The sequence below is a fragment of the Callospermophilus lateralis genome, chromosome 8, assembly GCF_048772815.1.
Source record: "Callospermophilus lateralis isolate mCalLat2 chromosome 8, mCalLat2.hap1, whole genome shotgun sequence".
In the NCBI taxonomy this organism is placed as follows: domain Eukaryota; kingdom Metazoa; phylum Chordata; class Mammalia; order Rodentia; family Sciuridae; genus Callospermophilus; species Callospermophilus lateralis.
Window position 1 is genome coordinate 27,600,454 of NC_135312.1, and position 237,143 is coordinate 27,837,596.

Genomic DNA, 237,143 nt, shown 5'->3' on the forward strand with positions numbered 1-237,143 from the left:
ATGATGCTTTGGCTTTGGAGTTGGTCAGCTGACCATGGACTGAAACCATTGAAACCAAGAGCCAAAATAAATCTTTCCTCCCTGAAGTTGTTTTTCTTAGGTATTTGTTACAACAGTGATAAATTCCAGAAACAATGCTAGGTACTTTGTAGCATTCACAATAACTTTACAATTTTGATTTTATTATTCTTATATTGTAGGAAAAAAAAGCATAGAGTCAAAGATGAGTTAAGATACATTAGATTAGTAAAAGGGTGAGTTATAATTTTTTGGTTTCTTTTTAAAAAATGCTTTTATTAGTGCATTATAGTTATACATGATATTTGGTTTCATTTTAACATAATCACTCATGCAAGGAATTTAATTTGCTTCATTTCTGTCCCTGGTGCCTCCTCTTTCTATCTCCTCCTCCCTCCTCCATTCCCTTCCTCTATTGGTCTTCCTTCTAGTATCTATTTTTTTTTTTTTTTAGTTGTCAATAGACTTTATATTATTTATTTATATGTGGTGCTGAGAATCAAACCCAGTGCCTCACACATGCCAGGCAAGTGTTCTGCTACTGAACTACAACCCAGCCCCTCTAGTATCTATTTTGATTTGTGGTTTAGAGATGCACAAAAAGGTGGAACTCACTGTGCTATATTTATACATGCACATAGTATAATTTTGTCAAATCAATTCTGCATTTCCTCCCCTTTCCTGGCCCTCTTCCCTCGCCCTCAATCTCTTTCTTCTACTCCAATGATCTTCCCTCTATCCTTATGAGATCTCACACCACCTCTTTCTCCCCTTATTTTGGTGTAGCTTTTCCATATGAGAGAAAACATTTGATCCTTGATTTTCTGAATCTGACTAATTTCATTTAAAATGATGCTCTCCATTTCCCAGAAAATGCCATCATTTCATTATTCTTTGTAACAAAGACAAAACAACTCCATTGTGTATATATACCACATTTTAAAAAAATCCAATCATCTATTGACAGACACCTAGGCTGGTTCCACAACCTGTGTATTATGAATTGCACTGCTATAAGCAATGAGTGGCATATCACTGTAGTATACTTATTTTACTTCTTTTGGATACATACCAAATAGTGGGATAGCTGGATCATACAGTGGTTTTATTCCTGGTTTCTGAGAAATCTCCCTACTGCTTTCCAGAGTGGTTATACTAATTTCTAATGCCAGCAATAAAAATATTTTAAATATTTTTTTTAAATATTGGGTCCAAAAAGTACTTTTTAGTCAATATAGATGTAAGAGTATTGATATATAACTATGTCAATACACAAGTATTTATTTGTATATTCATATATTAATATATACATATTTATAGATCTAATATATATATATACATATATCCTGCACATATATGTATATGTAATACATATATTTTATCTATGTATCCAACTACAATATGTAAAAATATAAATTATAGAAATGCATGATCTATTGAATGTGAATACCAGTTTATCTCAATAACAATTATACTTATAAAACTTTATCTTAAATAAATTATAATCAGAATAAAGGCAACTATGGGTTTCCTGTAATTATAGGCAAAATTAAATTTTGCTAAACCTTAAAAGGAATTAATGTGTAAAAGCAATTTTCCTATCATCTGTAAGGTACTGGTATTTTCACCAGTGTCATTATATTTATAACAAACCAAGTCAGAGAATTTACTAATCCTTTCATAATGAGATCTGTTGTAAGATTGACTTATCAATAATCACATATTCCATCTGTAGGGGGAGGAATTGGAGATAATTTCAAAATCAAAAAGAATTATTAAATGGCAAGCAGCTTTTTGTTTTTTGCCTACTGCATTCTGAGAGTCCTTGGGGATTTTACATTTACATGAGTTACACTTTAAAAAGTAAGTGGCATAGGAATATTTTAAAACTTAATAGTGATAAAGAAGGAAAACAGCTATTGACAAGTGAGGATAAGCACTCACCATATGGATTCTAACATTTTAATTATTTTGTTCTTTTTCTTTTTAAAGCAACTCTTAGCGGTAATAATTTTTCAACTAATTAAAGACCAGCTGCTACTTAGCAAACTAGACACCCAATTAGGAATCTGAAACCTGCTAAACAACCTTTACTGCCAGCCAGCTAGCTGAATCACCTCCTGTCACTGGCATGCAACTGATTATTTTTTGTTTTGTTAAATGCATGTTGTTGTCACACAAACTGGATCTCCAGAATGTTTTCCTTTCACAAGAGTTGAACAATCTGACATCCTGCTCATCTCAATTTTAGGATAAAGCTGAGATCTTTAGCAAGGTCCTTCATCTATCTTTATAAATATAATTATGAAATGGCTGTTGGGAATTTCATTTTGCAGAAAAAAGAAAACTCAAAATGCAGAAGGTAACCACCCACAAAGGCTCAGTATCACTATTACTTAGTAACTGACAGTGAGATAATGATATGTGAAGTAGTTTTCATATATGTAGGGGAAAATTACAAAGTATGATAATTACATTTCTATTTATGAAGAAGAAGCTTAGTTTTAAAAGTTCATGACTTTTTTTTGATAATGCAAGACAGATGCCAAGATAAGTTATAGAGAAATAAACCTTCAAAATGTAGTTTATTGTATGCAGTGTTGAAGATGTCAGAATCGTTTGTCTTTACAAAACAAACAAAATATCCCAAAATGCAGGGAAAATAGCATTTTTAGCATTGACAGTATTGAAATTTAATATTTAAGGAATTATTTCTCACTATTTCAAATAATTGTTTCTGGCAAAATAGACTCCAATGGATAAATAATCAAAAGGAAATTCAATGATAATTAATTGATCATGCATGACAAATTGACAGATTTTTTGATTTGTAAAGAGAATTCAATTTTTTTTTTCTTAGAATTGGCCAATGCCTGGTGAATCCCTAGCTGTCAGACACCTTAGAAATTGGCAGAGGCACACTGAGTAGCATTTTTTACTTGTATTGAATAGTCCTTAATGGCCTGGAAAAGCTCATGCTATTGACAAGGGTGTCAGACACCACACAGGGGTGCTACCTTCTCCCACTGCTTTATTTGCTGTGCCAGTTTTCTGTAGCCCTATTCCTTGCTCCAAGCAACAGTGGGTCCTCCACAAACATTGTTGATTGGATGCCATTACATCTGCTGTGAATGACAATAAGTCTGACAGGCCTGTATCCAGGGATCCTCTGGCAGCTCCAGCAAAGAATGAGGACATCACACTGAGCATCAATGGACTGGAAGTGTTAAAGCTCTCAGCAAGAGATTAGTTCTGGCTCCACCAGCCTGGAGTTGGTTTGGAAAAGATATGATGAGGTGCTGCAATTTGGAGCCTAGGCTGATTCCTTCTTGTGGGCAGGGTGTAAACCATGCCTGTGATGGAAACTGTGGCTTAGCTTTCCTCAGGGTGCCTCCCCAGGACAGATGTCCTGGCCAGAGGGCACTTTCTTCAGCTGAGAACCTATCTGCTCAATGTTGACTATTGCTTACACTAGAAATTGAAATTGTCTTTGTCAGGTGTGCCCATAGGGAAGGTGACAGCAACTGGGAGTCAACTTTTATTTCACAATTCTTCATGTCTCTATAATACTGTCATAGCAATTTTCTAGAAGGCAGGTCAGATTATGTCACAATACTGATTAAACACTTTGATGGTCTTCCCCGGCCCGCAAGATCATATTCGGGGCTTTAGCACGGCAGGTTAATTCTTCTGTGAACTTGGCACTTCCTACTTTTAAACCTCTTATCTGACACATACTTCTGTAGATAACATGTCACCTATTTATCCTTTACTATTTGCTAATGCTCTTCTATGTACTATATTCTATAAATTCATTTAATAGTCAAGATAACTCTGAGGTAGTTGTATAACAGTGATCCCCCTTCACCTTCTGAATGTAGGATAAAGCTGAAATTGCTTTATCCTCATTGCTCTAAGGCTTATTTTTTTTTTAAATGTTTTTTTTTTTTTTCCTCTCTTCTCCCACAAGACTGGGGAGACAGTGTTATCTTTATTTCCCTTGAACACGCCCACTACAGGAAGGAGATGCCTGCTGAGGATCTGGAAGTAAATAACTTCCAATTAACAAGTGAATCCTAACACACCACCAGGACACCCAGGGCCCCCCTACCAGAGTGCACCTGGAATGTGACCCTTGAAGTTCTATAAAATCCCCCTGTCCCTCCTGAGTCACAGTCTTTGGGACAGGAGACCCCTGTGTTTCTCCATTGCTAACAAAGCAATAAAACTTCTTTTTCCTTTTTCTCAAAATCGTGTCCTCATTATTAAATTGACATTGATTGGTATTGGGGACAGTTACCAAGCTTTTGGTTACTGTTGTAGGTTGAGCAGTCCTTACCCAAAGATCTGATATCCCAAATACTTCTACCTGGAAGCACTGACTGACATTATATCACAAGTGGAAAACCCCACACTTAACCTCACGTGACTTCTTGCAATCAAAATGCAGGTGCACTAAAGATATTGTATAAAATTACTCTTGGGCTATATGTATAAAGTCTATATGAAACAAAAATGAGTTTCATGTTTAGACTTTGTCCCATCCCAAGAGATCTCATTATATACATGCAAATGATCCCCAAATATCTACAATCTGAAAAATTTTTATTGCCAAGTATTACTGATAAAGGATATGCAACCTGTTCTATACATAATTATCTCTATATTTTAAAGATGAAGAAACTGAGGCACAGAATAGAGATGATTTTCCCAAGATCATGCAGCTAGTGAGGAGAGATTCTCAGATTTATTTATACTCATATTTAAACTCCTCCTTAATCTGACCATGGTGGGGCTTAGCCTTCAAGATTCAGCAAAATAATTTATTTCCTTATAAAGCAATCTCTGATATTCCCTCTCTTTGTCTATTCTAGGGTTAACAGAAATAAATCAATACACAAACAACAACAACAAAAACAAAAACAGAAGAGTTCATTAGCACAACATCAATAATCAACGTATTGATTATTTGATATGTCACTTGCTTACACATGCCTGTCATTGTCACATAATAACTTGTATTTTTATCAAGGTATTGTACACATCATGGTGCACAGAGTTCATTGACTTGATCAATGAATCTGTAGATAATAGGTGACAGGATTCAAACCCAGATCTGCCTATGACTGCTGTGCTATTAATTATTAACTATGGGATTGTATGAAATGTAACTTTAAAGTGATTGGGGAAAGTATCTACTCCAGTCATCTATTTGCAATATATTTAACAAGTTGCTATTATGTAGCTTCTTCCAGAAGGGCTGAAAAACCAAACAATCCATTTTCTCCAGGGAAGCTATACCTGCTAACGATTATTAATGATATAAAAATGTCCATGTAACTAACACTCACCCTTACCTTCTTATTCTGGGGTCCATGCAGAATCAGTCTTTATCTTCTTCCATATGAAAAATTTTGGGGTTAGAGAGATAGTTTCCACATCCTTATTCTGCTCCTCTTCCTGCCCCTGGGCTCAGTATCTTTCCGAAGTCTTCATTAAAAATGGCTTCTAAGTTTTTAGCCTGAGAATCACTGTGCTTTGAATGCATGCCAGGTCTTCACTATGCACTTCACACTCATTTGTGTGGTATCTGTTATTTCAGGTGTGGTCTGAAAAACAAAAGTAGACTAGGAGTGTTTCCTCTCTACATCATCAATAGGACACCACATCACAGGGTGTGGTATCACCCCCAAAGTAGGCATTATTCAGTCACCAGCTTTCCAAATTGCAATTTACCTCGTGGAATTCACCACCACCGTTCCTTAGCTTCGTCCACCTTGTGACTTGACTTTAGCAACAGTGGGGACCTATACTTCAAGTATGTAATCACAATAACTAAGCTTGAAGAAAAGATTAGCCCTGCATGTACTTTAGCTAGACTTATCTCCCTGAAGAAAAACCACTTCCTGAAAAATAAAATAATAATTATAAAACTGATTGGTGAGCATGGAATCAGGGAATGAGGAATTAGTTCAGCATTTTAATATTTAACTTTTTTGCACCAATGTTCTGATAGATTCATTGCCCATTAGAATAGACACATATCTGCCACCCAGACTAAGCAGGTGGAATCTTTCTGTTAATGTAGTTACTCTTTCCCCAGAAAAGGACTAGAGGGAAGGACTTCTGTCATTGATTGCCTAATAAACTGTTGCTGCTTTTATTCATTCCATTCTATGCTATCAATCCATGATTCTAAAAAATAATTCTTTTTAGAACTAAGATCTTCTCTCATCTTCCTCCAAATAGGAGGCCACACTGAATCTTTAATTTAACTATGTAAATTTAACTTTTATAGAATAATCCTATCTGTCTTGTTTCTAAAATTTTAGAGAGATTCTTATTATTACCTACATGAATTTATAGGACCAAAGAATTAGTCAATGAGAAGAAAAATTATAGGAATGTGACATCAGTAATTACTAAATGACTAGATTCTTTCTGTGCTCTTTCTACCTTCTCTCTCTGTTACTATTTAGCAGGAGCCCGGGTGGATTCTGAACCCCTTGACCATAGGAGTCAAGTGAATAACATTAGTCCTTTGGATATCCTAGCATAACTTAAGGGGCTGCTGATATCTCATGTTGGACAGGTTCTACCTACACAGCAAATAGGACAAGAGGTCTTATTTGTCCAACTTCCCATTGGTTTGCTATTTTTTTTCTAATTCATATTCAGTTATAGTTAAAAACACTTGTCTCCCAAAACTGTGAAGAATCAGGGAATAGGAGGTCAGAGAAGCAGTTTAAAAGCCTCATGTTTTTGATAAACATCCAAAGAGGAATTCTTCTGAGTATTTTCCCTTGTTGTAAGATAACATCTATATTTCTGGGGTTCCTTCAAAATTTTGAAAAGACCCGGACAGTATATCTTTACCTTAAATAATGGCTAAAATGGGGTTGGGGTTGTGGCTCAGCGGTAGAATGCTCCTCTAGCTTGTGCGAGGCCCTGGGTTCGATCTTCGGTACCACATAAAAAAATAAACAAAAATGAAAATATTGTGTTCAACTATTTCTAAAAAAATAAATATACTTTTTAAAAATAATGGCTAAAATGTAGCTTCACTGACTTAGGCAATAGGTATGTGTACTTTAATTTTTCTACAAAGTTTCTCAACAGAACTACATAAGTAGATGCAGAAGGAGTAATCTTTTTGATAACAACCACTTCGAAGATGTGAATACAAATTGGAGAAGAAGGTGAAGATGAGAGGCAGCACCATAAGGAAAATGTGTATCATTGTAAAAGCTAATTGTGATGATAATTACTTTCTGCTTTGGAAGTACATGGATGATGTTGGCTCTCACAATGGATTTGTTCAAAGAAATAAAATAGATTGGGCTATTCAACAGTGACTGAATTGTTCATTATGTTAAGAATGGAAGGCAATCTTGTAAAATGTCATCTTTCGCATTTATTTTAATTTTCTGAGAACATTTATGCCAACTAAATGTAAAACTTCCCCAATATCACTCCTACCTCATTAAAGGGGAAAAATACTGTGCCTAAATGCCTTTGACAAATACTCATGTTATTTAAATAATTATCACTCTGTTTTTTTTCAGCAGAGATACAGACAAGGAAAAATCAGGTGGTGAAGTAAAAGGAGCATTCAAGATATTTGTCAAGGACAGGGAGATAAGGAGGAAGAAGCAGCTCTGTGAGGAATTCACCCTCTGCTGCCAGCAGCAGCACCTGCAGAGCTCTGCCTCTCTCTGGAAGCACCATGCACCTGTTGTCCTTTAGTCCCACACAAAGAAAAGTGACTAAAAACAATGCCAAAGAATAAATCACTCCCTGTTCTGGAGATACCAGTCCTACACTCTGTCTATAAATCCATGCATCCCTTCCAGTTTCTGCACAGCTGTGACTAGTCATCTGGTTTAAAAATCTGCTTCATCTACAGGCCTGCTTCTCAGGCCTAGCTTGAACACTGAGCAGGTGCTGTGAAATTGGCAATGTACCTGTTCCAGCCTTCACTTTGAGCTCAGGCTACTGGAGGTAAACCTCTCTGAGCCTGTGCAACATGGGTCTGGACAATCCTCCTGGACTTCTGCGTATGCACTCGGTTGGCTTGAACGTTTGGAAGTCATTGCTGGCCTAACTGCTGAGCCCCAAAACCCTGCTCATATTTCCAAGCTGGCCCCCTATTCATACTCTGCTTTTGCTTAAATTCCAGACACTTTGTCCCCTTTCCTTTAAACCAGATTCCTTGATAATATGACTGTGCCTGGGGTCTTTGGCTTAAAATTATTCACAGCCTTTCCCAAAACAGCTGACTTAGCAAATTACTGTGGTGGAAAGGATCAGCAAGACTGGAAGAAGTGCCTTGAAAAAGTCCATGAAAATTGGGAGGCATACAAGGGTGAAATAACTCTGAGGACAAACATCGTATTCTAAAAGTTAACTCAGCAGGCGAAGTTTGCACAGGAGTCAATTTAGATTGCCAAGAGATGAAGGCCAAGGAAGAAAAGAAAGTATCAAGTAAGAGTATTTTTTTGGTTCAAGGAAAAGTTATTTAAAAATATGAACATTTGCACAGAACTTATTGACAAACAGAAGAATTTTTTCTGAAAAATCAGTTAAAGTAAAATGTACTTGTATATTTCTGTCATTATCCACAAACAGCAACAATAAAATAATAATTTTATTTAGCAAAACTGGACATTTTTAGCCTTTGCAAGTGAAAAGATATTGTCCTCATAAAGTAGATTTTAAATCCATTGACTTTATTGCTGCTTCCAGTGATATCCAAAGAGGTGACCAAGACTGAGGCTATTGTGGGGGGAAGGCAGGAAAAAAAAAAAAGTGTATAAATGTATGCTGCCCATATCGGTGAAAAATACTGAACAAGATCTTGGAAGATTCCCAAATAAGAATTTAGTAGTATATTACTTATATTTTTTTCAACATTTAGCATATGAAAATAAAATATTTACAAGCCTCTTTTACATGCACATTCATAATGTAAAATCAGAGGCACTAAGAGTGGGTCATTAAGTGCTGATTAGACAATCATATTATGAGTTCTGGTAGCACTGGTAACAGGGAACTACATTTACTTCCAAAGGGAGGAAAGATCATTAAGATTTTAATTTGTTTCTCAACGGTTCAATTATAACATGCTTAATGTGCTGGACATTAACCTTATGGGACCTAACACAATTATGGGACTCTTCCAAAGATACCTTGCTTCATTTTCTTGCATTCATTTTCTCAAAAGATTGGTATTTGTAACTATTTTAACTTCTTTCTTGGCTCTCAAATGCTCTCCATTGTCTTTTTACTACTTCCTGTACTCTTTCTATTCCTTATATGTTTGGTGAGAGTGCTTCAAATGAAATGAGAATTGTTTATCGTGCTGGGAAAAGATCATCAAGGATGATTTTGAAATTTGGTTCTGAGAACTTGCATATACTTCCCAGTCAGCCTGTCCACTTTGTGGATCTCATGCTAATGGCCAAGTTTGGTCTACAGTCCACTGGGCATGCACGGACTCATTGAATCTGTAAGTACATTAGCTTCAGTGCATCCTTTCCCTGAAAAGTTTTATGGACACCTTGCACTGACATCTTCCCTTTATGATTCTGCAAGTTAATCAGATCCCTGGATAGACAGTCCCACTCTGTTGACAAAGATACCCTGATACCTCCCCCAAATTCAGGTCTCTATTCCAGTAAAATAATTATTAAATTAGCCAAATAATTCTTCGTAAAACTAAAGGAAAACTCAGAGACTCAGTTTTCTTCCCATATTCCATTTATGTGTTTTAACCAGCAACATCCCCTGCCAAAATTTGCTTTGCCTGTGTCTCAATATAGAGAGAGGAAGCTTAGCCTACATATCAGGAACAACGTTCTCAGAAAGGCTAATTAGCAACCCTATGTGGACTTTGGAGTTGCAAGGAACAGAAACTATTTTACAGATTTAAAATAAGGATACATATAAAACAATCAGAAGTTAAACACATACAATATTTGAAGATTAAGGAAATCATCTGAGATACTTATTTGTAGTAATTAGTGACTACTCAGTACACAGTAGTTAAGGCAATTATACTAGATGAAATAACTCAGGAAATGAGCACTAGTAAAGAAAATGTTAGGAATAACCTTATCAAAATTTCTAGGTTTGTGTCTACATTTATTTGACATGTGGGGTCCCATTTACCAAGTGAACGGGGATTTGGAAAGGGTCAAAGGCCACAATGTCAAAGGCCACTGATTAAAACAGCTCTCTGGGGTGTGAGAATTAAACAATCTATTTGGCCACGGAGGTCATTTATAATCTTGTCAAGTTGTTCGAATGAAATCTAATTAAAGAGAATTAAAGAGAAAATGATACCAAACGGGACACTGCAAAGAGAATTTTTTGAAATGGTTTGCTATTGATACGTTGGGAGGTGGCAGGAGTATACGGTATCTTTTTATTTTTCTTTTTTTGAAGTTCAGATGAAAGTTATTGTAACACATTCATATCTTGGGGATAGTTAGTTATATACAAGATGCAGAAGAATGAAATTGAAACTTTATCTCACCCCGTATACAAAAACTGACATAAAATGGGTTAAAGACTGAACATAAGGCCTGAAACTATAAAACCAGTAAAAGAAAACATAGGGAGAAAGTTTTATGGAATTTGTCTAGGCAATGATTTCTTGGATATGACTCCAAGCCCATAAACAATGAAAGCAAAAACAGACAAATGTGATTTCATCAAACTAAAATCTTCTTTGTAGCAAAAGAATAAACCAACACATTTACAATCCAAAAATTAGAAGAAAATATTGGCAAAACATATATCTGAAAATGGGTAATATAGGGAATTCAAATTTCTCAATAATATGAAAAAAACTCTATTTTTAAAAAATGGGTAAAGGACCTGAATAGATATCTCTCAAGACATACAAATTGCCAACAGATACATGAAAAAATGCTCAACACCACCAATCACCAGGAAAACGAATTAAAACTATAATGAGATATCACCACATTTCTGTTCTAATGGCTATTATCAAAAAGATGAAAGATAACAAGTATTGACTAAGATGCGGAGAAAGGGAACTGTGTAAATCATGTAAAACTGTAGTGGAAAACAGTATAGAAATTCCTCAAACAACACAAATATAATAACCACCTGATCCAACTATCACACTTCTAATATACAGTCAAAGGTATTAAAATCAGTATGTTAAAGAGAAATCTGCACCTTCATGTCCATTGTAACATTATTCACAATAGCCAAGATACGGAAACAAGTGCTCATCAACGGATATTGGAAAAAGCAAAGCTGTTATACAGGCTGAATTATACTCCTTTCAGGCGATTCTGTCACTTATGACAACACATAAAAATCTAGAGGACAAGTGGCTGGGGATGTGGCTCAAGCGGTAACGCATTCGCCTGGCATGCGTGGGGTGCTGGGTTCGATCCTCAGCATCACATAAAAATAAAGATGTTGTGTCCACCAAAAACTGAAAAGATAAACATTAAAAATTCTCTCTCTCTCTCTCTCTCTCTCTCTCTCTCTCTTAAAAAAAAATCTAGAGTACAAGATGTTAAGTCAATTATGTGAGGCATAGAAAGACAAATACCTCCAGATGTCACTTTTTTGCAGAATCTAGAAAAGTTGTACATGTAGAAATACAGAGTAGAATGGTGGTCACCAGAATCTGAAGAGAAAAAAAGGAAAAGTGAAATGTCAATCAAAGGGTACAAAATTTCAGTTAGGAGGAATAAGTTATAGTCACCTACAGCAAATCATGATGATTATTTTCAACAACAATGTTTTATATTTCAAATTGCTCCAACTGTAGATTTTAAACATTCTCATCACAAAGAAGAGTATGAAAGGTGAGGAGTATGTTCATCAACCTGATTAAGCATTGTATAATACACATGGTTATAACATTACATTGTATCCCATAAATATATGCAATTATTGACAATTAAAATGCAGAAGAAAATAACAACAAAAAAAGAAAGTTTATGAGGCACGGAAAAAAAGACAATCGTCAGAGGAATTTACAGATGAGGAAACTGAGTCACAAAGCACTGATAAACTTTCCCCAGGATCTCCTGCTATTAAGTAGAAGATCTGGAATAAAACCTCAGGATATATCACTCTAAAGATTCTTCTCTCAAATTGTATTCTATGTTGTTTCTTCCTGAGTCAGGGAGGGAATAATTACTTGATTAGTTGGAAACTGGGTGTATGTTGCAACATCTGTTCATTCTAGCAGCCCACAGGTAAGATAGTTCCTGACTCTTTTTCTCTGCTATAACATAATATTTAGTGAGCACACATAGCAATACCTTTTAGGTATATTATGTTATATAATCTCAGTATTATTATTAGCATTTTTTAGATAAGAAAATGGAAGCACAGAGATTAAGTGAATTTCCAGAACCACATAATTAGAAAAATACCAACACTCAAACAGCTGCATCCATTCCGGATATACAGTCAGGATCTTCTTGCCAACACCTCTCTGCATTTTATACAGAGTGTGTCTGAACATATGTTATAGTACAGATGGTACTGATGATTCTAAATGCAAAGGTGATCAAGTGCCAGATTCTCTGGATAATGCATTAGGGATAATCTTACTTATAAAATTAAAAGCTTAAGATAACTTGTCAATTGACTGAGTGTGCAGAGGTTTATATCTCGACTCTATCGGTCTCACATGTCTATCTTTATGACAGTTCCATACTGTTCTGATTACTGCATCTTCATAATACATTTTGAAATCTGGGAGAGTGATGCTTCTTCTCTCTGAAGATTTGTCAATTCATGGTCTTTTCTAGTTTTCTAGTATCTTATAATGGTATAGATGCTTTTTCTCTTTCTGAAAAAAAATGGATTTTGACAGAGATCTATTGTGTTTTTTGTTTTTTTTAAAGAGAGGGAGAGAGAGAGAGAGAGAGAGAGAATTTTTTAGCATTTATTTTTTTTAGTACTTGGCGGACACAACATCTTTGTACGTGGTGCTGAGGATCGAACCCGGGCCGCACGCATGCCAGGCCAGCGCGCTACCACTTGAGCCACATCCCCAGCCCCTCTATTGTGTTTTGTTAGTGATAAATTAATCTTAAATTTAATTAAGACTTTGATTCGTTAATATGTTAATCAACTCAAGTCTTACGTAAATTTAAGATTCTCTCACAACTCAGTGAAAAATCAGTGTAATTAAATTGTTTGCTTTTCAAAAATATATATTCTATTATTAACTAAGGAAAAAATCCTTCCACAAAACTGAAGCTACTGGCAAAAGTGTTCTCCTTAGTCCAGAAATTGGCCTCTTATTCTGAGTCCCTGGTCTTATTGGAATGACTGCCACAGGGGTCTAGAGAGAGGCTGCCTCTGCATCATGGGATTATGTGGGTTTCCATGAGGAGTCACCCATGGACAATGGCTTCCTGCATCTCAGGATTCATACATTCAGCTATTCCTAAATATCTTATTTGCAGATAGAATCTTAAATTCCAAAGTTTTGGCTTTGCTTCATTTTTTTGTATTTAGCATCTGATTAAAATGAGATTTGTGAAACTAATACATAACCTCGTGTATATTACAACTCAAAAATAAAAAATAAAAATAAAAACAGAGCTGAAAGGAATAGAAAAATACTCCACTTAAGAAAACATTACAAGAAGCCAGACAATATGGAATGTAATACTTGATATGTCAATACATATCTTGCCTTATTACACAGCATATCTTTGAAACATTTTTAGTTACATTGCTCTGGTTAGCATTAATAGGGCAGATTAAAATAATTTTAAAGGAGAAAAGCTAATAGCAGTTTGGGATTTATATGATATTCCAAGTTATTTATGTGTATTTTGTTCATTTAGTTAACACAGATTGATTGATTGTTTGATTGATTGATTGATTTATGTCTTATGAACAATTCTATAGACAGGTTTTGCAAACTGTACAGGAGACAATCTGAGATTTTGTCTTTGTGCCTAGAAAGGAGTTTTATTCTTTGATTCTACATATTTTTTTAAAAAAAATTTCTAATAGACACATAATTTTTTAGGCCTTTATTTTATTTATTCATTTTTATGTGGTACTGAGGATCGAACCCCGTGCCTCGCACATGCTAGGCAAGTGCTCTGCTACTGAGCCACACACAGCCCAGCTCCTGATTCTACATATTGACAAGATGTTGCTCTGTTTTAAAAGTGCCTTACTTAATAACTTCAACCACAATGATGTAATTATCCAACTGTTTTGTATTCTGAACACATTAATTTCTAGCTTACAGTGTCTGAGGCTTGGGTGTAGGTAGTATATTTCAGTCAGAAAGTCAAAATTCTATCAGTGGAAACTCAAAGCTGGTAATGTTTTACTTTTAAGGTTAGGCAAGTGGTATAAAATTAGTTTAGGGTAACTTTTTCACTGGCTCTATAGATTTATCTCACAAAATTTGAACATTCTCAGATGAAGCATACAACCACAGAACAGCATATTATACTGCAAAGTGAGTCTCTAATAGGTGACAGGATGAATTTCATGTGTGGTGTCTCTTATCCTGGAATTCTCTCTTCATCTCTTGTGAAGGAAGTTACTCCATGGATCGTTATATTTAAATAAGTATTTCAGGAAAATATTGATTTATTCAAGAAATCATTGAAAATCTCTTTTTCTCCCCTAAGCTTCTTTTGGAGAATCACATAAATAAAAATAATTCTTCATATATTTCAATACTAAAGTGGCATCTGCAAAATATCATAAATTGGGACAAAATTAGGAACTTTCCCTGAAATGAATACTGCACCTTCCCCAAAGTACCTATTTGTTCATATTATCTAGCAACTTATTTTTATTTTTCAGAAAACCCATTTATGTTTTTTTCTGCTTCAGAAAGAACAAGACTTTGTTCGATTATTTTCCATTTTTATGCCTCTCACTCAAAAATAATTTCCAAACACTATTTGGCTAAAATTTTGTAAAGTGAAATGTTATCAATAACCTTTTAAAACCCTTTTTAAAGGAGAGGTTTGTTTCCATTTCTCCATGTTTAAAAATATCTCTTGCTGCTGACTGAAGACTTCATATTATCATTAGTTAATTTCATAAGATGAAAAATTTCTTTGGACCATGTTCATCATTAATGGTGATGTTTGATAAAACTTCAAATAGCTTCTTGATGACTACTTTTAGGTAGACTTTTGATCAGATCACTTCAGAACATCAATTTTTAGATAATATGTCTGTGAAGCTTCCAATTTTGTGATCAGAAGGCAAATTGGTTTTATAATTTTCTTGTTTTTTCAGTAGTTAATCAATCAATCTAAATTTAGTATCCGTTTCCAGAAGTTAATGTTGTTAAAACTAGTAAATATTTTTAACCCTCAACTGGTCAAGTGTATATAACACAATGAGCTCAATTGCTAACTTTCACATTTCATTCTTACTTCAGGACGTGCAAGAACTCTTGAGATATGTGACTGACAAAAACTAAGACAGAGTGTCCAGGTCAATATACATATTAAATACTAATAAAGCTTTTTGAAAGAAAAATAAATTCTGATAACATTTCTTGTACACTCTTCTCACACCTTCAATGACTCTAACCATTTTCTGGACCACTGCCCTGGGGCTTGCAATTAGAATACTTCATATTTGAAAACTAGAGCATGTTAAATTTATATACTTCAAAAAATTTTTGAAGTTAAACATCAAACCCCCAAGTAGAGTTATTAAACTCTTAAATAGAAATAGCTAACAATAAAATCTGACATTAATTAGGAAAAATATACATATCAGTAATGCAGTGATTTGAATATGAATATAAAAATAAAATTGCCAGGAAGCAAACATTAATAGCTTTTAATTAGAACACATTGGAAAGGAAGTAGGAATGAAAGAAGCAAGTTATTGAACTTATCCATAAAGAACAAATACTAATTTATTCTAGGTTGTTAGCATTACTATAAACTACAGCAGTGGACAAATCAATGTTAATTGAATTCTGAAAAGAACACATACAGGAAACAGCTTTCACTATTATGAACACTGGGTGCATATAAAAAGGCAGCTTTGAAATTAAATACAATTTAATTCAGTCATGAATATTTCTGACATAAAAATGCTAGTGAATAAATTATATGCATACTTACTACATTCTTTTCTTCCCAACATTTTATTCTGTAAACATTTGAGCATGCAAAACTGGAAGAATATGTTAGAGACCACCTCAAAATCCACTACCTAGACCCTATTGTTTAGTATGCTTGTTCAATCATCTCTTTCCCTCTATCCCTCTCTTTATCTACCTATCCATAAATTCATCATATTTCTACTTATTTAAGGTACATTATGAACATTCAACAATATATGCTAAAGTATTCACCTGAATACTTTAGCATACAGTTTTTATATAAAATTTCTATAAAACGTAAAAGGCACATCTTAAGTGTATATTCCTTTACTTTCAATAAATGCATACTCCTGTGTAGCATAAACTTCAATCAAAATACAGAACATTACCATTCATTCCAGAAAGTTACTTCATCTTCTGCTCAGTTTATCTCCATCCCCATCCAAGAGAACTGTTCTTGTCATAGTTTCCACCATGATGTTGCACTTTGCTAAAAGGAATCATCTCCTAAGTAAAAAGGAGTTATTTGTATATTCTACTCCTGGGCATCTCATTTCCAAAGACATTAATAGTGATGTCTTCCTCATTAAAAGAAATATGTTTCAAATTATTCTCATAAAATATTTATGTACCTTCCAAATGACTGTGTAAAAACTGAAAAGTTTTTAAAGTAAAAATTTGTTTAAAGGAAGACTGAATTAGGCAACTTCCAATCAAATCTCTGAGTGCAGGCAAGCTATTTGCATTGTGATTGTAAAATGGTCATGTATCTTGTTCTTCAGTTAGTTGAAAATCTTAAAAATTTAGGTTCAATTATGAGACTGCCAACTGACATCAGCTAGAAAACAGATACAGAATAAACACTTTTTAAATGGAACGAAAAGGGGCTGGGGTTGTGGATCAGTGGTAGAGCGCATGCCTAGCATGTGGGAGGCACTGGGTTCAGTTCTCAGCACCACATATAAATAAATAAAGTCCACTGACAACTAAAAAAAAATTAAAAAATGGAATGAAAGGATAAATGAACAACAACAACCACCACCAAATGGATGGGAAGGGAACTAGCATACACTAAGTGTTCAGGACACGTGACTAGTAGAGTGCAACATGTATTAAATACACTACCTTGTTTATCCTTTAAAAAAATCTTGCAAGTTAGGCCTCTTGTGTGAATTATAAATGCTTGCACATTATAAATGCTTAATACATCACTATAACCATTAAAAGGCATCACTATAACCATTGAAATGTATAAGACACTAACTTGACAAGGGGGTTTTCATCCTTAAGAACATTATATCAGAATTTGGATTACTCATCTGCAATTGTCTCGACCTTTTTTGTCCCAAAGTTCTTAGTCTGATCCAAGGATTAGCTTAAGAAAGACTTTATGAATGTAAACCATTGGCATTTGCTAATCAGTCATTGCTCAACTATTTTAAAATTGAAAAAGTAAGCAATTTTATTTCAGAATAATTCTTTCTACTATAATTGGTAAGTAGAAAAACATATAGAATTTCTGAAAAGTAAGCTTGTACTTGTTTTCAGTATTGCTTATAAAAGGAAATTATACTTTAATCCACTGGGGAAGTAAGATGGGAAATTTATAAAAATATGCATCTTCAAAAAATCAGGCTGTAAAATGTATATTAATCCAAATTAAAAGAGAATAGATTTGTATTTCCAGTATAAGATGATGGCTTTATAGAATAAATGAAATTTCTTCATTTTTCCTTTTAAATGTAACTAACAAAGGGAAAAAAGAAAAAAAGAGAGAAAAACAAAAGAATACAAAAAATAACATTAAACAATAAATATTACTCCATTGCCACATAAACACTTATCAAAATTATGCAAATAAATTTCACTACGTGTCAGGTTTATTACTGGTCACATATATGTAGTCACAGAAGCAATATTTGCCAAACACTTTGTCCTGGGGCATAACAGGAAATCCCCTAGGGCCTATAGGCTACTAGAAAGACCTTTTGTAATGATTGGTGCAGGAGTTTATTTTGCAGATTTAAAATGTGCATTGCTAGAAATTTACAATTAAACTTTAATGACTTTAACTGATTGCAGATTATATCTTTTAATATATGCAATTACACCCAGTGTTTATTGTCATTTGAACAGTCAACTCACAGAAATCATTTAAACTCTTATATTTCAATGTTATTGGTTGAATGAATGCTTTTAAGATTAATTTTTAAAGCTTTTGAATTCCTCTGTAGACATAGTTATGACATGTCACTGAATGAGGTTCAGTCATTTCAGTAAAACCTCATAAAGAAGGATCTGATGCCGAGGTTGATAGTCCACCGTGGGCTAATTCCTGCACTTTGGGTGTAATGCCTAAGATAAGGTCAATTACTCTGGTTCAGAAACAGAAGGACGGCAAGGCAGAGATGGTAATTAGAGCACATTTATTGCCAGGGGCAGGAAAGGGAGGGAAAGTGAGCTGGGCAGGAAGATCTGCTAAGGTCCAAAATGTGCCCAACACTTTCTGTGTTCTGTTAGGAGAGGGGATGGCAACCTGCAGTGGTATGAAACCTGGTGTGGCAGGTAGCCATGCCTCTTTGGGATCTATGGTGTGTGGAGCTGCTGCACATTTGGGGGAAGTCACAATCCTTCGCTGTGTGGAATCTGAGGCATGCAACTGCATATTTGGGTTATTTTGCCCTTTCTGGACCGATGCCATTGGTGGAAGGTCATTTAACAGTCAACTGATCCTCAGAGCTGCTCGTGGTCACATGCATAACTTTGTGAACATAATATGTTTGTGAATCTACGGGAGACAGCATCAAACTTCTTTCCAGAATATGGCAGGAGACAGGAACATCTGAGTCAATTACTGGCCAAGGCCTCATATTCCTGCTCATCTCTGCCTAACTACATGCTTATACTTCAGTCCTGGTAACTTTGCAATATGATTATAAAATCTTGGAAAAGTTCTGATTGATCTGGAACATGTACACATTGTTCCTTGCCCTATGAACACACACCATTGCTCATGAGATGGAGTAAAATAAGTTATTATGTTTTGCAAAAATCCTACTTATAAGAACCATCACATTTCTAGGAATTTGATTTATCATGTTAAATGTGTGATTTCTAATTTGCTCTAAAATATTGAAAGTCTAATTTCCTTATTCAACTTGGCAACCCTATTGAGTGGGGAAATGACTGATTAAACCTTCTCTTTCAGGTACTATTATAAATTAATTCCACCATTTTATTTGAGAGAGAGAGACATGAGTTGGTGCATAGTTAGAATCATATCCATGTGACAGAACAAGCCTGATAAACTACTTGGTAGCAAAGGCTAAGTTCATCAGTCAAAGAACTATATTTCATTGAAGGATTGTCACTATTATTATTAAGTAACTGAGCAACTGTACAGAAAATGATTGAGAAATAGGATTAATACAAATTTACTTAAGAATGTTACTGCTAATAAGTTCTGCACTATTTTCAATATGAATATAAAAATCCTTCCATCAGGGTCATCATTCGTAGGATGTGTGGAGTGAGACACTGGACAGGCAGAGGCGTACCCAGAGTTATTTAGGCTGTCGTCAGCGCTTTCTAGAACCTTACAGCATCAACCTTGTAGCTTAATATTTGGGTTGGAGATATAAAGAGCTTTTCCCTGGAAGAAAAACCTCTTTTGTATAAGAAATGTTTACCTTTATTTGAAGTAATGCTTCCTGTTTTGGGACACCGGCTTTCTTTATATTCATATTTTCTTCAAGCTCTTATTTTCAATACCTTCTTTACAGTTAACATTAGTCTATGGAAAGTTGAATACAGGTTTTGTTGTACGCTTTTAATTTTGAAATTCTTTATTCTGCATTTTATGCAGTTCCTGATGTATTTGGCCTTATATCTATCACTTCATTGGTATCAGCTTGATCTTTTGGATTACTAATAAAGATCTATAAAGACAAGTATCACATGTTCTTTCAGCAGGTACTTTAGAAATTAAAAGACACACCCTTGATCTGTTTTAATTTAATACAAATCATCACATTCACCTCTACCCTGTGCACGTTTTGACATTAGAACACTTTTAAATCCACACTTAATCTAGACTGCATGGGTTCAAGTGCCAGCTCTGCCCCCTCATTAACTAAATATTGCTCAAAAATCTCTCTGTGTCCAAAACCTTGAAAAGGAACAAGAAAGGATGGAATGGAAAGGCTAAGGTGCAGATAAGGAGCTTTAGACACGGCATATAGGAGATGCCAGTGGGAAACCTAGGTAGATATGTGAATCAGCCTGGTGATCAATGGGTTTGTGCTACGGTTGAATCCTGAACATCTCCCAATGTGAAGTGTTGAAGTCTTAGTCCCCAGACAGTGATGATATAGAGAGGGTGACACCTTCAGGAAGGGGGATCCTCATAGAAGGAAAACTAGGTCACTGGGGATATCTGGACCCTTCCCCTTTCTTCTTTTTTCTTCCCAGTTGCCATAAAGTGAGCAGACTTGCTCTACCATGAGCTTCCCAACATAAAGTTCTGCCTCATCACAGGCCCCAAAACAATGAAGACAAGTTACCATGGACAGAAACCTCTCAAACAGATTGAAAAACAGGATGGTAGGAAGATGCACTGCATTCACAGCTAGGTGACCAGGTGGAGTCCTTAAGGAGTTATGCTTTCTAGAAGAAGATCTAATTAGAGTGACTAGTGGGGAAGGAGGAAAGCCATGACAATAGTGTCCGGGAGAGGAATACTAGGAGACATCACACAAAAGAGGGGTGACTAACTGTGAACTGTTAACACACACAATAGCCTGTCAAACACAATGGCATGTCCACAGTGTCCATTAAGGTAGATCATAAGGTTGCTCTGCCCTTGCCAAGAACCATTAGGGTAAAGAAAGAAAAGGCTTAATGAAGAGGTTCCAAGAGAGAATGGGAGGGGGAAAAAGAAAGTGAAGCAGACAAATGAAGCAATAGCTGGAAAGGCAGATGAGACGTTCTCCAGTGAGAGGGTGATTATCACTTTTATTTGATGAAGTATGTAATGGCCTGTCTGCTGTAGACTGCAGGATCATGTTTTGGTTCACCTGGATGAATGAATTGACTTTTTGCCTCTTTAGTCTATTTCATTGCTCAGCTGTTTAATTAAACATGTCTTTGATTGTACTTTAAATGGATTGACCATATTCTTTCTCAGATGTTGTATAGGGTTAAACATCTTTACTGAACTGGAATAGGAGTTCCTGGTATCGGACAATTTGAATTTTGGAAAGCAGCTCCCAACTGTAACTTTTGCTGCACTACAATTTGGGGTTGGCCAGGCTGTATGATTTTAAAAGTGTTCAAGTTAACTATCTACATGACCTCTAAGCAGTCACGTGTCATCATGTGTTTTGTATCCTCCATTTATCATTATAACTGTAACTGACATACAAAGGTATTCTGAGATTTGGGACAAGTGTACAAGGACTAATGCTTTGGGATGGCAGGGAGTATTCTGCTCAGATGTCAGTATAAACAGATGAACACAAAAATGTAGTGTATTGGTTTTCTAGGGCTGCCATAATGAAACATCACAGACTGGGAAGGTCAAACAACAGAAATTTATTCTCTCATTGTACTGGAGGTGAGAAGTCCAAGATGAAGGTGTCAGCAGGAATTGTTCCTTTGAAGGCTTCTCTCCTTGCTCCTTTGGCTTGTAATTGGCCACCTTCTTGTGTGTCCTCCATGATCCTTCCTTTGCTGGGTGTGCATCCTTTGTGTCTCTTTATGTGCTAATATCCTCTTCTTATGACACCAGTCAAAATGAACTAGGGCACATATTAATGACCTCTTTTAAACTGAGTCACTCTTTAAAGGACCTGTCACAAAATACAGTTGCATTATGAGGTACTGCAAGTTAGGGCTTCAATATATGAATTTGGGGGGAAGATAATTCAGCCTATAATCTGGTATAATATCACTACTGCATAATCATTTCCACTTAACAAATAATGTTGGGGCTCTGAATTACTCATATAATTGAGAAAATTTTAAAATTTGTAGATACCTAAATTATTAAAAATTTTACATTCAACATATAGAAGCCATGGAAGATAATATGCAATATAACTTAGAACTATTTAAACAAAAATTATTGAAAGAAAAAAATTCTATGCCTTAATGTATGAAGACACAAACAGTGTGACACTCTAACTTTGTGTACAACCAGAGAGATGAAAGTTTGCACTCTATAAGTGTAATATGACAGCATTCTGCTGTCATACATAACAAATTAGAATAAAGTCTTTAAAAAGATGAACTTTAGTAACCTGTAAGATTCTTTTTGTGTTGTTTCCTGATGATTAGATATAAATGTGATAATTGCTTATGTAACAGAAAAATAGTTCACATTTTAAACCTGATTCTGTCTTATGTTGAGTGAAGTTTGAGTGAGTGACAACATACAAATCTTGATGCAAATTTTGATAAGATAGTACAAGTTTCAATAATCTTCTCCATGGAGTGATTATCAACTTGAAAAAGCACACTACAACCTGTCTGAATATATCTGATGCAGTTTCAAAAATATTTCCTTTTGCAATACACACTTCATGCATATTTAATAATTAAAATTTTTCATATGAGCCAGGAAAATCAGCATAAGCCATATATTTTTTTTTTGCTTCAATCCCTTTGGCTTGTTTTTGAGTTCTTCATGACATTCTGATGAATCATCAGGTAAAGATCTATTTGGAAATCAAGTACTTAAAAATTATCGCTAATAATTAATTACAGAATACAGAGTGCCTTCTGTTTGTGTTATATAGGCTTAATTTAAAATAAAGCATTCATGTTGATGTTTGGGAAAATGATAGAAACAGCTTGAAATATAAATTAATTTTTTTAAAAAAGGAAAAAAGAACAGATAATCCATTTGATTTATTTCGCAATAACCTTTAAATTCTAAAAATACTGGAGAAAGACCAGTCACATTCAAGGGGACCTGTAAATCAATTTTCATTATTTACTCAAAATAAATGAGATGTTGCCATTTTCTCTTACACTTGAAAAACCAAAGACAACAGTTCAGGAAAGGAGAAGAAACTGGAAGTCATTAGACTTTTAAGTTCAAATTTCAAGAAAAATTCAGATAAGGCAGGTAAATACTCCAGACACTTTCCCATTGCTCATTACTGTCAAATATATTAATTTCCACATGCCTCTTTATGTCATGAAATATATTATTTATTAGAAATAATAGTTTATTTAAAATTACTTTTTCTTTCCAATAGTGCCACCTATCTATGAACTGCCCTGCAGTTTTATTTACTTTTTTTTAAAAAAAATTCCAATTTATTTGGATTTAAAGAATAAATACCATCTGTCCATGGTAAACTACTCTATCCCCAGCAAATATAAGTGGTCAGTATTTTACAGTGAAGACAGTCACAGCATTTAAGAGCACATTATTGTTCTACATGGAGTAACTGAAAATGGGTCTTTGTACACAAATTCAGATAGGAACCCCCCCAAAAAAAATACAAGAAGAAAAGAAGAATTACTAAGAATAAAGCATAGCTATATAAATAAATTTTCATAAAACCTCATCAATCCTAATATAACTTGAAAGAAACTAATGAACTGCCCGTAAGAACTATAAGATAGTATTATCTTAGGAAAATTCCCAATTTTGTGCCTAATCTTTATGTGAAAACAAAAACCAAGAGCTTTGTCAGTTTCATGGCACAGGGAGAAGACCACTGTTTTATTAAAAGGGGGAAAAAATACAGACTGATGGAATGTGAACTGGTAGTCAAGTACTGCAAACATGTAGTCAAGTTAAACTATCCCCCTTCCTCAAAGTGGCCATGTATTGTACACTTCCAGTTTATTCTGACAACACAGAGAAAGATATTACAATCTCAGAAAGTAACAGAAAATCAAACAACAACAGCAAAAAGACTAAGGGTGAATTTCATTCGTACCAAAAATACAGTTAGAAACCCTAAAATATTGCTTGCCTACAGCAACAGTGCAAATGACATCCCTGCCAGGCCTATCAACGTACTCCCTCCACTGCAGTGTTAAGTCTCCTCCTAGTAGCCACTGACAAACAACTCGAGTGTAGTGAAAGTATGCTGTGGCTGGTTCACTAACACCATAAATAACACCACCATTAATCACTTCAGCTGGCTGAGAATATTAGCTCTGGGAAAATATTTAGACAATGAGCTTTTCTTCATAACAAGCAATTTCTCATCAACAAGGTCTGGTCCTTAGTGAACTAGTATAAATCTTAGGCTACCCCTTTGGGTGGTAGAACAGTTGTTAAGTTATTGCCTCTTTTTAAAAATAAGCCCAGTGCTGTTTGTTAGACAGTCATGAAAATGAATTCTTCCCCTTTTCAATTCGCTACCTTAAGGCGGACCCTATGTAAACCTAAAAGCATATGGTAACAATATACAAGGTTTCTCAAAGTGCAAGATATGTTACAGATAGTTTCATAGACTTCATTTAAACACAGCATTTTATACAATACAGTACAGTTTGAGATTTCTGCTCATAAATTATTCCACTTAGATAACTACTTAAAAGGGTTGACCATTTAAAGTAACCCAGCGCCTTCTTACACAGGTTAACACAATTGAACTTTACAAGCTTTGTTCAGACCAAAGTAAGGTTAATCTTACACTTCATCACATATATACATATTTTAAAATACTCTTTTAATGTCTGAGTATACCTACAGAGATTTTTTAAATAGAGACAAACTTACCATAGACAAACTTTCAGGAATTATAATTTGGTTTCTGATTTAGACACAAACACTGTATACAATATTTAAAAAAATAATTTGTTAGACAATTCATTTAATTTCTTTCTGCAAAATCTGTTCACCCTGTAACTCTTTAGGAAGGGTTCTTGACCGCTGTAGAACCACACTAAGTTCTTCAATGACCTTTGATGGCAATTTATGATCCGTGTCCAAAGCAGCTTTGCTATTCCTATCGTCGGTCTTCCCCAGTGTCTTTAGGCCTTTGTGGCCTTTCTGGTGCCCACGTGGAACCTCGGACTCTGTGTCCTCCAGGCAGTTGAAACTCCGGTGTTTTCTGGTGCGATTTCGAAGTTTATCCTCCTTGTGCTCGAGGCACTGGGCCACGATGGAGGCTCTGTCCTTCAAGCTAGGGTCCATGAACTCTCTGTCACGCTTTTCACTGAGCCGCAGCCTTTCAAGTTCTGCTTTTGCACTCTAAAAATAAAATGTCCCATAGGAAAGCAAGATTTGGCATGACTGATGTTTAAGAAATATGTTCCACATAGCAGTTGATGCTTTCTATATAAGAGCTTATTTCTAGGATGTAGGTCTAATTTTACTTTGACACAAATGGCGTATCTGAATTTATATACTCATCTTGGAGCTACAAAATCAAATATAGAGTGTGGAAATTCATTTTAACATGCATTTAACATACCATCTCAAAGATAACAGGCTAGCTATCCAAATTGATTCTCATTTCAAACTGGCCTCTTCCAACTCATTTCTGCTCATGGCCTGTGCATGCATTCTTAGTCCACAGAGTATGGTACTTGTGGGTCCAAGGGGAAAAGTGTTCTTTTTGGTCATGTGAGCCAGAGGTGCTCTGCACTGCAGCCCCCTCTTCGAGATTCACAATACATAATAGCATATTAAAGATTTTAAGAAATTTTGTGGCAGAGAAATTAGATTTACTTTTTTCCCTTATTTTATTCTACGTGACTAGTAAAACCTTTTCCCCCATATAATGACTATTAGAATACCCCAGGTATGTTTTTTATAAATTAACTGATTTTTCAGTACTGAGAATTGAACCAAGGGATGCTTAATCACTGAGCCACATCTGCAGCATTCCCCTTTTTAAAATATTTTATTTTGAGATAGGGTCTCCTTAAGTTGCTTAGGGCCTCACTAAGTTGCTGAGGCTGGCTTTGAAATTGGGATCCTCCTGTCTCAGCCTCCTGAATGCTGGGATTACAGGCATGTTCAACTGCACCAGGTACATTTTTAGAAATCTTTCTATATCAGTGCATGAGAGAGCACATTCATTTGGGAAACTGCAAGGTCATACAAGTAACAAGATGTATACTGCAACAGAACAAAGGTGGACTTTTAAAACTAGCATTCAGGGCACCTGTGGCTGTGCAATACCTAGTGTATAGAACATTTCTGGATTCCCTAAGGGGACCACAAGCCAAGCAAGTATAAGATATAGTTTTGTGTATCACATTAGTAGTTCCAATTGTCTTTCATCCACCATCAGAAATACTCTGGTACACCCTCAAATGTAGAATGTAGGGCACAAGCATTATTAACACATATAATGCTGAAATTTAATATCAGCCTAAACAATGTATGACCTTTTGCTGGGAATACAGTGGAAGTGACCTGTTCAAAGTCAGAGGATGGGAGAGTTGCGAGTAGAGAAAACCATGAGTGCTTTACATGAATCAGACTCTGTGTGCTAGAGGGATGTGCATGTTGTAAGGTCAGAAAACCAAGGGCGCCGGTATTGAGGAATGAAGGGCAGTATTTATGTGCATACTGTCCTTAGAAGATAAGATATTTATAATTTAAAAAGAGACAGATAAGATGTACAAGTAGGTAAACACCAGGTGGCTTGCTCCAGGCAGCATGAGCCTGTGTCACACAGTGTTGAGAGAAATGGAGCCTCTCTCCCCCAGCTGCAGAGAGCAGTGTCTACTGTCAAAGCCAGAGCACTGGGCAGTGAATGGATTCTCAGAGCAAATCACTCACAGGGTTTTAGTTGAGGCACTCATATATTAAATCCACTAAAGTCAGAGATGCATGATTATGGGTGTTCTATGATACCAAAAAGAAATATGGCCAGCATATACAAATTACCGGTACAAACTCTTTTAAATGACTTTTTATTACTAAACCTGCAGTAATAATATTCATGATATAAATATTTAATAGCCATGTTATAAAACATAAATCATATCACTAAGTTCCCAATGCTTTAAGTTTTATATGACTATTTGCAGTTTAAAGTATATGATCTACATTTTAAGATGCAGAAATAGAAATTCAAAGAAGAAACAACTGGCCCAAAGTCACATAAGTGAGAGTTTGGAATGTGATCCCTGGCTGGCCTGATTGATGTGTTTCTTTTTAGCACATCAAAATCCTCCAGGAAGACCAGGAAGGTAATGTAGGAGAAAGGGATGGATGGAACTCTAGATGACTTATCTCCGTTTCACTGTAGCATGCTTACTGGTTCATTATTTTTGTTTTACTGATATAATTTTAAAAAGGAGTGACTTTTTTTGACAGGGGGCAGTATAACTCTTGGAGTCAAGCACTTCTCCTGCCTCGGCCTCCTGAGTCACCACGACTAGAAGACCACACCCCTGTGCCCAGCTATAAATGGCAATTTTGAAACCTATCCCATACTGTCTTCCAAGTTCTTATTTTCTTGTATCAACATATGATAACCATATGCCAGGTGCTATTCTAATAAATTCTCATGCATATTATTATTTAATTATCACAGCTACCTTAGAGAGTAGGAACTTTAATTACCTTCACATGCTTCCAGATAAACAGAGAACACAAAGCTATAGTGCCACAGGGAGTTTCTAATGTTTACTCTTGGACACTGTTTGCCCCTCTATGGGTGATTTCTTTGCCAATAATTTACTCACCCCCACTTTTCACCTGGCTCTCTGCTCACTGACATAATTAATTTTAGAAATCACTACTTCCAGGAAGCCCTCCAGGCCTGAATGAGGTACTATCATACACCTCTCCAAAAAACCTCAGGCAATCCAAGTCAACCAATGTATTAACCTGCCAACAGCTTGTATTGAAAAATAATTCTCCCTCTGTATATCCCTTGGTATATATTTTTTTTCTGATGAATATATTAGTCCTTTTATGTCACTTTCTATTTTTAACAAAATGTCAAAAATGGTTAGTCATCTTATAAATATATTTTCTTACATATTTGGATGAATCTAATCTCATTCTATAATAAACATTTTTAAGGTTCACGGGAAAATAATTTTTGTTTTTTAAATGTTGTTTAAATGCCTTTTAAAGTGAGTTTCAGTGCTTTCCCCAACACTAGAGAATTTTTAAAATATCTGCTAAATTTGTCAAATCAACAAAACACCATAATTACTAAATTTACAAAAAAGTTTAGTTTACTGTGATTCAGAAACTTTTCCACCAATTACTATTGCATGGAATTGTTTTAAGAACTTTTAAAAATATTTTTTAGTTTTAGATGGACACAATATTTTTATTTTATTTTTATGTGGTGCTGAGGATGGAACCCAGTGCCTCATGCATGCTAGGTAAGTGCTCTACCACTGAACCACCCACCCCCTGTTTTAAGAACTTTTAACAATTTTTTTCATAGTTTTGTCAGTTTCCTGATCTTAAGCATGTTAGAAAATTATTTCTAAAATTCTAGATTTGGGATTATGTAATAAATTAACATGTGTAATCATCACCAACACTGGATGTCAATGTATTTTTTTACCCTAAAAATCTCTTTTTTGCTTTGTTTCATAACTGATCTTAAGGCAATGCCAGGAGAAGCTAGGGTCCCTGTAGGGTATATGCACTCCCTATGTTAGTGCCACTGGTGCAACCTGTGTCCTCTGTCCTGGATTCCTATGGAATGTGACCCTTAAAACATTAGGATTCTAGATTTTTTTAAGGAGCCTTTAGCTCTGCAGTGTGGTTTATTATTCTTTCTTCCCTTCTCTTCTCTCTCTCTCTCTCTCTTATTTATATATGCTTAGAGGAAACAAGGTCATAATTTTTCGGAGACTTAATTCTTTCCATCAGCGGAGCAGGACCAAGTAATGCAACCAAGGACAAACCTTTGTCTTTTAGAGAAGGAGTATTACAGTGGGATAAATGTTCAAGTTCGTTTTTGTGCATGGAAAAACTTTGAAAAAACTTGATCATTAGGTTCAAGTGCCTTGAGTCTTTCCAAGATGATTTCTGTTTGGAGGGCAAGAGATTCAAATAGCTTAATCCCAATTTTAAGCTCAAAAAGATAAAATGTTTTTCTCTTTGCTTTGAAGAACTCGATTAAGGTACAAAGACATGCATTAGTCCCAAAGTGGCTGACGAATTTTGGAAATAAAGAGCCTATGTTCTTCCCTGAAGAACCACACTTCATGTCAAGACTGACATTATTTGCACTTTCCTATCTCTCCAGATGAAAAAGAAAACAAATAGCAGCCTTCATGAAAAATGCCAAGTCTTTCTTTATTGATGCTCGGGGGTCATCTTGTAGTTCCTTAAATTAGGTAAGACACCCCATGGGTTCTCAAACCCCTGGAACTTGGTTATGTCACTAGTAAATCTAGTTACCAAGCTCTGGACATTTTCTGCCATGGTCTCACTCTAAGGGTTTTATAAGTAAGTTTTTAAGTCCAAATTCAGACAGTTATTTTATCGTCAGAATTTCTATGCAAATATTTAAATTGCTTGGCTACTCAGAGATAAAAGTAATAAGTGACATTGTACATACATAACTGGCTGGTCAGTGACATAAACATGACCAGCGCAGTTATTCATGATGTTTTCTTCGTGTATATAGTTGTTATTCTATTTTTTGAAGTGATTATTACTGCGCTTTTGAGGTCAAGGAAATATTTAACCTGCTTAGTCACATTCAAAGATAGAAAAACAAATCCATTAGGCTAATAGAAGACAACCCAAATCCCGACCCACCTCAAAGCTTCTCTGGGCTTGGGTTGCATTTGCCTCTTGCTGAATCGGAATCAGAGGTAAACCTCCAATCTTGGGATTTTTGGTTATTGACCTTTTCCGTTCCTTTCCAGCTGGCGGCCATATGTCATCTTCATGCTGTGGAAACACGAGTTCATGCTGTTGGTGTGTGTTTTTGTCGTGCAGTACCCCGTGTTAGTGACTTGGCTACTTTTCTGTACATCCAAATCAAGCGATCTGCCCTCCATGAGAATGCCACTGGTAATCATGATGTTGACTCTGGCAGCAACATGGCTCGAGGACCTGAAACTCTTAAGTGAACTGAGCTTTGAGGTCTCAGTTCAATTTCTAAGTTTCAAATTCATGCTTTCCGTACTACTTACCAAGCCAAATGGGGGAAAATATTTGAGAAAACTGGCAAATCTCTTTGTAATAGAAAAATAATACACTTGTCTATATTTCCAGATCCTGTAATAAAAGTAGCTATACATTTATTTTCTCCCTAACACCAAAGGTGATCTTAATGTAAAAACAATTTGATTTTACATCCCCGAATCAACCTAAGGCGTGGATATCTGAGAAATTACCCTTATTTTATGACCTTTTGAAAAATGTTACTTTTTTATCTAATTGAATTTTGAAGAAATGCTACCTGTTTACACAGACATTTATACTGAAAATAGCTGTACAACAGAGAGTGTGGCACATTTGTTCTCAAATTATTGACTATACATTCTAGCCCACTAAACAGTTATAGATATGACTGGAGAAAAGTTAATTTTGCAATAGGGGATAAATGTCCACAGGTAAAAATATAAGCTTTTGAATGATTAATCCTTGAGATATACATATAAAAGAAAAATCTGTAAAGAATTTTTCTACTCCTCAGGGTAGATTAACTTTTTAAAAATTGGGAAAAGCAAATTGATTTTTCAATTTGTAGTTGGTACAGAATACCAACTACAAAATGAGAAGTTTAAAGATGCTTTGGTGAAATAAAAAACATTTGGTGAACTATATAGCAAAATGCCTCCTCTTTGTTTTCATCATTTGTTAAAGTTCTTGTTCTTATGTTGCAGTTGGTATTTTAATGCATTATTTTATAACAAAGAATTGATTTCTAGAAATACATACTGTGTGCCCTTTAAAGTAGCTAATTTACATTGATGGGCTTACTTGGTAGATTTTTTTTTTTTTTTTAAAGAGAGAGAGAGGTAGAGAGAGAGAGAGAGAGAGAAAGAGAGAGAGAGAGAGAGAGAATTTTTAATATTTATTTTTTAGTTATCGGCGGGCACAACATCCTTGTTTGTATGCGGTGCTGAGGATCGAACCCAGGCCGCACGCATGCCAGGCAAGCGCGCCACCGCCTGAGCCACATCCCCAGCCCACTTGGTAGATTTTGTGCCTATCAATAAACATGTACCATTTCATCTAATCTTCAATTATTCTACAGTGTTAAGTTCTACTGTTATTAAACTTAGTGTTTATGTATAATATATACCTTTGAATATTAGTGAAGTAATTACCTTGATTCAGCAAATCTGTAATGGCAGATGGTACGGTATTTCAATCAGAAAAAAGGTATACACTTCATGTTGTTATTAATTATTATTTTTAAATTTATTTTTGGTACCAGGGATTGAACCTAGGGGCACATAACCACCAAGTCACATCCCCAGTCCAATTTTATTCTTGATTTTGAGACAGGGTCTAAGTTGCTTAGGACATAAGTTGCTGAGGCTGGCTTTGAACTTGCAATCCTTGTGCCTCAGACTGCCACTGGGATTGTTTTTATGTCATGGTCCCAAACATTGTAAAATTAACTTTGATATTATGTAATGAGGTTGTTCTCAACATGTCAAACTATGAGAAATCTATTAGAGAAGGAATTTAGGTAACTTTTCAAATTGCTGATATATAAAATGTATGCTAAATGATGATTTGGGGAAAGCAGAAATCCCTAGGTCAGAGTGAAAAGTTCTTATTCAACATTTATAGCTATTGGTAAGTGACTTCAAAAGTCATGCAACAGGGATTATACACTTGAGGATCATACTCTCACTGTTATACTGATCATACTCCACTTCTGCCTCTCACTTTCTAACTTGACCTCCCCATCTTTTCAGCTTTGTTTCATTCAATGTAAATATTGTTTTTTTGACTCATTGAGACTTCTAATCCATTCACCAACATTCTTCTTCCATGTTTTTTTTCCTGTTTCCTTCATTGCTTGACTCAAATTTCATGGTGAATTAGTAAACTCTCTTTTCCTTATAAATCATCTTTAAGCCCCATGCTTAATTCTATAATACTTTATTTTGCAAAGCCCCAAACCTAAACATAATTCTAATTTCTGGGTGTCTGCTAGTTGATGGAGGAAAAGCAGAAGATTATTCTGTAGCTTCATCTCACTTTAAATCTAGCCTTAAATTTCCAGAAAGCAGCTAGAAAGTACCTTGGAGTTCTGGTGCAGGACAACTGACTTCTGCACACTCTACAGATTATTTCCCCACTTTTCTCCACCTTCCTAATAGCTTTACCTGCTGTACAAATTATGTACTTGCTGATTTCATTTTAAAAGTTATTAGAATCACTTAAGAATATACTATTGCCACCACAAAATGTACTGATCTCCCTGCATCTGTAACTTCTTCCTTGTAATTTAGCATTTGCTCATTTGCTCTGATTTTGAGTAGCCTTGTTCCAGTCCTATCTATAATTGCTCAGTAGACCAGAATGTGTCGTCAATAATTTGAGAACAAAGTGTGCCACACTGTTGAGTAATGATTTTTAGGCTCTGATGAACAACCGTGCACATGACCACAGTGCTTCATGTCTGCCCAGGGCCTCTCATGGTTTCAAATCTCTTCCCTCCTCTGTCAGCTTATTTTTCAATCACTGGATATCCTCCATCAGCATATATATTAAATAGATAGTCTCCTATCTTAAAGACAAAGGGAAACCCCCAATCCTACCTTGATCTCTTCTTCCTACCTGGTCACAACATCATGATCTCCACAGCAAATTACCTGTCAGACTTTTTGTATCTAGTACCTGCTTTTCTTCCTCTCACCCCTCCTTATTTCCTTTGTTTTTATCTAGCCTGCTTTACCTTGGAAGTTCACAATGTTCCATGCTCTCTCCATCTCTTAGCCCTTTCTCTCTGTTACCTCATCCAATCCTACAGCTTTCTGTACAATCACAAATTTACATTTCAGCCCCAAACTTTTGCCTGAGAGTTTTTGACCCAAGTTGCATTTCCATTTGTGTATCTAAAGGTATCTCAGATTTCATGTGACCCAAACCGAACTCTTAATTTCACCATACATCTCTGATACTCTTAAAACAGGGACTACTAAATATGATCTGTCTCTGCGTTCCTTGTTCCTTATATCTTCCATTGCACAGTCCTCTTTATGGAATAAAATGAGACATGACAACATCTCTGCAACAGGACAGTGCTGGCCCCTGTCCTTAGAATGAGCCCTCTGTCTTCTGTTTTGGAACTGGGGCTCAAACCCAGGGCTCTGTGTATTTGAGGCAAGTGCTTTGCCATTAAGATACATCCCAGCTCTTAGAATGACCCCTTTTAATACTGGATGACCCATCCGCATTTAAGACAGATCTCAGCTCCCCTGTCATCTAGTCAAAAAGCCAAAATCTGAGAATTTTTCTCCGCGAGGGCCCTCCTATCTCAGTCATATTTTCTTCTTCTTTTCCTCCCTGCTCCTCATGTCTTTCTTCATCCTTGTCCCAAACACTTGGCCCTATTATCTTCTCTTCCTCCCACTTCATTCAGATTATTTTATCATAATCATTCAGATTATTTTATCACAGTGATGTCCATCTGCATTTTTATCTGACTACTTGTTTGTCATCTTTTCCTCTTTCCTATTTTAGAAATACTGAGTATGTACTTGGCAAAAGGCCACGGACTCCATGGGGCAGTCTTTCCTCTCACGGAGTTCACATGTTAGTGGGAGAGGAAGTCATAGAGTCACTAATCATACACGTGTTTTTACTTGGTGTTGTAATGGATATAATGGAGACGTATAAGGTGCTAAGGGTCTAACTGTTCTGAAGGCCAGGGAATTTTTCTCTGAGAATATGATATTTAAGGTGACATCTAGAGAGCTTCTGAAGTCAAGGGAAGAGGGGATGGATATTAGAAAAGTTTTCTAGATGCCAGAAAGAACTCCTTGTAAGGAACATTTGCTGTTGGTTTGTGTGTGTGTGTGTGTTGTGTGCACACACACACATTAATGTATATCTATGCTACTTTGCTGTTTCCCTACCATGAAGCATAAATCTTTGATTCAAGAGAGCCTCTGTATTTATCTTAATGAGGGAGCTGAATAATCTGCAGAAGTAGGAGGAAGAGAAAATAATAGGGCCAAGTGTTTGGGATGAGGATGAGAAAGGATATGAGGGGCAGGGAGGAATAACTTGGTCACAGGAGTAGGCTCTGCTTACGCTATTTCAACCTCAGAGTCTGCTGACTTCAATTATAAAAACAGAAGCGTTTTGACTCCATAGTCCCAACTTTACTAAAACGCTTCAAGTCTAGTAGTTTTGTTTTTTAAACAGAGTCTGAGTGCCTGAATTTTTAAAAAGTCAGCAGCTCGTCTTTTCTTCCAAATGCATTCCTGTGCAGTAACAGAAGGGGCAGGCTGGAGGAGTCACGTTTATTAACCACTGGAAAGGTTAATAAATTAAATGAACAGAGAAAACGTTTTTCAAGACAAGTAAGGACTAGATTTTGGGGTAAGTGAACTTCTTCCTTATAAAGGAAACAGGGAAGTACCCTCTCAGTAATGAAGAGTGGCAACTTAATCGTTAGCAATGAATGCCAACACTCTGTGTGAAGCAATGCTGGGAATTCAGCCAGACAAGGTCGGGAAAGAAACCAATCTCATTAATGGGACTATTTAACCCTTCTCTGAAAGAGTGAGTCCTCCTCCAGGGAGGAGACTAAATGGGAAGCTGAGTGTAAGTACTGCCTCAGAAAACCCTGAGTCTGAACCACTGACGAAATGAATAGCCCTGGGAAATGATGGAACATCCACTCTTAAAGACACATGGTTTGTTAACAGGAGTGTACAAGTTGACTATTCGGAAGTACCCAGCACACACCAGATATGAAAGAAATGTACACTCCTACCCTAACTTCTGGAAAAACTGGGATGGGAAGATGGAAAACAGAAATGGAAACAGGATTTGTCCCTAAATAAAGATGATGTGGGACTCCAGTGGGATGATAGCTGAGTCCCTCTTCCCTGAGCTGCCATGGTCAAGTGCACGTGTCTCCTGAGCCAAGGAACTGCTGGCTGATAAAAAGGAAGTCTGATAGAATCAACTTTTTCAAAGGGCAATGGATGGATTTAGATTCATATATTTAAAAAATGAGCATAGAAGTTTATTTTAATTGTATGAATATTAAAACTATTATAAAAGTTTTTTTTAAAAAGAAAAAGTCACAAGCATATCAGCATTTCCTATATATAAAGTTGCTATATTCCATTCAGTAGTTAAAACAGATATCATACCTGTGCAATAAAGATACTGGCCATCCACTCCATCTGAGTGTGTGAACTTTCACAACATAGGTGCCTGCAAAACAAGATTCATAAAATAAATCATTCAAAACGACAACTGGATAGTCTCCACAGAATTCCTTTGGCAATAGAGCTATCAGAACTCCTTTTGGCTTTCTCTTGATTTAAAGTGGAATATTTCAGTCCAAGTGGTTTCTGTTAGGTAAACAATATCAAAATAACAGTGTAAATATATTGGTTTAAACAAAATACAGCAAAGGGCTTTAGTAACTGCTGCAAAATGATCAATATTTTTAGAGAGGCAGAAAGTCGATATCATTTTGCTTTTTTGGGTACATGACTGTAAAACAATTTTTTCCCCAGAAACTCTGAGCAACACACACACACACACACACACTCACACATTCTTATGATGGAAGATTTTTAAAAAATGCTTAGACACGGTCTCATTATGATTAGACACACTAATACCCACAGACTCATAAAAAATAAACTACATGAAAAACCACTACATCCCCAGTAATACTGACTCAGTTACCTTGTATTGAAATCCTGAATAAAACAGAGATCTTGCCCTCAAGCTTTTTGTAGTATATTTGGGGAGCTAGGCATGTGAACCAGTAAATTGTAGCACAGTATGAAAAAGTAAAAGTGAAGCTGAATAGCAACACAGAAACTGTAGGTGCTGGGGAAGAGCAGGGAGATGGCATATTTTTAAGAGGAAGGTTTTTATAACTGATGTTAGCATGATATAATAGAACATTACCATGTAATTATGTTCTTCCTATTCTTAGATTATTAAAATTTATTTACTTGAAAAACTGATAAAAATGAAATTTCAAAAAAATTGCTTTCTTCCTTCATCAGAATCTTAGGAAGCCAAATGTCTCTTCTCATGTCCAAACAAACAAAAAATTATCTTATATATGTACCCATGTATAGAAAATACTACAGATGCAGAGAAGTAATAAATAATGATGACAGATGGGAGTCATCTGATAAGCCTTTGGGGGCATCCAAGTTATCATATGAAAGAAGAATGACTTGGCTGAAATGGCACATGCCTGTAATCCCAGCGGTTCTAGAGGCTGAGGCAGGAGGATCACAAATTCAAAGCCAGCCTCAGCAACTTAGCGAGGCTCCATCTCAAAACTAAAAATTAAAAAAAAAAAAAAGGGCTGGGGATGTGGCTCAGTGGTTAAGCACCTTCAGGTTCAATCCCTGGTACAAAAAAAAAAAAAGAAATGACAGTTGACAATTTCATCAGGAAGAGGATAAAAGCCATGAGAAAATGGGGCAGCATATGTCATGGAAGAGGTCAGTAAAAGACCACACATAGTGTACATGTAGATATGAAGCAACAATAAATTATTAAAGGTAGATTCTCATTCTATTCTTAAGTACAAAAGAGAAGCTTATGGGAAACGAAGCTGATGGTGTCACTTCAAGGGCCTTGCATGCCATGCCAGCAATCCTGTCCTTGTCCTCTATGTGATAAGATTCACAGAGGAGTTTGAAGGCAAAAGAGAAATATGACTCACTGGAGAAATATCTCTCAGGCAGTTGGTGGAAGATGTAACTGAAAATAAAGTCAAGTCAGAAACATAAAGAGCACGCAAGTTTTCTAGAATAATCCATGCAGATCAAAGACCTGGCCCATAGGATACCAGATATGGGTGTGTGTGGGGATAATGAAAAGGCTGGTATGGTATAGTTTAGATAAGGATTAGACACAGGGAAATGAAGAAGAGAAGGTGTTTAGTGCAACCTCCAAAAGTACATATATTGAAAGAACAGGTCTGAGACTAGGATATGTATGCCTTTTAATCCTATAGCTTATTCTTTCTGAAAAATTGAATTTTGCTTACATATCTCTTAAAAGCTGGATTCTACAATCATATAATATCTAAGGAATCGTATGTAGTTTCTATTAAGAGTCAAAGAAGACACAAGGGATTAAAATAGACCTGAACCTCAATACAAATCTATTTTCCTCTTCTTTTTTTTAATATTTATTTTTAAATTTTAAGTGGACACAATATCTTTATTTTACATTTATGTGGTGTTAAGGATCGAACTCCATGCCTCAGGCATGCTAGATGAGCTCACTACTGCTGAACCACAACCCCAGCCCCATATTTTCCTCTTCTTAAACTGAAAGTATTTAGAATAGAGTTTGAATTCTCCTGGGTAAAACACTTCCTGTCTGTAGTTCTATCTGCTAAGTAATGAAGTCATTCTTTTTCTAAAGTTGTCACCAAACTATCAAAAGTTCTCAACTATTAACTTACCAGTGATGTTTTTCAGAGAATGCGGTCAATCCCCAGCTGTGTTCCAAGGGAAGAAACACATACAATACATTAAAATGATAATTTTTATGAGGCTAAAAAACAGGATTAGATATTAGAAGATATTATGTAACAGTGGCAATGCACAATAAAGTAGATTTACACAAGTAATGATTCAATATGTACCTCTAGGTAAATGCTAAATGTTTATAAAGATTCGCTACATATTTATACAGGCGGAAGGGAAAGGAAGGATTCTTGCAACGGGGCAGAGGGGAAAATCTCTGAGAAGATACTCTTAAGTGAATACTATGGTTTGGATGTGGTTTGTTCTCATTGGTCCTTGTGTTGAGGGCTTGGTCCTCAGTGTAGTGATGTCTGGAGGTGATGGAACCTTTAAGCTGTGGGGGCATATTGGAAGGTCCTTAGATTACTAGGGGCATGTCCTTGGAAAAGATCACCGTAGTTTTCAAGCAATCCCTCAGTAGTTCTCAGGAGAGGGTAATGATAAAACCCTAAGCCTAGCCCCAACCAGCTCTCTGGCTTCCTCTTTGGAGATAGGAACATGGGAATCTCCACACATTCCCACCAGTGCCACCCACTATGATGTGGCACTGCTGATAGGGTCCTCACCAGAAGACAGCCCATACAAGTACCATTCCTTTGAGCCTCCAAAACTGTAAACTCTAATCTTATTTCAGCCATTTTCTTAAAGACATTTGTCCTTACTCAGTGAATCAGTTAATTTTGTGTTACCCTAAGTAGTTTGCCTTAGGTGTTTTGTTATGGTAACACAAGGCTTACACATTGAGTAAAAACAAATGTCTGCAGGCAGGCACAATGGCACATGCCTGTAAGCCCAGTGGCTCCAGAGACTGAGAAGCAGGAGGATCATGAGTTCAAAGCCAGCCTCAGTGAAAGTGAGGCATTAAGCAACTCAGTGAGACCCTGTCTCTAAATAAAATGCAAAACAGGGTTGGGGATATGGTTCAGGGGTCAAGTGCCCCTGAGTTCAATCCTTGGTACCAAAAACTAAACAAACAAACAAAACCAAATTTCAGCAAAAATGGCTGGAATTATAAATATATGGGGGGAAATCAATGAATATGCTAGTTATAACACAGGTATATGTACTGAGCTTGGAAAAGAAGTATGGAGAGAAAAATAAGGAAATTTGTGGTAATAGAATCTGAGAAGTCAGCAAATGCAGTTCATTAAAATCTTGTTTCATGATATTAAGAAAAATATTTCTGTGAGCATTAATTAGCTAACCAAAATGACCTGTGATATAAAATTGTATATAAAGTAAATGCTGGGGTGAATCAAGTGTTATAGAAGCCCACAAAATATAAAATATAAAAGGAGTCCACATTTTGTACCAAAATCTACTGTGTGTTTGGAATACCAAATTTAACATAACAAAAAGGGCAAGTTACATAAAGGCTGAACATTTTCTCTGATATGTAGATGCTAATTCACAAAAAGTAGGGGCTAGGGAAAAATAGAGCTACTTTGGATTAGGCAGGAGGGAGTGAAGGGAGGGAAGGGGGTATGGGAATAGGAAAGATAGTAGAAAGACTGAGACATTACAACCCTATGTGTAATATATGATTACACAACCGGTGTGATTCTACATCATGTACAACCAGAAGAATGAGAAGTTATAGTTCATTTGCATATGATGTGTCAAAATGCATTCCATTGTCATGTATAACTAATTAGAACAAATCAAAAAATGACTTAGGCAAAAAAAAAGTGTTGGGGGGTTACAGACTAGGACCAAAATATTTGAAAAGCCAAGTATCAGAAGCCTGGAGGGCAGCATTAGCTTTCTTGTGGGTAGATTTGCCTGGAAGAGTACTTACACCCCCAGGCAGTGTTGGTCCCAATCAAGATAAGAGCAGGAACCCTCATCCTCCTGAGGATTTCTTGCTTTACTTGGGGAAGATACCAAGGAGCTTGGCACAAGTCTCAGTGGGAACTTCTCCCCTCCTTATCTGCTCACACAGTTCCCTGATCTGCTACAGAGGTACAACTCAAGAAATCTGCCTAAAATTTACTTCACAGAAAGTTAAACTCACGTCACTGATCTCTAAATCCTGCAACGCACTTACTTTCCTGACTTTTTTCCTTTCAACAACCCTTTGTTTTCAGACTTTACCTGGTTGGAGGCTTCATTTTCTTCTTCACACCAAGATAAAACTTCATTGCACTGAGAGGAAACATTTTGTCATATTTACTGCTCTGTAAAGGAAAAAAAAAAAATGGCAATTAAACAGATTTTATAATAAAATAGGTATTTTACTTGACATTAATAACTGGGTTTAGAACTATTTAGTTTCTCCAATGCTTCATAAATATAATACAAAATTTTAATAAATGAAGTGTCTTAATTACAATGTAATTAAATAAATGCTTTTAAATAATCTTGTATATACACATTCAAATGTCCCTTGGGGACAGATGTACATCAGAACTGATTTGTTTTTCATATTTTAAAAATATAACAAAACACATTTGCCATGTATTATGTAACTTTATCACACCAATTGTATTACTTGGGGGCAGTACACTGTATTAAAATACATTCATAATTCTGTGATGAAATGCATGACATTTTATACAATGTGAGCAAAATAACAACTCTGTATATACTTATGTTAGTTGGGTCAAATTTTAGCACTAGATAATACATGATTTTTTGTACATTTTTTATTTCAAAGACTATGTACTCCTATGGACACATATTTAAGCTATCTTAAATATCATCTCTAATAATAATTCATTCAAGTTAAGCTGAAAAAAATATACATTTTACCATAGATTAACTGAATTGTATTTTTCTCCACAATTTTCCTAACACATTTATCTGTGCTTAAGTAAAGATTTAAGAAGTTTTAAAAGATACGTGAATATATATTCACATAGGTAAATTATTTGACATAGGCAAAATTTTAATCAGTATATTCCAACTTAAAGCATCATAAAATAATCACACAGATCTCATCATTCACCTTTGGATATTCTATAATAGATTTTACAAAGAGGATAACTATGGGAATAATTTATAACACAACTTTCTCCATATCTCAAACATTTGCAAGGAAATCTTGTGTTTCATACTGGTATGCAGATATCATTTATAACTAAAAGTGACAGATTTGAGGTCAGAAAGACTATGGTATAAATCTGGTTGTACCTTGTTAGTTTGTGGTTTTACTTAAATTTCTCTGACTTAATTTTCTTGTTTGTAAATAAGGATGGTAAAATTATTGACCATATAAATTGGGTTATTATGAAGATTAAATGTACAAAGTTTTATTGTGAAGGGTTACTGTAAAAATAAAACAAACAAAAAAAATGCCTATGAAGGGTATAGTCCAGTAATCGCATAAAGTGAGCTCAAAGAAAATAATAACTATCATTGTTATAAATTTAGAACACAATCTCATAAAATTTTGAAGTATGGGTATTTCTTAGGATCCTGGGACAATGCACAGATACCCATGTAGCAAATGTACAGCTCTACTGACTACTAAGTTCTATATTATGTCTTTTCTTTGTAACAACAGTTAAATTTGAAAAGTAAGGGTAGAGAACTTTTTTTTTTTTGGGGGGGGGTGGTGCTGGGGATTGAACCCAGGGCGTTGTGCATGTGAGGTAAGCACTCTACTAACTGAGCTACATCCCCAACCCAAGAACATGTTTATAAAATGAAAAACTGGTTTCCATGTAGCAAGCAGGTTAGGAGAATATAAAGGAAAAATATATACCTAGGTAATCAGAAATATGATAAAGAGCAATGCTCTGGTGAACAACAGTCTCTGTGGCAGGAATCATAAAGTCCACAGTGGTGAATTTATTTCTAATCATTAGCTAGTATCACTAAATTTGTTATTTTTATCACCAAAGATATTTTTAAAAACATGTATCTTGGATTTTTTTCCCCTTACTGTTACGGATAGATTTCCAGATCTGCAGACACTGGACAATGGGTTAGGAACATCATTAAGAATTTTTGCCAAGATGGATAATTGACTTATAAAGTTTTGGTTATGCATTTACTAGCCATTTGTAGTTTTGATATGTCAACAATTTATCCATGTCTTTATTTATTTTTGCACTACTTCTTTATATATTAAACACGACATTATGTGTCTCTTAAGTGAAATATTCTATTCCAATTGCTATCTACCATAATTTTGCTCACTGTTTACTTCCATTATTCTTAAGTCAAATATATTGATTTTTTTCTTTTAAAGTTTCTTAACTTTTATTTAAGTTTGAAGTGTTCTGACACATCTGATACTCAGTTCCATGTTCTTATACCTTTAAAGGTTGCTATCTTTAAAATTTTAAGTCATCAATTTAGAATATATTTTTATTTCTCCAGATAGTGGAGACTTTAAATTGAAAAATTTTTGACAATTATTCTACCTCATGCACTTTTCATAGAATATTCATTCAAAAATTAAATCCTAATATCTAATTCTCTTAAGTGACTTTATGGTACTATTCCTCTATGGTATGTTCACTTTTATGGTAGGATTATATTATTTAAGCTATTTTAGCTTTAACATATATCTTTTTAAAATTTTTTAAAAATTATTTAAGCACATACTTTATTAGGAAGTAAATAGGCCTAACCTAGTATTCACTTTCTTTTTTTAAATTCTAATTTGTTATATATGACAACAGAATGCATTACAATTCATATTACACACATGGAGCATATTTTTTCATATCTCTGGTTGTATATAAAGTATATTCACACCATTTGATATATCTCTAAATAGTTGGGAAAACAGAAAATAGAAAATAGTTAGGAAAATAGATCACAATTGTTTAATTTTTTATCCCCCGTTTACAATTATTCTCACTTATTTGAAGTAGATTATCATTATTGCAAAGTATTAAAACACAACTCCTTTTGAAAATTTGAAAAGGATTATAGTTACGATCAATCAATGTTAGAGAGGTTAATATTTTACTCCTATCAGTGACTTTCTATAATTTTCCTCAAATTAGTCTCTCCTTCTTGGTAAGGTCATTTTCTGATAGTTTATGCATTTTTTTTTTCTTTTAAGTCCCCAAGGGACTGATTTCTGACTTTGTGACCTGCTAACTTTCTCAACTTTCAGAAAGAACATTCCAAAATTTGAATGATCTATTACAGAATAGTTGGGTGGCTTGCTTTGGTGCTCAGCATCCCATTGTAAGAGATATTCAAAGAGAAAGCTGACTTTTAGGAAAATGCAGCAGAGGTGACTGCTGGCCACCTTTGTCAGAGGTCAATCAGATCACAGCCAATATGTCCTCTCTGATAGTTCAGACAGGCGTTCCCTAGGACACAGTACCAACTTATAGCAGGGGGTAGGGTAAGAGGCAGCAATTCCAATAGAACAGGGAGGGTGTGGTCACGCATGTGTAAGGAGGAGAAATACAAAAAACAGTGACAAGTTCAGGCTTGCCTATGTTTTGAAGACCTTTTGTTAAGAGGTTGATAATCTAAAGTAACACAGTGAATATCCCGAGCCACTTCTGGCACCCAGGTTCATTATTTTATAATGTATTCTTTCTTTCTAAACAAACACCAATAAAATCATCAGAGAGATCAACAATTGTGAAAAGAAATATTTTTTTGTTGCAATCTTTAAAGTGAATATGCATGAAGAGGAACTAGAAAGATACTAATGAAACAGTCTTTATAAAAGGAAAATCACTTGGCAAGATGAATTTACTACTGGCATATTACAACTCTCTCTTTTGGTGTATATAATTTCTGGATAATTCCTCCAAAAAGTTCAATGCACTATACTGTTATAAAGTCTGTAATCTGTAGCTTCAACCACCACATTTCAAAGTAAAACTTTTAACTAAGCCAATTAAATAAGCATGCTTGAAAAATTATTCATGTAGCTAAAAGGAGTTTGCTTATTAGTGTGTGCAACTTTTAACGACCCCCTTTACTTACTTGCTTTTTTCACACTATTAACAGTATCATGGCAATATTCTTTGAAACCTCTCACCTTTTATGTAAATCAAGTCTGAAAACATTTTAATTAACATTTTTCTGTGCAGGGAAAACTTGCAAAACAAAATATACCTTCCCCTGTGTATTACCCTAATTTGTTGTTAATGAACATTCATAAATTATCTCTAATTAACACAAAGTTACTTTAAATACACTTCTCAATTTGGAATTTCGACTCCCTTCTCAGGAAATCATTTTCTAAATACATACAAGTACAGATATATTAATGGCAAATGTCAAAACACAGCCAAATCTTTACTTAAGTTGGGGGATTTTACCATTGACTATTACTTGTGCAATTGCTTGAAAAGTTAATACTGGCAATGACTTCACCATCAATATAAATAGGGACTTATGTTCAATATGAAAAAATAACTGGCAAAGTAAAACTATGTGTTGAAAGTAACAGTAACTTTAAAGAAAAACAATCTCTCATCTGCTTTCTTCACTGTGCAAATTAAAATATAAGTTGCATTAATAATTTCTTCTGACAGATGTGCAAATGAAATTTTTAAACATTTACTAATTAGACTATAAACCCATAATCTGTTGTCACTGTGATTTAAAGAATAAATGTGCTTGGTGTCCTTAAAGAACACTACCTTTCCGACAGGGTACTAGCACACAGCAGTTTGTATAAATTATCTTAGAGCAAGATGGTCCTTTTAAAGGCATACAAATTCTTAAAACAAATTCCCTTCAGGGATATTTATAATTCTTCATCTCAGAAAAACCGTCTCTTAAGAGTCACTGCTCCATGAACTAGCTTCTTTGAGGCAGATAGTAGAGTTTACATCAGCTTGGAGGATAATTATGAATAATTAAATTGTATGTATAACCATGTTTGAAAATATTTAGTACCATTTAATGAAAAAGAGCTATCCTTTTAAAATAAAATCCTGTGAACAAAAACAGCAAGCTGAAATATTGCGAATTATTAAAGTTTTTAGTAAGTTCTTTCATAGAGCCTTTCAAATCTGACACCTGAGAATGAATTCTGACTCTACTACTTACTTGTTATGTGGTCTTGGGCAAGTTTGTAATGTCTTTGTGGCTCTATTTATTCATATGCAAAGTAGGAATAATAATAGTACTGATTTTATGTTTGTTTGTTTGTTTTTTAATAAAGATAGCATGACATAATCCCAGTGAAATGGACAGAACTCAGCTTTGGCTACAGTGGCCATCTGGGTGTTAGCTGGACCTATCACTACCATTGTGATTGCCATCACTACCACTAATGACAACTAGTTGTTTCTAGTGACCTTCCCCTGATGCACAATGGAAGAAGTTTCCTTGGTAGGACTAAAAAGCTCAGGCTGATTTTTTAATGCTTCAAGCTGACACCCAACTACAAAGTACCTAATGACTAACATATTATGTGTATGAAAGAATAATTATTAAGGAAATCAGCCCAGAAGATCAAGGTGAGTGGCCTATTATCAGAAACCAGAAAATTTTTCTTTATCAGATTCTATTCTATATGACTAAAATAATGATCTGTAAAGTCTAGCCTTAACTTGTACAATCACAAAGTTTATGAACCTTAAAATCAGGTGTGCTCTATTCACAAAGCTCCAAATCCTTGTGCCTTATTTCTACAAATTCTACTATCCTTCTCCTGATAAAACTACAGGATGATAATAAACATTAACAACCATATGATAAGGCAGACTCCCTTCTGGGTGTGTCAAGTGGAATAGTAAGGTTCCAGTACAATTTCCTGAGTAGAGGAACAAAAGTTGCAGAATTTCAGGATCTTCTGTTGTCCTCCTGGTTGTACATTCCACTGCCCTGGAAGAAGGCAAATGCAGGATGTACAAAGAAAGTAAGAATGTTGCTAAAATTGATTTATGCCCACACAGAGGCTGCCCTACTCCCTACTGGAAGAATATATATATAAGGAAAGCAGTTATAGCATGTGGAGAGCTCAAGGAGCTCAAGAGAAGCCAGGAAGGACGGAAGGACAGAAGGACGGAAGGACGGAAGGACGGAAGGAAGGACGGAAGGAAGGAAGGAAGGAAGGAAGGAAGGAAGGAAGGAAGGAAGGAAGGAAGAAAAAATGGGGCTACATATTTGGAAAGCAGCCTCAGAGTGGTGTTGTTTTTTTTTTTTTTTAAATAATATATTAACAGATGTTCTAGGTCTGGTTATTCTCTGTACATTCCCACAGCAGAACACAGTCAAGTGTCATTCACTTAAAAAATGTAAGCAATGTTTACACAAGGGAATATTCAGTATAAAGTGAATATTCAGTATAAAAACGGTCTCCAGCACCTGATGACTGCCATTCTACATTTAAAACAATGGCCTTGGTACCATATAAATCTCAAGAAGAAATGTTACTGTATACAATCCTGTGACCCACATCCACAACAGGATGGAGATATTGCCCTACTGATCTTTCCATTGGCAATTTCACAGCAATTTTCTATCCAACTTCCCAATTTTTCTGACTTCTGTCACCATAGAATGGTTTTGCATATGGTACTATTTTGCACCAAGCTTCTTTTGTTTAACAGGTTTTGAACATTCACCAATATTGCTGCATGCATTAGAATCCAACCATTTTTATTGATGATCCTATGAATGTTGCATTTTTTTGTTAGACATTTGGAATGTTTCTAGGCTTTAGTTTTTACAAATAAAACTAATTATAAGGATGTACTACCTATGAATAGAATTAACAGATCATGGGTAAAAGAAAAAAAACTTGTTTTAAAAACTGCTACCAGGTACAGTAAGGCATACCTGTAATCCCAGCAAGCTGGGAGGCCCAGATAGAAGGATTGCAAGTTCAAGGCCAGCCTTGGACACTTAGAGAGACCCTTATCAACTTAGTAAGACCCTGTCTCAAAAAAATAGTGTAGGGTTGACATTATAGCTCCGTGGTAAAGCACCTCTCTGTTCAATTCCCAGTATCAGAACAAAACAAAACAAAAACAAAAAACCCTGCTAAATCTTTCTACACAATAATTGTGTGATTGTATCCTCCCACAACAATTTATTTATGAGAGTCTTGTCAATCTGCATTCTTGTTAACATTGGGGTTTTCACTCATGATTTAGGTTAAATAATGAGTACAAAGTAGTACCTCAGGGTTTTATTTATTATTTTTTTTCTTTCTTCTTCTTCTTCTTCTTTTTTTTTTCTTTTAAGAGACAGGATGTCACTGAGTTGCTCAGAAGAGCCTCGCTAGGTTGCTGAGGCTGGGTTTGAACTTGCAATCCTCCTGCCTCAGCCTCTCGAATTGCTGGGATTACAGGAGTCCTCCACTGCACCCAGCTATTATGGTTTTAATTTCAATACTCAAATAACTAATGATATTAATCACTTTTAGTCCAATGGCTAATTGGTCTTTTCTGTATGTTCCTTTCAGTAGTATCTGTTCAACCCTTTGCTCTAATGTTTATCAGGCTGTTTTTTCTTATTGTTGCTTTGGAAGAGTTCTTCATATCCTGGATATGTGCTATGAATATTTTTTTCATCCTGGGACTTCTCTATTCATATTATTAATGGCATCTTTAAAAAAAAATTATTATTTTTATGTGGTGCTGAGGATGGAACCCAGTGCCTCACACACGCCAGACAAGTGCTCTACAGACACAACCCCAGCCCTTAATGGCATCTTTTGATGAGCATGCTATAATTATCATAGATACTTGTGAAATATTTCATCTTAAAATATATTTTTACATACTTTCTTGTTTAAGCATTAAAGGCACCAGGCCTGCTGGACACATTACTATTGTCATTTTACAGATTCAGAATTTGAGGTTGAGAGGTGAAGCTGCTTATTCACACAACCAGTTCTTAGTGGATATAAGATTTTCTAATGCTAAGTTCAATTTTCTCATAGCTACAGCATTTATCTAACTCCCTGTATTTATCTTTAGTTCTCTATTCTATAATTATCTAATAAAGTTCTTCAGGGAATTCGAACTTAGAGGAAATAAGATTAAATGAATAAATATGACATTACATGAATCACTTCATTGAAATTTGTTGGAAAGACATTAAGATTTATTATAATGTTTGAATTTTGCCCTTCTATGCCACTTTTCATTAATTTCCATTAGCTAAACTTAAGCCTCTTTTGCCTTAGGGTATGACACATTTTCTCTTAATTTTATTGACTAAGATGCAAATTTATACGCTAGTTTATGCAATACATTTTAAAGCTTTCTTCAGGGCTTAAGTTATTCTCTGTCCTAAAAAATTTAAGATGCTTAGATAGGCCATAGAAAATTCTCCCCTGTTATTACTGAGTACACTAATGCATATCCAGAGGCTGAAGGAAATCATCAGCTTACCATGCATTTTATTTACTGCAGGCAGGGACTTCACCATAGATGGCTGAGAATGGTATGTAATAAATGCATCGATACCCAAATAAAAATGTATGCATGCTCAAATCTGACTCATACAATTACCTTTGGATCCTTGTAAAGAAAAAGGTATCCATCCCGTAAGACAAAATAGCGGTCTTGAAACTTATTTCCAGACAGTATTTTAGATGGTTCTTCTTTGATTTTCAAGACTCCTTCTTTGATACTTTTCTCTGTGAAATACAGCATTACTTCTGTAAGTTGGGTACATTTTCACTTTACTCAGAATACAAGAGAAAACATTTGCTTACTTTCAGTTTTGACAGTACAAAACAATAACATTTTATCTACCACAAAACAGTTAAGATGAATTCCTGGGGAACACCTTTTGTCAAGGGTATTGCTCTTTATGCGCTACAGGCCCGCCAGTGCTATCCAAGTGCCATGGACACAGAAAAGGTGGTAAGTCTGAACTGAGGTGTGCTGAAAGTATAAAATATATACCAGATCTGGAAGACTTTGTTCAATAAAAAGTATCCTGTCACTATTTTAAATGTTGATTACATGTGGAGGTATTTTGCATATGTGAATAAATAAAACATTAGTAAAATAATAAAATTAATTTCTCCGGTTTTTTAAATACTTTTCTTAAAATGTGGCTACAACATAATTTAAAACTACATGTGTGAATAATATTTCTATTGAACAGCCTTAATATAAAAATGCAAATAAAAGAAAACATCTTCAGAAATTCAAACTCAGGAATCTAGGAATTCTAACTCAAGGATTCTAAGGGATTAGAAAAATTACTGTAAATTATGATATGAGATAAAATATGAGATAGGCCAGAGTCAGAAAGGCTGCAGTAGAATATTTAACAACAATTATATTTCATGAGCAATGCTGTCATTGTTCCATGCTTAGAAATTGCTTAAACTAATTCTATTAAAAACTACCTTCTAGTGAGAACACTAAAGTATGTATTTGTATCTTATGGATGATGAATCACCTGTCTAAAAGGTTCCCATGAAATCCAGATATTCAACTGCTGACAAGAATTGAAGAAGAGTAGGAAAAAAAAACAGGATCTTGAGTCAAATGACTATTACATGGTCATTCTGGTGTCCGCATCTTCTTTTCCCATAAACCAGAAGTGAAGACACCTATTCTGCTGTGTACATCAGACTTTCCTTACATCGGAAAATATACAAAAAAGCCACAGGGCAAAACGTTGCTATCAGGATTTAAAATATCCATGTATAGTTTCTATAATTTGCAAAATAACTTGAAAGGTTTCAGAAAAAATTCTTAGATTTAAAGCTAATAAGCTTTAGGGGTTTTTTTTTTGGATAAAATCTTTATTATGACTTGCATCAGAAAATAAAGGTTAAAAATAGGAATAGTTCCTTATAACTCAAATATGAGCATGGCGTGACTAAATGAAAGCAAAATATCTGGATTAAATCTGACCATAAACAAGAACACAAACATAGGTAATTAGCAAAACCAGATGGTGTTAATGACACATATACCAGCATTTACTAAATCAGACTGCCAACAAAGGTTCCTTTTAGGTATTTAATGACTATAAAATAATTACTTAAAATGTACTACTAAAATTTGTCTTCTGGTACATTCTCTTAATACTCTGTTATGTAGAAAAATATTATTAGGGTATTTTACAGGTAAATAAGAAAAGAGATACAGCAAGCAATTTAGGAAACACTGGATGGACTTAATACTTTGGCTGAATTAGAACAGGAATATAAAGAAATCCATATAATATTATTAGTTTAAAAGTAGGCAAAGAATTTTAAAAGCTAAAATTAAATTGTGAGACATATTTTATATTGCTTATGCCAGACAAAACCCACCCAATTCCTTCTGATGGTACTTATCATTTTAATTATTATTCAAATTAATAAACATTTAAAATCTTACCAATAAGAAAAAAAGCTAAGGCCTATTGTCTAAGTAACCCATTCATTGGTCAAAGAGAAAGCAGGCTTAGGGAAAAAAGTATGCATTTCTGACTTTGAGTGTATACTCATTAAAAATTTATTTTAATAGTAATTGTATGTAATCGAGTATGTTAGCTATATATTACTAAGGGAAACCAGAGGAAAGCTTTGAGAAGAAAATATGTTAAGGATGAGGGAAGAACACAAAGTAATTTGCAAAATGAAATCTGAATATAAATGTTAAGAATATAAACAGCGTTCTAAAAGTTCTCACACCTAAATTTCTGTCTGCTCTCAAGATGTTAAAATACACTAAAGGATATCTATTTAGTAAGGGCGAAAATAAAGGTGCAGATACACTTTGTTGGGCATTGTGCATGGCTGGAGGCAACAAAGTCAAGGTTATAGATTCAATGTTTCCAGTAATTCACACTTCCACGCTGGTTAGCTACCGCATGGTCCCTAAACTTGGGGAAATTTTGCTCATACATTTGACTCTCTCCACCTTATCCCTAACAGAACATTCCCTGGCTCCAGAATAATCTAGCTCAGCAAACAAAAAGTGCACATCAGTTGAGTCCACCATGACTGCTCTCTAGGTGCTGTCAGCTTCAGAGCTGAAATTTTCTTGGCTTGCATGTACCACTAAGATCTTCATAGTATGACAGCTTCTTCATAATTCTTGAGTTCTGGTGAGAACTCTGTGCTATGCCTTTGGAAACTCTCTTTGGAATCCTGTGATACCTGGACTGTTCCATAAAACATTAATCTTTCTAGAGGTCATATTTTTCTAACTCCTCACTTCAGAGCATTAATATTTCCAATGTTATATAAGCAATTTTTCTAGCCAAACCCCTTACTATATAGTCATTCCATATTCATCATGTTCTCCTGATCTAATCAGAAGGTCTGTTATCACATATCATATTGTCCTATTTTTCCTATTTTGTTTCTCCTCCTCCTTTATAACCATCCCTTGCTACATCTCTAATGCATTAACCATCCCTTGCTACATCTCTAATGCATTAATCTTCACATTGTGAACATCCTAAACTTTGGATCTCCTTTGTTTTTCTTGTGGTTAGTTTGTCTAAGGGCTTATCAATCTTGTCAAAGAGCTAACTTTTCTTTGCATTGACCCTTTGTAATTTTTTAAAAATTCTCAATTTCATTGATTTTGGCCCTGACTATAATAATTTCCTTTCTTCTAAAGGTTTTGGAATTAGTTTGCCCTTCTTTCTCAAGTGTTTTGAGATGCATCAATAGGTTATTTATTTGGGATTTTTCTGATTTTCTTATATAGGCCCACACAGCTATAAACTTTCCTCTTAGAACTCCCTTCACAGTGCCCAATAGTTTCAGGTATATTTTAGCTTTGATTTTAAGAATTTTAAATTTCTACCCTGCTTCTTCTGTCCTCCATTAATCATTCAAAAGTGTAAAGTTCAGTTTCTCAGTGTTTATATAGTTTCTGCAGGGTTATTTAATTATTTTGGTGTTGATTTCTAAGCTTATTCTATCATGATCTGATAGAGAGTTGCTTAGTGGCTTAAAACATTGTCTAGCTCAGAGAAAATCCATATATTGAGAAGAATGTGGATTCATCTACTGTTAGATGAAATATTCTATGGATGTCTGTTAAGTCCATTTGATTTAGAATATTTTTCAGGTCCAAAGAGTCATCACTACATTTATATCTACATGGCATATCTATTGGTGAGATAGGGTGTGCTTAAATCAATTGTACTGGGGTCTGAATCTTTAATTCTAGTATTGTCTGTTTTAAGCAATTAGGTGCAACAGCATTTGGAGCAGTGTGTAACTATCATTGTATGGTTTGTTGAAGTGTTCCCTTTTTGCCTGTGAGTCTCTTGCAAGGAATATATAGTTGGGTCTTGTTTTTAAATTCATTTTGCCAGCCTATGTCTTTAATTTGGAAAGGTGAGACCATTTACATTCAATGTTATTATACAGAGGTATTTATTAATTCTTGGCATTCTGATTTTTTTTTTCCATCTCAACAAAAATCTCTTAAGACCATTCTGTTATAACATTTGCAAACACACATTAATTTATATACTAAATAATACACAAAATTTCTTGAGAGTTTAAAAATGAGATCTTTCCAATCTTTTCATCTTTAGAGTTCCCAAACTTTTCTTTCTGTGCTTTTTATGTTGATATCTAACTTGTCCACTTTAGTTGTTAGTTGGTCAAGAATGTCATCTGGCTCAATTTCTGTATTTATCCCTAGGGCTATGTGCTTGAGACCGCCTAGTCCCATGGACAGTTCATCTAGGTTGCTGTCAATTCTCTGTTGATAGGCTTAAAGGAATAGGCTCTTTGAATAAGCATCTGTACTCATAGCAGAACCAGACCCTCTGTAGCAGAACCAGGCCCTCCAAAGACAGAGCCTATGTTATTCAGCTTTCTGAGGTTTGGGTGGGTGGCTTGGTACTTTGTCTCCTGTTCTGTACTTGTATTTATGGCTTCTTTTAATCTGCTGTTCTCCTGAGGAGTGAGCATACCATTCTATGCAGGTAGGTCTCTGTTGATTTGAATTTGAAGTAACGGATGAGCCTCCCAAACAGACTTAATGCTACTGATATGTTTCTTACCCGTCTTCATATCTTGATCCATTTTGTCTACCATTTTTTTCTGTGTGTTCTAGTACTACTAGCTGCTAAACTAGTTCATAAGGGACAGGGACCTACTAGTGCTGGTGGCTCTGGCCTCTTCCCTGCACTGCACATCCTATCATAGGTACTGCTGCCCTTCGGCAGGTGCTTTGGGTATATGAGGGAAGTTGCAGACATTCCTCCACCTGGCTGGATGAGAGTCTTTGTCTTTCTCATACAAAGGGCTGCAGCTTTTTGGGTAGGCAGACATGGTGCCAGTGAGAGTCTCTGTCAGGGAAAGAGGAAGAACGTGGCTAGCAGTGGTCAAGCACCATGCCCTGTCCTTCAATCCTCCATTCTGACTTATTTATGATGTTTAACTTGGTACTTTTTCTTATCTCCTTACCTACTTTTCAAAAGAGATTTGTTCATTTGTGAGCTGTGGGTTTTGTTTTTTATTTCTTCAATGTGAAGTTATTTTCTAAAGGTATTTTCTGCAGTACTAGCTTAATGATCATGAATTCTTCTAGTTTTTGCTTATCTTGGAAGGTTTTTATTTCTATTTGGTTTTGAAGGATACTTTTGCTACTAGATATAGCAATCTTGGTTAACAGTTATTTTCTTTCAGGAATTAGAAGACATTATTCTAAGCCATTCTGGATTTTAGAATTTGTACGAAGAAGTCAGAAGGAATTATGATTGACTTGTCTGTAAATGTGACCTGATATTTTTTCTTAAGGCTTTTAAATTTCTTTGTTCAGTATGTTAGGCATTTTAATTACAATATGTTGTCAAGAGGTTCTGTTTTGATCTTGTCTACTTGGAGTTCTAAATGCCTTCTGTCTATAGATGTCTTCTATTCTGAAGATTTTGAAAATTTTTCTGTTATTATTACCCAGAAAAGATTTTTCATTCCATTAGCCTGCATCTCACAGCGTTCTTCAATTTAAATGATTCTTATATTTCATCTCTTAATATTGACCCAGGGTTCTTTTGTATTCTGGTCATAGTTACTTCTTTAATGTTTCTTTTTCTGAATGTTAAAGGTCAAACATTTCATCTTCCATCTCTAAAATTTTGTCTTCAGGATGGCCAATTTTATTAGACTTTCAACTGAACATTTTGATTTATTGTGTCTTACAGGGAAACACGGCAACAGGCTGAAAGTGAAAGGATGGAAATTGTTATACCATGAAAATGGAGCCTGAAAACAAGCAGGAGGAGCTACTCCTAGGTCCAAAAAAACAGACATCAAGCCAAAATCTTTGCCAGTTGCTCTTCTGACAGGGTAGTAATATCTAGAATACACAAAGAACCAAAAAAAAAACAAAAAAAACAAAAACTTAACACCTCACAAAACAATGAATGGGATGAAAAAGATATTTTTTCAAGAAAAGAAATACAAATGGCTAATAAATAAATAAATGTTCAACATCCCTAGCAATCAGGAAAATCAAATCAAAACCATACTGAGATTTCTTCTCACTCTATTTATACTGGCAGCCATCCAGAAGACAAAGAATGAATAAATGCTGTTGAAATGGAAAAAAATGTACGTTTGTGTTAGTGGAACTGTAAATTAGTACGACGACTCTGGAAATTAGTATGGAGGTTCCTCAAAAGACTAGGCATGGAACCAGCATATGGTGCAGCTATATCACTCCTTGGTATTTATCCTGACGAATTAAAGTCATCATACTATAGTGATACATGCATGCCCGTGTATATAGCAGCCTAATTCACAATAGTCAAACTATGGAACCAGCGTATATGTCCATCAACAGATGAATGCATTAAAAAAAAGTAGTATATATGCTCAATGGAGTTTCTTCAGCAATAAGGAAGAGTAAAATATGTCACTGGCAGGGAAATGGATGGAACTTGGAAATATTATGTTAAATGAAATGAGTTAAATTCAAAAAGTCAACAGTCATATATTTTTTCTAAGGGAAAAAAAGGTAATAATTGTCAAATCTTACGAAAATCGAAGGGAGATCAGTAGAGTAGAGGAAGGCTCTAGAAGGAGGGAACAGGGCAGAGTAAGGGGAAATACTAGGGAATGATATTGGACAAAGTGTATTGTTTTATCATGTGTATGTACAAATATATACCAGAAATCCCACCATTACGTATAACTATAATGCACCAATAAAAAATAAGGAAAAAGCTTTTAAAATAAATCTTAAAAAGTTCTTCCTAATATAAAATTGGGTATGATTTCCTTTGTTTGGTATTTATTCCATAGAAAATATATATTTCTTTAATTTGGAGGAAGCAGAATTACTAATACATTTTCACTCATTGTTTTGCATTCATTCAAAATGAATTTCACAAAAATTTAAATATACAACTGAGAGAACACCAACGTGGACATAATAGCTTCTTGAAACTAAACTATTTCTCCCTTCCATTGTTTTATTAACACACGAAGATTTATGTTAGAACACAGTGGGTGAGATTTCCTTAATTCTGTAGTAGATAATAATAAAAATTAAGACTAGTAGATACAATAATATTGTGATACTGCAAGGAATAAATCTATTTCATAGGATATGCCAACTATACTCCCCATCACCACCACATTCCCAGTTGATTTTCCTTTTTGTTATTTTATGGAAAAGGATAAGATTAATAGAGCTAGAGGTTTAATGACAACTTTTGGTACATAATTATCTATAAATAGTTAAATTATAAGTGTAGTTACTACTGAAACATAATTGATTAGAAAAGTGCAAGAGGCTCTTTGTCATTTTACTGATAATGCAGCTGATTGTGGAAATCTATTTTCTATTGTTTTTATGATTATACTGAATTACAATGAACTATTTCTAAAATAAACTTAGTATTATAGGTGATATATGTGTATACATATACAGAGATAGATATAGATAGATAGATAAATATATCAATATCATGCAACTTTCCAAAACAGGAAGTACAGGTACTATCATCTCATATATAAATGTGAAAATTATAGCTCATAGTATTTGACAAGTTTAAAAAGCTACCATACTTGATTTAGAATTCAGATTCCTTAATATCTAACACAGAATTCTGTCTTCTATACTGGGACAAGAAGAACTAAACAAAGAATCATATTTCCCTAAATAAGAGACATTCAGTGTTGAAAGAGATGTCAAGGATAATCTACTTGAATTGTGTTTCAGCACTTGGAACCTCTCCATAAACATCCTGGCCTGAAATACTCATTTATTTCATGCTGCGTTTGTACCCTTGTATTTAAATAGGCTTCATATATTTAGATTTTCTGTTCTCACTGGGTAAAGATAATGCTTAACAATCCTTTAAATTTTCTAACTTGGAATTCTATATGAAACAGAAAGCTAATAAAACTCACCAATTGGTTTTTCCACTAGAAAATCGCACTATCAGAGAAAAGACATTCACAGTCTATAGTAAATATAAAGGACTGTTATAAATATCCAAGAAAGTACTTTAAGTGGGCTAGATCTTACCTTTAACCTTTTATACATCTTTGAATTTAAGAAGATTTAATGGGAAGTGGAGAACAAATAATTTCATGTAGACTATACTTTATGAGCTGCTTTTACTTCTGTCTGAATTTTATTTTATTTTCTTAACTCTATTGACAGTGAAAGTCTTTCCAGGTCTAAATTTTGCCAGAAGTGGTTTTGCATTTTTCATTATTCTAATATAAATTTAATTCAAAACCATCTGTCATATACAACATCCTATATTTACAAACATGTAGGAATCTTATATTTAAGTTACAAATATATGTTGAAATTATTTCTTCTCTATTTCAATCATTAAGATTTTATTCTCATGAATGAAATTATATTTGGACAATTTAAATAATTTTAGTGATTAAAATGAGACTTAAAGTAAAAATTATTATGGAACCTTAAGAAAAGCTGTTTATAATAATTTGTGACTAAAAGTTTGAAACTCAATATAAAAGAATTATAGTAAAAGATGGACTATGACAAAGTCTAAATAGCAACTTAAATGAAGTTTTATTATTCCTATCCCAATGTCTCAGCTTATAATCTGTAGAGTAGAAATGAAATTTGAGGTCTATTATCTTTCTTTTCAAGTTAATTAACTCCTCATTACAATAATGGCAATGGCACAAAATGTTTCTGAGAAATAAAATGCAGTTTTTTAAAAACACCAAATTGCTTTTTAAGTAGAGACAAAATAAAATTATTTTACTCTCATATATTTCTATAAAAGTAAAGTATGTTATTTCATTACCTTAACTGAATGAGCAGAAATTAAATGTTAGATGATCCTAAAATCTATTCCTACTTATGATGTCTACATTTTAAATGGTTCATATAAAATGAGAGAATTGAAGAACTTAAAATCCCTAAAGTACAGTGAACACCAAGTTCTTGATTTAGAAAGTGTTGCAAGCATTATGTCAAATTTAATTTATAATTTATCCCTTAAAAAATCAGAAAACTATCAATAAATCAAAGAAATATATATATATGTGTCATATATGTATATAGAACATTTACAGAGAGAGAGAGTGAGTGAGTGAGTGTGTGTGTGTGTGTGTGTTTACCATGTAGGTATAGTGCATCTTTTATGTTTTTTATGTCTATCTGGCTTTTGTTTGGTTTGGTCTTTGTAACTGCTGTTGTTTTGGCATTGGGGTTTGAACCCAGGACCTCTTACATGCTAAGCTCAGCTACCACTGAGCTACATCCCCAGTCTGAACTCTATGTTTTAATACAAGGTAACACATTAGCTATTCATTACTTAGAGAAAATGTGGTTACATCCAACTACTTTTATATTCAAACTGCTGACTTCTACTTGAACTCTAAGATGGAAGAAAAAAAATCTTAAGAATGGAAAACAGAAATTTTAACATCTTTCCTTTTCTGTTTTGAATTATTTCTGAGATCATTTCAGTTTTCCTCCTAGTAAAGTGAAGAGAAATCACATTCGATTTACTTTCATTCCATTTCATTTAGATTCCAATTGTAAGATATAGTGTATATAATAAATGGAACAATAATTCAGGAGTAGCTGATCATTGTGATTGATTAGCAGACATTCACTAAGACAGAGTGGAATAAACACCTATCTTACACAAAATCATACACAAAGTATACCTCATAGCAAGCATTAATAAGCTCCAAGTTGCTGTGAGACACACAAAATTATGGGGGGAATCATGACTTAAGATATTGATTTCTTTAAAAAAAATATGAAAACTAGGACAATCCTAGCTGAAATAAGACAGATTTGGAAAGAAGGATAATAAAAATGATTATTTTGCTTTGATTATCTGAATATAAGTCAAATAATTTTAAATGCTCATAAAATTTTATGGGATAAAACTATTTTAAATTGGTAATAGCTGCCAATAGAAAATGGCTCAATTAACAAATTTATTATTTTAAAATTCCATTCTTTTTCTTGCATAGAGACCTGATGTACTGACAGAAAGAATTATCAGTAGTATAATACCAGATGCTGCATATTGGTTTGGCAAAATTATTTAGAGATAGTACAGGAACAGGGATTTGTCATTTATAGCTCCCACTCTGTTAGAAGATTGAAGGAGACACCCCCCGCCAAAAAAAAGCCCAATGAAGAAGTTTTCTGACATTTTACTCTAGGATAATGCTTTATATAAATGTCTGAAATTATATCATGTAAGTCTGTCACTTTCTCTCCTCTCCTTGACTTCTCCAGTTTTTATGCAAGATGCTTTGTCTGGCCTTTACAGACCAAATGCTCATCCAACAGAAGGGCTAATTTGTATCACACATCAAGAGCATGCAATGGAATATAGCAGTATCACTGTAAAACCCAATCATTCCAATACCCAGTTTGAGAACAGAACAAAAGCACAACATGTCACTGCATAGTTTCTTTTTGCCTTTAAACAACATAGAGATTTTACTCACATATAATTGCTTTAAATCAGCTCATGTGTAATCCTAATTTTTTTCAAGGATTAACAGCACAGAATAATATCCTTGCTTTGGGTTACCCTTAGTCCTATATGCACAAAATCTTCCTTTCTATCATTACATTTTAAGGTCTTATTTATTATAGATTTTTATTCACACAGCCAGCCCTCTAGCATTCAGTTATTATCTGTAGGTATAAATTTCAAACATTTGGCAATGTGGAGAATTAGGGACATTTTAGAAGAATATTTGAAGAAAAAAAGAAAATTTTCTTCAGAAAGAAAAAAATTAGATGGAAAACTAAGTTTTCCTCCATGAGAAAATAAACCATGGGAAGTGATCACTTGTGTTTCATAATATTGACAGGATATGGCTCAATACTTTTTCATTACCTGTTTTTGGCAGGGAGGAGCGTGGAAGTAAAGATTGAATCCAGGACCTTACATACGATAGGCAAATGTTCTATAATTGAGAGCTACATCCATAGACCATAGCCCATTTTTTGTTTTGTTTTGTTTTTCCTAATGTTTTTTCTTTATCCTGATATTAAAATGGAAGAATAACCGGCTTTGTGAGCTAGAACAGATTGCACAGATTATCTCAATTAAAATTGCCATCTGAATTCTAGGTAATGCCTTGTACAGAGATGCCCTGCGTTTGGCAGGATCTTTAGCAGCATCCCTGGTCTGTATTCACTAAATATAGAAGTCCCAGTTTCCCAACCCCTTTCAAGTTGTGTCAGTCAGAAATGTCTGCAGGCATTGCCAAATGTCTCTGGGTGGCAAAACCATCTTTCAATGAAAACCACCACTGCTCTATGGCATGGATCCATGATGCACTCACGTGATTAGAGAGATGTTATATGGTAATTCCTAAGAATGAATGGGGAGGAAGTATCAAGATTATAGATAGGAGTGAGTAGTAACTCAAAATATAGCAAAGCTCTCTGAAAGGCTAAATTTCTATGGCAAAAGAATAATATCTGTTTTATTTGGATGTTCATAAAAACAAAGCATTTTGCAAGAATACTTCCACATAAGTGTAAAATTCAAAGAACAGGATCGTCAAATCAGAAATTTACCACATTAGCTTTGGCATAGTTAAAAGCTCACTAATCATAGCTTTTAGTGTGTAATTTTTGAACTGAGCAGGTTTATACCATTTTAGAACTGTACAGCCCTACTCATTCTTCATCCTTTTTGTTTGTTTGTTTGTTTGTTTCTCTTAATAATTAGAAGGCAGACCAATCTGTTCTCAAAGCTACTATTTGGTATGTAAGCAATCTGAAGCAAGTTACTCAAGTTCTCTGATCTTCTCTTTTCCTTAATTGTAAAATCTGTATGACAAGATGACCAACATGGGAATTTTTAAAAGTTTCAGTAAACCTCAGTGTCTACAGAGCATGAATGATCATATGTAATTAACAAAACAGTAATGGTGATTTTAAATATAACTTATAAAGTTTGTGGTTAATTTCATATTAAAAAACATAAATCCTTACATATGTTCAGAGATTATCTTATACAGTTCACTTGTATGAGCTAACTGCTTATTTAACCTTACAATGTATGTTGTGTTCTTCCAGATGAATGGAAAGTATCCTTCCTGAACGTGTTTAATTCTGTTCTTATTTGTTTTCCAATGTCACGGTGAAAAAGTGAGACTTATACTAAGCACTTGATCTTAGAGCCAATCTTTTGTATACAATTTTTTGGTCAAAAAATTTTCCTAAAGAAAAACATAATTCTTATAAAAAAAAGAAGAAGAAAAACATAATTCTAGGAAAGGACTCATCATCAGTCTCACATTTGGAAAACCCATCAGCACAAAAATGGCAAACAACCCTTAAAAACACAAACCATTACTTCCCAAAACTTTTTAAACTTGGTATGGTCAAATTACCAACTGTTACCTTGAGACTACATGCTAGAAGATTTACCCTTATTCATATACTCTTCTTTTCTATGATATCATGTAATCAGATTCTGTGTTTAGCTATTAATTTTTTGCATTTTAAAATACCACTTGTGTCATAATAACTATCCATTAATGACTTAAACCGTCAACGTCAACTGTCACTGCAAGTGAAGCAATGGCATATACCTCTGTGGTGTTTAATCACGTCCATGGTTAAGAATTTCTTCACCACAAGATAAGCTGAGCCAGGTTCTGCTAATGAACTCCACCGAAGCACCTGTTCCAACACGTTTTCTGTGTAGTGAAGAGGACGCTCTGCAAACATAAAACCCAAATCAAAATGAAAATAAAAATATGAAAATTGTCATGTGTAACTAATTAAAACAAATTTAAAAAGAAAATTATTTTGTCATAAATTAAAAAATAATTTTCAATGATCTGTACACAACATATACATAATTTATCTTATGTATACATTTACACAATAATAGCATCAGAACTGTATTTGAGACCCTGATACCTGAAACACTATTAGCACACAACAAAATTTGTTGTATAAATTATTCTGTGTGGAAACACTTGTTTTTTATGCAATTATCTTTTAAATTTCATAATTACCTTGCTTTAGATAAAACTTAGTATACTACCTTTAGTAGAATGAATATGTGTCTTATTGTAACTTCTGTTTAATTCAGGTAATATTCAGGTTTGCTTAGGGAGAGTTATTTGCATATGCAATTAAATAACTTTAAAAGGACTAGAAAAATCAATTTTATCCAGTAAAATTTATCTAATAAGCATGAATTAATCCTGTGTTTATCCCATTAGATTAGAATATTATAATTTCTGATCAATACAAGTGAACAACATATAGTTGGTATTTTCACAGCCAATTAATATGAAATTATAGATATTATCACAGAGAATATGTAAAATAATTATAAAAATAATATTTAATAATCTCTAACTATTAGTAGAAATATCAATCAGAAACACAATGTTGCAATATTATACATTAAATGTTGATGAAGGAAAATGATTGAGGCCAATAAAAAAGAAATTAAATGACAGCTTTAAGACTTCTCTTTGATGAATCTTTATCTATATTTTGTTTTAGAAAAATGTGTCATACATTCTTAGCATCAAGTTTAAAGAAAAGTTTTATAATTACAATCAAAGCTTCACGGAAAGTTTTTTTGATCAAAATATGCCAATCAATTAAGAAATTAAAATGTAACAACAGAGGCATATGCTTGTAAAAAAAGACATCCAAACCTTTCAGTACACTAGAAATAGCATATTTGAAATAGGAAGAAGAGAACTCTGACATGATGTTGATGATGCTTTACTAATATCATAGCCAGATATAAGTCAACTCAACTCTTTCAGATCCTCCTAAACATACAGCATATAGCACTTGAGTATTTTTTTTAAAGTAGTACTGCTAATGACAACAAGAAAGAGCATAGAAAAGGCATTGTAATTATATGTGAAACATGATATTGTAATTGGTAACAATATTTAAAAGTAAAATGGACTAAATATATCACATGTTCCCTAATGCCTGTCTGCATGGCTACTAACACGTGATTTGAGAAGTTATCAATAATCTCAGTTTGTAAGAGAACATGTGTTCTGCTTCCAATATAAATTACCAGATTTTTGATTCTTAGCCAATAAACTAATATCCAGTTCTTCATTCTGTGCCTATTGGAGCAAGCCTACTTATTATTATAATGATAATTTTAAAAGAAAAAAGCCAAATAAACAAAAACCTCCTAAGAGTCATTAGTATATACACCTTGAGGATTCTATTTACTGTTACATATCCCCTGCATACAGCATAGAACTGAGTACACAAAAGATGCTCAGTAAATATTTTAGGAATAAAATACTTTATGAATTTCTTTGATGGGCAATATTTTAACAGAAAGTATTTATTATCAGACCAGACTAGAAAAAATACACATAATTACTTATAAAACCAGACAAAAGCGTTTTGTGCTATATCAATATTGGTGTCCCTTCAAATAATTCTCCAAAAGCTTTGGTGGGCAAAGATGATAATTGCCCATAATTTGCCAAAATTATAACTCAATCACTGATTAATCCATTAGTTGGTTATAATTGGAATTAGAGGTATTCAAATATAAAACTTATTATAGAATAAGCACTCCCTTTATATTTGGCAATACAAAATTCTTTATTCTGGGACATTATTATCCCATTAACAATTGTCATTTCTGGAATAACACCCATTTCAATAGTATACGTGTGTGTGTGTGTGTGTGTGTGTGTGTGTGTGTATGTGTGTGTGTTTGTGTGTGTATATGTGTGCGTATAATATATATATATATACATAAAGTTATTTTATATTAGTTACCACTTTAAATTCTCACAATAATACTCTTTGATACATATTACTACTATTATTCATATTTTACACATAAGAAACCTATCACATATTTCAGCTTTTTCCCCAAAGCCATATTAACAGTTTAGTAAGAAACAGACTTGAACCCCAAACCCATCTGATTTTGAAGCCCCAAATCTTAACTATTACACTGAATTTTACTTTGGTCAAGTATATAAACCTCTACATGATTTTTTTCTCACATATAATTTTTGGGAAAAAATAATTAGAACTTACTAAGATTGTTTTGAGTACTGGACAAGGTAACAAATACGTAAACAAAGCAAAAAGCACTAGAATTCAAAAATCCTCCTTTAATTTTCTACCATTCCTAAGAAGATGTTAAGGAAACAACCACAAGAGAGTTTCAACACCCTTCCTGTAAGGAAACTGATGGTTGAGCAGTTGGTTTGACAATGCAAAAATAATATTCTTAACTGGAATAGAGTAAGTGGCTTGAAGTAAAACTCACTCTCCTTTATTATAAGATTAAATTGCTAATTCAACTCCCAAATGTCAGACATTTATATAAAGAAGGATCACTAATACACACTATTGCAAGTAGATACTACAGTGATAGACCTACAGTTTTCCTAATTATACTGAAATATATCACAGCAGGTATAGATGTCATCAGTGGATATATACTTACATTTAGTTACAAAAAGCTAAGTCTATTTTTCACATCCGTATCAAAGTATGAAATACATTAGGGGGAAAAAGCCTTACAAACTCTAGGTCCTAAAGACAGAGCTGGAAAACATGATGGGAAGATAAATACATATTAGACTGTCAAATGCATTACTGGCATTCATTAGAAAGGGATAAGGAGTAGGAAAAATGATTGAGTCCTCAAGCATTGTTGGAATATAAATTATTAGAAATAAACAAATTTTAATTTATAGTTGCACTTGAAACCATCTGTCATGAGAGATTATATAGTGTGTACGTCACTTGGCATTAGGGCATTACTGAGAAATGAATAGTTCTTTTGGATACTAGAATGAAAATCGCTAAGCCCTCAGTGTACTCCTTTGGGGAAAAAGAGGTCACATTGGCAGTTACTTAACTGGGTTAAAGCACAACAGTATTTATTATTTAGAATTCTATGCAAAGAATGAACCTGGCCTCTCTTGTTAAATAAAAATCCATTCATTTTCCACCTGAAATAATATTTTATTTGTTGCCCTTAAGTTTCAGGTAGTAATAACACAGGGCTCCCAGAGACAATTGCTACTTCTCCAATAACCAAATTCTTAGTGCCAAACTTAGAGCTGTGAAAGCCTTTCTCTAATGATCTACATCATCAGAGGGGAGCAGTGGTTTATGTACCAATAAGGAGAAGAGCTAGACGGGACCCTGACTAAAATAAAGAGCTCTCCTGTATCATGGCAGCTATGAGGGAGGAACCAGCAAACATTTCACTATGATCTGACTACACAGAAAGTAACTGCTTCATAAACTCAACACTTGCAGTAATGCTCACTGAAATGAGACTCCTTAGGCAGTTCATCTATTTCAAGTCGTGAAAGACCTCAAGGCCCAGAGGTTACACTAGTGGACAATAAGGTCAGTTTTAGGATTAAGTATTAAAATCACAGCATACTTTAGAAGAGTAGCTGTTGATAGAGGGGCTATCATCTCTGTTACAGTTGGGACTTGAACATCTCCCAAAGGCTGTGTGTTGACAGCTGGAACAATAGCCTGTGATGATATTGGGAGGCAGTGGAATCTTTACATTGGCTGGGACCCAATGTAAAAAGTTAGGGCACTGGGGGCATACCCCTGAAGAGGATACTGAGATCCCAGACCCTCCTTTCTGCTTTCCAGACACCATTAAGTTAGCAGCTCTGCTCTACCACATGCTCCCCACCCTCACCACCTGCCCCAAACCAATGGAGCCAATTGACCAGCGACTGAATACCTCTGAAATTGTGAGCCAAAAACAACCTTTTCCTCTTTATATAAGATTTTATCTCAGGTACCTGTGACAGAGATGGAAAGCGACTAACAAAGAACATTGGTACCAAGAAGTGGGGTCACGGCTATGTCCATAACTAACAATGTGATTCAGGAGCTTTTGGAACTGGTTTGCAGAAAGAGTTTCCAGAAGCTGGCGAGAGAAAGCTTAGAATATTGCAAGCAGAAATTAATGGATGATTCTAATGGAGACTCAGAAGACCAGATAGACAGGAATATGGAGAGTAAATTTAAGATGGAAATGAGATATTTATTGATAACTGGACTACAGGCCATTCATGTTAGATTCTGACAAAGAGCTTTACATTTTTCCCATGTGCTGAGACTTTGCAAGAAGCTGAGTTGAAAGGTGACGAACTAATTAATCTAGTGGAAGAAATTTTAAGGCAGCATAGCACCAAGGCAGTGTGGCTTGGGAATTGGTGGATTCTTTGAGTTAGATTTTCAGTGAAAACTGGAAGCAAAAAGAAGAGAAACGACTGGAAAAACTTGCAGTTTGGCCTAAAAGGAGTTAGTTTAAAGGTATAGTCAGGAAGTTATGAAGATTAAAGCCATCAATAAAAACCAAGTACCATGTACCAGGAGAATAAGAAAGATGCTTGGAGGACATCAGAGGAATGGTAAGGTCTCACAGCATGATCAAAGGTACATACAAAAATGTAAACTTTTACTCTGATCACACAGGGCTGCCAGCTAGTAATTTGCTTAGGATCACTTATGTTAAGCTACCAAGAAGGCCACTGTAGCCACGGTTCACAAAGGTATTGATATAGTTCATGTCAGTGGAAGAATTTGGCACTGTACACCTGGTGCTGATTTTGCAGGCATGCAGAAAACAAAAGTTAGTTACAGGGTCCTGGAGGCTTCCACTGAGATTTCAAAAGAAAGCCCGAGTGTCCAGGGAGTGTGTGTCCAGGGAATATCTGGAGTCCCTGCCAGCCGACCTGACAGGATGATGCACAAAACTGTGAGACTGAAGGTGAAGTTACAACGGAGACCCCAGGAAGTTACAGATGACAGAATATGTAGGGACTGCTAAGGGAGGCTACCACAGGCCCAAAGTGACAGGGGCAAGCATCCCTGGACAGATACCTCTGAAACTGTAAGCCAAAATAAAGCTTTACTCCTCAGAAGTTGATTTATCTAAGGTATCTGTCATAGCTACAGAAAGTTGACAAACATGCTTTGCTACGGAGGGTTTGATCTTGTTCTAATAATTGGTGGAAGTGAGTCAAAGATGCTTGACATTCTTCAAGAAAGACCTGTGCGCTATCCAGAACAAATTTCACATGTCACACCAGGCATTCATTTAAAGGGAAATCCTATTTATAAATTAATTGAGCCTAGAATCTAATATGATTTTGTATGTTATATGGTTGAGTATTATGCATAAAATCAAGATGTAAAAGTTACCTAAATATTTTACATGATTATAACAAACTATTTTCCCATGAATCTGATTACCACAGAGAGACTGTGCTTTGTTTTAGGAAAAGCTTTTTCTAAAAACTGTTCTCCATTTCAACAATGATAATGCTACTAACATTGTTTGAGTCACAAATTGACATACTTACATCATCTGTATTTTTAAATTTCACATCAATTGAATTTGATTTATAGGTTTAAGGATCTATTTTTATCATATTTGACCAAAGACACATATAATTACAGGCAGTTACATGGTATAATGCATACTTTCTGCTTATTTATTTTTATATTATAATGAGATATTATACTAATTTTTAAATAAGTATAATACATTATCTCAGGATAATATAGGAACAATATGGAATAGTTAGTGCACAAAAGAGGTAGTCAATGCAATAAGAAAACTACTACTTTAAAATTTATAAGAAAATAAATAAAATAATAAAATAAAACATAGTACTCTGGTTTATTATCAATAATTAATTTATTCATTTTTGGTTATGTGATTACTTGGAGGATTTATTTTACATTGGAAAACTCACTAACTCCCTGATAACATTCTTCCTACCAATTACAGTCTTGTGACTACCTAGTCCTTTATGTTTTTCTTCCTTTAATATTTCACTTTATCTTCCTGCATGATACTTGAAATAAAGATTTTTAACATTTCAGAAGATCAGACGATTCACACAGGCTCCGTCTGCTTCAGTCTACCAACACAATCACAGGGCCTTTTTTTGTTGTTGTTGTTTCCCTACCACTGCTCCTTTAGAAGCAGTGAAAAAAATTATTTATTTGTTTTTTTTCTTCTGGCCATTTCTGTATGTAGTGTTAAGCAAACATTAAGGCCATGTCAAATTTAAATTCTTAATATCAAATATTTTCTCTCTTGATGCGCATGGATAGTTCTTCTTTGGCTTAGACATTCATAAATCAAAATGACTTGATGTGTCTTTTTATACTTAATTAAAATAACATTTTCCTATTTTTTTTAATTAGAAAAAGTAGCAATGATTTTTAAAGATCCAGTCCAATTTTAGTGTTTGTGAGATGCTGTTTATCACATGCAATTTGATAATCAGCCATTTTTAGGATGAGAATCCCTTGATTTTCTGAAAGGAAATATCAAAAACTGTGTTTCCAGGTAGAATGTGATTCTACTTCTAGCTACAGATCCTTCCTACCCTCATTCATTCTGCCTGTTCCACTCAGTTGGGTCAGGGCTAAAGACAGAGCTCTAAGCTATGACAGAGGGACATGATTTAACCTGACTCAAATCTCGAGAGACTAAGTGTGGTAGGGAGTGGATGTTTACCCTAAAATACAGCAGTCCGCATTCTGCAGTAAATATCTTCAAAAACAACAGAAATAGAATAGCATGCAGGTAAGAATCAACTATCCAATCCCTAACCAGGGCTTAGAATTCTCTATCTAAGTGGTTCCCAACCTACAAGCAGGGATCACTTTCTATGTGACTTCCATATTTGTATAAATCTAAATAAGGAGCCACAAAACACAAATCGTTTATCATTTGTTTTTCCAGCTCAGTTAAAGAGACTTTAATGGGGTTTAGTCTATAACAGTGCATAATCCAAGAAGCCGTATGAGATATGAAGATCTAAAACATATGATCAATGCCCAAAAAACATATGGTCTGGGGTAGAACTATATATATATATACATATACATACATAGATACACACACACACACACACACTACTATTCTATAAGGCAGGCTGCATATAGTACTATAAATCTACAAGCAAATGATCAGAAAGCAGTTAGTGTGAACTATGTCCATCTGAATATCAGCAGAGAAAGGGGCACTTGAGCTGGAGCTTCAAAGATGGATAGGCAATGAGAAAAATCATGTCAAAGAGTTTTAAATAGTGGGACAATACAATCCAATTGGAGATTTAGAAATACAATTCTGAAAATAATGCCAATAGTTATCTTTTAATGCCCCCCCAAAAAGATAAAACCAGTAACCCCATCCCTCATCACATTTTTTTTTTGTAAAGAAAAAAAAAAAAGACTACCATTCCTGCATCACACAGTCATATAATGCCACAAGTTTATTTATTCAATAGATTTTAACAAGTATATATGGTTGTTATGTACTAGGGCTGGACAAGAGAGACCCAAAATAAAAAAATAGAAAAGACAGAATCCCTACTTCCACTTCCTTCCAAGAAGCCCCTGTCAAGACACATATGTATAAATCCAAGTGAAGAGAGGAGACAACAAAGGCAATTGAGTGGGCCAGAGGGTGGAAGACCTTGAGAAATTCGAGTCCCCACATGTCAGTCAAGTGCAAGGTGTCTATTCAGAACATGTAATATGAGAAAGCTAGCAGGGGAAACTAGAGAAAAACTGGATGTTTAAAAGATGGACAGAGAAAGAAGAATACAAAATTAGAAAAAATGACTAGAGAACCCAGGAAGGAATCTAGATAGCATGGAAAAGGAAGATCATCAGAGAAAGGAAAATGGAAAGGTCATTAGCAATCAATGCCACAGAAAGGACAGGTAACGAAAGGCCTGAAGCAAATCAGTGGGACTTGACAGCTGGGAGGTTACAGGAATCATGTGCCAGAGGAGTTCTGTCCACAGAGAGAACTAAGCCCCACTAGAGGAGATATTGAGAACTCATTTCCTATCTCCAGGGTCACTGGACCTTGGCAATGTATACTAAAAAAATAACAATATAATACAAATAAAAATTTTAAAGAACTGCCCATGGTAAAAAGAAATAAAGAAAGAAAAATATCAAGGTGGACTAAACGAATGAAAGACAAAGTACTTAATAATCCTATTTCATTCTAACACTGGTTGCAGTCCTCCTAACAATGCACCACGGGGTATTTCAACATTGAATTTTAATTTTTCCTTGAGTTTGTGGGTGGCAAGGTTTTCTTTTTGGCAGTTTGACAGCTATAGCTGAAAGGGTCCCAAGACCTTAGTAGGTATCAACTAGACAGATGGTCAAAGTACAAAGACACTCTGCCTGATATTATTTTTTCCTAGAGGTCTTTAAAACCAAATGGTGTCATTAGAATGTTAAGCTTATTCAGTATTTGACTACTGGGTCAGTCAAGGTGTTTTAAAATGTCTTTTTACCCTTCAGTTTCTTTGGAACGAAAGATGACAAAATATTTGATATACTAAAGACAGAGCAAAATTAAAATGTCAAAAGAGAAGCTTCTGCTAGGCTTAAAATAAGACTATTTTTAGAATACGTCATCTTTTAAATTAGCATTCTCTTTTTGTGTTAAATAAGTGGCATATATGAATAAGTGGATGGTGGTAGTGACATTTACAACATTGTTATGGATCAAAGTTCTTGTTCTTACAAAGAAAGGCCTATTTCATGGGCTGGAGTTCTGGCTCAGTAGTAGAGCACTTGCCTAGCATGTGCAAGGCCCTGGGTTCGATCCTCAGCACCACATAAAAATAAATAAATAAAATAAAGGTATTGTGTCCAACTACAACAAAAAAATAAAATATATTTCAAAAAAAAAGAAAGGCCTGTTTCATGAGGCAGCAACAGAGATGACTAATGCATTGGACTGTATTTTCTCTATATATATTTCTATATATATTTTCTGTAATCTAATTATTTGGAAGAATAAAATCATGTGAAGGTAAACTCAAGTGGTGACAATGTATGTCAAGACATGACTAAGGCAGGAGGGAATTCATGATGAGATGTTAATCTTTAGAAAAACATAAAATGTTAGTAATGACTTGTTGCCAAAGAAAGGATTTCTTCATCTACAAGTAATTCAATAATCTTTAGCAACAAAATCACTTACCTAGCTCTTCATTTTCAATGACTTCAAATGTGGCCCAAATGTCACCTTTTGTGGGAATAATATTTTTTATTGCTAATATATCATTAGTTAATTCTTCTGCTTCCATCACAGGAGATATCTGTAAGAAGAACAACATTTCTTCAAAAGATCTTTCAGATACAGAAGCAGTCTTATGATAGGGCAATACTACCTCCACCTAACAATACCTCAAGTCTTCTCCCAGTGTGGATAAAACTAGCTCCTTCAAGCATAGCAAAAACAGCACATTCAGCTCTTCATCCATAAAACAGAATACATTTCAATGTAAAGGCAAAGGGAAATTACAATACAGATATCATCAAGAAGAATTATTTTGCTCATTTACTGGGCAATTAGATGACTCAGAAGGGAGGAATAACCTAGTCACTCACAGACAGGCTTTAAACACATGACAAATCCAACCATCTCCTAGGAGTGAAACTTTTCACTTGTCAGTTCTCTAATCAAGAGTATAGAGTGACTTGTTTATTCAGCCTGGGCCCTAAATTATACACAGTTGACTGACTGCTGTTTGTCATGCCAAGAAGCCCCAGGGTTTTGGTAGTTTGTGGTGCGCCCTGCCATGCCAAGTGACAGATGGTAGGACACCAAAGTATTTAAGAGCCAGGATTTCAGGGTATAGGGCAGAATCGGCAGTGCCAGCCTGGGGCCCTGGCTTCACAAGAGTCCCAAAGCTGGAGGCCATTGGATGAGCACACTGCCTCTTCTGGGACTTTCAGGGTTTCTGATTTGTTTCTTCCTGTTTTTGTTTTTGCCAGTCTTAAGTAGATACTGGCCAAAAGCAAGCTGACTTCTTCAGTTAGACTTTTGATGTAAAGTTAAACAAATAAAAAATGTATATAAACATTAGAATACTGCAACTGCAACTTAGCTTACATGTTTCCATAAAAGTAAATCCCTATTTAAATATTTCTTAGAAAAGGAATGTGTTCATTTTCATTTTTCCTTCGCTTTACTATTCATAAGCCTAGAACACATACATAAATAACAAAAAACATCTTACAGCACAGGTAACTCAACAATGTCTACCTTTTGTACTTCATGGAATTTAGAGCTTGCTTTAGGGAATATGTTAATTATACAATGGAATCCACTCTGTTCTATTTTAAAGCTCAATGATAAAGTGGGAAAAGTGGAGAGTTTCAAGCAACAAAAATATCAGCTGAATTGTCTTAGTGATGTTTTTGATCTGCACTGACCTAAACATTTTAAGAAGTATCATCCTTTATTAAATAATGAGTACTGAGGAACCAAACCTGAGAAATAGGCAGCAGGGAGTGCCCCAGTCTGAAGCAGAAGGACTACATCCATAGGCCCTGCTCCAGGAGAGAGACCCAGGGCCCCTTTTAAAAACACCTAGAACTCCACACTTCAGAACGCATTATTCTGTGACTTATCAATATAATGAACATCAGATATGGATTATGATGATCAGGTTTGTATTGTGGCCTGAATTTCTAGTTTCCATTGTTATGAATAAGATATCACTTGTTTCATCTATCTCTATAGGGTGAGGTAACAACCAGGAGAGATAAAATGTAACTAAATAATTTTACAGTCTTAAGTACTAAGTCAAATGCTATTGATTTTTTTTGTACAGTTTTTATGTTTTTTGAGAGCATCTGGATCTTCTACAGGTAAAATTGTGAAGTCTTATATATAAATACAATTAAATACAATTAAGATAATGTGACAACTTTCCTCAACTGCAAAAATTTCTCTGATGGGTTTATAAGTAAAATTTGAATACACTATGAAAGTGTCTGTATAATAGGTAGAGTTAAATCATGTTCTCTGAATATCTCTTCCAGCATTAATAATGGACTTGTGCTGATTGGTCTGTACTAGTTTCTCAAATCCCTTATGATCAAAATCATACACTCAGACTAAGAATCATGATATGGCTAAGGACTGGCAGGGCAATTGTTTCACAAAGCATTTGATGATATAGCTGATGACTATAGCATTTAGCTCTATGTTTTAAGAAAGGTAATTCCATATAGTCATAATACATAACTATTAAAAATACCTACAGTAAGAAATATAAGACAGGTATGGTGGTGCACACCTGTAATCCCAGTGGTTCAGGAGGCTGAGGTAGAAGGATCAAGAGTTCAAAGCCAGCCTCAGCAAAAGCAAGGTGCTTAAACAACTCAGTGAGACCCTGTCTCTAAATAAAATATAAAATAGGGCTGGGGTTGTGGTTCAGTAGCCAAGTACCCCTGAGTTCAATCCCCAATACTGCTCCCTCCCCACCAAAATACAACATATTTAACATAACTAAAGTTTTGAGATATCTAATTCTTTGAAGGTTTAATTTTGCACTTCAAAAACATGAAGAAGATAAAGTTGAATTTGTTACATGGCAGAATATCTATTCCATATACAGAAAAAGTAGTATTACCAAGTAGGAACATAAAATATCACTGTTACTATACCTAAGGCAGACTAATTACTGAATATAGTAGCATGAGAGGGATCCATTTTTAATTCAGCAAAAATGATCAATAGCCTCAAGGAAAAAAAGTTACCCAATATTTAAGTACATGGAAGATGAAATGCTAAAGGGTGAGAAATCAGAAATAACAATGATACTAGCACCAGTAGTCACAAGTATTTATCAAACACGAGATGAACAATTTGCTACACTGTCCTACGTGCATTAGCTTAATGAGTCCTCACAGCAATGAGATGATGTAAATATTATCTTTCCTCATTTTATAAGTGAGGACACTGAAACTGAGACAGAGTAGATAACTTGCCTAATGTAAGGAAGCCTTTGTGTTCAAGTCATTTTCTAGAACCTACAGAAAATCCTAACTCTAACCTAAAGCACATAAAATGTGCTTTCCAAATGACTAATACATAAAATTCCCAGAGGACATTGCTATGAAAAGTCAATCTTGTCATCAGTCACTGTTTGAACTAGAGAGGTGAAGGAAATAAGAAACACTGGAAAATTCAAAATATGTGAAAGTACTGCCAACATTCGTGCTTTCCAACGGCGCTCTACATCCTCTTGAGGACTTACCCGAATTATAATACTACAGTCGGGTTCCTTCCTTTCCACATACACTTCAATTAACAAATCTCCAGCCTGGGAAACCTAGAAAGGGCAGATGTGAAAACAGCACATATGTCACAAAAACTTACATAAGACATGTGAGGCAGTTGTAAAATCCTATTCCTATTTCTCAATATGCTGTAGCAATGAATTAGCTCAATCCCCTGCTCACAAGCATGATGTTCTTATTTCAAGGTATGGTTGATTAAACATAAGGAGTCTATACAAATTTATAATCAGTAACAACTATCACAATGGGATTTGTCTCTTAACTCAAGAGCTTAGTGTTCTCAAACACCCTTCTTTTTTAAATGAAATGGTGAATCTGGCCACACTGGAAATAAGCTGCCTTTGACAAGAGAAATACAGGAACCTCATCATCTACAGTAACAGGGATAAACAAAATGAGGAGTGAAAGTGAGCCACATGCAATTTTTTTCTCAATATTGTGTGCATAATACTAATAATTAAAAGATAAAATAGTTCTTGCTATGTTTTCAAAAAGATGATATATTTGAATGAAGATAAATTAGGTCAGAGCAGTAGTAAAACTACAAATAGGAAAAGTAACTTTAGTAAGAAGAATAAAGTAAAAGTGATAGAATTAGGCAGAAAATGAAGGTAAGTTTTCATTTTAATTATCTTCAGGCAATTATTTAAGAACAATTATTTGGGTCATTATGTTCCAGAAGACTGACTAAAGAAGATACAAATCAAAAAATATAAACCATAGATATGGCTATGTACATCAACAAAATATAATGAAGAAGCTTAACAAAGAATGAAATGAATCCATGAAAAATATTTTCAGTAGCTTTTGTCAGAAATTCACTTTAGTTCCATAACCATTCAAAAATAATATCCATAACTCAATATTTTTTAAATGATCACAAAGGACAAACAATCATTCTGAAGGCAAATTTGTCTCTGCATAAAATCTAATGAGTAAATTTGTGAGGGAAACATTTAAAAATGTTCTTTGAAGAAGTATTCCTAATTATTCTGTCACCACAGGCATAGAAAAGATTATTTTCAAATTTTATTTCCCACTTTTGATGCTACACACAAATTCTAGGAAGAAAAAGAGTTGACATTTTTTGCTTTTCACTCTGTATGCATAAACAAGTCTCCAGGAAGGACACATTTTAAAAATTCGAAAAGCAAACACAGAGTACTCAGAGTAAAGCCAGAAAGAAAAATAGCTAAGAAATTCAAATAAGAGTAGAATATAGGGATTCAAATAAGAGTAGAATATAGGGACTGCCAGAAAAAAATACTCCAGAGAAGAGTTTTGTATGGATTTAAAAAAATACTCAAGCAAAATAAGTAGTTTTTTCAAACTGTCCTCCGTATCTCTTTCAACTACTATAGCTTATATACAATTATTTTCTTATTTCTACTTATACTGAATTCTAAAGCAGTCATTTCTCTATTATAAATATAAAATACAAAAAGGCAAAAAGATATTTGTCCTTTATCTAATAATTATATACATAATGCTGCCAATGATTACCTCTCAGGCTCACACAACCCTTTATTTTAGGACTTAAACATCCCTCTGGAAGTAAGAAACAAAAAGAATGGATGTAAACTGGGCAGTGTTAAAGCTAACACCACTGGAAGCTGCAGTAATGATTTTGGGTCAAAAATGGAGGAAATAATTAGTTCAGTGATTAATATACCAGCATTAGTAGTGGAGAATTTACACACCCCCATCTCCTTCCAATGGATAACTCCTCTAATTAGTAATGGAAACTTCAGGACCAAGGCAAATTTAGGTTCTACAAGAGGAAGTATTTGCCTCATTATCCAAGTGTAACCATAAACAGAGCACATCTGACCCATTTCTATTATTTACATTGGAACTCTGAATCCACTATGATTCCTCGTTACTAGAGGATGACTAAAGATTGCCTATAAGAAGGTACAGTAAGTAATCCTTAAATAAGACAGAGTAACTTGAAAAAGCACAGTGCAACCTGAGCACATGAATCCAACATCATATGACTGAGGAAAGCAAGACAGGATTTAGGAAAGCCGACTTAAGACAAAAATTACTGTGTTACAGACATCATATTAGAAAGTGTCTCATTAATATAGTCATCTCAAAGCATGCAGAGCAAAAGCATAAAAGAAATAATTTATATTTTCAAAATCATTATGGAAAGAATCATTACTCTCTCTGAATTTGCAATTTATTCTGGTATTTCTTTGGCTTTAAATGCTTCCTTTGAAATCCACTGGCATTTTTAACAGTGTTTTGAAAATCAATAAATAAAACTGATTTCCCCTTTATGTTAAAAATTATATTCACATTTTTCCATCTATGTATCAGGTTGAAAAATTATTACCATTGTTTTATCAAGATTCTTTATCCCCATTACTTCTACTTTGTTTCCAAAAGAAATTTGAAAATACACAAAACAAATCTCTTTGTTTACAATAGAAGCTTTTGCTTTTGTTTAATTCTTTAAAGATCTAACTATTACTACTCACTTGAGTGTCTTTCCACTTGGTAATAAAGCTATTTTCTATGTCCATTTGTTTGACTTGGTCTTCTTTAACCTGTTTAAAATATAATTTTGGACATTCTAATAATGTAGAGTACAAGGAGCGATGGTACTCATCCTCACAAAACTCTTCAGAAATTTAAATACCAACAAGTTGAAAATAAATGAGAATGGCCATCTTAATCAGCATGGCCAACAGAGTCTCATAAGTTCAGAAGACATTTTGATGATTCCTTCTGGCTTCAGATTCCACCCACAGAAGCCCTCATTGTTAAGGAGGTTTACAGAGCAAAGGGGCTGATGTCTTCTTTCTGAAAATTCTTGTAGGTTGAGAAACAAAGACTTGTTTCTCAAATCCAAATGTCCATTAAGTGCTCATTAAATCTTTAACATCTAGGATGACTGCAGTTTAACATAACTACAATGATAACAATTTAGCTTCTATTAATGGATTGGTATAAAACTAGAAAATAAAGAGAGCATGTAAAGCCACACAATTTTTTTTCTAATTTTTAAATCAGCATCAGACTTTTGCAAAGAAGTTGCCATTGATCAAAAACAGTGGACACACAAAGGGAGAAAAAAAGAGGAGATCAAAGAGCAAAGAAAATTCAATAACTCTGGTGTCCATTCCTCTATGAATTAATATAGAAACTGGGTTATTTTATTAAAATAGTTCCTTTCTCTTTTCTAAGGAATCTTGTGGTAAGTTATTTTAATACAAATATAACAACTACATAAATGACAACCTATCACACTACCCACTTGGTTTCACCTACAATATCCATACCCCAGAAAACAACTGAGTCTTATCAACACCATTCGATAAAATGCTCAAAAAGATTACAGAGATGTTAGAATTATACAAGGGAACTGGATATTTAACCCATACTGACCTTATTCAAACCCTGGCCATATTTTCTTTTAGTTTTATTTATTTGAACCTTCCTATACTAGCAGTTGACTGATCAAACATGAAAACACTAACTTCATGAAATACCAAGTTGAAGAGACAAATAATTAAACAGTGATAACTTAGCAAAAAAAATTGTGGAATAATAATAGTATTTCAGAATTTTGTTGTTGTTGTTGAAGGAACCATTACAACAATTTTTTAGAAATCCTAAAATGCTTTCAGTTGCAGAATTTAACAGCCCAGTGTTTATTACTGAATGTTAAATTCAGAACTTCACACCTCTAAGTAGACATACTTAATGCATACACACACTGAGGAAAAAACACATGTACACACACAAATACCCCTAGAATAGAACTATTCTGTTCAACAGACACCAGATGGTAAAAAAGGCTTAAAAGCAGCCAAATTTAAATGAATGCTATTGCTTAGAAATGCTATTGCTTAGAAAGCTAGTTTTATATAAAAACTGAAAGAAAATATAGCTATCCTATATTTTCCCTGTTTCTAAATATCCATAAAGACCTGAATAATAGCATCCTAAAACATGCAATATTCTTTGCAAACAGTAACATCAACTCCATTTAAACAAGGGCAGGATATAAAATATTTACCTCAAATATTTCAACATAATTATTAATTAGGTCCTCAATTACATTCACTTCTTCACTTGTTTGTCCCTTAGTTTGAAACAAACAGGATGAAAAGACCAAGGCCAAATTATGGGCATTCATGTGATTGATTTCTGAGCACTTTTGAACCCTGTGAGAGAAAAGCATAGCTCATTAAGGGATACTTCTGTTTGAAAACTGCATAGAACTGCAAGCCAAATCCTCATTTATAATATTTAAACACGCACATATTGAAACTGTTTAATACAAAAAGCACAGTGGTGGTTTAAAGGAAAGCACACGGTTCTTCTCCCAAGTATCTTGCAGTCAAGTTAAGAACATAAGTAAAACTACTGTTAAGAGATCAGCACAAGTAACAGAGCAGCACTTAATGCTGACTTAGAGGACGAATTGACCACGTCCACATAGTTCCAGATAATGAAATGACCTAAGGTCAAAGCAAAAAAAGGGCATGCAGAATGGTAGAATGAAAGGTGAAGCTACAGCATAAATGAAAAAAAGAAAGGGCAGGAGGCAGGTAGGAGCAAGACAGGAGGATAGACTGTAAGGCATGCAGTGGAGTGTTCCAAATTCCAGGTTCCAGACTAGGCTACATTTTCTTTTTTTTCTTTTTCTTTTTTTTTATTTCTTACATACATGACAATAGTGGAGTGCATTACATTCATAATTATCTATTCACAGCATAATTTTTTGTAACTCTGTATATAAAGTATGTTCACGCCAAATTATGCCATTATACATGAGTGCTCTTATTTTTTTTTTTTAATTTTTTGCATTACAATTCCAGGTCCAGCTTGGCTAAGAAGAGGACTAGAACATGGGAGAATCAGAGAAACACTAGAATTGGGGGACAGTATAATTCTGTTTGTCTTGAACTATAAATTTAATGGTTGGTTAAGTATGTAAGTTAACTATAGATATTTTAAAAATATATTCATTTTGGGAGTAGATTAGCATATGTTTATAAATATATTTTGATATTTGTATTACTAATCATTAAAAAGCTGTCTCATTCAAAAGAGAATAATTATTCTTAAGTAGCCCTAAGAAATAAATACATATTATTATTGCAAAAAAAAATAGGTTACATTTTCTAGAAAGTGGATGTCAGGTTTGGAGAACACCTGGTGGCACGTGTATGGTATTCAGAACAGGATATAATTACATCTCAAAATGCAAACTCTCAATTTATAAAGACCACTACACCTTTCTTGGATATAACTAGTAATGCCTTTTAAAAATGAAGAGATATGAATAAATCAATCAACCCTTCTAATCAGTGAGGTACAACTTTTAGGCCTTACAAAAATCATTTAAAGTTTTAACAGATAAAAGTTTCAAAGTTATAAAAAATAAAATAAAACCTATAGTCACCATCCCAAGAAATGAAGAGTTGAGTTAGTAAAAATATAGTAGAGTGGAACTACAAGTAGTTAATGGTCTCTACTGGACCCTGACTGTATATACAGCTGCATATACAGCTGCTCTAGTGCCTGTTTAACTTCATTTGGAAAATGTTAAAATACACACTAAAGAAGAGAGAACCAACTCCATTAAAGGCATATAGCAAGGTTATGTCTATACAGAATACAGATTCTGGTAGGTACAGAAAGAATCAACATGATAGTAATATATATGATAATTCAAGAAATCCTAATAAAATGCAAAATTGCACAGCAGAGACAGACCAAGTATGATCATCAAATACAATTTACAAGATGCAAAAGGAACTGGAATTTAATAAAGGAGGATGTAACAACTGCAGATACCCCTCTTAAAACCACTCTGTACTTATAGCAAACCAGACTGTGAACATTCAGGAAATTTATCTCCATGTCAGCATCTCACAGTCAAGAGAATCTCACTTTAATCACACTATACTGCATAATACATATCTGGTGAATGGTATTAAGTGGATGTGACTGGTAACAGAAGTGGTCTTTTACCTAGGGTAGGGTTTGAAAATGCTATATAAACCTAACCTTATCCAAACTGACCTCTCCAACTTTTGGTGACACTATCAGAAGTCCAAGGAAATTGTTTTCTAATGCCCTTCATAACCTCTTGTAACCTCCTGCCAGAGCCAACTATAAACAGTCTTGTCTCCTAGTACTCCTCTGTTACAGAGATAGCCTTCACTCATTTCTCATTCTTACTTTTTTGCTTTGGATAGGGTCTTGCCATTTTGCCCAACCAGGTCTCCAGGTTGGTCTTGAATTCCTGGGATCAAGTGAACCTCCTGTCTCAGTCTCGTGAGTGACTGGAGCTAAAGGTGCACACCACTGACTCCAGTTTGGATTTATCTTTTTTTCATACCAAGTTCAAATGTTTCTTTAAATCTAAAGGATAGGGTGGACTCAACCCACAATGAAACACTCATTCTCTCCTCTATAATTCCATGCTGCATCACAATGTATCCCAACATCTCATAAACTATATTTGTATTAGACAATAAGAAAATCAGTTTTATAGGCTGGGGATATAGCCCAGTGGTAAAGACCTGGTTAGCACACACAATTCCCAGCACTTACATGTACCACCTCCACCACAATAACAAAATCAGTTTTACTGTAATAGAGATACACGGATGAGAACCAGTGGTTGGAAAGCAATTTAAAAAATAAAAAAGATGGCACACTGTGGAAGCTTTCTTAATCTAGATACTTTTAGGAGAAGTCAGCTTTACAGAAATTTATTCAAAGGAGAGCTGGGGCTGTAACTCAGTGGCAGTGCACTTGCCTAACATGTGTGAGGCACTGGGTTCAATCCTCAGCCCCACATGAAAATAAACAAATAAAATAAAGACATTCTGTCCATCTACAACTACAAAAATATTTTTTAAAAAAGAAATTTATTCAAGGGAATACTTCCTGGGTGCAGGGAGCTACAATAATTCCTTAAGCTAAATTCATGCTTACTAAAGTTTTTATACTAATACTTGCTGAGATCAACACAGACAAACCAACCTTTAGTTTTAACTTAAAAGGTTACTCTCAAACATCCTCATCCTTCAGATTTCTCGTCACCAAAATATTCCTCATTTCTTTCCACATGCTGAGGGACCATCAGGCCCTGGCATAGGAAATGTTCTAGACTTTTAATATCAGGATAAGGATATCTGATTAACCAATAATCCAAAATATCTGGAGTCAGAGAAGCAATAAACTAGAAGAAATAAGAGTTTATAAAGCATTCACCAAGAGGAAACATTGTGCCCAGATCTGGACACAGTGTCTATTTAAGAACTCTTGTCCCTCAACACAGCAATGGATCACTCCATCTCTCCTATTTCAGTACTGCATGCTGCAAATTCCGTATTTAAAATCTGTCCCCACATCTTAGAGGCAGTGATAATACTATAGAATGTAGGCTGTATAGTACATTAAGAAAAATAATTCCTTCTTCCTCCAAATTCTGTCTAAATAAGTTTTTAAATTCTTGTTTACACATGTGACACATTTCAGGATGCTGTATTATTATTATTTCTGATTCATTTAAGAAATTCTCCAGTGCTATTTAACAGCAACTAAATTACAGAAAAGAAGGCTGATATCAGTTCCAATGATGAAGCTAGACTAAAATGAGGGAGAAAAAAAGGGAAGAGGTGGGTCCCATGAAAATAGAAGGTGGATCAGGAAGGGAATAGAGGAGGAGGGAAGAGGGACAAGAAAGTGAGGAATTATGGAATGAAATTGGCCAAATTGTGCTATGCATATATGCATATATATGAATATACTACAGTGAATTTCACCTTTAAGTATAACCATAAAGCACCAATTTAAAAAAAAAAAAACATGATGGAAGACAAGTAGAATAGAGGAAGGGGAACAGAATGAGGGAGGAGTGGAGGGAAAGAGAAAGTTCTGGAGACTGAAATGAAGCAAATTATATTTCATGCATGTATGATTAGGTCCAAATGAATTCTAATATTATGCATAACTATAATGCACAAATAAAACATTTAAAAAATATATAGTGAAAGATATACAGCTTCGTGTAGAATATCAGTCACACAACTTTAAATTAAGAAGTAATGACTTATTGAATACTATGTTTGAAGTGTCTAGAAATGCTCATGAGTTCACTCACCTATAAAGGTGTTCGATGATAGCTGCCAGTGTTGCTCGGTTGACCCCTGGAAGAGTACGTATAAATGCTCCATACTTCTTAGTTCTTTCGTTGTCATCTTGTGTATCTGGAGGCAAAAAAAAAAAGGAATCTTAGGGTTTAAGCCAATCACTTATATTATAAATTTGCCTTTCATCAATATTTCAAAATATTATTTACAAGTATAAGAAGATTAGAAGAAAAAGATTAAAACTTCTAGAATAACTGCCTTTAATTATGGAAAAGCATTTATTCACATAAACTTTCCATGATTCTATGCTACAGCTCTTATAATTTTTATTCTAAAATAAAGCACTTTGAAAACAGAAAAGGGTATGTTGTTGTTTTCTTATCTTCCACTGTATGGACTACTGAACCTCAACGTAACAGGAAAACATTCAGTTAATTACTCAAACTAGAGGACAAGTTGAAAAGCCAAAAGTGTTTTAACTCTAGCTATGGAGAGGTTTTATTTTTTGTATTTGGAAATGACATTTCTGATCCTCTTTCCTTATGAAAGCACAAAGATCTTCCCAAAGATATGAATAAACGATCCCAGAGCTAAGAACTTGTTATCTTCTCTGATCTAGGCAAATGGCCTTTTAGCAGCCATGGTACCATTAAATGTCTGGGAAAAAATGAGAAGATAATCAAAGAAATCACAAACAAGCCCTTACACTGTGATCCAGACTTAGAAGTTGATGAGCCTCTGCCTTTGTTATAAATAGAAATCAACCATGAAGAGGAAGATATTGCCCAGCCCCAGAAGTCAAATCTCCAGACAAACTATGGTCAGGAACCCCAAAGTTCTTGACTCCAGAGGATGCGTGGATTTGGTTCAGCCTAACTGATTAGCTGACACAGGAAATGAAGATCATTCTTCAAATAAATAGCTTGCCCTGACTGTGTGACTCAAGGGAACCACACTTAACTATTTCTTTTCAATTACCAACTACCTTTGGAAACCAGACCAGTTCACATTTCCTACTTAGTCCTACATATTCTATTCTTTAACTGTCATGTGTAACTAATTAAAACAAATTAAAAGAAGATAAAAGTATATAGTCATTTGTAAAGACACTAGGATCTCAGAGGACATAAGAAACTCTGTGACACATTTTTCAAGTACAATCCTATACAAAACTGCAAGTATTATCTCTTTTGTATGAATTTTGCCAGAGCATGAGCTCCATAAAAGTAAACATGGTTGTATGGACTTAAGTGCCCTGTAGATAACTCTGCAAAAGCAAGAAGGGAAAATACTCAAATAAAGGAAATTCAGAAATGAATTAAGAATTATTTATATTCCTAAACAATATTTAGTATTAATCTAAACACTTGTCCTTATGTCACCAGTTTGTAATTATAGAGAAAACTACATTTATTAATAAAATGTAATTAATATTACTACACATATAAGAAGTCATACTAGCAAAAGCTGTTTGCATGTATGAGATAAATGATATTTTCAAAATAAAGACAAGAAATTGGAAAACAAAATTCGGGAAACATTTCTGGTCATGGAGAATATTTAATGAGCAGTTAAATTAGTTAAGAATTGAGGTGACTTAATACTGTTCTTAGAAGAACGAATCATACATCATATGAATAAGTGGTATGCCACTGCAAGGCACCGTTGGTCTCAGGTGCACAGGACACGAGCATCCTCCTGTGAGGTCCCCAGAGGGTTATAGTTTATCCTTGTCAGATGAAACACTGGGCACTTATGAAATATCTGACTGAGCTATATTGGATCTGAAAGAAAAACACTTAAAGGTCATTCAACCTGGTATTTGAAGCACTCACCAAGTAGATTCTCAAAGAATTCACATGCAAGTGAAAGGTGAACACATCCCTTTTTGACGCTTGGCTACTCCTCGCCAACTATCTCCTCCAGGTAGACTGGCAATGTTAAAGACTTCTTTATTATCTGACAACTTTGGCAAAACTTATTTCTTATGTATTTTTGATAAATGATTTTAAAATAAAGAAAAATTCTAAGTCATCATAAAATAGTTATTACAAATAAATTTATAGCTATAATAAAATCACCTTGAAACAAAAATAAGCAGTAGAAGGGAGCTAGGCTTAAAGAGATGTTTATCTAATTACATTTTTTAATATCCTACAAAACTATAAAACTTTTCTTATTCTCAGTGAAGCCTTTTGATTTAAAAAATATTTGGAAGCAAAGAAACTACTACCTTCTGAACAAGTTAAATTATGAAAAGTGTTAGTAACAATACTACTCTCTTCTTGCTGAAGCTTATAAGGAATAATATGGGATAATTTTCAAACTGTATGTGTGTTTGTGTGTATAATGTTTGTGTGTGTATACATATGTATACTGAATACTTTCAAATAAATAATTTTATTTCTCAACTCTCAACACTTGTGTCTGAGGCACTTAGGCCAAGAATACCATGCAGCGACATACCACTTATTCATATGCTATATGGTCTGTTCTTCTAAGAACAATATTAAATTGCCTGAATTCTGTACTACTTTAATAGCTCATTATATTTTTTATATGACCTGATCTCTTTCCTGAATTTTGTTTTCCAATTGCTTACCTTTATTTTGAAAATATAATCTTTTTCTTATAAGACATATGAATATTAATAAAAAATGAATTGTACTGCATTCTGCTGTCATATACAACAAATTAGAATAAATAAAAATAAAAAATAATATATATTCATAAAAAAGATATATGAAAACACATTTTCACTAGCATGATGTTTTATAAGTGTAGGAATATCATCTATCCAAATTCAAAAGCCATTTTATGAAACTATCTTGAAACATTAATTGTATAAAAAACAGATTTATAATTATGGTATAAATCAAAGCTAAATTTTAAGAACTAGAAAAAAGACTGAAAATTATCATTTTGAAAATGAAAATAAATAAGAAGACCTTATGGTTTACTATGAAAAATTTGAAAAAAAATATGTGTATCACACATACAAATATACAAACATACTACAAGTATGGAGAAAAAAAATCATTGTAATATGTAAAAATGAATAGAGATTAAACAGATGAGATTAAAGATAATTTTACATTTAAAGTCTTTAATGTTTCAACAAATGGATCGGTCTTCAATTAATGCATACTAAAGTAGGTTTTAATGAAATTAATATGACCCAATAAATGATTAAATAATCTACTTTTCTAGGTCCATTTCTTAAGTTCTCTTACAGCGTAACAAAGCTTTATTTCATTAGCTGAAATCTAGGGAAAATGAAGAAAGTAAAAAATATATATACTGTTATGTACAATAAAGAGGTAGAATAAATGAAAGAGGAATGATGTGTCATATGATAATTTTTAGATTATAAAAAATTTAAAATAAATCTAAATATCAGTAAAGGTAAGCCTGCATCATGTTCCAGAGTCCAGACATTACCTAATGCAGAGATCCAATATGGGTAGAGCTCCTTGGTGAGAAGTGCATCGTCAATGTCAGAGAGAAAGCTTTTCAACACGCCTGTCACATCTTCAAGCTGATGTTTCCCAGCCCTCAATTTAAAGCTTCTTGCATCCTTTTTGAAACTCTCCAGGAGTTCACTGATGCGCAAAGGATCACCATTCTTTTGGTAGATATATTTGCATCCTAAACCTTTGTTTGTTTAAAATTAAAAGAAAAAGTTAAATGAAAAAATGTCTCCATCCAAAATCTATTCTGATATCTTAAACATGGAACAAATTTTTGTGTTGGGATGATGATGAAGATAAATAAAAAATTATGCAAGAGGTGAAAGACTTCTTTCTTCTAATTTTAGTATTTGAAATGTAAACCCGATGAACAAACTATTCCACCTTCATCTTTCAGGAAGTCTTGGATCAGCACACTCTGTGGTACACTTCCTAAGATCTTTTTCATTATTCTTAAAAAATTTTTATCTTAAGTGCCATATCTTTACTTATCTCCCAGAATACAGTCTAGTCTTCATTCTGACCAAAGTGAGTATACATTTTCCTAAACTTTGACCCCCATATCCATTCATTAGTTTCTTCCTCTTTCTACTTCTCCCCCTTCCCAGTAAAGAGTTGGGTCATTTCTTTGCAAAGCTACTGATTCACCAAGTACCCTATATAAATAAAAGTGATAATTACTAGTAGGTGGTACAGGAGTGGGGATGAATATGATACAAACGCAGAAACCCTCCTCCTACCCAGGGTCCTTGTTCTTCTTCCTTTCAAAACTAAGCTGTTTCCTACATTTATCCCTTTTACTATCTCTCAGGCTTGTAAACCCTTTCACCATACAGTGTTGCTTCTGTCCCCAGTCCCACTGTTGGTAACACTGTCATCAAAAATGTCAATAATGTCATTTTCTTCTGGAAGGATTTCTGATTTCAGCTAATGAAAAATGCTTCAACATTGGACACGCCAAAGGATCCTCCGTAAAACTCTTTTAATCCTATGGCTTTGATGACATGATGATTTCTTATCTCCTCCTTTCCCCTTCCCTCTGTGGTTGAAAGTGTTCATTCTGCCTGTGCAGTCTTTGCTGGTGACTCCAGATATCCATCTTCAATTCTCTTCTCTTCTTGGCCCCCAGAAAATTCTCTAGGTGAGACCATTCAACCTCATCACTTCAACACCTACATATATATTTTTTCCTGTATTTTAATTTCCAAAATTTTACACACACACACACACACACACACACACACTTCCTCATTCTTGGTATATGGTATTGCCTTCTTACATTCTTGCAAGTCAGAACCTTTCTTTCTAGCTTATCACATTAAGAAAAATACTATGTCCCATAGATAATTCATCATATTCTCACTCTCAAAACCGTCCCCGTCTTTCCATCCCACATGCTGTTATCTTGTACCCTTGATTCCTCCCTGCACAACTCCCTGACCCCATTCCTGGAAGTGCTTCCCTACACAATGCTAACAGTGTGACCTAAAAACAGGTGTTGTTCATATTACCAGCAAGCTCAAAAATCTGGACCCTACCTTCCCGTTACCTATAGGGCAAAGTTAAAGAATTAGAATATGTAAAAATCGACAGGAGTTGGTTTAAATTCCTGTATATTGTACTTGCTTCTTCTCACACTAAGCATTGGCCACATTTAACTTCAAGTACGCAAACTTCCCTTAAAAGGGGAAGACTTCCTTCCCTTACCATCTCTGCTCTGGGTGAAATCCAATACCAAGGACACCTGCAGGGGTCCTTGCATCTCTCCACTGTAGAATTTTGAACACTGTCTGCATACTTGTCTGTCTCTCATCCTTAAATCTACAAACTCCTAGACTGCTAGGGTTTCATCTTATTCGCTATATAGATCCAGCAGATATGTGTCTAAAGAACTCAGTAGGCATTCAATAAGCAATTGCTTAATGCAAGAATAAGTACATTCTACAAAAATATTATTTTGACTACGTGTCTCAGACACTACCTTCTTTGCTGAGGAAGTTTCTAAAAGCTGGTACTTAAATAAGTTTGGCTAAATGGACAGAAATTTGAACATAATTTTGTTGATGCAAATTAAAAACAACTTCCCCCAAGAACTAACTGCTGTACTTCATTAAGAAAAACTTAAAATCCTAAAAACTATATCATGAACTTGATCCAGTTTAAACCTTGACAGGAAGAGCACAGATAACTGGTTTGTAGATTTTAACTCAATAGGCCCAGAAGTTAAAAATAATTACTACATGAAGACTTTGAACAAACTTCCTGCATCCTACAATCACTGGGCGGTTTTTCTACATTCACATAAAATCTTTCCTTTTATACATGCGATTAATATTGAGCTTTTAACCCATGTTCTACTTCCAGAAACAAATGGTTTACTGGCTTTATTTCTTTAATGTGCAAGTTAATGCACCTTGTGTTAAGTAGTTATAATGCATGAGATTTAGCAGAAAATGCTATGATGCTTAGTGGTTTTAAATTTAAATGGTTTTAAAAGCAAAGAAACTTCTGATTTCCCCAGAGAAATGTAAAACTGGCTATAACTAGAATGAGTCAGGATATTTTAATTACTTGTCAGCTTAAGAAAGACCATATGTCATTCATTATGTAACTAATAGGTGAAAACTCCCCATGAGGTCATGCTCTTGCTAAAACACAAGTGTACAATGCATGATAACCACACATTTCCCCCACTTTAAATAAACGCTGATCAGGAAAACAAATGCACTACCATTGCAAGGAACTTTCTGTATCAGTAGGCCATGAGTGTGTTCATGTATAGATTTTCAGTAGCTATATAAAGCAAACACAATGAATCTGCACATTAAAAACTCTACTTGAATTACATTTGAAGTAGAATACTTAAAATGACATGCTACTCAGAAGAGATTAAAAGTACACATAAATGTAATTTCTGAAGATTATTTTTGTTATACTCCTTGTTATTTCTGATATTATATTCTTCATCAGCATATGGTCAGTTGCTCATACAAGGACTGTCTTTAACGTTTAACTCCTACCACTGTGTTTCTGTCAACACAATGTTTTAATGTAGCTCTCTCATTAATTAAGTCTTGTTTTTAAATTAAGATAAGAAGACACCTTTAATATTAGGAAAACAGAAAGGTTAACACATCTTTAAAAGCAAGTATTTCACTCCTTTCCACACTTAAACTCTAATAAATGGCACTAATCTATGGGTTAGATAATATGTTTATATTAAAAAATGTAGTTAAGAAACTTCTACCTTTTGGAATACAAAGGATATACACAACTAAGAATGAATTTGAAAGATCATGATAACTTGAAAATAAATGACAATAAAGGTTAGTTTTAAGGCATATCTAAAATACCCATCATAGCATATACATTTTAACTGAAGGTGGACCCTATAAGTATAAATCAAATTGCTTTTACTTGCTAACTACTCATTAAAATATCTTACAAATAAACCAGTTATATCTATAACCATGCTTAATATAAACATCTGACCAAGCAATCGAATGCTGTTGAAGCACACTCCGTGTGCATGCAAACACAACACAAATTCTTTAACATATTTTTTCATAGTTTACCATTTCTAAAAATCATGCTTAAGCATTCTGAGTTACTCTCGGCTTTATTCTTGGCTTGTAACCACTGTAAAATAGTTTTTACTATTTTTACATACTCTTTATATTCTTTCAACATGTTATTTAACATTTTTATATGTACAAAGGACAAAGAAAATGGCAAAAAAAAAAAACAGTATTATACAGTTCAGATGAATTTAACAGGGAAAAGAAATGGCAGCTAGCTGAGCAGTGACCATGTTTTTACTTTTCAGGGGCACACTTAGGAATGTAAGGGGCATTAATTCAGCCCAATGGAGGCACCACTTAGAAACTATAAGAGTGATACTATGAGTTCCAGGAGTTGAATAAAAACTCTGATACATACCATACTGTGTAACAAATGCTATACAGCTGTTCACAATAATGGGCACGTCATTTTTGCTGAGCTGCTGATCTTGTAATGCATTACCATCTGTACCTGCGGCTTTTTCAATTGCAGTATGCCAGACTGTGAAATCCAACTTGGTATGCCCATGGATGTATAATGTTCTGTAAAGTTTAAAAAGCATGACAAATTATAATTTTGCTTTACTAAAATAAATAAATAAATAATTTTTTTTAGAAAGCAAGCTCTTACCTCAAGAAAGATTAACCCTAAATCTACAGAAACATGAACTACCTCACCCAGCCTAGAAAAGCCCTTCCTTTACCTTCCACCTCCCACTCACCATGGCCTCCTCTCAGTCCCCCTTCTGCTTGGAGAGTCACCTCTATCCACTGAATAGAGGAAATTCTCCCAATTTAAGGTCTTACCTCTTTTGTTACCCCAAATCTTTCATTCTGTTTCTGAATAATGTTTCTGTTAGTGACAAAATGGAAAATATCACAAGTGACTTTTAATATACATATTTCTGCCTCTCTCTTCTTTTTTTAATATTTATTTTTAGGTTTAGATGGACATAACACAATGCCTTTATTTTTATGTGGTGCTGAGGATTGAACTGGGGTCCCGCCCGTGCTAGGCAAGTGCTCTACCGCTGAGCCACAATCCCAGTCCCTCTTTTCTTTTTAAAAATATTAATATTTTTTATTGTTTCATTCCTTAAAAAATGATAATACTCTGTTGGCTTTTATGGCAAAACCCTTTCTGGATTTCCCATCTTTCTCATCACTTCTTGGTGTCAAGCTCCCTTCCTCTTTCTAAATAGCAAGGATGTGTGTGATCTCAGACTCCCCAGAATCTCCAGGGACACTGGTCATTCTGGCCAGTAGTTTCATCTCCCCTATGCAGATCAGTGGCTCCAAATTCCTCTCTCCAGGCTATAACTCTATCACAAATCAGATCTTGCTGAGAAGTGAGACCATGGGAGTGGTTTATTGTGGGAACTCGGTGGGGGATGCAGCTTAAAGGTAGAGCATGGCCTCCTAAGCACCAGGCGCTGGGCTGTATCCCCTGCACTCACTGTTTCAAAAAGGAAAAAATGATAATTTTCAGTCTTTTTTCTAGTTCTTAACTCTGTCACATACTTCCTTGTTAACCTTAGACAAGTTATCATATGATTTGTGCCTCAGTTTCATCAGGTGAAATGAGGATAATACCTGTACCTAGCACAGCACACAACAGATGTTAGTGACTAAATAATAAGCATAATACTAATATCTCACCTTAATGTTTCAAAAATCAGTTCTCCACTTATCTCATCAGACATTTAAGAGTAATTAACTGCCTCATCCCTCAGTCACATTCACATAAGTTCAGTCACATCCACATAAATTCAGTCACAAAATTCTGTTGACTACAGTCCCCAAAATATTCACCCTGTCTCTTCTTTCCACTATTATAATATTTTAGATATTCATGATGCTCCTTGAGCTCATTAAAGCCCATAACAGAATTCCTTTCCCAATTTTCCATCTTCCTAATCTTTACTCATCACTACTGCCAGAGTCATCTTTCTAAAATGCACAGCTAATGACATCACTTTGAGATTAGCATCCTTCTACAGCTCTGGCATTTTCAATGTGCAAAGGCCATCCTGATCTCCCTACATCTTCCCTCTAACCTTATCTGTCCTTCCTCTATGCACAAAACACACTGAAAAAAAAAAATTTAAAAATTGCACCTGTGTCTTCACAACCAACATGTCCTGCTCTTTGGCTGGCTATTCCAACACTTGTCCCCCAAAGCGTGCTCTAGGTAGAATTCCCAGACAGTAGATCCCTGCTCTCCTCCCTGTGCCTACAGTGCCACAGGCTTCCCTTCTCCATCCTCCAATGGTCGCTTTGCCTTCTAATCTACCTTCTGTCATGTCTGTCTGTTTCAGCTGCTAGACAGCAAACTTTACACAGAAGAGCAAGGAGAGTACTACAGTTTCCTAGTCAATGCACAGAGCCTGACATTTAGCAGATGCATGATAGTTTTAAATTCCTTTGCCCAGTATAACATTTAATTAAACTATGAATTAAAAATAGTAGCTGATTCAAATACTTCTCCAAAGTATGAGCTGCGTGAGATCTGGGACTTCTGCAGAGGGAATAGAGGAGAGCAGGGTAGTCTTTGACATTCTGAATAACAAGACTAGCTGTAATTTTAAAATGAAAAAAAAAAAAAAAAGTCCTTTCATTCTTTATTTTTCCCTCTTGCAATGCTCCTATAAAAAGACAAAGCTATCTGCTCAGTGCACTCATTTCTAACACCATCTGAAATTGCTACAATTGCTATACTTGTGCCTATAATCCTCATCCCTTGCTTTTTGACATTTTTACCTATTTTCATTTTCCACATGACCACAGCAACCCTAAACTACAGATTCTATAATTGTGTTTTTGAAGAATTCTGACACTTGTTCTAATACTTCTGACATGTTTTAGCCTTTTCATTTATCTTACATCATCTTAAGCTTGAAAACATTCTTTCAGTAGCTATATTTGTCTAAATGACATTCAAGTAATTTCCCTGAGAAATATTAAATCCCTATATTATATATATTTTGTTCCAACTTTGTCTGGCTAATTTTTAGGAGTTTAGGTACAAAGGAAGACTTATTTTTTTTTCCTCATTTTATTTCCATAGATTTTTCTTAACCTGATAATTAAGCTCTAAATGAGACATGAAATCTTTGAGACTGTTTGCTTATATAATACTACACTGGGTAAGTATTCAAGCAAGCTGTGAAAGAAAATCAAAATGCAACAGCCCTCCTACAGTATCGGTATAATTCTGTCACTGAGAACATTTCAAACGTCAAATTTTCTTTCTAGTCCAAAGAAATCCTGAGATGACAAGGTTAGCTGTCTTCTTGTGAACCAGTGAGGGGCGGAGGGAGCCATGACAAGTTAACTCCCGAGTCAACCTGTCAAAAGAGTGTATCCTAAAATACACCATCCAGGGCAGATGTCTGACACTGAGCAGCATCACCATGACGATGTTCCTTTGATGCTTAGCTAAACTCTATGCACATCCAATAATATCACAACACATTGACAACACAAATCCTGACCAACTTTGTGATTTCAAGTGTTATCAACTAGCCAGTTCACATTTCTTGGTAAGAATGCCAAGGAAACGTTAATTTACATCTTGGAATTCTGAAGTTATTTTGATGAACTCTATATGGAAATAAGTTATACTAATTGTCAATGTCCTGAGTACAAATTTCAAAGTGCATTTCAAAGTCATATAAGGACTGTTATTTGTTATAACAAATGAAGACAGTTCAATAAGATCTAGAAACCAAGCCCCAGAACTAATAAAAGCAATTCTCTCAAAATTGCAACATAGTAACCATAATGTGTCAACAATCATATTTGAGAAGTCTCTTCACAAATAATAGGACCAATAAATTTGACTGCATAAAAACAAATTTACTCATAAAGAACATTTTAAATAAAACAGAAAAGTAAATAACGAATAACTGCAACTATAACTGAAAAAAGATAATATCCTAAGTATTTATGAAAACATAAAAGTGCTCAATCCTCAACATAATGGACATCAGTAATGAAAAGATAATCCACAGAAGTGCCAGTGGCCAATAAATGCAAACCAGGCTAACAATAAAAGATATGTATAAGAAAACAGCAACATGTTTTAAGCAATTTATCAAAGATTAAAAAAAAAAGTAAGGCTTATCGCTAAAGAAGAGTATAACAAGATGAAAACAAAATTTTATAGGTTTAGTAGATATTCTGAAGAGTTGTGGAGATATGCATCAAGGAAGCTAATATATGTATACATAACTGCTGACACATAACTCCAACCCTGGAACGCTACTGTAAGTACATTCCTGAAAGGAAGATACACTTTTGCTCAACATCTGCTTGTGTCCCTCTTCCAAACACATGCACATATGCATATCAAGAGCTACATTTACCAGAGCACTTAAAAAAATGGAAATACACTTAAATCCCAACAACTAGGAAAACATTAAGTGATTTAGGACTTATCTATCAATATATATATATATTTAGTACAATGAACAAAAAAGACATAATTGCAAGTATATATTTACTGAAATGGTAAACAGTTTCTGGGTAGAAAGCTCATATTTTCCTTTCATACATAAAGAGACACATACATATACATCTATTTATATATGTGTGTGCATTTGTGCATGTGTGTATGCCATCTTAGTTTTTCATTGGATTTTTGAGCCAGAGAATTGGAAATATCCTTACCACCTCATTTATGACTAGGAACTAAGGGCCAGAAAGAATCTGCTTAAGACCAAAGGGCTAATAAGGAAGAGTAAAGTAGCTATGTAGGTAGGTTTACTATCCCACCCAGTGGAATACAGTGTATTATCCTTTACCTGAGATGTCTATAATTTAAAGTCCTGGTTTTCAGTTCTCCAAAATGCTCATTCTAGAAGTAGAAATCTGGTATCAATCATTTTTTCTCAGTCTTCTTATCACAGGGAGATTCACAAAACAGGGTTTCCTAAACAACTTATCACAAAGTCATATAACTAAAAAAAACTAGAAGATGATCTCTTGGAGCCATTCATAACAGGGATCTATTTCTCTTTTGAAGAAGGGACAGCATATATTCAACCTTGGTAAGCATCTTAGGCACACTGAAAATGTAATGGACAGATCCAAGGGAGATGATTGTGGAAATGTCCAGTGTGTACTTTTCTTTATAATTCCTAAGCAAGCTCTCAAAGCAAAACACACTAATTGTCAGAGGAAGTTTTGATTTTTATAGAAAATGATGAATTGTTTTATTGCTCTGACAAGTGATTATTAGAATATTCACTCATTTTAATTATATAGCTGAAAATATTTTCATGAAAGTTTACTCCTATGTGACCACTACTATAATTGATATACAAAACATTTGGATGGCTCACAAAATTTCCCCACAACTCTTTGCAGCAAATGCCTTCCACTCACAATTTCAGGCCAAAACTCGTGTTTTCTGTTAATACATCTTAATTTATCAGTTTTAGACTTCTATATAAAAAGGATATGTAATATTACTATTTTGCATCTGGTTTCTTTTACTTAGCACAATGTTTCTTTAAGATTCCGTCACGTTAATACACATAATTTTAAAATTCTAATTAGTTTTCCATGAGTGAATATACCACACACTCTGTTCATATATTCACCCACTGAAGAACATTTAGCATCTATCCAGTGAATTATTATTAAGTTCAGTTGACTTGAATATTTGTGGAGTCATTTTATGGACATACATTATGCTGTATTTTGAGTAAGTGCCAAGGAGCTTATCTGCTGGTCTGCACAGCAAGTATAAATTAACAATTTTTTTAAAAAACCTTTTAACTGTTGTCCAAAATGACTACAATTCAGTCATACCTGCTAACACTTTCACTGGTATATTTGTCTTAGTTTTTCCAGTGTGAGAATGTTCTGTTATTGAGGTTTTAATTAGCATTTTCCTGATACTATTTCTACATGTTTGTTGACTGTTCACAGGTCCTTGGTTAGAAGTGCATATTCAAACATTTCATGTATTTCCAAGGATTTTTCAATTATATTTACTATATTCAACCTTTATATAAAGTTGGTCATAATATTCCATTAAATTTTAAATATTAAGATGATAAACAGTGAAGTTTCCTCTTTCATTATTGACATTGGTAATGTGTATATGATACACTTTTATCAGTTTTATTAATTTTTATGATTCGATTTCATCTTTGCTGGTGGTTTAATAGCTATAACTTTTTGCTTCCTGTCTGTGATTTTCCTAGGGGTTTCAGCATGTATTTTTGAAATATACCTTCAAATAACATAAACTAATTCACATATAAGAGCCATCATTTTTTTCATCTCCCCATATTTTTTGTGATACTGGTATACATTCTATTTACTTGTGTGTTATAAATCTCGGAATATAGTTATTTGTGGTATAAACTGTTATTCTTTAAGAAAGTAAAAAATTATAAAAATATCATCTATCAACATTTATGCTTTCTGTTGTTCCTCATTTATTTACATAGATCCAAATTTCCAGCTGATATTACTCCTTTGACGTGAAAGAACTTAACTTTAAGTTTCTTTTTTTTTTTTTTTTTTAGAGAGAGAGAGAGAGGAGAGAGAGAATTTTTTTTAATATATTTTTTTTAATTTTCGGTGGACACAACATCTTTATTTTATTTTATGCAGTGCTGAGGATCGAACCCAGCACCCTGCGCATGCCAGGCAAGCGCGCTGCCGCTTGTGCCACAACCCCAGCCCCAACTTTAAATTTCTTATGGTATAGGTCTGAACTCTATCAATATTAGGTTGGCTCAAAAAATATTTGAATCTAATTTTTTAAAAGATATTTCTGATCAACCAGGTATTTAAGGCCAAAATCTACTTGTTTGATTTGTTTGTTTAGGGCCTTTTCTTCCTCATACTTTAAATATTTCATTATGCTATCTTCTGGATTTGAACTTTTTCTGACAAAACATTCTCAACTTTGTCCAATATGATTGATTCATGAAACTTTTTCCTCTGGCACTCTCACCTTTTCCTTTTTCTTCATATGGGTGTTCGGGAATTTGATTATGATGTGACTTGACACAATTTGTTTTAGTACATTATAGATTAGTTTTAGACTTCTATATAAAAAGGACATGTAATATTACTATTTTATAGATCAAATTCAGAAGCTGTTCAGTCACATTTCTTCAAATACTTTTTCTGTCCTTATCTTTCTCTTGTTTTAGAATTTTACTTATATTTACATGGGACTGCTTGATATTGCCCCATGTGTTACTAAAGTTCTGTTTACTTTATTTAGTCTTTGCTTTAAGAAAATCTTTATGTACCTATGTTTGAACAGTTTCTATTGTCGTACCACAAGCACATTAATCTCTTTTTTTCTGTAGGAAAAATTCTTTCATTAAGTCTACATAATAGAATTTTCTTTTCAAATACTGTATTTTTCTGCCTCAGAAGTTACATTAATCATTTGTATCACAATGTTTATGTTTTCCTTTATACCTCTGAATATATTTACAGTATTTAAGATCACTTTTTAGAGGTTTTAATTCCACTATCTTTTTGATTTCTGGATATGTATCTATGTAGTGCTTCTTAGTTTTTCACATTACTAATAATTTTAGCTGAATGCTAAACACTGTAAGCATTAAGTTATTAAGTAGGATTGTATTATCTTCCTATAGTGTATTGATGTTTTGTTTTCACATCATTTGACAGTTTGACCCCAGACAACTCAATTACTTGTGGGACAGATTATATCTTGGAGGTCTGCTTTAAGCTTAGTAAGGTAAAAAAAAAAAATAGAGTACCCTTCCCTTTAAGGCTGGGCTGACCTTTATAATAGGATGTGGTATCTTGTGGCCTTTATTAAAGGCACAGTGTATTTAATGAGGTCTTTCCTACTGGGATGGATAGAATTTGAACATATTCCACTGCTGTCTAAGATATGGAAATTATCCAACTCATGACACCCTCAGAGTTGTGTCTGCCTGGCCTCAGAGTTTCACACTACAAATATACAGATTAACATTAAGGCAAGACGTAAAGGAAATCTTATGGAGAGTTCTGACACTCTGTAAATTCAGAGTCGTGGAACCCCTATTTCTGCAAAAATACCACATTTTGCCTGGGCTTCCCGACTCTATGCTATGGCCTGTGAGTGCCTGCAGACAGAAAGTCAAGGTGCTCTTAAAGCTTACCTTGTTTCCCTTCTCGCAATAACCACAGTCCAGGAATGTTTATTATCAAAAAGGCTGGAAACACTTATTTCACATGTTTTGTCCAGATTTCTAATTGTTTTAGGAAGGCATGTAGTATGCTAATTATTCCTTTATGGACAGAAACAGAAGTCTAGCACATTGTATTTAGCATTATGATCACAAATCATCTTCATTTTAGAGAGAGAAAATTTTTTTCTATTTATCACATAAAAATTAGGGCATGGAGATAGGACTTTAGTCAGAAACAGGCAAACACCAATTATTAAGAAAATATGTAGAAGCAGAGACTATGTCACAAGAAGTGACAAATAGTAGAAAATATTATAAATAGCTTATTATTCAAGCCAGGAGTTTGATACAATCTTAAGGCACCTGATTCTTCAAGAAAGGAAGAATTCTGATTTTCACTGTCATCTCTGCACACCATTAGACAGTCCTGCTACAAGTCTGCTCAAAGCCTTTATTGGTACTCTGCTAACTGCAGAATAAATCCAAATCCTTACTTTTCACAATCATTTAAAAATCAGTTTAAAAATGTATTTTCAAAAATGTCTTCTATACCCTTATAAGGTATGTGCAATTATTCCCAAAACAAGGTAAGTTAACTTAATTGAAAATGCAATATGCTTTCCACCTATCTTCTCAACCCACTGGCTCAGACTTCATCCATGATCTCTCAAAGTTAAGTGCAACTTGGACTGCAATTGTTTCCAGTCTACCCTATTTCTCAACTTACAATTTCTACCTTTTCGAATACTTGGTCTTCTAGTCACCTCATTTTTTCCTACTGACAGGAACCTAGAATTTCATACCCAGTAAAATATATCTTTTTCAAAAAAGAAAAAAAATCCTGATAACAAATATCTTGGAGAAATCTTCTCATTCTTTTGTTTATTTTTTTCCTTCATAATCTTATATTTTGGTATATAAAATGTTTTTAATTAAACAGAACATATTTTTGAAGCAAAGAATGCATTCTTTAAAACCTACCTTTTGTTAAATAGCCACTCATTCCCTTCATCATAATTCTCTTTTAACAGAAAATCACTTTGTAATGTAAGTTTGAATAGGCCCTTTCCTTTTGAAAAACCTATGGGGGTTGTTAGAGAAGAAAATCTCTTGTTTGCTGTGGCAACATTCAGTTAAACCATCTCTGAGAATTAAATCATCAGAAAGTTACAAAAGCAGTCAAGCTGATATTGTGGGCAATTGGCTACTGTTTAATTTGCAATTACATGGACAATTTAGAAACCACTTTTAGATAATTCAGCCTCCGGAGGATTGCTAACATATCAGTTCCCATAAAACACAATTCATGGGGAGAGAGAAAAGATCATACAGAATAAGTTGATATGAAATAAGGAATCTTGAATTTAGGATGTTTATCTCCCAAATTGAGAAAAGTAATCTGTTCCATAATTGTGGAACAAATTGATAAAGTGCTTATTCCCCAGTGTTAGCTTCTTTTTTATGTCTGAAATTTGCAATTAAAACTGAAATGCACTCAGCCTTGGGAGCCAACACTGTGTAGTGTGCTGTATTACAGGTCAAGGAAGGAATCTAAAACAAAAAGAAACAACAACAAAAAAAGTTTTTTTTTTTCTGTTTCTAACAACGTATTATGTTTATTATAACCAAGAACCTTTCAGCAAAAAGCCTAATAATAGGCGTCTCTGGCAAATGGCTATGCAGCTATAGATGAAGGTGGTGAACATAGTGGGATATTTACTAGAAAGAGATGTACAAAGAGTGTTGTAGTTTGGATATGAGGTTTCCCCAAAAGCTCCAGTGTTAATACAGGAGTAATCAGAAGCAAAATGATAAGATTACGTAATGGATTAATGATCTGAATGGATTTAGTGGGTGGTAATTGGAGATATGATCTACTATCCAGGAAAATGCCTTTGACACACTGGTCCACAACATTCACTAATTTACAACAGATATTCAAAAACAAGGATTTCTTTTTCCCCCATACAGAGAAATTCTGAGGCCTAAAGGAAAAGCACAGAATCTAAATCCCAATAACAGCATCAAATAGCATGCCAGAAACCCTTAAGTGTAATCAAGAAAGCTTTATTTTCCAAAATAATAATTTTTAAAGAATACAAAGAATACACATTAAAGCGACACCATCTGGAACACCTTCTGTTTAGAGCTTTTTAGAGCAAAAATGCTCTGTGTGTGGAAAATATTATTGCAATATTTTTCTGTCTAAAGACACTCATGCCATACCTACAGAGAAAATTACCATGAAGACTAAAATATACATTTAAATAGGGACTCCATACAATGCATGATTACCAAACTTATAAACTTCTATAGTTCAGGGAATTCTTTCTCTTTACCTTTAAAAACCATTAATGTATTTCAACATTTTAATGGAAGGTAGTCAGGACAGGAGAAAAAGATGTGAATTTAATTCATCAATTTATGAGTTGTGATTCCAGCTGAAGTTGTTACTAGCAAAAAATAAAAGATCTAAAATTTAGAGCTGGTTGGTTTCCTTCTTCTTCAATTATTCATACTATCTCTATATGGCATCACATGAATAATTGGAAGCTATTTTATTTCAAAAAGCCCCAGTTTTATCTGTCACTGACAATTTTACCACAATCTACTTTAGCTTACAGTCATTATTTCCCAAGGGGCCAACAGATCAAAGGAGAGATGAGAAAGAGGGCAAAGCTATGAGATTCTCTTACTGTGACATGGTATTGAAACAGCTCTTCACAGCTGTAATTAACTAGATGTATTTGAATACTGGGTGAGTAGCACATGTTCCCTACTTTGGTAAATGATACTACCTTCCTATACTCACCCAGGCCAAAAGCTCAGGGATCATGGTTAGAACTTCCTTGTTGACAAAGCAATTGAAAACCACCACACTATAATCTCTCAACATCTCACTACTGGATCTAGAAAGCTAGCAACATCCAGTACTATATCAATTCTCCTTTTCATGCTGTTATTTTGAAAGACCTTGTCTCTCACTTGTCATCTCTTATATCTTCAGACTTTCCCTTTCCATGTCTCTTTCCCACCCAAACTGGCACAAGTCCAAACCATTATAAAACAGACTGTATACATATTCCCTTTTGGAGTCAAATATCTTACCTTACTAATCCCATAAACCTCCAGACATCTTTGACAAACCATCTAAATTAGTCAGCTTTTTGTCACTATGATCAAAATACCTGATAAGAATGACCTAAAGGTGGAAAAGTTTGTTTTGACTTATGGTTTCAGTCCATGGTTGACTCGACTCCATTGCTTTTGGTGGCAGGAAAGGCAGAACTTCATGGCAGAGGGACGTGCTGGAGGAACGCTGCTAAGTTCAGGGGCACCAGGAAGCAGAGAGAGCAGGAGGAAAGAGGGACAATATCACCCCTCCAGTGATCAACTTCCTCAGCCATACCCACCTACCTACAGTTACCACCCAGTATTGGAATAAGAACTACTCCACCAAAAAGGCCACAGCTTTGATAATCCAATCATCTCACTTCTGAACATTTCTGCACTAATACATGAGCTTTGAGGTAACCTTAAAGATCCCTCATGAGTTGTCTCAGTTTTTAGTCAGTTCCCAACCGTAATCTGATGGATGATCTCTTGTGTTCTTTAGTGGACTCCTGGGGTACCTAACTTTATCAGGCATGCCCAGGGACAGCTCTTGACACTTTTAACTGTTCCTTTTTTCTTGCAATATGGTCATTCATTGCACAACACCTGACAAAAACAGGCTGCTTGTTTGACATTGGTTCCATAATATTATAATGGAACTGAACAAATTCCTGTCATCTGGTAATTGTTGTAGCCAACATTACATCCAATTGCACCACATTCCTCAAGAGTTTGTGCTGAGATCACTGCAAATAAACCTACAGTGCTACCACTTATAGAAAGACATATAATTAAGTACCTGTATGTCACAGACTTGATAATGATTTATATATGACCTTGTTTCTAGTTCACGTATTTACTATACTAATCATTATTTTAGAGTGTATTCATTTTGCTTATTTGAAAAAAGTTTATTTTAAAACAAAAAGTATGCTGTGCTACACCAGCAGCAGACCCATACTTTGCATTTATTACATCTCTTGATTGCATTATTTTCTCTTTTGCTTGATTTACTCTCATGTTGTTTTGCTTAGTATAAACCTAGGAGCAACTGGCTTTCGTGTGTGTGTGTGTGTGTGTGTGTGTGTGTGTATGTGTGTGTGTGAGAGAGAGAGACATAGGTATGTTCTGTATAGATAACACAGTGATTCATATGTATGTGTGTATGCGGTTTGGATGAGCACACTCTATGATCTTCATCAAGGATGAAATCACTTACAGATGCATTTTCAAAACACTTGCCAGTTGTTAAAGGATTCATGGCTGCACTCTGTCCTTGGGCTTTGTGATACCACCCTCTCTTGGTTTCTTGCCTCACTGAAAAAAACAAGCCATTCCTTCCCCGAGGCTAGCTACTCTTCCCTGACAACAGTTCCCACCCCCAAATGATATTATGTATTCATGGATGCTCCTGCACATCATTTCCCTTGTTATTCTATGTAGAATCTTAAGGAACTCCGCCTTCTTCCTTCTATGTACTGGTAATTCCAAAATCTGTATCTGTACCCCATTTACTTTTCAAATTATTAAAAATAACTTCCTCCAAGGAATTTTGCCCTAGACACCTTAAAAGAACCTCATGTTCAATGTCTAAAATCAAAATCATCATCTCTCAGGATATCTGTAATCTGTTCCTTTTCCACTATTCCTTTTCTATATCTACACACAATTACTTAATACATGTGTCTACGTGCATATAAATAAATAGATAGACATATGACCCTACCTTGCACCACACAAGGTGCCATATGTTGGCCCAGCCACATGCTTTTATTCTGTTGGGATTCATAACCTAGTGCACTCACCATCTATCAACTTGGTTACTTTTATTCACACTGTTGACCTCTTTTCACTCTATTCCATCTTTAACAGATGGAATTAAAGTGCATGTATATAGTTTTGAAAGTGTATGAATAAATTTTTCTAATAAAGTAGCTTAAGTGTCATAGTAAACATTCTATTTTCTGATAAAGCTGAGATTTTTAAATTCTGATAACTTATATTTTATATCCATACTTTTGATACATGTGTTGAATTGATTCCTGAGACTGGCCTGTACAAAAGTATTATTAAATTAACAACTAATACTTGTTTTTACACAAACCAACCCACCAACAAACAAAAAACTTCAGGTTGCAAATTGAATCTATTTTGATTTCAAAATGGGTTGTTGTCAATACTGTGTAGGCACTGGAAGGCTGCTTAAGTATTTCAAATTGCCTGGCACATGGTAAGTTTAATATATTACCATTCTATCACTGTTATTATGAGATTATTATGATTTAGAGAAAATAAAAAAGAAAGTGGAACTGAGTTATAAGCATGTGATCAATATACTTGCTTTTAAATGCTGGGTATTACCTGGTAGCTATTCAAAGAGATTTAAGGAAAATGGCATGATTATACCTTTATCCCCATATTTCTTTTGCTCTCATCCTGAAATATTCCTTATTCTTCTTTTTGATAAGAAAGCTTTCAACATAACTTGTAGATAAAAATAAACTTCTAAAGTATCACAAACATCATGAACCATCTGTGACCACTATTTGGGAGTTCCATTGGTTTTTCACTATTCCTTGAACTCAAAAAATTAACCTTTACAAATGAATTTCACCTCCTCTGACTCCTGCAGTCCAAGTAAAAGGGCAATATACACAAAATAACAAAATATTAAGTCTACTTCACTACATATCTTTCATTTCCAAGGGAATGCACAGCATACATTAAGAACTAAACAAAAAGTATCAAATTGAATAATTCTGATTCAGATCTGCTAGCATTTTAATAGAAACCTGTTTACCACCAGCCAAATCCTTCACAGACTAAATACAGTAGAAAGTGCCTTGGTTGTGTAACCTGATAAGTAATAAGTGATAAGTACAACCAATTCAACTGTCATGTTGATACTTGTCTATTTATTTAAGAACATAAGCTCTGTGAGCTTGGATACCAAGTCCTTATTGTTGATCTTTTTTTCTTTTTTCTTACCACAGAAGTAGCAGGAGTCAAGCATCAATACTACCTGCACATAATACTACTTCTTTATTTCTGAACATATAATTAAAAGTACTGTGACAGTACCATGAAATCATAATCTGGTACCCAAATAGGAGAATTTAAAATGTAATTAACCACCATAACCCTAGGAAAAAAATAAGAGAAAATGCAAAATCCTAATTATACCTGTAAGTATAAAAAAAATCCTCATTCTGACATAACTATCTAACCATAATAAGCTTGCTGCCCAAAGCCGCTGATGTCTTGCCATGAAGTTGAAGGAAAACACACTCCAATAACTGTTGGAAGTCATTATTCTTGTCCAGCAAGAAAAATCAACAGATGGAAGGCTGATTTAGCTCTATTTTATATTATTATAATTATTATTATGTAGATTTTACAGATTATCTGGCATAATTATAGAGCTAAACCTTCCAAATCAGTATAATAAAGGATTTTAATGCAAATGACACAAAACTAAAAAAAAAAAAAAAAAAAAAACTACACCAAACTTACTAATATCCTACCTCCATTTTTCAAGTCTTCATTATCTCAAAAAAATTAGCACCTTCATTCATGCAAATGTTCATGCGGAAAACTTGGGACTCTTAACACTGATCTAACATAGCCCTAGGTTCAAACACCTCTTCTTTCATAATACAACCAATAGCTCCTCAACACCATCCTTTGCCTGGCCTCTGCAGCAACATCCTAACTTGTCACAAAGTCTCATTCCTCTAGAGTCAAATAGCATAGTCCTTATAAACATAAATAAGACATCCATTCCTGGCTCTCAGAATAAGCAGCTTCCCATATACTTAAATCAAAATTCAAATCTTCCCACATGACCTTACAGCCCAGTATCACCTTGCCAGGGGATATCGCTGAAATTGTTTCTTTCCATTCTCTCATTCATCTAAACCTGAACCTTGCCAGTTAGACCAGCTTCTTGGCAGACCGTGGTCATGCCTAGCACAACACTCTCTTAGGATCTTCAAATATTCTTCACCCTATGCCTGGAACAGTGTCTGGACTGCTGCATGATTTGTTTCTTCACTTTATTCAGGTGTCTCATCAAAGACACCTTCTCCTGTCACCCTAGCTACGGCTCCAGCAGACTCCCTTAGGGAGGGAGGGAGGGATGGAGGGAGGGAGGGATGGAGGGAGGGAGGGAGGGAGGGAGAGAAGGAAGGAAGGAAGGAAGGAAGGAAGGAAGGAAGGAAGGAAGGAAGGAAGGAAGGAAGGAAGGAAGGAAGAAACCTGGAGCAGAGATTTATTTAGCAAAGCAAGGATTACACATTTGGCTTCCTTGAGAGTGAGGCCTTTATTTTTCTTCATAGAATTTACAACTGATAAACATAATAACAATTTTTTGGAGATGAATCTGCTCACACTGCTACTCCCTCCCAATGTACATGTCTTATGAGGGTGGGGAACTTGCCTGTTTGTTCATCACTGTATCCCCACCACCAATATCTATAATAGCCCTAAAGCACAGTAGTTTCTTAATTAATAGTTCATGAATAACTGCAGAAACTTAGGAAATCATGTTTTACCTTTGTCTGACCCACAAAATATTATATTTTCATATACCTATACTGAAAACATATTTATAATTACCAAACTACTTTCCAAATACTTAAATGTAAATGACCCAGAGTAATCTAGGTCTATGGAAAACTATAATAGTTGATCATAATGAGTTTGTCATAAAAAATGAAAAAATATGTAACCTTCCGAGGTGTACTCTATAAAGAAGCTTCATATACATTTTACATGTATGATTCAGAAACTATCCCAAAAAGTTTTAAAATAATGGTCTCTCCCCAAGAGGATAATTATCATATCCCACTTCCCAGAATTTTTGAGATTAAGAGAAAAAGCAAAAAGAGCACTTACCTCCCTTTTTCTACCAAGAGTAAGACATCCAATTTTTCCCCATTTTGAACCATTGTGCTGATTGCTGGAGGGAAAAGAGAAAAGCATGCACACATTGTTTTAAATGTTACACAAAATACCCACAAAGACCCAATTATTAATACTTCTTAGTTCTAAGTTGGGAGTAAGCTATTACAACTTGATATAAAGCTGCTGTTATTGCATGCGATAAAGAATTGTGTTTGAAAGATAAGGGGGAAGAAACACACATCTTACTTAGCTCTTGCAGTCTTCTTAAGTGCATTCTATCTTCCTGAGCTTCTTGCATTTGGAGGCAAAAACGTAAACTAGATTTGTCCATAGCAAACCAGCCTTTCCTCCACTGATCCAGGGCATGGCAGTCTTTGTAGAAGAGTTGACCAATCAAGTCATAGTCGGCTTCTGTTAAGTTTTCAGCAACAAAGGGAACAAAATGCTGTTAAAACAAATACAGAGAAGTAATAAAGACAGTGAAAATAGGAAATTCCCTATCTACAGTTGAGGGGAGTTGGAAAATTATTTTAACTTTTTCTATTTTAAAGATTCATAAGCAACCAAAAATTCAAAACAATGACTTAAACTTGCTATCAGTCTCAAAAACGAACAGCTAAAATGCATTTTCAAAAAGCATCTTAAGCTTTTTTTTTTTTTTTTTGCTATATGTAGAGTTGAAACAGGAAGACATTCTCTTGGTTGATTTGTGGCATTTTTCAAAATGTCAACCTTCCATGTTTTTCCCCACTTCTATCTTTTACTGAATTTGTTCCTCTCCCTTTTGCATACATCATGAATAAAAATCTACCTATAAAAAAGACACACTGAAATGACTTTACAATATTAAAACTACCTTTGGTGGTTTTTTTTTTGTTTTTTTTTTTAAATCATGGACTTAGCTTGTAAGAATGATTTCTCCAAGATCTCACATTAGTTACCTGTCTGTTTCAGAGCTAAGAAGGTAGTTTTTTAATCTCTTAGACTACGGTCTTTGAAAACCTTACTAGGTATGGCCCTTCTTCCTTGTAACTTACATAAAATTTTCCCAGACCCCTAAAGCTCAACTACAGACTCCAAGTGAAGAATGTTTTCTGGGGAAATATAATACTTCACTACCTTGGCTATGGTCTCTGTCCATTTTCTTTGAGCTTGAGATGTTTCAGCTCCAAATAAAAACACACGTTCTGAGGGCAAGTAGATCTCAAAGATAAATATAGGCCTAGAACAAGCAGGGATAAAAAGATACCAGTTATGCTCGATTCCTATGAAAATAAATAACACAAATGTCAAGTTTTTAATTATATTACTTTTTAAAGTAGAATAGTGCTGAAAAATCAACTTGCTTATATATCATATTATTCTATTGATGGTTTGTATTTTATTCAAATGAGCTAAATGCAACACATGGGATCAGACGAAAGGAATAGGATTCTGATCAATCACTCAACTATGTTAAGTTCAGGTGACAAACATGATGGAGGCCTTTCTTTGTCTCCGTTTCCCTCCAAGACTACTCTTTCCTAATTTAATTCAACCTAATGTTCAAAACAAACATTGCCCAACAGCACCTCATCTAACACCAACAATTCATCTTTTGATGATAATATTATAGTAACACTCCATGTCCTAAATCCTTTCCTGAGTCCTTCATTGACAGCTCCAAATCCTTCCTAGAACTTGCTAAAGTATGTACTAAACGTCTTAATATCCTATATAAAAGTCATCTTCCTTCTTCTCCTCTTATGCCCCAAACCTGTTGTATCGTCTTCATGTCCCAACATAAAGCCATCTCCATCGACCTCATCAGCAAGCTCAAACCCTTAAAATCTAACTCATTCTTTTCCTTAACATCAATCCATTCCCATCAGTTCAACTGTAAGATTTCTCTCTCCCATTCACTCTTCTAGTTAAACTCTTGGCAATTATGATCTTTCTTCCTATAGTCTTGTTCTTACCACTCTACCAGCTCTCTTTTAAAATACAAATGTGCAAAACTACCTAATGTCTTTATTTACAGCACTGAGTTCAAATTCTACAACAGACTATTTAAGGCAATTCAGAATCTGGCTGTAACAATTATTTTGTAACCCTATACCATTGCATATATACAAAATACTTGTACCAATAACATTTTATCAGGAATGTCTTGTTTTTAATATGTTTATATGTGGACATAATATCAATTCTTTTAAATTGTATCTAATTTGTTATTTATTAAGGTAGAGTACACTTATTGGAACATTCCACGGTAAGCCACGTTAAATTGAATATTCATTTAGAATACAGGCACTATTAAGATCAGAAAAAAAATCAGCTAGTAATCAGTTTTGTTAACATCAAAATCAACTTAGGTTTACAAAAATGCTATAGTCATTTCAACCAGTACATATTGATCATTACATATTAATGACAACACAGACCAGAAAATTTCACGTAAACAATGTACATTTGTAAGTTTTTCTCATAAAAAATTATTAAGGTATTATGCTCTTATAACATTTATTTAGATTTAATATTTAAATATTCTCAGTAATTACATTACAAAACAGAAACATTCAAATTAAAGATCTTACTTAGTCTATTTCTAAAAGTCCTCAAAGATTCACTTAAACTATTATGTGACTCAAATATATCACATAAATAGTAGTTAATCTTTAACTACACCTTTGTCAGACCTTGAAATGCCAAAGTAGAGCTTAAATAAAGTTAGTTAGCTTTGAATATGCCATTTAATGCAATTTGTATTGTGTTTAAGGCAAGCAAATAATCACCAAATATTCCTTTTTCTCATATTTAACCATAATACTCATTAAAGTAATAACATAAATATTGCCATTAGTTCACTATATAAAGTAATGCATAAATCATAAAAGTTGAAGTACCACAATGATCATTAATGGAATGTCATAAATTTACTTAAGATTACCTCCAAATATATTAGTCTTTCATACTAGCTAGTATATTTTAACTCACTACTTTTAAGGGGATTCTCTAAAGGACTTTAAGACAGAAGATAGGCTTTAAGACACCCTTAAATCCTGTTACAGAAAACAACCAAAGAACAGAAGTAACAAAATCCTTATGACCTGGCATGATAATTGTCTATAAATACCTCTTCTCTTCTAGCTGTTTAATAGTAGACCTACCCGGTATTTAAATAGAAGTCTTCTTTGTGAACAGCCAGGCAGATAACTTCATTGATGTTAATGGTCCCATTAGGTGTGGTAGACTTATCATTTTCATAATAACTCAAGAAGCCACCTTCCAAAACACACCACTTTTTATTTGTCTCTAATAACGTAAAACAAAATAAAAATAAATTGAGCTATACCATAGTTTTTTTTTTTTTAATTCATGGTTTTAAATCGTGACTGGATTCAAATAAAAAGAGATTAATTTCCTTTTTCAGGTAAGAGCACAATATGGCTGCAGGAAATAAAAAGCTGTCACACTTTCTGCTTTAAAAAAAATGTACACTCTAATAGCAAGGAATGTACCAGACAAAAATGACTATTGATAACCAGAGAAGCTGGCAGATCCATGGTGTGGCTGCTGCAAATCAACTGTGAAACCACAAAGTCAGGTCTGTGGAGAGGATAAGGAGGAAAAGTGGCACAGAAAGTGATGGATTAGGTAGATACACAAAGGAAGAAGGGGTCAGAGACTGCAGTGTCCTTATGGTCTTGCTCACAGGATTCAAAATTCATCTTGTACAGAGTTAGCACACTGTGGCACGAAGGCCAGATCAGACTATCACCCACTTTTGTTAATCACGTTTCATTAGAACACAGACAGGCACAATCATTTATGGGGGGTTTGTAGCTACTTTGCCACCACCAGGGCAGAGCTGACTTGGGGCAGAGACCGTCTGGCCCACAAAACCTAAATCTTACACTCAGGCCCTTTTAAGAAAAGTCTGTTGATTCTTGACTGTGCAGATATGGTGATCCACTAAATGGTTTTAGCAGTGGAATATAATCAGATTTGAATTTAACACATTCTGCTTGCTCAGAAACATTGGATTAAGAAAGTGATGCCAGAGGTAAGAGACAGTCTGGACATTGAAGTGCTGGGGATGGAACCACACGTGCTAGGTAAGCACTCCAACACCCCCAAACCCCAGGACACAGCTGACAGAAGTTTAAGTGAGGGGAGAGCCAAGAGGAGGTCAATGGTCATAGGGGTAAAGAGGAGAGTAAAGAGAGAAATGCCTACACATGGACTTTGAGAAAATAAAACATACTGACTGGATACAGGAAATGCAGAGAACTTACCAAGGGCTGTTATCATTTTTAGCTGTGAACAAGCAATATTGTGATTGCCCACTTGTATTTAAAAAGAAACAGTGTGCATAGTAAGGGTATTTCCTTTTAGAAACACTGAAGGAGCTAGGCCTAATATGAAAATCCAGGCTGAAGTACCTATCAGGCAGAGCAGCCTTGTATTTGCACCTTGCGGGTTAAGGAAAGCACTTGGTAACTGTAAGTCTTTAGCATACAAGTGGTAGTTGGAAATATAAAGTAATAAAGTATAAAATCTTAGGGAACTTAAAATTATAAAGAACAGTGGACAGACAGGAAATCGCCCTAACAATGAAATAGATGAGGAGAGAAAGGAAGGCATAGCAATATTATATCCAGCAAGGAAATCCAATGAACAAGGGCTGACTAAAACAAAATGCTGGTCTCAAGAATAGGGAGGAAATTGCCTAATATGCTGAGAGTGCTGTGGAAGTAGCTAGGCTGCAGTGTATGGAAGCCTCCATGGAAAAAAAGGAGTGGCATCAGAACAGATCAATAACCTACATAATAAAGGAAAAGGTATCACACGCCCAAACAAAGGCATGATACAGTAAGACAAATGAAGACAATCAAAAGTTGTTTACCTGGCTGAACCAAGGATGAGCATTTATTTCTCATAAACAGAAGGAAATAAAGAGAACTGGAAAGCATAGTTAGATCTTGAGGTAGAAGAAACTAAAAGCATGTGACCCAAATAAACCATTTCTCCTTCAAAAATGGGCTTAGGCTCAACCTCTGCTGAGACTTTTCTCCAGCCTTCCATCTGTCTCCCTTCAGTGGCATATCTTCAGTGGCATCCTTAGTACTATGTGAACCCTTGGACAGTTGGGCTAGAGGTGGGTCTCTGTTACTAACTAGGAACCCTCAAAAAAAGAACTTCGCCATTTTGTGAAAAGCATCCAACTCACAGGACAACTGTGATTATTAAATGATGCAGTGCACGTGAAGCACACAGGAGAGCAATCTGGTATGTGGCTGCTCAGGTGGCTAGTAGCACTTTCCGATGATGCAACAATTTTCATTTAATGTAATAATTTAAAATGCTACTTTCATATGTGGCTGCAGTTTTTGAACAAAATGAAATTTAGATATATTTGTTCATGCAACAATGCTGTAAGCAACTTGAGAATAAGAACTGTGTTTTCTATTCTCAAAAATTACCATATTGCTTTGCCTAGGGGAAGTTTGTTAAAATTATTATTTTCATAAGTAAGGAAGTAAAGCTATTAGTTAAGGCAATAGCTCAGAAGAGGCTGCAAACTGAAAGAGAAGTATAAAGATAAGAAATATGTTAAAGAACCAACAAGAGGATTATAAATGTAATTACTTTCAAATATAGAAAGATAAATCTATGTATGCATCTCTATCTCCCCCACCACCTCAAGACAATGACACCAAAAGTATACAAGCATAAACTCAAAAGAAGAGAGAGCACCACAGAGACCACAGTTCATAGGAAGAGAGAGAGAGAGAGAGAGAGAGAGAGAGAGAAAGAGACACTGAGACTCTAATCTTTCTAAGAGGCAAAAGATGATACATTCAAACATGCAAAAAGTCAACAAGAACTAAGTAATATTCTACAAAGTTCCAGAAAGGGTTAGAAAGGGTCATCCTCAGGAGGCGCAGGATAAGAGCTGAGGTAAGGTTTATAACATGAGCAGTTAGGCACGTTTTTTTTCTACTGTACTAAGCAACTAAGCACCCACCAGCAATGTTCATGAGAAGTTTGAGTCCTTCCCCTGGGAAACCAGACCTGTCTAAACTGGGGCTCCAAGACCGCTTGCAGGGAGAGTAGGATGCAAGCCAGGAAACAGTGATTACATGAAGTCCTGCACACTAAAGACACAGTGAGACCCCAATTATCTCCTCACATATAAACTGTTAGAACCAGGATTATCCAAGACTCCTACATCAACATTCTCATCAAGAGAATGGTGGAGTCTTCTAACTGAACCCAACCACTTAAAGAAAGCTTCCAGAAAGAATTCTCTCCTAGAACCTCCTGAAGGAGTGCAGCCAAGCCAATATGCTGATTTCAACCCAGCGGTATCGATTTTGAACCTCCAACTCCAGAACTTTGAGAGAATACATTTCTGCTGTTTTAGATCACCATGTTTGTGGTAAATTGTTACATCAGCCATAGTAAATTAATATGGCTGGGAAGGTAATTACAAAGTGAATATGTGAATTCATGGTTAAGTTCACAGCATAGTGATGACTTCATAATCAATAAATGTTATTATTATTGAAAAAATTTTTTTCAAGAAAGCTTCCAACATGAAAGGCAAACCAAATACAGAAAAAATAATTTTTTAAACAATGATTAATATCATATAGCTAAGGGAAGAAACCTCATCTACACAAGAACAGCATGATTCAAAGAAAAGAATCAATAACAAAGAAATAATTCCTGATAACTAAAAACACACAAAACATTTTTAAAATAAGAAAAAACTTATAAAAAGGGCTTTCCCAAAAATTTAAACAAGAGACAAAAAAAAGAAGATAATATCAGGTGATCAATTCTTAAAGGTCCAACATCTAACTACCATTACTTCTAAGAAGAGAGATGAGAGAAAATTTATCAAAACAATGGAAAAGGTCTAAAAATGAAAAAGAACAAATTCATTTTCCATAAAATGATGTGCAGGTATTGCCTTGGTAAAATGAAAACAGATATAAAACACTGGACCTAACAATCACCAAGTGGAGCATTACATGGAGATTTGGTTTGAAAAAAAAAAAAAAAAAGCAAACAAAAAGACCCTCAGACTTTGTGGCCTCCCTAACAATTCTCAGCCATCTCAAAGATCTGGAAGTAGAAGCTATGAAAATGGACAAAGCAGAGTGGTCAATAATGTTACCATTAAGCTCAGATTGAAGAAAATTTCAAAATAAACAAGCAATCCTGAGCGGAGGGTGAGGGGCAGCATTTTAAAAGGCTTCTAAAATCACAGTGGGAATACATAAAGGTAGAAGACAGTTGTCACACTAGACTTAAAAATGGTTCAGGGTTGATGCAGAAAAATATCAGAAAAGGGGAAAGAATCATATATAATAATAAAGCCCATGCATAAAGTATGTAATTAAGGGATTGACATTATCTTAAATGTATACTACATTAACTATAATGAATAACATTTTAAAAAGTTCACTAAATTATCATTTACATGACCATGATCAGATGCCACTAATAAAATAAACAATGATCCATGCACATGAAAAAAAAAGATGAATTAAATGGAGATTAGGCTAAAGACCATTATTATCAACCATAGAAACAATAAAGGGACAACAATGTGTTATAATTTCGTAGATTTAATTGACTTGACAATGGTAGTCAGCACTATTTCCTAAAGGCTGTGTATCTTTATCTCGTTTAATTCTCAAAGTAACATTTTGGTTAGTTTCTAAAAAGATGCAACGCTTCCATTCTACACAAGCAACTAAGGTAAGTCAGCAAGATGGGAAAGAGGGGCCATTTTGGACATGAGTACATCAGGCTTGTTTTACCAGTACCGAATTTTGAAAATTACATGCAAATATAAAGCGTGAATTTGCTATTTAAGTATCTAAAAGGTTTTACATTATATTGTATTCCAAAAGTACCTTGTGCCAGGCATGGTAGTTGCATGACTTTCATCCCAGAGGTTCTGGAGGCTGAGGCAGCAGGATCCCAAGTTCAAAGCCAGTCTCAGCAATTCACTGCGGCCCTAAGCAACTTAGTGAGGCCCTATCTCAAAATAAAGAGGGCTGAGGATATGGCTATGTGGTTAAGTGCCTCTGGGTTCAATCCCAAGTACACCCTCCCCCACCAGATTACTTTCATGTTACTCCTTGCATTTACTTTGTTTCCTGACTGAACCCTAGGCATTGAAAATACAAATGCAGAAGAGTTTAAAACAATGAATACCCAAAAGAGAGAATGACTTTTTATAAGCTGTCAAATTTGCCAATTTGTTATTATCAAAATTTGCTAATCTCCATTACTTCTTTTAATTTCCCCTTTTGAAAAACTAAAACAAGGAACTTACTAATTGAGCCACAAAAATACCAAATCAGCCCTTATATTTTATATTTCCTATTAAAAGACACTGACATAAAACTTCAATTCTGTTTTGTTTCAATCTGGTTGGTTTTTTTTTTTAATAGCTCTTAACTATATAATTAGAAGTCTATAGTTTGCCAAATAATTCTTTGTACAGTAAGGTAAAATATTAAACTTAAAATTTTCAAATAAGTAAAAATTGTTTGAAATTTTTAGTTTCCCTAAATAAAAGGAATTATTTTTTAATTATCACCTCGCCATCCTATTTTAGGCTCTAAAGCTTGCACAGTTTCTCAAAATGTAAATTACTGCCAAGTATGAAATTGTTAAGCAACAGTTAATTTTGGATTTAAAATATACATGACATCTACAGACATTAAGGCTAAGAAAGTCTGTAGATTAGATACAATGAATAAAGACTATAGCTAATTCCCCAAATTTGATCAATGTACTGTGGTTATTTTAGAGCATTATTTATAAATGTCCTTTTTTGTAAGAAATGCACACCAAGGTATTAGAGATTGTAAGTGATTCTCAAAATAAATACACAGATAAAGCATGAGAGAAATATATACACACATATATACAAATGCAGATGTGTGTATGTATGTGTGTATCCATATACACAACATGGGCAGAAACAATAAGGATAAGCAAAAGTCAAATGTTACTATTTCAGTATCTGAATTAAAAGTACATGGATATTCTTTGTACTATTATCGCAACTTTTCTGGAAGTCTCAAATGAGGTCAGAACAGGTAAACATAAAAAGTTAAAAGAAAAATATGTTAAATTCCTCCTTGAATTTCCTTTTATCACATCATTAGCATCTTAGGCAGAAGTGGTGATGAGAAGTAGAATAAAACAAGACAGTGCAGAAATACTCACTAGGTGGAAACCTGAGAACTGCATGACTGCCATATTCTGAAAAGAAAAAAATCTTCACATGAGAAGAAGAATCCTAACTAGCAGAAACAATGAACACAGAAATCCTTTATGGCTATTGGAAAAGAAAGCTACAGAGGCCCAACCCTTTCTGGTGGAAGGGGATATATTATTCCAAGGCCCTCCAATCTTGATTCACAATATGTACCACTTTATGAAAAAGATCCTGAAAGGCAATACTTTTAAAATGAATAATCATTGTTTATTTCTAAAATGTACAAAAAGCAAAAACCAATGTACTAATCAAAGGAGGTTATGAAACAATTTTAAAACAAGACGCTCTGATGAGTAGAATAAATTTTCATAAAAACCACAAAACAAAAAAGTGCACAAAATTCAACACAATCACTGGCTCAGATGAGGAATTCCAGCTCATGTCCTCACTGGCAGTCTGCAATCCCACGGAAGAAGGAAGGGGCTGAGAATAACAACAATCAAGTGGTCCCTTTATGGGGTGACAACATTCAAGGAGGAAGCCTACCTCAGACTAAAGTGACAAGCACTAACTTCACTGAAAACAAAACAAAACAGAAAAACAGCCTTTGGAATAGTCCTTTAGGAACGAAGACTGCATGTTTCTAAACTAGGGAAAAAAAAAAAAAAAAGATATTCTGTGAAGAAAGTCACAGAAAGGGGAAGGAGCTGAAACTCTATTTGGCCAGAGAAAGAGATTACACATGAAGATAGGAAACAGAAAAGGGACTGCAGGCTGCAGGTTCACAGCGAGGCCAGGCCCGGAGAGCCTTCCATGACAGGTGTTCGGGAGCTTGTGGCTCTCTCAGTAGACAAGTGGGAGCCATTCAAAGGTCTTAAACAAATAGTGCCAAACGAATGATGCATAAAATAAATGTGAATGCAGAACCTAATTATGTAAATTCTAATGGGAAACAAATGACAGATCTCTTTTTAAAAGGTGTAAAGTCATTTTAAGTTAGAAATGTGGGCATGAGGAGATTTAGTCCTGTGACATCCATTTCAATAACCATTTATTAGCTTTATTTTTATAAGTGAAATGGGCCTCAGGTCAGACAAGACAGGCACAGGTATTATCTTTGAGGACTTAGAATAACAGAGCTATAACAGGAAATCTTGACATTCCTATTGATTTCAGAAGCAATGAAAATCCTTGGCAAAATTATGTTAGATGATACTGGTCTGCTTAGGCCAATTTTTTGACAGGCACTCTTGACTTTGAGCAATGTCAATACCCTGCAGAAAACCCTTTTGCTGCAGAGCTTGAAGATAATCAGTTGCAAAAAGACCACCACCAAAATAAAATGGAGGGCACAGCATAAGTAACTCTCAGGACTCAGCTGTTAAACATCTAGAGGTTGAGGTGTAAGTGAAGGTGGGTGGACAGGTGTTGTGAAGAGGTGTAAGTGAAGTGGGTGGACAGGTCAGAGGTGTTGATCATTATTTCCATTCAATGGTGATATCTACATTAGAAATGAATGAAAAACATTAATGTGGGATTTACCCAAATACAGATAAAGGAATCCAGAGGCTACCCATTTAAGTTTTACTATGACAATATGATACATGTTCTAGTCAGGCACCAAGGCTGTCAACTGTAGCCCAAAGAACAATACATCTAAACTGAAGACCACTGGAAGCCAGAAGCAGCTGTTTACATGTAGGACTTCCTTGCTCCTTCTCGTATTATCATCATCCCCAACACATCCACATGCCCCACACTGTTCTACTCATTCAGCACACACTGACACACTGCAGCTGCAAAACAACTCTATTAAGTCCCTCCTATTACTATTACCCTTTCCACAGGCACCTAAAAGAGTTAATCTGCTTTCCCAGGGTCACACGAATACTTAGCTTCAGAGCCAAGGTAGAACCCAAGCAGCTGATTCCTGGAAGCTAAACTCTTAACCACTGCCCCAGATGCCTCCCTGTGCCTGTTATATGGTTTGAACCATACATGTCCATTTTAAAAATGTAGTAAGGTAGGGAAGAAGCCATGCCTTCTAATACAGATGTGCACAATAAATCTAAGGTAAGTAGGGCAAAATTATTATTTTACAAAACTATGAAGTTGTTTCCTAATGAAAAATTTCCTAAAATGTTGGTATGCAGAATCCACTAAAATTAAAAACACACAATAGGAATCCTTTTCATTTAAATAAATACGTTTTGGTCTTAGAAAATCATTTTTAAACTATATGGCCTACGCTGTTCATAGAATAAAATATCTTCAAAACTCCTCAATGTTAATCTATAAAATTATATATAAACAGGCTAAAATACAGTTTCTGTTAAACCACACTGATCACTTTATTTTTTTTATCACAATTTTTAAAAAATCTTTATATTCCCTACTTGAGGAACTGTTTGTAATTATAGTGGCTGAGAATAGCAGAATCTACATTTCATACTGAACTTTACTAACCAATGTTGACTAAAATAAGAATACTATTGTATTATTATTTCAAATGAAAATACGTGTGTATTCATTTGTTCATAAAATAAACCTTATTAATACTGTAAATACACACAAAAAAAAATTTAGATTAAGAACTTGTCAATAATTATCTCATGGGTTAGAACCTGACCATGGCAACAAGAAGTGCCCCACATAAGATTCCTTAAGTACAGAGTGCTTTACCTGCTAGAAATCACATCTTCACATTCGATCCATTTTGGGGGAAGAAGAAGGGAGGAATGAGGAGGAACATGAGACAGAATATATGTTCAGTACTAACTGAATGACCTGTAGGAAGTCCAAACTGCAGAAGGAGATGGCATGGTGATGATGAAAAACGTAAGGACTTAAGAAAGATGAGAAGCCAAGGAACAAGGAGGGTTAGGCAAAGAAGCAGCAGCCGCAGCAACCATTTTGCACTTCATTAAGGTCATTCTGGATGCAGGATCCTGTATTCAATGTTTCCCACATGGTATGAAAATTATTTGTATTTGTAGAAACGCCAACCATTTTGTTTTTAAAAGTAAGCAATTTGTAAACAAGTCAAGGCAAGTTACCAAGGTAGGGGGGAATACATGGTTGAGAGGAAAAACATGGAAAACAAATCCAGGATTCTGTTATTCAGCTTTGTACGTCAGTTTAACAAGAGCTATCAATCTTTCTTTTCATGAACACCAAACAAAGAAGGAAGAAATACAGATTTGTCTTCATACCCAGGAGCAAGAACTTCAAATCCTGCAAACCTGAACTGACAATCTGAAGCCTCGGTAGTTCCCGAAGGACCGCATGCGTTTTATTCCAGACTTTTGTCTTCATTTCTAATCATTTTGCTTTACGGCTGTTTTGACAAGTATTGATGGAGTGGCGTCGTCCAGGTGCTTGCCTTTCAGAGGCAAGGGTGACAACCACATTTTAATCTCTAAATCTTTCCAAATAACTCATTTTTTCCATAAAGATGGTGTTCAATAGCAGTGATACCACTGCAGAATCTTGAGAGGCAAAAAAAAAACAAATTCAAAACTCTCATATTTCTTGATAATTCAACTTTTTCTTCTTCACTTTTAAGATCTTTCTGAACCAAATGTGTATCTTTTTATTCAGCTGTTGCCCCTTATCCATGGGAAGTGGAGATACAATCCAAGACTCTCAGTGGCTGCCTGAAACTGCAGCTAGCACTGAAGTCTATGTATATGTCTTTTTCTACAAATACATACTATGATAAAGTCAAAGTTATAAAATAGTACTGTAAGAAATTAATAATGACTAGTAATAAAATAGAGCCATTACAATGATATGCTAAAATAAAAATTGAAAACATGTAGTGTTTCTTTCTGGGATTTTTCTATTCAACATTGTTGGACCATAGTAGTCTTCAGGTAACTGAAATACCCCTGTGAAACCACAGGTACTATCGAAAACAAAATATTAACATATGACTTGCCCTTTTACACAGCTAGTGATTTGCTAAAGAAATGGTCATTCATTCAACAAATATTTATCACATGGCTATTCCTATGTGTCAGCCTTGTTTTAGAAGATCGCTAATTCTGAGCAAGCCAGAAAACACCAATGCCTCGCCAAGGTTTCACCATAGAATGCTGAAGACAGGATTATCTTCCTGTGATAAGAGCCATGGAGGAAATGTGTGTCACCCATGAAAGACAAGGGCTGGCAATGGAAGGACACTTCAGGGGGGTGACAAGGGACCTTACTACATAGGTGGCAATGAGTTGATCCTTGAAAGGCGAGGAGCCACATGGGGGAAGTGGTGTTTTTGCAGAACAAATGAAAATGGTAAAGATGCAGCTGGGGCAGGAATGGATGCAGCAGACAGAAACAGAAAGGAAAGGAGCATGGCCAGGCGTGGGAGCACAGAGATGCATGCCAGAAGATGGAGAAAATGGGAACGACAAGGTCTTCCAGGTCACAGCAAGGAACAAGGTCACAGTCTGACATGGGAAAACTGATCAATGTCCTTGAGCAATTGAATTACGGGATCCAATGTCCATTGTGGGTGATACTAATCTGCTTCTCAAGGAAAGGTTTGGAAGAAAGCTAGGGCAGACAGAGGGAGACACAATGGAGGGCACTGTAGTGTAGGCAGGACAGGATGGTGATGAGCTTCAGTGATGTCAATGGAGGTTCTATTTTGAGTTTGAAAATATAGAACTGGCTGATAAATTGGATTGAAGAAGAGAATCAAAGAATACCTTGACAGGAAATTACTTTCAAGTAAACCCACTTCTGACCTGTTACATAGCTAAAATACAAGAGCTTATTTTCATATTACATTTAGAAAAAATGTTCCAAATAGGAAAATATCTCTAACTAAATTACACATATAGTCTGCCATCCATATATGTGTTTGAAAAATCCACTTATTCAACAAACTATGGACCAAAAATATTTAAAAAGATCATTGTATCTTTACTGAACATGTACAGACTATTTTCCTTGCCGTTATTCCCTAAACTATAAAATATTTATTTACATACCACTTCCATGTATTAGATATTGTAAATAATCTAGAGATGATTTAAAATATGTGGGAAGAGGTAAATAAGTTACATACAAATACTCTGCTTCTTTATATATGGGGTTTGAACAGTCCTAGCATTCATGAAGGTCCTGGAACAAATTCCCCAGAGATACCGAGGGCCAACTGTACAGAGAATATACCTTTCCCATTTTTTAAAAATAAACTTTAACAAAAAAAGTCAATCGTTAATTTATAAAAGATGAAAGGAAAGTTTAGTTACAACTGTTTAAAACATAAATGTAGTACTCAAGTCAATTTAAAAAGTTTCAAGAAAATATTAAAACAAACTGATAAGCTTATAAATATACTTTGGCATGTATAATGCATATACTATATGCTTATGATAGGTTACAAAGCTTTAAGAAAAAAATACTGTATTTCAAATCCCCTCTTTGATCTTTATATAAATAAAGTGATTTGAAGAATGAGTCTAAAATCCCCTGGTACTTAGAAGAAACATTCTGGAAATGTGAATTTATTGACAAGTATATTATTCACCCTATTCAATTCTTTTAACAATTGTTATAGTCAAGTCTATAGGTTATCCAAGTACTTTTAACCTTTCTGGGTGGTTCTGGACTACTTAATGATGAAATACTGACAGGAACAATAGAAGATTTTTAAAGGCTCTGTAAAATTTGTCACGTATTATCAATTGGGCTGAGTAAAGGAAAACAATAAAAAAATCAATTGCTGAAAGAATCAAAAACATCTAAATTCAAATGATAAAAATGCTCTTCCATCTGACTACCCCGTAGCTGTCACACTGTGTGTGATTAAGGCTAAAATGTTACAATAATAATTATGACACACTCAGGTGTAAAATTCTGCTTCATGCTGAGCTCCTTGGTTTTTCATGTGAAGACTGGCATAACATCAACCATCTCCCAGACTTTCTATGAGGATGACCTGTAATGAATACACAGTGCCTACAACAGTGCCTTATATACCATGCATGCTCACATAGGACAAGTACTGTCTTTAGGAAAATCTGAGTACAGATAATCCTAACAGAATCTGCTTTGGATATGACTTCCAATTTTTTTTTAATAAAATTAAGCATACCTAAAGTAGAAAATCAGAAATGCAAAAGTGTTCCAAAATCTGAAACATTTTGGGTACTTAACACAACATTCAAAAAGTTTAGAATTCTGGAGCATTTCTGACTGTGAAGATTAGGATTAAGGATGCTTAACCAGGAAAGTCAATGCAAATATTCCCAAGTCTGAGAAAGTCTGAAATCTGAAATCTAAAACACTTCTGGTCCCAAGTATTTCCAAAAGGTAATACTTAACCAATAAAGAATTTATACTGCAGTAGTAACTTCAAATGCACAAGTATTAGGATTAACACTGTAAAGTGAGTTTCTCATCCTGTTGTTCCTTGAATTGAGTAACAGCTGAACTGCACCATCTCGGGATGGTTAGGCTGCCGAACCAATCAAAGCCCACCTTCAATCGGCCTATTTAGCCTAATCTTCTTGCACTTTCTTTGTTCCAGGAAGACAGTTGTTATATTTTTATGACTCTATTTCTCAAATTAGTTCCAATGTATGTAGCATCTGCATGAGGCCAGTGTCTTAGTCATCTTTATATTCACAATATCTAGCATAAGCCTGACACAAGGAGTTGTTGGGTAAAGGAACAAATGCCCAGTGACTCTGTTCATCAAATTCCCCAAACTGAGAATACGATTTTAAATCAAATTGATTCCAATAATTTCTTGGAAACTATGCTTAGGTTTTATTTTACTTAAACGTTCTCATATTTTTAATCACAACAAATTTAACTACTCCTGTCAGTCAGTACTCTGACTGAATATATGCCAACCTGAGCATGCCTATCCTGAAGATCCAAAGTCCAAAACCTTTTGAGCATGAGATGATGTTTCAAGTAGAAAATTCCATTCCATGAAACTTTGTTCCATGCTCAAAATTATCGAATAAATTGTATAAAACTACCTTCAGGCTTGGAGTTTAGACTTAGAGCCCATGCCCAGATATTTCATTACAGATATGATCTATTCCAAAATCCAAAAATGTCTGGAATCTAATCCAAAACACTTTTGGTCCCAAGTATTTCAGATAAGGGAGATTCAAACCATAATGAAAAATGCAAACACATAGGAAGAACTGGCAAGTTATCTATATTACCTCACCAATTGGGGATCCCTAAGGGCAAGGTTTGAGTATCAGAAACAGATTTCGATGGCTCATGAGGTAGAAACCAGTGAATTCTGTTGAGAATTCACTCTGCATTCCAAACCAGTGGTAAGTCCCTGTTGCAATACATGAAATAATATCTGTGCCTAGAAGCATTTATAAATCCTTAAGAATATCTCTACTGTAAGATGAAATCTAACATCTTAAGGGGAAAAAAATCAAAATTTAAACCTAATTGTTTTGATAATGGAATAAAGTTTTATCCAGTAACAAAATCTAAGAGGAGCAGAAAAGATACCTTCAAGCAGTTTTTTCTCTGAAGAGACTTTAGAAGCAGCAGCAGGAGCCTGATACAAGAAGTCACAGAGAAACACGGACTGGGTGGCATCTTGATTTAACCCACCCTCGGAATGAATGTCATGTTGAGGGAAATCTAGAAAAATTAAAGAAACAATACCTTGGAAACCCAAAATGCAAACAACTTCCCTTTGTTTATGAATATTTAGATGAGTTTTGAGCTAGAAGAAAAATGACTTCAAATTTACCCCTGAATAAATGCAGAGCAATTTATTTTACTTTGCATAAAACTTGCAAATAAGCACTTAAGTCATACTTGTTATTCATATATGAAAAATCGGATTTAATTTTGGTGAAAATGATTATGTGGGATTAACTATTTTCATCTCACATTTATGAGATTAAAGAAAAAAAATACATTTCCTCAACTTTTTCTTGAAATGGTATAACAGAATATTTTGGTAATTACATTTTTTTTCCTTCTGATTTTTTTATTTTTTAAGTTGAGAAATAAACAGATTTGTGCTTTCATCCTTTAAGGAATGCATCAGAAGAAAGTGGGTTAATTTAGGGTAAGGGACAAACCTGAGAATTTGTTATGATAGAGAAATTCCATTTGCAGACTCTGCCCAGCCTTCTTGGCCAGGAGATAGGGGGTGCTATGTACGGGGTCTCCAGTCGCACACATGACATCAGCTCCACTGAACAGTAAAGCCATCGTTTCCAGCACATCTGGTTTCACCACAGCAGCACACAGAGCCTAGCCATGAAAAGAAAATATACCTTTTAAGGGAAGTAAATATGATGCTACTTATTACAATGAATGAAAGTCTCACTATTCATTTATGCGATGAAGTTTTTATTCAGTGTTCCCTGAAGCAGCTAATAATAACTAAGCTCTGAATTAGGCAATAGGCACAAAATGCCTGCTTTGTATGGATTTAAATTACAACCTAAGACCTCTGCATCTCAGTTCGCTCCTTTGTTGCTGTGATTTTCTCCTTCCAAATCTTCCCATCCATCATAGCTGCTTTGGAAGACATTTTTATGCCTACCTATTCTATTGTGGTTGACAATAAGAAAATTCAAAACCTTTCAAATATAATCATGAAGTAGCCACTAAATGTTCCACCATATGGATGTTATTAATATATTTTTCCTAGCCTAATTAGAAGCTGTAGAATATTTAAATTATTATTATGCTTTGGGAATTTGAAAGATAAGGGCAAAGCAAATTCAGTATCTTTTTGTGGGAGGGCAAGGGATAGGAGGAGGAAAAACAGTAAACAGTAACCAAGAGGCAATAAAACATTATTGGTGCATGTTAAACATGCAGTCAAATATTCATACTGTGGCACCCTGATTCCACCTGAATATGCAGCTTCAAACCACAGCTTCATCTCCTCCCTGATGGGCTCATCTGGAGGGATCTCTTGTGGATCTGCCCTCCATGATGTGAGCTCAGAACAATGTTGCAGCGGCTGCTCCATGAGAAGGGTAGGTGCACAGAAAAGAAGTTCTAGACACATTCACAGTTGCTGGCCCAAAGGGATGACTATTCAAAAAGTACTTATCTTTTCAAACCTGGTCTAGTTGACCACTAGAACTCCCCTCCCCTTAAGATCAGAAAGCCTGCACTCTCACACTCAATTTTGTACTAATTTGCTAGGTGTCCTTGAGTAAGTCCTGTCTCTCTGGGTCTTACCTTCTTCTTACCTGCAAAAAGGCACAGGAAAGAAACAATGGCTATCACCCCTTCTCCTCTGACAGCCTCTATGCCCCCCCCCACTTAGTCACATTTCCTCTCTTCCTGCCAGTCTTTCCTTTCAGAGCACACTGTGTATTTATTGTGTATTTATTAGAATCTAGCTGTTGATGGGAACTCTCCTCTATTTGACTGCCATTCCCATAAATAAAAGCAGCACATCTATTTGTTGACACAAACATATCCCCAGCACCAGAGTACTCACCAATTTGCAAGTGCACAATAAATAACCAATAAAGTAATTGTTTTAAAATTATTCACTGACACTAAAATGACACTCATTAAGAATCCATTGTAGAGGTAAGTTCCAATAGGTAAACTTCCCTAAAAATATTTAAGAGGAATACAGTTGCTAGCCCTCACTCAGAATACTAGTGTGTTAATTCATGGCAACTGCTTAGTGTGATAGTGTGACATTCACTTGAGGATGTCAACTACCATTGACAAGATTCATATTACCATTTAAGTAGAGAAAAGAATGGGGATAAGGGATGGCTTTGTTCTCCAAACTCACCAATTACCTTACAAAACTCACAATTTACACTTTATGTTGTAGAACTCTGGCATACAGAATTAGATTAAATACAATACTAGGTTTATGATACCTTATTATTCCATGAATGTACGGTGTAATGTTCAGTTATTGCAATAGTCTAATTAGCACCCATGAAGACACTATGCAAAGCAATATCAAATATTCATAAAAACCTACATCTAACTATTCAGTTCCAAACCTCTTGTCCAATCTCCTAGGTTTGGGCCCACCTTAGGAATCCATGTTGAATCTTTCATTACTGGCTTTTTTTTTTTTTTTTTTTGTACCAGGGATTGAACTCAGGGTCATTTAACCACTGAGCTGTACTCCCAGCACCCACCCCCCGCCCCTTTTTAAACATTTTTAGTTATAAATGGACATAATCCCTTTATTTTATTTGTTCATTTTCTATGTGGTGTTCAGGATCGAACCCAGTGCCTCACATGTGTTAGGCCACAACTCCAGCACTCCCCAGACCTTTTATTCCACCACCCACCCCGCAGCCCTTTCTTAATGTTTATATTGAGAAAAGGTCTCACTAAGTCCTTAGGGCCTCACCAAATTGCTAAGGTTGGTCTCAACCTTGCTATCCTTCTGCTTTAGACTCCTGAGTGGTATGCAGGGTGGTGGTGCATAGCATCACCCCGGGAAAATCTTTCATTCTTTATGAGCTCTTACTTTAAAATTAGCTAGTGAACTCACTTTACTAATACCAAAGATACACAAAAAACAACTTGCTTTAGGAATATTGAATCAATAGAATAATAGCATAAGTCAATTGTATAGCTAACCTTTTATATGCGGACAATGGTCTTTATTTTTTAAATGTATAGCATATGATACTTACCCCTAAGATCCTTACCCAACAAGCATTACCATTAAAAACAGTAGAGAAGTGAATACCATGGAATGATCATCTGAACATTTATGAAAACAGGTATATAAAGGTATATCCTGTAAATTCCTACACACAGAAAAGTCTCCTAACACACAAGAGATGAAGCAGCAATTTAGAACAAGAAGAGGTGGGAGCTACTTAAGAAAACCCTCTGCCTTAATATCTTCACCAAAAGACCAAAGGAGTAGCATGAAATCAGCATGAAAGGATACAGAATCCCTAGGCCACAGCAAACAAGACTCCAAATCAATGGCACTGAGCAAATCAGAGTTGGAAATAAAAAGCGGAGTGATGGGGACTGTGGCTCAGCAGTAGAGCGCTCACCTAGCACATGCGAGGCCCTGGGTTTGATCCTCAGCACCATATAAAAAAATAAATAAATAAATATATTGTGTCCAACTATAACTAAAAAATAAATATTAAAAAAGTGGAGTGATCACTGATACAACAGCAAGATGAAAAGTATATCACAGCTAGGCACAGAGGCCCACATCCTTAATCCTAGCAACCTGGGAAACTGAGGCATGAGGATCAAAAGTTCAAAACTAAGTGAGATCCTGTCTCAAAATAAAAAATAAAATGGGCTAAAAATGTAGCTCAATGGTATAGTGGTCTGGGTTAAAAACCTAGTACCCTCAGCATAAAAGTATGTCATAATCTCTGTCTGAAAAACAGAAAGAGCTGTCAAAGTTTAAAGATTCTGGGGAAGATTTGAGTTAAGTGGAAACAGCCATGGAAGAAATGTCCCTCCCCTCTTGGTAACGAATCTTCAAGTAAAACAGAGGAGAAATATTTTCACAAAATAAACATAAATAAAACCATAATTGCATCAAATAGTACAAGATTTTTTTTTTTTTATCAAGAAGCTTGTCCTATGTTCAAAAAAGCAATGAAGACCATATCCATTGTTAGGATTTATGAATACCTTATTTAATTCTTCTTTGGTTAGAGATGCCAAGAGAGTCTTTCTGAATTTCCCTTCTTTGTATTTTTGAGTAATAAAGTTTTTTCTCTTTTCCACTGGTGAGTCCATGTGCAATTCTTCATCCTTTTGAAGGTTACCAGCCCAAAAGTCATTTGCTCTTTTGTTTCCAATGATGATAAAAAGCTTAAGTCAAAAAATAAATAAATAAAACATATCAGTTCATAAAATGTATTTGAATCTGCAAAAAAAATTGGACTCAGATTATAAATTAAAGCACAACTTAGTATGAAATACAAGGGAACACACGCAAGACTCAACTCTTTCAAGAAGATGAAGTGTGAAAGCAGATACTCTATTTTTAAACCCTGCCTTGCTGCTCTGAATAATGGCAAAACGTCAGCTTGAAAAGAAACTGCAGGCAACACAAACTGCTGCAAAAGTCATTTTATTCTTTGAAACTCACACTAGGACAGAGCAGGTGGGCTAATGCCATCCTTTGTGAGCAGTTGTGGAGGAGGAGCAGAAAGTGGAGAGAAGGGACAGCAGGTTAGAATGCACCACAGTCAGTGGCAGAGCCCCACCAAGGTGACGACATTTTGCCAAATGTCTTTATTCACTTTTTTCATATTTTACCATGCTGATATAAAAGAGAGATTTCTCCCTTTCACTACCATTAAAGCTCTTCCTACTTTTTATTTTAAAATAACTATCTCATTTAGGAAGATTTCTGAAAGTCTTACAACTCTCAAACAGGCTATAAGCATAAGCCATTTTTATAAAGCAAGAACTTCATCAAAGAGGCTGTAAAGAAACTCACACCAGGTATTGCCTATGTCTTCCCCAGTCTCTGCTCACCACCAGTTATGCAGGACTTACCTCAATGAGCTCGTTGCTCCAAATGCTGGCATCCATTTTTAGACTTCTAACCTTGGAGTCTTTTGGTCCCAAAGATCTATGTTGTCCTGAAGTCAACAACAATTCAATTTCTACTTTAGTTTGCACATGATTCCCAAAATGAGTATAAGTTTCCACACCTAAGTGTGTGTGTACATATCAAAACCAACCAGCACTTATTTTCTTAAATGCCAACAGCACTAAGAGTAGTTGTAGTACATATACACAGATCATAACCAAACACAATGAAGATGACACAACAAAGATAAAGCAATCATCTTCATCACTGACCACATTAGTATAAAACTATACTATTAAAAGAATATGTATGCATGCATGTGTATGTGTTTCTCTGTGTGTATATACACACACACACGCACACGCACACATACACACACTTGGTAATTAGCTAGAAATCACTGAAGACCTGTTTAAATGAGGCTGTTTGAATCCTATATATGTGAATATAGGTATTATTCCTAATAATGTTTTTAAAAGCTACATCTCTAATAATAAAGTATTTAGAAATATGGATTCTTCATACTATGATTACATCTGGAAGAGTGTAAGAGCCCAGCATTCTATTATCGTTAATTCAATTAGGCTTTATAGTCTAACTAGTGTCCACGTATATATCAGATGCTAAGCTGAAAACAAAAAAAGTTACATGACCTTGAGCTTGATCTTAAGGACCCTTTTCCTTATGAGTAGTGAAAGTTCATTCCTCTCTCTTGTTAAGAGAGAGGTTTTTTTCCTCCTTTCTTGAAGGTGAAATCTTTTCAGAGCACAAAGCCCTAGAAATCCCACGATAGATAGATATCTGCATTGGTTTGCATTTTTAAGAACTACCTAAAGGCACTACTGAAAAAAAGAAAATGCAGAGTTAAAAGGACTGCTAGAAAAGCTGAGCCAAGAAAGGATAAGATCTAAATTGAGGCAGCAGGAGGAGAAGAAAAATGGACAGGACAGATTTAGAGATACCATGAAGATAAAACTGGTGGGCCACCAGTGAGCTTTAAGAAAAGCAGAAGAGTCAAGAGGGCCTCTTAGGTTTGAGTGCAGGGCAGACAGTATTGCTTCACACCCATACAGGCAATTTACGAAAATGTGCAGCTTTAGGCAAGGGGCTGGAGCAGCAATATGGGCTCCAATTTTGTTGTGTTGTTGTTGAGGTGTTTTTGGCAAATCTAAGTAGAGATTCACTTAGATAAATAAGTATGAGTTTGGTGTCCAACAGAATGAGAATCATCTGCCTATAGGTGAGTGATGAATCCACCCCCCCCCCAAAAAAAAAAAATAAAAATCACGTGGGAACTCCCAAGTGAAAGAGAATTGAGGATGTAACCAAAGAGAATGAACATACTACAGGAGTGTGAAGAGGAGAAGCAGCCTGAGAAAGGATGACCAGCAGGCGGTACTCACACACTGAGATAGAAGGTACTGTGGAGGCTGGGGGAGGATGGAGATCAGAAAAGCATGTTGGGCAAAGGTCTGGAATACTGCCGAGAAGACAATGAAGTTAGTGGGGCAGCACAGAAACTGAGAAGTAAAATACATTGGAATATGTGGCCAAAACATATTTATTGGAAAAAAGAGGAAATACAGGTAAATTATAGGATGCTGAAGGAAAGCAAAGAAATTAAAAGAATAAAGAAAACGTGTGCAGGTTACCATGTGATCTGGAAAGTACCTCATCTTTGAAAAGAAAAGACACAGAATGGAACACACAGAAACAGACTGAAAGTTTTCATAAAACCTGGTCAGACTTATGCACGTTTCCATAATGGAGCAGAGGAAACCATGGCTAAATATTCAAGAGATTGAATCAGGAGGAGCTGAAGATCCTAATGAGGGAGGAAAGAAAGGTAGTGTGAGCAGAGCAGTGTGGGAGAACACAAAGCCATCTCTTCTAATGAGACAGAAGAGGAGAAAAGGAGGAGAAAAGTACAGCACAGGGCTGATTAGATGTTTTTCAGTGCTGCAATTCAGGCTGCTAATTAACTGGTGAGGAAAGTTATCTTGGTATGATGAGGAAGGGACTAGAATAGAGCTCTAGAAAAGAATAAACACTCTAGGCAACTGATGTGGCTTTCCCTGCTCACTGTCCCTGCTCCAGCTAAGTCAGAACTGCTCTCATGGATTCTGTCATTGAACCTGCGCTCAGGTCTAGTCCTGCACTTACTGTACTCTTTACAATTACTATTTATACATTCTTGGTGGAAATGTCAGGACTTCTATAAAATCCTTTTGATTCCCCACACCAGCATGGTACTGTATATGCTTGGTGAATTGTATGTGTAAAGTGGACAGTAGGGGGACACAGTCCCAGAAAACTGCAGTGAAGACTGGACTATGCCTAATTTCTCTATGACACATTGGGGTCCATTTCTTTCTGCTCATTTGCATAATTGAGCTCCCAAGTACACTGAGATGCCATATGTATCTATACTATTATACAGAAAATTCTATATAATATCCTATTTTAACAGATACCAGATTCAGCACACAAAGCTTAAAGCATAGAACAACCTCGATGTGAAAAATGTCTTATAAAATATGGAAAAAAAGGAACAATCTTCCATGCAAAGACGCAAGTTTGCTCTGGGTATTTTCTAAAAATCTAAAAATTTCAACATTGTGTTTTTAAAAATCTATACACGGACCAGGAGACACAAAATAGGAGTACATGCTTAAAAATCAAATTTTTACATCTGAGTCATGCATTAGAAAAGTTAAAATTCTATATTTCTGAATTGGACTTAAACTCAATAAGCTTTCTCTGTTTTTTTTCACCACCATTAGCTAGAACACATTACATATGACGACACAGCAGTCAGTGCCAATCTGCCACAGAGCAGTGATGAGCGTGACTTGTCACTTATTACCTGCACACTTCTTACAGATGACAACACACAGGTTGATGGACGCCCAGTCAGGGTCTGGGGCTTTGCAATCTGCACAGCTCCTGTTGGACTCATTGAACCAAATCTTCTCTGCTACTTCATAATCAGAGAGCGTTTCTGCTATCGACTGCTGCACAGCTTCGATCCAGTCTTGTTTCTCTTTTTCGGACTCGGCTGTAAAGCTGAAACAATCAACATTTCGGCATTATCCATCTCCCTGGTAAAGGCCAATGAAGCAGTATGCTCAGTTTGCACATTCATTTCACTCACAAATTAAATACCAGCTTAAAATTACGCCCGCCAGGCAGTTCTGGATTGTCTTTTCTGTTAAAAATCATCTAATTTAACAAATCAGCTTCTTACTTTTTAATTTTCCATGTTGTTTATGACTTTGTTTACATATCTTAAAACAAAACTAACATACACATTTTTCTCACCATAATATAAAAAATTACTTTGGGATGGTCAAAAGCTTAAATGAGAGGCCACATTTCCTAAACCATGATTATATAATAATCAATGAGAAACTGGCCAAGTTTCAGGACTACTGGAATATTTTACCAAGCAAGTATGACATGACAGTTCAGAACTAAAATTATCAAAAACACCCACCAGAAATTATGATTTTTTTCATATTTAAAAAATAGATTTTTTTTTTAAATTAGAAGAATATCCAGATGGCTTAAAGAGATTGAGAAACCAGGAAAGTTTTAAGTGGTACTATTCTAACGAATTTCTAACTCATTTTTAGTCATGTTCTGACTTTTTCTGGTTCTTGGTATTTATTATGCCTCTGACTGAGGAATAAAACATTAAATAGTAGTTCAATCCTTCAAAAAAGATTTACTGAGTCCCTTCAGTGTGCCAAGGAATGTGCTACATATACAACTAATGACCAACAAAATAATTCATCACGTTAAAATTTTGCTCTCAAAATTAAAATGCTTTGAATTACAATGAAAATAATAGATGATTAACATATTCTAAATAATCTATAAAAATAATCAGTGGCCTACATGGCTATATTTTCTGAAGCACTCCATGATTCAATCATAACAATTAACAAAACTCCTAGCTTACAAGTTCTACTAGATACTGGTCATAGCCAGTATCTACATTTTCATTTGAGGCTAGAATCTGGAATTATGGTGGGGAGGGGTATCAAACCCAGATCACTATTTGGTCTTTTGGCTAAGGTCAAGAGATGACAAAACCCAGGGTTTCTCACACAATGGGCAAGTGCTCTACCATTGAGCTATGGGTACCAACCCTAGCTTGCTGTTCTTTATTTAATTATTTCTTTCTCCAATGTTGAGATAGTGGTTAAATTCTGACAGACAAGTGCATAACAGAGTTAGTAGCATCTTTGAAACTGTCAAGTGATTCTTAGTCCTTCAAAAGCAGAGAACAATTACTTCTGATCGGCACATTACCCTGGAGTGTGTTGATTATTTGAGACAAATGAATCAATGTAGTTGAACTCAAAGATACTGACTTCAGTCTACTACATTTACTAAATCTATGGAGTCTTTATATATTATCAAAACTCATTAAGTAATTTAAATTAATTGTCATAATGCAATTACTAGACCATCACAATATAATAAATATATATCAAAATGCTAAAATATTTGGATCAATAAGTGCAAGTGATCCATTAAAATCAGTATCCTCTTGAGCTCTCCCTGGACAAAAGTGCATGGAGCAACTGTGCTTTCAATCAGGGATCAATCTTCAAAGAGGTGTCTGATAAGCAAAAGGAAGGTAAGCAATACAATTTAAAGCAATGTAATATGCTTTTTTGGTTTTTTCCATCCAAAATGTGAAGAAATTTGTAAAATATTTATTGATAAAATTTAACATACTCACCACTACTACCAAGAAAAAAGAGGTATTAAAAGAAACAATGCAAATTTTATGAAATAAGTATCTTTGCAAGTTGCCTGATTATTCAGGTCACTTTTAAAAAATGTTTACTGTAGGCTGGCTAGTAAGTCAGGCAATATGGAAAGGTTAGAAAACAATTTTAAATATTCGATAAGAGATGAAATCACCACTAGCATTATAAAGATGTATCACCCAAACTTTCTTGTAGTAGTATAAAAATAAAAAATATTTAAAGACACTTTACCTGAAACTCCTATAGGGGGTAATTATTTCAAAAGACTGTTTCACAGTTCGGTCCACTTGCTTTACATTCGCTACATTCATAGGAATTACAGTAATACCAAGTCCACTCTTAAAATCCTAGTGTGGAGAAAAAATATAAAAAATTATAAACAAATACACACACACTCTGGATTCTGAAAATACAATCTTTTTTTTTTCTAAGATTCAATAACTTCTACAAATTTTACTACATGTATAAGGAATTAAATATATCCAATTAGAAAATGGATTGAGTTTTTCTTTTTTTCTTTTTCTGGTAGTCACTTTCAATATAATACCACCACTGTGCCATTCTAAGCTTGGCATCTGGTCTATTGATAGGGTGTCTTTCACATAAAAGATAAGTTGAGAGTAGGCCACAGATACTAACATATACCATGCTTTTGAAAGAAGTCACTACATTTACCTTTATCCATTCTGTAAAGGAAATTAATAATTAATAACCCTTACCATGTTTAAAGTATTTTTCAGGGAGGGGGGGCAAAGGACAGTATGAAATTAGCACAAGTACTATTTATATGAAAAGATGGAGAAACTGAGGCTCAAAGAGAGAAGGTGGAAAGCGCAGCTGATTGTACATGTAGAAAGGAACTAAAGCCCAGGCTGCCTGACTGTCCTTTGTTTTATTACATTGGATTATCTCTGCTGGGCCACATTATTTTTCTCCTCATTTACTCCCAAACAAAGGCATTACCTGTTTTATGAAGTATACAGTTTTATCTCACATTCAATATTTTATTGTTTTCTTCTTCCTTCAATCAAATTCTTAAAAAAAAGCTTGTCTAATGCTACTGTGGTATGAAAATTACAATTTTTCAACATCTACATCTACTGTATTCTGCTAGTCTCACAAAAAATTACAAAATTATTCAAAAGGTTACAAAGAGACTGCATTATAAAAGCACTAAAGTTTGTAACATATTATCTGCTCGTATGGGTTTTGGAATTTGATTTATCAAATAAATAATCTCACCACTTTATAAAATATAATCTGTGCCTCAAAGGAGGAATTATCTAAGTGAACAGATTTAGATTAAATGTGCTCTGAAAAATATTGGTTCATATTCAGTAAGGACACTTAGCAAAGACTATTTAGAAAGATTAATTGAATGAAGCAATTCAAAGACCTCTTCTCTTTGTCACGCTTGTTACATGAAAGAAAAGTAAAAAACTATTTTCCCATCTCTCTTATACCTATGACAGGCCATAGGTTTGGTCAATACAATATAAATAACTGGTGGTGGGGGTGGACAGGCAGACACATCTTAGAAGATGAAAGCCTTTCACCTCTCACATTTCCATCCTCTTGGGAAATGACACCTGAAAACACAAGGACATGTTAGAACTTCAGATTCCTTGAAAGGAGAAGCCTCAGGACAAATTCTTGTGACTGGAGGATGTCAGAATGTGGAAAAACCAGGAGGACCCCGTCCAATCCCCAGATAGCATTAAAACTCTCTGGCATGCATCAAGAGACTGGTTAACAGGCTGGGGGTGTAGCTCAGTGTTAGAGCCTGACATGCTGGAGGCCCAGGATTCAAACCTCAGCAATATTCCTCCAAAAAGAGATTGGTTAAAACAGATGCTTATCTTTTCAAGTTGTCTGTTAGGATTTTGTGTTTAATATGAATACATTCTTGAATGATAAGTAAAAATCAATTAAGTTTAAATCAAATTTTCCCCTACATGTAAAGATTGAATTCAGAGATTTTAGTCACAAATTGTAGAAAGGCTTTTTTTTTTTTTTTCTAAAAGAACATATTTTATTTAGAAAAGAAGTCATCAATTGAATTTTTTTGACAAAAGAACAAATGGCTCATTTTATTAGGGAAAAAAAGGCAGAAACTGAGAATCAGTAATACAAAAGCAAAGATGCAGAGGAATGCTAAGTGTTGTAAAATAATTAGAATGGGAATAACAGTTCTACTTTGTATATTTAGCCCACTGAATAAAAAAGAGTACATAATACACTGTATATGGAGGAAAGAGAAGTGAAGTTTTTCCAATCAGCCACATTTTAATAAGCTACAGCATTATCAGCATAGGGTTTTACATATTAAATTGAAAACACACACACACACACACACACACACACACACACACACATTCCCTATCACCCATACCAAAGCTTCTTCTGCGTAATGCAACTGCTGCATAAATTTCCAATGCTTGTACCTGGAAACTGAAGCCCTTTTTTATAAAGAGGAAAGTGAGGAATATCAAAATCAGAGTTTTTAAAGTAGCTTTCTGATGGCTCACTTTGGTACAGAGATAAACCCTAGAATAAAATAGTATACTTGGATTGTACATTCTTCAAATAATTCTCCATGATGAGGCTTTTGACAAGAGCTGGATATCTGACAGCTCCAGATTATATTCTCGGATGGGACTCTGACCTGCAAGTACTCTATGTTGCTAAGGGCAGAAGCACATAATAATCTGACCAACAGACTAGCAGATGGTGAGAATGACAACCTTTATGGAAAGTGATGAGCCTCATCAAGGCTCCTGCCTGAATAGATGGCCCTGCACCTCTACAAATGAGTCATAAAATTTCTGCATCTAAAACTGTGATTTCTGTTGAAGTAAGAGAGGACAGGCTCCATGCTCCAAATTTCTCCCAAGCAAGGCAAGGTTGATTTTCTTTTAGCTTGGAAAATTGTAACCCATTTATCAGCTACTTGCCATGGCCATATGGTTTTGAGTAATTAGAGTATCCACGAAGCTCACCAGCACAAATTGACTGTAAAATATACTCCAGAGTAACAAAATAAATGTCAGTGCTTCTGAAAGCTATTAAATAAGAAACAACTGCACTTCCCATTAAAAATATTTTTGGTAACATTAAGCCATTTTTCTCAAACAGTATTTCAAACATATTGAGAATATTTCTCATTACTAAATGCTCATCAAAATTATGTGTGGTGATCTCTCCTTCCCACTTGAGATATTATTCTATGCATCCAAAGGCAGAACCTAAGAATCTTTAATTTACAAAAACAAAACTACAATCCCAGGGGCTGGGATTGTAGCTCAGTGGTAGAGCGCTTGCCTCAAAAGCCTGAGGCACTGGGTTCGATCCTCAGCACCATATAAAAATAAATAAATAAAGATGTTGTGTCCATCTACAACTAAAAAATTAAAAAAAAAAAAAAAAAAAAAAAAAAAACCTGCAACCCAAGATCCTCATATGTGGTCAATACTGAGAAACACTGAATTAGATGGCAGAACTAGTTACAGAATTTAGACCCTACGATTCTGCAATACTTCAATATCATGACATAAAACATTTCTCTCATGCTTTGTATTGAATGAAAAAAAAAAAATCATGCCTTCAGTGTATACAAAAGCCATGTGACATTATTAAGACCACTGGTTAAGAATAAGCCTGCCAGAACACAACGACATGCTGGCCCATCAGGATCCTAATTGTTCCGGGTGCCAAATCCTGTGCTAATATTTCAGAGGTTTTAAAAGCATCTTCATTGCACTCCATAATTGCTTCAGTATCTATTTAGGTAGCGCTTTGAAGTTTATAAACAGCCATGAGCTCTCATTTGATTTTCTGAATTATTGTATGAACTAGGGAGAGATGATACTGCCATTTTTTAAATGGGAAAATTAGTTCTGGCAAAGCAGTGTTTGTTAAGTACCTAGAGTGTGCCAGATATTTTGCTAAATCCTACATCTGCACAAAAGTAGGAGCAAGGTACTTGCCTTGGGGAAACTTAAGAGTCTGGGAGGGAATAAGAGGGAGTTGTTATACATGTAATGAAAGAAAACTGCCTGTCATAGGCTAAGCATTGAATCCAATCCAAAAGAGAGACTTGTGTCATAAAAAGGCTTTCCAAAGGAAAAAGAACAAAACTCAGGCCAGATTATATTCAGGTGTCTGTCTCTCTATTTCAGTTCACATGTTCAAAATCAGGGATGATAATGATATCTGCAGCATCCCCCTCAGTGAGGATTATATTAATGCAGTAAAAATGCTTAGAAGAATACAAGGCACATGGTGCATCTCACATATGTCTAGTTTATTATTATCACTGTTATTTTCTACATCTTAAATTTAAAACCAACCAAACATTTTACCTATTAAAAAGTTCATTACAAGAAAACACAGGGTCAGAGATAACTACCTGATATAAATGCATTTAAAAAAAAAATGGAATGAAATATGAATGTTAAATGTTCATGAAAATTAAAAATAAATTACCCATTAACTAGGAGCAGATTGTGAACTCTAGTCTCATTTTGAAAAATAAGCACAAATCAAGAATGAGCCAAACAGTCAACCTTTAAAATGCTATGAACTGGAATGAAAAAAACAGCACGTAAATTTTGTAGGTAAAACTGTATTATTGTAGAGAGTAAGAACTAAAAACATATTGTAGAGGAAGCATTAGTTCACATTTCCTTTTCTGTGACAGAATGCAGGATCTCAAAAAGCATGGATCCCACCACCAGCAAAATGACAAGCACATGTGGCTTAGCAGATCTGGGCACTGAAATGGTGGCAGTAACCAAGTGGGAAATGGGGTGTGGTGGGGAGACCTAAGGGACAATCTTGGCTCATCCACTTAAGAGCAAAAGACCACTGACAAGCTATGTAGGTTATCTCGACCTCAATTTCCTCATTTATGAAAATGGAGTAATATCTACCTAACAGAGCATTGTTACAAAAAGTAAATGAGGGCTGGGATGTAGCACAGTGGTAAAATGCTTGTCTACCCTGTATGAGGGTGTGGGTTCAATCCCCAGCACTGTGCAAAAAAAAAAAAAAAAAAGGTAAATGAATAAGTAAAAACTTAAAAACTAAAATATCTTGACAACTCTTTTATTTGAAAGTTCTAAATGTAGAATTTATCTTCAATAAGAATATTTACATTTTATTTATAATGACAAAGTATTTACAGCAATTATTCCATACTAAATATTCAGATAGTATTTATAGTAAATATTTATCAAGATACTCAGATGAGTTATTTATATAAATCTGTGGCAACAGAATATGGCTAAAACTATGCTTTAAAACAACATACTATAAAGACAAAAATGAAAGTTTGATTACTAAACAGAAAAAATTTAGGAAGCATTTGTTAACCCCAAATTTGCTGAATTCTGAAATCTATTTTTGGAAATACTGGATGCTAGGTTTCCCTGCCAGGAATTTAAGAACTCGGTGCTTAAACATTTGTTGAAAACAGATGTGGCATTGTATGACATTGGCACCAGACTTCCTGGGAAACACCAGATGCAGAGTTTGGCCAGATACAGAACCCAGAAAATGCGAGGCCACCACCTACATCCTGCAGTTTCTTTCTCTGCCACACAACCCGGAACCCTATGAGGCCTATTTAAATTCTATTATAGTTTCCTTCCTATGCCAGAACACCAGGGGACATTATGTTGAGGGAAAGCAGGGGGATGAATTTCTTGTTATACCCTGATTTGAGAATGCTTAATCAAGTGAGTTTATGCAGTGCAGACCTCAATGCCACAATTATCATCAAATGGATACCCAAACCCACCAAACTAGACATCTGGTTGTAATGAATTCCCTAACATTAACATGATATTTTAAAAACTCATCAGGAAAACATGGGAGACTGGCTGTCAGTTAAAAAACAAAACAAAACAAACAAACAAAAAAAATGGAAACCAAAGTTAATTGTCTTAAATTTGCTCACGTCCATTTGCAGAAATTCCATCCAACTAACAATACCATGTATGTAATACATATATTTCAAAGTATGTTCACATTTGATTATCTTGTTTGAAATTTTAAACATTGGCTTGTTCAGTATATCCATATCAAGATAAATAACTTGGAAAATCATAATTGTCCCACAGTACAGAAGATCTATAAACTTTCAAAAATTTTTTTTCAAAGATTAATTATGCCAACAGAACTTCTGTAAGACAAAAATAACAAGAAACTAAAATCCCAATGAATAAACAGAGACATAAAATGAAAAGATGCTTCATAGTGAAAAAAGTAATTGAAAGTGAAAAAAAAAATCTTTTTAAACTTTTCAGTTGGAAAACATCTATAAGTGATCATTAATTCAAGTAGGATCCACATATGTTTATGGTGTACAGCTGCTGGTCTGGAATTCCTGAGCACACAAAAATGAATAACATAAATATTCATGCTATTAATTTGGGATTGTAAATATTATAACTCTCGATTAAGACTAAAATGTAACTGATAACCTTTAAAATAAAGGAAAGGTCACAGGAATTCGTGCCCCCCCCAAAAGAAATATATATATATATATATAGGACAAGACAGAAGGCTGCATATAAAAGGCTAAAAGAAATTTCACATCCTTATCACTGTGTTACTCCAATCAGAAAGCAAGGTTCCAAGGAGCAGAGATCTTGGGGATTACCACTGCCCTAATACCTAAAGCAGTGCTCTGAAATGAGAGGGGGTGCCCACATTTGCTAAACAGACAGATGGATCTAGAAAAACAACACTGTACTGTAGCCTAAGCAAACCATTTTATACAAAGTTGATATGCTAATGTAGAAAAACTGCCTAATCATAACATACTATAAGCATATAAAACACCAGCAGAGAGAAGAAAAGTGTAAAAATTAAAACAGGGCAGGGCTGTGAGATGGCGCTAACCAGGTAAGGCATGACATTTAATTTATGTGATAAGGGCAGTGCAGCGTTTTGCCACAGGGTAATTAGGTAAAGATTTTGACTATCCATTTTTGACTATCCAGTTTTGACTATCCATTTTCCTCTCAACAAACGTTTTTACATATCTCCTCATGGTTTTTCCTATTCCTTGTAAAATAAAGCCTATCTGAAAAAAAAATACAAAAATAAAAAGGTGTAAGGCAACACCTAATAAAACATTCCCTAAGGTACTTCTCCTATGCAGCCCAAGAGCTACCGCAGATTTCAGTTCCTATGATGCGCTAATGAATAAAAGGGAGTGAAAGGGGTTAAAAAAAATAAAGTAAACCTTTGTACTTAGTAACTAAGAAAACCAGAGCATGTGTTAAATCCACACTGACGCACATTATTTATAGAGTTAATACCAGCCAGTGAACTGTGAAACCCCCTTATTGCCCTCATGTCACTTCTGGAGAAGAGAAAGGGAATTTCAAAGGTAATGTCATTAATTACAAGTGTTTTAATAATTATTTTAACTTGGAAAAATGTACACTTTCGATTTGGTATAAAAGATTCAATCTCCCATCTTTGCGGTAAACGAGCTTCTTCTTTCATGACTCTTCAGCTCATGCTGCTGTAAGGCCCACTCCTCCACCTCTGCCCACTGTCACTCTTTGAAGTGACCACCAAAGTCAATTACTAAAACCATGCATACATTAAAAGACATAAAACAGGTAATTATTCCTGTGTCACAGGTCAATTTCTTTATTTTTTATTCTCTCTGTGCAATTAAGTTATGTGGGCAATAAATTCACAGCTTTAAAACAACAAAAATAATTAAACCTTATTGCCTAGCACTATATTAGATCCAACACAAATGAAGATACACAAGTTCAATCCTCACACTCTCTGTAGTTTTATAATGAATACATTTTTTTTCTATCAGCTTAAAAAAATATACAAGATTACTGTGTGTGTGTGTGTGTGTGTGTGTGTGTGTAAAATTTTTAGGAGATGCATCAAAATATTTCATTACCTCTAATGGTTTGGTTATGAGGTGTCCCCCAAAAGTTCATGTGTGAGACATCAAAAATGTTCAAGGTGATATGATTAAATTATAAGTGCTATAACATAATCCACAGGCTAATCTATTCAATGGATTAGTAACTGACAAGACTACCATATTGTGTCACTGGAGGTGTGCCTTTTGGGTTTAAACTTTGTCCCTGGTAAGCTGAGCTCTTTCTCTCCTTCCTGGCTCTCATGAACTGAGTGCTTTCTTCCACCACGCCCTTCTGCCATGATTACAGAGTCAACCAAGCACAATCTCTGAAACTAGAAGCCAAAATGAACTTTTCCTCCTCTAATCTGTTCTTGTCAGGTCTTTTGGTCACAGAAAAGGAAAGTAACTGGTCTAGGGATTATAGTTTACCAGACAAGGTTGAATTTAAAATCTGGACTTTACAACTCTAAGCTTGGCTTCCTAGCAGTTAAATCAAGCTTTTTAAAGAAAGAAATTCAACATCATTTAGCACTGTTCCTAAAACACAGATTGAGGCCCACACTGGTATAAAGCCCTCTGCACTCAGGAGAAAGACAACTTCCTTTCTTGGCAGGCACTGTATACTTCACATAAGCTCCTTCAACATGTGGGATAACCAATAAGCCACCATCCTCTGGAGAAGAAGGCATATATCAGAACATAAAAATATTTGAGGCTGCGATGACATGGGCAGGACCTGAATTTGTATGGCCTTCCTTGATTTCTCCACTGGGGCTGGAGCCAACTCATTCCTTAAGCACATGTGCTTTAAGATCTGACTCCATATGATAAGATACAATTATAAAATTAAAAAATAAAAAACAAAAGTGCATCCACAAACAACAATGCACTTTTTAAAGGTACATATATAGGCATGTCAATGCATACAAAAAGTCTTGAAATGTATGCATATCAAAAATGTATTTACTTATCAAAAATGGAGAGGGGTCCAATTTCAGTGCTTCCTTTTTTTTTTTTTTTTTTAAGGAGAATACATTCATTACTTAAGTACATGGAAGTGTGTCTAATTAAAAGATTTCTCTGTAACTACAGCACAATCTAATACAGCACTAAGCTCATCATCCATTATTGGTCTTGTGTAGCTTTTCTTCCTTCTTAGTAAGAAGAATGCCTAACCTGGCACACATTATTTATTGAGTGAATACCCCCAAACTAGGCAAAGAAATGATTGACAAAAAGAAACTCTGGGCTATTTCTAAAAGGCCCAAAGTCAAAAAATTTCTTTTCAACCTAGACTTTACAGCTTGGTATGACTGTTAAGAAGACAAGAGTTATGAAGTCTAGATTTTAAATCAAACTTTGCACAGTAAATTCCTACATTACTTAATCATTGTTTTCCTCATCTATAAAACACAGATGAGAATATCTTCTTCCTACATTAGTAGGTCTGATTAAAAGAGAATATATACAACTAAATTAGCATAGTACCTGATACTCAATGAATGAGAATCATTATTGTGCCTTTCATGCTCAATCACTAAAGAAATAATTACATATATTTTTTGCTAATCAGAAAGTGTTAATAAAACATTTAAAATATCTGCCATCTAGGAAATAACAAACTTGACAATCTTGCTAATGTTAGCAATGAAACAAAAAACATGAAGTCCATTAGGTCTGTAAAAGTGAAAAAAAATGAACAATTCTGCAGAGTAACTTCCATACAGATACAAGCAAATCATGCAATTTAAATCTTGATTCCAAAAAGAAAAGTTTTAATCATCCAACTTCACAGACTGAAAATGCTCCTATTTGGTTCATACACATTATTAAGCTGTACATCACTGTTCTTCTTGAGGAGTATGCTAACTATCCAAGTTATTAGTATGCCGGCAGTGCTCAATGATGCCTTCCACAGTTAATTGGCTAAGAAATCTTATCCAGAAAATTTAATGAATAAGTTCACACTGAGGTTCAGAGGATGCCTTGGATAAAGATCTATAGCTATTAAAAAAAAAAAAAAAAAAAAAAAAAAAAAACCTACTGCTTGTTTTGAGTGGCTATCTCAATTTTTGTTATAAAAACATTTATACTTCACCTTACCATAACCCATTATAATTTATCATAAAATGAGTTCATCTTAGATCAGATATCCAAAGCACATGTTTAATTCCACAAATAATTATAAAGCACCTAATATATTCCAGGATAAAGATTTAAAAATGAAAAGGTATCCCCCCAAAAGAACAACAGCCCCAACACCTGCACTTTAGATACTTATTTCTTTATTTTTCTATGGCGCTGGGGATTGAACTCAGGGCCTTGTGTATGCCAGGAAAGCTCTCTGCCACTGAGCTATAGCCCCAGCCCCTATATTGTCTCTCTTGTAGTTTTATGTTACTTCAACTAAGGAATGTGTTTCAAAAATTATTTAACAATTCTATTTTCTTAGTCCCTTAAAAAGGTGATATCCAATCTCAAATATGCAGACACATTTCTGAAACAGAAAATTTAACTACTCTCTTTGTTACAATTAGTACAGAACTCATTGCAAAAGAAAAACTAAGACACTAATAATGCTGACAACTCACAATTGTTACTATAATCAAAGAACATCAATCAGCAATTAATATAGCACTGCTCACCTGTTCATTTTTGCAAAGCCACACACTGCTTCCCTTTAACACAGTAAAAATTTTGGCTTTATATCCTCTCAGTTCAAGATATCCACACTTCTCAGGTGCAACAGCTGCTTGAGACTGGGAAGTAAAGGACTGTGATTTCAATGCATTTAATAGTATGCTGATCCAGTCATTTCTCTCCTCTGAAAATAGACAGGAGAAAATACATAAATCTATACATAAGTCACACAGATACAAAAAAATGTCATCAAGGAATTTGCTTCCTTGGATATAGATTATTCACAATTTTTTCCCCTACAACCACATTCTAAACACTACTGGAGGCAGGGACAAGAGTCCAGCCCTTTAAGGTAAAAGAAAAAAACACTTAATACTTAGTTGTTACAGAACCAGTACCACTGGCTTCTGGTTGCTTATTAGAAGTACAAAATCTCTGCGGATGCAGTGGTGCACAGCTATAATACCAGCAACACAGGAGGCTGAGACAGGAGGACCATGAGTTCAAAGCTAGCCTCATCAATGTAGTGAGGCCCTAAGCAACTCACTGAGATCCTGTCTCTAAATAAAATATATAAAAGGACTGGGGATGCCACTCAGTGGTTAAATGCACCTGGGTTAAATGCCTGGTACCAAAAAAGAAAATAAAAGAAAAAAAAAATAGAAATACAAAATTGTGGCCCCACTACAGACCTTATGAATCAGAACCCACATTTTACAAAGAACTCCAGGCAACCTATATCCTTTTTAAAGCATGAGGAATACTCCTTCAGATGATTCATGAGACTGGATTTTTCCTTTCAGTAGAAGGAAGTAATACTGCAACCTAACAATTAATAATTGAATATAGCAAATCAATCACCAAAATAGCCCCAAAACCCAGTGTCGTAACACTGCCCTGAAATTCGTCCTTCCATTCCACTTCCAGTAACAGCAGCAGCTCAGCTAGCAAATCTACACTTGGTCCTCCCACTCCCTCCACAAAAGTTAAGTGACCTTCAACTATGCACCACACACTGTGTTAGGAGCACAAGAATTTGATTTGGTCCCCAAAGACCAATCAAAGCTATAAGTCAAGTTAGATATGAACACATAATGGAACACAGAATAGTATAAATGTCATACAAATGGTATCAAATAATATATGAGTCAATTCAGTTGAGGTAAGTGATTTGCTGAAGGTCATGCAGCAAGTTAGTATTAAAATTAGGACAATCAAATGTTTTAACACTCATACAACTGTTTTTGGCACCATAGGTAAAAAGGGTTATTTGTGCTAGTTCTTGTGGATGAGAAGCAATTCTAAATGGGCTTGGGAGAGGGAAGAGCAGAACAGAATTTTGAGCAAGGACAACACAAGAACACAGGCAGGAAGAACCAACATCTGTTAGGGACTAACTTAAGTAGATTTATAATTTTGAACTCACAAGGAAATAATGGGAAATATAGCTAGAAAATCTGTACTGCCTTTTTGAAGAATTTTGTTTTTATTACAGAAGCAAAAAGCAAAACAAAACAAAACAAAAAAAAAAACATGTTGGGATTCTTAGCAAGGAAGGACACAATTAGTGTCATTAAGAAGATGACGAGTGGGCCAAACTGGAAGCCAAGACCAAGAATGAGGCAGTGGAGCCTGTACAGTTCCAGGAGATGGAAGCAGAAGAATGTGGAGGGCAAAGCATGGCTGAGGATTTGAGTACATCTGATGGATGTTCTAGAAAATAAATAAAGAATACAAGGTAGCTTGATGTCACAAGTGGGCAGGCAAAGGCAGGCGGTTCCACAGGACACCTCAGGTGTTCAGTGCCCTGGCACAAACACTTGGCAGACTGACAGTCACATACAAGCAAAGGAAGCCACTCCACAGGGGTGGAGTGGTGACATAGAGAAGTGGGCAAATCCTGAGGTAGGACTGCATCTATGAGACCAGAAAATGGGCCACCAAACAATGAGGACATGCTTAACAAGTCAAAGGGGGGAAAAAAATACCGAAAACAAGAACAAAACCAAGCAGAATGAATCTCAGGTAAGAAAGACTTTCAAGGAAAGAGTAAGTAGGGCCAAAATTTGAGAACTAGGACAGTTTCTCAGATCCTTCTAAGAAAGTTCTACCCACAGCAGCTTCACTGGGGGACTGAAATTAAGTTTCTATCTTAAGACTTGCTCAAATTCAACTCTAAAATCATTTCATAAGGAGTCTTAATTTTTAAATTATCTTTATTCCTGCTCACCTATTTAAAAAAAAAAAAAAAACTAGAGGCAGCAGTATCAATGACTCAAAGCCAATGTATTTATTAAAAACCTATACATTTGTACAGGGGTTATGAAATCCCCAACAACTGGTGCTCTCAGGATAAAATATTTACCAAAATGTTCCTAGCAATGTTATGTATCCTAAAGTGAAGACGTCAGAGTACTCAGGTAGCTAAATGAATTAATAGGCAGTGACTCCTGCAGTTTTACATCTACATAAACAAATCCAGATTGCGCTATGATAATATTCTACATTTTTAGGAACAGCTAGAGAGCTTCCACTTAACTGGGTTATTACTTATGATCATTAGTTTCACACAATATGTCTCTGCCAAGTAAATGTATGTAATGTCTTTTATTTGTTTTCTTGTTTGTGTTAATCGACATGAATCAGTTTGAAATGCAGGCCACAATTAATGAACTGGGCCATAGTGTGGCCTTTTAGGTCACTGTTAGCATACATCTCAAATTTGTAGGAATTAATTTGAAACTGGCAATTGCGTTTTTTCTTCTTATGTATATAATGACAGCATTGCAATAAAAGTTCCCTAACATTCTCTTGCTTCTGGGGACCTTCATTACTAATAGAAAGCAAATAATTATGAAGATTAAGAACAAGAATTAGTAGCAGCATTCAGTCTTAATTCTCCATGTTGTAACAGGGGTCTCTTTCATGCAATATAATTCCTGCTGCTCTTCCACTAACAACTTACTTTAAAGCTGACTTTTTTTCCCTTACTCTTATCCCTCTTCCCATCCCCAGCCAGGAGGGAAGCAAATTAATACTCTCCTGTACTAAACAGAGTTATCTGCTCTTCCACTCACTGTACAAAAGAATAAAGAAACCCCAAACCTGGATCAATATCTCTTTCAAGGATGTAAGTTAAATATTAATTATATATACTCATAATAGTACTTGAGAAACAGCTCTTACACCCCCTTTTAAAGTTCTTGTTCCCCTAGCAGTTAGAATGGCAACCTCTATGACATGAGTTCACTGCCTTTCTCCTTCGCTAGCAAAGCAATAAAACTTCTTTTCCTTTTTCTTTTGTTCCATTAGTGGTTCAGCATCAGGGATAAGATCACCAGGCTTTTGGAATCAATTCTAAGAGACAGAGGACAGTGAAAAACTAATGTAAACACAGTAAAAGAGCAAGCATCATTGTATCTGGCTTTGCAACATGTGTCTCCTTAGACATGGGTGAATGTGCTTTGATAACCCACAATACTCCAAACCGAATTATGATTTCCCCTTGGAAAAATGACTGGGGCAAAACTAGAAACTGTTCCAGCAGCTTTTGTCTGCACTTCACACTAAAATACAGCAGTCCTCCTTACCCATGGTTTCACTTTTGCAGTTTCAATTACCTGAGGTCAACTATAGTCAAAAAATATTAAATGGAAAATTCCAGAAATAAACAATTCACAAGTTTTAAATTGCACATTATTCTAAGAAGTGTGGTAAAATTTTGCACTGTCCTAGTGTCCCACCCAAGGACATCAGTCATCCCATAGTCCAGTGTATCCATACTGTTCTGTATATGATACTCATCTGTCAGTCAGTAATCATGTTACCTATCATTGTTTTCAGTACTTAGGTTCAAGTAGTCCTTATCTTATGAAATAATGGCCCCAAAACACAATGGCAGCAAAACTGGCCATCTGGATATGCTAGAAACAAGCTGGGAGGTACTTCAAATAAATAGGTAAAAGTACAATAAGAAATTCTGAGAGACCACATTCAGATAAATTTTATTACAGTATACTATAACTTTTTTACTTCATTATTAGTAATGGCTATTAATTTTTTACTGTGCATAGTTTATGAAATGAACTTTATCAAGAGTATGCACAGATAAGAAATAACATAGTATATACAGAATTTGACTATGACTTGGTGGATTCTAAGGGTCTTGGAATGTACCTCCTGCAGATCAGAGTATATATTACTATTGTTCTTTCATTCCATCCAATAACACGTATCTATTGATTGTCTATCTTTATCTTCACACTGTACTATGCATGATTTCCTTGTAAAAATATACCCTACCTTAACTATGGCTTTGCTTTAAGTGTAGCTTTCCAGTTAGGAAGAAAAGTAGCAGGAAAAAAAGAACAAGTGATTTTGCTAGAATGTAAACCAAAGACAACAGCAATTTCTTCAGCCTGAAATTAGTTTTTGAGGTTTTCAGAAAGAAATGTCAATTTATAAGAATCAAAAATGAAATTAAACAAAAATCAACAGAAAAGACTCAATGTTCTCAGACTACCAGACTTAGCAGTAGGTATAGTCATCAGTAAAAAATGATTGATTATACCAGAGATAATAACTACATTACAGACACGCAAACCATCAATAACATAATTTTGCCAGGCATGGTGGCACATGCCTATAATCCCAGCTACTCAGGCGAAAGAGGCAGGAGGATTGCACAAGTTCATGTCTAGCCTGGGCAATTTAGCAAAACCCTGTTTCAAAACAAAAAATTTTTAAAAGGGCTGGGCATGTAGCCTAGTAATAAAGTGCTTACCTAGCATGTGTGAGACCCTGAGTTTAATCACCAATATCAAAAATCATTAATATCATTATCATTATCATCTTTATTATCATCTAACATGATGTGGCTTGTTCTTTGGACCTTTACTGTTGATTAATCTTGTTGAACAAAGATCTCTCAATGTCATTCATGACTGACATCAGGGAAGAAAGTACTACATAAGGATCGTCCATCAAATACACAATCACTTATCCATACAAACATTTACTGAGCACCTACTATACCCAAGACTGAAAACCAGGAGTGAGAGTGAACAAGGCAGATCATGGCCTTACTCTCCCATAGTTTATGCTCTAGTGGGAGGAAGATGGCAGTAAGAACTTAGATACTCACTACCATATGTTACAAGTGACAAAGCACAGGATGAGGGGTACAGAGAGTGCTATTTTATATAGGGTAACAGAAAAAGCCTCAGAAAAATAGGGGTGGTTAAACAAAAGCCTAATGGCCTTGGAGGCAATGGAGCCAGCCAGGAGGGTGCCTGGAGGTTGAGCACGCCAGAGTAAGAGGGCAGCAGCTGGCAAGGCCCCCAGGAACAAGAGGTGTGCAAGTTAAGCAACAAGAGACTCCTGTAGTTGAAATGCAGTGAGGGGGGAGGAGCGTGGAAGAAAATAAGGACAGAGAGACCAAGGCCCCACCATGGAGGGGCTTCAGAACATTAGAAGTACTTTACTCTCAACACAACAGAAACACAAGGTCCCTTTGAGGGGACTGACATGATCTGACTTTCACGTTGAATGATTGCTCTCACAGTTATACTGACAATATGACTGTTATCAATCAAGGAAAGTGATTAACATAACTCAGGCAGAAGTGGTGGCTTCCAGTAGAGAGGCAGTGGTGAAAGAGTTGAGAAATGGTGAGTGTTCAGGCATATTTCCAACATCAAATTGACAAGAGTTGATAATGGAGTGGATATGAGATATAAAAGAAGGAAAGGACTTAAGAATGAAAACCACAATTCAAGTCCCAGGCACATGAGTCTCCATCTATAGAGATGAGGAAGGTCACAGGGGAAGGTTTAGTGGAGAGGGTGAAAATATGTATTTGCCATTTTTAAGTCTGAGATGTCACTAAACACCCATGTTGAGTGGTCAGCTAAATATACAGATCTGGAGGACAGAAAGAGATCAGAGGACATACATATTTGAGATCAGTCACTTTAAACCCATGAGATCTTCTTCAAAACCAAATTTAAGGCCCCATAATACGATATTTTAAAAGGAATTGGGAATCCTAGCAAGTTCATGAACTATATCAGAAAATTCCAAAACACCATTAATTAAGTCTGTAAAGCAGATACCCATTGACCATTGTTAACAGCATTGAGTAGCGTAAGAGAGTAAAGGACAATAGGTACTCCACGCCTTGCTTCTAAAAACCCTGAAGATTTCAAAAGAGGGATGAGACTGCTTGTACAAAACAACTAAGGAGAATTTATCAAGCGTATTTTAAAAATAAATAAATGACTACTTTCCAGTATCAGTATCACAGCCACCACTGGAAAGTTTATGGTATTGCCTAAAAACGGCTGAGAGCTCACCCACTTGCCTATTTCCCAGGGTTCTTGAACATGTTAAGGTGGAAAGAAGAAACACAGGACCCACAGCTAAGAGCCAGTCAGATAATGTCCTGAAAGAAAAATCCACTCAGAATTCTTCAGCCCTCTTCTAATCATGACAAGCGTCCACTCAAAATATCACCTGTTACAGGTGCCCCAGGAATACAGACGACCAAACAGATCGTGAACTGATACACTCTTTGCTCCCATGTTCACCATTCACCCCAATGGTTCTGCTTGAGAACAAGAAGTCAGACTAAACCTTGCATCTGAGGAAGAAGAGTATTTTAGAAATGTTATTATTTCAATAAAATTCACTTTCCACTAAATAGAATAATCATATTTAGCAGGAAACCTAAAGGAATTTAAGCCTTAAGTGACTTGTATGGACAAGATACCAAACTGCAAACCTGTCTTAGCCTTGCGAATGGGTGGGGAGCAGTTCTAAAACAGTGACACTGGTTTCGGGGAAGACAAAGGCAGCAGTTGTACATAGTCATTCAAAACCTCTTCACTAAAAATGAAGGAAGTCATCTGCTATGTTATCAAACTCAAACCATTCCCCTTTCTGCCCATAACTTTGATTCCGCTTCATTAGATTGAAGCAAACTTTAATTTAGAATTAAGTTCATTAAGCCAATTTTTTCATAAGACACTGTAGTTGATTTCTCACTTCCCACAAAATAAAACATAATCAACCATTTATACACGTTGGGGGAATGAATATTTTATAAAACAAATTGAGTATCTTCTTAAAGGCTCCATACTAAAAATGGGAACACACAAGTAACACACATATGTCACTTATACATAAGGACATACACACACTCTTGTACATACAAATTTTAAAATGTAAGTTGTTACTATGAAAAAACTTCCAGTCAAAATAACTTATTCAGTAACTCCACGTGGAAACAGTCTCAGTATTTACTGAAGCAGTGTTTCCATGGATTCAAAAATTAAAGACCTATGATATAGTTAACAAAAAATTTACACCAAAAATAATTAAATTCTTACACTGTTTATATCACAAAAATTATCTACATACCACAGGATTTATTGGCCAGTTATAAACATGCAACTTTTAAATTAACAAAAAATTTATACCAAAAAAATTAAATTCTTACACTAAGTTTATATCACAAAAATTATCTACATACCACAGGATTTATTGGCCAATTATAAACATGCAACTTTTAAATTCGTGTGAATTGATACATTCTACTTAAATAAAATGTGTTGCCTTAAAATAAATACATCTATAGAGATTTTCAGTTGTCTACCTTAAGATGCAGGTTGTATGGCATATGTGATATTCACTTCAAGAGGCCAAGTGGAGGTGACAAGCACCTCAAAGAAACAGGCAGTCACCTCTAAGGGCAGTAGAAATCAAAGCATAAGGAAAGACTGTCACAATGGCCAATCTAGAGGAGCAATACTGTGTTATCAAGAAATACAGGAAGAGAACAAATATGATTTCAAATGCAAAACTCATATTGAGCATCAAAACTGTGAGCAGATTCTGCATTTTAGGCAACGATTCACAAAAGTGGCTCCTCACATAGGCAATTCTTGATAAAATGCTCCAGGAAAGGGATTAGCCAACTGAAACTAACAAGACTATTTTGTTAAAACAATGACCAAATTTAGGCTACAGGCCACACAATTTGCTGACCTTGCCTTTAGGGCCACAGCTTCTAATATATACATATATATATTTTTTAATACCAAGTAAGAAACATTTTTACATTAAATCCATACAATGTATACAATTATGTTTCACAATATAATATTTACTATAAGAAATGCACTCTATCATTTTGTTGTTGTTTTGAATAAAACAAAAAAAGTACTTTAGTATTGGGTACCATCATAAAGACAGATCATGGAGCTGTTCTCACAAATCAGCAGAAATCTACAGTTTGAAAAAAAAATTCTGCAGTGTGAAGGTTAACTAGGATGCACTAATTATTGATCATCCCAAGCAATAAAAAAAACTTTCTAGTAATATATAACATTTTTTTTAAAGAGAGAGAGAGAGAGAGAGAGAGAATTTTATTATTTATTTTTTAGTTCTCAGCAGACACAACATCTTTGTTTGTATGTGGTGCTGAGGATCGAACCCGGGCCGCACGCATGCCAGGTGAGCGCGCTACTGCTTGAGCCACATCCCCAGTCCCAATATATAACATTTATTGAACTCTCTGTGTCATACACAGAAATATATTCTAACAATCTAACAGATGATAGTTAACACCATAGTAGTTTCCAACTGCTGGTAAATACTTTCATCGGTAAAATGGGATAATAATGGTACACACTTTTAAGAGTGCTAGAAAAATGAACAGGTAGAATGTCTTTGGCACACTTCAAGTAATTAGTTTTCCATATCATTATTACTCAAAGAAAGCTTTGAAATACTTTGAAAAAAAATCAAATTAATAATGCATCTATACTACAATAAAAGTAGAAATACTTGGAAAAAATCAAATTAATAATGTATCTATACTACAACAAAAGCAATCCTTAAAATAAATTAAAACTTCATTTATCTAATTAAGGAAATGACCTTACCTATGTTACTTCAAACTGGTGAAGTTTATAATAATGACATTTTAGATAGTCAAACAAAATATAAAACAGAGAACTTTTAACTCCCCTTGCTTCTTATTCCCCACTAAACAAAATCCAGAAAAGATTCCTCTGTACATGTTCAGATACAATCCAGAAAACACTTGCCATCTTTACATCAATTTTTGCCATCAAGTGACCCATGATAGATGATGAACATGAAAAAAATTCAAGAAATGAAAAAGATGCTTCAAAATGTGAAACAGAATGACTGGTGTGCCTGTGTCCTAAGCTAAAGCTAAAAACCTGTCCTATGTAAAGTAAACTTCCTTATAAAATCAACTTCCTAATAGTTAAGAACTGTTTTTGCATATTAAATAGCTATTTTGCATTACCAAAATAAGAGCTTGAAGTGACTTCCTTGAGAGTACATTCCTGCTACTTTTCTGAGTGCTGTTTCTGGCATTTGAACGCTCCTCACTAAATTTTTTTGTTGCAAGAAAGGACAGTGAGCAAACCACACACAGACAACTTCTCTATTTATTTAGGATTTAACATTGGCATTTTTAAAATAGTTTTAAAACACAAATCATTTAAAAGTAACATTTTAAAATTTCTTCACATTTCTTTTTTAGCTGGTTTGTTAAATCTGGTCAAAAATCAATGTCCACATATTTGAAGGGATAAAGAAATAATCTTACCTTCTTTTTCTACTCTAAACACAAAAGTCCTTTGTGTTGTAACAACTTCAAATTTGTTGTCTCCTTGAACTCGTACTGTAGACACAGCAGAAATGGGAATTATTCCTTTTGAATACATCTCCTGTATTGGTTGAAGAAAAAGACACAGTAGAATGAAATTCTATTGATCTTATCAGAAAAGGAATGACATAGTATTTACAACTCTTCTTTTACGATTTCAATCCAATTTTTAAAATGACATACAATTCCACTGATTTAATTTCCCAGAAAAAAAACTATTAATGCCCCTTTCTTTAAAGGGAGATGTCTTATCACTTTTCTCTTCATTTGCAATTAAAAGGCAAAGACTGGAATGCAAATAAACCTACTAGGCTAGCAAAATATAATTCTAAAAACACAGCAGCATGTACTTTAAAATTAATCTGGTCAAAATGATTCTATGGTGTTTGCAGGCATCTGCTGGTCACAACAGGTACTGTAACTGAACCATTTCAAACTGCTATTATATATATACTGTGAACAAAAAGTACCTAAGAAACCTGTAAATTTATGAATTGATGATGCTACTCAATACTTTGATAATGAGGTCACTTTTCTTTTTGTTCCCCAGTGATTAAAGAGTGAAAAAAAATGGATTTGGATGCTTGCAATAGGCATATACATATCACGACTTTGTTTTAAAAGGTCATTCATAAGACATGGATAACTTTTTCCTCAGTCTTCATTTTCCTAGACCCACCCAAATCATTTGGCATGACAAGCAATTTCAACTATTTACTAATGGTTAATATTTACATGTCTTGTGTTAGAAAGAAAATTAAGAGAGTCCTTATACATTCAAGGAGTCTCAAATGAAAAACGGCTAATGTAATAAGAGAAAGTTTAAAACAGAAAACAAAGTAAAAGACAAGTGCAAAGATGGAAATTCTCAAGTCTGCTTTTAAAAAGGTGCAAGCAGTATTTTTACAAACATGGTGACATTTGAGGTTGACTCTAAAAAAATCTTAATGTTAACCAAATTGATAAGTGGGTGGAGAACATTCTGATCAGAAGCACTGAATGATGAAGGTATGAAAAGGAGAAATAAGATGAAATAGCAATGCAACAAATAAGCAACATAGTCAAAAGAGATGAGGCTGAAATCAAACATCAAGGTCACACTGAGGAAGGTCTTGAATATCAGAAGAGTTTGGATACATCCCTTCTTCCATTTTCCTCCACAGCATTATCTGAGGAAACCTCTGTTTGGAGCATGTCCCCAGTATCTGAAATAACTAATGAGAAGAATGTACTAAACCATTTCATGCAGAAAGTAAGTACCAAGCTCATACTCTTCCCAGCTGTAAACATGGCAGACAGGTAAGCCTGTCAGCCACCTGGTGTTCCATTGGAAGAATTGTTCTTTGCTAGGTGAGGATTTGCCCTATACTGTCAGGGCAGTCTCTTCTAATTCTTTAACAATTTCTTCTCCTTTATTGATTCTGCTCCAGTCTCCATCCCAGACTATATGTGTCAATCAAAATCCCATCCATTTTTATTTAAGTACTCAAAATAAATCTTTATTCTTTTAGAGTAATCTATATAATAAAAATTTAAAGAAATAGATGGAAATTACAAAAAAAAAACTGCTAAATTCATCATCCTACTTAGTTACTTTAAGAGTAGGAGGAGAGGAAGCCATTTGGGAGGAAAACAGGATACATTCAATAGTATTGGTAATATTTTGCTTTTTAAATGTGATGATTATGTACACAGATAATCACTGAATTATTCGTATTTTTGTGATCTAGATACAGCATGAGATATTCTGAATGAAAAGAAAGACAATAATTTAACCATTGGGTCTGTCAGTGTGGAAGTCATTTGTGCCTTTGACAAAAGCAGTTTCAGTGAATTACATGCTGGGAAAGGATATTGAGGTAGGTTGGATAGAGAGGAGGATGAAAGTAAAAATGATGACTAAAGACCATCCATTCTTTAATATCCTATTAAATACCAATGCCATGTAGGCTTTCTTTCCTATCTCCTTTCATGCAGCCCAATCTGAACATGATATTTAAAGTGTGATTCAAGAAGATCAATGGGCAACCTCATATAGAAAAGGAAGAAGGGTGTCAGGAAATAACCACTTACAAAATAACTGATTTCTTCTCATTTTCCCTTTTTCTTTTTCTTTCTTTCTTTTTCTTTTTCTTTTTTTTTTTTTTTTTTTTGCAAGTCTTCTCTCTCTAGAAAGGAAAAGTCCCTTCTCCCTAACTGACCCACAAACCTTATGTGAAAGAACCTCTCTCATCCCTCTGTCCACTCCTCTTCCTTCTTTATGTATCCATTTCACCCTGCTTCACTCTCATATTTTGAGTCATCAAAAGTATGTTCCTGTCCTGTAACTATCTCAAATTTTAAACCCAAAGTCGTCAGCACAGAAAAACTTATCACCACTCTCTAGCTGCCCATTAAAAATTACTCTGTGAGTCAAAATAGGGGCAGTCTGGACATCTGCTGATCTTGTACGCCCACATCACCTGGACTTTCCCCACACCCAGTGGCAGCTTGCTCCCCAGCACTTGCTAACTCTGAACTCTGGCCACAGTGGCCTTCCTGAGCTTACATGAACACATATCTTTGCCCCAAACCAGCACCTGTGTCTATAATGCCTGCTCTGAAAGGAATGTTCTTCACCATCCTTGCAGACTATGCCCTTGTCCTCCTTCATGCATCAGTATAAAAACCATCCCCCAATGAATTCCTTTTTGACCAGCCTTTTCTCTCACACCCCTCATCCTTACCCAAGCAGATAACCCTAATTTAAGTGAACAGCAACCTGTGCTTTTACTTTATAGTAATTATTCACTATAATTTAAATAGTGATCACCTATACTTGGTGTAATCAAATGTGATCCTTTTGATTAATAAGGCTTCTCCAAATAGTCTTTGGGTCATTTATCTCTTTTCCTTACCACCTTTCTGGTAGTCAGAGCTATAGAAATATTTTTGAATGATCGAATCCTATGTTCAATCAATCACAATTATACCCAACTCTGACAAGTCATCTTTATTATTTTGTGAAATTCATTTTTTATCAGTCCTACTGAACCTATATGTTAGTCTACAGCCTGATAAATTAATGCCTGGCTCACTGCAACACTTTCCTCATTTGCCTCTTGACTTTCAGCTTCTTTTCCTTCTGAATGTCCCTGCATACTTCTGTTAAAAAGTCAAACAGATAGAGAAAATAAAGAAAGGGTTCCTAGGGGATGAGAGCAAGATGGGTCGTGAAGTTTGCACTAGATTTTGATGGATGGCAATAGTCAGGGAGAGTCAGATGGAAGAGCAAAGAATCTATAAAGAGGGGAAACTTGGAGGAGAAAACAGGGGAGAAGGCATGTTGAAGTTCCCCCCGAGTGTAGCCAGACTTTATAGAGAAAGATCTCTACAAAGAATTGCACAACGTGATTGGCTCCCCAAAGAAAACCCCACAAATGTTAAGTAGATTAAGATGGCAATATGAGCCCAAGTGCTCTGAAAACTGAGAAGAGGGGGAGATTGTCTCTCCTTTGTCAAGAAACCAAAAGAGATTAAGAAGGGACTGAGCATCTTTACGGAGCTTAAGGGCTGCTCTGTTCCACTTGCAGTGGTCAATACCAGAGCATGGGAGGCTTAAAATGTCCCAAAACTTTACAATTTATCCCTTCAATCATCTATTCCCAAACTTTAGGTTGCATAGGGAATTAAAGTAGTTTATAGCATATGTCCCAAATAGAATAAATTAACTGTTTAATGTTACCTTTAAACCACTTTTCAGTAAAGAAAAATCAAACAGCAATGTAGAGAGTGAAACAGCAATAAAAAAGGAGACTCTATCAGATCTCTTCAAAGAGATTAAAAAAAATTCCTTAAAAAAATAACCTACATGTTCACACATTGATATTAATTTGAATGGGTAATGGGGATGGAGTTGTGGCTCAGTGGCAGAGCGCTTGCCTAGCACAAGTGAGGCCCTAGGTTCAATCCTCAGCACCACATAAAAACAAATAAATAAGGGATATATTATTTACTTAAAAAGGTACAATTAAAATTCTAAAAATATATATATGCACTTCCAATAGAGTAACAGGGAAAATAGAGGGGAAAAAGTTCCCCAAAAGTGATCAAAACATGCTTAAGATAAATTCTATGTCAATGAACCTCAGGAAGTTGTCGTTTCTCTAACTGCTCATTTATAATCTACTACGAAATCCCAAGATAAGTCTTCTAAGTTTTTAACACTGTAGAGTTGTTTTTATGTGTGTGTGTGTGTGTGTTTTGTTGTTGTTACATCACAAGAAAAAGATAACATAGAAACAAAAGTACTCAAAGGACAACAGGCTCAAAATGCCTGCATTTTTCAGAGTATAAAATTTTTCTTTAAGGAAAAAAAAATTTTTTTAAAGCATCCTTTGAGCCTGTAACACACAGTTATCTAGGTCAACTTTGTCATTTATCTACCACATTGAGACAATGAAACAACCACAGGGTAATTCTGCCCTCACCACAGTAAGAATGAAGGTAAGTGAGAGTACTTGGCAGGGATAAGATATGACAGCCACAGGGATGATGCTTCGTTCTAAAATAAAATGGACAAGTTCTTGCAGAGGTTTGATTGGGCAATACTGAGGAAAGTGAAAGAAAACCAGGAAAAAAGGCACCTCTACACGCTGTCTCCTCAACACCCAGCCACCTGCTCCTCCAGTGCACATTCGGACTTAAAAAGACCCAAATGTCTATTCACATAGCAGCTAAACTTGTGAAGCCAGGAAAGTAGCTAAGCCACCCCTATACTTAGCTTCTGCCAGAAGGGGCACAGCACAAACTGTCCCTCCTTTCATGAAACACTCACCCCAGTGTTTCTGTATTTTGCCAAACTGAAACCCCTCATCTGGACAGTAGATGGGTGAAATGCCATAGCAAGCAACAACTTGATTTCTTTTTTAAATTAGTATTAAGCTCAAAGATTTGCAGTAACCCATTTAAAAAAAAAAAAAAAACTTATCTCAATTTCAAATGAAGACTGTATCATTTTTATTGCATCAGTATCTAAAAATATGAAAAGCCCTCTTCCTTTCAGCTGATTCTGAAAAGACAAACAGAGAGGAAAAACTGTCCAGTTACACACAGTTACTAGAAATTCTCTCTCAAATGAGAATAAGAATACCTCACAGCATGGAAGCCTGTCTCATTCTTGAAGAGTTTTCCTTCAATCAAACCAGAAAAGGGCATGGGTAAACCAGATAAGGGCATAGGTGCCAAAAAAAACCAAAAGTCAGACTCCATCAGATGTAGAATCTACACTGTGCTCACTATAGCACAGAAATTGGGACAACTGTCCAATGTACTAGTAAGCTAGAAACAGTAGGGAAAGCAGACATCCAGTTTAAAAAAAAAAAAAAAAAAAAATCCAACCATCTTGCAAACCTCTAGAGGTGTTCCTGAACCTGCTGATGCTCTACCTGCATCATTGAAAGTAAAGCCAAAAAACTGACGCTCCTCTAAACCTTCCTTTAGTGTCAGTATTACATCAAGCAGTGTGCACTACATCTCAGTATGTACCACTTGGTGTTAAAAAACATATACTCATCTGCTTGCAGCACTAAAGAAGTAGTATGTGAAGTCTCTATTCATGCCACCAGTATCACCAATGCTGGGCAGTGGAAGTTACCAAATCATGAGGAAAAAAATGACAGATCAGAAGCTATAAACAAGAGAATATGGCTAAGTCTTAAAAATAAAATGTTAAAGAGAAGGGATATACTTAAGATTAAAAATTATCTAATTTTAATGAACTAAAAATATGGCTTATTAGCTCCAAACTTTTTATTAAGGAAATTTCCAAACAAAGAGATGCTAAAAGGGAAATACCATGGGCACTCTAATAGATTTAATAATATTTGTTTCTCAGTATCTGAGGGGTACTTGTTCCAGAAATCCTTGCAGATGCTTAAGTTTCTTAAATAAAATGGTATGGAATTTGCATGTAACTTATGTACATCCTCTAGTACACTTTAAATCATCTCCAGGTTACTTATAATACCTCATATAGTATAAATGCTACTAAGGAGTTGTTAAACTATATAATTAAGGGAATTTTTTTAAAAGTCTATACATGTTGAGTACAGATGCAATTTTTTAAAATATTGTTGATCCACAGATGATTGAATCCACTGATGTACAACCCACATTATATATACATCTCCAGAATATTTTAACTACATATGTATGAATAAATGCATACATTTACAAATGTAAATAGGTAACATTTGGAAAAATGTAGATATAATGACACTAAACCCCAACAACTCCTAAGGATATTCCCATGCCTAAGAAGACATGCTCAGAGTTCTGCCATGTCATTAAGACTTAATTGCCAAAAGAAAACACTGCAACCATTTCACCTAGTAGTCAAGACTTTCAATGAACTCTACCTTAAACAACTACCCCAGCTTCCTCTCCCATGTCTCCCATGCATATTCAAATCAGGGAAAACCATGCCTTCAGTGCTAGGGTCCACACTTTCCCATCTGAGCATCTCACTATTCTCTTTGCAGATCAATCTCCTTCTCTCTAGTTTCTGTAAACCCCTCTTATTCCCACAGCATGAAGCAACTGCTCCTTATCTTTCCATTTGCTAATTAAAAGAGTGGTGTGTAAACATTCCTTGGTGCAGTCTAGGAAAAAGGCAATTTCTTCCCCATCTTTTCATTGCTGATAGCATTTCCCATGGTTTGTAGAAGATACTCTATAAATCACTGTGAAATACATCAATAAAAAAATTCTCAATTTTATATGTCAATAAAAAGTTAGATACGAATGGAATAGATTTGTGTTTTATCATATTACAAATCTTTTCATGTAGATACTCCGTCTCCAATTCTTAAAAATCAAACCACTTGCTTAGTTTACTGACAAACAATATGCATAAAACAATCTTTGAAAAAAAAATGTAAAATGTACTTACCCTTTCATTATTGTAGTAAGAAATGCTAAGGCCATCAAATTTTACCCATCTCTTCTGAAACATGCGTTTTCTGTAAAACACATGAAATTGTTATTTTACATTTAAGAAGCATGAACTTGGATTTTTAAATACATTTGTAGTGTAGCTATGCTGAGTGCAATCCATCTCTACTGTTAAGCAGTGTATACAAAAATAGGCTATGATAGTACAGTTTTGGGCAATGGAACATAGAATCAACAAATGTATAACAACACTTTCTAATTAGCTGACAGATTTTTTTTTAATGATAATGTTAAGTGCAAAACCAAGTGTAGTCACAAACATTATCATCAAAACTATTTCCATTAACGGAGATAATCTTTAAAAGAAGGTAATACATAAAACTTTCATCTCTCATAAAGCTTATACACTTACTTTGCCTTGATTTTTGCTTTGGTGGATGAATAATATTTTGCAAAACTAGCAAAGCTTTCTTACCTGAATTTACATAAATTATTATATTTTGACTAAATAAGATGGGGAAAGCCCTATCAAAAAATAATCATTTACAGTCATTCAAAATTCAGTGAAACTTCTGTATTTTTCAAAAGAGGATCATATGAAAGGATGCAATTTTAAAATGGTTTTTGATGTGAGAAAACAAAGGCAAAATAATAAATAACATTTCCTATTTAGGTTTAAAAAAACATATTTTTCTTACTTTAAATGAGGGGTATAAAGAACTACTTCTGCTTAGGTTTGTCTTTTGTTTTGCTTATTTCCCTTCCCTTAAGTCAGACAATCCACAGACTGTGAATATCCTGTTCTCTACAGGCTTTTAGTCTGGACTAATACCATACAGATACTTTCAGCTTTTAACACAGACAACATATGGAAACTAACTTCCTGTTTTTAAAAAAGTCATTTCTAAGTGAATATGTAAACATCAAACATATATACTGTCTCTCCTTTTGCTCTTTTCTAACACATTTCGACAAGGTGATATAATTTCCTGTGGCTTTCAGAAGATTTAAAGATAGAAAGAGAACTTCCGGGCATCTGGAAAGTTTGTCTTCCGGCTGTGTCCCTGCTACACGTCCATTACTCAAGTGAAGTACAGCAAGTCTCCTTAGTTAGCAGACATGTGCCACTCCAGATCAAATTAGACCAACTCTGATGAAATGGACAAAATATCTTAATTCATCAGTGCAGATGAGTTTCACATGTAAGCATTGAACCTTGAAGTACTAAGAATACATAAGGAACTTAACATCAGACAACCACACTGCCCACCCAGCCCACTTTCTACCTTATTCCCTCATCTTCTTGCTGCTTAACTTCTCTTGGCCTGTCATGTGTTTTTTTCACATTGCAACATCCAACTGTGTTACAGACATCTGGGTTTTACTTCTGCTAGCAACCCGAGAGTTCTTCAAATTCCCAACATTAAAAATTAAAAGGTAAAAAATATTAAGCAAACACACAATTATATATTGCATAATTAATCACTCTGCACTCAGTTCTTGTTTCTCTCTGCTATACTTAAAAGGCAGGTAACTATACAACTTCCTATACAATACCAACAGTAACTTGGAAAATCAAGATTTTGATTGGGGCCTCCACCCACCTTACAAACAGTGGTTAAGTTAGAGCTCAGTAGCATATATCATCTTTCATTTGAACATCAAAATAGTCAAAATCTGTGGAGGAGATAAGACCTTGGGGTCTTTCATTATCCTTCCCCTTCCCTTTGCTAACTTTTTTTCTAAATTGCACCTAAACTATCCACACAGAAATACCTTCCCTCGTGACCCAATCCAAAGCAGATATCAAAGCTATTCTCTCAAAGCACCTTCTACCTTTCCTCTAGCACTCAACACAAATTCCATCATATGTATTAGTTCACTTGCTTAATGTCAGTCTTAACACTCGCCTTTATGCCTTGCAAGGATCCACTTCAAGAATGTTTTCTTCTCCATGATCAACAACTAACACAGAGATAAATATGGCACTCCAGTAGAATATATTGAATGAATAAGCAATGCAATCAAAGCATAGTCCTTTAAGAAACATGGGCAGGATGATATGAAAAGAATACCTAAACACCCAGCACTCATAAATAATTAGCATCTTTCAACATTTCAGGAAAGACAGAGAAATTTCTGAAAACTCAGAATAAAATTAAATGTGCAAAAGTATCAAGCAAAGAAGTTCAGAAACTTAACATGTCTTACTTAGCAGTCTTTTAATTGGACTCATAAAGCTTTTTTAGAATCCACAGTGTGAGCTTGAGGTCTGAGGCATCATCTAAGAATCTAACCTCAGAAGAATGAGGAAAGTAAAAAGGAAGACAGCGCAGTATTTATTGGGCTTTGGGGTCAAAATCACTACTATTTATGAGCTGCATCTCCTTCTCAGGCACTATAATGTAAAGGTCGCACTTTACCTTGGCTCTTAACACTGCTTTTGGTTTGTATGTTTTGAGATGAGATGTTGGTATATTGCACAGGGTGGCCTGAACTCTCGATCCTCCCATCTCAGCCTCCTGAGTAGCCGGGAATATAAACCAGTTTGTCTAGCTACGTTTGGCTCTTTGAGAAAAGCCCAAGAAAACTTCAGTTTTCTAAAAGAGTCTTAGCTCCTAAATCACTGTTCCAACCATTTTAATTTTTGCAACTGCCAGGTAACTATTTGACATGTCCATCCATTTTAAACTCAATATTTGTACAAGTTATTAAATACGTCTAGTAATCTGTGGTGGGATAGGTAAATAAGACAAATGCCAGCCCCTAGAAATGCAATGAGAAGCATATGGAAAACAGTTGTAAGAATCACCATTCTGTAGTTTGGGGCACTATGTTGCAATTCTACCATCAAACTGTTACTTCTGCATTCACTCATCCAGTCAGCCATCAAAATCTGCCACTTCCTCTGTAGATGGTATCTGCTCACATGGCCTCTATGTCTAGACCTTTCTTGCCTGGTGCACTTCCCATAAACCATTTTCTCTGCTCAAAATTCCCTTCCAACTGTGAACATGGGAGATACCTTCTAACCATCAAGTTCTCAGTTTAAAAGTTATTTGCTCCAAATGATCATCCATGACCAACACAGTTGCTCAGGCCCCCTTTATTTCTTCTCCATTTCTTAATGACACTTACCAGTAAAATTTGAATTGAGTGCAGAAACTATTTGTTTTGTTTATCTGTGTAAAACCTGTGATTACCATACTTCCTGGCATATAAAATATACTTAATATTTATTGTAATGATTACAAAATAGATGATGAATACATTTTTCATTGAAAAAAGGCTTACTCAAAATTGCACTTTATAAATATAGAGAAAAAGGGTACTAAAACACTTTACCATTTTTTTTTTACTAAATACTAAAGATCAAAGTTTTTTAATGACAAAATAAAAATTTTCTAAACCTATCTTGTTATTAATGAAAAAAGTGAGAACCTATAGGAAGCTTGAATTTCGACATTAGTTTTGAAGTAATTTTAAAATACGTTTTAGACTTTAAAAAAAAAAAAAAATTAAACAACCCTTCCCCAATACATCTATTCCTTAGTCCCTGATAGGATTCTGCTGTTTTTAAAAGTTCAACATTTTAGAATATAAATATAGTGATATCGGTTAATACATACTATTTCTCCTCATCATTAAGTGTTTTAAGAGTATTCTCTGAACTAGGTTATGCCTTTCCTTTAAATTTTATTTAATGGCTTAATTTTTTTTCACTATTTTGAAAAATGATAATATATAAAGACATTGTCACCTTAGTCTAAGTTCCTACTATTACACAATACAAACTTGATCTGAAATAATGATGCATTATTACAGAGAAGAGATTTTAAATTTTCAATTATAAGTTCTGAGTATCTAATGTACATTATGATGACTATAAATAATGATACATCTTATACTTGAAATCTACTAACAGTATACTTCTTAGTCAGGTGTGGTGGCACACACCTATAATCACAGCAACTCAGAAGCTAAGGCAGGAAGATTCCAAGTTTTGAGACCAACCTCAGCAACTTAGCAAGCCCCTAATAATTTAGTAAAACTCTGTCTCAAAATAAAACATAAAAAAAAGGGTTGGGGATGTGGCTCAGTGGTAAAACAACCTTGGGTTTAATCCCTTGTACCAAAAAAAAAAAAAAAAAAAAAGGAGGAGGAGGAGGAGGAGGAGGAGGAGGAGGAGGGAGGAGGAGGAGGAGGAGAAGGGGAAGAAGAAGGGGAAGAAGAAGGAGAAGAAGGAGGAGAAGAAGGAGGAGAAGGAGGAGGAGAAGGAGGAGGAGAAGAAGGAGGAGAAGAAGGAGAAGGAGGAGGAGAAAGAGAAGGAGAAGGAGGAGGAGAAGAAGGAGAAGAAGGAGGAGGAAGAGGAGGAGGGGGAGGAGAAGGGGGAGGAGGGGGGGAGGAGGAGGAGGAGGAGGAGAAGAAAATAGAAGAAAATAGATCTTAAGTGGTCTCACTCAAAAGAGGAAGAATAACTCTGGGAAACATGTTAATTGTCTTGTGTGTGGTAATCATTTCACCATGTATAATATGTGCATCAAATCCTTGCACTACACTTTTCAAATATACACAATCTTTGTCAATCATACTTCCATAAATCTGGGGAAAAAATTTACAAGTATTCATACTGTACACATTGGTACTTTCCTATTTTAAAATGCACTATAACCCATTTAAGATTTATCTAAAAGTAATTTATGTAAACATAGAATAATCTGTATTGTTCATTAAATGTGTCAACTTTTAAACAGCTATTTTCTACAAGTGAACTTCAATACTGAATTTTGATAATTAGTGGATTAAAGATAAGAGCTTATACTTACATCCTTTCTCAAAGTATTATCCCCCTTTTTAGCAAATAGAAATTTGGATTTAATGTTGGTAAATCCTATAAATTAACCAAAACTTCAACCAAGTAATAAAAAGAAGACTTTGAGAAGTTCTGTGCTTCTAAATTCCAAAGTAAAAGTTTTATTTTAAAAACTATTCGTGAACACTAATTATTTTGCATCACAATTATTATTATACATAAAGAACAATTTTCATACCTCTGTTTGTATATAAAGTATGTTCACATCAATTCATGTCTTCATACATGTACTTTGGATAATGACGTCTAAATTTTTAAAGTCAACATTTCTGTTAACTATTTCTGTTAACTATTCAGGAATTTATGAAAGTCTACTCATTATTAGTCAATCAACTCCATAGGAATTATCTCTGACTGATAAGTAAACTATGAGGTATAGTTCAAATATTTTAACTTTTCTCTGAAATTATACCTTTTCATTAAATTTTATTTAATGAAAAAGTATAAAGACAACGCCATACAATACAAACTAAATCTGAAATAATGATGCATTATTATAGAGGTTTCAAAGTCTCAATAAAAAACTACACTTGGTAATAAAAATAGTGAGCACTTACAGTTCCAGACACTGTGTCAAGTCACATACAAATATTAACTCACTTATTCCTCCAAACAGACACAGGAGAAAAGTAATAAGATTTTCCCCACTTTACACAGGAAGGCACAGAGCCCCTGGTTGGTTAAATAATTTGCCCACCTCACACAACTAGTGATGGGAGTCAAATCCAGGCAGTCTCTTCCCAAAGACTCTTAACCACTACACAAAAAAGACTCCAATGCATTTAAGGCAAAGTATCCCCAACATCCCTTTAGATAGTAATAACATTTGACCCCTACACATTTTATATGTGAGCTCAATTTTGAAAAGTGCTTCAGAATTCCTTCAGGAAAAAGGGTAAAATAAGACAGGAAGCACATTAGCCTGGGTTTTATCTTATTTTGTTTTTAGAGTTCTGAAGGGAAACATTTCTTCAAGAAGCTTTTTTAAGAATAATTTATAAGGCTTGTGCAGTATTATTGAACGGATTTCTATAAACTCTTCCCTTGAGCTCTGGTAGGGCAGGTGGTGTAAAGTTTCAACTGCTTTCATAAAAACAGCTTCACCACCTGGTGTCAGTTTTTGTTTCTCAAAAATGTGTATCTTAAAAATTCGTTTTTAACAACAGTGTATAATACACCCAATTTAAATCTCTATTTATGAAGTATTCAAACAAAGGCACTCCTGTTTAATTTCAAACCTAAATGACAATAGGATTTTTTTAATTACATATTTAAACTTAACAAAAATACCTTCAAATCTAACAGCTTGCTGAAGAATATTAAGTTGCCAGAGGCCACCAAATTGTCACCTTTAAAAATACCACAACTGCAATGAACCTCAATGGCAAGGTCAAATTTATAGCCTTTATTAATCATGGTATCTATGTCATCACAAATATACTGCACAATCTTATTCTAAATAATCTAAAGAAAAAAAGAGACAAGAACATATCACTCCAAATTCATCTGCTTTTTTAATATAACCCTGAAGAACTACAGCATATTTTCTAACTTCCTTATTCTCTCTCTTCTGACCCTAACAAGACCCAACATTTTTTAGAACTACTACAATCTCCGCAGTACAGATTTTTGCTTACCTAATTACTTATTTTTAATTCTTTTATTTATTTTATCTACTCTTTTAAGTAGACACTTAAAAGATACTTAGTTACCCTTTTAAGTATAAGGGTTTTAAATTATGCAGTATGAGTGATTAAGTATTTTATAGAGAGGCAAGAAAACACTCCAGTATCTCTAAATGTCTGCACTTTTCTATTCTAATAGCATTTCTTCACTATTAAGCAACAGAAAATAATAGCTTCCAAGGGTATATGAATAAAATGATTTGAGGAATAAAACAAACACAAAAGGAATATTGTATTCAATTCTAGATTCCATCTCTGCAGACCTAATCCTTTAAGTCAGCAGAGGAAAGCATTTAACATAAAATTCCCAGGGCTAAAAGGACTTTTGGAAGTCAGTTATAAACCCTAAATTTTATTAACTTTTATATTTTTAGATTTTATTTTTGATTGAACATACTCTTTGTACACATTTATGAGATATAACATGATGTTCTGATTCATGTATCAGCTCAGGGCAATGAGCATATCCATCCCTTAGACATAAGATTTCTTTATACTGAATGCATTCAAATTCCACTCTTCTATTTTGAAATATATATTATTATCAATTATCTTCACCCCTCTGCGTCATAGAACACCATAGCTTATTCCTCCTATTTAACTGTAACACTGTGCCCCTTGATCATATCCCCACTCTCCAGCCATTGGTAACCTGTATTCTACTATCAATATCTATAAAATCAACTATTTAGATTCCACATATGAGTAAACTCATGCAATGTTTGTCTTTCTGTGCCTGGCTTATTTCACTTAACATGGTATCATCTGAGTCCATCTATATTGTTGCAAGGGACAGAATTCCATGAGAAGCCTGAATTTAATGTGCCACATTGAACTTTTTAAATACATACAGAGAACTTAGTGCTTATTTGATATACTATGTGAAAATCTATGTTAAAAGATTGGCATGCCCTTATTTTATAGAGTCATCCTCTAAAAAAATCCCACATGAACCAGCTTCCACTTAAGATGATCAATTAAAACTTCCATTTACTTCTACTCTTCCCCAAACCTCTCTAAAAGGCATCAAAGGATTAAAAAAATAAATATTTTAAAACACCTTCAAATCAACATTGACCAGAGAAGACTGTAACACCATTTAGAAATAAGGAAAGCAGACAAAAAATAAGCACTGACTTGGAAAACTTCAAAGAGTTAACTGCTAAGTCAAAATGCAGACAAATTAAGAGGAAAACCACAGGATCTCAGGAAATAGAGGTAATAAATACAGTAGTCCTCACTTATCCTTGCTTTTGCTTTCCACATACTTGGTTATCTGTAGTCAATCATAATTCAAACACATTAAATCAAAAATTCCAGGAATAAGCAATTGATAAGTTTCAAATAACTTTTATTACAGTACATTGTTATAATCATTCTACTTTATTATTACTGAACACCCCAAGATTAACCAAAGATTGGAGGAAAATGTCTCTAACGTAAGACAGGGAAAGAAATCCTTCCAGAAAAATTGAAGGTAGCTGACTCTACAGGAAAATAAATAAATAAATAAATAAATAAAGTACTAATACCTTCAGAGACAGAGAGAATATATCATATCCATGAAATGATAATAGTAGGCTATAAGAAGAACAGTCAAAAGAAAGTACTTTGTATATTAAATACAGGATAATAAAATACAAAAAAAGGTTAGGCAATGCAAATGAAAAGACATCCCAGCCAGTAGAAATGAAAAATCAAGATTATTATATGTGTTTCAGGGCAGGATGTTCAATACCAAACTATCAGAATATTCTAGAATGAAAGAAAAGTTATAGAAATAAATAAATGATCTGGTAAAAATCTTCCAGGACTGAATAGTGTACTACAGTTAAAGTTAAGATTTGAATTGCTCAGTAAAAATTTAAGAAGATTTCCTACTGCAGACATTCTTGGAGATTCCAGTCTACACATCTCCTGGAAGAGGTGCTATATAATCTTGTTCTCTTTTCTTTACAGCAACACTTGGCATTTCTCCCCTGAGTTAGGTATTTGAGTAATGCTAGAAATAAATTATATAACACCATGCATATGTGCATCTATACAGATCTGAAAGGTTTGAGCTTATTAATTATAGCTTGAGATTATTAATTACAGGAAGATGCAGGTAAGCACCAAAATCCAGTGAGATATTTTTAAAAACAAATATCATCTATTAAGTTTTTCGTCTGTTCTGACCTGTTTGAAACACTGGTTAAAAAAAAAAAAAAAAACTAACTTCAACATTTACCAAGTTTCTTTCATACAATTTTTTAAAAAACAATACTCTCAAGCTGTACTGTAATTAGGTCATTCAAATACTGAAATAATTTCTCATAGTTAAAACTCAACTGGAAGCACTTCAGTATTTCTTTTGTTGCATGATGTTATACGATTATTTTTTAACTAAACTGTTGGCAGTTATCACACATTGCGTATTAATTCAGAACTGGCACTTCCATTTCAAAAGCAAATAGACAGTCAGCCATGTAAAAAGTTAAGTCCAGGTTGTGCATTTTATTATTTTGTTTAATGTCACTCACAACTGAAGACAGTTTCAATCACTATTTAGAAAAGTATAAACTGGAGTGTTGTTATTTAAAAAAAAAAACAACAAAACAAAATTATAGTTTGATTAGTCATAATTATTAAAAAAAAAAAAAAAGGACCACCAAGAGTTCCCTGCTGTGTTGATGCCTACTATTGCTCTTACGGGCACCTAAAGATTCCCCTAACAGTGTTGAATGTAGCAGTTTATATTAGAAAATAAAAACATATTTTAGAAAATTAAAAGAATATCTTATAAAGTTTTTCAATGATTCATTCAACAAAAAACACTAAGCATCTACCTAGTGCTAGGTAATTTTCTGCTAAGGATAGAGTTGTAAACAAAAGTACTGTGCATGACTGTCCCTATGGAGCTTATATGAAATAAATAAATCTTCTAGCATATGAGCCCTACATAAGAACATTGTAATCAAAAAGCAGTGGGGGAAAGGGAGAGTTATAATAATCCTGAGGGGTTTTCTTCTTCCTCTTCTTTTCAGCTTAAGTACAAAGGAGACATTATGCAAGAATTTGAGAGCACTGAGGTCCAAGCCATGATGCTCTCTGGGGTAACAGCATTTTAGCTAGAAAGAAGAGCAAGCACAGAGGATCCCAAGGAAGACTCCTGCTTCCTTACTTCTATACTTAATAGGAAAAAAAAAGAGAGAGAGAGAGACTGTCCTATCTTGAGATCCATCAGGTTAAATTTTTCTATTTGGATCCCAAGAAAGATAAATATAGTGATTATCGTATGAGATTTTAGACAAACATATAATCTGGCTTATGCTTTTATGGGCCATGAGCCAAATTTTGTCTACCATGTATGTTAATAAATAAAATGTTATTGAAATACTGCCTTATTTACTGGTTTATGTGTTATCAATATCTGATTTCAGGCTACAATTAAAGTAGTTTCAACAAAGAACATTATGGTTATAAGGCTTAAAATATTTACTATTTGGACCTTTATAGAAAAGACTGTGGCACCTCCTCTATACAATTCAGAATGCCATCTCAATCAGTGTCACCAGCAATGAAGAATTACATAGTCATGAGTTAAACAAAACTCAGAAACTGCTACTAAGGAATGGGTAATCATCCCTTTAAGGGGGACCTTAAACACCCTCAAAATGGCCCACTGAGACAATTTTAAAAGGGCAAATTTTGGATTCTACTTAGAATCTAATAAATACATGCTTGGAGCCAAACTGCATGTACTTCTTTCAAGTCACAGCAATATAATCATGTACAAGAGCTTTTAAAGTTCTTGGTGAAAAAAATTTTTTTTCTTCATTTACTTTCCTATTTGCATTCACACCAGTATCCAGGAGAATACTTTAAAGCAAGAAAACTCAATTATTTCCCATAAAATGGAAACACATAAATAAATTTTTAAAAAAACTAAGAGCATCTAACCTTAGGCAGGTTCAGAATAGAAGGCAGAGAAAATCAAAATACTGATAAAAAGGAAAATGTTCTAATTCATCCCAGAAGTGGCCAAATATTTTCAAACTTTCACAATGTACCTGGAGCTATTTATGCGTTTATTTAGTCCAGGCCAATCAGTGTGCTGATTCTTCCCTGGATACCCTGGTCAGCACCAGGATCTTCCCAACACTTAAATTATCCAGAAATGGAAGATCTGACAATGTTCAAGCTGTTTTAAAAACAGTGTATGCCCTAGAACTGACTCTGCTTTTGACATTTAAATGTGCATTTACCAATTATATTGATAACTAATAAAAGTAGAAAATACACACACAAGACTACTTCATCATCATAATGTGATCAGAAAGAAGTGGTACATAATAACTGATTCTAAGAAGTACACTACTACAGTGTTTTCAAATGTTATTTTTTAAAAGGATGCAACTGTACAAAGTATTAACCATATTTTTACTAACCATAAAGATTGTGTTTTTTTCTGATTTTAAGATATATAAATCCTGCTCCTCCTAGTCATCAACAGCTGCTTCTAACATTTTTTTATATGTTAGTAGAACTATTTTAGATCAAACTAAGTCCAATAGAAATGAAGTACATTTTCAGGTGAATAGTAGAGAAAGCCAATACTGTGCAAACTTACCACATCAGCTACTTCCACATAAGAGGTTCAATCCTAAACTAATAATTCATGAGAAATCCCACAATCAAGATGCCATAAAACAATTCTAATTAAATATAATCCCTCTCCCAAGATTTCTCAGCACTGTGAGGTGTTAAGGAACAGAAGTTTCTTTGTAAACATTAGAAATGATAAATCTGTTTTAAAAGTATAACATTCAAAAGACTTTGAATTTCTGAGCAACAAAGAAATATCAGAATATATCAGTAACAGTGAAGTGCTAAATCTAACAATGATATACTTTTCCCTATCCACAATAAGCTTTGTATTCTCAAACAGAACACTGTTATGATATGAGCAAAATCCAAACAGTGTGGGCTGAGTAATGCTAACTCAGTCTGTGTTGTTTTTCTTTGCTACAAAGGGAGACACAGGACAGTACATTTTGGTGTGAAGTTGGAAGCTCACATTAAGAAATCGAGATGTGAGCTCATAACTTTCTATTTTACTTTGCTTTTCAGAACGTAATGCAGTGCTGCACTGCACATATCCCCCAACTCCCATGTCTAAATAAAACCACTTACACAACTGCACTGAAAGGCTTTACAATATGAGTAGGGGTGGGGCAGGGGCAGTAACTGAAAAAAACTGGCAGGGTTATAAGTAGATAAATCTGGATTATTCAAAATATGCTAGGTATAAACCAAAACAAATGAATAGACACATACCCTTGAGGAGAGAGTTTGTCTAGCCACCCTGACTTAACTCTTGCAGCAGAAGATCCGTAAAAACAGGCATAGGGAGAAATGGCACTCGAGGAGAGAGCTGAATCCGCACTTCCACTTGTTGAGCTTAGAGGGTAACTGTGCCTATTAACAGGGTCCGAATTTAATGGTTTTTGAGTCCTGGACTTGGACGCCTTTGAATTTTTTCTTTTTAAACTCTGAAAGCACTCTTCTACTGTGGAGTATTCTGATTCAGAAGCAGAGTCTCTTGGAAGATTGTTTTTGTCCTCTCGAGGTATCCAAATATCTTCTACTTTGTCTTCACTTACTTTCTCCTGCTTGTTATCATATATGCTAAAGAGAAAGAAATGGCATTCACATTTCAAAGTGCTGTTATTTTTTTTAACTTATAAACAACCAAACACCGAAATTTAAGTCTGGGAAAATCTTAAGAGTTCAGTTATACCATATCTCATTATTTTTTAAACTTCTCAGAAAAATTATGTAGAAATATTTGAACACTATCTGAAGGGTTTTTTTTTCCCCCTTATGTATAATTTAATCTTATTCCCTTCATTATGGGAGCCTGGGCACAGGTAAAAGGATGAAGATGGACCAGATTCTTTGCATCCCAATTTAATCATCAACAATGTAATAAAATGACCAGCCCAACTTCTATTCCCTGGGTATTATCATGAACTACTAATTCGTCTATTTGGAGATCTTATTTCCAACTTGTTGCCCCAACTGGTTGCCCCTTCTACATTCTTCTAATCGACTCCAAGAATGCCATATTCCACCATAATGTAATAAAACTGAAAGTGTATCTGACTGCTCAGAGCTTTGGGAATATGTTGCAAAGAAAAATACTGTACCACACTGCCAGTCAATAAAACAAGAAAAGGTCAGTGTATATTCAGAAGGTAAAAGTTGCATTAGATATAATATTTACTGAAATATATTCATAAAAAGTAAGCATATTCCTACAACTTTAAGAAATGACACAATAGATTCAATCAGTCATTTATGTAAAACAAAACTCATTACAAGAAAATTTTTGCTAATCTATAAAAAGGATATGCCTAGGGGTCAAATCACATCCTTCTGGATACAGTATTATAAAAAACTATTACTTTCTTAAAGAACAATTTAGATGAGCCCTTCCACATCAAACAGATTCATATCAAATGCTTATTAAAGATACTCATCATTTAGTTTGAAGTTAAGGAAACCCACAACAATGTTAGTTTTAGAAAATTAAGGATAAATGAAAAACAAAATGAATGGTAGGTAATGATCCAGCATCTCAAGTCCCATTGAAACTGAGAGAAAAAAATAACTTGGTGCATAAAAATTCTGTTTAATTTCTTGTGTGACCCAAATAGCTGAGTAACTATCACACCTCTGTTTTCAATGAACCTCTCAATAGAAAGGACACTTTATCATTGAGAACTCTGCAGCTCCATGGTCTTTGTGCTGTCCCTTCATTCTTCATATTAACATAATCTCCTACTGTTGAGGTGCAATCAAGGGGCACCAAATATTTGTCACTTGAGGCAGTGAGAATGGCTGCAGTTAGGATCAGACAAAAATAGTCTGCTACAGAGTATCACCACTCAATCTACAGGCTATAATTCTGTTATTAAAACAGGTCCTGTTACGGAGACATTTAGAAAGGAAAGCTTTTAACTTCCATCATAAACATAGATGTTTAAATTTTAGCACAGAATTAATCCTCAATCATGAACTCATACCTTGATTTGATAAAAAATGAGTTGCTTGCAGTAGTTGCTTCTCCTTTGACTGTTTCTTCATGAGTCCAAAATTCATTCTTTATACATCTCTTCTGTGGGGGAAAAAAAAAAAATATATATATATATATATATACACACACACACACACACACACACACTGTTTTGCTTTCTTGGCTTGAAGACATTTATTTATTTATTTATTTATTTATTTATTTATTTATTTATTTATTTATTTCAGTACTAGAACTGAACCCAGGGCCTTGTACATGCTATAGACAAGTGCTCTACCACAGTGCTGCATACATACTCAGCCCTTTTTAATTTTGAGATAGCGTCTTGCTTAGCCCACACTGGCCTCAAACTTACAATCCTCCTGCCTCAGGCTCCCAAGCAGCTAGGATTATAGGCATGTACCACCACCCCTGGCCTGGGGATGTTTTTCAATATTTTACAAAGATCCATAATATCTGCCAGACCCAGGGGTGCACACTTTTAATTCCAGTTCCTCAGGACACTGAAGCAAGAGACTACAAGTCTCAGCAAATGAGCAATACCTTGTCTCAAAAGCAAACCAAAACAAAAAACTAACCCAGGGGCTAGGGATGTAGCTCAGAGGTAAAGTTCCCCTGAATTCAATTACCTATACCAAATTTTTTTAAAGCATATAATATCAGAGTTTAGTGTTATTAAACAAATGTCTAAATGCTTTAATTTTCAGCAAAATAAAGATTTCATTAGAGAGTCTACATTACGACATTTTGAAGCCTTTTTCACTATGGTATTTAAATCATTAGCTAATTAATTCAACTTAGAAAAAAAGATGTCAATCAAGAATTCATGTACAAAATTCATGTACTTTTAATCTATGCTATATGTTTTCTCAAATTCTCCTTTATCAAGACCAAGAAATAAAATAGCAAAAAGAGTACAAGTCTTTGAAAGAAAAGCCTGAATAATGAACTCATTTATTAAAAATATATAAATAATTATAATTATATTATACTTAGGAAGTGTGCATTTGGGTATAAGGCAATGCAAAATCTGGAGAGTTTCTGTGTTGTTGTTGTTGTTGTTGTTTAATTAAAGTAACTTTATTTCTGGCAAATATTTAAAACTCACTATTCTGTATTCCTAAAATAAAAATGTGTCTGCATGCTATTGTTTTACCATAATTTTACTAAACAGAAATATTGCTCTCTGGAAATTTAATTCTTCAATACAATGCATTCTTCAAATAGCTTACAAGAAAATGAAAAGACACATATAGGCGGTAGAGCAAAGAACTATCTGATAGTGAAAAAAATAATAAATAAATAAAATGTATGGGACTAACCTTGGAATTTTCTAGTCTCTGGAAGAGAAAAGTCTCTCCATAAGGAAAGATGGATGATGAATTCTCCTCACTTGAATCTTTTTGGGAAAATTACAGGATGAGAATGGTAAAGATGAATAATGTTGAATAGTACAAAAAAAAATCATGTATTTAATCACCCAATAGCAATATCACAACTGAGGCTAAATTACACCCCTGTCTGCCCTCCCCGTAGACTTGCCAACCTTCACTGTACATACACTTCAAAACCACTAATTCTTAAATCGTCATCTCTGTCCTCAAATCATCATTTCAAAAATCATTCCTGCTAATGCAGACCTCTAAGATCTACATTAATATAACCAAGTACTGCCTACATTCAACAGAAATTATCACTGTGCCAATTGTAATGCTAATTCCTAAGTAAGAATATATTCTAAAAGTATCTTTATGATAATGTTCAGAAAACATTATAAACATTCCCTAACCTAATAGTTACATATCATTCAAGATATCAGAATCCACTTAATCCCTCTAGTACCATGGCAACTAAAACACCTGTAAAAAAGTTATTTCAAAAGGATCCTTGATTTACAAGATTTACAAGAAAAAATTCTAAGAACTTGTAATTCTGCTAGGAGAAAGAAAAAGATTTAAGGGTAATCAATTGCTTGTCATTTTATCGTTAAGAAGAATGTTCCTGAACTTGTATAAGCCGAATTTTCAAAAAGAAATAAAAGCCCCTGCCAAAGGTTGATTTACCCGAGTAACAATACAAGCCCTTTCTTGTTACCATGGCAAAACCACTTTTCATACATCTTTGTCCTGTAGCTCAATCTTCCAGAAACTAATTTAGTGAAATGTCTTTGAGGCAAATGCTAAATGAAACTGGTATTTAAATATATATATCTATATATATATATATATATATATATATATAGAGAGAGAGAGAGAGAGAGAGAGAGATATTTACATAAGCATGTGCAATTTCTAGGAGTCTAAGTGTATATTATTTTCTTTTATTCACTCACTTTTTAGGGTATCTGAAGTAACATGAACAGCAGATAGTTAATCCCATTTTCCCTTCACCACAGGTGGTCTGCCTTCTCCATCAGAATTTTTTAACACATTTTTTAAGAGTATAAAATGAGCTAATCAATTTATAGAGAATTTAAACACACAGACTCACTTTGCAGTGTCACAGATTTTCCAGGTAAGGTAGTAGCACTTCTTCTCTCACGGAAGTAGCTTAAAGCAAAAGAGAAAAGTTATGAGCTCCTATTTAATACCTTGAATAAAGGATGTGTTATCGAGATATACACATCTTATATATATCTTATAGGAACAGACACCAACATTCAAAAATAAGTCTGACTTGAAATAAACAGAATGACCAAATTCCAACAATGTGTTTCTCCACAAAGTCTTAAAGGAAGAGATCTCATTGGATTTTATGAGGAGTATTTACATTTCATATCTATAATTCACAAAAAGTAAGTGAATGTATTTGCTCAATGTTATTATACACATAACTGCAGAACTGCCAGCCATACCTCTGAGAGAATACATTTGTTAACTATATTTCATTACGTACTTTTTTGTCATTAACTTTATACCGCAGAGTACAAAACTGTGTTTAGTTCTATGAATATAATATGAAAAACATCCAAACCCCTCTTTCAAAGATCTTCACAGTCTCGGAAGAGATATTAATGGTAATTAATAACAATTTGACTTGGTAACATCAATGATGGAGATACACTGTTGATAAAAGAAGGAATACCTGCTACAATATGACAGTTCTACTACTTTTCCCACCTAAACGGAAGATCAGGACATCCTTAACTCCTCTTAGATATATAACTCCCCAAGTAATTAGAAGCCTAGAAATAACAAAAAGCAGAAATCAATGAAATAGACTAAGGATAAAATTTACAACTCACTGTAACCAAAATTGGGCTCCTTAATATATCAACACAATTGACAAACTTCAGCAAAAAAAAAAAAAAATATATATATATATATATATATATATATATATATATATATATATATATGAGACAGGATATCACTACAAAGCCTTTGAAGATTAAAGGGATAATTATGGATTATTAAAGAATACTATGTCAATAAAGTAAAAAACTAGATGTAATGTCAAATTCCTTAAGAGACTTAAAGTATCAAATCTGACAAGGTTTAATCAAATTCCCAGACCTATCAGAGAAACTGAATTTAGTAAGTAATCATCAAGTCACAAAAAACTCCAAGCCCAGATACTTCACTGATAAAATCCAAGAAACACTCGAAGAATAAACAATAGCAATCCTGTGCAACATTTTTGGGAATCTACAAAGACAATATAACTGATAACCAAACCAGTCAAAAATGTAACTATAGATAAATATTCCTCATGACATGGATGCAAAAAAAAAACAGTAATAAAATTTAGCAATATATAATTAGATAATATATTATGACCAGGTGAGATTTATCAAAAGAAATCACTGTTATTTGAAAAATCAAGATCCAGAAAAATAAACTGAGAAACTTTAACATCCATTCATGACGAAGATTCTCAGCAAGGAATACAAGGAAACATCCTTAACCTAATGAAGAGCATTTATGAAAAACCTACATTATAACTAATAAAAACTAAATGTTTCCCCCCAAGGATTTGGAGCAAAGCAAGGAAATCTACTCTCACCATTTATGTTCACATTATTTCAGAGTTCCCAGGCTGGACAATAAAACAAGCAAAAGAAACAAAAGGCACGCAGATTAGAAAAAAGGTATCTTGAAAGGAGAGCATATCTTGCAAGTAAGAAAAATTTTAAAACCTTCCAAAAAGCTTCTCCAATTAACAAGTTAGCAAGGGCCCAGCATAATGGTAAATATAAATATATTCAGTATGCTTGTTATGGTTTAAATATGCAGTGTCCCCCAAGACTCATGTGAAGACTCGTTTCACAATGTAGCCATGTTCTGAGATAGCTCTTCTGAAAAATGACTGGACCATGAAGACTCTGACTTTGTGAGTGGATTAATCCAATGATAAATTAGTAATCTGGTAGCATTATAGCATTAGGGGGAAGTATTACAAATTTTAGGAGCTGGGACCAAGTTACAGTAAACAGGTTACTGGAGGTATGTCCTAGAAGGGTATCTCTTGTCCTTGGCCCCCTGACCCATCTCCCTCCCTCCCAACACCCTCCTTCCTGGTTGCCATGAGCTCAGCAGCTTTCCTCCACCCTGCCCTTCTGCCATGATATTCTACCTCACCTCAGACTCAAAGCAATGGAACTATCCAACCATGGACTCAAATCTCTGAAATTATGAGCCACAGTAAATCTTCCCTCCACTAAGTTGATTTTTCTCAGGTATTTGTTACAGCAACAAAATACTGAATAATACGGTTTCTATACACTAGCAATGAACTGAGAAAAATAATTTAAAATACAACTCTTGTTACAACAGCATAAAAAAATATGAAATACTAATTGATAAGTTTACCGAAATGTGAACAAAACCTGTATCTTGGAAAAATAGAAATGATTATTGAGAAAAAATTAAAGAAGTCCTAAACAAATGGACATATATACCATATTAAGGATTGAAAGATTCAATAGTGCTAAGATTCAAATTCTTCCCATATTGATATATAGATTCTACACATCCTCAAACGATATTTCAGTAAGTTTTCATAATAGAAATTAACAAGGTGATTCTAAAATTTACATGAAAAGACAAATGACCTAGAATGGCCAAAATCGCTTTTAAAAAGAGAAACAAAATTAGAAGATTTATAGTATATAATTTCAACATTTAGTCAAATCAAATAAGTTTTCATTTGATGAAGGGCAGACATGTAAATCATGAGATGAAATGGAGTCCAACTATCATCCCACACATCCACAACCCGTTGATTTTTTATAATTTTCCAAAGCAAGTCTGTGCAGAAAATCTTTCAACAAATGTGACTAACAGTGGATATGTCAGTGTAATAAAGAAGTGAATGTCAACCCTTCCTTCATTCCATACATAAAAATTAAATTAAATGGGAGTTTAGACCCAAGTATTTGTGCTAAAACTAAAAATCTGAAAAATAACGGAGGAAGAAAAATCATTAAACTCTCTGAGTAGGAAAAGATTTGTTCAATAAGATATGAAAACCAAAACCCAAAATTTTCAAAAAATTGAAAAGTTGAACCTTATTAAAATGTAAAACTTAATAATGTCATATATTTCTGACACATGTCTTGCCCAAAATAAAAAGAACAACAAAAAAACTTACAATGTAGCAGTGAAAAATATAATTTAATTTTATAATGAACAAAAACCTAAATGTGTACTTTCCAAAAGAAGATGCATGAATGGGATAGCCATTGAATAGAATGGTTAAAATTAATGTTATTTAAAGCAAATGCCAGGAAATAAGTAGAAAGATGAGAATACTTAAAGACTATTGTCAGAAATACAAAGGTGTACATCCACTTTGGAAAACTGCTTGGCAGTTTCAAATAAAGATAGAGATTACTCTAACTTAAACTCCCAGATATTCCAACCCTAGAAACAAACAAACAAACAAAAATTAAAGACATATAGCCACAGAAAAAATACCTGAATACAAATCTACAAAGGAACTCTTTTCTCAATAATCAATAACTTAAGAAAAGCTAAATGATCATCAAGAAATGAATGACAAATGAATGGATGTAAATGGATCCAAGAGAATACCACACAGGTTTCAAAACAAATAAACACAAAGAGTACTAAAAAGAAGTAAATCAATAATAAACATAATGATATGAAATAGTCTTAAAATTGTCATACTGAGCAAAAGAAGTCACATACTGAGAAGTATATCCCAAAATTCAACGTGGACATGTTTGAAAGAGGTATTCGACAATAAAATGACACTAGGAAACAGGTTTAATACAACTGTTCTGATTCTTGATTCCAGAAAAAAGTTTATCTTTCAAAACTCATCAAATTACAAGCATAATGGTTATAATTTATTGTATGTATATCAAGCCTCAAATGACTTGTTTAGAAATGGATTTAACAAATTTATTATTTGTATATATGATATGTAAAATTATATACACAAATCCTACACACAAAACAAAAGGAAACATTAAGTGTATCACAGATAAGAGCATTAAAAAATTACCAAACCCTCTGAGCACAACAGCACAAGCCAATAATCCCAGCTACATGGGAGGCTGAGGTAAAAGGGCACAAGTTCAAGATGAGCTGGGGCAACTTAGCTTGAGCAAAGGGCTGGTGATGTAGCTCAGAGGTAGAGTACTCCTGTGCTCAGAACCCAGTACCACAAAATCAAAACAAAACTATTAAAACTAGGAACAAATGTAAAAAAGGATCTTCAGGAGTGCAACTAGAAAAGTATAAAACATTCATGTAATAATCTATAATAGGTTATAGAAAAATCTAATTAGAGGAGCATATGAAAGACTAAATATTATGAAACCGCCTATATTAATCTACAGGATACAATCCCAAGCATAAATAAGTAAATAAATAAATAAAGGGGGTGGGGAGAGTGATTTAACAAGTGGATTCCAAACGTATATGAAAAACACAGGGCCAAGAACAATGAGGAGATATTAAGACAAACTCTTAAGGTATTAGGACTCATTATAAAGTTACAGTGATTAAGACACTATATTACTGATAAAAAGGATAAACAACAGACTACTGAAGTAGTAAAGAGCCCGTAAGAGAACCCCTGGTCACTCAGAAGACAAAGATGTCACAAAGCCATGAGAAAAGCAGTCTTTGCAGTAAGTAGATTATTTCTTTATACAGAAGAAAGTGAAATTTTGCTCCTACCTCAGACCATGTGTAAACCAATTCAAGGTGGATTATAATTTCCAGTGTAACAAGCCAGCTGATAAAAAGTTAACTGTTTTCATGTGTCTGAAGACACAAATAGTTTTAACTAAAAAGGAAAGAATTGGCAATTTTGACTAAATTATTAAATAAGAACTTTATTCATTAAAAAGTCACCACCAAGGGGGAAAAAAAAACAGTATGCAGACCAGGAGGAGATATATTTGACAAAGAGCTCATACCCATGGGGTACTAATAACTCTTTAAAATTACTGGGAAAGATAAAGTGCAATTCAAAACCACCACCAAGAAGGAACCCAATGGGTGAAGAGGTGCAAAGGCATTATGCCAAAGAAGATGGAAACATGGCCAACTGCCAATAGACATATTAAAACATTTTCAATCGTGTTAGTCATTTGAAAATGCAAATTTAAACCACAATGAAATACCATTATACATTTATTTACATGACTAACATTTTTTAAATTAAAAAAAATGTTGTCGAGGATATGAAACAAGAGGAATGTACACATACTGCTGTTGGAAATACAAATTAGTACAACTACTTTAAAAGAACTACTCTGACTTTTGTACCAAAGAAGATATGCATGTCCTAGGACACAGCAATCCCACTTCTTGGTATATACTCCACAAGTATGTAGATACCCTCCAGAAATAACCACCCAAATGCATGTAAAAAGCCAAATGGATAAATAAGTTGTGGACATCCACACAAACCAACATTCTTCAACCATAAAAAGAACAATGGGATATGTAATAACATGGGTTCAAATGAAAAAACATGTGGAATAAAGATACCTGATATTAAACTAATACCTGCTGTGTAATTCCTTTTGTATGAAATTCAGGCAAAACTAATATACACTGAGATCAATGTCTGCTTGATACAGAGGGTTAGGGGAATTTACTGGAAATGCTCACAAGAGAATTCACTTAGAGTGGTGGCTGATGGGAATGTCCTCTATAGCTTGACTGGGATCATGATCACATGGTTATATATACTGTTCAAAACTCAACCATCTATATACTCAAATATATTTTATGTATATTACATCAAAATAAAGTCGATTGTATATATGTGCATATATATATATATGTGTTATCTATAAATATATAAATATACCTAAATACTAAATAATGTTGAAAATATGAATTATATGCCAACAATAAGGAATGGATATCATGGAATATTGATACAATAAAATACTATACAGCAGTAAAAATGAACAAACTATAACCACAGGTAACAACATAAATAAATGTCAAAGTTAAGCAAAAGAAACTGGATTAAAAAAATACTCACATGACTGCATTCTTATTTAAGTTCAGAAAACAGGCAAAACTGTACCATTTGGAAATGTTTTAAGAGACACAGCTTTCTTCAAAAGCAAGAACGTTATTGTCATTTAAAATCAGGATAGAAACCGCCTTTGGCAAGGGAAAGGCACAGAATTTCGTCAAAGGGTTTTAAAAAATTCACTATTTAATATCTCCAGATTCTTGATACTTCTATACAGCTATTAATTGTTTCCATACTTTTATATACGACTAACACAAATACTGTGTGTTAATACTTTGTAATGATTTGAGCCCTTGAGTGGAGCAGTACTCAAATTTCCTACATCTTTGGTACCTTATAATAAATATTGCTAATTCTTCCTGAGCATTTATAATATATCAGGTACAAGTCTCAGAATTTTATTGAGGCACACTCATACATCATATATATGTACATACATACACACCACACACACAAATAAAAAACATTTTGAACTATTTAAATATAACAATGTTTGGTATTTATAGGGCTTTATTTTTCATTTTAGCTTGCCATAAGAAAAATATATTTTTTTAAAAAATGTGATGAGTTTTATTTACTCTCAACATGCACCTACTACCAAATCTAGCAATCAAGTTCATCTGAACTACTATAGATGAAAAATTGGATCTACAAAGGAAAAATCTGTTTTGGAAACACTAAGATGAATTTCTATTTTCATTATGAACATATATTTTCATCTATGAATGCTTTGAGCCCAAAGCATTTTGTTGGTAGCTTTAAACATCCACATCTCACATTATTTCCTCATAACAGTCCTACAAGCTAGACAAGGTATCTTGATCCTACCAGCAGAGAAGAGACGCTGTCCCAGCCCAAGTTCCACAGCTAACAAGAGACAAAGCCAGCATTCAATCTTATGACTGCCTTTTTCTGTACTATTTTCCCACCAGTTACCCTGAAAAACTTTTAAATTTAATCAAGAATCATGGTTGAACAGCAAAAATTAAAAACTCAGCATCCCTTCTCTCATTATGCTTTTGTGATCTTGATCAAGTTGAACACACTCAAAAGCAAGCCCTCTACCCCAATTCTCAAAAGTTTATCTTTGTGTCCTATGTCTTGCAGATTCACTGCACACTAAAGTTAGCTGGAAATGTGCACAAACCCCCCACTTGGTGAGCACTCCCCAGTTCTGTGTTACAGAAGGTCACATCTAGAAGGGTGCTTGTCAGAAATGCTGACCACAACAAAATCCAGACACAAACCACTCTAACCAACACAGAAACCGTGATCATTAAGGTCATCGTTAGAGCCACTGGACTGCAACTCTTGCCACGCTACATGAACAAGACGAGGTGCACACAGTCCATGTTGTAGAAAACACTGCTAAACTGGATAACGGAAGCACAACCCTATCTGGGACCCACATACTTTCCCTTAAAAAAAAAAAATCTTTTAAAAAATTCATCTTTAGGGGAAAGGATAACTATCAAAAGGCAAGAACCAATCATCTTCTAAGATGCTGATAAAGATGTTGCTTTCTCCATCACACTGCCTTTAGATTCACTGACTCTCTGGGCCACAGGAAAACAGACCCTATATGATTACAAAGTCGTCTAACAGCTATGAACTTAATTTCCACATTTATTAAAGGGAGAAAACACAAAATCTGCTGCCTAGGAATATAAAGATGATGAATAAGATAATTCTTCTAAAGAGCATAAGACAGTATGTATCCAAGGTAAATATTAGCTGACAGGCAGAAATTATTGGGGGCTGCTGCCACTTTGAATGACTAACAGCGGTTCAAGTTATTTTTTTGTTAAGATAAGGCCCTCCAGGAATCAGACAAAATCATGGAGTCATGCTGAGTCACTCTTCTAGGTAACTCAGAATAAACTTTGCTCATTATAATGCTGAATTATGTCCCCAGGAGGCACTCCCCTCCAACATTTTGAACACGTGTTATATGAAGAAGCATGATCTTAAAATGAGCATTTTTAGGAAGGTGCCAAGGCTCTACATGTGATAAGTCTTTCCAATATGCATTTGCATGAGTTTCCCAAATAAATGCACCTTGCTGTCTTTGTTTATGCTTAGAGACACTTCTTTTGGCATTACTTCTATTGCTCTCCTTGCTCATACAAGCAATAACTTTCCTTACTCATTTTAACTTCTGGTTGTGCTTATTGGCTTTACACTCACCAAGGAGTGAGCCCATTATGTTTGGTTACATAAACAGTCAGCAAAAACAAGCCTACCATTATTTTAATTAGAGAAGAGAATGGTTGGTCCTCTTGGTGAGTAAGACAGGATAGATAGTAAAATGATCAGACAAGGTAATGGGCCTCTATTACATTTTTTTTTTTTTCCAAATGTAAAGACCACTCCATGAAAATAATCTATGGAAACATTCCAAACATTCCATCCAAGTCTGTCCTGAGGGATGAAAAATGGGGGTTTGAGGGGGGTCCAAATGGAGGTTATGGGAAAGTTCAAACAGACAATTGAGTGGTCATAGAAGAAGCCAACAGCCTTGGTACTTAATACCTGTTTAACGTACATTTTGATCAATGGCCTTAACCTGATAACAATATTAACACCTAGACTAGCATACCTAAATGGTAATGAACTATTACATCCCATGTTGTCTACCAAGAACTCTCTCTACTTCTTTTGTCTCATTTAAAATAAGTCCTAATCCTTTCACTCTTGCCTTCTGTTATTGTCCATAGATTTCATTCTTCAAATATTCAAGAGGAAGACCTAGAAAGAAATTGGCAGTGAGGTTCTGGGGTTTCTGTGACACTGGAGGGCAGAGCCCACCCTCAGGAGCTACAACCACTGGATAGTAGTGGAGAAGAATCCAGCTTTGCTTGTTTGAGATCCTCAGAGCTGACCCCAGTGAGCATCCCCCGCTGTGATAACTCCTATTACTAACATGGGTTTTCTCAGATGCAGAAGCCTGAAGCTTATATAGACCCACCAGCCAGCAAAAGCAGAAAATCTAGTTTCACTCAAACTCTAGTTTCACTGGTAAATCTAACTGTGTGCATTTGTTGTCTTCAAGTCTTCAAAATGTACACTCTTCGTTGATAATAGTGAAAATTTTTCATGCGCAGGAGGAGAATAAACTTTTTTTCTTTTAATAAAATACTACACAGAAGTCGATGCATAATATGCATTGACATTAAGAAATCTCAGAAATAATATTAAGTGAAACACTAAGTTGCAAAAGAATATCACTTTCATAAATCAAAAAAACATCCAGAGCAATGCTATTGCATTGCAGTAGAGGTACAAAAATACACATACATAGGATAAAACACCAACTTCAGAATACTGATCACTTCCGGGCACAGAGGAGGCACAACAGTTAGCTGAATTTATCATTTCTCCATCAACTAAGGTCTGGGTCGACTATGGCAAGATTACTTTTTATATCTAGATGCTATTTTATGGTAAAATCATTATGCATACTCTTCTATAGGTCTGATATTTCTCATGTTATAAATAATTCTATAAGAATATTTTTATGTGATTTTTAAATTGTTAATTAAAGATGACTCATACTACAGTCCCTGGCCAGGAAACCAGTTAGAGCTTAACTGCATGAACCGAGATGGTGCTGCTTTTTCTCCACAAGAGGAGTTGTAACCTCATCTTCACCCTGTGTCACAACCCTTCTCCATCCCCCTTGGTTTAGACTACGAGCTAATACTTGAGGACATGTTCCAAACACTGCAAACATATCACAGTTTATGTCTTTGGTGATAGGCTCAAAAACCATACAATATGCAAATGATTTGGGAAAATAAATTATATATGTACAGACAGAAAATGATTTATAGATTGTCAACAAATGGGCAAATTAAAAGGGAAAAATTGCTTTCTCAATAAATTAAAATGTATGTTCAAATACAAATAATGTTTAAAAACCCAAATAATAAAATAAAAAAAAAATTAAAACACCAATGATTGTGGGGGATATTAATGTTGATAAATGTTAGGTGAATATTTTCCCCACGTTACTTTTATTGGTTTTGAAGGCCTAAATCAAACTTTTTCACCTAAAAATGCTCCTATGCCTTCAATAGAGAATTAACAAGTTTCTATACGAGGAAACAAAACTATTATTATTGACAGAATTGCGTATCCTTAAAATGGAACTGCTGAAGCCCTAACCCCAAGGTGACCATATTTTAAGACAGGGTCTATCTAAATTAGTTAAGGTTAAAGAAGATCATAAGTAAAGGGCCCAGTACCAGTAACACTGGTGGTCTTCCCTGCACAAAGAGACATCAGAGAAGATCCCTCAATCATTGATTGAGGAGAAGAGATCGATCAATAAGGCCACCCTCTGAAAGCTAGGAGAGAAACCAATGGCCAGAACCAACCATGTCAGCATCTTGACTTCAGAACTGTGAGAAAATAAATGTCTGCTGCTTAACTACCCAGTGGTGTCAGAGGAAGCAAAGGCAACTTTTTGATATCCATATTAAAATAGTTTAAAGAACTTAAATTAAAAAAAGAAGGAAAGTAATGAATAACCGCTTTTATGTATGTCCAGCAGACAGAGATCCTCCTTTATGATCTACACTCACGTATTACCTAGGCAAAGAAATCTCACACACACACACACACACACACACACACACACACACACACAAATCAGCTGCACATGTTATACAGATAATCATTTCACAGAATGTTTAAAAAATGCAGTTATCACAATTAAAACAGACTGCATGTCACAGAGTTCAATTTTTTAAAAAAATCTTTATAGATGGCAGTTTAAAACTTTTCTGAGGTTTCATAGTATCTCCCTAACATACACAAACCTGAATTAAGAAACCTGGTAGTAGGTTAACTACAGCATAGATAAACACTGTGAAATTCACCAGGCACAGATAATTCTTAACCTGTGAGGTTCCAAAAACTGTCCTTAGGATAAGAACAAATGATCATTACAGAAAGATTCAACACATATGTCGACAAGAGTATGACATTTTTTTTAAAATCTACTAGCAAAAGTTTCAACTTGATATTTTTTTCAAATAAGGTAGAACTTTTTATTTATGAAAAATAATGTAAAAATAAATGGCTTTTTAAGTTACAAAGTTTATCGAGCATAGATACCCTAACCCTCTAATGATAAATCTATTGTTTCAATTTCAATTATTCAGATGTTCAAGTCAAAATTTTGCAAATAATTAAGCCTATATTTTTTTCTTAGAGCTAATCAAAAAAGCTTTTTCAAAGAAAATAAACTGGATGTTAGGATTGGTAAGCATTTTTCTGCTAAAACATGAAATATGAAACTTTTTTTGACATGAAAAAGTCATGCTGGCTTTCTTTATTTTTCATATTCAGTGCAGCAAAGAATCGCTTTTTGCACTTTCCGCATATGCATATTTTTGATACTGAATGCTATAATAACAACATTTCCCATTCCTAACTATCTACATTCAGATTTTTTTCATAAGAAATTCCAGGCAGGCTAGAGAATATAAGTTTAGGTTTCATCTGTTTTACAGGGGATATACTTAAGCACAGCACCACCGTGCATGCATATCATCCCCTTCCCATGACTTCTGCCTCCTGGTTAATTTCCCTTCCCTCTAGTCAGAGGCCCTATATCTAAATGAGAAGGCTTTACAACCTTAGCCAAGTAAAAATATTTGCATTAAAGAGGTATAAAAATCATTAAACCAGGAAAGAGGAGAAGAAAGTTATCTCTTTTAGTTTTCTTAAAATGCCTATTCCTTCCTGACTCAAGATTTTCCTGAGCAGCATCACAGGATAAGCCCAAAATTCCCCCAGAAAAAGCAAGATGCAAGTTGGATTTGCTTTCTGCTTGAGGACTCCTAAGGACTAAGAGACTTCCAAGTAAAGGTCATAATGAAAGAGCTGATCCCTCAGGCATGGTTCTGTTCTGGCCCAGGAGATGTGAGTTAAAAAGATTTCCTGAGGTTCATTGTCCCCAGTAGTTCCAAAAGAGCAGGCAGGAATTCAGCAACAAGTCAAGGCAAGTACAGACAATGCAGTACACCAGAATGTCAGATAAATTAGGAGATTGTGTCAGATAAATTAGGAGAAAGGAGGCAGGGTAGAAGTCAGATAAATCAGGAGCAAGAAGGCAAGAAAGATCAGTGACCAGAGAGAAAGAAGGGAAGACATGTCCAGCATCATATTCCTTTGAAGAGTTGCAAGACGTTTTTCATTAGTGATTAAGTTAAAAACATTGGCCAAAAAAAAAAAAAAAAAAAGAATTCTTATTTAGTATACCAAGGGATACACTAAATGTCATTTGTGAATGTTATTATCTGACTAAAAAGAAACTCAGATTCCATGATCAACCATTTTTATTTAAAGAGCCACAACACTTTAAAATAGTGCTAATCGAGTGCTATTTATAATACAGTAGAAAACGACAGGAAATACAGTGAAGTCTAAAAACCTTTTAATATTCTAGCTCATGTTATGATCTGAGCGGCACAACAGCATAGTTTCTATTTACTACCATAATCAAGGAAAAGAAAGGGTATAATGGGTTATCTGCCCTAAAAATCATATTGAAAACGGTGCTGTTATATAGTTAGTACAAATTAGTGACTACTAATCTTCATGCTATTTCAATTTTAATTTTTAAAGACTATGCTATGCTATGAATAACCTTTCACATGATGCAAAGACTACCTTTATAAATGAAGGACTTAAAGACATACCACTCTAGCATATTCACTATTTTGAATTAAAGTCATTTCATTCAAGTGTTGAAAAACAGCAAGTGCAAAAAACATCACTCTGACCTTGCTATTGCTCCTTAAAAGCAGATGAAATTCCTGTGGGAAAGGAGTAACTCTTATCCTCAGGGACAGAAGTGGAGATGATGGAGCCCTAAAGAAACCTGTGTAGACCTTGTTAAAATAACTTCTACCCTTTGAACCTCCCAGGTAACTCAGCTACTTTTTTTCACATCTTGGTATTCTTTGTCCTATTCAGGGTTTCACTAACACCTTCTTCATGTCTTCATCTCTTTGTCCTACGTAAAACTTATAAAATATTTACTTGTGATAACCAATCTAAGTTTTTTTCCCCCCGTCGATTTGTTTTATGTCGATTTAATTCTCAACCTAAACCAGGACCCTCAGAGGATGCAAGTGCAGTTTGCTTCCCCTCTACCACTTAAATGAGTATTAAAATATTCTTTGTGAAATTCATGGAAAGCAGCACTCAATGTCTGAACCTTAAACTAAATGTTTCCTAACTGATGTTTCCCATCTGGCTCTCACAAAGATTCTAATGGGGCAAAAATAGAGTTTTATTTTGTGTACTCATATTAGATTTTTTTCATACAGAAAGTTTTTGACATTTAAAAACTTGTGACTTTCCATTTAGTTTCCTTTAATTGCCGAAAATTAGCAAAACATTTTAAAGCTAAACGCTTGTATAAAAATTAGTGACCTTCTAAAATGCTAATAATTGAATTCTTATATATGCAATCAAATTTTTTAAAAATATTTATTAAAAAGGTAGAAGTCAGAATGTAGTAGAATGAAACACCAGTTAAATGCCCTGGAGGGCCTAGGAGAATTAACCTCAGGTGGTCTGTTACTCACAGGAAGACCACAGAGAACACTACCTACTTTACAGGGCTATAAGGCTAACCTGTCAAAAATTACAACCCAAACTAGCACCTAGGTGTTTAATAAATGGCACTGTAACTTCTGGTTCCTAGTAAACATCAGACTTTACTAATATTAGGGATGCCAAGGTAGAGAAATTAATTAGGAACTATGCCCTCAGAGTTGGTGATCTAATACGAGATACTTATATTTAACAGAGTTGTAAATTGCCTGTTTTCTCTTGCAAATAATAAATTGCTACCTTTTCTATTGCAAATACAACTTGCCAAAGGTACCTCAGGGCAAGAAAATCAGCAGCAGCCACAGATTCAAGCTGGAAAGGGGAATCTTACAGGAATGCCAGCCATGGACTTATGCCTGAAGTCTGTAAAACACTGCAGTAACCATCAAACTTGAATAGCTTCATACCTCCCAGCAGAGTGAGAAGCGTTGACTCTTGGTGGAAAAAATAAGAGCCCACCCCAACCCTGGAGTAAACCACAACAATTTTAGGTGCAACTCTGAGAAACAGATGAAAGCTTTCTCTGCTGTAAAATCAGCTTCTCTCAAACTATTCAGTTACCCCAAAATGGATACTGGTGACCTGAGGCCCCTCTTTGGGGTTCCAGAGATGTTCTCTCTGTGGACCTGGGTTCATACTGTACTGTTATCTTATTACATCTGTCTTCCAAACTAGACTGCAAGCTCTTTCATTTCTCTTAACTTTCTTTCCTCCTAGCACAATGGCTCCTACAAAGTTTAATAGATGTGTATTGAATTATTAATTGGTGCCAAGCACCATGCCAGGCAATAGATATACAAACATTAAAAGACACATTCCCTGCCAGAGAACAAATAATCTGCTGGAGAGATAAGAGTCAGCAATTCAAATATGAGAACTTCACTAAGAGAACATTACAATGGAGGGAAGATAGGGGAAGGAAGATCCAGGTAGAATTAGGGGATGCAATGTTCCCCCAATTAAATAGGAGAAAGCTGAAGAGTCCTAGGTAGTTGTAAGTTGGAAACACACACTGGAAAATACAATTGGCGCAGGGAAAAAATTTGAAAAGATGACAAAATAAAGGCTGTATGAATATGTAAATGCAAGTAAGTCAAATTCAGAAGGAACAATGAAAATATCATTGTTTAAAATAACTAAATTTCCCTACATTAAATATTTATGGCTTATTTACAAGAAATCTTACCTCCCTGAAATTCCTTTTGTTGGCCCTGGGATCTCTGGTACAGGCCGATGTCTTAGCAGAAAAGAGCGGGAAGGTCTTGAAACCAACTTGCTACGACTTCTCATGGGTGCTGAGACTGGAGATGACGGAACATACAAATCATTCACAACCATTTCTCCCTGAAACTCAAAGAAGGGTGATGGTGGTGAGCTTTCTAATAAACCATTAGCTCCATTTCCAGAATTTGCTTCTGAGGTTGAACAATCGAAGGAAGAGAGACATTCAGGTTTCGTATTAGGAAGGTTGCGGAAGTTTTCGGATATCAAATCAACTTTTTCTGCTTGTTGTTCTTCAACTGTACGATCAACTGCCTTTTTTGCAGTCAAAGATTCTATTTTAATATTTTCACTACCAAGTAAAGACTCATGAGAGGAACCCAGGTGTTGTTCTTCTGGAATGGGGAGGTCCTGGTTAGAAAGAGATAGCTTATCATCTGATTCAAGGGACTGGTTATTTTCCATACTAGCATCATTTTGATCAAGATTTTTTGTAAAGGTCTCCAACTGTGTTGAGCTAGGTATCTGAATACAACCAGAATTGGAAAGTTCTTTGCAGGTGTTCTGATCAGAAGAGGAAGCATGGTGGTGATCTTTTGAGTTGTTTCCATTCTTCGTCTTATGAACATTTGCATATATTGGGATTTCTTGCATTTTTGACAATATTATCTGTAACTGTTTAAGTATCCTCCTACGGTGCCCTGTAGGTGATATTCCAATTTTGTGTAGCACACTATCATTTATTGCTGCACAGTCCTTCACGGTATAAAAACCAAACTCTTGGAAATGTAAGAGATACTGCTCCAAATTAATGCTCATTAGGAAATCCTTGATGTCAACATTTACTTCACTGACTGAGGACATAATGGTGACTTCATTACTAAACTGAGTCTTAAAACAGCACAACAGGATCTCGCAAAAGAAGGTGTTCTTCTTATTGGTTTTTCTTCTATCAACTTGTGACAGAAAAGTTTCTTAAAATGTTGTTTTCTCCACAATAACCATTTTATGTGCTTAAGCCTGGGGGGGGGGGTAAAAACAATAATTTATTCAATTATCTTAATATATATTTGGTGGTGCTGGGGATCAAATCCAGCACCTCATGCATGCTAAGCACACACTGCCGCTGAACTACATCACTAGTCCAGGATACTTTAACTACTAAAACCTAATTTTACATTATAAACTTCCCTGAAAACACAACAGAAAGTAAGACAACTGAGTTTGGAATTTTTGCACATTGCCTTGTGCATCCTTATATATGAAGGTAAAAAGCAGAAATGTTATGATAGTGTCAAACCATGATTTTCAAACAGGATAAAAAAAAGAGAGAGAGACTCACAAACATGAAGGGAACGTGTAAAATGTTTTACTCATCTCATTAATTGATGAGGGACCAGTAAGATGGTAAGGCTGATTCCAAGAGCATTTGTGAAATAGGTTTACTTATATTACACACACACACACACACACACACACACACACACACAGGCATTTTAAACAAAAAATATTAGAATAAAACAACTAGGTAAGATTTTTTTAAAAACCGGTTAATGTTCTATAAGGCAGGAAAAAAATACCATGTGAGGAATTATAATTAAAATTAAATATCCACAGGCTGGAACTGTTAAATGAAAGCTACTGATAAACATTCTTTTGATTTCCAAGTTTTAGATAATTTTTCCTAGCAGTAGCTAAATAAACACAACTTTCTGTTTCACTATACTTTCTTTCAGAACCTTAAAAAGCAGGTAGAATATATACCTAAGGTCAAGAGTTTTCATTTCAAAAAAGGAGGCAGCATTATATGTAAACAACTGATATTAACGTACAAGATAAGACTAGTGAATAATTATCTATTCTTAAATACATTAGATAGCAGGAAGTATGCTAATTCAAAACTAAAAGATCAAAGTTTAAAGGTCACATTTTCCTCTGAGGAACACAGCAAATTCAGAGAGGTTCATTTTCCTCCCAAACAACACAAAAGTTTTTACAAAGTCAGTCTCTGCTGTTATGTGGGTGTGTTCAGTTTATGAAAATGCATATGTGCAAATTTCTGTATACTATGCTTTGATAAAAAGGGGAAAGTTCATAATATGCATAAAACCCATACCCAAGTAATAAAACAAGGCACAACAAGGTATATTTCTCTGAGCAAGCTTTGATGCAGTATTTCCAGAAACCACATCTTGAAATAACTCTTTGAAAGACACCACTCTGACTCCGCGTATATTACATACTGATTGCTCTTAAGGTATTTCCTTGACTATTTTAAAATATCCGCAAACATTGACCAACAAGTACAGAGAGCATCAGAGGGAAAGCACCTTTTTTCCAGGCCTTCCTTCAGGAGCAGAGAAATAAAAACACAAACAAGAGAGAAGGCAGGAAATGACTTTGACAATAAGGTACTGCTTTGTCATACCTCTAAGGAAATGTAAATACATAAATACATACATAAGAAAAGAGAAAGCTAAACCTCATCATCAAATGCAATATCACCTTATTTTGCAGATACAGATGTTGCTGATGTTTTCCTTGGCAAATCACAAAATAGAAATAGCAACTGAAAACAGTACAATAAGTGGTATAATTTATCACCGCCTTTAGAAATTATAAAGATGATGAACCGGTCAATAATTAAAGAGGATTCACAAAATCTTAGAACAAGAACACACACCAAAAATCCTCTGGATCCTCCCCTACTACGGTAGTGGTCACCTAGTCACCCACCCAAATCTAAAGGTCAGAAGGGATCCCCATGCTCACCTTTGTCGGCATTCAAGAATGTAGGTGAGCTTCTAATTTTATTCCTTGCTATGGACAAAACTGTGACTCCCCCACCTCCCACCCCCAAAAATCCATATGCTGAAGCCCTAACCTTCAACAAGACTGCATCTAGAGACAGAGCTTCCCATGAAGTAATTAAGGTTAAATGAAGTCACAGGAAAGAACTAGTTTCCTCTAGGAGACACCAGAGAGCTCTCTTTCACTCCCCACCCCATCACCCCAATCCCCACCCCACCCCACCCCAATCCCACCCCCACTGTGGGGCCAAAGGAAGAGGCCAGGAAGACAACCTCACAGGAAACAGCCAGCCCCCAATTTCATGTTGGTTTTCCAGCCTCCACAACTGTGAGAAATTTCTGTTGTTTAAACCATTCAGTCTGTGGTATTTTGCTCTGGTGTTTAATCTGACCAATATGCTCCTCCATCTTCACTGCCTTTACCATGTTCCATACCCTCATTATATCTCTTGATTGAATTACCCCAACAGTCACTAACTAAATCTCTGCCCACACTCCACATACCATTGCCCACCAAAAATACAAACTCAGCATGTCATTCCACATTCTCAAAAGAGTAAAGTCTCAAAGCGATATAAAGCTCCTGACAGTGCCATGTAATAATCTGGTCTCTAATAATAATAATAGCCGTAAAGAACTATCACGGGCCAGGCCCCTTACCTCTTTTTCCTGCAAGGTGGGATTCCCTAGTACTAACTCCAGGCTAATCTTCATCCTGTGTCAAACTTTCTACCAACATCCTTCATTCACTTTACTTTATTTGCCAGAGGCTAACTATTCAATACTTGCATTCCTTCTATATATGTGGTATCTGCTTTCCTATGCAACATTTAAAATTCTGAACGGGACTCTGTGAAGGCATCATGTTGACCCCGAAAGACAAAAGGAACCATTGCTTTTTCTATACACATCTATAACTAGTATCCTAGAACCATGCAAAGTGCTTGGAGGGTATCTGAGGTGGACTGACATTGGTAGGGATGGTAGAAGTGGTCAAGAGGTCGACGTCATTAGGTTTTTGGTGTGTGCGCATTTGAGATTTAATACACAGTCTTTTTCCTTTCTTTGGTATATACACATATACTTCCTGGGCAGCTGAAATCAAAGACAGATAAACCAAGGCCTTTACTTAAAACCATCTCCTTGCTACCATTTGACATGCTAATAAACTGATTTCTTCTCATGATATGAAAGAGACTCCCCTCCCACTGACCCTACAATCTTCTCTGCCAACTCTGTCCTCCAGTCACCCTACTAACTATCTAACCCCTGAGGGCTGAATGTCCAAAGATTTTTACAGCTCTCTCCTTAAAGGTCCTAGCCCCTAAGAACAAATTAGATACAAAGAGACAGGTATGTGTAACTCTGTAAAGTACTACCATATGTGAACTCCTAAGCCTCCACATTCTGACCTATAATGTGGGCTCACAGGCATGTAAGTACTGGTCTGTGGATCTGCTGTACAGGAAAACAACTACGCAACAGCAGGGCCAGGAATCTGTCATTGGAATACCCTCCAAAGAGGGTATTGCAGCAAAATGTGGTTATTGCTGTTCTTAATCTACACTCCCAAACATGCTTTACATCAGCCCACCTGACTAAGCTCATCACTCTCCTCCCTGAATGTAAAGTTCTTCCCAGCCCATTGCACAGAAGTCTGGAGTCATAATAAGTTGAAAACCCATCTCCTTCATTTTCTGGCATTATGAAAATTCTAACCTATCCAAGTTGATGCCTCCATTTCCTTTTCAATAAAATAAAAACACTCAAAGGCACCTAAGCATTGGTGCAGATTAAATGAGAAAATCCATACAACTGTTCACACAGTGCTGCTTAGTAAATTCACTCCCATCACTCTATTTATTTTTACCACTTACATGTTCTCACAGCTGAATTCTTTTCCATTCTCTGAGATCTAACACAAACCCTATTGGCTTCCCAAGATCTCTTCAGAACAGTAAATATATACTCTCTTCTCCATATTCTTAAAACATTTATCTCTTAGAGTATTGTCTTCTTAGTCCTTTCAGGCTGCTATAATAAAATACCTTAGACTGAATGATTTATAAACTTTAGAGATGGACTGCTCACAGTTCTGGAGGCTGGGAAATCCAAGATCAAGGCACCCGAAGATGTGACATCTGGTGAACGTGGCTCCTCCTGTGGGTTCTCACATGGCAGAAAAGCAGGAAGGGCTAACACATTCCCTTAGTCCTTTGTATAAAGTCACTCATCTAACTTGTGAGAGTGCTGCCCTAGTGACCTCATCAGCTCCCAAAGGTCCCACACTTAAACACTATTACCTCAGTGCTTTGGTTTCAGTGTGTGAATCTGAGAGGGGCACATACATTCTGATCATAGCAAGGATTTGATCGTGTTCTGCACATTCTTTAAGGCAGTGTGCTGTAAAAGCCAAGACTTTGAAGCCCAACACCCTAAATCTAATCCTAGTTCCTCCATTTACCAGCTTTGCACACTTGAGTATTTAACTTCTCTGCACTTCAGTTTCCTCATCAGGAAAAAAAGGAGTAATAATAGTGCCTATCCTCAAGGGCTGTAAGAATTACTAGATGCAAAGCATTTAGACACCAAGCGGCACATAACAAAGGCCAAGTCAGTGTTTGCCACCATTATTTTATTATCATCCCATAAAACACTCTGCCAAGATGATCAGCCTACATGAGCTTCCCAATAAATACCAAATTATTTGTTTATAAACAAAGTGAGCCATTTAGAGAATGCACAAGCACCATCACAGAACTGGTTCTGCATGGGCCCATCCTACACTGACCCATTTCCTCACAGAAGTAAAAAGGAAGTAATGCTGAGAAGCACCTGCTGTATGTGTGGCTTGCGGTGCCACACAATAAACATTACCTAATTATCCTACCGAGCTCTACCTAGAAACCATTCCCTAAGTCCAACGGCATTTTACCACCTCCCCTGCTCACGTCCTACTCTAAGCCATCATCTTCTCCATCTTAGACTACTGCAGAAGCCTTGTGGACTGATACCCCTCATTCTTTCTTGACCCCCTTCCCCAACAACAGATTCTGAATACAGGATTTAAATTCATTTTAGAACACAAATTATCTCACTCCTTGGAACATCCCAACTTCATTTTCCTTGGCTTTCCCTCTCCACTGATAGCCATCCCACCAGCCTCAGGCCTGTTTCTTTTTGGTACTGAAAACCTAACCCAAGGATGCTTTACCACTGAGCTACATCCCAAGCCCTTTTTGGTTTTTTGAGATGAGGTCTCACTATGTTGTTTAGGGTCCCATTAAGTAGATGAGGCTGGCCTTATTAAGGTCCCCATGCCTCAGCCTCCCAAGTTACAGGAACTATAGGCATACACTAGGGCAACTGACCTACCTCTTGCCCTCCCATCTCCTTCAATCTTCATTCCAAACACAAAAACTGTGGTCATGGCTCACTCCATCAGTTTAGTAAACCTCTGTTCAACTGTGCCCAAGAGGCCTTCCTTAAACCCCCAAAGCATACAATCATACCTTGTGACTCACTGCTCCTTACCTTTGCTTTAATGGTCTTCAAGGCATTTGTTATAACCTGACATCAGTTCATTGTTCCAAAGGGGCAGATCTTGTCTACTGTGCAACGCTCCAGCCCTTAAGGTTGAGCACCGTCAAGTATAATTAGCAAGTGCTCAATACGTGCTTATTGAATGACTTCTTCCCAGCTTGGAAGATGATTTAAAAGGAGAAGTAGAAAGTATACCTAGTTTTAAAAGTCAGCAGTCTGCTAGCAGCCAGAATTCAAGCAGATATCTCCAATCCATTTAATCACTACAAGAGATCCTCAAAGCAGGAGCCGAGTATAGCAGGAGGTCAGCTAGACACATTCAAAACCATTATGGGGCATTTAAAATCTCAAGAGTTGGGACTGCCTTCTCCCATTAATGACTTGAGTAAGGAAAATCACCACAGTGAGCCTCTGCCCACCTCTTATCCTGCTTTCCTCCCTCACCAGAAGAGTTGTGCATATCCCTTTGGTTAAGCTGGGAAAGAAACAATTGAAAACCTTAACTTTGAATTAGAACACTTCACTAAGCCATGGGGTCATTCAGCATTCAATGCATGCATTACCTCTGCTAGACTATAACACCTTTTAGAAGAAAAAAGCAATAGTCTAATTGAATTCTATTATATGTTTAATCCATTTTAAAAACTGCATCATAAAATCAGAAACATAACCTTGGCATGGACAGAAACTGAAAATATGATGAAATAATACACTGAAATGATCATAGAAATGAAAAGAACCTTAGAAAAGAGCTTTAAAAAATTACACTGTTGAATGAATAATGAAACTTTTCAATGTCTTACAATACAAGGCTTACATAGTCTTATAACAATGAAAGTTTATTGTATTCCAGAACATTAGTTACCAATGGAGTAGAACCACCTCCCAATTGAAATCCAGAAGATGTGGGAAAATGTTGGTCATGATGATTAAGTAGCACCAGTAGATAGAAAAGGTAACTTATGACACCCTACAATGGTTCCCCAAATAGAAACCTCAGGTAAAATTTTTATTCCTCCAACTCTTCTAAATGGCACTGGGCATTACAGATGGTAAAAGAAAAAAGTGTCCTTGTCTTCATATACTAAAAAAACAGAGCATGCAGTAGCTAATTCCTTGGAAAATCAGAGGTTTTCATATGGGTAACCTCTGAAATAACTAGATGAGGCCAAAGTCTTACAGAAATCTAGAACATAGTCATAATAAACAGTTATAATGTTATTAGTATATCAAGCAAACTCACTGTTTAATATTGAGATATTAACTCCAAGTATTCATAAAGACAACATTCAAGTTTGTTTCCCACAATCAAGCAAAAGAGAAGGTGGTTAAGAGATAATGTATGTGTCATACAACTCCGTCTCATAATATACAGTATCCTGTAAAGGATGAAGGTCAGAACTTCTACTTACTTATTGTGATAGCATGAGTGCTTAGCCCCGAAAAGCATGCTATTGGTCATTTGACATCCTTCTCCACTAGCGTTCATTCACCAAACTTATTGTGTGGCAAAATAAAAACCCTTACACGAAGCCAAGTTCCCTCAATCTGGGTCTTCTCTCTTAGATGTGGTCACCCACAGACTCTGACCTCCTCTGACTTGTCCTCTACCTTGACCACTACTCCTCCCCCACTCAACAAAGCATATCCATCTGCTTGTATTTTTCCCTCAGGCTTGTATTGCTTGTCATAGTCAATAGTTTAGAAAGTGTTTGCAAGCCATCTGTGCAGGATCTCATGGTATTCTCATGGCTGCATTAGGAGGAAATTCCCAGGTCTAGTCTGATGTCGCACAGTAGAGAAAAAGTGCAGCCCAAATTCTAAGAGTTGGATTCCACAACCTGTGCTGTTAACTCCGATGCCTCCTTATACTTGTAAGACTGATCTAACAATAGGGAGATTATCAAAGACTTCAGAGTTTCCCTTGGCTATATCTTCTATGCAAAAAGCACTTATCTTCCCTAGGGAAATGCTGCTTAAACACACCCCACCTTGCAAATTCAAGTTTATATACCTTTCAGTTTGTGGGTGTGTCTGTGTAAGTGGTTAACTATGGAAGCCTATATCCATTCATGTAATTGCCTGCAATTGAAAAGTCTATAACAAAGTAATGGATAACACTGTTAAGGTTACTGTATAAGATAATGGCAACACAGAATTTAGGTTATTAAAATGTATTTTTCATCTATAACTGCAAAAGACAGTCAATGCAGGACCAGAGAACAACTGATGCAGTACAACAACACAAAGCCAAAATCAAATAATCAAACAAGACCAAAATAAGTGTTCACCGACCACCTGAACAGCCAACAGGAGTGGTGAAAAACTGCTAGACTAGGAGAGAAGTTATTGGATATTAAACATACCTGACCAAAACCTGAAAGAACTGACTTTAAATGAAAGGCAAAAGAAGCAATCCATCTCACACAGGCAGATGAGTAGATAAACAAAAATGTGGTCGATACACACACCAGAATCCAAAGGAGCCTTAAAAATTAAACCAAACAGAAATCCTGCTGTAAGATGTCTGAATCTTGAAGACAACATGCTAAGTGAAACTAGCCAGGCACAAAAAGGATAAATTCTGTATTCTTCTACACACGTGAGTTATCATAAGTCAAATTCTTAGAAATAGAAAGCAGAATGGTGGTTACCAGGGACAGAGAGGTAGGGCACTGTTGTTTACAGAGCATACAGTTTCAGTTTTGCACCATGAAAAAGTTCTGGAAATGTTTCACAACAGTGTAAATTTTCTTACCACTACTGAACCGTACACTTAAAAATGGTTAAGTTGCCAAATTTTGTGTTTTCTACCTCAACATAAAGGGGATGGGAAAATAGAATAAACTCCCTGTACATACCTGGAATTTTTTCTCTCCTTTTGAGAGCCAAGTCTTAAAAGTGTAGTACCATCACTCCAAGACATTCCCCTGCCTTTTCCATTCCTCCTTAATCCTTCATTAATACCACCCACACAGTAATGTATATATCACAATGTCTGGATACCAATCCAGGCTTCCCCACTTTTTAAACTGTGTACCTTCATTAAGTTAAGCTTTCCTGAAGGTCAGGTTCCTCATTTGTAAGATGAGGATAATATACCTCAGATCTTGTAAAATTTCTCATGGATTAAACAAGAAAAATATGTAGGGTCTATATAACTGTACCTGACATAAGCAACAAGTGCACAATAAATAATTAATTCATCTGTTATATACAATCCTACACTTGATCACCTTCATATGATATTAATGCTTTTGGTTTGAGTGGCATTCTTCAGATGCACAGTAATGTTCCTCTAAATGAGCACTGTAAACTCTTCTTCTAATAAAACCACAAAGCACTTAACATAGCAGTTAGCATAGTTTTATTAATTTTGTAAACTATAGATGTGGTTAGCATTTTGAGATTGATGGATATACCAAACACTTTAGACCTAAGATACAAATGTAAGCGATTACAAAGGATTGCAGCTCTGCCACATGTAACCAATGCAGCCTTGGGAAATTCCTTCCTTTGCTGAACCTTACTATTGTCTCCTGAAGGCAGGGATGAGAATGTCTACCTAACAGGGCTGTTTTGAGGGTGATACTAGTGAATATGCATAAGGATCTTAGAATGATATCTGGAGAACAATGATTATTTAGTTAGTAGCTGCTAGAATAACTGAGGTTTGATTTTAAAATAGGTTCTAGGGAACCTCAATGTAGGCTTAGATCAAAGAGAAAGGATTATTCTGAGTTATGCTTCTATTATTTTTCTTACTCTGCATCTGAAAAACAACTCTCAAAACCTAGAATTAATATCCATTTGACAGCCAAGAGTTTTAATTCCTTTAGTTGGCATGAGAAGTTATTAGTAGCATAGTTAATACCTAGGTTTCAGTGTTTTAGATACTATCTTAATAGTTAATGTGCTTGATAATCTCTTAGTTTCAGTAGGTCTTTCTCCTTTCAAGTTGCCCATCTAGATTTTAAGCTCATTAGCTGAGGTTTGGGACTTCTTTTAAATTCTAATGAAGAGATCTTTAAAGTAGAGTCATGATTCTTGGGAACCAAAGGAAGATTTCATCTCCTGGAGTTCTTCCAGGCGCAGAAGAAGGAATGATGAAAGGGAAGGTTAAGCTAAGCATGTGTCACTGCAGAGGACTCCCACCTGGGTGCCCTAATACCTGGACACTTGCTTCTGGATGCCACATCTGTATCCTAACAGCTAAAAGGAAAATCAGATGACTTTGACCTCTTGAACAGAGCATGGGCACAAGTCCTTCAGGATTCTGTCCCACTACATGATATTTTGGACAGAGCTTTAATGTTTAAATTTACTCAGCTGAAAAGGCATAATATTATATTTAAGTACAAGCATTTTTAAATGTACATTCATATAGTGTAACATTTTTGTATGTACACTATATTCCGATTTCAACATTTTAGTACAAATGTAAACTCACAATCTTTCTGACTTTAAGAATCACATTTTTAGACCAACAACCAGATGTTTCAAAATAGCCTACTGTGAACATTTCCTCTCTTTGCATTTATAAATAGCACCCTGACCTCTTTTCCAACTGAATTTGAGGCCTTCCTATTAGTTCAATAATTATTAAAGTTTCTTTTTTCTTATGAAAGTACCTCAACAAATGTCTCCTAACTTGTTGGTCCATTTACTTAGGATTTATTCATTCAATAAATATTTAAGGAACACTACTCACTCCAAGATAATAGTGGGAAATATTTGCAATTCAAGATAACAGTATCTATTATCTCATTTGAGAATAGTGCCAAGGGCTACAAAGAAAGTGAAGATACAGTGTCTTCACTGGAAGAGTTTAAAACAAAGGGGTAGATTAGACATGACAATGAGCAAAGGAAAATGACATGCAAATCAACAATCCATCCTTGACTGCTGAGCACTAAAAGGAAGAATATCAAAACAAAACCAAGCAAAATTTTTTGGAAGAATCTGATGGAGCCCCCCAAAAAAGCACTTAAATCACAGTAACATGAAAAATCAAATTTTGTGACCTTTCTTATGGTTTATGTTTTAGTGGTGTTCTGTTTTTAAGCACACAGAGAAGAAGCATCATGCTTCAGGAGTACTTAGGAACTCGAAACATCTCAAATCAACCCCACGAATATCGAAAAACACTGAGGCATTTCAGAGCTTTGCCAATGGAGTAGTTGATGTACCAGCAAGTGCAGAGGGTTTCAAGATGTATTCATACGAAAAAGTGTTACAGAAGGAGATGCCACATCTGAAAGTAGAACCAATGACATCAAGGAGTCACAGAAGGAGAAGATAAATACTGACAACAGCAAGGAGGCAGAGTGGCTGGGAAGGATTCAGGGTTCCACAAGTAATAAAAGGTGAAGCCGGAATGGCAGGCTGCTGTTAATTGTGGAGGGCTTAGACCAACAACACAAGGAATGTACACTTCTTGAAGATGTAGTGACAAAATCTCTGTAGCCCCTCCCACAATCATATCCCAGGAGCCCAGGTCTCCTGACAATCAGAATGGAGACCACAATTTCCTTCCACTCTTCTAAAGATCAAACCTCATCCTAAAGCTATGTAATGGAACCAGCTCTGTCTTTTTTGCATCCTATTTTTGTGGCAACCATCAGAACTGACAAATTATCAACCCGTACCTGGGCATTCTCTCACCTACCCACCCACCTATATACATATGATATAAGAGAGAAAAATAATTCCCTCCACCTCTCACAAGTGCTGTTTAATTCCAAAGCTACTCAACAAAATGACTACTCCAACCCAGAATAGGACCTCTGCTCCCTCTCAATCAAGGGTAAAGAAATCAGCTTATGCTGAAACTATAACAAAATTAGAAGAGACTAACATTGAGTAACGTTTCAATTAAAAAAAAAAAACTACTATTACATATATAAACAGGCCAGCAGTTTTTTTAAAATGACTAAAATAATAAACAATCTGGAAGAAAAAAATTAAGATGGCATCCCTTAGCCTCTATTTTCACATCTATCACATTTGGTCAAAGTATTATAATTCTGCACCTAATTAATACTTTATAAGAAATTCCAAAAATGTCTATAGTTTAGTATACAGAAAAGTTGGGTCCAATAAATGAGTCAGTAAATAAATGGGGTATAGGGGAAACATGTTAAAAGAAGGTATTAAAGCAATGACTATCATTGATACTCAGCATTTTTATAGTCACTTTCACCAAACTTTGAGTTGGAAGGAAGTGGGTTAGAAAGTTACAAAACAAAGAGAAAAATCCCTTCTTTGATATCACAAAGTCTACAACCCTGAGTCGGAGGTAGGTTTCAAAAACTTGAGTTTCACCATGCTAATGTAAAAAATTCCTAAGCAAACTACAATTCATTATAATCCAGGTTCTGTATATAACCACAGTAACTAAGAGCAGTTAAATCTGCAAAGTATCTATTGAATACCTATGAGCACCACTGCAAGTACTTGTGATATTAAAAAAAAAATGAATTTGTTTTTAAATGTACCATCAACTTCTCCTTTCAGACAATCCATATAAAATCTGAAGGGATAACAGAGGAAGGAAAAAATACAAACACACGCACATCCACATAAATAAGTTTTAACAAGCCACTGGACTTATCCTCTGGGTACATTTTAATTTAAAGAAATCTTTGATTACTGACAAATCAGTCTATATAAAATCCTCTTGGTGTTAAGACCCACCTTAAATGTGTGTGTTAAATATCTGTTTGGGGAAAAGCCAGAGAATTATTTCCATTTTAGCTCTAACCTACTTCCATGACCCATTTTTTTTCTTTTTAAAACATTGTTAACAGTGGAATGTCATGAGATTTTTCCTTCCATATTTCTTTTTCAAGTGTATGAAAGTCATAAGCGAGAATTCAGAGGTATTTTTTTTTCCTTAAAAAAGTTAGCTTCCTTTTTAAAACACCCATAACTTCACCTTCCAATTACTTATGGGCAACGTTCCATAGATTTGAGCTGGTGTAGAGTGCTTAAGTGCAGGGGAATCAATACTAAGCTTGTAAGTACAATACTATTATTGGTAATAACAATGACATCCAATTAAATGTACTTTTAAAAATAGCTTATTTTCAATACACTAAAAAAAGAAAAAAAAAAAAAAAACCAAAGGATATATTCCACTGAGCAGCCTACTTCAAGGGCAAGCTTACAAATGAATTTTTTAAAAAAAAGTTGCCCTCACCATACAAATCTGCAACAACCCTAGGATGTCATTCTTCCACACTAACATAATTGTCTTGTATTTTTCTCTGATTATCAAAGGCTATAGTTCACAATATAATTCACTAAGCCTTCCCCCAAATCAAAATAACTTCAGATCGCCACAAGGAGGTGGGCCAAGTGTTCAAGAAAACAAGCCAAAGCGAAATAAAATAAAAACTTACTTTAATAAATAAGATGGACACCAATTCTCCCAAGAGAACTGTCTCCAAAAGTAAAGGAGAAATATCAATCTAGTAAACGCACTCCCTACAGGTCCCTGTGAAAGGAGTTGGGTTCAGGCAGGTGGAGGCCAAATGATTGTAATTAATTAACAGGCCTGTTGTTTTAAAGTGTATGACAAGCAGTGTGTGGGGGAGCACAGAGACCGGGTCAAAGTCATTATCTACACCGAGAAAATAACTTGGTGCCTGAAACTCCCTACAGCTCCCTTTTATAGGAGGGAGGGGGGTGGGGGGGAATGGAGGGGCAGTCTAGTTGTCTATCTGGATTGTCACCCGACCGGGTCAAATCCCAGAAGTGAGTGGAGTTTTTGTATCACTTACCGGCTTCTGGTTTCCTTTTAGACTCCCACTCGCAGGAGCAAAAATCCAAAGATCAGAAACCAGAGCTGAGCACTTTGCGCTCTGGAAATTTACCCAAAGAAGTGCCGAAAAGCCCCGGCCCATCCTAAAGCTGTCCTCCCGCCCCGGGTCCGAGCCACACCAGCCAGACCCACCGCCGTCCCCGGGTACTCGCCTTGGCCGCCGAGCTCCGAAAACGAGGCGAGGCGGAGCTGGGGAACCCCAACACGGGCGTCTGTCCCTGCCCGGGACGCTCGCTCCTCACTCTGCCCCCGGCGCGGGGCTTCCTCCTTCGCAGTCTCTGCCGGCTGCCCGCAGCCCCGTCTGCTGCCGGGCGGCGGCCGCGCGGGCGGCGCTGTTACTCCGGCCCGCGCGCCGCGGCCGCCGCACCTGGAGGCGGAGAGCGCAGCGAGCGCGGGCCGCGGAACTGCGCGCAGCTCCGGAAGCGCCGCGCCCGCCGCCGGCGCCCTGCCCAGGTGCTCCCGCGCCGCGCCTCCACGGCTTCCTCCTGGCCCGCGGGGGCGGGGAGTCGGCGCCCCGCGCGGGGGCAGCCCGAGCTCAGTGGCGGGGGCAGCCGAGCCGGCAGCCCTGGTTCCGCAGCATAGTTGAGCGACTGACTCAGTCGGCCGCGACTTGGCCGCGCCTGACACCCTCGCCACCTGGCGCACCTCGGCCGGGAGTCGCCCGGCCGGGCTGGCGATGCTGCGAGGGTGCGTCCCTGAGCCCAGAGCGACGCGGGCATTACCACCCTCCCGGGAGGGAGATGCTGCCACCCGTTCCCGGCTCCTGCGGGCCAGTCGGTTTGTCTGTGCGCAGTAACGGGGGATTGATTGTCAAATGGGCGGAACCTCGCGGCGACTGGTTATTAGTATCACTCTACTTACTAAGTACTTTCCCAGGCACCTCAGCATTTCCCACACTGAAGACTCATCTGGTGGCTAATTTCCCCAGGCTGCTGCTTGGTAAATTTGCCTTTAGTTGGCCCAGGAATCAGTATTATTTAGGAAGACCGCGGTATATTTAGGCTGAGCCTATTATATAAGGTTCTTTCTCACGTCATCCCTATTGGGAAGAGATTGATATTCCCATTTTCTAGTTGAGAAACTGAACAACTTGCCCAAGTAGCCATAGTTTTAAGCAGATAACAGTAAGTTTCAATATAGATCTGAATTCTTTTCCCTGTGGAATACAGGCTCACCACTGCTTTTTGAAATTCATCTTTCTTTTATTTTTCCCCTAGAGGGGAGGAGAGTGAGATTATTAGATCCCATCCCGGAAGGACTTTTCCTCTCTGAGTCAGACATTGATACTCTGTTCTTTGATGTAATGTGAAGGAAGAAAGAAAGAAAAAAAAAAATCTCAGAAAACCCTTATAGACTCCAAATATTGAAGAGTCTGTAAAATTGAGTTGTTTGCAAAACCGCTCATAGAACAACTCCTTATTTTTAGGTTTTTCTTTTCTTTTCCCCGGGTTCTTCTTCTTTTTCTTCTTCTCTTTTTAGTAAACATCTCTCCAGAGAGTGTACCTGAAATTCTCCCTTAGAAGGTGAAATCTTACCTCCCCCCATCCACCCACCTGTTGATGGAAGTGAAGCAATTAGGGAAAGTGCAGACCTTATTATGAAAATGAGATAATTGGTGAAGTCCAGAGTGTAGGAGGCTTCCCAGGAGGCTAGGCTCCAGGGAGTTTTCAAGTCATCATCTGCATTTTTATTGCCCATCAAAAGTGCAGTCCTTCCCTGGGGAGACTCTAGCAGCTATGCCATGCTAGAGAGCTACCAAATCTCCTGTTTCCTTTGAGCCAAATACTTCATAGCAAGCCCCATTTCTGCCAGGCAAGACTTCTTGACATTTTTGAAACCTCAAGAATTGCCTTTTTCTTTGGATTCTTATTGCATTTATAACAGGAATTTCACTTATGTGGCTCCTTCCTGGGTTCATCTTAGGTTAATCATCTTGTTTTTGTTTGTTCTGTTGTTGTTTTCTCTTTCTCCCTGTGAGTTCTCACATACTTCTCCTGTATTTTTATCTTTGTAAGCCATCTTAAATTCTCTCTGAACAAGGTAGGCTATAAATAAACAAAAATTATTACATCAGGTATGGTGTCTCAGAGGTCACACACTGCTGGGTCCTACTTTTCTTGATAGATTTTATAAACTAATTGGGACTTTGTGCGTCTTTGTAATAATATCTTCATTACTTGATTAGTATTTAATTATTCATTGTTTTAAAAGTTACTGATCAAACCATTTGAAGATACAATGGATAGCAGATAAATACACTCTGGATTTAGTGTTCTTCTAAGGGGAAATGAAGGTATGAGTTGTAAGGCACAGCAATGATTTAATAACAGCTCTGGGACATAAAAGAAATACTGTACTCTCCTTTTATATCTATTGTTTATAAGTTGATGAATCCCAATATATGAAGAAAAATAAAATGTCAGAGAAAGATGGTGAGAAGCTGCCGTTTACTAACTGCTTATTAATCACCAATCTCTAGCCAAATAGCTAATATAAATTCCATATATATGCAACAATGGTATGAGTTAAAAATTTTTTCCTAATTTTATAAATGCAGGCTTAATTGAAATTTAAAGAGGTAATATAGTTAATAGTGGGTAAATGGAACACATTTAGGCTATATAAGTTATTTAGCAGCCCTCACAGTGAGATATTCAGGATACAATGTACACAAGAAAACAGATTTTATATAAGAATTAAGATATGTTCACTATCAAGCCATTGGGGTAGATGTTCCCAGTAATTTCCATCTAGACTGGAATTATTCCAAACTGAGCTGCTCTCACCCCTGGTTCCTAGACTTTTAGTAAGAGATCATATAAAGCTGCCTTGCCTGCTTTTATGACTTTGATACTCAGACCCCTGTACCCAGAAGGTACTCTGCCAATGAGAGAGGCTCACAGAGAATACACTCTTCCCGCCTCCCCACTCTCTTGTCTCTCCCTCCTTCTCTCCTTCCCCTTTTCCTTAACCTCCTGGGACTGACACCATTGGGCACTTGCGTGCCAGCTACCATTCTAAACTGTTTGCTTCTAAGAATTTATCTAACGATCTCAACAGCTCCTGAAGAGATGGTGTTGCTATCCCCTTATAGGAAAACTTGAGGGAAAGAGAAGTTAACTCTTATCAGTCAACCTCTTAGGACCAGGACCATAGGAGGTAGAATGTCCAACCCAGTCTCTCCCAGGATGTGTTCTCTGCACTACATTGTCTCAGGGAAAGCAAATAGTGCTAGGCTTTGGAAAGGCCTGTGCTCAGAATGGAGCCTCATCATTAGAAGTCTGTGGCATTTGGGTAAACTTGTTAATTTAACTGGTCCTGAATTTTCCCCATTTTTTTATTTGTTTGTTTTGTTCCTCCCCACCCTACATGATCAAGCAGTACTGATACCTATGAGAACTTAAAGTGATTATACATGTAAAGCACTAAGTAAAAAAGCAACCTCCAGGGCTGGGGTTGTGGCTCAGTGGTGGAGTGCTTGCCTAGCATGTGTGAGGCACTGGGTTCGAACCTCAGCACCACATAAAAATAAATAAATAAAACAAAGGTATTGTGTCCATCTACCAAAAAAAATAAATAAATAAATAAATTTAAAAGCAACCTCCCTTGCATTAGTTCTATTCTCTTTTCTCTATTCTTCAAGACTACAAATCCCATGTCCTTCCTGAACATTTCCAAATCTTTGATGCCCAGAATCATTCACACAGCAGAATTTGAAGTAACTCTTTATTTTCTCTAAAAGAAAATGCTGTATTTTTGCCAGATAACATATTAGAGCTTTATAGGAAATAGACAAATCTCTCTTCAACTCATCAGTTTAAATAAAAGTATATGTTCATTTACAAATAATGTGTTTTCCACTCATACTTTATAATTTTATTCAAATTTGAATATACAAATTTGACATCAAAGACTTCATCACTAGGGTTAAATTTTGAATCATCATCTGCTTTTTTTATTTGTTTGTTTTCTTCCCCCATATGCTATCTCATCCATATTCTTCAATCCTATTCCCTGGGATCAACCTCCCCAATAAAGTTTTCACTTATAAGTTTTCTATCTCGGGCTGTGCTGTCTGAAGGCTTTGCCTAAGATATATTTTCTTCATGTTTTCTATTATTTATTTGCTCATTAGCTCATTCTCTATATTAAATTCAAGTCCCTTTTTTGTCTATTTAGCCTAGAAGTGGGTAAATCCTTTTTTTAATTTTTAATTGACAAAAACTGTATGTATTTATCATGTAGGGCATGCTATTTTGTAATATGTGCACATTGTAGAATGGCTAATCAAGCTAATTAACATATATATCACCTCATTCTTTGTGTGAAGAAAGCCCTTCTATTAGCAATTTTCAAGAATGCAGTACACACTGGTATCAGTTGTAGTCACTATGTTGCACGACAGATTCTTAGAATTCACTCTTTTTAACTTACATCTGGTATCCTGTGACTATTATCTCCCCAAATCTCTGGTAACCACCCTCCTACTCAATACTTGTGAGTTGGACATTTTTAGATTCCACACATGAAACCATGCAGTATTAGTTTTTCTGTGCCTGGCTTATTTCACTTACTATACTATTTTCCAAGTCACTCCTTTTTTTTTTTTTTTTAAAGGTGGAATAGTATTTCTTTGTGTTCATATAGCACATCTTCTTTATTCATTTATTGACAAGTTGATTCTATATCTTGGCTATGGTGAACAGTGTTGCAATGAACATGGGGATGCGGATGTCTCTTTAATATATCGACTTCATCTCCTTTGGATATTTACCCAGTGGTGGTATTGCTAGATCAGATTGTGGTTCTATTTTTAATTTTCTGAGGACTTTCCATCCTGTTTTCTATAATGGCTTTACCATTTGACATTTCCACACACAGAGTACATCAGTTCCTTTTCTGCACATCCTTTTCCAACACTTACATCGTTTTGATAATAGCCATTATTCTTTTAATCTACAATTCTCTGATGATTAGTCATGTTGAGCATTTTTTCATATGCTTCTTGGCCATTTATGTGTCCTTTTTTGAGAAATAGATATTCAGATAGTTCAATTGGATTCTTCATGGTCTTACATGTAAATTCTTACAACAGGCATTACGGCACATTACAGACATGTTTAATCCTCTCAATAGGGCTGAGAAGTAGCTACTATCATTAGCTCCTTTTGTGTCAGTGAAGGAATGGAAAGATTACTTTATCTAAGAACTTACAAGCTGTAAATAAAGGAGACAGGGCTGAAACCCACATGATTCAAAGCCTGTGCGATAAGCATCAAGCTGTAATGCTGTAGACAACGCTTTAAAAGTTCTGACCTAAAGGAACTTAGGTTCTTTTCTGAGGCCTAATTTTGAGGGGGGACATGATGTGCCATACATTTTGAACTATGTGTTGCTCTTTCCTGGACTGTGCTCTTGCCCTTGGTCTTCACTGTTGGTGGAGGACCCTTGTCTGCCGCCTGGCATGTTTGCTACAGAGAAGCTCTTTTCATTATTGTTTGTATTCCCTCAAGTACCCAACAGAGAGCCTCGGGTAAGTGTCTGTTTTATTAAGTAAAATACTTATATTCACTAGCGTGGCTCCTCGTGGGACTTGGCTACAAATTACATGAGCTTCTTTGAAAGTTTTATTAACTCTTTCTCACCACAAGAAAACCAGTGACTGGATTTCCAGAGGTCTTCCCAGGTTACTATAGATGTAGGAGCAGTGTAGAGTGACCAGTTAATTCAATAATTGACCTTCAGGTGATGGCATTGTGGAAATAATGTATGTAAGTTTTCAAATATCATTAAAAAATATAAGTTTTCAAATATCAGAAAGCAAAGTGAAGAAAAATATAAACATACATTTTCCTTTATAACTTTCAGAAACTCAGGCACAAGAAATGAAAGTATTGCATTGATACCAATATATAAATTTTTACTTCTGAAATGGGGATTCATCTCAAAGTGGACTGTCAAGGGCAATGGTCCTATTCTGATCGCCCTTGTTCACATTCTCTTGAACTCCATCAGAGGTTTATGTTGTCATCACTTCATTCACATCCTTGCATTGACAATGCTACATATATTGAGCCTCATTGTCTGATAAATCTCTTCAAAAGTATTACACTAGGTTTCTCTTGAACAGCAAGGAAGCAGAGCAGATAGTTGACAAACCTCCATGTCCAAGAAAGTCTCAAAGAACATTTTCATATACAAACATAATAAAAGTTCTAAGTGCTTGCTAAACACTGTGGCAAAGTTGAAGACACAGTGTTTCTCCCTTTCAGTAGAATAAAAATTATCCTTATAGGAAATGAAGAAAAATTGCATTTAGAAATTAACATCCTGTCATTTCTGCTACATAAAACTCTAATTTTATTGTTCTTTGGGGCGGGGAACATTCTTAAGGAAAAATAATTTGTAAGAGACATCCCAGAAGACATAACAAATATTGTGCAATGGGTTCACAGATGAAATGCATTTACTGGGTGTAAAAATCACTGCTTCTGCAGTCAATTATTCTTACATATATAGTTGAGTTTGCAAAACATATCAAAAATTCTTTTTCTGTGTGCTGCAGCTTGAAAATACACTGAGGCATATTTTCTCTTTTTCTACAAATTCTACACTTATAATTAATAATCAACTTTCAAAGCTCTTCATCAAGAAAAGAAAAAGGAGGAATTAATAGAAGCAAAAGATAGGGAGGTAGAGATACAAAAGCAATAGCTAGAAATAGCTTCCTTGTGACCCAGTGAAACTAAACTGTGAAAAAATGCATTTGGAAAGCATTGAATATTATCTATATAAAAGGTACATTTAATACAAGAAAAGGACAGAGGACAAGTTGTACCACAAGACAATTGTCAAAAATGGAGTTCACAAAATAGCAGTCTGTGGGTAACAGAAAAGCAGGAAGTACATAGTATGTATTAGGTCCCATAGAGTTCAGTAATTTTTAATTGGTTTTTAAAACTCAGATCTTACGTTAAAGTATGGGTTTTTAGCTTTTCTTTAAAAAAGCCAGAAGTTTTGACAGCACTAAACCAGCACCCACAGGAACCTCAACAGATTAGAAAACGTTTGGGTAGGACACTTCCTCTTTGCTTTGTTCTAGTCCCTACACACCCTCTTTCTCCTTGAGGTTTTGACTCAGAAACTGTGGAAGTTGCAACTATGGGATATTCTCTGAAACTATTATCAGTTAAAGACTAGCTTGCCTTGAACAAGCTTCTGGAATTCTAAAATGGAAATGTTAGAAATATACAACCCAGATAATAAACCTCCCACGAAATAAGACTTTAATCTGAGGAAGCAGTAGCAATACAGTCATCACAAGTTCTTAAATAGCTACTGTGTTCTCAAAATAAGTCAAATAGCATGAAACACTACCCAGCTGTTATTCATTCAACTAATTTTTATAGGTGTTTTAAGATTTGATAAACCACACACACAGAGGTCATCAGAGTAAATAGATTTCACTATTTTCTTGGAACTTACATTATCATAGCTCCCCAAGAATAACACTGACTTATATACGTGTGTACGTAATATATATATATATATATATATATATATATATATATATATATATATATGTGTGTGTGTATGTTTTATGTATATGCACATTAATAGAGTATATATTATAGATAAATATATATACTCCATAGTATATCTATGCATACATGTGTGTATGTATATATTGATACGTTTATAGCATATACAGGCATGATTATGTTTAAATCACATGAATTTGCTAGTATTTGTTTCTAACCTTAAAAATAGTCTTTGTGTATGCTTTAAATTAATAAATTTAAATGGGGAAGTAGAAAGTGCTTTTTCCCTATTCCCAGTCTTTTGTTCACATGGAGGGAGTTTTAATTCCCAGTCTCTCTTTGCCCCATCACACCCCACCTCATGCATTGTGCCCCATGATAGAGGAGGAGCCTATTTACTTGGTCCATTTGGAAGGAAGCACTGGCCACGTAAGCCCTACTCTTTCATCCCCACTTTCTCGCTGTGTGTCAGGAAGCCAGAATTCTGAGTTGCTTCTCCCAGCTAAATGACCTATGAGAAGTGTGAATCTTTCCACAGGCTGACGTGTTGTCTAAAATAATAAAAGTAATACTTACGTCCTCATCTGTCTGTTTCCTTTTCATCTTTCCATTCATTTCAAACCAAGTATCGCATTTGTGGTACTAGGAACAAACACCTTTCTATGCTAAAGATACGTAAGGAAAAGAAATGCTTTTCAATTGGTGAGGGAAAAAAGTCTTTTTTAAAACAAGTGACATTTAGACTGAGAAGTAAAAAATGGGTAGGAGTGAGCTAGCTATGTGTTGCTGTGCACGCATGGGGGAGGGCAGACGTTTGTTCCAAGCAAAGAAGAACGTTCATAAAATCTCAGAAGCAGCAAAAAACAGGAACTTCGGCGGAACTGAAAGAAGGTTTTTAGTTACACAGTGAAAAAAAGCAGAGCAGAACAAGATGAAGTTAGCTAGAAAGGTTGCTACCACATGTAGGGCCTTATTGGCTATGTCTAGGGTTTGGGATGTTATCAGAAAAGCAATAGAGCATTATTGAAGGCATTAAAGGGGGAAGAACATAATCTTATGTCCTTATTTTATATAATATTCAAATCAATCCTTGATTGAAAGTATAATTATTATGACCATATTTCAGCTGAATAAATTGAGATGCAGAGAAGTTAGGTTGCAAACATATGATTCCAGGGATCACCCTGTTAACCACTTTACTATTCCATCTGAAGAAAGGAGTTTCATAGTCTAATGTGCAGAAATATGTGCATTTATAGACAAAAACTTAAAAATAATACATATGAACAATTCACCAGCTTTTTGAAGTGTATATTAGGTTTGTATTTGTATTTCAATAACTAGAAAATCCGGTGAATTCATACTTCCAGTTTCTACAGTAAAATTCTAAAAGGAAGATTCATATTTTTTTTCTTTTTTAATGTGAGGTGCCTCTTTTATGTTATATAAACAAATTCAGTATTTGTCCCCAGTTTGAGTAGTTAAAAAATAGATTGGAGGAAAGGGAACCAATGATAAGAAAGTCTCAGCACTTCATGAAAAAGATTTGGCAGATTTGAGAGTGGAGATGGTTACCCAGTTACTTTCTTTGTACCTGAGAGTGCCAGAAGTTGACACGTGGTTTAAAATTTCATTGGTCATTGACTTCATGTTCAGTTTGTACTTTGGCTACTAGTAACTTGGATGTTAGCTCTGTCTTTTATGCTTTAGACAGCAAAGATCCATGTATCTTGTTTCTATGTCTGAAAGGTAATGTTCCCAGTTTCTTTAAAATACATTTTTTTTTTTTTTTGGAAAAGATACCTTTCTGCCATTTGATCATTTTTCTGTGTGTGAAATACAACATGCCATTTCAGTTCTGCTGAACAGCAGGTGCAGACCTTCAAAGACCTATCTCACAAGTTTGCATTTCCTTTACTCCACATGGCTTCCGTGGCATCCTGTGTCACAGTTTTGTATTCTTTCCTGTGGAAACTCTCATACCCACACTGCTGCAAATTCAGTCTGGTTTAGCAACCAGAAAACACAGTCTCTGCCCAGTAGGTTTTGCAAGTGTTTCAAGAAACCATGGTAGTCATGCCTGACTGAACTGTTCTTTCTTTTCGCTCATAAAGGAACTACTGCTCATGCATTCATTCAGCCACAAATACTTGGCTTTTTCAATACAGTTTCTAGGGCACTAAACAAAAAAAAAAAAAGATTGTTGGTTTTCATTCATGTCCAGCAAAGCAAGAAAATAAAACAGCACAGGAATCAGTCACTTGTCTTAATGCTCTAGGTGGAGACAATTTTTACTGAAGTAATAATATTTTTGGAAAAGGACATCAATTTAATTCCTTAGATTATCTTCATAAAGTACAGAGTACACTTCCAATATAAAGCAAAACATTTCAACAGTTATCAGATGGGTACATATTCAAACAGCAGAATTCAGTGGGGACAATTAAATATAAAAGTCTTTTTAGTCTTTCTTTAAGTTTCTTTTCCAAACTATGTTTTTGAACTTACTCTTCCCCTAACCCTGAATGACATATGGAACAGATGCCCTAGATTTTTCTGAACAGTGCCAATGACATAAACAGTCTAATTTATGTGATAAAAATGTGCAGGGCTGGGGATATAGCTCAGTTAGTAGAGTGCTTGCCTTGCATGCACAAGGCCCTGGATGCAATTTCCAGCACCATTAGGAAAAAAAAAAAAAAAAAAAAAAAAAGTGCAGTGCTATCTAGCATACAAGACTAATTCTAATGCAGTCCATTCAGTATAAAGCATTCTGTGCTCCATCAGCCCCAAATCCTTCAAGCCTGCTTCAGGTCTGAAACCTCCTTTGGGGTGTTTAGTGGAATGGGGAGGGCTAAACATTTTCTTTTCAGGTACTCAGCTGCTCCTCATCCACTGGTTGCTGCATCAGATTTCTCAAGGGTCAGGTCAAGGAGAAAGGGAGATGGAGAAGGAAGGGTGGCCTCTTAAGTGGTGCATGAGGTAGTAATTTCCTGGCTCTTTCTCTCCTAGTTCTCATCTCCTCAATCCCTATTGTGGTCGGGACTCTAACTGCTGCTCCTGGGATACTGCCAATACTCCCTCTCAGGCAGCAGTTTTGATGCCCCTTTTGGGTCCCTTTTAAGTTTTTTCATTTAATAAGCTAAGTGCTTCCAGAGGCCTATGTCAAACTTTACTCACACTCTCTGGGGCCTCTAACAAAGTTCAAGCTAACATTTACTTTGGATGGAGGATCTGTTGTCCTGCCTTCTTCAAAACTGCACCTCAAAACTGCTTTCCACACTACATCTGACATGGCTAAGAATAATAGACAAGATTCTCTGGCCAAGTACATAATTTTGTAGGCATGAATTAGAAAAAGAACAGGATGCTACACCAACAGGATGGGAGTCTTTCATTATTGCAAGTATGCACACATGTATGTACCTGTGAGTAGTTGTATTTGTAAAATACTACCCATGTTCACAAGCATTGGTTTATATTTATTAAATACTCCCCCACATGCAAGCCCAGTGTGCAAAATTTTCTCTTAATCTCACTATAACTATATTAGATTATATAATTGGCCTCTTTTGATAGTGAGTATTCTTAAAAGTCTAAGAGTTTAAGTAACTTGTCCATGATCATGTACTTTGTGAACAGTAAGGCTGGAACTCAAGCCTAATACCATTGTTGGATGCAGGAGTCTAGCTCACTGTAATTACTACATCAGCCCATCTCCTTGCAGGACAGAGTGTTATTAGCTTAAGTGGTGACTTGCATCCATAGCCAACGTTTGCCCAGATAACAGACTTTAACACTGGCTTTCATCTCTGTTACTGATAGAAATCTTCCACTGAATAAGGTGTGTCCTGGGTACAAGCCTATACACGATTATAATCATCTCATTGAATAATATGAAACTACCACAAAAGCGTAGGTTTCCAAGTATTACATCCACTCTCTCACACATCTTTTCCCAAATTCAATCAATAATACAGTCAACAATATCTGATTCAAATTTCTGTTACCAGTTAATGAAATTTATGGTTTATTTAGTTATGATTTCTAGGAGTCTAGCTATGCATTTCAAATTTCAATTTATAGGTTCTTTGTGGCATCTTTGAGCATTAAAAATAATTTTATTACCCATAATAGGTCACAAGGGGAAAAAATGGAGTTGGTCAATTAAATTATCAAACAGGTCATCCACAAAACACATTACTATAATGGTAAATTCAAAGAAAGTGCTTTGCTAAATAGGCAAGATACAATGTCAAAACTTTGAAAAACTTAAGGTTCTTGACTCTTATACTTACAGGGAGCTCAGTGACAAAGTAGAATATAGAAATAAGCCAGAAATGGGCCTGAGGACAGGCTCTGGGAATGGTCATTATTTTAATGCATAGTGTGGAAATAAGTTTAAGGAAAACAGGCCTGATGCCAAGTACCTACAGTTCCAGCTATTTAGGAGATCGAGGCAAGAGATTCCAGTTCAAGGCTAGCCTGGGCAACATAGTAAGACACTGTCTCAAAATCAAATAGCATACAACAAAATTTTAAAAGGGCTATGGATATGTCTTAGTGGTGAAACTCTTGTCTAGCATGCACAAGGCCCAGGGTTCGTTCAATCCCAGTACCAGTAAATAAAGGAATAAAGAAAGAAAGAGCTTTAAGGGAGAGAGAGAGACAGAGTCAAAAAAAACATTTGACTAATGGTTCAATCTGTTGGGACAGTTATGTCAGCAGAAACCCATACATTTCTCCAGTTATCCTGTTTAAGATAATCATAAAATTAACCTTCCCAAATAAAAGTTTTATTTTAGGTGTATGTGCTGTTTTAGGAAATTAAAAGCTACTTGATCAAATAAGAACTGGAAAATGCTTGAATCAATACTCTGTTCTGGAGACTTGATGACACACATCTACCATATTAAAGTTTACAAGGGAATCCTGCAGGAAAGAAATGTGTTTAATGTTTTTTAATTTAGCAGTTCCTAGATTAATTTTATCAGAAAAAACAAACTTTAAATTTATTAAACCATATTTTTAAAAGCTATTCTGTATAACTAAAGAATTTTGTATCTATGTATACTACAAGTAGTGCACCCAGAGAATCATTAGACATTCTTTCAGCAAAGCTATTGAGGGTTTTTTGTTTTGTTTTGTTTTGTTTTCTGGTGATGGTCATGAGTCAAAAAGAAATGATCTTTAAAATGTTACCAGTGTACATATACTTCAGACAGCTTTCCAGAGTCTGTAGACTGGTGATAGGGCACAATCCTGCTTAAGGGCCTAGAAAGATCAATCCATTTCTTCATGGAAATGAAACAAGGGAATCCATAAATATACATTGAAAAATTTTACTTAAAACTATTTTTCTGGGGGGGTAGTAACGGATAGGAAAGGCAGCAGAATACAACAGACCCTAGTATGGCAATATATAAATCAATGGAAGTGTAACTGATGTGATTCTGCAATTTGTAAACGGAGTAAAAATGGGAGTTCATAACCCACTTGAATCAAAGTGTGAAATATGATATATCAAGAACTATGTAATGTTTTGAACAACCAACAATTAAAAAAAAAAAAAACTATTTTTCTGAATCCAATCAATTGACAACTAAAATGTAATTTCAATTATAAAATTCTAAACCACAGAAAAATTTAACCTAGAACATTTGTAAGTAGATGGTAATAAATGTGAGTATAGTGCTAAAAGTTCCCACTGAAGTATTTTTAGGCCATAATCACCTGACCAAATGTAACCTCCCAAGAAATTCTGGAGATGATAGTTTGCCAAAAATATATCTATTTAACAGAATGGGTTGGCATATCACTCCAATAATGGTACCAACTAATACTTTTGAAAACTCATTTTGTCTTCAAAATAAGATACAAGACTTATGTGGATTAATTATCTTAACCCTGGGCAGCAAACCACATTTTATTTGTGGAGAAGGGAATCCAAGACTAGGTGACTTTAATTAATGTGTTCAAATATATAGACTACTAGGAAGTAGTAGGAATTATCAACTTACAGCCCAGCATAGGATTTTTATGTATGGGTTTTATAAGTTAGGATACTTTTGAAGTGGAGTAGAAAAGGTCAAAATAGTTATTACCTAAATAAGATCATTGCTCTTTTAGTTTAGATGTTAATACTTCAGGACTGCGTAATGCTCTTTTCATCTACTATGGACTAAATGTGTCCCCATATTTACATCCTTGTATCTATTGCACTGATATTAGATGGACTTTTAGAAGGTGATTAAGTTATAAGGGTGGAACACTCATGAATGAGATTATTGTCTTAATAAAACTGACCCCAAAGAGCTCTTTGGTCCTTTATGCACCTTGTGATCACTCTGCAACACAGAAGAGATTTCTCTCAAGGAATCTTGATCACAGACTTCCAACCTGCAGAGCTAGGAGACATAAATTTCTGTGGTTTAAGCCATCCATTTTATGATAATTTGTTATAGTAGCCTGCACTGACTAATGCATTGTCTTTATAAACATAGCATATATTCCATGGTTCTGTTAAAATTTCAGGGTTATATTACTAAAAAAAAATAAGAAAAGATTGGTCCATCTAGGGCCAATTAGCAATTTCAATTGCAGAATTGTCAACTACAGGCTAGGTTAAATATAGAAATCCCTACCAAATATTTTGATTTAGCTTTAAAGTAGTTTTTACTCTTTACTGCTAGAAAATTTTTAATGAAGTCAGTTAACTGGAGCAGTATGAAGTTTGAGAAAACAAAATTTTTTTTCTTTTTAAGAATGATAGAATGTTGATTTTTCTACTATCATGATGGAAGTTACTCTGAACATTTTCAAAAGTATAAAGTCTTGGAAATGATAGTCTGATCCATCTAGAGATCATAAATGCTCACTCTATCACTACAATGCTATTAAGAAATAGACGTTATTTAAGCATTAGGGATTTACATTGAGCTCGTGCAGATAAGACCAGGAATGATATAGGTCTACAAGAGTCAAGGAATAGTCATTAAAACTGTTGGCAGTCTCATTTATTCCTAGTGGATTAATGTATCATTAATTAGAAACTGTAAGGTGCTTTTCATTAAGACAGTCACATTTGTACATATTATGGTTTGAATATGAAGTGTCCCCCAAAGAGTCATGTGTTGAAGTCTTGGTCCCCAATGTAGTAATGTTCAGAGGTAAAACTTTAGAAGTGATTGGATCATAAAGGCTCTGATCTCACCGATGAATTAATCCATTGATGGAGTCATAATTTGATGGAATTCTTGGGATATGGTAGAAACTGAAGAAGGTGTGACCTGGTTGAAGGGAGTAGGTTATTGGGGGCATACTCTCGGAGCTATGTCTTGTCACAGGCCCCTTCCTCTCTCTCTATTTTGCTCAGCTTCCATGCACTGAGCACCTCTGTTCCACCATGCTCTCTCCACCATGACGCTCAGTCTCATGCCCAGATCATAGCAATAGACCCCACCAACCACGGACTGAAGCCCCTGCAACCATGAGCCAAAATATATCTTTCCTCATTTAAGTTGATTTTTCTCAGCTATTTTGTCATAGGAATGAAAATTTGACTCACACAATAGACAATAAATAATATTTATACTAATAAACTATACAAATACTCATGTGGAAACCAGAAAGTGACCTATGAGATTAAGTTGAACAACATGTGAGAGAAAAATCCACATAAGATCAATTCATTCCAAAACCCATGAGGCTGGAACAACACATCAAAAAGTTTCTATAGAAACTTTTATTGAACTATTTTCTTTTGAAAAAACATATATGTATGAAAAATCTTTGGAAATGAGAAGTTGTTGCAAACATGATATTACAATTAAATAGCTCAATGTTTAAAGACTATTTGACACTTTCCTTATTTTAATTAATAACTAAAAATTTTATCTAGTAAACACTTTTGAATATACTGCTTCAAAAGAAATAGCTTAACTGAAAAAAAATCCTGGTTTTATGTAGCTTCCACTTAGAGTTCTGATTTTATTTTTTTCATATTTTCATTCCCTTCCTTTTATTTATTTATTTTTTACCTCTTCGAATATTTTACGAGGGTTCATTTTTATTGAGAAGAGAAACTGCAAATATTCACACCATATTTTTATTGTACCTCTATCTTTCCAATCTCTTCATATTTCATTTTCATTTACTTCTTGGAACTAATACATATTAATGCAAAGTATGATGTTTTAGAATCTCTGAAGCTCAATACATTTCTTGATTTCTTATTTAGTGAAATCCAGGGATTTAAATTTATCCTTTTTTAAAAAAAAATTTAACTGTTGCCAGTTCTTATATTCTGGAACCTCTGAGAAGCCCTGAATGCAACAATGAATGACAACTTTTCTAATAAGTTCTTTGAACCCACAAATACAACTGTAGGGAATGTAGGTGTTGAGTTTCCTAGGAGTTCATATACACAGAGCAATGCTTTTCACCAAATAAGGAGATGGGTTTTTTTTTTCTTCATGTTAAAAAATAAAATTTTATACCAAAATCCTAAAATTAATGAGTTATATGAACATTTTTTTTACATTTGTAGTGATGGTCTTAGCTTGAAATATAAACATTTTAATCTGAGATTTAGATAAGTCTCAGCACATGTAGAGGATCTATGCTAATAGTTTTGAATATACTTTTGTATCAGAAGGCTCCTTTGTTCAAATGAAATCCTTAGAGGAAATGAAAATAAAACATAAAATTAATGATCTTGGTGAAGTAGGGCAATGTGGGGGTGGAAGGTGTCCCCCGCTGTGTAGTGTTGGTAAAGTCCTACAGCCTGTCAGCCACACAAATTGTCCTTCAGTACAGCCTTATGACTCAGTCCTATGCCAACAGGTAGGACTTGCAATAAAACACTCTAAAAGTGAAAGCTTTTCCTTCTATGTCCAAAAGATACCAAGAGTCGAGAACAAATGTAATGCACAAGGTAAACCAAAGAAAGCAGCCCTGGAGAACAGAGACGATTTCATGGTGGATGCCCCTGTAGCGAGAAGCAGGAGCTAGAGATTGAAGAGCAGAATCAGCATCAGGCTCTTTTGAACCACCTTTGCTGCCTGTCTACAGGAAGCAGGAGGAAGCCCCCATGGCTCCTCCCTACCTTTCACAGCTTTCAAGGCTTTGAAGTGACATCACAAGGAACGAGAAAGAAGAAGAAAACTGCAGATGCCCCAATATAGCTGCTAAAACATTTCTTGAGGACAATTAAAACATACCTTATAAACACACATAGTTGGTGGGTTGGAGAAAAGGGGGTCCAATCCCTTTTATCTGCTAGAAATCACAGAGCAGTGAGAGTATCAGTATCTAATAAGGAAAACAGAATTTCTACTCAGTGCTCAACGGAGAGGATTTAATACAAGAAATGATGCAGATGTTGGAGAACCTGAGAGCAAACAGAGAACACTCAGGTAAGCCCAGAGCCACTAAGAGTAGGAAATCTCTACCCCAGGGCTATGAGAACAAAAGGGAAAGGATGGGGTTACTCGATGGCAGCCTGGAGGACAGGGCTCATCCCACCAGGCTAGTGCCACCACACTTCTTCTGATCAAATTTTCATCTCATGTTGGATATTTGAAACAGACGAATTGTGCTTGATTTTATCCAAAACATGGGGTCTTAGGCTTTGAAGCTGAAATACACAGATTTCAATGGATTAGGCTTAAATTATCCATTCACTCAACCGATATCCACTTTACTGACACTTTATCAGTTCAGAGATTAAGCAGGGGAGAAAAGGAAATTACATGAGACAATTTCTTCCACAGTCGTGGAAGAAGCTGGACAGTCTAGATAAGAGAGATCAGAGGAGAAGTTCAAAAGTAGCAAATCTGAGAAACCAAATTGCCAAATTAGAACCATAAAGGGTGGGGGGGCTGAGAAGTTGCTCTCAGTCTCTGTGAGTCCACAGATGAGTCTAGGATATGCCTGAGTTTACTGGTGATGATCAGGCCCAGAGACTGAAGGGAGACCCCTGCAAGTGGAGCAGAGGAGAGTGAAGACAGGCCGGAACCCACTGAAACCCCTTCACCTCAGGTGACTACAGAGTCCTCTCAGAGATTAACATCTGTTGTATCATGTCCAGTTTTCAAATCCCTTGAGAGTTCTTATTTTGGCTACCTCCATGGGTAAGGGGAACCATGTGGGAGAGGGGATTCTGAGAAATGTCACTCTCAGTTAAATGAATGAAGGTGACCGAATTGTCCATCACAGCCTGTTTGTGCTAAAAACAGTTATCAAGTAATCTTTGAAATGGGAACTGTAACAGGGCATTTGGGAGGAGGAAATGACATAATGCCTGTAAAGCTTTCATAGGGCCTGACACTCAGTGAACACTGAAAAAGAGACTTTTATTATTATATGTACAACAGATGAGCAACAATGGAAAGTTGTGTGATTATCTCTGCTCGAGGTAGACTGTGGCCATATTAGGTACACCATTGTGGCTGCCATAGCAATGTGCCTCTCAGATCTCTGACTGCTGAGAGTGGGACTAACCAAGGCCCCTGCTGCAAAGCTCTGGAATCCATTCCTTCAGGTTTGCTAGAACCTCACCTTCTCCTAGTCCCCTAGTCAGTGTCTGTGTGGGGCAGCGACACTAAGGTAGGCATGTCTGTAGGTTCCAGCCCTTTCAGATGCCATGCTGAAATTTCCTGAGAATCTAAGTTTCATCTCTGATGCTTCTACCAAACTCCTTCTTCCCATCTCCCCTTTCTTTCTTCCTTCCCTCAATTGTCCTTCAATCAGGGTCAGACCAAGCCTCTCCAAAGTCCCTCCTCTTTTTTCCTGCTGGTAGTTCCCCTAATAAATTTCTAGCACATTTAATTTGGTTACAGGTGTTTGCTTCTTAGAAGATATCCCTGAACACAACTGCAAAAGAAATAAGTCAGTGCACAGAGACAATAAGATCTAGGACCAAAAAGTAAAACCAAACAAAAAGCAGAGGAGCTTTTAATAAACAGATAATTATTTTAGAAAACTTGACCTTCATAATTTGATTGTATACTGATTCCAGGATTTTTTTTTCTTTCCCTGAAATGACAAGTTAAGAGTTTCTTTAAATAGAGTTCACACTGGTGGTTCAGATACCCTCCTTCCTTACAGATGCCAGGTTATGACAAGGGAGGTATATGGTTAGGCAGAAAAATTCTGTTGTCCTGAGATCACACCGATGCAGGCCCATGGGAGACACAATCCTTCCAAGACTCCCTACCTTCTTGCCTGCTTCCACTGGGACTTGGCATGAAATTGTCATACAAGAATATCCAGGAAGAGTATCACCTTTTCCCACAATTCAGGAAATCCTAGTGGTAGAGATACATCTTTTTGTCTCACCTCACTGGCCAAGAGGCAACACTGAATGGACTGGCATCTATTCTAGCCCAGAGCATAATCAATCTAATATTTGAAGAAGACCATCAGGGATAAGTTAATCTTTATTTTAAAAATTGCTTTAACTCTATGCCTGCTTCAATTGAGATGACCAGTAATAAGCATATCAAAATGCATGTTGCCTTTGGAAAAAAAAAAAAAGTATTTCCAGGAATATAATTTCTTATTTAATGTTGAAATGCTTTCTCAAATTCAATATAAGAATCTTGAAGAAATTTTGATACTTTTTCAAAGTCACTATTAGAGACCTTCTTCATCATATTAGTGCCTTCTACATAAAGATCTAGATGCAAAATTATATAGGATTCAACACCAAAAATGTTTTATACCTCCTTTCACCTAAAAATGGGACTAAGGCTTGGTTCTACCATTTCCTTGATGATCAGTAAATTCATTGTTAAGTTCAGGGCTTAAAAATAATCTTGTCCCTATTCTAGTAATTTTTTTCCCTCTTTGTAGGATTTCTGATCTTTCTGATTTTATTTTTAGTGATCATATTACATGTGAGTTTAAACATGCTTAAATATTTGGAATTTTTTTTTTGGAGGGGAAGGGAACAATTAAGCTATTTAATTTTAAATAAATTATGGGTGTACTTATATAATGTTTACTCAGTCCAAACCATGATTGCAAATAATTGTTAAAGTTCTAATTTTTGTTTTCATTTTAAGGGAATTGTGAGTAATTTAGCAGTTTCAGTTTAAGCAATGCGTGTTTTCATCTTTTACTTTTTGATTTAAAAGGATGAACTTTTCCCTTTAGTTCTTAGAACCATAAGATGGAATTGATGATAGGCTCCAGACCCATCTCTGTAGTGCGATCTCAAACAATGGCTAGTTTTCCCCTCATTATCTTCAGTCATAAAATAAGGGAGTTGGATTAGGGAGGTTTAAGGGATTCTTTCCTGCTCCAGGGTTATACTATTCTAAATTTAAGTGTGTTTGATCTTGATATTTAAACTCCCAATTATCGAAGGAGAACACACTCAGAAATGACAACAAGGAGTGGCCACATGAAGAGGAAGTGTCCACACTTGCATCTATTTACAAAGACACCCCCAGGAAATGGACTGTAATGAAACATTTCATTCCAAAATAGATTTCAATGTTATCACATAATGAAGCTTTTGAATTTCCAAGAACTCAAAATTTGTTCAATGATCTGGCATCATGAAAGTAGATCCTTAACCAGACAAAAGAGCTAATTCATTATGGGGGGAAAATGAGACTTAAAATAGCTAGGATTTCTTATTCATTCTAGTTAGTTTTGTGAAATTATTATCAATGTAAAAATATATTTTTTTGTTGTGTACCATGCAAACAGGAACAGACAGGGAATAGTTTCAGTATTTGGATTTGCTTTGTTTCAAACATAATAGCCAACAATTACTTTATTCTAGCAGTCAAGATAAACAAAACCATTATCTGTGAAAGAATTTGGTATTAACTTTGTTGTGAAATGCCAGGTAATCTTTACATGCTGCAGCAAGTTAAAAACTGCTCATTTACCTTTAGTACTAGGACAAACTCCAAACAAAAATATATGATACAAGTAGGTTACATAGCATTAGAAATGTGTTTGTTTAAATCTGTCTTACATAGTTTTCTAGCTAGCTGCCCCTGGTAGATCACTGTATACAAACAGGATATAAAATGCACATTTCATATCAGATATGTGAGGATGTGACTTTAGTACCTGTGCCTAAAAGAGCAGGCCAAGAAAAGTAAAGAAACATAGTAGATGCTTAGTAGACATTTGTAAAATGAATGAGCATGTTTGTATGTAGCCTTTGTCAAAATGGATCTGACTTCTCCATTGCACATGGAACACGTTAAAAGGTGTGTGTAAATATGTATGTATATTTAGATGCTACTGATATGTTTAGATGCTACTGATATATGCTACATTTCTGGTGTAGTATATATCTGTTTGAGGTGGTTGATGTAGTTTTCTTCTGAAATACTGAAAGAGAATTCTCTACTTGTGAGAAATCCCTTGAGCCTCAGCTTATGAGGTGCTATAACCTATATTTTATCTTGGTATTGAGGTTTTCCAAAGGATGTATCTTTCAAAACCTCAAAGGAAACTATATTTTTTTTTACAGCCAATGCAATCAGCCACAGTATAAAAACAACACTTTTCTGAAAGCTTATAAGAAAGAAAGCCAAATACTTTGAATCTCAAGATTTGGCTGCAAAGGGCTAAAAGTCATTATATGATAACCTACACTTCCATTGGTTTTCCATTTTTGTATCCTGAAAATCATTTGAGAGTACACATAGGGAAACAAAGGTCATATCAACAACTAACATAGGGCAGGAATAGAGATTCCAGGACCTCCTGGAGACAGAGCAGGTGTGACTAATACCGTTTCTTTCAGTGTTACATGCTGTGAGTCAGGAAGAAAAGGCTAAATTATCATTCAAACTCACATCCATAGTCTTCACTGGGCCAACCAAATTAATTTAGGTCCACTAGTCTGAGAGACTCAGGATTGAGCAGAAGAATGAGAATGTTGTCATTTGTAAGATGTTGGTAAGGAACCTGGAGACATTCTCTTTTTTCCTCCCTCCCTCCCTCCTTCCTTCCTTCCTTTCTTCCTCCTTCTCCTCCTGGTGGTAGTGGTCTTCTTCTTCTTCTCCTTCTCCTTCTTCTTCCTTTCTGTCTCTCTCATTCTCTCTTTCTCGTGTGTTTAAATTCAGCGCAGCTGCCTCACAGGTCTTGTTCCCACAGAAACAGGATGTGCTGGTACAGATACAGTAGTGGAGGGAAAAGGCAACTTTCCTGCTGTGGCTGCATCTCAGGGAGGGGTTCACTGTGTAGTTCCGGTTGCTGCACTGTTCATTCATCTGTGGTCCTACTGTTCTTTTCACAAATTGGGACTCTGGGACAGGTCTGGAGTTGCATTTGAGTTATTTATATATAACGTTTACCACTCTCCTTGCCTTTCTGTGCTATTTACTGTGCTTCTTCTGCTGTTCTTGTCTAATCTATTTCATGCACTTATAAAAAAAATCCTGTTTAACACAGGGCTAATTTGCTCTTTTGAATGAAAATTTTTAGTTTCCTTTGGTCTTATCAAAAGCAATTTTAGCCACTCTAACTAGAGTTTTAAGATCCACAGGGACAAGAACTAATTCTTTTAAGCTAACTTCAGAATTAGGACAATGTTCAGCACATAGTAAACCTACAATATATATTGACTGGTGGGCCAGTGTCCCACTTCCAGGCTCTTGTTCTCTGTAAATTTGCAGGGGTACAGGCCAGTTGTGCTCATTTTTTAGATAGCAGAGATTTGGTGATAAACGCCTGGTTTCTCTGGAGTAGATTGTTGTTGATGATCTTCTACTGTTGGTGTTGTTCATGACTCACAGGTGATAGGAATTAATGTTGTCCCCAAATGAGTCTTAATGTCTATTACTGGTCCAGACTTACAAGCTAGATATCACCACTTTTGCACAGAAGCAGTTGGCATTGCATGGGTATAGTAGCTGCATACACATTGCCACATGGAATTCACTTGCCTGATTGTGTTCTGCTTCTTTGTTTTTGGTCATACAAAAGGGCATTGCCACAGCTGCTGGATTAAGTAATGGCTCAGTATCTGTCTTCAAGGTCACGAAACATGCTATCTCTTGGGACAAGGGTAAGAATTTCAACTCCCATAAAAATCCTCAAAACAACCCTATTTATTTGTGAATTACCCTACCATGGATCACCTCTTCCTCTCAAAAAATATACCGAAGATAGTGTGTGTATGTGTGTGTGTGTGTGTGTGTGTGTGTGTGTGTGTGTTTTAAACTTCTGGCATTTCCCTTGTTGTCTTTTCTTTAAGTGCTCTACTTTCAGAATTCCTAAAAATGTTGAGATTGTTTTCCAGATGTTAGCTTTAGAGCTTGTTCCTGAAATGAGAGCAAGTGAAGTACCTTAAAATATTTGGAAGTCAATTTGTTTTATTTTGTTTATCATCTAGATTTTCCCAATGAGAATGCATATCTTAAAATCTTATAACTCTCAGTTATTGAATTCATATTGTCATATTGTCAATTCTTTTTTTACTATTTTAAGCTTTACTACTAAAATTTGGAAGACATGATGAATGAAATTGTTATTTTTAAAGAACCCAAGGAGACAGTTCTTGCCATGGATGAATATAATATTCATCCTGTACATTTGAAAACAGAGAAGTCCTCTAGTACCAAACATTCTTCTAATATATACCAGCACCATCAGTCCCTTTTAGGGCATAACTGAGATACTAAGGAACTAACTTCTTCAAGACATAAGGAAGAAGTTCCTCATACAGAGGCACTGACTTACTGTACCATCCTGTACCATCCAATGAATTCATTTGGCATTATTGCAGAAATGCAAATAAATCAGTAATCCCTAAGCACCTTGTTTGTTTTTCAGGTGTGATTTTAGACTTTAGAAAAGTACAACCAATTTAAGAGGAAGAAGGGATTACACACAAGTGTGTGGTGGCACACGCCTATAATCCCAGGTACTCAGGAGCATGAGGTGGGAGGATCACAAGTTCAAGGCCAGCGTGGATACTTTAGCAAGATTCTGCATCCTCAAAAGAAAAGAAAAATATCTGGACATGTAGCTCAGTGGTAGAGAGCTTACCTAGTATCATGCACAACGCCAAACTTCTATCACCAGTATTGAGAAAAAAAAAAAATTAGAATTACCTTACTCCCACTACCATCTGAACAGAATAGTTCTTATGACATTCATTGTCCATTAGAAGGTTTACTTTTAAAGCAAAATTAATATTTGCTAGAAATGACAATTTTAAAGTAATGGATTCTTCATCCAAAGTATTGATCTGATTTTAAGAGCTGAATTTCATATCTCTTTATTTTAAAGTAGCAGATAAAAATTTAAAAGGACCCTCATCTTATATTGTTAGATAATACCACAGAGAGTATTCTAACCTCAGTTTTGGCTCCTGTCTACTGGCTAGACCTATTTAAATTACCTAACCTGTTTAATGAGCTCCAAAAATAAATATATATTATAGAGAAAACTCAAACACACCCACTATTTACAGAGAAATTATACAGAGTTGGCACTTCTTCAGTATGTGACCCAAATAACCCAGATCAGATTTAATTCAATATGGGAACCTGGGATTACACTGGAAATGTTATCTGGGTCTAACATAACTGCAAAAGCATCTTTAAAAGGTAGTACAATCTTGGATTGTCTGTTTCCTAACAAAGATTGAGATCTCCTGAGAAGAAAATTAATGCATTCTTGTTCTCCCTTTCATCACGATGAGTTAAAAAGAAATTATGTAAATTAAATACAGTTTCCTTGGAATTTTGTAGCTAATTCTAAAATGAGAAATGAGCCAGTAAGTAATCCTGTTATTTCTGACAGTGCTCAAAATAAGAGGGAAAAAAATTCTTCTTGGCAATCTCTCTTCATTGTGCAGACATCACACATGCTGAGAGGTATCTGGAAAGGCATCTCACAGAGGCAGCAGGTTTCACCATTGAAGATTCATTCTTAAAACATTTCTATAGTGATGGTGAGGAAACTCAAACCTGCCAAGGCTTTGATGCAAATGGGTTTATCCAGGTGATTTTTGGCGGGTGATGCAAGCCAGCAAGGGAAAAAGAACAACATGGAAAGTACTGAAAGGGAGCAGTGGGTGGGAAACAGGGCCAGAAAGGAGACGCCAATGATAATTTCATACTAAAAACCTTGCCTAGGGCCTCCATGTCGATTCCTTCCACCATTGCTACTCACTGAGATCCTGAAATGGCCCTGAACCTGGTGATAAGACCTAAGGGGAGTGAGTGAAGCAAAATAATAATAATGATAATGATAATAATAATATGTTTGTGTTTTGATATTGTCTGTTATAAATATCTATAGTGGATATAAAGTAATGTAAGAGAGTAGTTAATAGATCAAATGGGCCAACACTCCAAAAGAGGAGAAAAATTATAATGAATTTAATTTCTGAGAAAACTATTCAGTATGTATAGTGTTATCCCTCTTAGTCATGAAGAATATTATAGGGTTCTAAGTCTCAGCTCATCTAAATTTAATAGGAAGAGGTCAAATATTTCTGAAAAACAGCAAATTTGGCATCCTTTAATCATTTCAAGAAAGCATTTTCATGATGTCAAGGGAGCAGTTCATGCTGAAAAACTTATCTGTTGCAAACTTATTTTTGCAGTGTGAGGAATAAGATTTCTAGTGACAGTTCAACTTTCCAAGAGCTGGGTCTTCGCATGGTATGTGTAGGGATAATGTCTCTAAGAGATGCCATGGAGTATAGGTAGAAGAAGCCTTTTGTGAAGGGGAGACTGAGAATAGAGGAAAAGAAGAGAAACTGAATGTGAACTTGCAGGGGGGGGGGATATTTTAATGTGGAAACATAATAAGCCCTTTCTTTGTCTCCTTTTTTGAAAGGTCATTTCTTCCTTTGTGTATTTCTACTTTCTCTGTCAGATCTAGTCTCCAGCAGTCAGGCAGTGGGGAAGGCAGAGTGACATTTTCTGAGTCCTAGCGCCACAAAGCACCAGCAATGTGTTTGGCACACCCTCTTTTGAAAATCTGTCTCAGAATATTTGGTAGAGAAGAAAACTGTCTAGTTTTCATTTCACATGAAAATTCATTTCACTGGTTTCATGTCACAGTCCCACAACTGTATAAAGAGTCTTAATTCTCACAAACACAGCAGTGACTCAACAGACATGTGCTGCCACGCTGTAATCCAAAGATCTGATATTAACTACTGAGGCCATTCATGCTTTTAAAAGGAGCTTTTGCTAACTAAACAATCAAATACCCATAATTACTTGTCAATTTTAGTACAGTTCCTGTCACCCTGAATAAACCATTTTCTTTATATTGTGAATGACGAACTTGCCAATAGAACTTTCAACACTAAATCTGCCATGTAGAACAAAACATCTCAGAATCAGTTAACAGGTGTAGCTGCAAGGTAGAGCCTCAGAAATCTGCTTAAACGCAAGAAAAACGTCTTTGTCAATATGTCAAATTTGGTGACTTCATTTGAATTCAATTCCTTTACTTCTATACCTCATCAACATGCCAAAAAGAAAAAAAAAAGTTTTCAAATCATATTCATAAAACTGCTCCTTTACCATTTTTGTTGATCTATAATTTTTTTAAAAAATGAGTTTTTAGCACTTTTAATTTGCATGAAAATAATAATAATAATAATAAAATTTATTATTTATAAAATTATTAGTGCCAGTGGTTGAAGCCAGGGGATCTTAACCACTGAGCTACATCTCCAGCCCATTTCATGTTTGTTTGTTTGTTTTTTGAGACAGGGTCTTACTAAATTGCTTGGTACCTCACTGAGTTGCTGAGGCTGGCTTTGAACTTGTGATCCTCCTGCCTCAGCCTCCCAAAGTTGCTGGGATTACAAGCATAGGTCACCATGCTTTGCCTTATTATTATTATTATTATCATCATCATAGACATAGAACCCAGGGCCTTGTGCACACTAGCCAGGCATTCTACCACTGAGCTACAGCCCTAGCCCTTGTATGAAAATTATTCACATGGTGTTAATTATTGGTTGCCTTTGGGGATACTTAGAGTCTTGATTTTTAAATAATTGTTCCATTTTTTTTTTTTTTACTTTTATGAAACAATTGAAAATGTGAACCTTGACCAAATATTTGACAGCATTAAGGAATTTTGTTAATATTTTGAGGGTGGGATAATTATTTTTTTTGTAAGACTAAGTGGATTGTTTATTATGCTTTGTCATTGGCTTAATCACTGAAGAGCTGTTGACCTTCTGTATTTAGAGCTCTGTGCTCCAGATGAGGTATTTGACACTGGGCCATTACCAGGTGATAATTACTCCATCTCTGTTTAAAGGTCTTGCCCAGATTGTTTAGCTATCTTAAATCTTAGTTCACTCTTAAGCACTTGCCACTGAATTCCAAACATTTCAAAATGATAAATTATTCTTTATGAAGTCAAAGAAGACTGTGTTAGCTGTTCTGAAGTAACTCATTGGATGTGATATGATATGTTAACTTGAATATTATTGCCAAAGGATCTGTGATGAATACAACACTTGGCTTTACTTCTTTCTTAATATGTGAATTCAGTTTATACCAAAGTAATACATATATATATATATATATATATATATATATATATATATATATATATATATATTTTTTTTTTTTAATCATCTAGTGTGACAACAACTTTGAAGAAAAGCAATAGATTTTTTGCACCCTGATTACCTCTCACCCCAAATACCCAAAACTGGATCAATGTCTTCGAAGCAAAGGCCACAAGGTCCCAACTGACTCAATAATAAGTTCAGTAAGGGAAAACTCAGGCCACGGGGAGCTACAAGGTTTCTCAGTTACAGGGATCTGGATTTTGGGTGATTCAAGGTTAGTTTCCGGTTTTGAATTGGAAGCTGTATAAGAGTGAAGACAATCCTATGATTCAGTTTTCTAAAGAAATCTTTATTTTCCAGCAATGCAAATGATTGAACGCAAGACTTTATGCATGCTAGACAATTACTGTATCAGTTAACTACTTACCCAGCCCCTCAGTAAATTTTTTCCATAGTGAGAGAAGACTAGATTAAAGCTCAGGATGACCTTGTTAACCAGCAATCCTTTCAGCAGCTGGGAGAAGGATCTGTGCTGTAGTTTTAGGGCTTGGACAATGTTCATTTGTTATCTTCATTTAGGCATGATTACAGAATGGTCTTTATGTTGCATTGATCCATCAGAGTGGTGATGTTCTGTGAGATCTTTATGTTCAGAAGGAGGATGTCAACACTCAAATGGAACTGCCAGTTACTCACAAAGGTAGTGGTGGGGTAGTTCCACCAGCCACTGGGCTGGTCCTGGGGTAGTTCCTATAAGTCAGGAGGGGTTTTTCTCATTCCCAGAGGCAGTTATATCCAACTTTTTAGCAATCTCTTTTGGGACTTACCTCCATATTCCTAAATATTAGTTTCTCTTTGTTTTCAAATATTTGATTTTATTTTTAAAATACATGACTTCCTTCTGTAGAAGTAACACTTTTAACTCCCTTATACCTATACTACTGTATATACTTCCCACATACACACCTCCTGGACCCATCCTGGTAATATATTTACATTTAAATTTTTATTTTAACTAATTATATAAACATTTTCATTATTATGGCTATGTAAATAACATTCATAACAGAACTATACAGTATACTATAAATATATATCCTTCCCTTTCAATTTGGTTTTATTCTGGTTTTATAAATGTCTTGCATTTCATTGGCTCAGTTATCAATAATCCTTCCCCCAAATTCTCCAAGGAAAGAACAAAACTTATCTTCAAATATTTAAAACATCTGGAAATTCTCCAGTTTTTCCTGCTTACAGCTTCCTGGAGATGACTACCCGTAGTGGTGGCTCATGAGCCCCCAGCACCTCTCACCCTGAGACTTCATATTAGGCATTTAATTTAACTGTTTCCTTCTAGATTTTCTGTTAACTTGACCTCAATACCTTCTTTTTTCTTGTTTTACCTTGTTCCTTTTAGTAGAGGTAAGTCCCTTAGAAGCTTCCCAGGAAATGGTACATAGAAGGCAAATACTTGGATTTTGCATCCTGAAATAGCCCTTTTTTACCACACACACACACACACACACACACACACACACACCTTGGGTCAAAGAGAGTTCAGAGAGGTTTGCCTTCTAATATTGAAATTACAGCTCTATTATCTTCTGTGTGCCAGTGCTGCTGTGAGAAGTCTAATGACTTCTAATTTAAATGTAACCTGTTGTTCTCCTTTGGAGGCTATTAAGATATTTGTTCTTGATGTTTTAGATTTTCATGGTGACAAGATCAATTGTAATTCCTTTCTGTATATATCTTTCCAGGCTCCATCAGTCTGAAATATCATATCCTTTTATTTTGAGAAATATGTTTTTTGTTTGACAATTTCCTTCTGTTTTCTCTTTCTAGAACTCATATTTATCAGACCATCTGGATTTGACTTTTAATTTCCCTTTTTTCCTGTTGTTTTATCTCTTCATCTTGTTGTTTGACCTTTTGACAGATTTTTTTTTTTCAATTGATTCTTTCTGCCCATTTACTAGCTTAAAATTTTCTGGGATCAGCTGAGTGTGGTGTTGCACACCTGTAATCTTAGTAACTTAGGAGGGAGAGGCAGGAGGATTGCAAGTTCAAGGCCAGCCTCAGCAATTTAGCAAGGTCCTACGCAACTTAGTGAGACTCTGTCTCAAAATAAAAAATAAATAAAGGACGGGGAACTTAGCTGAGTGGTAAAGTCCCCCTGGAATCAATCCTCAGTACAAAAAAAAATTTTTTTTCTGTAACCATATTTGAATTTCTGAGAGTTATTTCTCATTGGTTGGATGTTTCCTTTTTAAAAAAATTTCTTGTTTTATGGATACATTTTCTGGTCTTATACTAGATTCTGAAATGTATGTATTTTAACTGCTGAAAGTAGTAATTATAAATGTGTTTGGTGTTTTATTCTCTTTTGTGTGTCGTCTTTGTTTGTTTTTTCCAAGTCCTTTATTCAGGTTTGTTAGCTTTAGTCTTTAATTTTGTGCTGGAGTTGTATTCAAATGTCTGGCCTCTTGAGCTGTCACTCCATACTTAAAGGTGAGGCATGAGGAACATTGTTTAGAAACTCTGCATACATGGGGCTCATGAGTAGGAACTTCACTGTGGAAAGGTTGGCAGGGACAGGGCAGACTGTGAGGAGCTGGGAGTTGGGGGAGGGACATTAAGTGATTCATTACCAGTTAGTTAGAGTGTTTGGTTACTCCAGAGAGGAAGTCTTCAATTTTATGCCTAGGATGTTATGCTTGTCAGCCTTTGTTCTTACTTAGGGCTAAGCTGAAGAGCAGAGGAGAAACTCATTAGACTCAGAAGGCTACAACAAGAGTATCACCAAGTTCAAGGCCAATCTGGGCAACTTGGCAAGACTCTGCCTCAAAATTAAAAAAAAAAAAAAATATGATAAAAGGGCTAAAGATATATATGGCTTATTGGTAAAGTACCCCTGGGTTCCAGTTTCAATACCAGTAAAATAAATAAATAAATAGGTAAATAAATAAACTTTGAAAAATAAAATTATGGATATAATCCTTATAGTTAACATGGTACTTCCGTTCCTTTCTCCATTCAGCCTAAGCCATGGACCTTTCTGCTGCAATTTCTTCATAGAGAAAATCTCAGAGCTTCAATGTGTGGTAGAGAGTTGCCTAGCTATTTGGGACAGAGGAGAGGGACATAGAAATCTACTGCTCCCAAAACCAGTCACAAGGAAACAGAAGTCTGTTTATAGCTTCAAGTTCACTCTCACACTCAGAGTTGGTAAGTGTGTCCAAGTGCTGGAATCTTTTGAGGTTCTGACAAGAACTGTCTTCCCTCCTCATCATTTATATGCTTAAATGTCTACTGTCCTTGTTGATCAAATCACTTATCACATGTCTGATACTTTCAATCTTCTAGGAGTTTGTTGATACTTTGTCACCCATTCTCTTTATTTGGAGTTTATATATTGCTTTATATATTGCTACATATTTTTCATTGGTATCTTAGAAGGAAGCAGTTAAAATACATGTATTTGAACCAGAAATGTTAGCTTTGATTTTTACCATTTGTTCCTTTAAAACATTTAACAATTGGTAAGCACTTTGAAAATTCTTATATTTCATTTGTATTTTTCCAGTGCACTAAGTTATTGGGAGAGAGCAAAAGCAAGACAAAATTTTTAAAATTTCCTTTTCCTTCTCCGTTTACCCTTCTTCCAGTTGTATGAGACTGTCTTCAACAGACACAAGATGGGCACTCAGTGGCTGATTGCACAAAATCTTTGATGCAGCCAACTACAGAAAAAAAAAATGACAACATCAGATAATAGAACTAATAATGTGGAGTCATAATCACAAGCATTCGTAACTCTATTACATTGGACCTACACACTAATATTCACCACAAAATCCATAGAAAACAGCACACTTTATTAGGCCCCCAAATTTTATTGTCCTCATCTCCAACAGGATTAATGGGTGGTCAGGTCTACTTCAGAGCCTTATTTCCTCAGATAGCAAAGGAGAGACTATCCTGCCTACCTAAATTTTATCTTTAGCACATTTTGGTGTTTTTGATGTGAAGAAATATTATTGTTCTTTCAACCACGTAATATTTCTAATGAGTTCAAGACTGCTAATGTCTTAAAGTCAGTGGATGCACAGGATTTTCAGTAAGAAAGTAAAAGGAATCATAACTAGTATTGACAGTGAAGATGCTAATCAAATTTAAAACCAATCAGATGAACTTGTGCAGTTAACTCGCAAAATGTCAGTTCTTCCTGTGGTTAGTGACATCAATTAATTGAAAACAAGATGCAGGAACATGCAGATGCTTGTTTTAACAAGTCAAAGCAGTGTGGCTTGTGGTAGGTCTCATTTTGTAAATATTACTTGTTCTTAAGAAGCTAGACTGAGAACAAGTTGAGGCTTGAGGACAGCAAACATTATTAAGGCTGAGAAGAAAGGTTGTTAGTTTTTATTCCTTCTTTATTTTTCCCCCTCCCTGAGAAAGGATTTTCCCAGAAGTCTATGAGGAAATTAATGTAGATTGGTCCAGTGATCTGGCATTTCTTTATCAGTTTCATTCAACACTTAAACATAGACGTGGTATAAATTCTTTGATGTTTTCTACTTCCAGGAATTCATTCATCACCTATTTACTGATGATATTCAAATATGTAAATTCTGACTTTTCATCTAATAGCACATTCTAAAGGATTGTTCTGAGTTATATGAATCTCTACAAATCCAAAGTTAATCAGATTATCTGCCCACCAATCCCAATGTTCCTCCTAAATCCCTGAATGGGTTTACAATCTATGAAGCTCCCTAAACTGAAAATTTCAGTTATATGCCACTTCCAAGCACAATTCTTTTATCAGTGATCTAGAAATATTTCTAAAATAAGTGAATGGAGGGATTCTCAATGCTTTCTATTCCTCTCCTTCAACCTGACAGTTGAAAATTCTATCCACTCCACTTCAAGTCCCTTGTAAAGCATCTCCTTCTCCCGTCTGCAGGTCCTCAAGCCTCCCCATTCTTGTGTCTCTGACATCTAAGCCATCTGCATCCCTGCAGCACAGATTTGGTCACATTGTAGATTCATTTGAAAATAGTTCCTCTCTTCTGTGTGCAAAATAAAATTCTAACTTCCCTTCCTGACTCTCTGCCCTTCTTCTTGCTACTTTGGTTGACCCATGAACCGAACCTTCCTCTAAAGCCTCACTTTGCCTCTGTGAGCCCGCTCTGGGGTTTTCTGCACCCCAGCCTTGATCACATTGTCTCCTGGGTTGCAGTGTCCCTTCCCTGTGTTCTCTTACGTGACCCAATCCTGTTCATCCTTTAGCTCCTAATTCAAACATCTAAGCCTCTAATCAAAATTAATGTTCTACTCCTAAAGTTTTCATGATACTTTTTGTTCATACTTCTGCCCTAGTTCTCAACAATCTAAGCTGTATTTTAATAATCTGTTCATGCAGTTGTCTCTCTCTCTCTCTGAAGTCCCCAAAGCACTTAAATAGTGCTTGGCCCTCTGTAAATGCAGTGGAAAGTTTTCAGAATTGGCACCGAATTAAAGCCATATGCACATTATTTTGGGAATTACACATATGTTTCAGGAGTTAGAGAAAATAAACTAAAATGGAATCAGAAAGTCTTTAATATTGAGAAGAGCCTGAAAATATTTTTAAAATGTGATCCATGATGTGATATGGACTCATATTTCAAAAAAGGGTTTCTTTCACAAGGAGCAGAGGGTCACTGCAAAACAAGATGGTCAGCAGAGACTCTCTCCTGGAGCCACTGGTCCCCACACTGCTCCTCAACTCCCCTCCTTAGATTCTCAGGCCCAGGCCCGTGGTTTTCTTTCTTGTCTTTATTCCCTGGGCTTGTGTTCCCATCTAGTCTTCCAGGTGTCATGAGTGTAGCTCTAAGAGCCCCAATGCTAAAGATGAGATAATGTGCTGCCTGTGGGAGGGAAACATTCCAGGTGCCCTTTGGAAAGCTTTCATTTCACTCCAGTACATCTGAGGGAACAGGAGCCTCTTTCAAATGCACCACCCTGTACCTTTGGTGTGTGCCCTCCCTTCTTCAGGGAGGGGGTTTGGAGAGCCAGAAGCAGCGGGTTCTGGTGCATACTCCCTGGGAGGCCCTTCATGGAGTCCTGGACTGCAGTGTAATGGGCTCACAGAGTGAGCAGCAGGGGTGAGAGCTTGCAGTGACTGTATTTTAATTTATATAGCAAAGACTCCTTGCTCATTCAGTGAAAGCCACTCTTCAGGTTTGCTCTCTTTTAGTGAGAAGGTATTTCCCAATTAAAGGGAAATTATCAAGGAGTAAGAAGGCCAAGTTCCTATCTCCATCTAGCTGCCAACTTACCATATAAAAGAGAATTAATTATACTTACCTAAACAACGGCAGTAGGATCTGCTCCAGTAGAAGAATCTTTTTTCTTTGAACTCTTTACTATAATAAAAATACTATACATATATACTAATCAGTAAATTGTAAGGACCCCCATATGTAACTATATCCAGTTTTGACAACTATCAATTTTTATAGCTGATCTTATTTTATCTATATCCCATTCCTATACTTTGTTTTTGAAACAAACCAGACATCATATTTTTTTTTCCATTCACAAGTATTTTTAAGAATGCATATTGCCAG

At 35.3% G+C, this 237,143-nt stretch overlaps 1 protein-coding gene and 1 pseudogene across 2 annotated transcripts; both read right to left on the reverse strand.

The window, feature by feature from the left end:
- Nucleotides 1-23,026: 23,026 nt before the first annotated feature.
- On the reverse strand, nt 23,027-190,279 carry Arap2 (ArfGAP with RhoGAP domain, ankyrin repeat and PH domain 2). Of its 2 annotated transcripts, none has more exons than XM_076864252.2 (32): nt 189,236-190,279; nt 174,436-174,494; nt 173,268-173,344; nt 171,935-172,026; nt 170,184-170,534; nt 158,305-158,374; nt 151,314-151,434; nt 141,676-141,854; nt 131,356-131,471; nt 129,207-129,406; nt 126,304-126,389; nt 125,428-125,610; nt 121,890-122,064; nt 121,306-121,440; nt 107,726-107,870; nt 105,696-105,798; nt 104,823-105,021; nt 104,568-104,631; nt 88,754-88,917; nt 84,786-84,998; nt 81,356-81,461; nt 77,249-77,396; nt 75,705-75,773; nt 73,176-73,250; nt 70,106-70,223; nt 60,657-60,785; nt 48,163-48,290; nt 39,857-39,939; nt 37,699-37,734; nt 35,399-35,462; nt 29,856-29,990; nt 23,027-25,352 (listed from the first exon to the last, which is right to left on the reverse strand). In XM_076864252.2, exons 1-32 carry the CDS (start codon nt 190,132-190,134, stop codon nt 24,969-24,971), a joined length of 5,106 nt encoding a protein of 1,701 aa, XP_076720367.1. In that variant the 5' UTR covers nt 190,135-190,279; the 3' UTR covers nt 23,027-24,968. The 2 variants fall into 2 exon arrangements, with proteins under 2 accessions (XP_076720367.1, XP_076720366.1); XM_076864251.2 differs by having other exon boundaries at nt 60,627-60,785.
- LOC143406521 (synaptosomal-associated protein 29 pseudogene) lies at nt 52,159-52,907 on the reverse strand (annotated as a pseudogene).
- Nucleotides 190,280-237,143: the final 46,864 nt, after the last annotated feature.

Bases quoted from the DNA above. Each gene is read 5' to 3' on its own strand.
- Arap2 (XM_076864251.2), bottom strand. From the start codon at position 190,134: ATGTCCTCAGTCAGTGAAGTAAATGTTGACATCAAGGATTTCCTAATG. The intron at 129,407-131,355 runs GTAAAGTGTCTT...TGATTGTTTCAG, and splicing joins ACCCCCTATAGGAGTTTCAG to CTTTACAGCCGAGTCCGAAA. The intron at 125,611-126,303 runs GTAAGTCCTGCA...TTTTGACTTAAG, and splicing joins GGAGCAACGAGCTCATTGAG to CTTTTTATCATCATTGGAAA.